General features: G+C 49.9%; 2 protein-coding genes and 1 long non-coding RNA gene across 8 annotated transcripts; all 3 read left to right on the forward strand.

The window, feature by feature from the left end:
* The first annotated feature begins 2,181 nt into the window (after nucleotides 1-2,181).
* LOC146437258 (uncharacterized) lies at nucleotides 2,182-5,510 on the forward strand. The gene is made up of 2 exons (XR_014852161.1): nucleotides 2,182-4,680; nucleotides 4,924-5,510. It is a non-coding gene; the product is annotated as an uncharacterized LOC146437258 (long non-coding RNA).
* Nucleotides 5,511-6,363: 853 nt separating this feature from the next.
* Nucleotides 6,364-208,094, forward strand: ARHGEF9 (Cdc42 guanine nucleotide exchange factor 9). 6 transcript variants are annotated; one of them, XM_085060018.1, is made up of 14 exons: nucleotides 6,366-7,130; nucleotides 29,798-32,523; nucleotides 38,975-39,122; nucleotides 41,553-41,662; nucleotides 143,361-143,540; nucleotides 155,475-155,666; nucleotides 162,129-162,308; nucleotides 164,320-164,552; nucleotides 168,134-168,263; nucleotides 176,144-176,275; nucleotides 188,467-188,710; nucleotides 189,360-189,428; nucleotides 199,510-199,669; nucleotides 207,599-208,094. In XM_085060018.1, the coding sequence occupies exons 2-14, from the start codon at nucleotides 29,866-29,868 to the stop codon at nucleotides 207,699-207,701; spliced, it is 4,539 nt and encodes a 1,512-aa protein (XP_084916144.1). In that variant the 5' UTR covers nucleotides 6,366-7,130; nucleotides 29,798-29,865; the 3' UTR covers nucleotides 207,702-208,094. The 6 variants fall into 6 exon arrangements, with proteins under 6 accessions (XP_084916149.1, XP_084916150.1, XP_084916144.1 ...); XM_085060019.1 differs by having other exon boundaries at nucleotides 6,366-7,121; XM_085060022.1 differs by lacking the exon at nucleotides 207,599-208,094 and adding an exon at nucleotides 202,014-203,321 and having other exon boundaries at nucleotides 6,367-7,130.
* Nucleotides 97,046-97,824, forward strand: LOC146437260 (uncharacterized). Its single transcript, XM_085060025.1, has one exon. It carries the CDS (start codon nucleotides 97,472-97,474, stop codon nucleotides 97,649-97,651), a length of 180 nt encoding a protein of 59 aa, XP_084916151.1. The 5' UTR covers nucleotides 97,046-97,471; the 3' UTR covers nucleotides 97,652-97,824.
* Nucleotides 208,095-208,818: the final 724 nt, after the last annotated feature.

Consider the following 208,818-nt stretch of genomic DNA (forward strand, 5'->3'; position numbering starts at 1 on the left):
TGCCTGAGCCTCCTGTGCCAAGCACAAACCACATTTTTATTCCTTTTGCTGCTGCAAAACGCCCCCAGGCCCAGCTGTTCCTGCACTGCTGGGGGTGCTGCACTGCTCAGGTGCTGGAGCCAGGGTAAAACCCAACATCGAGGGGTGCAGGGGGGGTTGGGAAGGATGTGGGATCAGGGAAGGCTGGGCAAGCAGCAGCTCCAGTACTGAAAGTTCAATCAGGGCTCAAAACACACCCCAGGTATGGGGGTGAGGGGTGGAAGGGGTTATTTACAGCAGTAACTGCACAGATAGAGATAAAAACATAACATAAATGAAAATAATACCTATATTTACATTTATTCATCCACACTGCCACCCTTCCTGTCATTCTAATCCTGCCTTGATGTGCCCTGCATGTCCTTCCTCACTATTTACTGCAAGAAATGACACCACAGCAGGGAATTGTGAAGCTGAAGTGTCCAAGGGTATTTGTGCCACAAGCTGTGTCAGCCAGCCAAGCTGCACACTGGGGGTGCTGGGTGTCCCCCTGGCTGGGTTTGGGGGAGCTGGAGGTGTGAACCCGAGGCAGGAACCCGCGGGCTGTGGTGCTGCTGAAGGAGCTCCATCCATCACCTCCGGGATGGAGCTGGAGCAGCTCAGCCACTCCCTTCCTCTGCAAGGCTTTCCTGGGGATTGCGGGTCTGTCTTCCCATTCCAGGAGGAGCTGCCAGCGCTCCAGGAAACCTTTCCAAAGTCTGCCTGGGAGTGGTCGTGCTGCCGCTGGGGTGTTGAAGTTTGCTCAGGGCAGAGCCAGGGGGGCAGGAACCTCCCCCAAACACGGGGACAGCATTTCCAGAGGCACCCGAGGTGGGTGGGAGACTCTCCATCACTCTGAAGGCTTCCATTTGGAATGAGGGGTTTTCTCCAGAGAGGGTTTTACCTCCACCAGCACTCGGTGGAACTCCATGGCCCAGGGGACTCAGAGCTGGCTGGGTAAAAGAAATTCTTTCTTCCAGGCTTCAGTATTTTTCCAGGCTGCAGGTTGGTTTTACACCTGCTTCTTTCAAGGCAGCTGCAGCATTTTGCAGGGTGCTGGGACCCTCTGCTCTCCCCTTTCCCCTGCTGGATCAGCACAACTGCAGAGCCCACAGAAGAGACAAATCATCCTCGGGAGATGTTTCTGGAGGATCCGGAGATGAAGGGGCTCTTTGCCAACCTCCCATCGTGTTTGCCACCTCTCTGCAGCGGCCGGGCAGGAGCTGTCCCGCCGGGAGGGTGTCCCGGTGGCTCTGCCCGCTCCCGGAGCCGCTGCAGAGCGTGAGTCAGGCAGCAGCAATGTCCCCGGGGTGCTCCCTGCTCTGCCTTGGCAGCCCGTGCCATCTGCAGCGAGCTGGGACTGGCCCGGGCAGAGCTGCCGAGCTGGGGGAATGGTTTGGCAGCCCTGGAGAGGGGGAGCTGGGCTGGGGACAGCCGCGGGGTTCCTGCTGCTGATCCCAGGTCTAACCCAGCCTGGCTCGGGGCAGTGGTCCCACACGTGCCACCCCCTCCCTGGGATGAGCAGTGGCAGAGTGTCACTGGAGAAATGTGTCCCCAAGGGGAGGGACAGCCTGGGAACAGCAAAGGATGCACAACAAGGTGGTTCAGCTGGAGCTGGGGGGAAATGGGTCTTTGGGTCCCATCGTGTCACTCTGGCTGCCCCTCTCTGCTCCCTCTGCCGTGCCCCAGCACAATTTGCTTTGCAAATGCAGGAGACCACAGCTTCCTCCTCCCCAAACAGGAATTAATGAGAGTGCAGCAGGTTTGACGTTAAAAGTGCAGCTCCCAGAATCCTAACTTGGGGAAACAGGGAGAGTTTGGGTGTTTCCCTGCTCTTCCCTCAACGCTGCTTTCCTGGGAGGTATTTGCAAGAGATGGGGTTCAGTGAATGGAGTGGTTTGCTGTGAGCTCACTGAGTGGATCCCACCAGGATCATCCCCTCTAGCACAGAGGGTGTTGGGCAGGCACTGGGATCCTGGAGCCCCAGCCATGGCTCTCATCCACCCCGAGCTATTAATAACCCCCTGTGAGGCTGCCAGGCCGGAGGAAACGGAGGAAATGAAGTTAATACATGGAAATGTTTCCTTGTTTTCCCACTTGCTGCTCGGGGTTGGCCTGTTGCTCCCTGTCATTCTCGTCCAGCCCAGGCTGTGGCTGGGCTCAGGGGCTGGGTGGTGGCTCTGGGAGAATCCAGTTTGGGAAAAAGCGTTGAAGAATGGGAATTCTGGGCATACAAGAGGGAGAAGGACTGTTAAGGCATGTTTCAGCAGCTTAGAAAGATGGAAGGAGGTTGAGAGGGCTGTTCTTTGGGGTGAAAGGGGGGAAAGAAGGCACCTTTCCCTGTAGATTTGGGGTCAGTCCTTTGTGGCATTCCTGCCCTGCTCCAAGTGGATGCTTTCCCGGGGCTGTAGCCCTGACCCCAAGCACACCTCGGGGCTTCACCTCGGCAGAGAGCAGCTTCTCCCGCAAACCCCAAAGCCTGGCGCGGGGCAGAGCACGGGCTGTGTCTCTCCTCGGCGTGGGGAGGATCTGGGGGATGTCTGAATTCGCGTTGTTGTTTGTTCTTTGCTCCTGTGCCAGTTGGTTTCTTGTTAAGACAAGATCCTCCTCGGCGTGTTCCTGGGCGGAGCAGAGCCATGAGGATGGCGCTGGAGTCAAGGACGTGCTCTGGGATGGAAGGAGAGCCCTGCAGTGATGCTTGAGCAGCACCGCGTGTAGAAACCTCCGCCGATGGAGCAGCGCATCGCTCCCGAAAGCACCGGCCAGAGAAACGGAGACACCGCGAAACACCCTGCAAACTCTGCTGAGTTACAGAGAAGCAGCCAGGAGCTGCAGCAGGGAAAATTTCCTGGAAGCAGAGCAGCTCCAGTGATGTGCCTCACGCTCAGCTCTCACCTTTCCTGCAGGTTTCTCACCCTGAATTTGTTTGCTGCTGTGGTTTGTCACCGCTGGGCTCAGGTGGTGTGGGTGATGCTGTGAGAGCTCTGTGTCGGTCCAGGATTGCACTGCCAGGCTCTTTCCCCTCCCTAAAAAATTACCCTTGCGGACAAGGAATAAGCAAGGCCCAGGGCAAGGCCAGGCGTCAGCCCTGAATAAGCCCCGGGGTGGAGCAGGGGGACACAATGAGCTCATTACAGCACGAATCGGGCGGTAACGAGTGCGGTTTGGTGATGAGCAGAGCTTTTCTCTGCCCCATCCTCCAGCCATTCAGACTTTGGGAGGAGGAAAAACCAGTCTCTATCTCCTGCTGAGGGCGGAGCTGCCTTATCTTATCTCTGGGGAAGCAAGCCCTGGGTGGCACTGCGGGGTGAGGACACCCATCCCCTGCCCCGGCTGGGGACACCTCCCCCTGCACCCCAGTCCGGTGGGGCTGGAGCCAAAGGGCTGAGCTTTATTTAAAAAATGAAATCAGTGCTGCTGCTGGGCACTGGGATATGTCTCCAGCCCACTGCCCTTCACTTGGCATCACACAGGTGCTGGCTAAAGGGAATCTGTCCCCATCTGTGCCCCGGAGCTTGTCAGGGCCACCTCACCCGGCCTGTGGGCCACTGAATGAATTAACTGTTGGCTCTGAAAATAGGTGCTGGGCTAAGCCACCCAGTGCCTGTCTCCTGTGTCACACACCAGCATCACCTAAGCCTCAAGTCTAAGTCCTGCCCAGCTACAGGTGTTTGTCCATGCTGGGAGTCAGAGGGAGCACCAGAAAAACAACACGGTGGGGAAATCGCCTGGTTTTAGGAGGCTGCTTGGGTTTGACTCCCAGGCGTGGGGTGGGTGAGTGTTTCTCTCCCCGTCTGTGCCATAGTGAGGGTCGAGGGGAGTTCCTGGGATTCCCTGTCCTGGATCAGGGCATGGCACAAGTGATTATCCTGGCAAACCCACAGCCTGTGCCCAGCTGGGACCTCTCTGACTTGCTGCCCCGCTGAGGTGGGAGGGTGCTGGGCCAGGTGTCCCATCTCAGCTGGGAGTATTTCAGCTAAATGCAATAGAAAATGAAAGGAGACAAGAGACTACCCGGACCTTTCACAGGTAAAAGCTAAGGGATAAATGAGGATTATGGAAGTGCCTAACCCTTCTGGGCAGGGGAATGAGCCTGCAGCACCTGCTCACGGGGTATGAATTGAAAATGAGGGTCTGTGAGTCCATAATCTCGTGTTTTCCTTGATTTCAGTGCCCACATGTGTGGAGAGGTGTGAGACCAACAGGGTGGTGGGTCTGGACAGTGGCAAGGACTCCAGGCTATGCGATGGGGTGACACCATGGCAACCCCTCCCCTGGGCACCGACCAGAAGAGGCTCCTCAAAACCCATTTCTTCTCAACCAGGGTGTTTTGCAACCCCTCCTGACCCCACCCAGCTGTAAATCTGAACCCCTGCAGAAGCCTGGGGTCTCCTCGACAAGGCAGCAGCAGTTCTGTGGGGCTGAGCTCCCCACAGGCATCCCAGCAGGAAGCAGTGGGGACATCTTAATTAGAGAAGCACATTTGGTGACTCCTCCATCACTGCAGAAACGTTGTTTGGGTTTCCAAGAAGCTGCTCGTTCCTTATCGTTTTTGTTTTGTCCTTTTCGCACTTCAGAGATATTTAAGGAGTTGTGTTTAGATGGCCCTGGGCGGTTATGTCCTTCGATGGCACTGGAAGCAAAGCATCTGCTGGGGGAGAGGTGAGGAGGGATGAAGGGATGACTGGGGAGGTCACCCCGTGGCCCTGTCTGGTGGGTTGTGTTTAAAATTGCAGGGTTGATACATCACAAAAACTGGGGATTAGCAGGGAAAGGGGCTGGGGGTTGTGAGCTATTACACTCATCCCCATGGGCGTGTCAGTGTTGCTGCCCCTGGACTTTGTGCTTATTGTGGGTTTTATTTTTCTTTTTTTTCCTTTTATTTTTTTTTCAAAGCATCTGAAGGTTTTCATCAAGCCCAGCTTATGCAGCTGTGTGACCCCCTCAGATTTTCACTTTTCCTGGAAAAGGAAGCTTTTAGCTGCTTCCCACAAGGAGGAAAACAGGAGATGACACAACTTAATGTTCCAAGTGGGAACAGAAAACGCAATTTGGAGCAGAGCCCCCATTTCCCCAGTCCCAGGTGTCTGATTCCCAGGGAAACAGCACTGTGGGTGCTTCCCGTTGGTTTCTGGGAGGAACTGGGATGGAATTTTGGCCTCAGATTAATTCCCCATGAATGGGCCGATGGCACAGAAAGTTAAGGAGTTTCTTGCTGCCTGTGCCTGAATTTCAAGTGTTTTCTCTGCCTTTGATGCATCATGGAAACCATTGGAAAAACAGGTGGAAAACTCTGTGCTTGTGCTGCTCCACGGAGTGATTGATATGATGCTCCCAATTACACTTAATTGTGGTTATCCTATTAATAACAGCCTTGCTCTGTGGCACACACCTGCCTCTCCATGGGAAACACTGCTAATAGAACCTAAAACACCAATTAAACACGATGGAAAAGCAGCAATTAAATCCACTAAGCCTTGTCTAAATAATTATTTCATTTCCCTGTAATATTTTTAATGTTCTAAAGCGTTCCTTTTTTCTTGAAACAAAAGCAATTCTTTTATTTGTGTGAACTCGTATTTCTCCCTATGAGAACACCTCTGGATCGGGATGGAGGAGAGGGGGATGCATGGTCAGGGTAGGAAAGCTCTGCCTCGTTGTTTGAAGCTTTCAGTGTTCAAAAAAGGCGTGGATGTGGCACTTGGGGACATGGGTCAGTGGTGGCCTTGGCAGTGCAGAAGGAACATTTGGACTCGGTGGTCTGAGAGGGCTTTGCCAGCATATATGATTCCATGTTCTATGGGAATGGGCTGGTCCAGCTCAGTGCTGTCTCTCCAGGTGGTTTCAGAGGGTGATCTGAAGCTGGTCAGACCCAAACCAGCTGGGTTTGCCCAGGTGGGTTTGTGGCTCTGTAGAAGCTCTATCCATGCAGGGAAAGAAGGGGTCTTCCTCCCAAAACCAGGGAATAAAAGAAGCTGGAAATTAGACAATAACTTGTAATAGCAACTCCATGGGGGAATAAGAAACTTGGATAAAAGTGAGATAACTTTTAATTGCCGCCTGAGGGCTGCTCAGCAGGGCTGGAGGAGCCGCTGTTGGGTATGCCCGAGGCCAGGTGTCCCCTGCTGCCATGGCTTGGGGGCTGCAAGGGACCTGAGGGGATCTTGTCGCAGCCCCTGCATGGCCGGAGCTGGGCAGGCACCTTTCGGGGGACAGAGCCTGGGGAGCGCCCAGCGCCCCTCCTGCGCCTCAGCCCGCGCGGCTGGGGGAGCGTGGGACGGGACGGGACGGGGCTGCGCTTCCTCCGATTGTTCTTCTCGCCGCAGCGGGGCGGGGGCAGCGGGACACGGCGGGGACACGGCGGGGACAGCGACCCGCGGGTGCTGCGCTGCGGGCATCGCCGCCGAGCCCCGTTGAGCCCCGTTGAGCCCCGCAGTGCCGGCGGGACAGCTCGGGCCGGGGCGGGCGGGGCCGGGCCGAGCCGGGCGGGCGCTCGGCGATCCCTCAGCGATCCCACAGCGATCCCTCGGCTCGCAGCGCGGCCGGCCCGGCACCGCACGGAGCGCCGCCTCTGCCCCGTGCCGCTCGCCGTCGGTGCCGTTCGGAGCGGCGCCGGGCGGGCCCCGACGGGCCGGGGCTGCGGGGGATGCGCGGCGGCGGCGGAGCAGCGCGGCCGGGCCCCGGCGGCCGCCCCCCGAACCCCGCTGCCCGCGGGCCCCCGCTGGCCCCGGGGGCGGCCCGAGCCCGGCTCGGGGGGGGCCGCGCCGCCGCCCCCTGAGAGCTCCGCCGGCCCTGCCGGGGCTCCGGGCCGGGGCCGGCGGGGAGCGCGCCCGGGCACGGGCGGGACGGCGGCGGGAGCGGCTCCGGGGCGGCCGCCGGGCTCGCAGCCCCTCCGCCGGCTGCTTCTGCTGTTTGACTCGTGTTCCTTCGAGCAGCTCGCACCTTCAGGCGCTTTTAACATTTTTATTATTCTTTTTGGTATTTTAAAACTTTTTCGAATTTTTTTATTTTATTTTTTTTTAACATTTCAACTTTCCGACGCCAGCGCTGAGTTTTGCCCTGACCGCCGGGACCGCGTGAGCGAGCGGCGCCGAGGCCATGCGGTGAGCGAGGTAGGAGCGGGGCTGGCTGGGACACCGGGACCCCCGACCCACCCCCGGCCCGCTGTGGCACTGGGGTCACCCCCGGGACCGCGACCTTAATGAGAGCAAAGGGTGCCATCACCTCTCTTTGTGTTCTGATTCCACAAATCTGTGCCACCCCCGCGCGGGTACCTGCCGGGCAAACCCTGCTGTCCCCCAGAACGGACACAAAGCCGCGAAATTCGGATTAGTTTGGCAAAACCCCGCTTGTTTTATAGAACATCACGTGGGAATCTTTTCTCTTTGTTGGGGTTTTTTGGCTGTGTGGGAGCTGCTGAGGAAGCACCAGCTCGGAGCTGAGCGGGGCAGTTCCTGCAGCGGGCCCAGGTCTGGGTTTGTTTTCCCCCGCGTCTGTCAGAATGGAGCGGTTTGAACCTGGTTTACACTCGTGCCAACTCCCGAAGAACTGGGTCATTGCTCGCCCGGATTGAATCAAGGCGATTTGGAGTCCAGGAGAACATTTCTGTGGGCTCTGGTGGGAGTTCCGTGGCTGGGAGCGTTCACTGCTGACTGGTTTTAGTGCTCTTGGGGAAGCTGATGGGTTAGCCTCGGTGAGTGAGAAAGCCTTACTCAGGTGTTTACAGAGCCTGGCTGGAGGGTTCCTGTTCCCACCTCCACCTTCGTGGCTTTGTTTTACATCTGAACACTTACGAGATGAGCGATTTCAAAAGACCGGGATTAATGGCTGATAGCACCTCCCTGCTCCTCCCTCGTGTTTTGTTATAAAATAAGGCACGACTCCTTCCCCGCAGTGACGACAGATCTCGGCAGGGCTGGCACAGCTCCGTGCTCCAGCGGGACCCAAGTCACCTCCAGTCCCCCGGGGCTGGCTGGTAACAGGTTCCTAAACCCTCACTCTGCCGGATCTAAACGTCCTGTAACTGTTTAAATCAAGTATTTATGGAATGCTGCTCACTCCCTCCATGGTATCGGCTCTGATTGGCTTCGAGGAGAGTAAAAGTGCCAAATTTAGGTCTGTTACTGTAAGTGCTGGAGCAGGTGGATGCTTTGCTGGAGCTCCTGCACAGAGGGTTTGGGTGCCTTGCTCCTGAGTTGAGGGTGCCCAGGGCTGGCAGGACGGCTCATTCCGGTGGCATTTGGTCCCTGACTGACCATCAGGGACTGGGAGTGCTGAATTTCTGCTGTGCCACCTCATTTTCCTGGAATTGGTTTGATTCCTGTGATTTCTTGGAATTGGTTTGATTCCTAATTTGCAAGGAGAGTGGATGGGGTGTTTGTGTTGGGGTGGAGAGGGGGACACTGCTACCCAGAATCTGTTTTATCCGGGGCAGTTATGGAATGGAAGCCACACAGAGCAAGCCCTTGTGTCCTCCTGGGTGACACTGAATGCCCACCGTGGCCTCAGGGTGGGCTCTGTCATTCAGGGGTGGCAGTGACCTCGCTGCCTTGCTCTCCTCCTGCACAAGGAGCTGGTCCAGGTGGCACTCCCAGGAGCTCTGGCTTGTGGCATGGCTGGCACAGGTGGGATGGGAGCCCTGTGGTCCAAGGGAAGAAGCTGCTCCTGGGAGGAGGATGAGGCAGGTGCATCATCAAACTGTGTGCAGGCAAGGGGAGGGAAAAGGCCTCCTCTCCTTGGGGGAGGCTCCTGATGAATTCAGCTGGAAGTGCTGCAGAAATGTCTGCTTTGGAAAGATGAGTCTGGACACTGCAGTTCCTGATCCTGTGTACTAAAAGCCACAGGTGCGACTGGTTGATTTCTGGTCCTTTGCTGCATTTTTGGTTCATCCGCACCCTGTTTTAAATGTTATTTTTTCCCATTCTGGTTCCCACTGGAGTCTCCTGCCCACTGTCACCACTCCTTTTCCTGAGTGCTAATTGCTCTTAGCCATCCTGGTCAGTGGTTTTTTATTCTCTCTGCCTTGCAGGCTCCTGTGAAACTTCCAGGTGAAGTTTGAAAATGGGTTTGATTTTCAATTTACCTTACTAAGCCTCAGAAATAGGTTTGGGGATCCCAAGGATCTGAGTCCAGGAGCTGAAAACCCCTCGGTTAATTAGTGCAACCCAACGCTCTGAATTGCCTGTGTTCATCCAGCTGTTTGTGTCTTCTGATCCCAAAGATTTCCCCAATTTTTGCACAGGTATCAGCTGACTTAATAAAATTCCTCTTCCTCAGGGTGCTGCTCCCACCCTGCCCCCCCTCCATGGGCCAGGTTTCTGCTGGCACCATGAGCTGGGGATGTCACCTCGTGTGCTGCCCTGTGGCCTCCTGCCAGCCTTGTTTCAGGGCACAAGCCTCACCAACTTTGATTTTTGTGGGGAATCTTTTATTAAAGGTTTGTTGTGTTTGGCTTTTTTGCATCCAGCACGCAATAGCTGTGGGAAGGAGGTTATTTCTGGGTTGGTGCTGACATTAGGACACTGTATTAATTTTCCGTTAAATGACAGATTTACTGTAGTTTTCTTCATCTGCATAGTCTGACCTGAAAACCCAAGTGAGAATTTGCCAGAAGGGGGCATTTTGCAAACATCACAAAGGATTTTGGTGGCGGGGAGCTGAGCAGGGTGAGCTCAGCTGGAGAATTAGGCATGTCTGGGAACCACGGGCTTTTGGGGAAAATTCTTGTGCAAATAAACACTAACAAATGAATTTTGGGGTCATTTAGTGCTGAGGGCTGAGTGCAAGGAGACCAGTTCCCACTCCCACTGCAGACAGTTCCCTGTCCCACTGCAGCCTGCTGGCTCCAAGTAGTTGTTAAAATAAGAAACTCTGGAGTAGCATTGGATTTTTTTTTTCTGAGGAAACCCTTTAAAAATGCGTTTTCCAGTTATCTCCCAGTAATTGTTGCTTGCTGTAGGTTGAGCTTTGAGAGCTCTGGTGTTCTTGCATGAGGTTTCTCCACTCTTCATTTCTGGAAAGAGGGTCTGGAGCCCACAGCTCGCTGTCCCCTCTGAAGGAATGTGCTGCTGAGCTGCCCATTGCTCATCCTGACCCAGCCCTGCCCAGTAAAGCCAGTCCTTCACTGGGGCACCAAGGAGCTGTTCTGGGGCTCTGGGGGTTATTTCCTCGTGTGGGGTGTGTTGGATTTAGGGTCCCAGGCAGTGTGTGCTTTCCAGCCTCACCATCTCTGTCCTCACCTCTTCTGTCCCCATGCCAAACCCTTAATGCTGGGATTGAGGCTTTCTCTGTCCTTAAACATTTACCTGCTGCAGGTACAGGGCTTATTTTAAGAGGCTGCTGGGGACAGCCCTGCCCTGGTGCTTGGCCACAACCTCAGCTGGTGGGAGCTGCTGCATGGATAGAACCTCATCCCCTCTTCAGCCCTGGGGAGAAAAAGGCAGAGACAAGTTAGGTGAGCTGATGGAAGCAATGGGGTGAAAACCTCTTGTTCCTGCTTTCCTGTTTCCTCTTTGATGTGCCAGCTGCTGGGGTACAGTTTTATGTGCTAAATCCAGCTGTAACAATTTGGCCAGTTGTGTTCATTCCAGGAGGCCTCACGGAGGTCCTGGAGCATCCCAAATTGTTCAGGATTGATGCTAAGCCAGGCTCAGGTGCCACCACCTGTTTCCTGAGCTTTTTCCTTCTGCAGTAAATGCTTAGCTCTCTGCACATCCACACTGATGGGCTTCCCGGGGTGATGGGGAAGGTGTGCAGAAACACAACCAAATCTTGAGAGCACCTTCCTGCCATCCCTCCCTTCTTCCCAGGCTCAGCTTCTCTCCCAGTTTCTTCCCTCTCTCCCCCTCAGTGGTGCAGGGTGATGGAGAGCAGAGGCTGTGGCCAGCTCATCATACCTTGGCTCTGCCCCTCTTTCTTCTCAGGAGCTCCTTGCACTCTTCCCCTGCTCCACTGTGGGATCATCCACTATTCCTGTTTTGCTGTAGGAGTTTGTCCTTGGCTTTTCTCTGCGTTTGGGATAGCAGGCTGTGTTCATCCCTCATTCCAGGTAGAAGCTCCACAGGTCACCACTGAAGCATTTTGGGAGCAGTTGCTGCCTCTGCTTCCTGATGCTGTTGGCTGCTCTGTGCTCGCTGCACCTGTGCCATCTTTCCAGGAGAGATGGACACATTTCCATGAGGCTCCTGCACTGCTCAGGTTTACCCCAGCTGAGCTGAGCTCAGAGCCTCCCAAACCCCAGCCTGCTCCGTGCTGCTTTCCCAAGCACTGCAGGGTGTGAAACATCCGTGAGAGAAAAGCCAGGTCTAGATGTTGCAAAAGGCCGCTGTGATAATGGATTATCCACAGCCATTCCCGGGCAGGATGGCTTCTGTTCCGAGCTGCTGGTGTGGTTTTTTTCCTGCTTCCCAGCCTGGGCTCAGTTGTGGTGCCTTGCCTGTTGCCAGAGGAACACCCCAGCATGGCCAGGAGGCTGGAGGAGCTGCCCTGACGCTGTGTTCTCGTGGCAGAGCTTTCCCATGGTGGTTTCTCCCGGGAGCTGGCGCGCGCCGCCGCACAGGAAATTCTGGTTGCACCATTATTGCGGAGCCTATTGTTTGGGGCAGGGGCAGGATTCGGGCTTGCTCACATCCTCCAATGTCTCGCTGTGCTAAAGGATGTGGTGGAGTAGCCAGGGCTGCCAGAGGAGCAGCAGAGCTCAGAGTTGGTTTTGTGCAGAGTTCACGCTTAGCCCAGATCCCTGTGTTTCTGCCCAAACCCGCCTCTCTGGTTTTTCATGGGAAACCTCGGGGTTAAGGAAAACTTGGAGCGAAGATTAGGCAGGGCATAGTCAGTCCTCCGTTGCAGTTTGCAGTATTTTGCTGCTTAGTGTGCTCCTGGCTGTGGGTGGTGTGCCATGGACACGGTGTGTAGCCAGGTGGTGTGTGGCAGACACATCTGGAGGGGTGTGAAATCAGGGTTTGGGGGATGCAGAACCCACCAGGCGCTGCCTTTGAGCTGCCAGCACCCGTGGCTGAGCAGCACTCGGGCGTGCAGGCAGGCAGAGCACGTGGCAGCTCTGCTGTCACCTGCCACAGTCTCGTGGCGTGACCAAGGCCGCCTGTTCACCTGGCCGTGCCTCAGTTTCTTATCGGAGTGTTGGAGCAAGCTGCTCTGCCTGTGTTTGCTTTCACTTTGCCTTTTCCCGTTAACTAATCTCTGTGGCTTAGATGGTTGGCAGCGATAGCTGCTTTTCCCAGGCCGTGCTTTCGGGGTTGCAAAAGCTGCTCCTCACTCACCCGTGTGAGCCACAGCTCCTCTCAGGCAAGGCTGCCTGGGATGTTTTGGCTGCCGGCAGGAGCGGCAGGATCCGAAAGCTTTGCTGTCCAAACTGTTCTCCCCCTCACTGCAGGGATGGCTGCTCACTCACCCTGGGATTTTCATTCCCTTTTGGCTGCCAGCCCGAAAGAGGGAAAGCGGCAGACCAGGGCAGGTGTAAAGAGCAAAGCTCCATGTGTGACATTCCTCTGCAGCCGCACGCCAGGGCAGAATTCAGCTTGGAATTTTGGTGAGCTTTTGCTGCCCCGGTGAAGCCCTGGGGAGCCTGTGCAGATATCCCACCCAGAGCACAGAGCTGCCCTGCAGCGGCAGGCAGTTTGCTGCTGGAGTTCTGTCCCAGTGCGGTGTGAGCAGCTCTGAGCCCTGTGCAGCCAGGAGCTGCACCGCGGAGATCCTCGCTCGGCAGGCTGCAGGGGGAGGGCTGTGCTGGCTTTGTGGAGCAGGGCGGCTGAGCAGCCTGTGCTGGCATGGGAAGGGAACCGAGCGGCTCCTGTGCCGCCCGTGCCGCCACGTGCCTGGCAGAGGGACGGCGAGCCTGGCAGCAGCCGGGCTGTGTCCCGCACCGGCGGGGGCTGGGGCTCGGCTGCTCCCGCTGCTCCTCTCACGCTGGCACAGGGCACCAGCTGATGCCGTCCCGCTGCCACTGGGCTGCCATTGTCTGCCGGGGGCCTCCCGCACACTCGGGGCTTGTTTGAGAGAGCATTAATGGGTTTAAAGCTGCCCCGTTGCGCTCGTGGCGGTAAGAAGTGCCCATTGTGTGGGAACAAGGGCAGCGATGTGAGCGGCTGCCCCGGCAGGGAACGGTGTCACTGCAGTGGTGGGAGGTCACTTGTCCCGCTGCAGCGGGGTCGCCGTGGAGCCTCTGGACTGGAGCTTTGGCTGGGAATTTGGGCTTCACCAGGCACCACCCAGCCTCCTTCAGCCAGGCTGGTGCAGGGGGTGGCACCAGGGTGGCAGCACATGGCGAGGGAGGAGGAGGATGAGGAAGAGAACATTCCCCAGCTTTTTGAGGAGCACAAGGCATTGGATTTGCACTGAAAGGGCTTTTCCCATCAAGCAGCCCCAGAGTCCATTATCATCTTCCCATCCCTCCCTTGCACTGTAGGGAGTTGGACAACATTCCTGGGTGCAGAGCACGTCCTAAAGTTGGTTTCCACACTGTGTGCTGGAGCTTGGAAAAGGCTCTGACTGAGGGAGCAGGCAGGCAGCACAGCCTGTGTCCCTCTGCAGTCACACTGGGAGCATCCACCTATGGATCATGGGCAAAGCTGGGAGAGGCAGCAGGGCTCAGGGTGGTGGTCTTGGCATTTGCACAGAGTGCTCTGTGCTCCATGGTGTGGGAATGCTGAGCATGGCTGGGGTGGGTGCCTGGGAGCCCACGTGAGCCTGGGGGATGCACTGTGCACCCTGTGCTCTCCATCTCTCTGTGTTTTCCAGGGGGATTTTACACACCACTGGCTGATGAGTTGACTTTATATGGTGTAAAGTCCTGCCAAAACAATTTCTTCCTGTTATTGCTGCTCCAGTTTTAGAGAAGCGATAAGAACCTTTTGCACAGACCTGGTTTCTCCCAGGGGCTCTCCTGCTCTGAGCTGGGAGCTTTGAGCAGCAGTTCCTGGGGCAGCTTTTCCTCAGTCCTTCAGTTAAATTTCAGAGTTAGATTTGGTTAAATGGTGTAAGGAATGGCAGAGTACAGTCTGTGTAGGGTCTCTCCAAAGCCAGATGGATCTGGTTCATTTTGGGGGGATATTCCCCATGAATTATCTCTTCAGGTACCCAAGGAGGTAGTTAATGAAAGGCAAAAGACCTTGAAGACAAGGCTTGTGTTAAAATGTATTGAAATGAAAGCTGAGAAATGTATTGAAATGAGACAATGTGGGGCTTTCTTTGGACCTGGACTGATGTTGAGGGACCATCCCAGATCTCAGCCCTGGTGGCTTCAGCTGGTGCTTCATGTTGTCACACCATTTTGTTTCCATTCCTGCAAAGGCAGATTTTTAAGTCCAGACCTTAAATGATGAATGAGAATGATGGTGGATCTTAAACCCCCTTCTGCTTTTTTAATTCCCTTTGAGTGAACAAACTGAATCTACAGCAGAGCCACCAGAACAATCCTAGAATGGTCTGGGTTGAAAGCGACCTTAAAGAACATCTTGTTCCAAACCCTGGCATGGGCAGGAGCACCTTCCTCTGGAAGGTTTGCTGGGTTCCAGCGTGGGCCTGTGCCAGGCAATGCTGGATCAGCTGTGATTACTTATTGTAAAGCAATAATTCCGGGTTTCCCAGTGGCAAACACAGCGCCAGAGCTGGGAGGGCTCTGGCCACCACCAAACAATCAAAATTGAATAATAGGCTGCGCTCCTGCTCCAAAGAGTGGGCTGATGGGAGGGAGGAAAAACAGGAAAAAAGGCTGTTAGTCACTAGGGTGAGGTGCTGCCCCTCTAGACAGGGTGCCAGGGCTGTCCCAGCACATCATCTGTGGAGAGCGGAGCTGGAGGGCAAGAGAAGCAGGGGCTACAAAAGCCCCATGTAAATGCAAACATCTGAGCCAGGAGGGATGGAGCTGAGTTCCTCAGCTGGGATACCCACAGGGACCTTCTGCCAGGTCTGATGCTGGGAACTGTGCAAATGGGTTGGTGCTTGCCAACAGGGATCCTGCAGAAGGGATCTGCTGCAGCAAGAGCCAAACCTTCGCTTCTGACCCTGCAGTGGTTGATGTTTTCTCACTCTGGGGTGCAGCAGCAGTGCCTGTAATTCTCCGAGGGCAGGAACTCCTCTGTGGCCTCTCTCTGGTCTGTAATTGGTCCCTGTGACTTCTTGCCATAATAATTAAAGCCAAGTGTTTAAATAAACTTTTGTGAAGATAATGAGTTGCATGAGGTGGAAATATTTGTATAAAATGGAAGTAAATAAATGACATTTCAGGGCATAACCCAGCCCATGTTTGACACAGCTAGAAGCAGTTTTCTCGAAGATGCATGTTATTCCATAATTGCCTGTTAATGAAGTTCTTGCCTCTCTCCTCTGAAGCGTTTGCCCTTGTCCAGAATATAGGAGGAAGCAGCAGCTTATATGGAAGTTACATGACCCAGGGTGGCGTGTTTGTACTCCTTAAAGCTCCTCTGTGATCAGTGGGTTTTGCACCTATAAAGGATGAGGACAATGCCATGAAAATGGTCTATGGGAAATACAGGGAGTCTATTCCTGTGATTTTGGGCTTGAATGTTTTGAGTGATAATTACTCTGTAATCTTTGCAGGCACCTTGCTTTGATTCCTGGAAAGTCTCACCTTTATTTACAGCTACAGTGTAAGTGTGTTTAACAAGAAAGGATTGAAAACTTGAAGAATTTTTTTTGGGAAGAGCTTTGCTGCAGGATGCTGCAGGACAGCTCCCTGGATCTGTGCAGTGCTGTAGCCAGGGAACATGGACTGAGTGCTAGATGCTCCTTGAGCTATTCAGAAGATCAGAAGCATTGCCTGTCTTCCCTCAAACACACAAAAGGAGGTGCAGCCTTGGCTGGAAGCAGGAAGGAGCCAGGGATTGAGGTGGTGTTGGAGGAACTCCTCTGTGCTGCACTTCCCTCGTTCTTTCTGTCCCCTGTATGAGGAGAATACAGTGCAAGGATGAACATTGAGATCCCTAATCTGGGTTCAGTTTAGGCACCTAAATACATGTTTGAGTGTGTCAGAGGGAATCCTGATTTTGGTGTTAAAGGCACAGCTCTCCCCCTGGCAGTGGGACAGGGTTGGGAGGGAGCTGGGTTAGGGGTGTATGGGAGCATTTCCTGAGTGGGCAGGAGGGTTTCTAGAGAAGCAGCAGTCTGGGACAGGATCTTCTGCAGAGTCCAGCCAAGTATCCTTCAGAGCATGGTGTTAACCTGCTCTTCTGCTGGTGGTAGAAAGCTGGGGCTCAGCCTCACGTGGCTTAAATTGGGATTTCTAACTATGGATGTGTGGGGAAACCATGTTTGGAGCTGGCTAAGTAAGAGGTCTGGAGGCTGTGGAGCTGCATTGCTGTAGAGATGGGTCAGAACTTTGTGTTCTTAGAATATCCCAAGTTGGAAAGGAATCACAAGGATTGTTTAAGTCCAACTCTTGGCCCTGCACAGGACAACCCCCAAAATCACCATATAACCCAGCTCCCAGGTGAGACGCTTAATAAATTTATCTCTTCCTTTGCCCCTGCTCTGGTTTTACACCCAGCTGCCCTTGAGGGAGCCAGGGGAGGGGCAGCTTGGGAGGGAAGTTCAGCACAGGCTTCTGCCAAGCTTGGAAACAAATGAAACAAGGGTGATGCCTTTGACATGAGCATCATAAAGATTGGTTTTTGATGAGTGCTTTATTCCTGCCTCATTCCTGCCCTCCTGGACCTGTTCTGTCATCCACTGGGGGCTGTGGGGCAGCCCTGACCTGTGTTTCTGTGCCCACAGGCAGAACTGAAGCACCCACCTGCCCCTGTGCCAGGGATGGCTCTTTGCAGCCCTTCCCAGTTGCTGTGTCTTTTAGAGAGGTTATTTCTGGCACACTCTGTCAGGTTTCTTGATTTTCTTGCTGCAGGTAGTTGTGAAATAGCAGCTGTTCTGCAAGTGCCACTGCTGGGCTGGCACTTGTTTGCCTGCTCCTGTGAGGGAGAGGGAGAGTGGATTAAGGACAGACAAGAAAAAGAGGGATTAAATCAATGAAAAATCCCTCTGGTTCTGTAGGAATTGAGTTTTGCTCAGGTTTTCTGCTGGACAAGCCCATATTCTTAAATTTATTTTTTTTAAGCACGTCTGTTGTTTCCTCTGAAGGAAGAAAGGGTCACTTTTTCCGCGCTGCTGACGTGAGTGGTGAATCACAGTGGTTGTGGGAAGGTGCTGTCACTGGGACCAGTAACCTGTCAGAATACTTGCTGCCTTCATTCTGATGTCCTGAAGTGTTTTGCAGCCCGTGTGCCAAGTGGTTGGGTATGACCACAGCTCAGAATGCACTTTGGATGCTTCTCAAGGGGAGTGGACAGGAAGGATTGACTCCTTAAAGATTTTGATTTCCAGGCAGTGCTGTAGCCTATGGATGGGAGTTCATTTTACTACAGGAAGGAAATGTGTCAGCACATAGCAAAGCTCCAGCATATGGTTGTGCCTTGGTGCTCCAGCCAGATGAGAGGTCTAGCTCTGGAGTGCCATGCAGAGAGCTCAGAGGGTTTTGTGGATGCTGGGGAGCTGCTGGGAGCTGGGGCTGCTCCTGCCCTGCCTGTGCAGGCAGGTGGAGCCTGCGTGGGAGTTGTGCAGCTCCTGCAGCAGCTGAGCAGGGTTTGAACCAACCCCAGCACCGAGGAAACACGAGCTGGGCTGCCTAGCCTTGCAGAACTCACATCCTTGTCTTTTCCAAGGATTTGCAGCCTCATGCTTGGCTGCTGTGGAGCTCCAGGGCTGTCCAGAGCTGTGGAAAGCTGCTCAGCCTTGGCTGAACACTGTCACCTATCAAGAATTTGGGTTTGTGTGACATGAGCTGGCAAATCCAGATGCTGTTTTTTTTTGCCTGATAGCAATGTTTGGATATCCATGCCGTGCAATTTCCTGCAAAAAACTGGATATTGCCTGCACGTGTTCCCAAGCTGTTTGTGTTTTAAAGCATGGTGTGAGTGAAGTTGCAGGTGTCCTGGGCTCATCCTTGGAGCTGCACCTCAGAGGGGATGGCAGACCCTCACTTTTGGGGTGACTGGTCCTGTCCTTTCCTGTTTGTGGCTTCTCCTTAGTCTTTTGCCACCCATGGCAATAAATTCACTTGTTGAAAAGGAGACATTGAACAGACTATACAGAATATAGAAAAGGGTGAAAGGTGCCTAATACTCAGAACACAATCCCCAGCTCCTTGTAAAAAAAAAATAAAAATCAGGCTTTGTTCCATAAATAGGGACAAAGGGAATCTTTAACTGCTTGTGCTCTGCTGAGTTCTGAACCCTAAAAGAAGAGGTGAGTGTATCCTTGGGGAGAGCAGGGTGGGAAGGCAGAGGAGCCATGGCTGTATGGCCACCTGTGTGAGCACAGCCCCATCCCCACAGCCGGGGAGAGTGGTGGGGCACAGGCAGGAGATGAAAAGCTCATCAGCAGTGATGCTAATTGGATGTGATGTTGGTTCCCTGCGTGGCCCAGTGGAGTGTGGCCGGCTCGAGCAGCCCCTGGAGCGTGAGCAATGGGAGCTGACAGCCCCTTTTGCAGGGCAAAGCCATGCTGGGGACACTGTGCATGGGCCAGACAGGGAATGTGCTCCCTGTGTCCCTTCAGCTCGGCCTGCTTGGTTTAGTGTCCCTCTGGGCTGCCATTGATCAGCTATGGGTTCAAGTCTTGGGTATGAGATGAGGACCAGCCAGGCCCAGGCTGAGCTGCACAAATGCAGGATAACACCTACAGCAACAGCAGCATTCCCAGTGAAACTGGACTCCAAACATCACCCAACTGCTGTAGCTCCTGCAGAGCATCCCTGTGTGCTAGCCTGGGCTCAGTGTGGGCTGCTGGTTGGCGTGGAGTGGCTCTGGATGCAGAGAAAGGATGATTTTTGGTTCTTGCTGTTGAGGGGGAAGGCAGCAGAAAGGTGTCTGTGTGTCTAGAAGGCACCTTGTGATTTCTGAGGGTTCTAAGCCAACCTTGTGAGGCCAGAGTAGGGTGTAGGCAGGTGTCAGCCCCCTAGGAGTTCTCAGTGTGATCCCTAGAAGTGCCTCTCTGGGTGAAAAGCCCCAGCCTGAGAGCAGACCAGGCACATGGCAGTCACTGGGATTTTCTAGAAACACCAGATGAGTTTTTTCATGTGCCTAAAGGCAATTTAGTGCAATTCAGACCTGCCTTCCTGAGCTGGATATCTCAGAATGCTGCGATGGATGAAGGCACAGCAGCTATCATGGGCCTCTCTGGGACATCAAACCTTCAGACAACCAGAAACTGGATTGATATTACTGAAAAGCAGTGCAGAAGATTCCTCAAGGAGTTGTTTGCTGCTGAGGGCAAAGACATTTGTACACCTGATACCTGGGGCTGTAAAGTGAGACTTGTCACTGATTTCAAAGCAGGGTAGGGAGATAGCCTTTGCCTACCAGGTGAGGCTGTCCTTGATGAGTTGGGTTTTCCAGAATGTGGTGCTTGGGGAGTTAAGAATCAACCAGCTCCTGTCCAGTCCTGTGTTTGTGTGGTTGTGTCAAACTTTTCTGGGATAAAGGGGAAAGGAGAATGGGAAATTCCACCTATGCAGCTGCCTGAGAGGAGCAGGTCACTTGGGATCTGTTTGGAGGTAGAAATAGGGCTGGAAGTGAGACAATGAAGTACATGTAAGATGTCATTTGACATCGCCAGGGCCATGTCAGGGAGTTGCTGAGTAACCTGCTGAACTAATCCGTGGAAATGTTTGAGCAGAACGCGTTGCTGCATGTGCTCTGAGTCCCTGCATGTGAATTTGGGGCTGGTGCTGGCACCCAGCTCTTTGTTTCTAATCCTGATCTGAATGTGCTGAACATACATTAACACAGAATGCCAGATTGGGAGGTCTGTAACTATGGCAATATCCTACAAACGTGACCCTCTGCTCCTCGTCTCAACGTTGGCATCAGCGAGCTGCCTTGTAAGATGGCACTCCTTTTTTCTTGTAGTAATTCCATGTCAAAGAGGAAATATAAATAAACTCCCCAAACAAAAGAAGCAAGGAAAAAATAATTCTTTCAAACATTTGAGCAGGAACAATAGGGTAGGATATGCACTCTCTGGGGAGGGCTAATGGCTGAAACCGATAGGAGCACAGTGCTGCCTTGGTCTGTACCTAGCCCAGAGCTTGGCTCAGCGAGGATTATTTATAGCAAATGTTATGGCAGAAGCATGTGTGACCTGTAGGCTCCCAGCAAGGGGAAGAGCTTTCCTGTGCTGTCTCTGGGATACAATAGACAATTATTTAGACACTATCTTTGTCTCAAGATATAAACAATTAAACGCTGGCTGCTGATTTCTGCTCTGATGTTGAGCCCGTGGGCAGCCATGCTTTCTTGCTCAGGGATTTGTGGAGAAGGCAAGGATTTTAAAGAAATGTCACAGCTGTAAAGTTCCTGAGGCATCTCTACCAAACTAATTGGAAATGCAGAGTAATGTCACAAGCATCACGAAGTTGTTGCTTCCCAGCATCCTCCCAAAGGATGGCAGCCAGGGGTTCAATATTGTTCAGCTGACATTAATGGGGTGTGTATGGGTGTAGACCCCTGAATCTGCCTGTCTATTGTGTTTTAGCTCATCACTGTGGTATTAAAGTACCTACAGCTGCTACTGGATAGTAATTAAATGTTCTTACATATAATTAACTACTTTCAACTGACTACTGAACAGCTTAAATAATCTGCATGTAATGGCAGATATTTCGGTATTAGAATGGCGATGGTGCCAAATAGCTGGGGAGGCTGGGGAAACATCACCTTGTGCTGGCAGATGACTCCTTCTTCAGGCTCCCTCCTTTCCTGAGGGTCCCTGTCCATCCTGGGTGCCAATACCCAGAGGATCCTTTTGGATCTCTTCAGGACTCACCTCAGTTTTATTTTCTGTGAAGCAAAATAATTTAAAATTGCAGAAAGGGGGAAATGTGGAGGAGTGTGCAAGGGGTGATGCTGCTGTGGTGCAGTGGGCAGAGGGTCAGTCTGCATCTGCAGTTCCTGAGTGAGCTCTGTGAATCTGGAGGAGCATTTAGCACAGGTACAGCCCCAGAAGTGTGTGGGCTTTGTGAGAGGCTTGGTCTAAAATTCAGCTTCAGCAGGAACTAATCTGTTATGTGTTCATTGTTTCATTCCAGTTGTGTTCCAGGGCTTTTATACCTCTGTGTGTTTTCCTGGAGCTTCACTTCTCAGCTTTGTACCAGGAGCTGCTGTTTCCCTGTGTGTATAAAGCTGTTCTGGCTTGCTGTAAGGTCTTAGGGCTACATGTGCTGCAGAGCCCAGGACTGGTGCCCTGCTGAGCTGCCTGGCACCTCCCTGCAGTGCCAGCCCATCTCCCAGCGAGCCCCAGTGTGGAGCTGTGGTGTTTGCAGTGAGCTGGTCTCTCCCTGGCAGCCCCAGCACCAGCCCAGTTTGTCTGACAGATGCAGTGGAGCATCTCTCTCTCTCTCTGCCCCCCTCGGCCGCAGGCAAAACGAGTCTCCTGCTCTAATTTCATTCTGTTTAGCCACCGCACAAACTCTAAAGCTCCCTGAAATGGGAAGGAAGTAATGTTTAAATTATACATGAGTGAACTGATTTACTCAGCCTGAAGTTTTGAGTTCCGTCCTTATAAATACAGGGCTGGAGCTATCAGTCTGCACATCCATCCGTCTGCCCGGTGAAGATTGAATTAGCAGGGACACAAACACAGATCCAGGACTGTAAAAGCTTTGGCTTAAACCAGTGCAAACCATGTGGGGCATATGTTGCTGCCACAGGGAATGCAGCGTGTTTGCCTGGGGTTAACTTGTCTGGTAGTCTGCCCTCAGTAATGGAGGAGACCGTTGCTGCAGGGTCCTTTCTGCCACTGGGAAGTGGTCACCATCCCTGGAAATACTCAGAATATGTGTGGATATGGCACTTGAGGACATGGTTTAGTGGGCAGTGTGATGGTCGTGCCGGGTTGATGGTTGGACTCAGTCATGGAGGTCTTATCCAACCTTAATGATTCTGTGATTCTAAAACTCAGTGTTTTGATAAGGTCTGTCGACTCTGGACTGGGAAGGGATTCAGACTGCTCTCCTGTCTGCCTCCTGCTCCTAATGAAGGGGTTTAGCTTCCTGTGGAAGGGATTTTGCAGAGTATGTAAAATGCTGGTTCAATTCTATGGTTGCTTCCTATGGGCACCAGCCCCGTGCTCCTTGGGGAGCCAGAGCCGGAAAATCGTAACCGCGCTCGCTGATGGCCTGGAGATCCCTTTTGCAGATGTTTCACCCAAGTCTCTCCTTCCACCTCTATTGAAAAAAATGAACAATCACGCTGCAGTGCTGCCATGCCTGGCTGAAGCCCAGCAGCAAACTGTCCTCCTTGACACAGAAACAGAGGATGCCGAATTTTTGTAGGGTGGATGCAGTGGTTTGTGGTGTGGGGATCTGTCAGGTGGGCAGGGACTCGATCATCAGGCTGCATCCTCAGGGTGTGCTCTGTGAGCAAACACAGCTCTGCACTCAGTCCTTGGATGCTTCACCCAGAGAGGCTGAAATGTCTGCAGAGACATAAACAGAAAGGGGGAGAAGTCACGATTCTCTCCCTATTTGTTTGACCTAAATACACTGAAGTAACTGTACCCCCATGAAAGAGATAATTTCCTGACGCTGGAGAGCATAACATCTGTTTCCTCCCATTTTTTTTCAGTGGTAGAACATGGTAACGGAAGAACTGGCGGGGTTTTCTTTCCTCTTTTTCTTTTGTATAGCAAGAGGCGCTGCATGCTTGGGCTAAATAGGCTCTCCGAGAGCAGACAGGTTTCTCTCAAGGGTTACATGATCATTTGTTCTCTATTTTCTCTCCTTCCTGCCTCCCCCCGCCCCTCCTGGAGAGGAGCGGATACAGCGAAGCCCAGGCAGGACTTCCTCAGCTCAGCCATGCCTTCTGGCAGGCTGCGCCGCGTGCCCTCTCCCCGTCACCCCCCTTCCCCGAAAAACAATGGCCAAAGGCTCCTTCTTGTTTGTTATTTTGGATCCTGCAGAGGAAGAGCCGAGTGGAAGATCGTGTCCCTGGGGGCCCTCGGTGCATTCCAGCTCCAGCAGCGCCCGGCGAGGCTGTCGGCGCCTGGGCTGTGCCGGCCCTGGGCCTTTCTCTCCAGCCCGGTGATGCTGGGGGGAACCATGGGTTTGGAGCAAAGGTAGCACTGCTGAAAGGTGAGAGAAGGGGGATGGAGAGCTTGGAGGGGTGTCTCAAGTCGCTGCTCTGCAGTGAGTGTGGATCCTGTCCTTGGAACATGCAGCACAGCTCAGGTTGTCACGATGCCAAGAGGAGCTGGGCTTTTGTGCTGACCATTTCTGACATTGTTTGAATCCCCAGTTTCTCCTTTGCAGTTGGGGTGTACTGAGCCTCTACCTCTGGCTCCAAAACCCTCCAGGATGACCTTGGGTCTCTCCAGGTGCTTTGAGCCAGCGGCTCTGTGGTGGGAGAACACGTTTCTGGCATGTGGTCCTGTCTAGGCTGCCCCGAGGGCAACCCCACCGCCAATTTCCTCTTTGTTCCCTTCAAAGGCTTGTTGTTTCTCAGGGCGCCAGTCAAAATAGTTCTTTCAGGTCATTTTATAGAAGGGATTTACAATTTGACTGGAACCTGGGATATGCAGTCTGCAGAATCCCACAGCACCAAGGCATCCTGGAATCACAGAATAGGTTTGGGATGGAAAGAACCTTTGAAATCATCTCATTCCACCCCCTACCATGGGCAGGGACACCTTCCACTATCCCATGCTGCTCCAAGCCCCATCTAATCTGACCTTGGACATTTCCAGGGATGAGGCAGCCACAGCTTCCCTGGGCACCCTGTGCCAGTGCCTCCCCACCCTCATAGCGCTTCAGAGCACTAAATATATATTTTAAAAAGTTACCTTTGCTTGCTGCCCAGAAGCTGCAGTGATCTGAAGTAGACTTCAGGGATTGTGTGGTGCCTGCTTGGCAAACAGCCTGAGCTGTGTGGTGTTAAATGAGCAGTTTCTTTTCATCACGGGGATCTCTTGAGAAAACTCAGCCTGGGTCAGACCTTTCCTAACTGATGCTTCCTTTCTAGCAGGTCTTACTACCCTGCTGCCTTTGGACCTGGTGTGGTGGTTTGATCTGGTTTAACAGCCTGGTTTTGCTCTGGTTGTGGATAACTTGTGTAGGGCAGCTCAGCAGGAGATTGCCCATGGAAAGTGTCACTCCCTGAGGGGTGGCTTGTGACAACTCTGATTGCTTGGGCCTGATTCAGTGTGCTTTAAGTCTGTGAGAACTGTCAACTTCAGTAGGTGTTCCCTGGGCCTGTGCTGTCATTTCTGCTGTCTGTCTGCTCAATTACACTGAAAAGGAGCAAAATTGCTATTACTCCCACCTGTATCATGCAGGAAGAGCCTGTTGCCAAGGGAATGTTGTGCAATCACGAGTGAGATACAGAGTACCTATTTCTCTCTTAGAGATTTGGATAACGCAAAAAATATGGAAAGAATTTGGAGGGGGAATCATGACTGTAGATACAGATGTTTGTGTAGAACACCCGGTGCCACTGGCTGGAGATTTTATGAATCTCTGCTTATTTGTCCCTTTCAGTGACCTGGAAAAGGAAAGTGAATTTTCAGAATGAAGGGTGGCTGCTTGTGTGATGGGAAAAGCAGGGCAAGGTGGGGACCCACATAACCCCTGCACACTGGAGCTGTTGGCAGTGTTTGAGTGGTAGGTGGGGTTTTATAGGACCATCTTTCCCTCCAGGTGAGGTGCTGTGTGTTTTGGAGAGCAAACACAGGAGCCTTTGGTCTCCAAACCTGGCTGAGCCACCCTCCTTGGGCTCAGGGAATCCGAGGGTAGTGGAAAAGAGGTGGAGGTAATTGTGTTACTTTGTGTTTTCTGTGGTTAAAGCCCTGCTTTAAGTGGTGGTAGTCCCAGCTCAGCTGCGGGGTGGTAACTTGCTGTGACTTGATATCTGCTACTGCAGCTCAAGGAGGGGCAAAATAAACAGGTGGTTGACAAGTGGTGTAGTTTTCTGGCTAATAGCTGTTTGTTCAAAACCTCTTTCTCCTGCACCCCAGAAAGGTGGGTGATGGTTCCTCAGATACTCTCAGGGCTGTTCTCCTCCAGACTCAAATTTTCTTTTTTTGTCATGATGAGCCTTAATGCCCCCAAGCCTGTGTGGTTTGGTTGATAAGGCCACCTTTGCCCTGCTTGGCTGACGGAAGGCACAGGTTTCCCCCAGGCAGCTGCCACAGGTGTTTGCACAGCGGCGGATGCTGCATTCGGCAGCTCCAGCACGCAGCGGAGCAGAGCAGATTTTGGCTGCTGCTCAGGGAAGGCTGAGGGAAGCTGGAATTTGCCTCGGTGGTGGGAGGCTGTGCTCTGGGTGAGGCAGTGCCAGTCCTGGGGCAGTGCTGGGACCGTGGGCACTGAGGAGGCTGCACTGGGAGTTGGCTCCTGCCAAGGTCAGCCTGTGGTTTCAGTGTGTGCAGTCCTGCAGGTGTGAATGGGGGAATTCAAACATCAGCAGGGTGGTTTTGGAGGTGAGGGGAGGTTCAGGCGTGGCTGTGGTGGAAGGGAAGGTGGAGAGGAGGCACCAAGCACTGGCCACAGAATGGATCTCCTCTCTGCTTAGAGTGCTCAGGTCTGGCTTTGTGGTGGCAGCTCCAATGTACATCTGGTTTAAAGCTGTCTAAAAAAAAATTAAACCTCCCCATATTTAATTTGAAAGCCACCCATGTGTCCTGTGATTCTGGATTCTGTTGCTTCTCTGGGGAGGGCTGTGCAGGATCTTATTATGAGCTCTCTTTTGCCTGACACATGAGGAACAGCCTGTCTCCTCTATGCTAGCATCCCTCCAAAGACTTCACAGGCAAGCCTCTTCCCTTTGAATCTTCTTTTCCTCATGCAGGATCCACCCAGCCAAAAACAATAAAACATAAAACTGGAAAGAGAAAACAAACAAAAAAAAAGGAGCCATTTGTGATTTCTGTCTTTTGCTGCCAGTTGGCTGCATGACTTGAAACAACTAAAATGCTTTTTATTTTTCCCACTCATTCCAACCCATTCCAATGTGTTAGTCTTTAAGTTGCATCAGGAATGTCTGGGAATAACTTGCATCCCAAAGCGACAGCCTGAGAAATGAGGAGCTGGTCTCCTCCTCAAGCACCAGATGGAGGAACTGTCCTGCTAAACCCTTGGGTTTTGGGAACAAAAGCTTCTGTGGTGTGAATTTGTGCTACAGGGTTTAAATGGAGGCTGGTGGTGTTGAGGCCCCAAAAGTGCTTGGAGAAGGAGGTTTTCTCTTAAAACCTCCATGGTGGCAAGAACAAGCGGCTGAGTTAATAAATGGCTAAAGCAGAGCGGGGCAGCATGGGGAGCATCGTCACTGTGCTCTTGGGCTGGATAACTGTGGGGTGTAAATGGAAGTGCCCAGTGAGGCTGTGTGACTGCGTGGGGTGTGTTTGGCAGTGTGGGGCTGGGCTGGGTAACTGGGGGGTGTATTGGGCAGGGTACATTTAGGATGTGTAATTGTGGGGTGTATTTGGCTATATTCCCTGGGGTGTACTTGGCTGTATTCCATCAGGATGTGTAACTGTGGGGTGTATTTGATGCTGTACATTTAGGCAGTGTGGGGTATATTTGGCAGCACGCATGTAGGCTGTGTCACTGTAGGATGTATTTGGCTGTATTCCATCAGGATATGTAACTGGGGTGTATTTGGCAGGGCACATTCAGGCTGTGTCATTCTGGGGTGTGTTTGGCTGTATTCCATCAGGATGTGTAACTGGGGTGTATTTGACAGGGCACTTTCAGGCTGTGGCACTCTGGGGTGTATTTGGCTGTATTTTTCAGGCTGTGTCTCTCTGGGGTGTATTTGGCTGTATTTTTCAGGCTGTGTCTCTCTGGGGTGTATTTGGCTGTATTTTTCAGGCTGTGTCTCTCCGGGGTTCATTTGGCTGTATTTTATCAGGCTGTGTAATTTTGGGGTGTATTTGGCAGGGCACTTTCAGGCATTCAGGCTGTGTCGCTTTGGGATGTCTTTGGCTGTATTTTATCAGGCTGTGTAATTTTGGGGTATATTTGGCAGGGCGCTTTCAGGCTGTGTCACTGTGGGTGTATTTGGCAGGGGACATTCAGACTGTGTTGCTTTGGGGTGTATTTGGCTGTATTCTATCAGGCTGTGTAATTTTGGGGTGTATTTGGCAGGGCACATTCAGGCTGTGTCACTGTGGGGTGTATTTGGCTGTATTCTATCAGGCTGTGTCTCTCTGGGGTGTATTTGACAGGGCACATTCAGGCTGTGTCACTGTGGGGTGTATTTGGCTGTATTCTATCAGGCTGTGTAATTTAACACACCACCACTGGGGTGTATTTGGCACGGTACTTTCAGGCATTCAGGCTGTGTCGCTTTGGGGTGTCTTTGGCTGTATTTTACCAGGCTGTGTAATTTTGGGGTGTATTTGGCTGTATTCCATGAGGCTGTGTAATTTTGGGGTGTATTTGGCTGTATTCCATCAGACTGTGTAATTTTGGGGTGCATTTGGCAGGGCGCTTTCAGGCTGTGTCGCTCTGGGTTGTATTTGGCTGTATTCCATGAGGCTGTGTAATTTTGGGGTGTATTTGGCTGTATTTTATCAGGCTGTGTAATTTTGGGGTGTATTTGGCAGGGCACTTTCAGGCTTTGTCACGCTGGGGGATGTTGGGTACATCCAGTCCCACCAGTGGCCCCAGCAGAGCCAGAGCAGAGCCAGCAGCAGTGCCGGTGGCACGTCACACGATCAAACAGAGGGCGAAAATGGCAAAGAGGAGTCACGGCGGGGGGAAAAAATGGTGAGCAGCAGCACTGTGAGCACTGGGGCTGGTGAAGGTGGCGAGGAGGAGCTGCTGGAGCAGGGGGATGATCCCTGGCAGGACCTGCGGCCTGTGCAGGCCCCACGGCAGAGCAGGCTCTCCTGAGGGAGTGGGGCCTGGGATGGCCCCACATGACAGGAGGCTCCACACAGGGGCAGGGGGATGTTCCTAGCAGGAACTGTAGCCTGTGGAGGTGATTCCTGGCAAGAATTGTAAGCAGTGGAGGCCCCACACAGCGTCAGGTTCTCCTGACAGTAACCATGGCCTGTGCAGGCCCCACAGGAGCACGGGGCAAGTATGAGAAGGAAGGAAGGACGACTATTATGTCTCGACCATAGCTCTTCCAGTTCCCAATCCCTCTGCACCCGTTGCTGGGAGGTAGATCCCTCAGAAGATGGGAAGTTGAGCCATGGGGAAAAGGGGATGGGTGAGGGTAAGGCATTGTGTTAGTTTTATCTTCGTTTCTCGTCGTCCAAATCAGTTGGCAATAAATCAAATTGACAGCGATTGGAAGGGGATCACTGTATTTTTATGGCAGCCCATCAGCTTTGTTATCTTACTCCCCCCTTGCCTTGGTTGGGCACACAGTGAGTGGACATCTGGCAGCCCACCGCAGCAGCAAACATTCATTTCTGCTACCCTAAGCACTGCTAGTGCCAAAAATGCTTGGCACAACCCCTGTGGCAGGGCTCACAGAAAGCCAGATGACTATTGTCCATAAAAAAGTGGGATGGTAGCTGTTTCTGTTGGCTGTGCTCTGCTTCTGTGGTGCCTCTGCCATCTGTGGGGGTCTCATGGGTTATCCCTTGTTGAAGACAGATGTGGTGACAAGGTAGAAAGGAGCTTATTTGACTGAATGCAAGGGTCATGAGCTGTTCAGGGCAACACCTGCTGCATGAATAACCTTAGTTTTAACAAAAATAGCAAGTTTAAATGCTTTTCGTAGATACAGGGACTGTTCATATTGCTGGTGTGCCTCTGCTGCTGCTCAGGGGAAAGTAGAGAGTTTCTCCATTGTCAAACCCACGACATGGGAGCTCACTGTGTCTTCCTTCTTCCTCCTAAGAGTAGGATTGGAAATGGAGGAAATTTAACTCTTTTTAGTACCTGGCATGTAGTTCTGCTTGTTGTGAAGGTAGACAGCAAAGCCAGGACCAGCAGATCCAGACCCAGGAAGCTGTAATTTCAAGACAGGGCAGAGGTATTCCAGTGGAAGGGAAGCTTTAGGATCTGAGCAGTTCAGCTGTATTCCCCCAGGTGGTTCAGAATGGTTTCCATTGCTGTTCCATGTGGGGTACTTGTACTTTTGATCCTGTCCACTGGAACTCACTTGAGAGGAACACATTTTGTGTAGTGTTGAGTGGTAGCCAAGCAGCTTTCATTGAGCAGATCCAGTTCCAGTGAGGGATTCCCATGCCGGTGCCATCACTACAGCAGGAAAAACCTGGCTTGGATATTCGATGAGTTTTCTGATGTTGTAGTATTTCAGAATTGCGTTGCTTCTAGGAAAAGGCTCATCCTGACTTTTCTTTAAATGCCTGCTTGGAGAGACTGAACTATTGGGAACATGTTGCCGGTTCCTGGCAGGTGGGGATGGTGGAGGTGACAGTGACATGTGCATAGACACTCACTGGGATTTCCTATTTCTCTCTCTGCTATGAACTGTGATGCATTTAGAGTCACAGCCACTCGCAAAACGAAGATGTGATTCATGGGATTCTGAGCATACTTTGTGGTAACTTTATTAGTGCAGGAAGTTTATTTGTGGTCACTAAATGTTCAGTCATTTAAATCAGATTTAAGTAGCTTTAAAATTTATATGGTTTGGAAGCAAAATTTCAGCCTCCCTGGGATCAATGGGGAAACCACCACAGCCACTGGGATAAGATTTGACTTGTGATGCTTTAAGAAATTTGTCTTCTAAAAAAGTTTTCCACTCCTAATTGCATTCCTTTGTTCTTTTTCCTTAAGTCTTGTGAAGAAAGCAATCTGAAGACGATGCATCCGTGACTCCTGATACCAGCCTGTGAGCCAGGGCGATGGAAGTTCTAGAAGGCCGCCAGCGTACTGCTTCCGTGACCATTCCCAATGGATATACCACCAGGATTTTCCGAGCAAACACGGAGGAATGGAGCACTGATGCCCTGGAGGGCTGTAGTGCTGAGCACTGCACCTCCAGCGATGCAGTCCCCAGTGAGCAGGAGGAAACACACAGGTATAAGAAGACAGCCAAGGGCAACCGGATCTGGAATTTCGTCAGACGAAGGAAAGGACTCTCTACAAATAAAGACAGACCCCAGTCCATGATCCTGCTGGGAGTTACCTCTGAGGTCCCAGAATTAAAGAAGCCATCCTTCATAGACAGGGTGCGGTCATCAAAAAAGGGGAGATCCTCCAGGACGCCCAAGGATGTGGATTTGAGAGCATCCAGAGTGCAGGATGTGTGTGACCCTGAGGAGGACCTCCATTGCAGCGGGCAGAGAGCTGTCTACAGGGTTAAGAAGCTGAGTGATGGTCGGAGGCCCTCCCGCCACTCCTACGCGGGGTACATCGAGGATTTGGACTCTTCTTTCGAGGACATAGAGCTGAACATCAGCATTCCTGAACTCGATGCCACTGAAAGTAAATGTCTCAGGGATATCAGTGGCAGATTACACGGTGAGGATAATGATGGTAACTGCAACAGAACAGCAGCCAGGAAGAGCGAGTCTTTGAATTTTGAACACGTTAAGAGTCCTGCAGTTACAGAAGGGGACAATCAAAAGAGGTGTGCTGTGCTCCCACAGGAGAGCAGGAGAGGAAGGAGCTCTGATGTCTGGAGCTATCTGAAAGGAATTTCATTAGCTAGCAAAGATAATTCAAAGCTCCCAGATCAAAAGGCTGAAACCAATTTCCAAAACTTAGAAAATACAACAGATCATTCCGCTTCTTACTTTGACTTTGATACGCGATGTGAGGAGAATCTCAGCCAGCGGAAAAAATCAAACGGTGCCACCAAAGCCACTCACTTTGGGGGTGTTGTGAAGTTCTTAACCAGCGTGGCCGAGGCAGCTCGGCGGCTGCGAGGCTCCTCAAGGGCATTTTCCCCGGATGAGAAGAGGCCTCAGCGGAGTTTCCGAGGCCGAAGGCAGGATGTTGCCTCCCCCAAAGAGGGCTTGGTTATCGAGAATGAGAGTGCAAAGGCCTTCTGCACGGTGGGAGCCTGTCTGCAGTCCCCAGATTCAGGCACGTGGGAGAACCTGAGCTTTGAGAGTTTAGCGGGGAAGGAGCCTGTGCAGCATTGCAAAACTACGGAAGGGATGAGAGACATTGGTTCCTCTGGCCTGAACAGTGGGAATGGCAGGCTTAATGAAACCTCCCTTTCTCCCTTTGAGCCAGAGCCATCCATATCCCACCTGGCAGAGCTTGCAGATGGCTCTTTCACTGAGCTGAATAGCAAAGACCTCTCTGAGGATCTGACTGAACTTCCACAGACGACTCTGACTGAAGCAGTTCAGGACTTGGTAAGTATTCCAGAGAAGACCCAGGTCATGGCCAGGGACCTGCCACCTTCTCCTGATCTTCCTGTGAATAGACTGGATACTGTGGACCTGGGCCATTCTCCAGCTGCCAGGGGGGACTTTTCTGCAGAAACTGAAGTGCAGGCCCACCTTCCACAGGCATCGCCAGCTAAACTTGATACTGGGGATGTGGCTTGTGCTCCAGTGATTGCTAAAGACATGGATCTGTCTCCAGCTGTTGCTCAGGAGCTTTCAAAGACAGAACTGGATAATCAGGACTTGAGAAATCCTGAACTGCCTTTGCAAAACTTGTCTGGAGGTGAGCTGGAGTCTCAAGGCAATGACAGTACCCTGGAGAGGGTCGTGGGCAAGGACCTGCCGCCTTCTCCTGATCTTCCAGTCTATAATCTGGAGACTGCAGATCTGAGCTGTTCTCCAGCTGCTGCTGGTGACTCTCCTGCAGTGACTGAGGCTCAGACCCACCTTCCACAGACATCACCGAGTAAACTTGATAGTGGGGATGTGGTTTGTGCCCCAGTGATTGCTAAAGACATGGATCCATCTCCAGTAGTTGCCCAGGAGCTTTCAAAGACAGAACTGGATAATCAGGGCTTGAGAAATCCTGAGCTGCCTTTGCAAGACTTGTCTGGAGGTGAGCTGGGAATTCAGGACTCGGGCAGTGCTCCAGAGACGTCACAGGTTGTGGGCAGGGATGTGCCACCTTCTCCTGATCTTCCTGGGAATAAGCTGGATACTGTGGACTTGGACCATTCCCCAGCTGCCAGTGGGGACTTTCCTGCAGCACCTGAGGCTCTGATCCACCTTCCACAGGCAGCTCTGACTGAAGAGCTTCAAGACACTGTCTGTACTCTGGAGAAGAGTCAGGTCATGGACAGGGACCTGCCATCTTCTCACGACATTCCTGAAAATATTCTGGATGCTGCGGACATGGGCTGTTCCGCAGTTGCCGATGTTGACTTTTCTGTAGTGACTTTTTTAAAATGTTCCACAGTGAAAAGGCAGGGTTTGGAACAGCCTGGTGACCGCGTGAAAAAGCGGGGAACCACTTCATTTGTGGAACAAGACTCTGAGGAGGCCCTGGACAGAGTGGCAGAGTTTAACTGCAGCACGGAGTGCAGGCCCTTCCAAGTGCATGTCTCGAGGATTGTCTCCTCTGGACGGCTCAAAAACGGGAAGGTATGAGCGACTTTGACGATCAGGTTTGCAATGAGACCACTCTGTTGTACATCTTATGAAGCTGGTTTGCACTTGAAAGCATTTTTCTCCATCCTTCCTTGGGATTTTCAGTTAAGGAGATTGTTCTGTGAATGGTGGCAGTAGACAGAGCTTTTATATCACTCTGAGTCTGAGCTGTTATTTAAACCTCCAGAGCTGCTTCTCCTATGACCCTTTGTGTGTATCAGTGTCTCTTGAAGAGGTTGTAGCAGTTTGTGTATTTCTAAGCACTACCTTTGGTTTTTTTCCTCTCTGCATTTAAGTTCATTTGAAGTAGAAGCTCCTAAGAAGAGGGGCTTTGGCAGGTTGAAAGTTTTTGAGTGTGCCGTGGACAAAGAGAATCCAGCAATTGCACTTTGGCCTCTGTGCTTTCTTACCTAAAATGATTGTAGGAGTGATGGTCATTGATTCTTATTGGATGATACTGGTTACAGCACAGCATCTGGGACAGCTGTCAGAGTCCTGGCATGGAGTGTAGGAACAAAAAATAAAACCAGAGGGCCTGTGTCTTGCAGAGCTCATCAGATCATTTCTCATGAACTCTGTCCCTGCTCCAAACCCGTCAGAAGTTGTGTGGCTTCAATAGTTTGATGCTGAGCCTGTAGCAGAAAGCCTGGCTAAGGCTCTGGATGCATAATGTGATCAAAATACCTTTTTACTGTGACTCCACAGTGAGTGGGGTCTTGTCAGAGCTGCTCTGCATCTGTTTGTGCACAAAATGTTTCCCTTTGGGATGTTAAATACCCACCCCTGAGTGAGAGGTGGGCAATGCTGGTGGCTCTAATCATGGCAGGGCATTCCTGTGTGGTTCAAGCAAGTATTTCAAATCCCTTAAAATCCTCAAAACATTTAAGTGGACATTGCATTTTGGACTAGGTTGTGGTATTACAAATCTTCTGGTCCAGGTTGTTGCTAGGAAACCTCAGAAGTCTTGTGGATAAGGGAGTGATGTGTGTGGGATCAGAAAAGGCTATAGACTCCCCCAATAACTCTCAGCCCAATGCTGAAACACCTGCACAGGTTTCTCTGTGTGGAGCAGTTGTGCCAGGCTCTGCCTCTGTGCCAGTGGTGGGATCAGGACAGGTTTGTGGAGAAACCATGGCAGGACCAGTGTGAAGCCCAGCTTTAGGTCTTTTTGAGTACCTGCTGATTAGCTGAGGCTGGAATGAGGTGCCAGGGAGGGAAATTGAGTCAATTTGTGAAGAAACTTTCTCTTTTCATTTTGGGTTTGGAGAAACTAGAGATATTCCAGAGGTGGTGACGCTGTTCCTTGTTGGAAAAGGGGTCACAGTAGCTTCTGAGCCAAGAGAGGAAGTGTTTGAAAATTGGCAGCAGATTAGAAATGCTAGGGGGAAAAACTCTGAACTTCTGTCTCTCAGCTGAAACAGGCAGTAGTATTGTTAGTTATTCCTGGTTTTGTTTTTCTGCTCCGTTTTGTGTAATACAAAGAATTACAGAAGCTCTCTGTGTAAGTCCAGGCACTGCAGAGGTGGAGTGAGTAGTGGGTGGTCACTTCTTGAAATTTCTGGAAGAAACATTAGGAAGAGCTGGAGAGGGCTATGGTTTGATATCCCTTCACAGGGACCAAGTATTCTGGGCAGGTGCAGAAGAGAGGCGCAAAAGGATGGAGTGGAGCAGAGGGAAACACTGGGAATACAGCTGGAGCAGCCCCATCCCCGCTAGGAGGGCAGGGGCTGCCTGTCTGATCCCGGCGCTCTCAGGGCACAATCCCAGCACTTTCCCAGCTCAGCTGTGTGAACAGGAGATGCCCTCAGTCCCAGCTCAGCTGTTGCAGCTTACAAACATTACCCAGAAACTTAAATATGGTGCTTGAGATAACCGGGCAGGAAACCTCCCCCGAGTTCCCGTGGAGCGTGGCGATAGCACACGACCTCCGGGCTGCCGCGGCTTCCTCTCGCAGGGAAGGCTGCTGCCTCCTGGGCAGGAGCAGCAGCAGGGTGCAGGGGAAAGCAGACAGCCCCACCTGGGCTCTGGACACCTCCTGCATCCCAGGAACTCGTGCTGCGGATTTGGAAACGCACAACGATCCGGTGGTGGCATCAAACGCAGAGCAGTCACAGGGAGGCTAAAGGAGGGATCTTCTGGACAGGAAGAGCCCTGGAGAGTCTGCCAGCAGCTCCAGTAACAAATGACCTGAGATACCCCAGGGATTTGCTCGCCTATCTCCCATCAGGGAGCGGCACTCGGAAACACTTCACCAAAAATAAACATGGAAGAGGAGTAACTCCAGCCTGAGCGTGACAGTAGCAGCAAACTCCAGCCTCCTATTGTTTTAGGGCTCAATCCATCTCTTTGCTGGCACCTGCTCCTCAGGACAGTGGTTGGCCCTGCTGCCTCCACTCCAGGCTGCTCTGAATAGCTAGGATTTGTATTTCAAGGGAAGTGCTCAGCTACTGGCAGGCAGAAGGTGCTGCCAGGACAGGGTGGCTTGGCTTGGCTTGGCTTGGCTTGGCTTGGCTTGGCTTGGCTTGGCTTGGCTTGGCCAGCTGCTGTGAGCAAGTTCCCCAGCAGGTTTACAGTGTGTGAGAAGTGTAGGGCAGAAAGCATTTCCCAAACAACGTAAAAATTGTCCCAGAAAAAGTATAAAAGTGCCTGTTCCCCCAGAGGCTCCTGGGAGGAGATGGTGTGAGAAACAGGCTGGTGTAGCACAAGTGATGCTGGAGTGGGATTTAGGGGATCTGCACGTTGGTTCTGTCAGTAAGGAAATATGTTTAGCTGTATCTGCAATTAATGCCCCTGGTTTTTGCTTTCCTGGTCTTGCCTTTTAAAATTGTGATGTCTTCGGCAGGAGCTGAGTGATACTGTGGACAAGTAGGATTTTAGTAGTGCTGTAAAGGAAATAGCATTGCAGGAGCATTCAACAGGAGCAGCTGCAGAAAGGTAGAAAAGCACTTACTTTCCTGATAGTTGCTTTAAGACCCTATCCCAAATTCTCATGTGTTCTGGGAACTTGTGAAACAGTGAAGATAAAATGTTTTGAAGAATTGGAAGAGCAGTAAAGGTCAAAATAGATTGTCAATGGGAAATGCATTACTGCACTCACACTGCTGCAGCTCTGGAATCAAAGTGCCATCCTTATTCTGAGAGAGATGAGAAATGGAATGAGAGATTTGACGTGGAGGTTTTACTAAGTTTTGGACAGAGTTTCCATTTTCCATGTCTCCACTGAAGTGAGTTATCTTCATCCCACCTCTAAAAACCCCACAGCATCCCAACAGGGAAACTCCTGCCACAAGGAGTCAGGCATAGCCCCAGGAGTTATCTTTGACCACTTCCAGTAGCTTGAGATGATGCTTAGATGGAAGGAAGCTTTGATACCGTGTAGAATAATTTGCAGTTCCATCAGGGTTTCTGACTGGCTGATGTATCTGTGGACAGGGTTTGTGGGTGATTTGCGACCTCCTTTGGAGTGACACGAGGCAAGGTTGCAATATGGGCATCTGAATTCAGTTTGGAGTTTTCAGGACCCAGAAACAAGTTTCAGATTTATTGCTGCCAGAGAGATCCGCCATAGGATGAGATCCCTGCTTGTCCCAGGGCCACAACCAGGGGCATCTGCGGAGCCTCTGGGCTGGTGTCACCTTCATAGTGACAGAGCAGAGGGCTTTCACCACAGTCTTTCTGTGCCCTCTGCTGGCTTGTTTGGGAAAGAAGAGGTTATTTTTGTAGAGCAGAAAGCCTAATCTTTTTCCTTGGGATTTAGAGTTTTATCTCCAAAGGATTTGCAGGCTGCAGCTTGCTTCTGGCCGTTGTGGCTGCACATAGACTCCATTGGGGTTTGTGAGGCTGTTCACTGGGGGAATTAGGATTGCCAGAAGTGTGAAAATGAGATCTCTATGAGCTTGTCATGGTGGGCAAAAGGTGTGTGTCCCATAGGATGAGGTGCCAGGCTGGTGGGATGCTCTGTTTCCCAGGCAGTTTGGTTTCAGGGCTCTGTGAGGGGCTGTGTGCTCAAACTGGTGCATCACTGCAGATGTTTCTACAGAGCAGCTGTTGAGGTTGTTCCTCTGAGTCCTGGGCTCAGGATCCAAAGTGTCTCAGTGCCACAAGGGACACTTGTGCTCCTGCTCCGAGTTGCCCGCACGGATGGGGCAGGATAGGTGCTTTCAGGGCATTGGTAGGTTTTTGGGATTCCTGTGCCATGGCTGTGCTGTGTGGGAAAGCAGGAGCCTCTCCCTGCACGGTGGGTCCGACTGGAAGCGCAGGATTACTGATTTGCCTGAGTGTGCGCATGCCAGGGGATGGGTTTGCAGATTTGCTGCCTGATAGCTGGGGCACAGCTCAGATCCTCCCACAGCTTTGGGGTTTGGCTTTAGTGCAGCTCCAAGTGCCTTTTCACCAGAGGAAGATATACAGCAACTTCCCTTTTCTGTGTTTGCTGAGAAATTGCTGGTGTTGCCCAGAAAGACTGTAGTGACCTTTTGGGCTTGAGATTGTTTTATTATCTCTCTGCTTCACAACACGTTTGGAGCTGCAGAGATGGGATTGCTGAGTGGATTTATCCCTTCCCTCCCACTGCTGAATGACACTGACCAGGAAATGGTATCAGAGAGTTGATCTTCAGAGCTTTCTTCATCTCCTGCTTATTCAACTCCTGGGTTGTGTCTCAGCCTGCTGCTTACAAAAGACTTTATAGTCCATCCAAATTAAGAAACAGTACTTTACTTTCTAAATCTTGCTGTTGCCAAAAGAGTGCTGTATTCCTGTCTGCAGCGAGGTGCAATTTACTTGCAGAATGAAGATTTTGGGTATTTATGGCTTTTAATATGGTTGTGTCTGACAATCATTTTATTTTTAGAGGAGACAAAACCTCTAAAGCCTATCTGCAAGCTATTCAGAATCTTGTCTTCATAATAACGAGGAGGTGCTAGCAAAATCTTGAATTAAAGCCTATATTTAGTGCCTTCTATAGTGGGGTAGGGTTTTTTGGGAAACATATTTTTAACATTGTCAGGGAAAGGCAGGTTGAGTTTGCAAAGCTGATAGGCTTTGCATGTGTATATATAAACAGCCATGAAGCACATGGATAATTCTGATTTCCACATGTTTGCTTTAAACACATGTTGTGTCTTTCCTTCAGCTCTTCCTCAGCCTCAAAAGTTACAACAGACCATCAGGTTAGTGATAAGAAGGGGCACCTCTGGCCATTGCTGGCCTTATCCTAAGGGGACTCTCGATCCAAAACTTCCCTGGATGGAAGTTTTCCTTTGGCTTTGACATCCTCACAGCTATTTTCCAGCCAGGAGAAGTGTACTGGCTCACTGGACATGCTGCTGGTGCTGGGAGATGGAGCCTTAATTCACGCACAGCTTCCCTTTGGGGTAATTACAGCCTGTCTGCTTTGTTCTTCATCTGTAAATGAAAATAACAGCACATCAGTGCAAACGACCTGCTGGAGTCTAGAGGATGGATCCACCAAACCATCCCAGGCACCTAGTTATTAGCAGGCTCCTGGAAGTATGACAGATATGTGTGTGTGATTGAGCCTAGAAACCTCCCAGAGAGGAACACCTCCTGTTTGCTTCCCCTGACCTTTGTCAAATGATTTTTCTTCTGATTTCTTGACTCTAAGATTATACACAAGGCTTCCACGGTGTCACATGTCACAGAGAATGAAAGGAAAAGTAGGAGTTTGAATTGTGATGTTTTTAAAAAGAACATTCCATTCTGCAAAATGTCATGGTACAGTTGTCATTTTCAGGAACTTTTCCTCCTGGAATAGAATAATAAAAGTTGGAGTGAGGAAGACGCCAACGTTTTTCTCCACTTAGCTGTAAATGCCAATTCTTTGCATTAGTGTTACCAAGCATCAAGGGTATCAAAGGGGTGTTTGACCCTTCTGTGGGTGCTTCAATCAATTGCAACTGTTCTACTCAAGTAAATATTTCGTAGGCTGTGGATGCAGAGGACATACCTTGTTAGCTGTTACCATCAGTGAGCTGGCCCCATCCTGCCAAGCAGTCTGGTTGCTCTTTGCTGGCCTTTGGAAGCAGCCAGCCCTTGCTGGTACAGGGTCCTCAGCATCACCTAATTCCTTCCCTGTGTGTGCTCCTGCTGGCACTTGGGAATGGGGAGGCAGCTTCACCCCAAAATGCAGAGCAGCAAGTGGTCTCCATCAGGGTTACTCCCAGAAGTTCCTGGGACACTCAGTGCTGCTGGAAATGTTGGACTCAAACACGGTGAGCAGTGCAAGGTTCAATGGGGGCAGTGGGGCCTCCACACCAGGGCCAGCAGGAGTTGATCTTGCAGCCAGAAATGCAGCAGGTGCAGATTGCAGCGAGCCATGCTGCACCGGCTTGGAAATTCAGTGTATTGTTGCATGTCCTGTGATTGCTTTGCCTGAGATTTGACTCCTGTTGGTAAAACCCTTCTGTGCCCCTTCTCTTGGCAGCCAACATCTCATCCCTCGCAGCCGTCGCCGCAGTCGGCACCCTTCAAGGCGCTGGTGGAGCGGTGCCGCTCCGAGCCCCTGTCGCAGAGCACCCCGATGGGGCTGGACCAGCTGGGAGGGCGCATGCAGCACCTCCTCCGGAGACGTGGTGAGTGCCTCTTCTCTCCCGGCTTGGCTTTTTGGTGTCACCCATCCTGCAGGGGGTGGAAGAGTCAGGAATGGGGCTTGCATCCGTGCTGGTAGCATCCCTGACGCCAGGTGAGGGAGCTCCGATAGCCACACACTGAGGAGTTTGCTGGCTGATAGGATCAGCTTGTGTACAGTGTGTTTATGAAATAAGGCTCTTTTCTCTCTTTAATGTCTCTGAACACACTCCCCATAATTTGGTTACGAGGGAATGAACAGGTAGGCACGGGAGGTGTAAAAGCTGTTCAGCTACTGCTGTGTGAGTTTACATTCAGTGGTTTTCTCTTGGATTTCTGTCCTCTAAGAATCCTCTGTGAGGAGTACTCACTGAGTACTCACCATTTGAAGGTGGTGAGTGGTGTTGGATACTGAGATCACAACTCAAGTCTGATGTTAGTTTGGAAACATAAAAAGTGAGAGTTTTTTTCCTCTTGTGCTTGGGTACTTCTCATGATGGAGGAGGGAATCTCGTGAGCCAAAGACTGGGATGACCTCTCTGCATTTGTCCTGCTCACAGTGACACTGGAGAGAGCACCGTGGAATGCATTTGCTGGCAGGGTCTTGTGCTGGCAGGTAAATTGGCTGCTGGCTGAATAGATGACATCATTTTTTGAACCTCCTAATTAAAAAGATTGATAATGGGAGAAGGGAAATTATTTCCTGAAGGGCCACTGCTGGCACGAAGAATCCTGTGATTTAGCAACGGGCAAGCACGGGAGTGCTGCCAGCTTGTGCTGGCATTGCTCGGGAGCACTCCGGGGATCCGGGCGCTTGATGGATGGTGGCAGCACATCAGGGTTAAGAAGAACCAGGGAGGACAAGGCAAATTGGCTGCCTGTGCTGTTAATTGATGGCTCTGCTGCTGGGGTGCACACGTTCCCAGCACAGGGGAGTCACAGCCAGCCCTCAGTGGAGCATTCCCGTGTTTGCACGCTGTTCCCGAGTGCTGCTCCAGCGCCCGACGCCTCTGGAGCCGCGAGCAGCCTCTGCTATAATCGGCATGGTGCTGCAGCCTGCCTCTCCAAGAGGCTCCAAAGTGAAACGTGTGCTGCTAAAAATAGCAGCAGGCTGCCTGCATCAGCATTGAGGAAATAGGTCTCAGTGCAATCTCTCTCCCAGCAACGCTGGAAGAAAATCAGGATGGCTGCCCAGCCAGCCTGCAGCAGCATCCCAGATCTGCTGCTCTCCGACCTGGGCAGAGCAGAGCCCCCACCTGTTTGGTTTGGGGGTCTCCACTCTCCTGGAACCATTTATCCTGGTTTCAAGCCCCTCAGGACCGACACAGTCTGAAACCTCTGCCTGGGTTAGGTACGTCAGGGGATAAAAATTTAGCGTTGTGCATCTTTTAGGGAGGAATTCCAGAATGTGGCTGTTTTCTTAGATTGTTGCTCCATGACTGGGATGAGGAGCCTCCAGGTGCTGGGACACCCATGGGAGTGTGTGTACCCCCACAAGTGTATGTGCAGGCACACATATGTGCCCTGCCTGGACCACATGTGCCTGTACTGGCAGCTGCTGTGGGGGCATCAGGAGTGCTCAGCTCTGTTTCCTTCCTGCCAGGCCAGGGGATGTGAAGAGCGTGATGGAAGAAGGGATTAAAAATCTAAACTTGCCAAACGTGGGAGGGAAAGCTCTGGTCTCACACAGAATGGCAGCTTCACCCCAAAAAGAGAGGGATAGGATGTGGAGCTGAAAATTTGGGTTGATTGGAAAAGCAGAGCTCATTTGCCTCTTTCTCACAAGCTGCTTTGTGCCTGGGTAGTGCCATCTGCAAGGCCAGGCTGGGCTCTGGTGTGAGTGGTATCTCTCCCTTAAAGCTAGAGCAGAACTGCATCTGTGAGAGCTTGGCCTGAAACGCTGGGGGTGAGAACTAGCCCAGTTTCCTTAAAAACCAGCTTTTATGGACTTCCCATTTTTGTTTTGTGTGGAAATCCGAGGAGCTGTTTCTTTTCCAAGGCCTGGCATCGTATGGAGCAGAGTGAGCGTGCAGCTGGGATTGCACAGAGCAGTTGTGACCCAGGGAGCTGCTGCCCTGTGAGCACTGTGCAGGTTGATGAGGGTCTCGTGCTTCCCACAGCTCCTGGCACAGCATGCTGGCTCCACACCCAGCTGGCCTGACCCCACCTCGGGATGTGGCTCCCGGCTCTGCCTTTTTGTAGTATCCAAGCTGCACTATTTCTCTTGTATCCCAAGAGCACTGAATAAAGCACCTAAATATACTCTCTGCTCTCTTTTTCTAAAGGAGAGGTTGAATGAGTCTCTTGCAAACAATTTTGTTTCTTTCATTTAAAAGAACAGCCTCCGCCCCCAGCCTGAGCTAAAGCACAGCATTTATCTTTTGTCATTCCTTTTTTTTTTTTTTTCCTTGTTCCTGTGGCTTTTCTCCTGGCAGCTGAGAACGAACAGGCTTCAAAGACCCTGAAGGTGCGCGGGAACTGCAGGAACGGTGGCCGTCGATGGAACCTCTTCAAGCCTGGAGCTGAGAAGCTGCAGATCAGTAGGGTAAGGAGCTGTGTGGAACGTGCCTCTGCCTGCTTCAGGGCTGGGATGTGCCTGCTTTGGGCTTTGTGTTGATAACAATGTGCTTGACTAGCAGCTTCCTCAATCCCTGGGTCCTTCAGCCACGGATGGGGATTTTTTTGGTTGTTCTTATTTTGTAGCAAGAAAAGATAAGATGCATTGTCCTTTCCCCCAAATCAGTGTCCCTTCTGTGGGTAGCAGAGGCTTTTTGGGCTTTCATTGGGCCTCCTGTAGCCGAGTGTTCCTTGCAGGTGGAGGGAGCTGTGACGTTTCACAACACCTTCAGATCTGCTCCGTGGTTTTGATGGGTTTATTTTTTCTCCTTCCCATTTTAGCCATGTGTCCTTTGGGTTTGGTACTGCTCCCAGCACCATCTTGGTGACAAATTCATGTCCCTGCTTCTTTCCCGAAGTGTTTTGCAAATATAGGCACAATCGACTTGGTTCTTTTTTTGTGAATGATGCTTCTAGTGGGGGAAGTAAAAGCTGGATGTTCATGTTTCTCTTTGGGAAAAAATCAGAAAATATGGCAAAAAATGTATAATTTGTCTGATAGGTTTCCTTGCTTGGGTCAGGTTTTTTTTTTTGGGGTTTTTTTTTTTTTTTGTGTGTGCCCTGTGTTTGAAGTCTGGAGACCTTGGTTATTTCGTGGTTGTGTTTTGGATTTGTGGTACTCGTGAGTCTGGTTTCACTGGTACCAACATACCTGGATTGTCCAAAACCCAACAGATTTTCCAGCTTGCAATGTGATGCAGGAAGAGTTTTCTAGTGAGTGTGGCAGAAGAGGTTTAGCCCTTGTTGTTCCTCTAGGGCACACAAAGGATGATGTAGGAGCCAGGAATTCTCCTGCTGGAATGGAGAGGGGAACTGACCTTCTGCAGTTGTGTCTCTGTGGCTCTTTCCCGCTCCACTGCTGTCCTTCCTTACCAGACCTTTATTGTATTCCTTTTCCCTTTGATATTTGACAAACTGCCTTCCTGAAATGTGATTTCCAGGGAGGCCCTGGCCTCTGTGTCTGTTTTTCCATCACAGGAGCAGTAAGTTGGCAGTGAGTGAGACTGACTTCTCCATCCTCCTTGTGTTGGGTGTTGTTTTCCAGGGAACACCTGCAGGGATGGACTGTGGGATTTCTGGTCACTTGTGACTTTCTGGAATTCCATCATGCATCACTTCTGTTTTCTTTGCTGATTTTTTTGTGGGCTGAGATACAAAAGTAGAGGAGAGAGAGACAAGAAGTTCAGCCCTTTTTGTTCTCTTCCTTCCCTTTGGGTCCTGCATTGCTTCCCAGACATGAACAGCTTCTTTCAACTCAGGAAGACTGTTCTGGTTTTAGACAAGCTGAACATCTGAAGCGTTGAACAAAGTTCCTGGAAGATAAAATGATCCAGATCCAATAAAGCTGTTTGTCCTTGGGGCCAGGAGAAAGGCAGATGACTGCAGAGAACACAGCAGTGAAATATCCTGTTGTGCGGTTTGCAAGCCTTGCCTTGGAATGTCTCAGGTGTGTTACTCATTAGCTGTTCCCATGTTTAGGATCTGGTACTGACCAGTGCATGGGTGTATCTGGTCTACCTAAATTAATCACTTTATTAATCCTTTAAGAGGAGCCTTTGCAGCTTTCATAGCTGTCCTGGAGGCTCTCTGGGAAGCCAAGGTGCTGTTTAGACACAAAATCGCTCCTGAATTATGTGTGCCCTGAGCATCCTGTTAAAGCCAGGCCTGTTTCAGATTGCAAACAGAGCCTGACATCAGAGACCCTTAGAGAGTCTGTGGAAAACTGAAACCTTAGCAAACCAAAAACCCTGCTGAAGTTTGGGAAAGGCTAGTTGAGAAATTGTGCTTCTCCAGTGCTGCTAGCTGGGAAGGATGTGGAGCTGGAAAGGGAAACGAGCTGCTCATGAGCACAGAGATCTGTGGGTGCTGTTTGGCTCAGACACAGCCTTGCCAAAGACCTGTGCAGCACTGAGCCACAGAACTGGGTTTGGGGAGGCCTGTTCATAAGGCAGCTTGGTGCTGAATTATGGCAAACAGGCAGGTGTGAAACCTGGGCTAGGGTTTCTAAATCAGAAGTGCAGTGCAAGAGCTGCAATAGTAAGATACATAAATGTGGCTCGTGATAGCAGTGCTGGAAAACTCATCTGTCACCTCTGCCCCAAGCTCAGGGAAGATCTACATGGCTGCAAATCACCTCTTGGCCAGAAAGAAGTTTCTGCTCTGGCAAGATTTATAAATTTGGGGTGAGATTTGTGGGCCTGGGTGTCTCTTGTCAGGTGCTTTCATTGACAGCTGACGCCAGTGAGGTGGCAGAGCTAATGCAGAAAGCAGTGATTTATCCTTCCAAAGCAGAGGCCAGCCTTGTGCAGGACCTGTGCTGATCTCCATCTGGAATGTAAATTTGTGAGGTGGAGAGAGAGTAGGAGGAGACTGACAAAGCATTGGGCTTGTCTGCGGGCACCAGTCCCTTGGAGGGATGAGGGTGGCTGTGCAAGAAGAGCCCTGGTGTCACTGCAAGTCCTTCAGAATTGCAGAGCCTTGGCAACCTTCAGAGGCTGCTTATTCTCTGCTCTGCACAATGTACAGATTTTGGCAAAAACATTCCCCTTTCCCCTTCTTTTTAGGGTGGGAGGAGTGGTGGTGGTGGTTTTGTGTTGTGTTTGTTTTTTGTTTGGGTAGTTGTATGTGTGAGTTAGAAATGGCATCCCTTGGCTACCTGCTAGCACAGAAACCTGAGCTGTGAGGCTAATCCTAAACCCAGGGAGGAATGCCTTTGGTCAAACCCAGTTTGTCACTATTGTTTGTCACATCTGGTAACAGTGTCCATCATTTGGCACCTGGCTGCCTCTGAATCCATCTGTCCAGAGAGTGGGGACGTTCTCACTTTGCAGGTGGGAACAAGAAAACAGAAGCACTTGTTACACATAGAGTCACACAATAATTTTCTTTTATTTCTCTCCTAATTTAAGAAGCAGGTGAAAAGTAAATAGGCTCAGACTTTTAAAAGCTTTCAGTATTTTATTTTTTTTTCCAGAGTACACTCTTCACCCTGGAGAAAACTGTGTTGAAACAGTTTATGTGCAGAGCATTTTGGTTTAGCACTTAGGTCACTCAGAGCCTTTGCTTTTATGGGAGCAGTTTGGCACAATCAAAACCAACTTGCACAAGACCTGAAGGTGCTCCAAACTGCACACTTTGCTGCAGCAGAGATCCTAAAGAGTGACCTGAAAGGCTGCCCTTACAAGACCCTCAGCGTCTCTGATTTATCCTCAGGCAGGTCCTGCCAGCTGGGACATGGCTGATCCTTGGTGACAATGGCAAGGGGAGCAATGAGTTACTTTCTGCAGCCCCAGAGCACTGCTGGGACATGTTGGATGGTTTGGATGTCAGAAGCAGAGGGTGACAGTCTCACCCTGACCCAAATCACTGGCCTCTGCTGCCCCTTGTGAGGGAGCTTTCTGCTTCTTGTTTGCTGTCCTGGCAAAATCATCTCAGCTTTTCCCACAGGCAGATGCTGGGGGGATGTGCTCCAGGAGGAGATTCAGCCCTTCCTAAAATGGGAAGGAGCATCCTCCCAGTGTGTGGAGGTTTGTTAGTTCTCTCTTACCTGAGAGATTTAATTTCCAGCCCTTAAAGATGACTGCAGCCTCTCCTGTTCTCTGCTCCTTCCCTCCCTTCCTGCCCTGCATGCTCATGTACAAGGGACTAAAGCCCAAATTTATATGCTGGAGGAAGCCACTGTTAATTAGCTAGACTGGAAACTTTGCATGAGAGCCAGCTTCTTTGACATCCCCTATACTAATAATAGGCAGGCCTGCTGTGCAGAGGTGTTGAATATTCACCAAACCCACCCCCCAGCCTGTCCTTTCTCCTCTGGAAGTCAGGAGCTCTTCCCAGAGGCTGGTGGGGGGTTGCCAGAGCAATGATGGTGGATGTGCCAGTCTGCAGCTCCCCAGAGCTAAATCCCCACTGGCTGTGTTTATGAGGAATAGGAAATTCAGCCAACGTGCAGCCTCCAGGAGAACAGAGTGAAGGGGAAGTTGATTTGGGTTCTCTCTGCGCTCACTGTGCTGCAATGAACAGGGAATGCTGCTTGATATTCAGGGCCAGCTCTCCTGCCTGCTATTTTTATCCTCTCACATAGTGCTGAGTGGGCAGTTTGGGTAGAGGGGGATTTTTTTCCCTTTTCCAAGTGTCCTGCACCATGTTGCTGTGTACTTGGGCAGGAAGGGGGGTGTGCTGGGGCTCCTGGACTGCAGCAGCTTGGGACGTGAGCAGGATGTAATCGCAGGGATTTAGGAGCCCTTGTGTCCCTGGGAACAGGCTGGGAGAAAAGCACAGTCCCGTGGCTTTCCTGGTGCTAATTAGTTTAAATATCAGTGTGCTGCTACAAGAGGTTTATGTGCACGTATGGAGGGCTGCCAGGAAAACAAATCCTCGTTGAATCTCTCTTCCCTCATCTTAAACACTGAGTACTTCTGCTGGCAGGGTATGTCTGAGCCATACATTTTGGGCAGGGCTGCTTTATATCTTGGTAAACCCATTATGTTGCTCTACTTAGCAGTGCTCTGAAATCTTTATGGAGCTTTTTTTTTCAATATTTAACCATTTATAAATGTTTTTAGCAAGTTCTGAAAACCTCCATCTGCACACTATTCCTCCTTTAAGGGGGAGGCAGGGATTCAGGCCGGGCTGTGTGAGAGCCTCAGAGCATTGCAGGGCTGTGATGCAGCCCTGTCTGTCTGTGTGAGGAGTGCCCAGCCAGGGTCTCTGCACCCCTGGGCTTTGCAGCACTGCAGCCTTTTGAGCAGCTGAGCTGTGCTGTGCCTGATCTGATGGGTTTGGGAGCAGGGCAGGGTACCCAGAGCAGTGAATGAGTGTGTGAACTCCAGGTCAGCCCTGAGCCCATTTGCATCCCTCTTGCATGAGCGGGCACTGCTTTGAGCTCACTCCCCAGGGACTGCGATGAGGAGCAGTGCAAAGCACATGTTAGGAAGGCTAGAACTAGAAATGAGTGGTATTTCCAAAGTTACAGCGCTCTGGTTGTTTAGAAAAACATTCACAAGTGCTGTGGTTTTGTACAGAGCAGGGCTGGGGGAGTGTAACCCTTGATTACTTTGATGTTGCTCCAGCAGTGCCATAGCACAGGTGTTTTCCAGCACTTCTGGGGACAAACAGGGCTTCAGTGACTCTGAATCCTACAGGAAGGAGAGGTTTGAAATGACAAATGGTCACCTTTGAGTTGTGGGTTTATGTGCTGGGTGGCACAAGAGAGATTTGAAGTTCCAGACTTCTCAGCTCTTTAGCAGTTATGTGTAAGTCTATATTAAGAAGAATCTCAGCTTCCAGTTCATGATGGTTTTTATAGTGCCATTGAACCTTGGGGTGTCTCTGTGCAGCTGCAGGTGGTAGGTATTGCATCCTACATGGTATTAAATGTGTGTGCAATGGTGACTGTACATAATCACTTCTATAGTTCAAATGGAGCTTTCAGCCCAACTTTAAATAGCACTCTGGAATGGCTCCTTTTTCCCTATTGCTCAGTAGTTCCACCTTGATTGCTCTGCTTCAACTCATTACTCAGCTCTGTCACTGTGTTTCACTCTGGGATATGGTTTATACAAAAGAAGCTTTAATGTAAACTCAATTTGTGTTGCATTGCTAAAACCTTAATGACATTTTGCTTGGCAGCAGTATAGACTCTGTGGTTTGCCCTTCCCCAGTGCACTATGTTCCCAATAAACTAAAGTCCGTGGTAGGTGTAGCATGAAAAATCCCTGAGTAAATATTGGAACAAATGCTTTTGTAGTACTTCCTAAGCTCTGGCTGCGTTTCTGATTCAAGGCCACTGCGGTGTCACCAGTATTTAGCTGAAAAGGAGCTAAATTTGGGAGGGACAGGCAAAAGCATGGGTCAGAGCTCCAAAATGTCTTCCGTGGCTGCTGAGATGGGATTCTGAGATGTACCAGGTTTGAGATGCATCACAGAAGTGCTGCTGAAGCCGCTGGGTGGGTGGATACACCCAGAAACTCATCAAGGGATGAAGGGGATGTGTGGCTCCCTGGACTCTGAGATGAGCTCTGAGTGCTTCACTGCATCATCAGCCTGACATGGCCAAGGAAAATTCCCCTTGGGATCCTGGAGAAGGGAGGGCAGTGTCCTGCTCCTGAGGTGTTGGGAGCTGTGTGATACCACAGTGTGTCCAGAGCACCTGAATTGGTTCTGCTGGTGACCTGGAAGGAACATCTGGGACTGTCCCCTTTGCTGTTCCCCCCATGCTATTCAAATGTGATGATTCTTGTGCAGTTTGGAGGGGTTTCCTAAACCCCCTCCAAACTGTGTTCATAAACCCCAAATTCAGTGCACCTGCCCACACTGCTTTAGTGCTGGCACCTGAAAATTTGTGCTCACAGGGAAAGTGCAGCTGCTCTGGCTGCTTTCTGCTCTGCACTTGGAATTCAAGAAGCTGAAGTAGGATTTGGTAACAAACTGTCCCTACTACCAAAGGTAGGAATAAAGGGTCTAATTTTGTCCCTGGTTTTGTCCTGCACAGTTACAGGTTTTCACACATATTTAGGATGTTGACCCAACACTGTGCTTGTACTTGGAGTATAAAATGACAGGAGGAGAGGCTGCAGAGGGAACTTGGGTATTCTATTGGTGCAGTCACATGGCCTGCAATGAGCTCCTCAATGAATAAGGGAAAGCTTCATCTCTTAATGGACTGCACAGAATACAGAGAATAATTCCTCTAATAAATCTCTTTCAGTCTCTAATATCTAGGGAAATATATTATCGTGTTGTCCAAAAACCTTGAGAGATCAGTCTTATCTGAGCAAGAATAGACATTTCACAGTTGCTCTGCTGTGATAGGATCAGGGATTGCAATCCTGTGCCACTGGAAAAGAGATGGAATAAGAACTGGCTGTAGTGCTGCTGTTCCTGGTGTGAAGTCCCATTTGCCACCACAGGACAAGATGGCACTAGAAGGATGCAGGGAGCATCCTTTGGGGAGTAGGAAAGCTTTTTTGTGATGGGTGCTCCTTAGCTCTGTCCCTTGACACAGTTCCAAATTTTGAGGTGGGTTCAGCCTTGCCTGGAGAAACAAACATGTCCCACTGCAGTCAGGAAGTGATTTGTCTGTCTTCTAAAGGGGATTTGCTATGCTGTGGGGGTACTTGGTGTCTCTGAGGTGCTCAGATGTGGCAGTGGATGTGTCACATCAGTGTCAGCACAGTGCTGGGGAAGGGACTGAGCTGAATAGTGAGCAGCACTCTGCCAGCAGGGCCAGGCCTGCCTTGCTGCAGTCAGGAGAGATCCTCTGGTGAGCAGGAAAACAGACAAAGGTAAACTGAACTGTTGGGAGACTTCTCGGTGGCAGTGATGCACTGGGCTGCCTTGGCCATGCTGTGAGTTCTGGAATAGCAGTGCTGGCAGCAGCTGTCCTGTGGGATTGCCTTTGCTGTGGGAGTGGGAACTCCCAGGTGTTGAGCTGTGTGTGCCACTGCTGCCTCCAGCAGCTCTGCAGGTTCCCACTGGCTGCAGTAGGACAGGCTTGTGCTCAGCACTGGGAGGCTTCTGCCCCACAGCAAGCCCATGGAATGGTTAAGATGCTAAAAACCAGTGCTTTGTGAACAGGTGGGGTATTTGTACCCATCAAATCTGCTGCACAGTGTGCTGCCAGGTGTGTGCCCTGTGATTGGGCCTGGTGCTTGCTCTGTCGTTCCCTGCTGGAACACAGCACAGCACAGTCCTTCCAGTGCAGGGTAAGAAAGGTGTTTCTAGACTCTCCTCCCATCCCTGGCAGCTCAGTGATTTGTTCAGGTAAGAAATTCCCTTCTAGAGATGAGGAGGGAGAGCTTTTGCCCACCACAGCCTCTGTCCCTGCTCTTTACTGTGGCCAGGTTTGCAGAGGATTGAACTGTTCATGGTCTTGTGTGACTTCACATTAATCATGGCCTTGTGACTCCACACATTCATTAATCTGTGACTTCCCTGGAGCCAATGAACATGGGAAGTGGGAAGTGAAATGCCTCCAGCCCTGTCAGTGTGGGAAGCAGGGGTGGCTGAGGGTGATGGATGAGGGGGGAAGACTGAAGGGAGATGTCCCAAGTGGAACTGAGCAATAATCCTGCCCAGATGCGGAGTTCTTGCTCAGGCAGCACCATCCTGGCAGTGAAGGAAGAACCTGCTGCTTTGAAACCCACATGTGCTGAAACAAAAATGGTCAATTCTCCTGGCGCAGTTGGCTGTGCAGATTAGGACAGTGGTCATCCCACCTTTACAATATTTTGAAGTGACAAAGGTCTTGTAGAAGTGGATTTTGTCCCTCTTTTGCCAGTAGTTGGGGCTGGACAAGAAGAACCAGTGGCTGGATCCTTCTGCATGCAGGATTTATTTCCATACATTCTTTATTTGAGCCCTCTCTTTCTTTTCTAAGATTTCTCACATTTTATTTTTAATACTGGACAAATACCAAAAATTCCTCAAGAGAGATCTGTGATTGCAGCTCAGTTCTGACAGTTGAGAATAGTCCAACCGACGTATTTGCCTCATCTGAAATGCTGCTATTTTGAGCAGTGCTTTTGTTTTTAGCCATCAGTGATAAGTTTGCATTTCCTGCGGATGGTATTTTGGGTTGACGTGAGTTGTTAAAGCTCCACTGTGTAAAATGGTTATCTTCCTGTGTGACTTTGGGCTTCTTTTCTGGTTTGATACTCTCACCCAAACCAGAAGCAGAATTAAATCTCCACATCCCAGCTGGTCATCACTAAATAATTTGTTTTACATCTTGCTGAAGCTTTTTATAAGTGACGCTGCAGGAAGGCTTGTTTCCTCTTCTTTTAATTCCTTATTTTGGACTTAAGATAAAGTCACACTGAACTTTGCAGGCACTTCTTTGGGAATCAGACATTTTCCAGCTATTATTTTGCAAACTATTAGAGCGGCAGATCATGAGGTGGGAACCCAGTTATGCAAACAAAGCCACGTCACTCTTGGCCAAAAATAGCTTCAGTACATGTGCAGCAAGGTGGAAACGAAGGCCTTTGGTGTACACAGAGCAAACAGGCAGGGAGGGAGGCAAGAGGGGAAGCTGCAGCTTTTTGTTAAGAGCCTCTCAAGAGATATTTAGAGCAAGTGTGTTTTCCAGAGACAAGCAGAGTGTTGCTGCTTGTAATTTCAGTGGGATAGGAGTTATTCCCTTCCTTACAGATAAAGGGGACTGTGAGGTTTTGAGAGATGGCACTCTGGTCCCAGGGGTGTTAGTAATTTTAACAGCCAGCTCCCACACAGAGCATGAAGAAATAGTGGAGAACAGTTAAAAAATGTTCTCTTTCCTTCCTCTACTCAATCCCTCTCCAGCATGGGGAAAGCCTGGTCATTTCTGTGCTCTCCTGGGATTCTGAGGGAGCTGTGAGGGCTGGGTTCACATCTCAGACAGAGATACTGCTTGGGCTTAAGTCCTCATGTGCTTTCATGTCAGCCTCATCCAGCACTGCAGTGCCCTAAATAATTCCGAGCTGTTTAGCCCCAGTAGCTGTTTGCTGCCTGGGTGTTTACAGCAGGGCTGGGGTCTGGCTTCCTTTAATGTGCTGCAAGTTACTCTCCACCAGGCTTAAAATAATCTTGTTTCTTCCTTCTGTAACATCACTACCCTGAGCTCCCTTTGCAGTGATGTGTTTAATTGCAGTTTGTTATCGAGCTCGTAGGAGATTGTTTTGGGTACAGAGAGGAGATAAAGTAGGAGCTCAGGTATGGGAAAAGCAGCTGTAGGTGTGCAGCTGCAGCTTCCATTGGATTAAAGGCTCCTTTTTATGAAGGCTTGCAATTTCTTATCTGACAATCCTTTTCTGGGATGAGTCGGAAGGGGCCTATAAAGTTGAGCAGAGGCTTGATGCCTTCTGTAATGGGCAGAGTGATTCCCAGGCTCATTGCCTATTCCTCACAGACAGTTTTTGTCTCAATTAGGAGTCGTGTTCAAATTATCTCTGTATTCATCCAGAATTGCAAGTGCCTATCAGAACATCTTAATGTCTTCAAATGAGAGCTTTCTATTCCTGCTTCTCCTCTTTCCAAAGGCATATAGAAAGTTCTTCTCCTGCAAAAATTCCCAAATGTGGATTTCTATTGCTCAGGTCCCCCCTCCAAATTTTGTGACAGGTTTCAGGCATCAAAATGCTTTGCCTGGAGTGTTTTCCACACAGGATTCCCGTGCATGTTACTGCTTAGGTTGTGCCAGTGGAGTGTTGCTGCATTCCAAAATAGCTGAACATCAGCATGCACAGCTACACAGAGAGGGGAGATTAGTGCTGATTTATTGACTTGTCAATTAAAGAGGAGCACGAAGATTCTCACTGCATGGCTGAGATTAAGTGTTGTGGTGGCAGCAGAAGATCAGCTTTCTTAAACCTAACTGCTGGTTTCTATACATTTATGTTTAATTAAAGTATTTCTACATCCTGCACTCCTCAACATTAATTCTGAGATGTATTTTGAACCAGTGCCAGGGGAATACATTGTTATGGCATCCTCTTTCCACATCTATTAGCAGGAAGGGGATAATTGAGGAAATCTCACACAGATTTAATTGGGGACTGAGGGCAGGAGCAGGGAGGGGGAGAAACACAAGCCAGAAGTAGGTCAGAAGTTGGGTAACTCTGGCTTGACACGGAGCAGCTGAGCTGTGCTGCTGGAAGCACTGTGGGGCTGCTGAGGTTTGGGGGTGACCAGGGAGCTGCTGGGGGTGACAGGGGAGCTGCTTCCCATATGGCTTCTATAGTGTGCTGCAGGTCTGGACACCTCTGTCAGTGCTGATCTCAGGGAATTGTGAAGGATGGCTAAGGAATGGGGTTTGAGAACATGTCAGCCTGCTTTGGGGGCAGGATTTTGGAGTTTTAAGCTCTGATCGGGAAGGGAGATGTTTTGCTCCAGTTTGCAGCTGCCTGTGCTGAGCTGGGAAGCAGGGTCCTGGCAGGGATGAGCCCTGGGGAGCAGGGTCCTGGCAGGGCTGAGCCCTGGGAAGCAGGGTCCTGGCAGGGCTGAGCCCTGGGAAGCAGGATCCTGGCAGGGATGAGCCCTGGGAAGCAGGGTCCTGGCAGGGCTGAGCCCTGGGAAGCAGGGTCCTGGCAGGGATGAGCCCTGGGAAGCAGGATCCTGGCAGGGATGAGCCCTGGGAAGCAGGGTCCTGGCAGGGCTGAGCCCTGGGAAGCAGGGTCCTGGCAGGGCTGAGCCCTGGGAAGCAGGGTCCTGGCAGGGATGAGCCCTGGGAAGCAGGGTCCTGGCAGGGATGGGCATCCTGGGCGGGGGGTGGTGGAGGGAATGTGGAATCTTAGCGTGGGAAGTGGCAGCAAAAGCAGCAGAGGGAGAAGCACCACAGTGCTCGTGACTGGCAGAGTCTTTAGCAGCTCATTTTTGGTGTTTGCCAGCCCACCCTGCACGGTGCTGGGTGTGGGCAGGACTGGGTTAGAGCCTCCACTCAGCCACGACACAAACAGCAGGTAATCACAGCAAATGGAGCTATTTTTTAATATAATTTTGCTGACTCACTGGGTGGTACAGGAAAACTCCCAGCTTTTGCTGTAGTTTGGCATTCCCAGCCCTAGCAGGGGCAGCACAGCACACACCCCACACATCCCAGTTTTCCACATTGGGTACAAAGTGTTCAATTCGGTTTGTGCTGGTGGGATCATGGTGCTTGAGGCAGTCGTGTCCTTTGGGAATTTTCTGTGGCTTGAGGGAAGCAGAGCTCTGCTGGGCAGGTGTGCAGGATGAGCTCTGGCCCTGCTGGCTGGGATCACAATGCCCAGGGATGCTCAGGGATAAGGAACAAGAGGAAGCTGCTGCAGGATGGTTTGGGAGCAGAGGATGAGCGCTGAAGTGGTGCAGCCACAAGCAGGAGCAGAACTTGGGAAAGGGCAGCTGAGAGGGAGATTTTATCAATCTGTCAGTGTGTGCAGGGAGGGCTCCAGGGAGCCCAGCAATGGCACCAGAGGGATGGGCAGGAACTGATCCCAGGAAGTTCCACCTGGACAGGAGGAAAAATTCTTCACTGCGTAGATCACCAAGCATTGACTTCCCAGAGAGGGTGTGGAGTCTCCCTCACTGGAGATATTCCAGAACTATCTGAATCCAGCCCTGCTTGAGCAGAGAGGTGGGACAAGTGTCCCACTGTGGTCCCTTCCAGCCTGAGCTACTGTGGGATGCCATGAACTGGGTGCACTTTGCCCATTGTCCCCATAACTGGAGCTGGGCTAATTCCATGCCTGGTGCCTTCTGCAGCCCTGGCCTTGTGCTGCAATTGAGCCCTGTGGTTCTGCTCCAGGCTGGAAGCAAAGCAGCCCATGGAGAGCTGTCCATGCTTTGGGTTTGGTTAGACAAAGCTCATGGCACCATTTGGGATTTGGGCTGCTGTTCTGAGCTTGTGCAACCAGCAAGAAGCAGCATTTGCCCTAAAGAGCCTATAATACAAACAGAGACACTTTCTAACAGACAAAACACAAGAGCAAAAAGCTTTAATTTACAAATCTTGCCGTTGAATATTTTTACTGGCTTCCCTGAAAGCCTCTTCCATCAGCATTGCCAACCTGAAGCATCAACAAATACAGTTCTGGCTTAGAAATTGGCGTAATTAGGAAATGCAAACACACTGAGAGGTGGGGGCTATTTGCCTCTGTATTTTGAGCCTTGAGGGAGGCTCTTCTCAAGCTTTTACATCCAGTCACACAGAGCAGAATTTTTTTCAGCTTGTATTAAGAAAAAAAAAGAAAAAAGATTCTCACAATAGCAGCAGGTCACAGACTGTTTCTCAGGCTGTACCACGGGGCAAACCCCTTGTGCCATTTAGGGCTGCGACTGCCATACCTTCCTGCCGAGGTTTTGGGTTTCTTCCCTCATTCCTGCTTTCTAGGATTCTCCCCCCACTGCACTGAGGGTGCTGCTGGGACGGGTAACCTGGGCATTTTCTCTGGGATGAGTCTTCCTCTCCATCCACGAGTTGTAAAACCCACTGGGGCTGCGGATGCGCCGGTTTGTGCTGGAACAGAATGTACAAAATATCCAGTCCTCAAGGACTTGGCTTTGTGTACTCCAGTGGCTGATGTCAGAGGATGGAAAAGGTCTTGTTTTCTCCGGAAATCTTTATTCTTAATGTGCATTCGAGACAGAGAAGCAAAAAAGTGTGTTCTTCTAAACCTAAGTTAAGAAGCTTGTTCAATTTTTAAACAGTTACATAAAGCCATCAAAGTCTGACAGGAGAGAGATGCAAGTTGATGCAAAAGAAAATGGGAAAAAGAAGCTGAAATGGAGTGTTAAACTAATTCCCCCAGGCTTATACCTAAAACAGCCTTAACTCATCGATGAACCTGCTCCTGTGCTTTCATTTTTTTTCTTCCTTTCTCGTTTTCTCTTTTTTCTAGCCAAAGGTGCTCTTCATGTTGCTGAACGCCGGCTAAGTGTGAATGCTTCTTGAGCCAACACTCTGCTGCTTTTACCCAGATAACCAGCATAAACATTTCTGTACTTCTCTTGGGGAAACAAACTTGTGGACATGAGCAGTGGGAATAGGGCCTGTCTGAAACACAGGCAGGGATCCTGGACTCCTGCAGCCATGCCTCTGTGAGATTCCCTGCTTTTTACTGCTCAGTGAACATTTGGGATACTCAACAGCACCGAGACTCAAGCCTTGGAGGGGAGCAAGTGCTGCTTTGGCCCATGGCTCAAAGCCAGCTGAGCCTTCCCAACAACACCTGCCAGTTCCTGGTGGAGGCTTTTTCCCAATGGAAGAGGGATTTGGAGGGTTTGCATAGTGAGCTTGATGGAAAGATCACACTGAGAGCTGTGAGGAGGAGTTTGGGGTCCATCTGTGGGAGTCCCAGTCTCCCTTCCCAAGGGAAGAAGTAGGGGCAGTGTGCAGGGACAGCATTACAGTCCCACTGTGTGAGTCTCTCAATCCAAGCTACCTGGGAAAAGAGCACAAGAAACAGCAATCACACAAAGTTTTGATGCTGTTCCTGCCCTTACTGGTTTGGATGCAGCTGGAGCCAAATCCCTTTGGCTCTGTGCAGTCCATGGACTTACCCTGGGCATTCCCAGGGGCTCTGGGCACAGCAGCCTCCCCTGGTGCTGTGGGAGGTGCTGGAGGAACTCAGGTCATGCTGGGCTGCTGGCTGTGACAGGATGGGAATAAAATTGGGAGCTCAGAGTCAGGAATTCACCTGCTGGCTTTGAGGGTTCTGAAGCACAGCCATGGACATCAAACCCAGGTCTGACCTCACATCTGCCGTTTGTGTTTTCTTGGCCACTGATTTGACTTGAGGTTCCTCTCTGAGCTCAGAGGATGGAAGAGCTCTTTGCCTGCAGTCTTTGGATGCAATATCCTCATCTTTAAAGTTGACTGAGCTTCAGTTGTGCTGTTGGTTTGGATGGTGTTTGTCACTGCCTTTACCAGAGCAGGAGAGATTGGCACAAGTGGACTCTGAGCAACTCCCCAGCACCCCTTGACCATTTTCCTCCAGGTACTTCCATAGAATCCCAGAATGATTTGGGTTGGAAGAAACCTTGAAGCCCATCCAGTGCCACCCCTGCCATGGCAGGGACACCTTCCACTATCCCAGGTTGCTCCAATCCCTGTCCAGCCTGGCCTTGGACACTTGCAGGGATCCAGGGGCAGCCACAGCTTCTCTGGGCACCCTGTGCCAGGGCCTCACCTCCCTCACAGGGAAGAATTTCTTCACTTTTCATTAAACAATAGATATTCATGAAAGGCCATAGGATCACATCTCTCTGGATAATGCATAGAGGTATTGCAGGTCTTTGAGTAATATTAATCTATTTATATCTACTACCTTGATCCTAGAAATCCATTATATCTGGTCCTGTCTAGACATGATCAAGGACATACTTTCAACTCCCATTACTTTTCAATAGCATTAATATTCAAGCATGTCTTTGTCTTAAAAAATGTGTTCTGAAAGCTGTGGTTATTGAGGAAATTCATGGAGAATAAAAAGAAGTCCTGTGACAGAAAGGATGTCAGCTCACAGAGGTATCCACAGAGGGTGGCTGGCATGCCTGCTCTCACAGAGCTTTTCACCCCAGTGACTCTGAGCTGTCGTTCTGTGAGGCTCAAGAGGCAAATGAAACTCAGAAAAGCCTGATGATTTCCTCCAGGTCATGGAGGAAATGAATTTGGGAAAATGAATTACCTGCTCTCACAACAAAATCCTGCCCTTTCTGGAGGTTATGAGCCTTTTTATTCAGGCGTTGGCATTTCTGAGGTCTCATTCAATCTGGAAAAGCTGGCTTTGGTTAACCCCAGCCATTCACCTCCTTCACACCTGCAGAAAAGGAGATGTTCAGCGGGAAATAGCTCTCATACTTGAGTGTAATTGTGCCACTGAATCTCCAGGAAGTCACAGTTTAGTGGTGCTTGGTGGGAACTGGGAATTCTGGTTTGCCCCTCTTGGGAGAGGGGAGCAGAGGTGGGAGCCAGGAATCTCTGAGTGAATTTTCCTTACATGAAGAAGGTTACATGAAGATGGATACATCTCCTTTCTCATGCACAACAAGGTTTTGTTCTGTGAGAAGGATTGCTAGAGAAGACAGCTGGGAGGAAAAAATGCTCAAAATTCAAGTTTGTGTAAGTCTGCCCTTTAAAAGACGAGCGGTGTTGGAGACTCCCAAGTGCTCTCTGTAAAGTGCAGCATTTCCTTCCTGCGTTTGAGCAGGGCCTGCAGCTCCTCTGAGCTCTCCTCAAGCTGCAGGACATCACTGTTTACTTCAGGGTCCCTGACTCAGTGGCATTATCTGTGGCTCCAGCCCGAAGGTCTGACCATAAAGCAATCTGTTTGCAGCACATTCAGAGCACAAAAGCTTCTGTGGTTTTTTTGTGCTTCGGAAGAGCCACCCCTGTGTCTGCATGGCAGTGTCCCAAAGGCACTGCCTGGGCTGGGAGGACTGTGCTAAAGGTCTCAAGGATAAAAAACAAGCTGTGGGAAGTTTTTTTTCTTCTGCCTTCTCGTCACAGGTTGGGAAAACTTCCCTCCTCTCGTGGCCAGGTCACTGTGTTGTGGCAGAGCTGCCAGCTTGCATTGGTGAGCAATCCCTGCAGCTTAGGGATGAGTAAAGTGCTTTTCCCAGTTCCAGGGGATTCTTTGGCATGACAGTATAGAAATACAAGTAATTGTCATTAGAAAAACTCAAAATATTTCTGCTCACACAGCCGCAGGTAAAGGACTTGGTCACAAGGGAGCCAATTTTGGCATAATTAAATCCACTGGTGTTTGCTGACATAGAAATATTTGATCTACTCAATGTGGGTACAGTCACTGCTCAGTCAGAAATCATGGAATCATTGAGTGGTTTGGGTTGGAAGGGACCTTAAAGCCCCTCCAGTCCCCTCCTGCCATGGCTGGGACATCTTCCACTATCCCAGGGTGCTCCAAGCCCTGTCCAGCCTGCCTGGAGCAGAGATGGGACAACCACAGCTTCTCTGGCATTGATGGATTAGAGAACACAGGGAGATCTCCCTGCTTTGCTCAACTCTCCCACCAGCACTGTGAGTTTCCCAGGGACTGAAGGAGGTTTTTGCAGATGAGCAGCAGAGGAATTTCCATGGAAAGGCCATCAAGAAGTGAAGCACAGTAAACTGGTGCTGTGTCTGCTTGACAGGGGCTGCTGCACCCTTCCTGTGGGCATGGGAAATGCCAGAAACCTCCTTGTGGACATGGATAATGGGGACACTCAGAACTGACCTCGAAATGTGAAGCTGAGACTTGTAAACTGGACTTGGTGTGAGCTCTGGAGAAGGGTGTGAGCTAGCCATTTGTTTGAGTGGGAGTTGCCAGTAGGATGATGCTTGGAGGTGACATTTTCCAGCTCTGCTCCCTTCCTGGGCAGCTCTCAGTGTTCCTCTCGTGGTCTGAGCCCAGTTTTATGCTGGATCTGAACTGGTCCCAGTTACAACTGTGCTGGAGACACAGCAGCATCCCCAGGCTCTGACTCTTACCTGAACACCCTGCTGTGCAGATCCAGCTTGCTACCTTACCCAAACTTCCCAGTCCTACAACTGAACCCCGATTTCTGCCCTGCAGTGGCAACTTCTCAGCTGAGTTACCTTTGTTCTGGATGTGAGAAACCTGGCAGGGCTCCACTTCATTCCTGAGCTTTCAAAGTAACTTGCCTGAAATAGAAACACCTCCCAGGAAGGTCTCCAGTAAAAATGATTCCAAGAGACTCTCATCTTGGATAATCCCCCTAAGGATTTGGTAAGATGTTCTCTTTGGAGGTCATCCCTGCAGGATCAGCCATGGTGCTGTGGGAAAGGGGCTCAGACTCCCAGCTGGCTGCTGCTGGGAGGTTTTCCCTGCTCTGGAGCTCCCTGTTTTTCTGCTCCCACCTGGGAAGCAGGGAAGGAATGCAGCCAGGGAGCAGTGTGCCAGCAATCCCAGAGGGTTTAGGATCCCACGGGGCTGCTGCACATCATCGCTGAGAGCAGTCCAAAGGATTGCTGCTGTGGCTCAGGCTGCCTGTCAGGACTGCTCAGGGATAGAGAAGCCCCTTCCTTCCCTGTGGTGGCCCCAGGCCTTTCCAGGATCTGAATGGGCTCCTAATTGCTTCAGGAGCAGGAGATTGCAGTGTTTGTAACCTGCTGTGCTCAGCAGTGGAATAACTGCTGAATGACAATAAACTGGAGGTTCCAGTGGGAGCCATCTCCCACAATTCACCAAACTTTGAAGGCTTTTAGCTGTGTCTAGTACACAGCTGACAGTGCTGTCGTGTCTTTCTGCTGCCGTTGATATGATTCTGAAAGTCAAGCCAGCTTTGGGGTTCCCATGTTCCTACCAGAGCTGGATTGTTGTTTTATTTGGAGTATTTGTCCTTATATGCCAATATTCCCTGCTCTGTGGAGCACTTCACTCCTCTGGGCTGTGTCTCCCAGCTGCCAGGTCCTGGCTGCTCCTGCTGATGTTCTGCCACACAGACTCTGCTGCTTTAAAACACCACAGGTGTCCCACATGCTGCTCTTGGAATCTCCATTTGTCTCCTTTCTGTTTTCTTGCTGTTAAGAGGAAAAAGGGAAGTGTGGGGGAAGCAGTTTTGTGGCCCCAGGAATTGTTGAAGCATCAGCAATCATAAAGAAGAATGGAATCTAAATGAAATACCTTTCCTTCCTTTCCTACCAGGGCTCAGCTTATCCACTTTGTCACCTGAACTTACAAGTACCCATCAGTTAAGAGGATGGAGATTTGCATAATTAGTGTTTTTGAGGTACCTTCTGAAATGCAGGAGAAGAACTCTTACATGTCTCAGCTCTTATCTAATGAGGTGCTGACAAAGAGGTATCCATGGAGACATCCATTATAAGACACTGTTCTGAAATTGGTTCTTTCCAATGCCTGTTAAAATGCCAAAGGGTTTTCTTGAGCATAATTTATACCATTTCTTTGCTCCACTTGTAAACAAAAACAGTTATGCCTCAATATGATGAGAACCATAATTTTTAAAATGAGCTTTGCAGGCTCTTATTAAGAAGCAGGGATAGGAGTGATTGGGAGGAAGGTGCTGAGGTTTTTAAGGTATCCTACAGGGTGTTGAGCCTGGAGATCTGCTAAGGGGCCAGGCCAGGAAACCTGTAGCCCTCCTGGCTGAGGAGAGGTGCTGAGGATCCCTTACAGCCTCGTGGAGCTGGGGTTGAGCAAATTCCACCCCTCCAAATGGGAGCATCCCCACTGGTTGTGGAGGTGTTTTCTGTGAGGAGGATTCCTAAACAGCCTCAAGGGACTTCATGGTCTTTTTCTGAGGTTTTGGAGTGGTGAGGCTGTGTAGTGGCTGCAGTCACTGGCTCCTGGGATGGGCCAGCCTGTTGGGAACTCTGGAATTGCTCAGGTAGGGAAATAATCCTCCATTTGTGCAGACTTGGCAAACGAAGTGGGGAGACATTAGTGTTGCAGTGCTGGATTTTTTAAAATTTCTTCTCTTTACTCCCCTCTCTGCCATTGCTCCACTCAGAGCACTTTGCATTTCCACAGCCCATTTCCAGTCCTGGAGAAGGTGGCTGGGGAAATCAGGCTTGGGGTTCCCATCCCACAGCTCTGTGTGCTGACCTTCCTCTGCCCATGGGCTGTCAGAGACATCATTCCAGGCTTTCCCAGGGTGGGAAAATCCTGGCAATCTGCACACCATTTGTATAGAAGTCTTACCTGTTGTTACAGCAATATGCTGTTTTAAAAAAAAAAAAAAAAGGTATCTAAATCCACCCTCTCTCCTTGCCTTTCCTGTTTTCTTGGAGGGTGAAAATAGGAATTTACAGAATCCTGCATATCTGACTTGGTTATTTATAGCTTGAAGCTGTTGGGGTTTATTTTTGAGTTCAGCTAATGGGTTATTCTTTGTTGGAGCTGTGAAAAGGATTAGAAAAATCTACCAAATATTAGAAAACAAACCAGAGTGATAATTAAGATGTGTGCACAGCCCTGCTCTGATCTCTGATCTGTTCCTGTATCCACATGAATACCTGGATACCTGGAGCCGTGTGTTCATTAGAGAATAAATCTCAGTCTCTGAAGCAGGAGGATTGTCCCAAAGGGAAATCTGGCCCATGCTCTAGGCAGTGTTAACTGCTGTGTGCAGCTCACTCTGATGGTTATGTAAGGAATCCAGCTGGTGAGCACACTCCTGTCAAGGCTTTCACAGGAATTTGGGGGCTGGAATTGTGCTCCTGGCAGCTTGGGCAGCCCCATCACCTCTGCCCAGCTGCTGTAGATCCACCAAACCCACCACGATGAGGGGCTGAAAGAAGTCTGAAGAGGGTGAGGTTGGTTGCTCAGCATGGAGTTGCAGCATCACAGTATTTGCACAGCAGGAAGATAAAATGGGCTTCCTCAGGTACGTTTGGAGTAGGTGTGTTCTTCACTCAGGGGTTCAGAGCACTCCTAGATAACTGACCTGAAAATGGGGAAATAACTGACTTCATAATTAGGGTGTCATCTCAAAGAGAGGTCACAGCCTAAGACTTTATCCTTCTCTGTCACCCTTCCTTTCTCCTGACTTTGAGGTTTGCTGGGCAGCCCTCAAGCTGGAAATTGGCTGAGCTCCAGGAGTTGGTGCCTCAGGTGAATCATTTAAGGCTGTGGTTTGTGAGCTGTGCTGCCTGGGAGGAATCTCTAAACAACAAACAAGAGAAGGGAGTCTAAATAATGGGCAGCTGAATTCATCTTTGAGTGATCCGTTGCCCTGTGCTTCTCTCCGTGGAAATCTGTTAGTGCTCTACAAGCCAATTTGGCTGGACAGCACGAGGTGAGGCACCTGGAATTGGGCTGCCTGCTCAGGCATGGCTGCTGTGGAGCAGTCCAGCAGCTGGAAAGATCTGGATAAAATTAAACTGAACAGCTGCACGCCTCTGGCAATGGGGAGCTTTGGGGAGCTTTGCACAGGATCAGGGAAGAGACAACTCCAGCACCTTTTCTGCATGAAGTGACTGCAAGGGTTGTTCAGATTGAGTGTATCTGGTGGTGAAATTAGTACCCAAAGACCAAGTTATGTATTTATTTTGGTAATCATATCAAAGGAGTGGGAAGCGGGGCTGGGGGGAAAGGGACTTGGCTGTTGAGGAAAACCAAAAAAGATCTGAGCATCTCGGGGCATTTGGAAGGGATGGGATTCTCTTTTCTGACAGTCTCCTTTCAGCACAGACTGGAGGCATCCGTTCCTGTTATCTGAGCTGATGGAATATTCAAGTTGCCGTGGATAGCGCAGACTTAAGTGGAAAAACAAAACTGCAAAAACAACCACTTTTGCCAGCAGATTTCAGCCTGACATCAGTCTCGGGCTGACACTTTGGATACTGAGCAGGGCTGCACGGGGAGGGAGGAGGATTGGTGGAGCAGGTTTTGTGCTGAGCAGGAATTCTGGAGGCTCAGAGGAACTCTGCAGCATCCCAGATCTTTAAATACAGTCTGACAGAATTCTCAGTGGGGAGCTCCCCCTACGCCAAAGCAGTGCCTGTGTCACCTCTGTTGTGCTCCTTCCCTCTCCATCCCTGCGGATGCTGTGGCTGCGAGGGCTTTGATGTGCAGATACAGTGACGCATGTTTCAGTCCCTAATCACAGCCTGGGTAGTTTTGGAATAGGGTGAATATTCAGGGTGAATATTCAGGGCTCCAGATTGTACTCACTGCGGCAAAGGCAGGAGGAGGGAGGGCGAGGGGGCAGTGGAGTGGGTGGAAGAGTTTGGGTGAGGGAGAGCAGCCAAATGTCACTGGAGACCCCTCTGGGTTGGTCCCTTGTGCTCTTGCAGACCTGCAATTCTCTGGTTGCAGGAATACTCTCCAGAGTTGAGGAAAAGGACATTTCATGGTGGTTTCCCCATTCCTGCAGCGCTGCCAGCCTGAAGCATTCAGGAGTCCTGAGTCAGCCCTCACCACCTACCCCCAAATTATAACACTGAGGGGGAAAATTGCATCTTTGTTTCGAGTAGAAACGAAACCAAAGGAACATGTCAGTTTGGGGTTCTTTCTCTGAAGTGGCCTTTGGGCTGGAGCTGTTGGGTTGAGGCTCATGTGCCTCTGTCCTGTGATTCTTTGGCCCCAGTTTTGGTCCCATCAGGCTCATGCTGACGGGTGGCACTTGAGAGAAAGGAATTAAAAATTAGCACTTGGGGAATACAGGACTTTTAGGAGATCTGTGACTTGAGCCAGGCTTCAAAACCTGTCATACCTTGAGACCCACAGGCAGAGATTTGGGCGCTGGCAGAACTCTGCTGGGAACACCCTGTGCTGATGAAAGACTCCAATAACCAGACTGAGATTTCGATTGTGAGGCAGAGAATTACTAAGGATCTGTGGGTTTGCTTGAGGCCCCTTGATATGTTTTATGGATTAGTCAGACAGAAGTGTCAGGGCTAGATGTACCACACGGTAAGGTGCTGTGTTCATCACATTAGTGATCCCTCTGCCTGCCTTCAGCTCCAATCTGCAGTCATTATTATTTTTTGACCCCGAGGAGTGCAGCAGAAGTGCTGGGTTTAACATTAGGCTGTGGGGCTTCTTGCAGGGGAAAGAGAGCTCCCTGTTTTCTTGCAAATCTGCCTATAATAAAGACAGGAGACATCGGATTTTTTGACCCTTTAGCACTGTTTATTAGCTGAGCTTACTGTTTCCACTGGACTGGCACGGCAGGGACTGAGCAAATCCTTGTTGCCCACATGCCAAAGTGTGGCTTAGCTCCAGGAGCCTCCAGTGGCACAGGAAAAGGGATTTTCCCTCTCTGCTCAGTGCCTTTCTGCACCAACAGCTGATGGCTCATCTGTCTCTCACCAGCTCGGCAGTGCTGAGTGGGGTTTATGTCCCACTTGTGGCTGATGTTAATTTATAACCTCTTTTCTCTCTCTGGCAGCGTGCTTTAGCTTCTGATTTGGAAATTAAGCTAATAGCATTTCAGGTAATTTAAAGACTCTGTATGTGAGTGTATGCCTGGTGGGAATGTGCAGCAGGTAGTTTCCCACATAAAGAAGGTTAAAGGCCTTTGTGAAAGCTGGAAATTTCCTTTGCTTTCAAAACAAGCTTCTCATCCAAAAATAGCAGCGAGCTGATAGCTTGGCTTCTCCTTATTTATTAGCAGCAGATGCTGCTAATAGATGCAGAGAGTTGTTTGGAGGAGTGATGTGCACCAGGGCACTGAGGTACCTTGCTGATTGCTGATCCAAATCAGACACTCATCACAGGATCACATCCACACATCTCTTGTGGGATTCCCAGGCCTGCTCCCATTGCAGGGAAAATGCAGCAGTGACAAGCTGTTATTTGCTCTCAGCTGTCCAAATTAGCAAGGGAAAAATCCACCCAGAGAAGCTGTTTTCTTGTGTAACAGTGATTAGCTCCTAGACCTGTGCAGGCCGATGTTCCCTGGCTGCTTGAGAGGGTGATGCAGGAATTGGGGCAGGAGGTGGATTTTGAGTTTCGAGGCTCATCTGGGAAAATCCGCATCCTTCCACTGCAGAATTGTGCAGTTTGCAGGAATACAAAAATGAGTGAAGCCAGGCTTGTGCTCCTGGAACAAACCTGCCTTTGCAGGTTCACAAATGCCAGGGCTGCCTGTGTAGCCTCTGCTGTTCCTGAGGCTGAGGTCAGGGCAGCATCCCATAGCTGGGCTGCTGTTACTCTCCATAAATGAACACTGAAGCACAGGAAGCTGCTGCTGTGGCTGTTGGGGTTTTTGGGAGGTGATACCCACGTTCTGTTCTGGGCTGTTGCCCTCCTCGGCTGCTTTTGGGAGAAGGAGGGACACAGCACTGAGGTGTCACATTGAGCACCTTCACAAACACAGTCTGTGCTGTGGAGTGAGTTCACTTTGCTCACAGTGTGGTGGACCTGCCTCTCCTGCTTCCCTGTGGGAGCATAGATGTGGGACAGAGCATGGCCATGGATCTGGGATAGAGCTGGCACTGCAGACAAGGGACAGATCCTGCACAGCCCAGAGCACCCCTCCAGGCTGGGATCTGCACAGCAGTCACTGGGGTGCTTCTGAAGGCAAAATCCACTTTCCTCCTCCACACAGCATGGATCTGGGGATTTGTTCCTGGCTCACAGAGCACGGGAAGGTGTTGTTTGATGGGAATCAAAGATGATCAGGGGGGCATTACTCGGAAAATGGTGCCTGAGGTGTGCCAGAACCCACCCAGGCCATGGGTGCTGCAGGGCTGTTTCTGGGAACTGCTGGTACCTTGAACTCAGAGCAAGTTACACCCCTGGAACAGGCACAGGATAGAAGGGGATTACCAAATCTTCCTCGTAGCCCTGTGTTGGAAAACGCAGTTTTCCAGCAAAACTCATGCTAACTGAGCAGGCCTGAGCAAGGCTTCAGCATTCTCAGGCCTCAGTAAAATTCCAACAAGCTACAGTGGCTTGTTTACCTGAGAATGTTCTGTGGGAAGAGTGTCATGAGAAAGATTAGGGAGTCAGAAGTGTTATGAGAAAAGAATAAGGGAGTTAACAGGAGGATCCCTGAATGTGTGAGAACAGACTGCAGGTGTGTGTGTAGCTATGAATAGTAACTTCTGTAACAGTATATAAGTCTCTCGTTTGGTGAAATAAAATGGAGCTTACTTTATATCTCATATTGAGAGTGCCGTGAGTTTCCCTCTCGCCGAGATGTCAGCCCTGTTAGATGTTCTTTGTTAATGATTGTCACTCTTAATGCCATCCAGAACACTCCTTTCCACAACCAGCCATTCCTCACACTCTTTCATGTGATTCCTGGAAATCTTTTTTGTGTCCAGTGGTCTTTCATTTTCCATTTCCTCCAGCTCTCTGATTTTTGAGCTGATAAAACAAAGCACCCTACTAAATTCCTGTAATTATAGTCATCCAAGCAGGCACATTCACGATGGGCTCAATAAGGCCACAATGTGTCAAGCCTTTCATGGAGTCATTAAGGTTGGAAAAGGCCTCCAGGTTCATCAAGTCCAACTTTTGTTTCTGAGAAAGAGGGAAATAAAGTCCTTTAGTACTTCAGTACACTTTATGACTGTTTCTGTGTAATTTGCAAACCATTAAAGCCAGGCCTGGTGATGGCCCAAAAAGGCAGAATGCAGTCAGGAAAATGGAACCAAATTATGCAATTATGCAGTTCCCTACTGCTACCCAACTCCTTGAAAATGAAACATCCAGGAGGAATTTTAACTCGTGGCTTTGGATGCTCTAACCTAGTTGTAGCAGGGCTTGTGCAAGGCAGGACTTAACCCACTTCATTTCCATTTGTTGGGGAGTTGGGTCTGTCTCTCTCCTGGCCAAAGTGAACCAAGAGTGAACACTGAGCCATCAGATGATTTATCATTTGAAAATTAAAGATGGGTGTGCAGAATGGGTAACAGTAATTTGATCCCGGGGATCTCGTGTTCAGGATAGTATGATGGGACCAGAAATTAGGAAAAGGGGATGGCAGGAGCGTGGATGTGTGACAAACACACCCTGGTGCAGCTCACGGTCCCACTGCAGCTGGATGGGCTGCTGGGATTTGGGTCAAACCCACCTTTGTCTCTTTGGGCAGCAGAAAGTCTGCAAATCCACATTCAGTTCCCTGAAACCCCTTGGGATTTTGCAGCAAGGGCTTCCAGGGGAATGCAGAGGGTTTCACCTCATTGCTCCCCAGCTGGGCCTGCAGTGATGTGTGGTCAGTAATGAGGTGAGTTAGGAAGAGCCACTTGAGCTGGCCAAGGTTCTTCCTTCCTTCTCAACAACATCTATTTGGAGAATGCCCAAATGCACCAGCGTGAGCAGTTCTGGCTGATGTCCATCAATCTGTCCCCCTGTGCCAGTGGGTGTCACAGGCTGACCCCAGGGGTTATCCAGGTCCTCCAGCAAGTGACAGCAGAAGGCAGAGGCTGTCAGGGCTAACAGCCAGGCTGGAGGAATAAAACCTGCAGCTGCACAGACAGTCTGTTTTATCACCTTTGTTCTCCTTTTAGCCACCTAACTATTCCTGGAAGAGCTAATATTAGCTCCCCCATCTATTTCTTAGAAGCTGGGAAAACAAGAATCCGATTGAATGTCCTGGTTTCCAGGTGAACTGCTGGCTGGTCGGTACAGTGGGCTCTGAAAACTCTGCCAAGCTCTTGCATCACCAGCTCTCGGTGTGGGGAGCCATTGAAATCTGTGCTTGTGGAAGTGTGGCAGCATGAGAGGGATTAAAATTGTTGAGCACCGTGTTTAATCCTAGCAACAGACTGTTTGGGAAGCATCCCCAGCTGGGATGCAGATAGTCATGGAACCTGCTTGCTTCGTTGTGCTGCACAGAAGAGGGCCTGAGATGTTTTAGTCGAGGCTCGGTGCTAAAGTCACAATTCTGGCAGGATAGTTACCCAGGATTTGACAGCATGTCTTGTCCTGATGCTTCCATCCCATGGTGTTGGGGATGCTAAAGGGCAGCTCAGAGCCAGGGAAGCGAGGGCAGGAATGGACGGCAGAGTTTGGGGTTGATTCCCTGAGTGACATCCACGGCAGCACAGCTCCGATTCCTGCGAAGGGATGATCCTTCTCACTGCCATGAGCTCCCACTGGCACCTGGCAGACAGTGAGCTCCTGCTGCACGTTCACGTCACTGTTAAAAAAAGCCTTTTTGTCAGCCAGACCCAGGTCAAAATGAACTCTGCTGTTCTCCCAGAGCTGTGATGTTGCTGGGTAGAGAGGGGATTGAACAGTGCTTTGCCTCTGCCTCCCTCTGGCTGCTGGGGAGGTGGGAAGGACTCTGTGTGGAAGGGGGGATGTGTTGCCCTGAGGTTAAGGGAAGGAAAGTGAGGGCTGATATGACACTTCCCTTCCCCAGAGCTGCTGGGCTGTCACTGGGGCTGCCCCTGGTCACAGAGGGACTGCTGGGACTGGAGCAGCAGCACTGGAGGAGGCCAGCCTGGCCATGACTGTGGCCCTCAGCTGGCTGGGGGCTCCATCAGGATGTGTCTGTGCTGGCAGCAGGGCTGGAATGCTCCAGGAACCCCACCTGTGTGCAGAGAGCACCAAAGCCATGCCCTGTCCTTGCTGCCTGAAGCTGGGCTGGGTTTCTCCCAGGAACGTTTGAGCTCAGGGGAAGATGCTTCTCCTCACAAATGAATCATGAGTGGCAGCCAGGAGCAGAGGTTTTAATTAAACAGCTCCCGGATAGCTGGCACCTTGAAAAACACCCTGTGTGGCATCCCTTGGTGAGCTGTTGGTATTGAGGCCACCTGAGGCACTGGGATCCATTCTCAAAGACTCTGTTAAACCAGCTAAATAATTAAAACTAATAATAATAATGAAAAACACCCTGACAACTTCAATGTTTAAAAATTCAACATTTTGATGAAATATTAAATGCTAATTATTTCCTTGCACTTGTGCTGGCACCGGTTCTCTTGATGTTGGCAATTTAGCATCACACACCAGTAATTGAAGTGTATTGTCAGCTTTTGTGTTACATTTACCACCCAGACCCCAAACCCAACACTCCTAAAGCCTCTGTTTGATTTTAAGTGGTGAATACTTTGAAGTCTGCTTTAGTGGATTGGTCATACTGCTGTGAATAGCAAACCCAGCTGGCTAAATGCCACATCTGTGGCTGTTTAAAAATGCCCCTGTGCTCGCTCGGAGGAGCTGCCAGCGTAATTTCAATAGTGAACTCAGAGAGATGGGCTCAATCGATACAGCAGAGACTAAATGAAATGCAAAATGAGAGGGCAAAAGGATATTTGGAAAGCATTTTATGGCTTTCATGTTTTATGTGTCATTTTAACTTCTACTCAGTGTGGCTGAATTAATTATTTGATATGAAAAAAAAAAAGGTGTTGAACTTCGCTCAGGGTGGGCAGATGAAAGACGTGACTGGCAGGGGAAAATGCTGCTCATATTCCTGTGTTTACCTGCTTTCCTTTCTGTGCAAGGATGTATCAGTGCCTTGGGGTTTTGGAATGTGGGGGGAGCACAAAGTGTGGATAGAATCCATAGAGAATTACAGAATCATAGAATACGGAATTGGAAAGACTTTAAGGTCACCAAGTCCAACCGTCAACCCAGCAGCACCACGTTCACCACTAAACCATGGCCTCAAGTGCCACATCCACTTGGTTTTTGAAGACTCCACTTTTTGAAACTGGAAAAATGTTTGCATTTGGAACCATTTCTCCTGCTGTTTCATTGTCTCAAAGATATTCAAGCAGCTTTCATGGAAAAAGAAAGCTTTTTTCCCCTCCCACCATATCAGTTTATGAGTCTTATAACTGTTCTGGCATGCAGTTCCAACTGGGATTTCCAAAGCAGGCAGGAGATGCACATGAATGCGCATTTGGGAATAAGAGCAAGAGCCTTGTTGAAGGAGAAGTATTTGTTGCTTTGTTAGGATGTGCCTTGTTAAAGGGATCTCTCATCTCTGCAAGAGCAGCTCCAGAAGACAGATAAGAGTGGGAGAAGCAGAGAGAGCCCAGGGATGATTTGGGATTCCCAAAGCTTGGCTCAGAGACTGGAAGTGGTGTTGTGGGACGTGTTTCCAGCCTGGAAGTTGCACGTTGGAGGTTGGCACTAAATGCTGAGCTTTTGCTGACTGACTTTGGGGTGGGAGCAGAGGGTTTGGGTGAGGAATCACAGTCAGGTCTTCCCATTGTGCATGACATGACAGGAGCAGCAGCTCCCAGTTAGTGTCACTGGGCTGGGCAGGGGGGAATGGGGTGTGTTGGTCGCCACACTGCTAAAGAAAAATGCCTCTAAAAGGATAAAGAAGTGGTGATTTATTCTTGGAAAGCTAAGTAGGCGTGGTGCAGATGGGACAGATGGCTCAGGAAAACTGGGGGCACAGCCTTGTCCATCTCCATGTCCAGGAGCACTGTACATGCTGTTCTCAGGTCCCTGAGGAGGGGGTTTGCTCTTAACGGGGTTCTGCCGTGGTTGGGGTTATTATAGCAGTGTGGGGGTGAGGAATGGACTGGCTGTGCTTCTGGTTTTATGGGGAATGATCTCTCAAAGTCCTGATTAATGAACGGTGCAGTGAGGCTTTTGGCGGTGGTGCTCATCCAGTGCCTGCTTTGGAGTCTGAGGGGTAGTTAAATTAGCATCTCTAGCCAGCTCTAAATTCACTAATAACTTCTAAAAGCAGAGACAATTAGCAGACTCAGTGGGAGAAGAGCTTTCAGGGAGAAGCAATTTAATGTGCTGCCAGCCTGTGTTTCAGTGTACTGTATGAATATACCAGGGGTAAGCTTCACATACCCTGAGTTTTCAGGGTCCAATACTCTTCCTGAACTCAACAAAGCACTAATCTCCTTCAGGGAGCAAATAAAGCAAGTGGTCAAGAAAAAAAAATTGTAATTTTATCAAGGATAAATTGCCCTGTTATTCCTGCAGTGTGCTCAGAGCAGCTCCAGCCACAGAGCTCATCCTGAAGGAGCTTTTGCAAGGTCCTTGGCCTCCCCAGCTGGGTCAGAGCCATCACCCTCTGGGACTGAGAGTGCCAGGGATTTGGGAGTCCTGCTGGATGTGTTCCCCTGGAGAATGTCCCTGCTGGCACCACTGCTCATCCTGGATTGCTGAACCAAGAGCCTCTGGATGAGCAGTGCAGCATTTTGGGGGTTTGCAATAAAACCAGATGGAAAACTCCTGTTGGAGCTAGTGGGACCACAGTGTCCAACAAGACATCTCCCCATTTTCTCCTCTTTATTCATCACTAGCACAGCAGGGACAGACCAGTGCACACCCAGGCTTTTGCTGAATGGTTTCCTTAAGGGCTATTTGGACATTTTCCATTGTGGTTTTTGGTCAGAAAACTAGATTTACCATCAGTTTTTGTCTTCATTCTGCTACCTTCATTCTTTTTTGAGGGTGAAGGCTCAAATAGAAAAATCAGAAAGTTTTAAGGCTCTGACCTGTAATCAACACACTTTGCTTGCAGGTGAAAATTTTCTTCAGAAAGCTTCTTTAAAAAAAACCAAAAAACCAAAATAAATTCTCCACAAGCAAAACCAGCATTAATATCTGTGAGTGTTCTGTGCAAAAGCCACAATTTTGTGATCAGCTCCATGCTGGCTGGGGTACAATGGATGTTGGAGTGCTCTTTACTTTAGGGCTTAATCTACTGTAGGGTTTTCTGTGGGCTGCCAGAGAATGGCAGCCCTCAACAACCAGCTCTGTTTCAGTGAAAGAGAAAGGGGATATTGTAATTCCTGCAAACGAGTGGAAAATGATTGGAGGTCTTACAAGATTGAACATTAAGAATATTACAAAGAAGTGAATGCTTAAAGAGCACTAAAGCCCAGCCTCTTTGCCTGGGCTGGTTTGTGTGGGTGCAGAATCAATAGGAGCAGAGAACTCCTGGGGTGTCCTAGGGCTTGGCTCCATCAGGGATGGGGGAGCAGAGCTGTTAATGATGTTAAAAATAACACTGAAATGGAAGAAAAGTGAAGGGAGGGGGGAGAAAAGAAAAAAGAAAAGACTTCATTTTGGTGGAAGAGCTCATAACGAGCCATTTTCCCTCTCCATGCAGTTTTGTAGCCATCAAGTCCAAAATATTCTGGGAAATTTGTGTAGCACCAAGAAATAAAGGCTGAGCATCAGGTAAGAAATGAGTGTGAGCTGTGAATGGAACAACAAGTGGCAGACCACAAGGGCTGAGCCTAAATATTCTAAATCCAGGCTTGCTATTCTGAATGTGAGGTGTACAGGGCAAGGAGTGCTTATTTATTTATTTATTTATTTATTTGAAGTTAATTGATTTTTGGAAGGGTTTCCCCTTGTATTTCTTTTGAAACCTCAGAAGACAGAGGGGGAAGTCTGGGTTGCTTCTGGGGACTTAGGAGAACAGAGCAGACTCCTGATGCAGTCCCTCAGTGCTGGGTCCCAGCAGAATGGTGTGCAGGTTCCCAGCTGGCATTGTAGGTATCAAAGCAAACCATTTAGCAAAACGTTCTCTAATGAGCAGCAGTTCTGGGAATCTTTGCCAAAATCCAGTTTTTCGATGGTTGCCATTGAAGTTTTACAGGCCCAAGGTGCTTGGGAAATGGTTTGGAGGAAATGTAACCAAATAAAGCTGAGCCTCAGTTGGAGTTGCTGGAGAGAGAACTGTCTGTCTACTGTAGTTGAGCTGGAAAAGTTAATCCACTCTTTCCTCTTGGGATTAATGAAATTTCTCTCCTTGTAGCAAAAAACTCTTGTTTCTATCTGTTGCTCACGAGAAATGTCATCAGAAGAATGTTGTGACAGTATCCTGCCCTTGCTGGTTCTGCTTGGGACAAATGGGTGTCATTTTTAGGGAGAACAGGAGGGAAATCAGAGTTATTCTGTGTATTTCATCCAAGAAAGGATCCAAACATCAAGTGCACACACAGGGCTCTTGTGGCTTATCAATATCTCTGCTAAATTCCCCACTTTCTGTAATAAGTCATGTTCTCTCCAACAGAAGTGATTGGATATGAAGGAACCTGATGGTTTTACCACTGAGGAAAAATCAACAACCAATAACTAGGAATTTATGTCACCTTGTGATGACTTCAATCGATGTGCATTTTATCTCCACATTAAAAGTATATAAAGATTTAGGGTTAAATCCCAGACTGTGGGTTAGTGGAGAGCAGGACCCCCAGGTTCTACCCACTGGAAGAACACATTCCCATGTTCCTGTAGTGCCAACTGGAAACTCCATATGGGTTTTATGTTCCTTCATGATGAAAATTCCCATCTATCAGTGAGGGATTAGAGTCATGTAGAGGCACAGGCTCCTCCCTCCTTCCTCTCCATGAATTCCATGTGATCAGTATGTTCTTAATGCAGGAGACTCAATCAAATTCCCTTTCAGGCAGAGCTGACCCCTGAGCATTCCTATCCATTGGGAGTTTTGGCAGCAAGGATTTCTGCACCCAAAATTGTGCTTTCCCAGGGCCCAAGTGGGATAAGGCAGCACTGAGGTTATTAATAGAACCCAGCAGCCAACATATGGCTGCGTAGTGGAAGCAGAGTAAAGCATAAGCCACACATTTCTTTTTAGGAACATGCATTCACACCTTTCCCTCCACACAGGATATTTTTGGGATGCCTCCACAGTCAGTCTGCTCTCCCCAACAGGCTATATTTATCTTCTCACAACACGGCTTAATTAAGAAAAATGGTGTTTTAGAACCAATTCTGGTACATTTCAAACCCACTCCTTTCCAAAATAACCCCACCCCGGCAAGATGCAGGTGGTAAATGGCAGCAGACTGCTTGGATCAGCAGCCGGCAGAGGAATTTTCTGGCTGCATTTCCAGCCTCGGGCGCAGCTCGGCTGAGCTGTGTTGCGCATTTCATGTCTTTCAAATGCCATTATAGGGCCCATCTGGCAGAGTGGAGGCAGGCAAGGGCCACGCTCCCATCATTTATCTCAGCACCTCCTTGATTCTGGCTTGGCTTTTTCGCAGCTGAGACTTGAAGGAGTCTCAGGGATTGTCTTTAGCCGTGTGAGCTTGTTGTGTTTCCAGAAGCTTTAGTTTTGGGGGAAAATCTGAACACGTCATCTTGCAGCCTTACCTGGCTTATGCAACTAATCTTGATTTCTTGAGGGCCTCTATGTCCATCTGTATTTTGTGCAAAGTCAGGGTAAACCACAAAATCTGTTCTCGTAGGTGGAAGGCAGGGAAATTTTCAATGGCTGCCTCTCTCACTTATTTCTCGTGCCACATTCTTAACATGGTTAAAATTGGCAGTTTACAGGAATTGCAGTCTCAGAGGCGTTAGGACACTCATCCTGCCTGCCAGCATCCCTTTCTAAGAACCTGGGAAGATTAGCAGAGCGTAGATTTTTCCCATGTTGAAGTTTATAAGGATGAAAAGCTCCATGTGGGATATATCTGTGCAACTTCAGTGGCAAAAATTGCTAAGCACATTATATATAAATAGCAAAGTGCCTTCTTTAGGGACTGCCACAGACTGCTCCTGAGATAGCTAAGCAGACAAGTAAATAGTAAAATATGGGTATATTTAGCACTCCAGAAGGCGATGGATGCTGTTCAGACTTCACATCACACAGGCTCTTAAAGTCTTTACCTCTGTATAATCCCTTGTACTCAGCACTGATGTGGTGGCACATTTGGGACCTAATTACAAGCTCCACTGCCAATCCAAGCACCAAATGGTGAAGGACAGTTTTGGAAGGCAAAAATCGGAGGAATCCTGACTCATGGATCATGAGTAGCGGGGAAGGAGAGGCAGGAAAAGGCCGACGCAGTTTAATGGGATTTGGATTAAATGTGGTTTAATGGGATTTGGGCATAATTGTGGGTTTGAATGCCTGCCTGCCTCTCTGGTTCATGCAGGCACTGCTTGGGTGGATCCACCTTAGAAATCACATCTGAGTGCCTGTGGTCAGGCTGGGGACAGATCTCACCAGAGCCCCTGCCAGGCTTGTTACAGCACATCCCCCTGGGGTGGTGGGAGAGGAATGCCTGAAATGATGGCCAGAGAGCCAGACGGGTCCTGGGAAGCTCTGGTAACCTTTCCCAGGCGAGTGCAGAACAGGTTCTCCTTCTGCGTGGTTTTTTTCATTCTGGATGTTTTTTCCTTCTGGAATTTTTTTCCTGATTGTATCAAGCTTGAGATTTTCCCACTTCAAACTCACCCTCTTTTCCTGAGGCTGTTGAAAAGACTCAGGTGTGTTTCTGACTGCCATGGCAGCCTGGAAAAACTGCAAAGAATATTTGCAAGTGTTATCTTTAAATCAAACCCACCACCTTGCTTGGACAGCATCCATCTCCTCTTTATTCCCTTTTCCCTGGCCTTTTGTAAGAACGTTTTTGCTGTTGTTGAGGATATTTATCTGCATTCATACCCACACACAAATTTTGTGGTGATGTAATGATGCCTGTTACTAACAGCGAGCCTTGGTTTCTCAGCTGAAATAAATGAAATGGTAGGGCTGTGTTGCAGTGAGTGGAAGGGAGATGTGTTGAACTGGTTTTGATGTTGTTGTCATCCTTCCAAGGATGCTGTCCTCATAAAAACAGTGCTCATTATTTCAAATGAAGGCCAAGGACCCTGCTGGTTGTCCTCAGACGGGTGAGGCTTATGTGGAAATGATAGCTAGAGGAACAATGTCACCAAATCTGGGAACCTGAAGTGTAGTGCAGAGCTTGGTGTTCCTTTAAAATCCTTCAGAAACAGTTTAGTGAGGAGCTTTTCCTCCTGTGTCATATCAGGTTATTCCCTTGGTTTGTCTCACTGATGCTGTCTCCATGCATCTCTGGGTGACTTTTTCTGTCTCGTGCTTTCCTGTGAGCACAGGGATGTTGTAAGGAATGAGCAGAGCTGGCAGCCTGACTGGTGTGGGGTGACACGGTGACAGTAACACCGAGTGGCTCTGCATGTTCCTGGCAGTGGGGCATTAACAGGGAGCAGTCTGTGACGTGGGAACATTGTAGAGGATTAAATACGCAGGGAAGTGACTGGTGCAGTGACCCACAGGTGTCTGGTGAAAGCAGGGTGAACTTCAGCCACCAGCTCGTTGTGACCTGTTCCTCACAGCGCTGATGAGAGTGACCATGGCAAAGCGTGTGATCCCTTTTCTGGCCTGGGTTCCTGCTGCCTTCCTGGGGCTCTGGGGGACAGACAGCCTGGGACAGCCCCATTTGTCCCCAGAAATTGCAGGGTCATGTTTCATCCCCTTCATTTCCAAGCCTCCAGCCACTAGAGGGAGAGAATGCCACATATTTATGGCTTCGTTTGTGTGGGAATGTGTTTAATGAAGGAATTGCTCTCCTCCAGCAGGCAGTCCCAGAGCTGGCTTTAACCCCTTGATTTATCCGGGGTAGTTTTATAACTGCTGCCGAGATCTGACTGCCGGAGACCTCGGCTGGCGCGCGACCTCAAATCGCAAACGCTCTGCAAGATGTTCGCTGATCCTTGTCCGTGTTTTACACCCTGTACTTTCTGTCGAGCATCCCTGCTGTGAAATGGCTTCACGGGGAAACCTTTGGCTCCTGCTGGATGCGCCTGTCTGCTCGAGTTACCGCACAGCCCAGCGCATCGCTCCGGCGCGAGGAGCGGCACAGCACCACGGGAATGCTGGGCACGGGCGCCGCGGGACACCAAACCCCTTCCCTCTGCTTGCCTCCTGCCAAGCCAGAGACTCCTGGAGCCTGTGGCCTGCTTCCTCTGCAAGAATAAAACAAGCCCAAGAGGGATCTCGTTTCGTTTGGAATTAAAGCGTTGAGTTAGTAATTATTGTAGGCAGATGAGTTTTAACAATTTCAAAGGACACCAGCGAGGAGTTATGGGTTATGGGGAGGGAGCAAGCATGGGAGCTTTAAGAAGACAATGTCAGAAAGTGAATTTTACACACTTTTGGAAGTGAGACAAAATTGGAACTTTCCTTTGCAGATTGAGCCCAGTGGGGAGAACTCGTGGAAGTCTGAGGAGGGGACTGAGGGATTTGGAGGGGTCTGGAAAAGTATCTGGGAATGAAAGCAGCACGTTCAGTGGGTTTGGAGAGCTGCAGCCCTCAGTCTGCAGTGCTGTTTACCAGGGGAATTCACATCCCTCAGCACATGGTGGGTGGGGAAGAGAAAATCTCTTTGCTTTGCTTTTGATTCCAGAGGGTGACTCAAGGCAAGGCTCCATCTGAAGGGAAGCCTCACAATGCTTTAGCCTGAAATAAAGGAGAGCATTTCTCTGGGAAATGTTCCTGACTCTAAAAGTGAATAGTTCCAGTTAATAGAGGGACTCAACAAAGAGGTTTCCTTAGGCTGATGGAGCATGCATCCATGCAGATGATGCCCCAGCTCAAGAAGTTCTCCTATAGGGTTGGGGCTGGTCTCAGCTGCTCCTTTCCCTGCTGTTTCTCTTCCCCAGATGTGCCCTGGCTGGCACAGCTGATGGCAGGCACGGGAAAACAGGGAGGGAAATGTGCAGGAGAGCACTAGAAACCTTGAGGTTGACCTGACCCAGGCACATTGGAAAAACAGGCATGTAGGGACCAAACATGCATCATCCTGGGCAAAACACTCCTCGTTGTTCTGGCTGTCCCTCACTGTAGGGCTGAGGTTGGGCTGCTCCAGGAGCCCTCCCTGCTCTGCTGTGTGCTCCTCCCTGCACCCTGGGTCTCCTCACACATCCTGGTAACTCAGACTAACTGAGGCCATGAAAACAAGGTTGGGAGCTGAGCTGCTTCAGCTCAGCATCCAGGGCCAGGGGTCAGAGCTTGAATTAAATAACAGAGCGAGAGGAGCCATAAGTGAATATGAAAGGCTGCTCCAATGGCTCCGTGCATTCTGATGAACTGTGGCCAAAAACACGACCTGCTTGTTAAGCCCTCACCCACCTGATGGAGATGAGAGGTCTTGGGGGACCAACCTCCTTACCTTGTGCTTTGCTCATGGAGAACCAAGCTGTAAAATGGTTATTCAGGCAGGAATCAGTGGGTTTGAGTGGGAGCCATGCTGTGGCTGGATCAGGCTGTGCCATCTCTGCTGTGCTTTCTATGGGGGGAAACAGTTCTGTTCCAGGGGTTTGTGTCTGTTTGTGGGTGTAGGACCAGCTTGGGATGCCTCCTGTGTACACAGACAGCTCCAGGGAGATCCCCACTGGGTTTGTTTGGGGCAGAGGGCACAGACAGGAGCTCGGTGTGAGCCTGGCTCTGGGTGTTGGGACAGGGCAGGGCTGGGAGAGCCATGAGACAGGGCCTTGCCGAGGGCTCTGGGGGCTCCTGCATGGGAATGTCCCTCCAGGCACCAGGGAGGAGCACAGCCTCAGGGTGCATGGATTTGCCAGTCCCTTCTGACCTCCAAATTCACAACCCAGGGCAGCATTTATTGTTTCCCTGTCAATCTTCTCATGAACAACAGTACTAAGCTCTGGTTTTCTTTAAAAAAAAACCACCTTTTTTGGCTGCAGATCTCTTAGTACACAAATGAAATGAATTTATATATGGGCATTGTGCTGCTTGTAAAGCCCTTTCAGTTTCAAATTTAGTTTTATTCCCTTTTTTAATCTCCATAGGATTTTCCCTAAATAAGAAGAACTAGGGCAGTGCTAGTGACAGATGGACATAAAGAAGACTTGGATGCTGGAGAGACTTTCCTGGGCTTGGGGATCTGAACTGGGGTGCTTTCTTCATCACCCAAAGAGTTTAATTTGGTTGCAGGTTATTAATTTTCACCTCTACAGCAGAGGGCTTGGCAACAGAGAGCGTTCCTTGGCAACAGACTCCTTGGGTTCATTAAAGCAGAGGTGGGAGGCTTGCAAATGGAAAAAGTTGAGAGATATTAGCAAATCAAATGGGCTGAGGCATGAGGAGTCTTGTCAGTCAGGCGGGGGTGACAGGCAGAAGGAATAGTAAACAACGTGCAAACCATGGAGGTATCCTGAAGGAGATGTTCTGCAAGGAGGCAGATCCAGGGTTTGCCTGTTTTCCTGCCTTCCCAAGGGCAGGATGGCCTGGAGAGGGCTGGGAGGAACCTCTTTGAGTCTGGGAGACTGTGGGCAGTGAACTGAAGAGGTTACTTAATAAAGAAATGGCTTTTTACAAACAGGTTTTCAAACTGTGGTTTCCCACTAGGGGTTTCATGACAGTTCCAGTTTGTTTTGGTCCTCTCCAAAACTGAAACTGTCATTTTGTTGGTAAAATCCCACAAAAAGCCCTTGGAGGAGAGTCTGTGGGAATGTGGCCATGGCCCATCATGCCTTCCTTCCCTCCTTTCCCATGGAGCAGGCTGTGGAGCCACACACCTCTGCCTGGAGCCAGACGGGGGCTGTTTGCACTGTGGCTGCTACATAGAAATACTCCAATTAATTAATAATGCCCAATGCACATAATTAAATGAGAAAGAACTTGAGTTTGTACCAGCCTACAGAGTGTGCATACAACTGATCCAGCCTGGAGAAGGGGTTTGGAGCAGAGAGACAGGTTTGGGCTCCCCTGTCTGGCCCTGTCCCTGCCAGTGTCCACTGTGTCACCTTGGGAAGTCAGGGGATGCCCCTGTGCTCCTGGTTTGCAGGTAATGATCTCTGTCCCTTGCCATGGTAAACAGCCAGATCCCAATCACATCCATCAGAGCAAGGCATTTCAGGCACTTGTTCCAGTCCTGTGGTTCTATGATTCTATAATTTATGACTGAAACTATCTTTGTGTCAGAGTTAGTTCAGGAGGACACTCGTATCTGGGCTTCTGAATATGTCATCTCCTATTAAAGAACAAACAAACTCCCTTGTAATGTACCATAAATAATAATAATACTTTGCAAGAGCCCGAAGCACTGTGTTACTGCTGTGCTAATCAGAGAGGCACTGGGCCATTATGAAAGTATTCCATGGGGTTTGGGCTTTTTTTCCTGCAGGAAGGGACGTGTTTCATAGCTGTGTAGCGTGGCTGATTGGTTTATAAAGCCAGGCTGGATAATTCCTAGTAGAGGTTAGACAAATTCCCCTCCTTTCTCATTAATTAACCTGTAGGATTTGGTGCCTGTTCTTTGCAGTTCAGTAGAGACAATGGCTGCAGGAACATATTTGTGCTCTCTGATATGGAATGAAGAACATCTGCCTTCTGCAGCAGTGAAATACCAGCATGTGACAGGGCTCTCCAAAGGGCACTGCCAGGCTCCTGTCTCAGTGAGGAGATTCTGGGCTGGAATTTCCATGGGGAGGTATCAGCTGGGGAATGTTGTAAAGCATTGTAGCTGGGGAGGGAAGGAAGTGTGTGAAAAGCAAAAGAAGGGAAATTCCCTCATGAAAACAGCAGCAGGGTGGGGGGAAAGCATCTTGGAAAAAGTTCCCACATCTAGAGAGTGGTTTAGAGCAAAAGTCTTCCAGTGGGATTAAGGAAGGGAGGACTTGGAGATCTAAAGCAGATTTGAGTTGTGATATGGTAACACAATAGTGGGAAGAAAAGACATGGGAGGCAGGTGAAATCCTGCAGTGCTGCTCTCACAGGCTGCAAGAAAATGAACTCCATGTTTGGGATCCCAGGGTTGTGTTCTGGGTGTCTCAAACGAGGGTTCTGCTCCCAAAAGCTGCCCTCAAATACTGTAAATATGGTGGGAGAGCTGGGTGGGTTCTGGGAGGATTGAATCAGAGATTGCAGTGGGAATGTGCTTAAAGTCCTTTGTGTTTCTTGCCTGACTCCAGATGTATTGGATGAGGTACAAGGATGGAGTTATTTTTACTGTTTCACTCTGATATTGTGATATTGAGTCCTGCCCATACCCCATTGCCTGGCTTTTGAGTCACCCTCCAGCTGCAGGGAATTAGGAGAAAATAAGTTACACATGGAAAAGGGGCATTAGTCTGGTAATTTAGTCAGTCACTGCTACTGCAGAGCAGCGTCCAGGTAAACACTGTCCCTTCCTTCCCTGCCTTCACATCTCTGCTCACCTGTGAGGTTATTGCCCATAATTAACATCACTTGGCAGTCACAGGTGGACTCCAAACTGGACTGTTGAAGCGAAGCAGCTGTCTGAGGGTGAAACACAGCAGCTGACTTTGGTCCATATTCTGTAGAGAGAGAAAGTTTTGGAGGCTGTGACAGGTAAAATGTGAGCAGACCACAGCTCTGCTGAGACTGACTGGGATGTTGTTTTACCCATGAGCAATCCACAAATTCTTCCTGGGCATTTCCTCTGGAGTGATCCCCCAGACAAATGAGCAAAGCCTCATCCCTGCCTCTCCAGTGGGATGTGCTCAGGTGATAAAAATCCCATTTTCTATAAGCTAAATCCCAGGGCAGGAGCCTGCAGTGCAAACTCCATGCCCAGACACCAAACCCTGAAAGCTGCCTCTGTTTCCCTGTGGGCAATGTGGGTTTTCCTACCAGTGCAGTGCCCGTGGCACAATTCCACAGAGCTCTGTGACTCACACACAGCTCGGGGTGTGCTTGGAAATACTCCATATCTGGGGTGTGCTGGGTGGACAACCCACAGTGCCTCTGGGTGTGCTGGGCTGCAGCATCCCCTGGAATGGCTGGCAAAGAAGCCAGGACGTGGTGCCCTTTCCTGGAAGGTGATTTCCTGCAGTGTGGGGAAGTGGAGAATCCCAGAACAGAATCCCAGAACATCCTGAGCTGGAAGGGGCCCACAAGGATCATCACAGTGCAGCTGCTGGCCCTGCACAGGACCCAGAAGCAGCTCACAGGTGGCTTTTCCCTGCTCCCCCTGCTCTGGCAGGGACTCTGGCCTTGGTCCCCTGCCCGCTGGCTGCCTGCAGAACGCTTTGCATTGACAATGAGGCAGCAGAGGTGCATTTTCTTGGCAGGGAAAGTGCAGCTGGGTTCTCTCCGAGGTTCCCTGTGCCAGAGAGAATGGCTGCCCCACCACTCTGGGCAGGGTGGGATTTGTGTGCAGCCTGCTACCCATTCAGGGATTTGGCTGATCTTGGGGCTTTCTTGCCTTTCAGCCCCTTTGCAGGGAGCAAGAATTAACCTGGCAACTCTTGGTTTGCTTCTCAAATCAGCTTAGTGTAAACAAGGGCTAGGAAGTGAAAACAGTGGAATATGAGCCTTATTGACAGGCCTGATCAACAGTTGGCAGGAGGAGAGAAACTGGGATAATTCCTGCTTGTGTGTAACAAAATTCACAAAAATTGTCCTCCTCCTCCAGATCCATGTTCCCAGTTAGAGCAACAGGGTGGGATGTGCCAGACAAAACCCCTCCATTTGAGCTGCCAGGGTGTAACTTTGCCCGAAGTGAGTGGAGTTACTGGGATGATGCAGTGCATGGTTTGAAGCTGATCTTATGTTTCAGAAGGTCACTCTTGTATTCTCTGTGTGTGTGCTAACAACAATGCAGGTCTCATTTAATGTTTCCTGGTAGAAAAAACATTTACCCTTCAATTACAGATAACCTGATCATCGCTCTGTTTTCAGTCCAGGTTTCTGAAGGAAGCAATGTCCATTCAGGATGTCTGTCTGTCTGTCAGTTCTGCTGTCCCAGCTCTCCCCAACCCCTGCAGCTTTTGAATCAGCTTGTGAGGTTGTGTTGGGTCTGTCTGACATCCCAAACAGGTGAAGTACCTGTGAGCTCTGAATTCCAGGGCTGCACAAATCTGTGGCCATCACCTGCTGTGGGACATGGGACTCTCCCCGGAGTCCCATTGACAGCACATTCCAGAATGGCTGTCAGGGGTGGGATTTTCCAACTAGAGCTCTCCTGTGGATGTAAATAACTTACCTGGTGTTTCTGTCACTTGAAACTTCAGCAGAATTCCAGAGTTTGGACAGCTCTAAGCATTTGCCTCCTGACTCTTCCTTTTGTCAGCCATCTCTGGGAATAATGATGGCTGTCAGTGCTGCACAAAAGGTGATGGAATATGGCTTGATGTAACTGGAGCAGGCTGTGTGGGGCCCCAGCAATGCAGAGACGCTGGGCAGCATCCCTTCAGTCGTGCCTGCACTTTTGCTCTGTCCCATTTCAATAAATAAGTGAAGACACCTAAGCTCTGATCCTGCTGAGTGGCACAGGACCAGCAGAAAGTGGCAGTCACGAGGAGCTGCGTGTTGTTCCCTGACTCAAAATCTCCAGCTGCAGGAAAAATGTCGACTCCTCCAGAGGCCAGGAGCGGGAGATCCAAATGCCCTTCTGCACTTGAGGCGTGGAGAAAAAACCCATGCAAACACAACCCTAAATCCTCTGCAACTGCAAATGAGGAGACTGTAGCTGCTGCACAGATCTCACAGGATATGCTGTGTATGGATCCAGTGTCCCCAGGGTCCTGTGTGTACCCAGAGCACGCTGGCAGCCATTTCCCACGTTGTCTCCACAATTCGTACCTGCCCTCTCCTGTCTCTGAAGCCAGCTGCAGACTCAGCTGCCACAGAGGGGATTTTGGGAATATTGGTGGGGCATTTTCCTGTCCTCAGGGGTGTGTCAGTGCTGCTCCGGGCTGCCCCTTCCTGTGGGCACCGAGCCCCGGGATGGCGGCAGAGGCTGCGGCGGCCGCGCCACCTGCGCCGTGAGCGGCCTTGGCCAACTCCTGCCAGCTCCATGGCTTGTCCCTACCATGGGGAGAACCATGTCGACGTGCGTGTCCCAGCTGGAGGATCGGGGACGCTTCAGCCCTGTTTCCAGTTGGCTGTACACATCCCATATGCTGCCGCCGCCTCTTCTAACCAGCGCCAGACACAGCGATCTCCTCTCCCTCGACGTGGTGGGTGGCCGGATCGATGAGGAACGCTTAACGAGTGTATTTGCTTTCTTAACTACGCAGCGGGGCTCTCGTTTCCTCGCTGTGGCCAGAAAGTCGGGGAAAGCCAGGGGAGCGGGCAGGGGATTAACACCCGGCGTGGGGAGCAGGGCGCCGGGCTGGGGGAGGATCACCTCGGGCAGGTGCGGCGCTTGGCTGGGCTGGGAGCTTTGCTTGCAGTGGGAAGGGAACTTCTCCTTCATGTGGAGCGCAGAACGAGAACCTACTGCCCTTCGAACGTCAGCAAATTCCCCAGCCCCTTGCTGAGCGCGGAGCATGTGCTGGCTCTGCAGATCTGGCGTCCTGCAGCGCTGGGGGCGAGGGTGACCGGCCGGCCGCAGGAGGGCACAGGGTGCCGGGGGAGCTGGGCGCCTGCGGAGACCCTCCCCAAGTTCGCATAGGTCCCCCTTCCCTCCCCTCCCTTCCACTCCCCTCCCCTCCTGCAGAGTTTCAAAGCACGGCAGGAAAAAAAAAAAAAAAGGACATCCCCCTCCCCTCAAATCCCTCGGTCCGTGACTGAAATAAATAAGCACAATCCCAGGTAGTGAGGAGGCTGCTAATAACGTGCTCCTGACAGGCACGGGATTGCCGGGCTGAGGGATGGCTGACTGAAAGCTCCAGGCTAGGGTGGGGGTGGGGGGCTTCTTTTTTTTCCTGCCAGCTCTCGCCAGGCAGTAGGGATTTTTTTTTCCTCCCCTCCCTGATAATAAGGACATCATCAGAAGCAAGATGCAGTGGCTAAGGGATGGAACAGGAATGGTGAGTTCAGGTAGCTATGTCTTTCTCTTTTCCTCTTATTGCAGTACTTTGACAAGGAAATGAACCTCCGTCCTATCTCCTGACTCCTCCTTTACTCCCTGTCCTTGAAACCATTGATCACTCTGTAGCCATTTTATAGATTCTGCATTCCCAAACTGCCGAGCAAAAGAAGAAATTTAAAGAAAGGAAGGAGGGTGGGCATGCCTCGGGGCGTGGGAGGGAGCGGCGCTCGGCAGGGCTGGGGAGGGGGTTTCCGTAGGGCGAGCCGGTGGGCTCGGGGGGAGAAAGCAGAGGGTTTTCCCGGTTTTCCCGCATGTGTGGGGCTTGTGGTGGGAGAGCAGCGGCAGGAGAGGAGTGCCGGCCCAGGGCTGGGCGCTGACTGGGGCAGCCGGGACCTGTCAGATGTGCCCCTCCGCCGGATGATGAGTTGCGGTGCGGGGGGAGCTCAGTGTGCCGCCGAGCCCGAGCGTCCCTGGCTGCGCCTGCACCAGGCTGGCAGACACTCCTCCGGCGCGGGGAGCTTCGGCGGAGCTGAGCGCTGACAGCTCTGCTTCAGCGAACCGAACGCTGCCGGTGTGCGGCTGCCCTCGCTGGGCTCGGAGGGCTGCGTGTGCCGGGGGAAGCGGGCAAGCTCCCCCAGCCCAGCAGGGCCCCTCCGTCTCACTGAGAAACTTCCCCGGGAAGCGATGCGGTTGTTACTGAGATCCTCCTCCTCCTCGCCAGCTCTCCCTCCTTGCACGGCTCGCCTTTGCCATGGCATTTCCCCCACGCCGGGCTCTGGGCCGGGCTGGGCTTTGCAGGTGTTTTTGGATTTGCCCTTCCCTGCGCGTTCTCCATCCTGCGGGAGCCTCGGGCACCCCAGCGGGCTGGTCCCGGGGCCGGAGCCGCTCCCGATCAGGCCGAGCTGGCGTCACCTGGCTCAGCCCCCGCGTTCCGGCTCCGGGGGGCACCGGCAGATGCCGCTGGCAGCGGGGAGGCTTTTGGAGCCAGCGCGGGGCTCGCTGCCCGTTGTGTCCGTGCCGCCCCGTGCAGCTCCTCTGCCCTCCTTCCCCTCTCAGATGCTCACACAGCCGGGGCTGGGGGGGCTGTGCTCCCCAAAGGCTCAGGCGGTACTGGAAGTGTGCTGTGGGGTGCAGGCAGCAGCTTGCAGCACCCAGCACGTCTGTTTAGGGTCCTGTTTAGGGCTTGTCTGCCACCCAGCAGCACTTTGGGGGCTTTGCTGCCACCTCCCTGCCTCGGAGCATCCGAGGGGATGGATTCCTTCCTCTGTCGCCCTTGTCCCGCACTTTGCCCCTCTCCGCCCGTGTCTAAGCAACGCCAGTCGCCGTGTGCCGATTCCCATTGTCGGAGAGAGCTGCGCTGCCAGAAAAGTGGTGCTGGGAAGCTGCATGTGGCTCTTGCCTCCTTTTCCCTCTTCTCCCAGGTGGCCGCTGAGCTCTGGTGGGGAGGGGCTGGCTGTGGTGCAGGACAAACTGCTTTTTTAATGGACACGGCACAAGACTTGACACTTTCTTGCCCTCTCATCTTCCCCGGTTCCTGCCTTGCTGCCAGCAGTAAGGGAGACTGCGTTATTTTGTTTTCCTTAGTTCTATCTTTGCTTTCTCTTCAAGAGAAATTACAGTGGGTGCTGTAGCAGTGAATAGCCCGTAATATATTTTCGGGGAAAGTAAAACTCCAGTGGTTGATTTTGTAGCAGGTTCTATCCAGGAATTTCCCATATTGCTCCCTCTAACAAGGAAGGGGATGGTGGCTGTGGTCCAAGGGTTCGGGGGCTCCTGCCCTTGGAGCACAGGGATACTCAGAGTCCCTCAAAGCCGAGGTCCTGCCAATGCTTGGTCCCTCCAAATTCTGCTCCTTTAGCAAGACAAGATGTGTTGGTCCAGTTGTCCTGGCCTAGTGCCAGCGTGGATAGCAATATTCCCTCTAATGCAGATTTCCCCTGCTGTCCCCATTGGCAAGTTACTTTAATTTTTAGTGCTTCAAATGTTGATCATTTGAGTTACTCCACACCAGGAGTAGCTGCAGTTCAGCAACTCAGTGGGAATATTATTATCTCAGTCTGCTGGCTAAAATGTACTATGAACTATCAAACAGCTCTGTTTACGCCAGAGTGAAGGTTGGCTGCTCTGCTCACACAGCCTCCCGTGCCGTGCAAAACCTCAGCCTTTCATCCAGAGCATCACTGGACTCATTTCCATGAGCACTGAGTCTCTATTACGGTTTTTCAGCTGTCTGTTTTACTCCAATATTATTTTCTGTGTGTCTGCTAAAGACCAGCAATATACATTTATTTGGCAGCATCCCTGGACTTTGTTCAGCTCAGGCACATTGGTCACAACCTAGATTTTAGGCTGATTCCTCCCAAGTTCTGCACGGCACTGATTTATTCAAAATGCTGTTTTCTGTTGTTCTCAGCTTGGGTTGAAGACTCAGATCTGCTCCTTTTCAGAGTTACTCATCTTTAAGAAGCATGTCACTAATGCTTTACAAGTGATAGTACCTTTTGTTCTCATGGCAGGTGGCTCTTTATTTCAAAATCAGCCCCTAAACCCAAGCTATTATTCCATAATATTAAGCTGTCGGAGCTTCTTTTTTTCCTCCTTTGCATGTGCTGCTTCCCATTTTTTAAACAATTAATCTTTTGCCAATTATGCTGGCATCCCATGGGGGTGTTTTCCATGCTTCATTGGTACCACGTTGCTAAACTCTCTAGTATCTGTTCCTAACCCAGAAAAAGTCAACTAATTGTCATTGGTAGTGATGGGAATCAATCTGCACATCTGATCAGTGTGTGAGTGCAATGATTATTTGGTTTGGCATTCTTCAGAGGGTATTGAACCAGCATAGTAATCAAATGAGTTGGATTAAATCAGGACAGAATACAGCCTTTTTTGGGATAGTTGTTTTATCTGACAAGGGCAGAGTTTTTTCCCAAGTCTTTGGCTGTAGAAAAATAACACAAGTGTGAATCTTCCATGGTATTTTCTCACATAGGATCTCCTTCTGGGTTTAATGTTGTGCCTGTGACAGTCCAGATGAGTGCAGCCATCACCTTCAATAGATACAGCCCCAGTTTTTTTTTCTTTTACAGGCACAAATAGTCATATTTTTACACTGCCTGTTGTTCTAATACTTAAAATCAAGCTGCTGTTGATATTTTCCATTTCTTTCCTAGACAAAAAGTAAGCTCTTGTAAATCATCACAGCTTAAAATATGGTGAAAAGGAATTCGGAGAATCAAAGGGCCAAATGCTGCAAGGGGTGGAGATGTCCCTGAGTGGGGCAGGTCAGCAGCCTGGGGCTTGCTTGCATTTTTCCTCACTGATTCTTCTCCCCTTGTCAGCCTGCAAATCACAGGATATTGGAAGTACAAAGTACTCTTTGCACTCCGTAATCCTAAAAATCTCAATGTGAAGTCAGGAAAAGAGAAGTGGAAAAAAGCAGTTTTGGTTTGACTTCCATTTTTGAAAGTTTGACTTTCATTTTGGAAAGTTTGCATAAGCAAATGCAGCTGGTGGAGAGAAGCCAGGCTGGGGCGGGATGGAAATAGGATCTTGTGGTATCCAGGCATTAGGGAAAAATGGGACTGAAGAGGCCCAGAGCAGTTTTCCTGCAGAGATCAAAGGGAGCAGGGAGCACTGGCTGCTGCTGGAGCACATCCCAGGGAAGCTCCCGGGAAGCTGAGTGCTTTGGGTGTCCTGCAGAGGATGCTGCTCAGTCTCCATGCCCTGTGGCCTCAGCAGGAAGGGCTTTTTTTTCCACCAGGGGAGAGTGGAAAGTTTGGAAGCTTGCTCCTGTTATCCTGGAGGTTGATGCTTGGCTTGCCTGAGCTTTGCATGCACTGGAGAATTCCATGTGTGCTGCAGTGCCATGGAGCTCCTAAAGCCCCAAATCCATCCCACCAAATGCATTTCTTTGTAGGATTTTTCTTACACAGTTGCTGTTTACTTTTCCATTTCACTCCCAGTTTGGGACTGCTTTAATCTTTACAGCCTCCTATTAGTGCTGCTGTGCCAAATGTCCAGGTTAAGGAAGATTTGATGTTGTGGTAAATAAAAATATTTGGATAAATCCCTGATCCATGCTGATGATTGTGACAGTCCCAGGAGGGGCTGGGAGGAGGCCTGGCTCCATTTCCATGCCTCTGGCCCCACTTCCTACCTGCTGGATAAGGGACACGCCAGGAACTCCTCTGTCTCTTGAGACACATGGTGATGATACATCAGGGAATGTCTGGAAAACCCTGGGAGAGCAGTGCTGGGAGTGTGCCATAGGCATGGGCAACAGGATTTCGTGGAGCTCTGAGCAGGCTGTGCTTGCTGGGAAACCACACACCCCATGTGGTCACCACGTCCATCTGTCCCTCCTGCTCAGGGTTTTCGGTGTTTGAGCACCGCAGGCTTTGCAAAGCACAACGTTTTTTTAACTGCCGAGAACCTGATTTTCTTGTATCTCATCAAGGGTTTTTCTTTTTTTAAACACTTCTTGAAAAATCTCTGAAATGCTTCAAGCTGACATCTTAATGTATTTATGACATTAGCTGCTTCTGCTCTGGAATGGTTGCTCTGAATCTCTTTGAGCCTGGCTGTTATTTTGAACATGACTAATTCCCTGAGTGACTAAGCTCTTAGATAATAGGAAAAATTCATCAAGTTATCTCGGTCTCCAATAGTTTCTATTGTTATGAAAAGACGACTTATGAAAAAAAAAATAAATAAAGATGCTTATTATGTAACGTGGGCAGGGAGAGGAAAGATGAGTGCTGTATTGGACTGGCCAGAGTGTCATATCTGGGAATGGCTGGAGTGCTGTATCCAGGAGCCAGTTTCAGGCTGTGAAATCTCCAGATTGGTCTGGTAGGAGAGCATGGATGACAAGTGAAGAGTTCCTTGTCCAGAGCTCTGGTGACTCCCACTGAACCCAAGGAGTTGCGCTCTTGTACAGCAGTGTGTTCAGAGGGGATCCCAACACCTTTCTCCCCATTGTGCCACATTTCAGAATTCCCTGGCTGTGACCCAGGATAACATGGGGCATGCAGTGAATTGCAGCACACCTTCTGTGCCGTGGCTGTGTGCAGGTAGCACCTGAGGCACTCACCACTCCTGCAGTGCCGTGTTCTGGGAAGCACAACAACCCTCAGCTCCATCCCCTTGGATTTTCATGTTTGATCAACAGCACAGAGCTGCCAACTGTGCTGCTTGGAGCAGCCAGCACACCACCAGGGCCCTTCATGTGCCCGTGTGTGTCACCATGACAGGTGGCATTGTCCCTGTGATCCTGCACAGCCAGTGTCCCCTGTGGCACAGCCGGGGTCCCTTGGCACAGCCAGAGTCCCTGTGGCTGGCTGCTGTCACACATTGTCCCGAGCTGCAGGAGGGCAGTGCTGGCTGTTCCTGGAAGGCAGCAGCCTGTGCTCACTCTCACTGCAAGGAATCCCACTGGGCTGGGATAGAGAACGGAGCCTACTGGCATTCACCTGCCTCAGCTGGAGAAAGGCAAAAAAAAAAAAGATAGAAAAAGGCTGTAAACTTCTTTTTTAATGCTGATATTGCTGATAAAAATGAGTGCTCTATGTTCTATTCATACACCTACTGCTATCCATCTGGAATTCCTACTTCATTAGGTTGGCTTGCACTGTTTTCTTTATTAAAAGAGTGCCAGATTCAATAGGCTGTTCCCTCTCCTTTTTTTGGGAGGCAGAGAGAGGGGGAGAAAGTGATTTATATGAAACACATCCAATTCTCTGGGTTAATTTGTGTGAAGAACATGAGACCCACGGGTCAGCTTCTTAATGAGATGGTTTTTCCTTTTCTCAGTGTCTTGACAAGGAGAAACCCAGGGAAGCCAGAGCCAAGTGTCACAGGAGGGGGATGAGGAGGCTGCAGGGAGCTCTGGGCGGCTGATTTTTGTCCTCATTCCCTTGCAGGACGCAGGGCTGTGGCTCCTGCTCCCATCTGCCACAGCTGTGTCACCAAGGCAGGGACTGTGCTTGCCTCAGCCTGCCTGGTGCCGTGGGTAGTTCCACATTTCCATTGGGGTAAGCTCAGGCTGGCAGAACAGCAGGAAAGAGTTGGAGAACAAGTCCCAAGGAGTGCACAGCATCAGGATTTATAGTCCATGAGCCTTTGTGTTTCCCTGGTGTCCTGGGGCAGGGCCTGGCTCTGGCTTGCCCAGCTGGTGATAACATTTTCAGGGAATCATCCTCCTGCTGGAGAGCTGCTGCTTAACCCACACCTTGTGCAGGGCCAGGCAGGGAAGGCACAAAGCAGAACCCAAACTTCTCTGCTTTTCCCTCTGTGTGGTTTTGGATGTTGCTGTTTGGTGGGTGAATCAGATCCTGCTGTTCACATTCTTCTCATCATCTTGCACTGCTCATTGCTGGACCTCCGTGGGCTTGGTCAGAGGGAAGTACTCTGCTAGGTTTGTGTTTTTACTGCGTAGGAGCTGTGATGGGTTGGATTTCAGAGGACTTTCCTTGTAGTGGCAAAGCTGAAATGCACCCTTTGATTTTCATGCTGAAGAGTTCTCCTGTGCCTGTGCAGCTGAATTTCTCCCCACTGGGGACACTGACCCTGAATTTAGTAGGGTTTAGTTTTATTTTCTAGCATGTAATAATTCTTTTTCACTCACCACTTTGTCCAGGCATGTGCTGATGTGAAGATTCTGCAATTTAATGTCAGAAGTGAGAGCTCCTGTCAGAGTGCCTGGAGGGAGCACTTGTCTTCCCCCAAGGAAGGGACTTGGCTTGGATTTTTCTGCTGTTTGGGCTTTCCTTTTTTTACCTTTCTCCAGGCTCAACAGTGAGCCCAAAAGCTGACAAAAAAACTTAAGGAGTAAAGCTCTCTGTGTTCCTTTAGGCCAGGGGTTGTTTTTTTTTTCAGACAAGGAGAGCTTACATAAGGTTGAAATGAGCATCTGAATTGGATGGGTCCTTTTAAACAGAACTTTTTCAGCCCCTGAAGTCTTTCTCTGTGACCAGGGTAATTGGTGTTACCACATCTGATTTCTGCTGGATTTGAGGGGGGTTTATTTTCTTTTTCAGCATTGGGAATCTGAGGATGCGTCTCGAGTGCAGGCTGGAGCACGGAGCAGATGCAAGGAGAGGAGAAAGCACTTGCAACATGATTGCCAGGGGCAGGAGATTTTAGTCTGTCTTAATGCTTTAAGTTCAAGTAAACTTAAAAATAGAAGATTGGTTGTTCTCACTGCAATCCAGAGGAGCACAATGGGCTCAACCCCCCCAGACAGGCTCTCTGTGCCATTTCAGCATGGTCTGTACAGAGTTCCAGGAGCTGAGACACTGATTCTGTCAGGACATGGCTCTGGTACCTGAGCCTGAGCTGGTGCAGCCCTGCAGGGGTGTGAGGGTGCCTCAGCACAGCAGGACATGGGCAGGGACACACTGAGCCGTGTCAGGATGCAGGTGACACCTGGCCAGGCAGTTCTGGAAGCAGCACGTGGGCAGCTGGTAAGGTTATATTGGTTATTCCTCCCCCCTCACAGCACCACTCAGCTGCTTTAGTTCCTCATCAGAAGGAAGAACAGCATTGCTGAGCTGCTGGCTCTGTTTGGAGGAGGAACCAGGATTCATTGAGGTCTCCAGATGTGCCTGGAAGCAGCTTCGCTCAGTATCTGGCATTGTGGCATCCCTGGAAGTGTCCAAGGCCAGGTTGGATGGCGCCTGGAGCACCCTGGGATAGTGGAAGGTGTCCCTGCCCATGACTGGGTGAGCTTTAAGGCCCTTTCCAACCCAAACCATTCTGGGATTCTGTGATGTTTCTGTGTCACTGCTGCCCTTTGCCCACGGGGTTAAGACTATTCACCTGGAACATCTTTAGTTTTCACCAGGGCTGGTGCACAAGTACATCCCAGCCTCCCTGGCTTACTCACAGTTATTGTCTGGCTGTTAGTTTGAAATGAAAAGGCTATGAAATCAATCTGTGCACTGGGGACACAGCTCTGGTGTGAATCACTTGTGGTTTTCTGAGATGGAATTAGAACTGGGGAAGAAGGCAGAAGAGTTCACCCACCACAGCTTGAGCTGCCTGAGCTCGGTGTGTCTCTCTAAATGCTCTTGCCAAGGGTCAGGCTGTGGAGGTCAGTGGGATGCTTCCCATCTTTTGGTGAAATTCTTGTTTTTCTTCTTCACGGAACACTTGGGTCAATGAGCCAGAGATGCTCAGGTCCTTCCCTGTGGCCTCTGAGCTTTGTGCAGCACTCTTAGCCAGGTGGTCCTGCAGGTAAAGCTGAATTCAGCCTCCAGCAGTGCCCTGTGTGCTCCAAACATTGCAGAAGTGAGCTCAGAAACTTCCCTGCTTCTCTTTCCAGGGCACTTGCTTCATGTGGTCCTTCCCTGCTCTCTCCCACATCCACCTTCTCTCCCTCTTCACTGCTTTGCTGGCTCTCAACTTGTGCAGTTCTTTAGAAAGGGGGAAATTACTGGAAAAAAGTCCCAACTTCATGTGGACTTCCTATTTGAGGGACGGAGTGAACAGGCAACAACTATTAAAGTTGTTTTTAACAGTTAAAGTTACCTGTTAAAGTTATTTTTAACTGTCAAAATCAGCCCCCTGAGTCCAAGCCCTCACAAATATCCCTCCATTTTGCAGTTTGGGTAAGGAATTTTAGGTGTTGGGGATTTTTAAATCTTCCCATGAAGCCATTCCATAAACATGCAAGATTATGGAGATTCTTATGGAAAAATCTGCCCTTTGCAGCAGCTCTGCAGCTCATAGGCTGGTGCCTCCCATCTGGCCCAGGATGGAAAAGAGGGCTCTGTCAGACATTCTGTGAAGAGAAGGGAAAAAGAGGCAACTCCCAGCTTAAGGAAATCCTCCTTTTTGGAAACAGCAAATCATAATCTCACTGGCCTTTAATCTCTGAAACCCTGAGCTTAATTCCTGCCTAGATTTAGAAAAAAAAAATAATTTAATGGTTTTCTTATAATCTCTGATGGAGCCCATGAGTCACCCCCACATGGTGTCCCACGTCACGGCAGCGGCTGTAAGTGCCTGGCACAGGAGACTGGGCATGGAGGAGCAGGTGCCCACACATCCCTGGGCACTGTTGCTGTCTGCTCCTTTTTGGGGGCAGTAATAATTCAAGTGGAAAATTTAAACTTCCCTCCTGGTGCCATGGAGGTCTGGGGTGGGGCTTGTGCTCCAAGAGGGAATGCAAAAGAGCCCAAGCAGTTTGGGACTGGTGATCACCAGCAGTGTTTCCGCCTTAGCTGTGGATTTCATCCATCCAGACCTATTTTATTCCCACTCAGAATCACGAGCCACACTGATTTATTTGAAGTTTTCCCAAATTCACCAAGAGTCTTCTCTCCTCTGGCAAAGGATAGCAGATTTGGGGTCCTCCTGTCACATCCCAGAGCTCATCCACACAGTTTCCTGCAGCGGCATGGCCGGAATTCTCTGGGTCTGCATTGAGTTTAGTGCCTCATTTTCCCAGTTAATGGAACGTGGAGCTGATGTGTTTGAAAACACAGATACCTCTGCCTACCCAAGAGTGGAGGCTGTTAATCTGCACAGGGGTCTAGAGCAGGACAGGGAATTGGAGCTGAAGCCATGCCCAGCCACACACCCCTGGGCTGTCCTGCCAGCTCATGTGGGCACCATGGAGCTGTCCTTGCAAGGGGAATCAGGACCTACAAGCACTCAAATTCCAGCTCCTAGCCGCTGAGTTCTAGCTGAGTTTGTTGAGCTGCGAGGAGTGGGATGTGCTAATTACTGGAGACATCCATTGGAGGGAGTCGTGGTCACAAGGCTGAGCCCGGCGTGTTCCGCACGGAAGGATTTGGCATCATCCGTTTCCTAGGCTTGCCCCCAAAATTACCATATTGTAATTAATGTCAGCGTAGGGCCTGTGTGTTTGTCTGTTAATTGGGAGTCCGGAATTCCCTGTCCCAGCTGTGTGTCTGTCAGATCGATGCAGATAGAAAGCTGCGAGTGGCAGCCCTGGCTCCTTCCTGATCGCTGTCCCTCCGGAGAGGTGCTGAAATTCCACCTCCTTTCTCATCCAGCACAAGCCCTCGCTGACCCCGCATCACCACCTGTGCTCCCCAAAGCTGCTGCAGTGTCAGGGCATGTTCCGTGCAGGGAGGGACGTGGTGTTTTATGTAACTGGTACAAATCTTCTCTTCTCGTTCCTCGTTTCGCTCTGTACGGAAGGTTAAACCAAACTTCCCAGAAAGCATTCCGTGAAGTTAAACTTCACCGTGGTTTTATATAAACCCCTGCTGTGTAGGTGTGCTTTATCAGAAAGGCTTCTAAGAGAAGGTACCATCCATTTTCATAGTAAAATTAACATTTCGTGCACGCAGAAGGCATGGGAAATTATATAAAGCAGCAAGTACTATTGGGAATACTGTGAATATAATTTAAATAGAAGCCTCTCTGCAGTCGGTCTGTTTGTGCTGCTCACTCTGGGTGGCTGTCACACACAGAGCTTTCTCTGGAGCCCCAGCCCTGTCCCTGGGTGAGGTGACACCCGCTGCTCTCCTCCCTGACCTTTGGGCTGCTCTGGCTGTGGGCCGGGGAAGGGGATGCTGCGGCAGGGAGCACAGCACTGGGGTCCCCACAGCCTCCGGTGGCTCCTGGCACCCCACGGGGGGTTTGGGGACCCCCTGGCCGCAGCGGCGGGCAGCTCGGGAGGGGCTGGGCTGGCTGTGTGCCTGTGTTCCTAGCCATGCCCTCCCCTGCGCTCTGAGTGGCTCAGCCCCTGCAGAAAGCCTGCCCAGCCTGCCGCTCCGAGCTGCCAGCCAGACGCTCCTGTTCGGCTCCGGAAGTGGCCAGTGAGCATGTGTGGTGTGTGCACCTTTGTTCTGGAGCCTTCCCGGGCCTCTGCCGCTCCTCCTGCCCTGCTTGTGCTCCCCTGCTGAAGTGCAGAGGCTCGGGGAGGCTGCCTTGAAACCTCTTTGTGCTTCCCGGTCTGGAGAGGAGACAGAGGGATGGGCTGTGCCTGCTGAGGGTCTCCAGGCGCTGGGGGCTGTGGGGACCAGCAGAACATCTCCACTGGGCTTCCCCTAACATCTCCTCTGGGCTCCAGACACAGGCTCCCTCTCTGCTCACTGCAGTTTAGAGGAAAAGATAAACTGGCCATAAAATCCCTCTCAATTTGGGCTGGCTGTATGTTTTGGAGAAATCATTGCTGCTTCTGAGACTGAAAGTGGGATTTCCTGGCTGGTTTTGTGAGTTCAGGTTTATGTGTTGGAAAATTGCCTGTGTTGTTTTGGGAAAGGATGGTAGCAATAATAATAAATATTCCACATCTATTATGTGTTGGAACGAAATGATCTCCATGGTCCCTTCCAACCTGAATCATTCTGTGATTCTGTTTTTGCTGTTCTGATTAGTCTAAAATTACATCAGACAGACTGACTATCCTAAAAATGGATCCTTGATAGGAAATCTGGGGATGAGGCTGATCCATCACCTGGATACAGCCTGGCACGTGTGCTAACAGGGCAGCTTTAAAGCAGCTTCTTGGGACTATACAGTGAAAAAGGGCTTTTCACTGTCCTCCTGAGTAAGAAACTCCCTGCTTGGACAGAGCAGGGGCCTCAGATGCAGGAGGGAGCCTCTGGCTGGCACTTACCACCCAAAATAAACCACCTAATGCACCCAAGCTGTTCTTGTTTCTAACACTGCTCAACACAGCCCACCCACCCTCTGCATCTCCAAACACATCACAACCCACACGTGCTCCAGAGCTGGTCAGAAATGGGGAGGATGGTGCTGCCTGAGTGGTGGTCTGGCACAAACCAGTGGGTCTGAGTGGAGGCCAGCGAGAGAGACCAGTGAGAGACCCAGTCCTGACATGGTCTCTCTTTCCATGGTGTTTGGGGTGGATATAGCAGCTCCTCTTTTTGAGGGAGCCCGCTGGCAGAGGAAGAAATGAAAGCAAGCCTTGCAGTCACCAGCTGGGTTTAGGGTTGGTGTGAGTGGGGAGCTGGGGTAGGAGCATAACCCCCTGCCCCTTCCCCAAATGTGGGTGCCCTGGGAGGACGCTGTGCTGGCAGGACGGGCTGTGCCTTGCTGGTGAAACTGAGGTTAAAACATGGGTCTGGCCAGGTTTAAACATTAAAGTCCTCCCCAGTTCTCACTCTGTGCTGCTGGAGAACAAACAAGGTGCTTGTTTGGTGCCTCGTGTCTGTGCGGGAACATTTCGGAGGCGCAGCTTTCCTGGAAGGTGCCGTGCTCAGCCCCCGGATGCACATTTTAGTGCATTATGCATATGCATTGGCAGCATTTCTATATTTGTCTTTGTCTGGAAAATCATTTGCTTTTTCCAGCTGAGTGTATGTGGTTTGTGTGTATTGTGATGCCTCTCTGAGGTAACTGGTGGTTCTGGGATGTAGGATTGAGGTTTGGGATAGCAGCTGGCACCTGGACCATAAACCCTGAGTGTGTGTGTGACTGGAATGTAGGAAAGAGCATTTCTGGCTGCTGCAGGAGGAATAAAGACACTCCAGCTGTCCTTCCCCCTCTTTTATAGGTCTCTGTCTTTAGGCTGAGAGTTCAGTTTAACTCTTAGCTGGAGACAGACAGTGCAGTGCTGAAGGGAGAGCTTATAGGGATTTGTGATGGGATGACTGTGCAGAGCTAAAACGTGATTCCCCCATCCCAATTCCCAGCTTTCCGGCTCACAGCGAATTCCCACGTTACCGAGCCTTGCCTCTTTGTTATCTCGGCTGCTTTGCTCCTGCTCCGAGCAGGCTCTGGGGTTGGTGGCTCCTGTTTGCCAGGGAAGCTGGGCGCGGGCGGTGCGGCCGGAGGAGCCGCGTGGCGAGGTGGCGAGGAGCGGGATGTGCCGGGAGTCATCCCGGGAGTCATCCCGGGAGTCGCCTCGGGAGTCGCCTGCCCGGCGCAGCGGCGCTGCCGCAGGAGCGCGGGGCAGAGCCACGGCTGCGTGGCGCTCGCTGTCACGGCGGGCGGAAGCCTCGCGTATTTATGGAGCCAGCGCTTCCTCCCGCGTTTGAGTGACAGCCAGGATGCCGTCGCTGCCTGGTCACTGGAGCTGATTAGTATGCGCCAGGGTCCGCCTCGCTCCGAGGGATGCAGCCGCAGCAGCTTGCAGAGCTGTCACACTCACACGGGCTCCGTATCTGCACTGGCTTGACGAATTAAAAAGCGAGCCAGCCAGCGAGAGAGAGACCGGGAGAGAGAGGGGGGACGAGACAGAGAGAGAAGCTTGCAGACAGCGCTCGCTCTTTTCCAAAAGGAAGGATTTTGCATCCCGAGTGCTCACTGGTTGTGATGATGCTTCACTTAGCGGGCTCAGAATGAGCTAGAGACAGCAGATAGGGGAGAAACTAAAGGCAGAGCACAAAGCATTACGAACCAACCCAAAACCAGGAACAGTTTTCTCCTCTATTCTAGCATGGTGGATGTATGGACAGTCTTACAGAGCAGAGGTTGACTTCTCCAAATCTGCCAGCCCCACACCTCGAACACTACAGTGTTCTGCATTGCACCATGACCTTGGATGTTCAAACGGTGGTCGTTTTTGCAGTGATTGTGGTGCTATTGCTTGTGAATGTCATACTCATGTTCTTCCTGGGCACTCGTTAAATGGATTTTTTCTCCTGAGCTGTTGGGGGCTACTACTACCACTAGCAATTCAACAAGAGAGCACGAGCGGGAGAGAGAGAGAGAGAAAGGCGAGAGAGAGAGAGAAAGAGAGAGAGAGATTTCTTACTGAGGGGGGAAACGCGTTGAGCTTCAACATGGCCTCGCTGTGATATGTATGACGTTGGTATATTATCTCTCCCTAAATCTTTTGTCATGTCTTGTCTTTTAAGTATGCCTGTAAGTGTAGCTGCTTTTGCCGGGGTTTGAAATGTGATAAATAATAACAGTGATCCAGTGCTCCGTGGTTCTGTGCTAGCGAGATGGAGCTGTACTTCTTTAGGCAGAAGCAGAGTGAAAATGATGTGTCTGTGGTGAGCACTGGCTGTGTTGTTTTGCTTTCCTTTGGAATAGAGGCTCAAGTTAATAATAAGTCATTTTGTGTGGAATTTCTAGCAAGCAGTTAATGTGCAATGTCTGTGAGAGTAACCATGTAGCTGCCAGGTGAGAGGTGCTGGTGTGTGCAATGGAATCGAGCTATGGACGTTTTTAAGGGGAGGGGGGGTTTATGAGAAATCCTATTAAAGGATTAAATCTTTGCTAAAATAACATTCAGCCACAAAAAAAAAAAAAAGAGAAATTCTACTTACTGTATTTATCTATGTTGCCTTGATGATCTGATTTGATTTCTCAAGATTCAGCTCCAAAGCCTCCAAATTCTATGTCCACACTGATGTAACCCAGCTCCTTTTTTTAGAGACGGGAGAGGGACTGAAACATAACCTGCTGGGTTTTTATTCTGGTTGTACGTGGTTTCTGTCGCTGCAAATTGGGAAGGAAAGATCAAAGGGAAAAAGGGCAATGCAAGCTTTGTTTTTCTTTGCTAAAGCAACAGATTCGGAGGGGTTGGGTTTTGCTTTGATTTTCTAGAAATCTGATTTTGGCTTTCTTTCTTTCATGTGTGTGTGTGTGTGTATATCAAATTTTGGGGAATGTTTCTAAGAAAAATCTTTGCCCACCTCAAGGATAACAAGCTTTTGAGATGGGTTGCTTTGCGTGACTTTATTTACATTGATTTTCTGCAAAATGAAGTGCTAAGTTGTATATTATGGGCTTGCTAGAAAGGTGTCCAGTAGTTAAAGGTGCTTCTAGCCCGAAATTGCAATGTTTACAGCTTGGAAGCAGGGCTGGCTGGGGGCTCCCGAGGCAGCACGAGAAGTTTGGAGAGAATATGAAGGGAATGTCTGGAAGGAGTAATGCCTTTTCTTCTGGAAAATATGTCTCTATTCTGTGCTTCTGTTAGAGGTCTTACGGATTTTTTAAGAAATATATGTTATTTCCTCCTCCAGAAAAATCAGAATTGCTTAAAAAGCCCAAAAAAATCAGTTTGAAAATGCTCTAGTTGTTTTCTGATGGTCACTAGAATTTTATTGCCGTGATAATTTAACTAATTCATGCTGATTCCAGCTGTCTGGTATTTATCTGATGTCCTCTAAAAAAAGAAAAAAATCACAGAACTGATGTCTAAAGACAAAGCTGGAGGTTACAGATGGAGACATGGAGTTATTTCCCAGTGAGGGTCCATCTGATGGGAATTAAATGCCGAGCTGGGCTCGGGAGCCGATGGCTTTTCGATGGTGGCATGATTTGAAACAGAGTTAAATCCAGCAAATTTGGCACTTTCAAAGTGCTTTTAGCCATCAATAAAATACAAGAAAGATTTTCCCTGAGTCCCAGGCTAGGAACAATCATCCCCAAACAAATAAATTAGAAATAACAAATCATTATGGGTCAGTAGCTCATTTTGATGGGGAGAAAAGCCAGGAGCCAGGGATACAAACCCAGAAGATGCTCCGGTGCCTGCTGGCTCTGTTTCCCCCTCTGCACTTGTAGCTATCTGCAAGAGGTACCTGCTTCACTTCGCAGGAGACTGAGTCAATCTTCTCTAAAAAAACCAGAGTAAATAAAATTGATGCTGAAGATGGTTTGGGTTGTTAAACAGCTCAAATTTGCTTTGTTTGCCTGTTAACCATCCTCTGGCATTAGTTTTATAGGTTGCAGAATCTCCTGGAAATGTAATAAATGAGCTGAGATCACCATGGAGAGGGAATCGATCAAACAGCAGCCAAAATCATCCTTTCAGGGCGAACAGCCTTGAGTGACAAAGGGATTTGGAGGAGCAAGGGTGGAAAAATGAGCAAAAACCCAACCTCAAAACTGACCAGCGAGTTAATGTGGGATGTGGCTGTGCCTGAATGTTTATTTTCTCAGGGCTCTGTGGCGTGAAGGTTTACCTTTCAATATGATTTCTACGAGGAATGCTCCGTACCTGCCACGGTTTCCTGGCTGCATTCCTTGGTCAGAGCTTGTCCTCCTGGGGGGATATTTGGGAATCGGGCGTGTTTGGTGGCAAATATTCCAGCCGTGTCCCATGGCTCGTTCCTGCCATTCCCTTCTGGTTCCATCCTGGGTGGGCTGTGCTGGGGTGCATGGGGAGGATGAGGGGCTGTGCACGCTCGGCTGCAGGGAGGGAGCGCTGGGAGCCGAGTTTTTCCCGTCACGGAACGTGCTTGAGAGAATTCGTGTGATTTTATTACAACTTTTTGCCTTTTATCCTCCCGAAGGCTGGTGGAGTTAAAGAAGGAAAGTTAATGCAGAGCAATATGAAAGTTGGCAGCAGCAAACTTTGTTATTGTAGCAGCACCGTTCTTGTTATCTCGGGCTTCCTGTTGGAATTTCGGGGGGAAAGCGAGGAAATGAAAGCCAAAACAGCGAGCGAGGGCTGGGCTTGCCGCTTGTTTAGCTTGCTCTCTGTTTCCCACCCCAGGCCTCAGTGAGCACCTCTTCAGGCCGGCCTTGAGCCCCTGCCCCAGCCCCAGCTTGGTAGTTTGGCATTTCCCAGGCATTCCCGGAGTGCTGGCTGTGCAGGAGCACCGAGCCCGGCAAACACCTCCGTCCCGCCGAGCTCTGCAGCGCCTCAGCCCATGGCCAGCATTAGGAGCTTTTTGGGGTGACGGCGCTCCCAGTCCCCATAGATCACTGTGCCTGTAAGTGACTGTGCCTGCCGCGTTCGGGGGGCCATTTGCACGCTGTGAAATGTCCCTGGGAGTGGAGCTTGCCTTGTCCCGGAGCTCCGTGGGGCCATCCGTGGCTGCTCACGCTCAGCTCCCTGGGGGTACTTCGGCCCCGTGACTCCCCCTGGGTTTCTTCACATTTTTGGGGATGCTCAAACCCAGGGATGAGGCAGAACGATCGTTCCTTTACAGGAATCAAAATGCTGGCCCTCTGGAAAATACGGCCCCAAAGAGAAAAATAGGAATTTGTCTGCAAAAGAGTATTTATGATGCATAAAATCTCTTTCAGTGCTTGCTGCTGTGTGTTTGCTGAGGCTGGGTGAGGGGAGACCTGCCTTGCTGTGTCTGCTTAAGCAGGATTCAATGTTATTTGCCACAGGATTCATGAAAATGCCTCTGCCTGTATCATAGCAACCCTGTTTCCCACAGTCCATAAAAAGTCCGTTCCTCCTGAGCAGCAATCCACCGTCTTAAAGCCTCAGGCACCCTCCTCGGCGTGGGGAGAGGGTGATGCCCCCCTCTCCGATGGCTTCCCAGAAAGCTTAAGTGTCGGGATGATCCCGGCTTGTCCTGCCCGCACGGCGATTTTAATGCTCTTTCTTTAAGGCAGATAAAGTGCTTTCCTTTCGGGTTTCTAAAGGCTTCCTCCCCCACCCTGGCTATTTCCCACCTCTGTTTAAAACCTCCCATGACAAGTTAAAGGGGATGGGACAGCTCAGAGGTCTGTGACGCGGTGGCTCTGCCCTGTCCTGCCATTTGGCTTTTCCCCCGGGATGGCAGCAGCACAGCCCTCGCTTTGGCTTTGTGGTGCCTGAAGATGTGCCCCGATGCGAGCCCTTCTGTGGGAATGCAGAGGTGCTTTCTCAGCCCCTAGATGACTGTTGTTAAGAGCTGCATGTTCACCTGACTCCTGCCCCCATCTGTTTGCATAATGTGGTTATATTTCTTTTTGGATCAGGTATTCAGTACACAGCCCAGCTGCTGTGTATAATGTCTGAAGGAAAATTGCCAAAAATCCATGTAAGTTTTTTTTTTGTTTTGTTTTTGCTTTTTTTTTTCCTTTTGGTTGCTTTAGTTTTAATTTGTGACTAGAACCCCTGTTCTGTGTTGTCATTTCATTTTGTTGTGGTGTTTGTTAGGGTATTCAGTGTTTGTGTGTTCAGTGACTGCTGGTTGTGCTGGGAGCTGGAGCTCCGTGTGCCGTGCCTGCCTGCATGTGTGTCCGTGTGTGCTGCCGTGTCGTGTCCGTGTGCTCTGTGGGGGAATGCTGCATCTCTCCCGGGGAGGGTCCTGCATTTTGCATTTCCAGTGAGGATTTTCTCAGCTGGGTGTGATAATCGTGCTCACTGTGTCTCTCCCAGTGAAACGCTGGGAGAGCTATTTTGGTGAAAGGCAGGGATTTGTCTCAGAGCTGCGGAGTCTCCAATGAGGAGAAGTTGGGAAGCTTGAGGAAAAGTCCCAAATGTTAATAATTGTGTAAGAATTGTCCTGTGTGAAGTAGGTTGGTGCTTGTGCGGGGGTTCCAGGGCTGGCAGAGGGTAGTTCTGCCGGGTCCTGGCTTTGCCGTTGATTTACTTTATGGCCTTGGGCACCTTCCTTTGTTCCTTGGTTCCTTGTGCCTCCTCTTTTCCATCTGGGATAGAGGAATATCACCCAGTACTGAGGTGTAGCCAGGACTCCTGTTTGTCCCCTTCCTGTGGTGTTGTTCTGGCTGGCTGGGGACATTGGCAGTGCAGGTGGGGGACATCTATGTGCCCAGGTTGGCCCAGCTCTGCCTACCTGGGTTTTGCCTGTTAGAACTGTTGTAGACAGCAAGAGCTGTAGTGATTGATGCTTCCCACTAAAAATAGATGCTCCTGGAGGAAGAGCTGCTGGAGGAACCGTGATTTATTGTCTTTATTTTATTAGTTGTGGTTGAATTTCTTTCCGGTGTGGAAATGAGTCTTAATCTGCAAGCGCCCACAGATGGCTGGGTTGGCTCTAACCAGCAAAGGGCCCCGTGGCCTCTGCTCCTTATTCCTGGTTTTCCTGGGAATTACTCTGGCTTTGTACATTACAGGGGCACCTGAGCTGAGGGCAGGAAGCCCCCAGAGCTCTGCTGGTAGGGGCTGTGCTGGGCAGGCTGAAAGCTTCACCCCCTGAATTAAAGAGAGCTTGGGGGGATGAAGGGAGTGCGTGCAAGTGAGTATTGAAAGAATTAGGTCTGGATTTCAGCTGACTCTGGTTCATCCAGAAGGATATAAATTCATAGCAGTGTGCTCCTTTGGGGAGTGACCCCTTGTGCTATCGCAGTCGGGGAAACTGAGGCACGTGGTGGTGGGAGAATGGCGCATTTTGGGATGGGGGTTAGTGGGGCTGGGAGCAGGATGCGGGGCCCGTCGGTGGGGGAGGGTGTTTGGCACCGTGTTTGGGGTCTGGCTCGGTCGTTTTATGCAAACCTTGCCGTGAAGAAGTGTCAGGGGGACAGGCCGGTGCCCATGCAGTGGGCTGAGCTGCTCCCGTGTGCCGGAGGATGCGTTTTGGGGGATTTTGGAGGCGCCGGGAGCAGCCGAGTGTGGCCGTGCCCATGTGAGGGGCCATGTGGTTCAGCGCCTGCCCCTTCCTTTGCATCAGCTGAGACATATATAACACAACGTATGGGCTGCTGGCAGCCGGCGTGGGGCTATTTTCGGCTGCATCTGCGCCTCGGTGGAGCCGGGGCTGCGTGAGCCCGCCCTGCTCGCCGGGCCGGGCTGTCTGCGGGGATGAGCTGTTCCCCAGCCCTGTGCCCTCCTCCAGGACCTGTCCGGGATGGGCAGGGCAGGCACAGACCCCCGCGGGTGCCCCGGGTGCCGCGGAGAGGCAGAGCAGTCTCGATAAGTAGCATCACCCCGGTTAAAGCAGCCCTGCTCTTTGTTTCCCTTTTTCCCCCCCGAATAAAGCCCCAAGTGCGTTTCCAGGCTGGTCATTGTGCTGAGATGACGCGGCTGCCCCAGCCCAGGCACGGCAGCCGTGTGTGCTCCGCTGTCCTGTCCTTCTGGAGCGAAGCTGGCACTGCCCGGCGTGCCCGGGGGACTGAAGCTCGAATGTCCTTCCTGCTGTTCCTGGTTGGAAAGCAGCGTGCCTGGCTGTCCTGTCGCCTCCCAAGGTCTCTGTCCCCAGCCCCGCTGCCATCCTGCCCTGCCTGGAATGATGAGGACAATTGTCTGGCTTTCAGGGATGTCCTGCAGCAGCATCCAGGTTGTGCCCTGTGCCACCGAGAGCCCACAGCCTTGCCAGGCATCCAGGAAAACCCTGGATAGTGCTGGCTGGGATCGTTCCCTCTCAACACTAGGGATGTTTGCCCTGAGGTTTCTAAAGGGTTAAGCTGCTCCTGGTGTCAGTTTTGGGGGTTTTGAGCCCCTACACGGGAGCTCAGAGCTGTGAGTGATGCCGGGAGAGGAATCAGCCCAGCTCCGAGGGCTTGGGAAGCAGGAAGGATGGAATTGTGTGTGGAACTGTTGTCTTGTAATGGCAAATGCAATCTGGCCTCCGCTGCACAAATAGGAGTGGAGAGCAAACCCCTAAGGATCACTCTTTTACCCCAATAAGCAGTGGGTTAATTTGCTGGGCATATCTGTAGGAAAGTTTTGTCAAGTAAAATTGTTCCTTTTGACAAAAGCATCAGGCTCTTGCTGGCATTATCAGAAAACAGGTTTTTTTCAAAGCGTTTCTGTGGACCACATTCCCCTGCTATTTCTGCTGCTCCACTCCCCTGTATTGTGTTCAGTAAATCTGACAAGGTTCTCTCAGTACGTCGTGCACTGAAGTTTCTGTTCTGATACCAAATTTAGGGAAGGCTTGTTATCTACAATTCTTTCTTCCTGGCTTGATAAGGTGCTGATTAATTTAATGCAACTCTCTTTCCTTATCTAGTTGAGCTTCAGTTGGTTTTAGTATAATCTTGAAAAAGCGTGATCAATCTTTAATGTTTGTTTTTAAGGTTTATTCCAAAGCTTTTTAGGCACGCTGGATGTTCGCGCTTTTGTGAAGTTCTAGGAGAATTAAGTTAAAAAGTAACAATTACAGAAGTGGGTTTGAATGCATATGAAACATTTTAAAGTTGCTGTAAAACAAGAAAGAGCAGTTGGCTCTGATGAAGTTTTAGGTGTTAAAATAGAATTGTCTTAACTCTGGTGCTGGATGCATAAGCCAAGGAATATCATCAGTGCCCTTATATCAGGATGAGGATGCATGTGGCTGATGCAGGGATGGAGGAGAGGGTCTGTTCCCTCTCCAGAGGCATGTGTAGGGTGAGGAGGTCCAGAGGCAGTGTCACCCCACACCCCTGGCTCCGTGGGGGGAATTGTCCCCTGCTTTTGCCTGAGCACACAGGAGCAGACAGTGCAGGGAAGCTGGGCTGTCATCGGCGGGGAGCGTCCGCCTTGATTTGGTGATCAGGAGCTGACATCTGGATAGATTTTCAGTCTCCTCTGGTTCAGGGGAGATGGATCTCTCATCCAATGCCCAGCAGCAGATCGATCCCATCTCCTGGATACTGAGGGCTTTGCAGAATTGTCAAAAAGTCTTTCCTAAGGGATTAAAAGTGCACACAGGCACAGAGCAGAGGAGTTAAACCCCTCAAATCTGCAGGCTGGGAACAAATTTGCTTAGGACTAGCAGGCTGCCTCAGAATTAGAAACCCTCAGCCAGGAGAAACCTGGCTTCTTTTGTGCACACCTGGAGACTGGGAAGTGTGTTCCCAGGCATTACCAGGAGCAAGACTGTAGGACCATGGAGTTCAGGGAGCGCTGGCCCTGCTGCTCCCAGCACCCCTCTGCAGGAGTGGGTGCTGCTGAGCCACAGGCTGAGGCCACCCCCGATGTCCCTCTCAGCCCAGTGCCATTTGCAGGTTGCCACAGTGGCCCCAGCTGCCACAAATCCCATTTTCCCAGCTGGGTTTGAAGCTCAGGCTGAGTCTGTGTCTGGTCCCCAGAGCCCAGCTCTGGCTGGAGGTTGTCGGCAGTGCGTGCTCTGCGCTTCTCCCTTTGCCTTCTCCCTCGGTGGCTTCCCAGTTCCCTGGTCCCCTCCTACACCGTGTGACAGAGTTGCTGTGCTTTGCCCCAGAAAGCAGGGCTGCTTTAATCTCTGTTTTTCAAGCAGATGCCAGGCTGTCCCTCGCTCTCCTCCCCACACACGTCAATGCACACATGTGTACACGCGTGTGCAGGCGGCGCCGCACCGCCCTATGGATTGCTTTGGACATGGGCAGGGAAACCTATGCATTAAAACACATGTGCATATGTTTTCCTTCCCAGATATATTTTGGAAAATATGAGTCAGCAGCAGCAGCGGCAGGCAAGAACATATTACATAATCTCTGGGAGAGAAGAAAACCTCGCAGTTTATTAGGAGCGAGGCTTTCCGCAAGCAGCAGCTTTTGCCATCATTTTGGGGCCACGCATTGGCCTGAGCCCCTCAGTCAGGTGGCCTCATTTCCATCGTTCCCTCTTGTTTCCAGTGCAAGAAAGCAGTTCCAGCAGCCTGGGTTCTGTTATATTTTTAAACCCCCCAGTACTGGTAGAATCTCAGGGTTGTGCTGATGGTAACGACTTTTCTCTTGTTCCTTAACATGTTCTCCTGCGAAGAGTCTGTGATTTTCCTTTTTGGTTCCCCCCACTCCCCACCTCCTGCTGTTTTCTCTCAGATCTCAGCACTGAGGGAAATGGCACATGAGTACAGCTGGAAATAGCTGCTGCCCCCTTCGCCTCCCCTCTGCTCACGGCCACCCACCTCCTCCACCTACTCCCAAATGGGAGAGTGAAGTCAACATCCACTTTTAGCCCCGGGCTGCTGCTCCTCGGCTCTCCCCCTCTCCCTCGCCGTGCCTGCCCTGCCCACACAGGATTCAGAAGGGCTTCATCACCATTTTAAGGCTCCCACAGCTGGATGGGTGTTAGTCTGGTCCCGTTGGCACTCGGGGGATCGCGTGCTGGAGCATCAGGGATCAGAGTGGATGCGCAGTTTGCTCCGTGCTGGCTGGGCAGGGAGGGGGGGGCAGCAGGAATTATGGACCCACAGAGGAGCATTAACAAAAATCCGGGGAAGTCAGACAGCAGGAATGGCAGGGGTTTGCATCCTCCATCCCGGGCTGCATCCCCCATCCATGTGCCGTGAGCATCAGCACAGGCAGGGATGGCAGCAGTGGGCACGGAGCCCTGCACGGCAGGTGGGTGCTCAGCTCTCCACGGTGCTGGATCTCTGTCCCTCCATCTCTAGTGCCAGGCTTAATTCCAGGCTGTTCATGGAATCCCTGCATTCCTGCAGGATGCCTGGAAAGCCTAGGAGGGGAATGGGCATTAGCAGTGTGAAAGGAAAGAAAGGAAAGGACTTGTTTGTTTTTAATTTGCCCAATAAAAGCGAAAGGTTTTGAGCCACTTTGATCTCTCAGGGCAGTGCAAAGGCCTCTGCTGTGGCTGAGCCTCTGGGTGCCTTTCAAGCCAAGAGAACGCTCTGTTGTGGTTTTCCAGTATCAAAGCCTTCCCAAGGAGGCAGTAAATTGCCACACTGGCTGAGAGCAGGAGTGCAGCAGCTCCGTGCCCTGTCTGGGACAGTGTCTGAGACACTCGCTGGAGAGCACATTGAGAGAGACACAATAATTGATGGTGACGGAATAACCTGTTTATCCAGAGCGCTCTGTCTTCACCCCCATTAGCCCTCGAGTTTCTGGTGTTTGGAGACAAGAGAATTTAAATCTTCTGTATTTTTAAAACCACAAAGTATCTCTGTTACAACCAGAAATTCTCATGAGCTCAGCAGAGGGGATGTGCTCTTCTGTCCACCATCCATCAGGGCTCTCCATATTTTATTCAAAAGCCTGGTTTGAGCTGTGTCTGCCCAGTGTTTGGAGCAGCTGGGGAATGATGGGGCACTCCAAGGGCTGGGATTTGGAGGAACTTCCCCCCATTCCCTACCTCTTGCAGCCAGGGTGGTGCTGCAGGGGCTGTTTCATCTTCCTACATCTTTGTTTCTCTTTCTGTAAAAAGCACAGAAGGATATTGCCCTTTCCTGTTCGAGGGTTTGGCAACTGAGGATGAAAAGTGCTGTATTGGAGGCAGGTGGGATTGCAGCAGATGGATGAAAAATGCCTCTCACCCTCTGTGGCTTTGTGGGGGCCCCTGGCAGAGCAGAGCTCCCACCCAGGAGCTCCCTGCTTTAATTTAAAGCAACATCTTGAATTCCACCCGAGATCCCAACAGTGATGTCAGCAGGGCTCCACCACAGATTCATTTGGCCTCAGATATTTTGCATATGCAGCGTCAGAGCTCAGCCTTCTGTTTTTCCAGCTAGAGAAGGGCTCTGCACCTCGTTAGAGCCTTCACTAATAACACACTTGCTCTCCGTTATTAATCGATCCAAATGAGGCTTTTTTTGTTTCTCTAAGCCTTTTGTGGTATTTCTGTGCTGTCGAGAAATTAATCTGCATTAAGTAGAAATACCTCAGTAAAACCAGGAGCTTTGGAGTAGCTGTTCAGCCTTTTGTGGCGTGAGCTCTGGGACAGAACCACTCAGGGTTTCCTAATTCCCACCCCAGAGGGAGTGCTGAGAGCCAGGAGAGTTCCTGGTGCACAAAGGAATGGCACAAAATCCACCCCAGGATGGCCTGGATGTGCTGTGTCCTGGAGACCTGCTGTCTCTGGCTGAGTGACACAGGCTCACATTTACTTTCCAAATTTTTTTTTTTTGAGCTTCTATGCTTGGCCATTCTCTCCCCAAAAGGAGGATTGTTCCCTGGGGTACATGGCTGTAGTGTAGTTTTGTCTGTAGTGGTTTTCTGAGCTTGTCAGGGGAGACTTCTACTCCTCCTTTAAACAGGTCTCCCCCAGCTGGAAACATCTCCCCATCACTACCATGGCTGTGGGTTTTGCTGCCCTTTTTGCCTTTCTGTTTTGGCTGCAGACAGTTTTACCTTTGCAGGGTTTTTCCGACTCAGGTTGAAATTCAAGCAATAATAATACTTGACATTCTTCATTCTGGCATCTTAAAAGTCTTTTCTGAAGTTTTAAAGCCTTTAAAGCCTTTGTGCTGTATAAATACTTGAGTACTTCTTCTATTTTTAAATCAAAATGGTGCCTGAAAACCCTCAAAAGTCAAATGAAGATCAAAGGCTTGGGAATACCAGCAGTTTTCTGTATTATTCACAGCAGCTCGAGACTGAGGTTGTGTTGGATAAGTGCAAAGGGACTGCTGTGCTCACAGTGACGAAATCATGGAATTCTGGAATGGTTTGGGTTGGAGAGGGCCTTAAAGCTCATCCCATTCCACCCTGCCATGGGCAGGGGCACCTTCTACTATCCCAGGGTGCTCCAAGCCCTGTCCAGGGGGCATTTCCAGGGCTGCAGGGGCAGCCACAGCTTCTGTGGGCACCCTGTGCCAGGGCCTCCCCTCCCTCCCAGGGAAGGATTTAGGATTTTTTTCCAATATTCCATCTAAAGCTGCTCTTTCTCATTGGTCTCTAGTTAATCTGTCCCAGCTAATCTGTAAAACTCAGCCGTGGTGCTCAGGAGGGCTGGGCTTGGTGTCTGACATTGCCTGGCTGGAAATTCCATGTTTTATCATGCTGCTTTCATGTTCATCCCAGAGCAGGAATGGCTAGCAAAGGGCTGGAGCAGGGCTGTGGCAGCACTGCCCTTGTCAGTGGGAGCTGGCCTGGCTTTACAAGGTTTCCAGCAAAATAAATCTCTTTTCCTGTACTCCAGCCTTCCTCACCATTTTCCTGCCTCCCTGTGGCTTCTGGGCAGGAATCAGGACAATAGATGGAAATTGATGTCCTGGAGACATGTGACAAGGGGATCCTGAGGGCTCAGGGCAGCTCACAAAAGAATTGCCTCTGATAAATGCTCCGAGGTTTCTGTGGGTTTTCTCAGCAGCTGCAGTCAGGGCTCACAGTGGGGATTTGTACCACTGACCAGGGAATTGTTCCAGGGCTGTGTGAGCCACCACCAGCCTCAGCCTTGGAGCTATAAAAGGGAAAAATGGATGCAGAACAATTTGGCCAGAAGAAGGGTGGAAAGAAAAAGCTAGTTAAGATCCAAGGAGTGGCTGTTGAAACGCAAAAGGATCTAGAAAGCAAAGATGCAAAAATAAAATCTGAAGCGGAAATGAGTGATGTTCTCCCAGCATTGTGTAACTCATTTTAATTGCAATCCATCTAGAAATCTATTTGAGGCAAGAAATCAATGCAGAATTGTAGAGCAAAGTGTTGGCCTTCCAGATGTTTGCAGCTTTCTGGATTGTTATTTTCAGCTCCCTCCTGCAGTTTATTTGAGTTCCTCCCTCCTCGCAGTGGCCATGGAAAGGTGTCCCCCTGATGTGTGGCAGGTGGGCACTGAGGGCTGTCCTGGCCTTTCTGTTCTGCATTTCCCTCTTGTTGTGCCTTGAGGCACACTGTGGGCTGGTGGTGTAGTTGGGAATGGGGCACTGGGAGGTGGGAGCCCCGGGGTTTCTGTAGGATCACCCCACTTTGGGGAGCACCAGGCGTGGCTGAGGGGTCAGGGCAGGCTCTTGTCCCCTCCCAGGGAGGTTTCCCTAGGTAGGAATTCAATGTGAGTGGCAGAGCTGGGGCCATGCTGTGCTGTTCACCTCCTTTAAATCCCCGAGATGAGGTCGTGCAGCAGAGTCATTAGATCTGCCTCATCACCTGCAAGTTCCTTTCAGTACAGATTCCCAGCTTGAGAGACCAGTGAAAGTCCATCAATGTTCTTCTGGTAATTCGGCAGAATTAAGTCCTGACTCTAACAGATGTCATCCATGTCATTCCCAGCAGTCTCCTGAAAGGCCAGTGTGACATTTCTCTTGTGTTTGGTGGCATTTGAGGGAGGTTTTGTTTCTGCTCCATGCTCAGCATTCGGGGCTGCTGAGGGTGCCTTGCTTTGAGTCCAGTTTTGGCAAGTGCCATGTGGAGATTGGAGTAGGGATGTGTGTGGGCAGAGCTGAGGGTGCAGGAGGATCCCTGTGCTCCTGGAGGGAGGATCCCTGTGCTGCCATGGCCTTTGGGGTGTCCCTGCTCTGCTCCTGCCTCTTGTCCTGCCTGGAGATGGACTTGAGCAGTGAGGCAAGGAGGCAGCCAGGCTCCTCAGAGATCACACATCAGCTTTGCAGACAGGTGAGGCTTGGAGACAGAAATCCAGGCTGACCTTCCTGACAGCCAGACACTTGCATTCCCAGCAGAACGGCCCAGAACATGAGCAGGGGACTCCAGGTATGGAATATCTCCCCTGACCTCCCTCCTGCCTTCCAAGCGTGTCCCCTCACTGTGGCACTCTCAGACTGTCACTGCAGGGTGTTAAATGTGCTGATGTTTAAAATGCTGGCTTAGAGCAGCAGGGAGAAATGGGAAGAGAGTTTGCAGCAGGTTAGGATGAGTTGGGATGAATCTGGTGGGATTGCAGGCAAAGGAACCATCCGCAGTCTGGGAAGGAGGCAAGGAAAGGGAAGATTCAGGCTTTTCCAAATGGAGGGAGTGCAGCTGGAAGAGGAGGAAGGATACAATGCAGGAGGTAAAGCTAAGAATAGAGGAGTGTGTTATAAAGGGAAATCTGGGGCTGGAGGTCAGTACAAATTAGAACATGCAGAAAATGTACTCCTAGGCCATGGATTTGTATTTCTGGAAAATAACTGAAGTGTCTTCACGTGGGGCAGTTCTCATGGGATTGGAGAAAGTACCAGAACAGGTTCTCAAAGACAGTCTTCCTTTGGCTTGTGAGCAGAACAGGTGATTCAAGTGTGGTTTTTGGAGCCCAGAGCCCCCCAGTTTCTGAGAAGCACAGGTTTTCCTGCAGCCACCTCTGGGCAGCACAGCTTAATGGAGGGGCAGCACCAGCAGGATGTGCCTAAAATAGAGTTTATTCTGATGATAACTGCAGAGAGCAGCAGCCCTCCCCAGGACAGATGGATTGAGGAGTAGAAGGGCTTTGGAAATGGGCCATGGGTAAGGCTGGAGCAGGGGAAGGGAGTGTTTTATTGTTATTACCTGGAGTGGATCCAAGCCTTTAACAGATGGGAGGATTTGCCAGTTTGACTGTGCTGGAAAGCTGGGCAGGGGAGCCAGCCATCCATCCATCCATCCATCCATCCATCCATCCATCCATCCATCCATCCCTCCCTCCCTCCCTCCCTCCCTCCCTGCAGGGTCCTGTGGCCACCAGAGCTCTGGGAACCTGGAAGGGCTGCTGGATTGAAAGGGTAGGGTTTGATTTGGTGGTGATTTGGTGCAGACTGTGGTTAGAGGTGCCAGGAGCTGCAGATAAGTCTTGGGTTTGGCACTGGTCCTAAGGAAGGAGAAACAAGTAAGTGAGATACTGCAAATCAGTGTTTTGATTACTGCTTGTGAGAAGATTGATAGAGGTGGGGTTGGCTGCAGGAGCAGGATTTATCTTGGCAGTTCAGTAGCCTAGCCCAAGCCTTCCTGGTGTGTGAGGTGTAGCCAGAAGGGCTCTGGATTTATGGATGACCTTAGAAAGCACAGCAGTGCTTGGTGAGCTGGGCTGCTGCAGAGACAAGGCCATGGAGCCTTATCTGTGCCCAGCAGCTTCAAGGTCTGATTTTTAAAAAGGCTCCTGTATTCATTACCAACAGCATTGGCTTCTCCTTCTAACGTAAAACAGGCCTTAATTTTTAGATAATTCTGTTCCATCCTGTGCTACTTATTCAGAAACTTTCCCCACCTGATGTTGATGCATAAATACAGAACAGACTTTCCCCCCATTTTCTCTCCCTGCAGTAACTCCAGCCATTTTAAATCTGTGAGGTGGAACTCCAGGGATCTTGCTCATCCTGATGGACCTAAAAGTGGAGTACACTGGGGAGATTCTGGGTGTTTGGACATGAGCCCAAGACCTTTAAAATCATGAACCAGATTCTTGGTTAGCTAAGACTTCAGAGCTTTCCAGCATGTTAGGAAGTCACAAGATTCCTGCAGCTATCAGAGTTTTAATTTTTTTGTCCTACACTGTCATGCCTTGACATAAGATATCAATAATTTAAACCACTCCACTTCCAGGAGGATAACTTTGAAATAAAAGTAAACATGTAACCAATTTTTGGAGACAAATATAAAGGTTTAGTCTCTTTGGAGTCTGTATCAATGAGTATGGCCAGGCATTTGTAAGGTGCTTTCTGCACACACTCACTGCCCATCCACCCCAAGAAAAAGCTGGTTTTTACTACCTGATGTATTTATAAACTAAGAATATCAAACTTCTATAGGTTGTTGCATGTTGCAAACACACATAGTGTGAGCAAGACATTGATTTTCAGCCCCACACACCAGAAATGACCCAGGTGGTGTGGGGTCCTGTGGGATTCTCCAGGTAAAGGCAGCTCCAGAGACCCAAATCAGTGCTCATTCCTGCCCGTGAATTTGGGGCTCTCAGGTGCTTCCTTTGGGCAGGGATGTTGCACGGCCAGACAGAGCTGGCTGCTCCCAGATTCCCACGGAGATGCTCACATCCACTCTGACTCACATCCATGGCATTTTATTGTTGGGTTGAAGACTGTCTAAAAATTCCCTGGCATTTCTCCAGAGAGAGTGCCAGCAGCCCTTAAACTCAACTCATTTCCTTTCCATCAAACCACGGAGCTCATCAATAGCAATCTCAGACTCCAGCAGGGAACTTGGAGGTGGTTGGGATTTGACACCCTCCATAGCTTTGTGGTAAATAGGTCATTTCCAACACAATAGCAGTAATAAACCACAGAGGGGGAATTTGGAGAGGGAGAAATGATGGTGTTTGTGGTCCTTCCCCTTTGGTAGCAGGTATTTTTGCTGGTGCCAGCAGAATGATTTAGGGGATATTTGCTTTTTACTTTATGGAATCAATGAACAGCATCTTATCAGAGGTTTGTGTCTGGGGATTGACAAATGCTCAGGTGCTTTTGCACCTCTGTGGTTACTTTTATGAACTAATGGGAGCTTAAAAGACAAGGTGAAGGCCAGGAGGTCCCTGCAGACTGGAGCTCTTACCAGTTCATTGCAGCCTTTTCCCAGCAAGTTGCTCTCGGAGCCCTTTTTTTCCAGCAGGAATGTCACATATGATAGAGGGACTCAAAGGGGCCAGTTTTACCTTTAAAGTCTAGGTTTAATTTTTTTCTGTTAAAAAAAATGTGTTTCGACAGTTTGTCACATCGGCTCAGCCTGCCACGTCGTGGGCAGTGAAGTGTTAGGAAGGAAAAGCAAAAAGTATTTTGATGAAAGATCAAGTCAACTCACTAATGTTTTCTGAACATCTCCCGTGTTGACCTTGGTCCACACACACCTGCCTGCTCCTGCAGCTCTCCCATCCCTGGGAATGCTACTGGAGGTGCTGAGGGAATTGCCAGGCAGGATTTGGGGAGATTGCAGGAGTAGTTCTTGCTGGAGGTCTGTGCTTGGCAGCAGAGGCATTTGCCAGCTTCTCCCGAAGCCTCCATCATGTGTTTATTTTGGAGCTGAGGAGGAGGGAAGGAAGGAGGGAGGTATCATCATCTTTTTGGTAGCTATGGAGAGTGGGGAGGGCAAAGTCTGTGGAGCACAAGAGCCCCCAGATCTCCACGCTCAGCTTCCAGAAAAGCCCAGCCCAGTCTCTCTTGTTGGGCTTGTTTTTATCACCAGACAAACATTTAATTATTTTACCTTCCTGCTGCTGCTGAATCAACTGAGAGAACTACAAAAGATAATGCACTTCTATTTTTACATCTTATACTAATGAAGCTCGGGCTGGAATTTTCCCCTGCACGATTGGCTGAACCAGGGGAGGAAAAATTCTGAGGGAGAGGAGGAGGAGGGAGCGAGAGACACTCAACATTTAGCAGTGAGCATGGATGTGGTGTGGAGCAAACGTGCAGCACTCCAGTGGAGCAGTGCTTGGGAAGTGAGGAGAGAAGGATTTTGTCCCTGTAAAAGGATCATAGAGGATGGGTTTCTGTGTGATGTGGGATGGATGGATGGATGGAGGCAGTGACACTCAGGACTGTGCTGCTGGCTCTGCTTCCTTGGCAGGGCTGAGCACCAGGGCTGGGCTGCCCCCCCTGCCCCCCAGCGTGGGCTCACTTGCTCCCTGGAAAACATCCCTTGGGACTTGGCAGGAGCCAAGCTCTCCATCAAAAGTTCATTAATATGTTGAGTTGGAGCCACACGGCTGCGTGCAGCCTGCTGGGAACACCGGGAGAGGGACAGGGTGGATCAGGGTACATCAGAGAGAGCAAGAAATGAATAGAGATTGGAACATTAGTGGGGAGGCGGGAGCTTAGGGCTGACCTGTGGTGACACGTTAATGTGAGCCACGGGAGGTGCCACAGCAGCAGTGACCGATGGCCCCTGAGCTGGATGGGTGGCTCTGGAGAGCTCAGCTTGGCCAGGGCTGGTGTTTGCAGGTCAGCATCAAGATGAAAATCCAGTCTAAACTCTCCATATCTGATAAGAATTTCAGTCCCAGGCAGCAGAGATTTGGCCTCGCTGCTGGGAACTGGGAGTCAGCCTGGCAGGATTTGGATTTTGGATTGCAGCTCTGATGGGATCAGCAATCAGATCTCAGGTTGTGTGTGGAGCAGCCCCTGTGAGCCGATTCTTTCCGAGGCAAGAAACTGCTCCTGAACTGCTCAAAGGCTCCTGAAAGATTCAAATTAAAGGATTTGACATTTTCTTTCATAATAAAAGAGAGGGAGTAATCAAGGCACAGAGCCGTGCATGGGTTTATTAATTTGCTGAACCGCAGCGCTGTCAGTCAGTGGGAAATAAGACATTGGTTTTATTTTGGAAGAATGAGAGGGGAAAGTAAAGTAGAAATCCCAAAAAAGCAGCCTTTGCATAGGTTTCCCAGCAGCTGATTTGAGCTGACCCAAAGGACCTGAAGGCCACAGGTCCTGAGCATCACTGCTTGTATTTTGGGAATGGTAATGTGCAATACCTGCACCCCAGAGAAAGGAGCTGCAATATTTCAATACCTGACTGGGTGATGTTGTTGGTCAGACCTCCTTTGAAGGGGACAAAGAGGATGTGAATCCAGTGAGGAAAACCAGGAGGGTGCTTGAAGTGTCGCCCTCGGTTCCCAGAAGGTCCCTGTAGAAATTTATCCTCTTAAGCAGGGCCCAGATGTGGGATGGTGCTTTATAGTGCCCATGAAAAGAGCTATTAATAAAATTAATCTGGGAGGGAAAGGCTGCCCAGAGAGAAAGATGAAATTTTACTGCCCCAACACTTGAGTAGATGAAAAGTGTAAATCCTCTGGTAGTGCCTGGAAAGGCACTGTTTGACCCCAGGGAATGTCACAGCTTCAGTCCAGCTGGACAGGAGCCACCAGCACCATCACTGCCGTAATTCCTGTCCCTGTTGGAGACACACAGCCAGGGATGGAGCTGCCTGGAGCCCAGGGATTGCCTGTGGTGTCCATCAGCAGACTGGTGTGGCACAGCCTTGGGCAGGGCTGCAGGCTGCCAGGGAAGAGCAGCACGGCTGTGAGGGCAGGAGGAGGGAGAAAAAGGCAGGATAAACCATTCAGACCATGCTTGTGGGAAATAGGGACCTACCTGGAAGAGATTTATGGAAATGGACAGCCCAGGGAAATGGGCACCACGATCCTGTGGGGTGCTGAAGTTCATCATCTGGTGCTGTTCAGCCTGAAGGGTCCCATGACAGGTGATTTCAGCTTTGCAGGAAAAGTTTTATCTCAAGAATGCAAGAAAAGATTAGAACATTAAAGCTGAGAACGTTGTTGCCCAAAAAGCTGTGGCTGCCCCATCCCTGGAAGTGTTCTAGGCCAGGATGGAGCAATCTGTTCCAGTGGAAGGTGTTCCTGCCCACGGCCTGAGCAAGATGAGCTTTAAGGTCCATTCCAACCCAAACCATTCCATGCTTCAGTGATTAGGAGAGCTGATAAAACTAAATGCACCAGGTTAATCTGGGAATCAGCTCTAGTGCACAGGGAGAACAAAACCTGGGAGCTGGGCAGGACAGCTGGATCTGTGATAGAAGCTGATGGCTGAGGCTTCCCTGGCTCACAGGAACAGTTTGTGCCTCTGGCCTTTTAAAAATTGAACCTTGAAAATCTGGAAGAAATAGATTTTTTATTTGGTTAGTGCTTTGGACCTATAAAACTGGAAGTCATAATACCCTGTAAAACATTTGAGGCAATTTGGGAATATAGCATTCCTTATTAAACTCCGTGGGTTTTAGAGACTTCTTAGGTTTTCGCAGCGGCGCAGGCTGTGACCTCTATAATGTTCAACAGGATCCTTGAAGAATTGAGCCCAATTTAACAAGAATAGCTGCTGCCTTGGTACTCCAGCTCTTCCATTTCTTTCCTGGCTGGAGTTAAGTTCATAATGGTTTAGCAGAACCTTTTTAGTTGCTAAAAGAGATTATTGTGGTCTGGGCATAGGGGACTACTTTGTGACAGATATTTTAGCAGAGCCATTTGTCCGTGGCTGGAATAACAAAGTGAAATGTCACAACTGCAATCTTTTGAAGGTCAGAAATCATAACTCTTTGCATATTTTCCAGGTTATTTTTGGCCATTAGAACAAAATATACTCTTATTTGAGAATTTCAGGGAATACAAACCCCTGTGGTTAATGAGGAGACCTGGCAGTTGTTTACAGCTAGTGTTTGATGTCTCGGGGGTGGCAGAGTTTGTACCAGACCTGGAGAGAAGACCCAAAATCCAGCAACAGGGATGTTTTTCTGTAGCTGGAATTTTACTCTGTGTCTGAAAATCCAAAGCACCTATTGATTTAATCTGAGATCTGCTGCACATCAGAGTTCTGGGGCACTGGGTTGTTTCCCTTTCTGGGATGCCAGGTTTGGCTTTTATCTTGTTTTCTCTTTATTTCTAAAAGAACTTTGCCCAGTTTGCTGCACCGGGCAGAGGATGTTGGTGCTGTGGTCTCTGCAGGTGGAATGCTCTCTCTCCTGCAGTTTTCCTGGAATTTTGCTGCCAGAACTCTGTGTGTTTACAGGGTGAGCAGCATCCCCTGTATGTTCCTGTCAGGGGCACTTTGGAAGAGCAGGCAGAATAAAAATTGCTACATTTCCTTAATAAACAGCATTCTCTAAGGTGGGATAAGGATGTGGCTGCATTTCTCCTGCAGGAAGCTTTCAGAGGCTGCAGGACACTGTGCCACAGGAGCTTGTGGTCTTTAACCTTTCTCTGATCAGTGAATAATTCTTTGCTGTCCCATACAGATGTGAGGGTTTTTGGGGATCTCATAGCACCTCCCTCTTTTCAGTATTGCCTGTCTAAGTAGAATCTGTGCTGAGAATTCATTGCTCCAATACTTTCTTCCTCCAAATCCTCCATCCCTGAGGTTGGTCCCTTGCAAAGGCACAGAGTGAGCAGCCTTCACCCTCTAGTAGTGATTACTCAGGGCTGGTGTGTGTTTAGAAATTCAGAGAAATTCGGTATGGATATCTAAGAAGGGAGAGTGAATTCACTCAGGTCTGGCATGTGGGTATCTCAAAGCTGCTGCTGGTGTTCCCAGGAATGCCACAGGGCTGCCCACAGAAGGACAGGGGTAGGAGATGTGGCAGAAAATGAAATGGAAATGCAGAAAATGCTCCCTTTAACTCTCTGTTAAGATCCCATCCTCTCCTGACATCCATGATCCTGGATGTTGAGGTTTGGAAGACAGCATCAGCTTGGGCTGAAGCTCGTTAGGGCAGAAATGCTTTCCTGGGAGGAGTGGATGGGCCAGGCTGGGAAGGGATGGATGCTGGTGCTGCTACAAACCCCAGTGACTTCCTCATCCATTGCTGAACTCATCTGCACAGGCTGTGGGAATTATCCATGTGCTCTGGAGTCAGTGTGACAATCCCAGCTTGTCCCAGGCAGTTGTGCTTTGGTTTGGAAGCAGGGATTAACTGATGTTTATTCCAAACTCCTCCAGCTGAGGAAAAGCTGCTGGCCAGGTTGTTTGGGGGAGAGGGAGCCAAGCGTGGTGAGTGGCTCTGAAGGGAGTTGCTCTTCCACAGCGTGGAATATTGCACACTGTGACATCCTGTGGTGATGGAACATGGGAAGGATCCATCTGAGGTTGCAGGGAACCCTGGCCAGGCTGCTGCTCCTCTCTGGTGGAGGATGTGACCTCTCAGCCTGGCCTGGTGCTCCCCACAGCCACCACACCACTGCCAGTTCTGACAGGCTAACCATCCACCTCAACATCTCCTCGTCCTTCCTCCTCCCAGCTGGTTTTGAGCTGGGTTTTCTCTGGATTTGAGCTTGGTTTGCTCTGGGTTCATTCATGTGTTGATCTTGCTGTGATGCTGCTCTGAGCCCCTCGCCAGGCTCATGGCAGGGAGAGGTGATGTCCTTTCTGTGGCAGCAGCACAGCTCTGAGAAGGTGGATCCTGATGGCACAGAGGCTTTGGAGGTCTGTGCACCCTTTCTTTGGGCCCTCAGTACATTCTGTGCCAAACTCCAGCAGTGAATGGATGCTGATGGAGGAATTGCTGTCATGGGACCTTCATCCCACTCGTGGTCCTTCACAGCCAAGGCACACACACACACAAAAAAAAAATCTTCTGTCCGTGTTTGCAAATTAATGCAGACAGGAGTTGAAAAGCTCAGAGCAAATCTCTGTTGCTAATTTTCCAGAGGCACCACTGAAAGAAAGAGAATTTCACGCAGGACACTAAAAAAACCCTCGAAAAAGCAAAAATAAAGGAAAGTCCCTCCAGGTTTCAGTTCCAGAATTACCCCAATGTATCAGCTGCCCACGGTTTTCTCTGCAGAATATCCCTTGGGTCCCTCTGAGTCTGGAATTTTTTCCAGCACCGAGGATGGGGAGTGGAGATGCAGCAAGGGAAGCACCTTTTCATCCAGAGCTCTGCTGCAGGAGGCTGAGCATCCCCGTGGCTCTGGTGCTTCCCACGGGCACCATCCCAGCTGCCAGCTGGTCTGCAAAGGTTGGCATCTGTAAGGTACCGAGTTTAAAAATAACTGAGAGAAATCTCCCTTCTACAAGGCACAAATAAAGAGAGGATGGTTGAGATAACAGTGATTTAAAAACTCCTGGTACTGCCTGGGGCGCTGCAGGGAGGGAATTGCAGGGGCATGACAGCTTCCCCCATGGACACCAGGTGCTTTCCTTGTTGTCCAGCTGGGGGAACCCAGTTTGCAGCTTGATTTTTCTTTAGGTTTTCTTCAGCTTCTGTATTTTTCTTTAGAATTCTTAGGCTCACTCTGTGCTTGGCAGCCCTGCTGCTCTGGGTTTGCAGTGGGGAAAAAAGCAAGTTTAAGGGGAAGGTTGTATTGTGTTGAGCTTAACTTCTGTTAAAAATCCAAGGTGCTGGAGAAAAGGAATTTCTGTCCTGGTTGAAGCAAGGAATTTGGGATGAGGTGCTGTAAAGTGCTCAGAAGCTGAAAATGCAAAGTTGCTAGCAGCTCATGTAGCTGATCTGCAGCACCTTTTAGGAAAAATTGGGGGATTTTTGGGACTCTAGATGAGTAATGCCAAGTGGTGCTTTGCAGCCCTGAGGGAGGCCAGACACAGCCACGGTGCAATTGCCTCATGGCTGGGACACTGTCTGTGAGCCTGTAAGATCTGAGGGATGGATGGATGGGTGGATGGATGGATGGGATGGATAGAGATGGAGGGATGGATGGATGGATGGATGGATGGATGGATGGACGGATGGACGGATGGATGGACAGATGGATTACTCTGTGAGTGTTTTTACCCAGGTGGAGGAAGCATTGTACACACCTTGATGGCCTTGGGAATGAGGAGGTGGTGGAGGCAGCCACTTCGGATCCTGCACAGTGGCATTTCCAGAGCAGCCTCGCACAGCAAACTCCCGGCTCTGTCCGAAGCAAGTTCCTGCACGCTGGCATCATTTGCATGCATCAGGATAAATCTGCCTTGCCCAGGAAAGCTCTGACAGCAAGAGCACTGCAGCTCCCAGTGCAAGGCAATGCTCAAATTAAAGCTGCTGGAGAGAAGACGTAGGAAGAGCAGTGAGCGGAGAGGGGAGATAAGGAGAGAGCCTGAGCTGGCGGCACACGCTGAGCTGCAGCCCCAGCTCAGGGGGCTCACAGCTGTGCCTGCACAGCACAGGGGGCTTGGGGGGAAAATGACTGGCAGAGCATGCAATCTGGCCAAATAAAAGGGATTAACCCCTGGAGGGAAGAATTGGGGGGAGTTTTCATCGCTTATCCAAGAGGTTTGCAGTGGAGGTCGATAGACACACTCGGTAGCTCTGAGGGGCACCAAAGCAGCAGGAATGGTTGAGGCAGAGCTGAGGAGCTGCAGGGAAGGGATTTGGGCATGTGGCTGGCTCTGCTGTGCTGCTTTTGGGTGCTCCCTCCCAGGCATGTCCCTTGTCTCCTTGGGCTGCTTAGTTTTGGGCATTCAGTGTTTTCAGGTTCGCCACCGGAGCAAGAATCACTCCTGCAGTTTGGCAGGCCTGGAGCTTCCCACATTCCCAGAGCTGCAGGAGCTGGGCTAGCCTGGAAACAGAAGCACTCCTCAGCTGTTCAGTGGGTTCCAGGAGGGAAGAGGTTTCTCTTTGGAGGCAGGTCCTGGGATCTGTGCTGAGGACCCAGAACAGCTGTGCCGTGTCAGGTCACTTGATCCCAATGCCTGCTGAGCTGCCAGGGAAGGCCCTCTAGCTCCTGCCATCCTCCTCACATGGTGCTCCTCTGCTTTAACCTTTGCCTGCCTTTCCCCAGCCCTTCCTTTGGGCAGGTCCTGGCCCCAATCACAGCGGTTCCAGCTGGGTGACAGCTCCGTGGATGAAGCCCTGGCTCCAAGGGTGGCAGCAGAGCGTGTCCAGAGCAGGGTTTTATTGGCCTAATCCAGGCTTCTGAGAGGCAGAACCACATGGACCACTGAGCAGTTAGAGAAGTTCTTTGGTACTCTCTGTGTTAAAGACATAGAAAGTCCATAAACCTCACATTGTGTAAGGAATTATGGCCTGAAGCAGCTGGAATCAGGCAGTGGCATAAGACTGTCTGTGTGGGCTGTACCTGCACCTCTGCATGTACAGGGTTGGTAGTGCATGGCTGTGGCCTCTGGGGGGTCTGTGCATGTTTGTTATTTATTCCTGGGTTTTTTTGGCTTGAATACTCACGGATTGCCTGGGAATTATTCAAGAATAGTCATACCTTGTTGCAAATTTGGATGATCTGTCTACTTTCTTCATTCCCCTTAATTCTTCATCTCCCTCATTATTCTTCTCTTTACCAGGAATCCTGCAGGAGTAGGTAACCCAATCCTACCCTGGCACGAGAAGACCCAATCCTGATCTCATTCATTCTCCTAAAAAACAGAAATTCAATCCATCGGATTTAGCATATTGCCATTGATTTCCCAGCTCTGCTTGTGGTTTCTGGATTCCCATCTGCTTGAAACTGGACTGAGAACTGTTAATTCAGGAAACAGCAATTTGGGCTTGATGGGGATGTACTGACCTGAAGCTTTCATTAATACAATTAGTGCCCTTGGTTTGAGGAGGGCTCTCTGCACTCAGACTGGGTGACATGAAAGCTCTGAGTCGCTCTGACCTAAGGTAGAGCAGCAGGCACTGGGGCGTGGGAGATGCTCTGCACTGTGAAAAAGTTGTTTTTCCAGAAGCTGAGTCTCTGTTGTTTCAGGTTTCCCATTCAGTTGGGCTTTGGAGACCAGCCTTGGTTTAGCATTTCTGTTCCTCAGTGTTTATGTCTTTTTTGGGCCCGTGAATTATGTAACAGGGAAGCGAGTCACTGCAGAAACATCAGCCTGTGAAGGAAAGTTTCTGGAGCTTTTAGCACAAGCCACAAATGTTTTTCCCCAGAGTTTGGAGGGTATTTTGAGGAGGGATTTGAGCTTGATGGAGATGCCAGAGAAAGTTTGAAAGTATGGAAAATGTTTTCGTCTTTCCTTAGGTGCAAAAATGACTATTTATTCAAGATGAGAAAAACTGCTGCGGGTGGATTGCTAGAAAATGATGCGAAGGGCTGGAGAAACTTGGCAGTGGGGATCTTTTTCAGCTTTATTTCTTCAATGGTTTGGTGAAATTAATTTTTTTTCAGTATGGATGCTCCTGGAGAAGCTGAGCTTGTCCACATAACTTGCTCTGGTGAACCTGAACATCCCTTTCTAGTACTTAAAGTACAGAGGTGTGTGGGTTGGTTCTCGTTACACAGATGTGCTGAGCTGTGGCAGTGGCTGGTGCTGAGGTGTGAGAGAGGAGGATCTGCTGAGTGGGAAGCAGTCCTGGAGTAGGAGGAGGTGTTTGGAGGTGGGATTGCTGTGGGAAGCCACAGCTCCAGCACACCTTCTGCAGAGACGTGTTCAGGGCTGGTTCCCTGTCCCTTGTGCTTTTGACACGAGCCATGTGCATCCCTGTGCAGAGAAAGAAGGGGGAAAAGGGTTAAAAATGTCCTATCTGGCTCCTCCTTCCCTAGTGAAGCCTTTGTAGGTGCAGTGGGAAGGTGGATGCTCTCAGCAGGGTCAGCTCTGCCTGGGATCTCTGGTATTTCACAGGATGGAAAAGCCAACATTCTTTCTCTTCCAGCAGGTGTAGGAGAGGGGAATCTGCCTTGACCTGCTGCTGAGCACCTGGCCTTGCATTCCTCAGGAGCTGCCTCAGCAAAGTGCAGGCAAATCCCTGCTTTGGTTCAGCTTTTCTTGGCTGGAGGAAGCTGGGATCTTGTTCTGCTTTTGAAATATCTTCCTTATTATGATGCCGAGATTTGGGTCTAATTTTACCCAGGTAGTGAAAACTGCCTATTTAGAGAGGTGGGTTAAGGCTTGACTTTTCTGCAGAGGAGGATGTGGAATGTGCCCAGGGTAAGCAGATAAGCAGGCAGCAGGTCTGAGCTCTCTGGCAGCACAGGGAGCAGGCTGTGGCTCCCAGTGCCTGCTGCAGCTTCCAGTGTGTCCAGGACAAAGCCTGGGCTCTGTCAGGGGGATCAGAGTGTGACATGGCCAGAAAAAAGCAAAGTTTGTTCCAAGGATGGGTTAGAAAGGTTTGTTCCAAGGATGGGTTAGAAAATTTCCAGGAGCCATTAATGCCACTGTAGCAGACAGTGGTGCAGCCTCACTTGGACTGGAGCAGACTGCTGGGCAGCATTGCTCAGGAATGTGTTTGGGCTGGAGCAGGGACAGGGATGGGGCAATGAAGGATGTCTGTGAGGTGAGCTCAGAGAGTTTGGCTGGCCTGGCAGAGTGGTGATGGGGCAGGAGCTGCTCTAGGAATGCTCTGAGCACAGAGCTGCTGAGCAGAGCTGCTTCAGGTGAAACAGTGAGCAGAATAATGAGTGTGGGATGGTCCCAGCAACATCCAGGATCCTAGGAGGAGTTTCTGATCCTAGGCAGGAGTGTGGTGAAAGAGAAACCTCCCCTAGGATGTCACAGGGCTGCAAATGCAGAAGGATGGAGGCTTGGGAATGGAGATCCCTGCAGACAGGCTGTTTGGGACTCCTCCAGAGCAGCCTGGTCACTGCCAGGGCTCACCCTGCTGCTGTCAGCACTTTGTGCCACAGGATCTAAGCTGGCCAAGGTTTATTGATAATTATTGATAATTATTGGCATTGAATGCCTAGGGCTGGACACATGCCTGAACTTTTCTCATACATGCTTAGCTCAACCTCTTCTGCTTTACTTTGATTCCTGCCAGGGTTCTAAACTGTATTTGCTATAACATCAGGAAAATGGGAGCCTGTGCTCCAGCTCATCCTCACAGTAAATGGCCCTGATGTCATAGAATCCCAGAAGGATTTAGGTGGAAAGGGACCTTAAAACCCATCTAGTTCCACCCCTGCCATAGCAGGGACACCTTCCACTGTCCCAGGCTGCTCCAAGCCCTGTCCAGCCTGGCCTTGGACACTTGCAGGGATCCAGGGGCACCCACAGCTTCTCTGGGCACTCTGTGCCAGGGCCTGCCCACCCTCACAGCCAGGAATTCCTTCCCAATATCCCATTTAAATCTACTCTCCTTCAGCTTAAAGCCATTTCCCCTTGTCCATTCACCACAGATCATTGCAATATCCAGGTTTTTAGAACTTTTCCCAACTTACACAGAGTAAAGAGACGTCAAAGCCTCCATCACAGGCCCAATCTGGCTCCAGCCCATCCCAGCCCTGGCGCCTGGCTCTTGCCCACGTTCTTTTCCAACATGGTGAGTTCTGTGGTGTTAACGAGTGTTGCTGGGTTCCCATGGCAACCATTTCGCTAATTAACACACAGTAGCCAGGGAAAAAAAGAAATCTGTCCTTAATGATGAATTAATTTGCCAGGATTGTTCTGGGAGGAAGAGTTGGGAATAGCCACTCCAAGGTGTGGGATGGGAAGGGAGAACACGCTGCTTCAGATGACACAAACCTGTGTTACTCTGACCTTGCAGCTTTCAAACTGAAACCTTGCTCACCATTTGGAAAGGGTTTACGTTTCAGAAGGAATAAAATTATCCTGACAAATGCCTAAGAGCATAACTCAAGTGGATAGGCTTTTTTGTTCCCTTATTTTTTTTCGGTACGCCATTTTAACTCGGTTTTTTTTGGTGTTTAAAAGATTAAATAAAGCACGAGTCAATTTTAGAAGTTAAATGCATGAAAGAATCAGCAAATTCACATTTAAAGACTACATTATTTTATGTCAGGAAAAAATACTCCAATTCCTGATGGCTCCTCCCAAATTCCAGCCCCCTCTGCTGGCTCTTGGTCCAGTTCCCCTGTCAGCTGTAGCTATTAGAGATGGACCAAATGGAAACCACAGATCCAGCCTGGTGCTTTGAAATGCAGAAAAAGTTGCCCCTTCCCAGTGTGGTCCTGATGCCGAAGTGATGGCCTTGGCAGTAAATCAGGAGTGGGAAGAGCAGCAGTCCCTCTGTGCTGGGCGCTGGGATGAGTCACGGAATGGATTCCCATCATCAGCGGTGACAATTAAACTCCTTCAGCACTCAGCGCACAAAGCACTGGGCTAAGTCAGTGTCCTGGTGAAATTCTTCCTTGGATAATTGTCCTCAGACTTCCTGAATGCTCCCCCCCCTGCAGTTTTAATTAGCTGGAGCTGTGGCTCACCAGCTCCTGCGTGGTGCTGGCCACGACCTGACCAGGTTTAGGAGAGCTTTGTGATCCCACCAAGCTGAGACTGCAGCAATTACCTGCATGCAGAAGGAGCCTTAGAGAAATAATGACTGGGCTTTAGGGCTCTTTAATGAGATTTCCAAACTCTCTGCTGCCTTCAGCACTCAGAGGTCCTGGAGGCTCAACTGTTGGCACTTGGAGGGGAAAACTCACTGCAGGTGGGTTTTCCCTGGGGCTGTGGCTCCAGGACAGAGCAGTTGTCAGGCCAGGGCTGTCACAGGAGCACTGGGGGTGTCATCAGCTGGAGCAGCTTTGGTTTTGGCTGGCTGATGATGGATTTGACTGCTCTGGTGCATGTCCCTGGCTGGAGAGCAGGAGGCTGAGTGGGGACAGTGCTGCCATCCTGAGCAGCTCTGAGGAATCCACCTTTCCCCATGTTTGCAGCTGGATAAACAGGAAAAGAGACTGAGAGAGATTATCTTGTGAGATTTCAGTCTCTCCTGATCTCTGGCACTGCAAGGTTGTGCCTTTCCTTGAGACAAATCTGGGCTCCCCTGGGAAATCTGTCCTTAGGTACCTGTGCTGAGTTCTGAGTGCAGAGCTCACAGAAGAGTAGGTGCATTTTCTCTTCCCATGGTTGTCCCTGTCAGGGAATGCTGCATCCAGGAGAATCTTCCTTTCCCCTGGACAGCTGCTGCTCCCTGAATACACCTGTGCCAAAGCCCTATACCAGCACCTAATCTGCATTTTAATTCCTTCAGCTCAAAGTGCAAAAAAATATTCCCAGTTCTTCCTCTAACACTGAGTGATCCCAGAAGGAAAGGCTTGGGGAGCTTTATCCAGTGGTACAACATTGTAAGTTGCCACTAGTGGTAATGCAGCCACCTTTCTTGCAATATTCTGTAGTATTTATATATATTCCTATTTAATTAAGGCTGTTTGGGGCACTGAAGTACTTTGGAACATTCACAAATCTCCTCTGGATTTACTGGCTGCTGACTGGAGTTGTTAAAAGTTGTTTGAGGAGCTGCATTTCCAATGAGTGTAATTAATAACAGAGATGGGATTATTTTTACCTTCATAAGGAGAGAAAGAGGATGTCTCCAAGTGCTTATATACCTTCTGGGACAAGTGAATTCCCAGAAGGGTGGAAAAGGGGAGGCTGAACACCCAAACAGCCACAGGCTGTTGGCACAAAAGTGTGGAAGAATTGGGGGGAATTGCTCAAGTTTTTGGCAGCTCTGGGTTCCTTCCAGCAAGGAGGCTGCTGGGGCAGGTGGGTCCAAAGCTCACCATGGTTTGGAGAGGTTCTGCTCTGGTTCCTGCTGCAGGGAGTGGCTCTCTGCTGCCTCTGCTCCCCCCAGCCTTCCTGGGCTGCCTTGGGAGAATTCCTTAATTTATTTTTTATTTCTCACCTTGTTGATCCTCTGTTTTAAGCCCTGTTTTCCTTTCAGATGGGTAAAATGGAGCCTTTCTCCATTTCAGACTCCCAGCTCTCCCCATTATACATAACTAATACCTCTCTGGAACTATTGAAACTGTGTTAGCAGGCTCTGAAATGGGAGTTTAGCTGAGCTTTTAACGGGTTTAATCTTTTCCTGGGTATTAATCCTTCCAGAACCTCTGATAAAATTTGTTGCTTTTTCTCTGAATGCCTCCCACGCTGTCGATATCCGTCTGGAATGAGTTGCTTGGTGCAGAACAAGCCATGGAGGAGGGAATGTTGCAGCCTCCTGTGGATCTTGCTCTCATTTCAGTGCATTCCCGACTCCTCTCTGATTCCCTGCCACCTCTGCTCCTGTGATTCCTTGCCCTGGGAGCATCTCTCCCGTTGAATATGGGTTTGGAATGAGTTTGCTTCCTGTTGATCAGCTCTGTTTCTCAGTTCTCAGATATATTCCCAAGCTTGCTTTGCCTGTTTGGTACCATCAGAGAATGTCAGGGAATAACATCACCTCTTCCACATTGCGGTGGAGATGGAAAGGTATCAAAGACCACAACAAATGTTGGCTTTGGTTTTTTGCTCTTGCTTTTACTTGCTTTGTGCTGCATCACAGGATCCTAAACCTGTGTGACAGAAGACTCTGACTGTGATCCAGGTTATCAAAGACTGCAGCTGAACTGGAGGGGAAATTATCCTTTTTTCCATCATGTTAGTGTGGAAATGACACCATCTCCTGTGGGGTAACAGCAGACTTGGGACAGCCTCTTCCACCAAGTGTCAGCTCTGGGAAAAACAGGGTTTGAGCCAGGAAACCAACCCAGCACACCTTGTCCCAGCATAAACCCAAGGAAAAATCTCTCCATGCTTTTGAGATGTCCAGGTTCTCTCTGATTCCAGCTACTACAGATAAAATAGGAAGGAGAAGGGTTTTTTTCCATTGTGCCCAACCAGGGAGGAACTTGTCCATTTGCTCATCCCACCCCTTGGCTATGTCACATTTCTTCATGGTGCCAGCTCTTTTCCAGACTTCTTCCCTTTGGATACAATTCCTGGCTGTGCAGTTTTGAAGGAAGGCAGCTCCTTTCTTGAGCAGTGCTGACCATAAAAATGATTGTGAGGATTTGTGAGAATAGGATAATTTATTGTTTCCATGGCAGTGCTGGAGGAGTGAAGAGCACTGAGGAGTGAGGTATGGAATAGCAACAGAAACCTGGGAGACACAGATCACATTCCATCTTCCCTGTTTCTTTGCTTCTGAGTGGCTCATAAAACAAAAGCAAATGAGGCAATTGGAGCTCCCTGTCCATTTTTCTGGGGCTTGTTTAAATGAGGATTTACTTCAACTAAAAGCTCCTTAGAGCCACTTAATTCTTCCAGGTGGAGTAAATATCTAGGCCAGTAGTAAAAATTCCTTACAGATGTCTTCAGGAGGGTACTTAGCAAGCACTTTCCTGAAGAGAACATCTTGGATGCTTTCACAAAGCAGTATCAGTTCTTAATGATGATACATTAAATAGTGGGATTGGACTTGGCATAGCCTTGGGAATATTTGGAAGTTGCTCCAGTGATGGAAAGAGAAATTAAACAGGCTGCAGAGCAGTGAGAGTACATGCTCTGCTTTTCAGCTATTAGTCCAAATAGCTCCAGCTAAAGTTTTATTTCAGAGATCTGGACACACTTCTCTATCAATTAATGTAATTCCCTATGGCACTGAATTGCAAAATCCCTGTGAATTCCCAGAGTGGATCCCTTTGCCATGCTCATCCCGTCCATGGTGAGGTTGGTATGACCAGCCCAGCACATGGAGCATCTGAGGGATGTCCACACTCTCAATTTCTGCTTTTAGCCGAACAAAAAAATCACACTGAGAAGAGCTGGAGATTTCCCATCAGGTCAGAATTTCCCACCTTCATTATGTGGTCTGTCTTCTGGAAATTCCTGTTGTAGAAGTGCTAATCCTTTAAGGCATCCTTTCCGTGTTCTGAGTTGGGAAAACGGATGTCTGAAATGAACAATAATTATATACTGGATATAATTGAATAGAGACTGTGTGCCAGGCAAATAATATATGGCATAGCTGAAGCTGAGCCTGAGTGGCTCCTTGGATGAGAATTCCTTGGACTCAGCCTTGACAGCTCCATTTGGGCACATTTCAATCCACATCCTAGCTGGGCCATCACTGTGTGCTCTCAAATCTCTCTGTACCTGTGTGTGCCAACCTCCTGGACTGTCATTCTTCCTTTGCTCCAGTTTTGCCCTAAAAATGGAAAGCAGTGCTGGAATTGTCCATCAGCCACCAGGGCTGTGTATTCCTTGAAGGAAGAACCCAAGGTATTGGATGAAGGTGGCTTCCAGGTGCTGCCATGGGCTTTGGTGTAACTCCTCACTATGGACAAAGCCTCACACTATGAACAAGGCTGGCTGTGCCCAGCTGGGTGCAGTAGGATTGCAGGGAAATCCCAGCCTCTCCCAGTGCTGTCCTAGCAGGGAGCAGCAAGAACCTCTTGAAATTTGGGCAGTCGTGGGCATGGATCAAATCCACACTGCTCCTGCCCAGGAATTCATCATCTCCATCCAAGAGCTACCTCTGTCCATCCCAGCGCTGCTCCTGGAGACACCTTTGCACCAGGGGGAAAGCTGAGGAGCTTTGGAGATCTGACTGAGAGGGAAATTGGTTGCTTTTCTCCAGAGTAGGAGCCCAGGTGTCCGTGAGGCTCCTGGATCATTTCTGAGCTGAAGCCAGAGCAGGACTTGCATTTAACCTGCTCCTTCCTGGCACTCCATGATGTGGTGGCATCATCAGAGGCTGGACTTGGTGACCTTGGAATTTGAGGGTTATCCTGTTGTCTTCTTCAGCCTAGAAATGAAACTCGAGATAATTTTTGTAGAGGAGGTAATATAAAAGTGGATCTTTATTGGAGCTCCAGGGGCACTTCTGGAAGAATATCCACAAAAGCCCACCCCCGTACAGTTTGATAGATTTTAGGAAATTAGCATAGTTAATAAAAACCACCAATTAGGAACCCAAGTAGTGATGTAGTTTCTTCCAGGTTAAGCCCCTTTTCTGGAGCTCCCTGCCCTTGGTACTAGCTGTGCTTGTTTATGAAATGTGTCTTGAAGACCTTGTTTTCAACCTTGGTTCTCAGGAAGAACCAAGACAGGAGAGGGGCTTTGGGCTCTCCAGGGCTTGGAGCTTTGCAATGTGTTTGGTTTTTTCAGCTGGGGAAAAGGGTAGAGAAAAGCACTGGGAAGGTTACAAATATATGAAAGAAAAAAGGCAGCAATCGCTCCGGCATCAATCAGTGAATGACCAGTTATTGCCAATGGTTATCCCAAACCTGCAGGAGGAGAGAGCCCAGCCCAGGCAGGAGCTCTGCCCAGGGAGCCAGGGAGGATGAGCAGAGCCCTGCTGTTTTCATGGAAACAGCTGGGACTCGCTGCAGGGCTCTGAAGCTCAGGCACATGGGACAGGCCAGGGAAGGGACAGATCCTCCATCCCAGCACAGCCAGGGATTAGCTTCACTCAGGCTCTGCTGCTGCCAGTTCTTCTGGGGTGAATCACATCTCAGGGGGAGCTGATTCCACCCAGAGGCTGGTAGGGATTTTATACACACTCCATTTGTCTTTCCCCTCAGATGGGAGAGTTGACGTTTTTTTAGGTTTGGGGTTTTTTTTAAGCTTAGGTGCTTTAAAACTACCATTTTGCTTCACCTTTGGAGTTGCCATTTGACTTCTCCGAGGCACGTCCTGATTAGTGATTAATTGCAAAGGACATGTTGTGACTCCAGCCTGTGTCCTGGGGTGCTTGTCGCAGCAATGATGCACTGGGTGATTACTCACTCCCCTTAACCTGACAGCTGTATTTCTTCCCTTGACTGCTTAATGACCTTGGCCAGGTACGTGCTTTGTGTTCTGGTGGAGGACGTTGGGGGTGTGCAAATTTTTCTTTTCCCTTGCATGACCTTCATCCTGCCTCGGTAAGAGAAGGGAACTGTTCCATGAACAGATGGAGCGTTATTTCTAGAGGAAGGTGGATAACGCAGGAAATTATTCATTCAAAACCCCTTCAGACAACTCAGATGTTTGCCCTGAGAGAGTGTTGCAAATCCTAGTGCAAATACCTGCTCTCACAGTCTATCCAACTATCTTGAAAATTGCGTGTGAATGTGGAAGTCATCCAGTCCAGGAGCAGAACAGTGCCAGGGGCCTTAATTGATCCATTAAGGAAATTAGGAATAAGCAGGATTTTGAGCAGTAGTTACAGAGGAGATATTTTGTAAGCCGTGTAAAGGCAAGTTAGGCTAAAAAAGGTTGTCAAGTCATAGCAGGTAAAAAATAATAGTGTGCAAACCAGTCCGGGGATGGATAATTCACTGCTAAAAGCAGCAAGGTTTGCTGCAAGTGGTGCTTGGCTCTTGTTATTCCTTAATGAATCGAATCTATTAGCCAGGGAAAACATCATGTTGTCTTGAAAAACAAATCATATTTGGGTGCCTCTTTCCATGCATTTGTACCCATTTTAACATGAGCACACTAATTATGCTGTGGAGATGATTTTGTTATGGCAGAAATGGAGCTGAGTTTGCAGCTGTAACTGTGGAGCTCTGGAGTGCTGGAATAGGTACATGGGGACAGATGCCTTTTAATTCCGTTGCCTTTCTCTTTAATATTTGTATCCCTGGGCTTCACACGCAGCTTCACAAAGTGTTTCTGCTCCTTTAGGGGTGAGGCAAAGGGCCTGACTTGGGGGCTCAGCAGCCTCCAGACCTCCATGGATGCCAGAGGAACAGTTTGAGGAATCATGTCCACGGCCCAGTTTGTCCACAGATGGCAATGGCCTCACAAATTCCCAGGCTTCCTGACATGTTTCCTGATGCACAGGGAGCTGCATGAGTCATATTGCTCCAGCTCTGGTCCTTTTGGATGGAAATTATACTTTTAAATATATGCTGTGATTGCATAGAGTGGCGATGGGCTCGTTTGGAGGAGCTGGAATTCGAGCCATTAAGTTGAGTGGCTGCCATTATGTCCCGTGTTTGCCAACAGATAATACACAGACATACTTCATCTGTGACAGCTTTGCCCTCTAGACTTTGAATTGAATTATCTTGGTACAGAACTGTGCTCTCCAGCACCAGCCAGGTGATCGTTTCCTTGCACCAGGCAGCAAATGTGGCCTCGTGGCGAGGTGAAGTGGGACACAGAGGGACAGCGCTTGCACGTGTCCTGTGCAGCATGACCTGCAGAGAGGGGAAAGGGACAATTATTCAACGGATGAAGTGACACTGGTGTGTCCTGCTGGAGCCCCTGCACATCCCACCCCTCCCTCAGGGCTTTCAGGGCTCCTGCTGGAACTCTGAGCTGGCAGAATGTGGGGTTGGGAGATGGGAGCAGGAACGTGTGGATGCTCGTGGCTGTTCTCACTGTGCCTGGATGGCTGCTGGCTCCCTGAGCAGCCCAGGGGATGGGAGGTAACTCTGGTTCAGAACAGGTGGTGGTGGCTTGGAAAAACACCTGATACTACCTTTCCACCCTGTGGAAGTGTCAATCCCAGCTGTGGCCCAGCTGAGGGAAAGGACTGCAGCAAGTGTCTGCCTTGAGTTACTCCTGTTGAAGGGGACATTTTGGCTGTGGCAGTTGTCCATAACATCTGAGAAGCCATCAGACAGTGACTTTCATTCATTCCTAGGCTGAATTGAGCAAAGCAGCTTAGAGGTGGAAGGCTGCATATCCCCGTGCTGATCTGGCCAATCCCCGTAATAGGCTTACAGGATCCGATGGCAATCTGTGGGACAATCCCGTGCCTTTAATGAGCATTCCTTCATTACCTTCCTGACGAGACAGCCTTTCCAGCCAGGACTGTCCTTTGGGCTTTCAGGAGGAAAAAGCTGTGGGAGTAATTACATGATGTCAGATCCCACCTGGAGTGTCACTGTTGGAGCCCAGGGACAAAGGTGGGGTTGTGACACAGCCCTGCAGTGCCACCCCTCTGCTCTCCATCACCCTGGCTGCTGCTTCCCCAAAAGCAGAAGGCAGGGAATGTTCACTGGGAATGTTCACTGTTCCCAGGGCATAAGGCACGATGTTCTTGGGCCAATCCAGGACCCAGCAAGCTCAGAGGGGTTGGAGAGCCAGAGGATAACACAGGCTTTGGCTCAACAAGCGTATCAAGAGGAGAAGCTGCTTTGCTCTTATCTCTTGACTTTATCTCTCTTAAGTCGTGCCTGTTTGGCCTCTCAGGAGCTGGGGATGGGAGGAGAGAGGTGAGTGCAGGATGGGGTTGTTGTGAGGACCTGGGCTGTGCCTGGCTGGGTTTGTTGTGCTCTCCCTGCCAGCACAGGGGTGGTGGATGGCTGTTCCCTCAGGATGCCCATGGCTGCTTTTTGGTCCAGGTGCTGGAATACTGGAAACCACGAGGAAAACTTGTGGTTTTGCTGGAATGATTCTCTTGAAGATCATGATTTAGGGGCAAGAAGCTTTGTCTGGCTATTTCTTATTCTGGGTGCTCATCCTGGTTTTTCCTTTTGCTGCTGGAGGTGGAATCAATGGGATTTTCACTGGGTGACTCTTGGTTTCCAAGAGAGCAGCTAGACAGCCTCTGCTTCCCCCACCTTGGGAGACAAGGCTGCCACTGCCTCTGCAGTCCCCCAAAGCCAAGGGTGGTTCCTGGGGCCCAGCTGCTGCTTCTCCAGCCATCACTCCCTTTGTGCTTCATTTAATTACATTTTCTGTGAGCTCAGGGTTTGTGAAAGTTTGTGGATGTTGTTCCCCTCATCTGCCAGCAAGCTCCTCCTCAGCTGTGTTAGATGGGAGCTGCAGGGACTTACCCTGAGAAAGCAGGAGATGAGAACAGCAAATGAGGAGCCCAGGTGGTGAATTTAATCAGTGTAATGCATTCATCTGGACTTTAATCCAGCCGGGTCATTGATTTGCACTAATAACAGCCACCACTTTTAGGTTCCAAGTTCTCAGTACTAAAAATATCATTTTTTTAATATTATCATTTTGGCCTCTTACTACAATACCAATATGTGGGAGTTATGCATTATTGAGGATTCCTGGGAATGTGTTTAATCCATTGTGGTCTAACATGACACAATCCAGGCATCTGCTTCATTATGAAAAGGTGTTTTAGTGCACATTGCAGTGACTCTGTCACGAAGGGGCTCTGCTGCTGCTTCCCTGGACATGGCTGTCCAGGAGTGATGTTCCTGGTCTGTATTCATAGCCCTGCATTTGAATTCATTTCCTTCCATGATTTTTAGACCTGGCCAACTGTGTCAGCTTTTATAGGACAAATCCACACAGAGTTTTGTGAGTTTTGGTCCTGTTACTTTATTCATTTCCCTGGGGATTCCTGGTTCCAGGAGGGGGAAGTGGCTGCACTGGGTGTTGCTGGTGTGTGTGCCAGGCTGCAGCCCTGTGTCCCTGTGCCATCCCTCCTGCTGGGGACAGCTGGGTGGCTTAGCTGTGTGTCACCAGCTTTGGGCTGGCTGCTGGCACTTGGGCAGCTTCAGGGACACAGATCCCACAACTGGGATGAGCAGATCCGTGTGCTGTTCCCTTTGGAAGGAGCTCTGTTGTGCTAAATAATTCAATCCACTGGGAGACATTTGTGTGATTTTCTCCTTAATTCCTTTCTGCTTTGGAAAATTCCTTGTCCCGGAGTAACAGGTGACGTACGTTTTAAAATAAATATCCTTTAAAACGTGGGTTACTCTTGCCTTCCTCAGAGCAATGACAATTTTATCTCCTCTCCTTGCAAAAACCATTTGGTTGCTCAGATGAGCTCAACTTTCCCACAGTCTTCTCCATGGCAGGGAAGTTGTTTGCTTTCCAGTTTGAATAAGGACAGGCTTTTGGGGTAAAATGAGTCTAGATTTGGTATTCCTGACTTTTCCAGTCAAGTCCTGGTCATCCATGAAGGGATTTTGACGTTGTGGATTGGCTGCACCACAGGCATAGGGATGCTCAGGATGGTCTTGGTGCTGTTTTTCCACTCAGTGTCCCTTAGCCCAGGGCTCAGCACTCCCCAGCAGCCTCTTGTCCCTCTCTGTAGATTCCCAGAGCCGAATTTATATCTATTTTGTAACATTCTATTTGCTTATCTGCCTTGCTCTGCTCCTTGGGTGACTGAGAGAGAACCAGATCCCTCCTTCCCTGGGTGCTGCCATGGGCTGTGCACGATGCCTCGATGTTCCTGGGCCTGGAACGTGCTGGGCTGGGGCTTTATGGAACTGGGAACACATCTTGGAAATCCTGGCTGCTTCCCCACCCAGCCAGCATCCTGCAGGCTCAGCCAGGGAGACTGGGCTGGGTGGGAATCAAAGCCCAGCTCTGGCCCCCTGCTCAGGAAGGGTTTCAGTACAGCTCCAGGTCTTTGAGACTGGTGTGGCCTCTACTTGGGAATCCCTTCTGAGGCTGGGATTTGTGTGTTTCAGGCTTGGATCTTGGAGAGTGTTTCTTGTTTGCTCCTGAGTGCTGGAATGAGGGATCTGTGCTGACAGCCCCTGTCGGCCCTGAGCCCACAGCACCAGGGGCTGCCCTGGCTCTGCTTGCTGAAGGTGCTGCTTGCCCTGGAGCACTTCAGGCGTGGAGCTCCAGCCCCAGTCTCCTGGTTTATCTGAGTTACAAGATGATGGCTAGTGGTTATTTGTAATTACTCCACATGGAAGATGTGTTGTGAGGCAAGGGGAGCCTTGATGTGCCCCATCCACAGGAGGAATTGGGAAGCAATTAGGGTGACATATGCTCCATCAAAGCTGAGCTCAAACCTGCCTGGGCTGTGCTTCAGTGGGCTAACTCTGCCTTGTTACCACCTGCCATCCTTCTCCTCACTGCTGCCAGGCTTTTCCAGGCACTCTCCATACACGGCCCTGCCTTGTGGCTGCTGTTATTAATAGGAATGACATGGGCAATAATCATAATAAGGTGGAAAATGAGACTAATTCCATCCCCTGGGCTCTGCTGCTGCAGCCTGGCTGAGGCTGGGTGATTTCCTATCTGCCAGGTGAGATCTTCTCAAGAAAGTGTAAATCAATGAAAAATAGAACAGCCCAGTCCTAAGGAACTTTTACATATAACTCTCCACATAGCATATAGATAAATAAAAGATAAAGCTTCCAACCAAGTGTGGCAGCCTTCCCAGAATATGGAATATGGGAGACTCTCACTCCAATCAGCCTCTTTCAGCTGAAATCCAGACATTAGTTAAATTCATCAAAGGGCTTGAAAGCAGAAAGGGAAATTCTTTGCCTTGCGCTTAACCTTTGGGTGATTGCACCTCTTCAGAGAATGAGCAAATCAAGTGGAGCTGCCCTCCCCTGTGTTTGGTGAATGAGCCGTGGGGCCATTCACTGAGATTGGGCATTATTCACTTTGTATAATTCCTGACGAGAGGTTTAAAAATAAACACACCATCCAAGGGACTCTGGGGAGATTATGCAAGAGCAGAAGTGCTGCGGGATGGGCAGGGTGATGTTCTCTTGTGCACTTTGTCTGCTCCATCAGCTGAGTGACCCCATCCTGGCTGGGAAGAGCAGAGGGATGTGGGACTGAAACCTGCTCCCCTCCTCTTTCCTGGGCAGGGAATTCATGGGAGTGGATCCCAGCAGAGCTGGGGGGGAATCTGGGAGGTGACAGCAGATTCCCAGCCCCACCAGCCTGTGCTGTGGTGCTGCCACTGCAGCAGTGTGAGGTTTCCTCTGGGAACACGGGAAGCAGAGTGGTGTTCTCACTTGGCTGGGGGTGTGTGCATCTCTGCTCTGTCCTGTCTTTCCCCTGAGCATGGATTTCTTTGAACACCAGCTCTCTGGGTATCCTTCTTTGAAGATGTTTTGGCTGCCTCCATTGTGGAGGGGTCTGGTGAGCACCGTGTGGGAAATGCTATTGTGATTTTACGGGGCTTTTATGTTGTCTGAATAAAGGGCATCTCTGTACAAGAACAATTTGAACAAATGGCAGCCACTCACCACATTTCTCCATCTCCCCTCACAGCCTGCTCCTATTCCTGCATCCTGCTCCTGTGGAGGAGGACACAGTTTATGTAACGCTGATTTGAAAGGGAACTACCCAGAGCTCTCATCTTTTACTGTTACAGCTCTACTGATGCAGTAATAAATGATCTAATAGAGAAACACTTCCCTGCTTTAAGATTATTCGTATTCCCAGAGGCCATGGTCCTGGAAACTTTGAGGTACTTGAAATTTTCTAAGGAGATGGTGATTGATGGTAGATTTCTTTGGGTTTTTTGGGAATGTGGCTCTTCGTTAAGTGCATTTTGGATTAGTGAGAAGCTCTGTGCTGAAAACTCAGGGTGGAATCTTGTAGGCTAGCAGTGATTATTTATCCCTGGAAGAGGTATGGACAGGTGAGAGTGGTTTGAATGGCCCTTTTATGCCCATTTCAGTCTCCAGGGACCACTAAGCCCCTGATTTCTTATTCAGGTTGGCCCAGAAAAAGCCAGTAAGTGTTGATGAGCTGGGAATATTTAGCAAAATTTTGCAGTAGTGGCTGATTTCACTCCAACTTGTTTAATCCTTGACTGCCTCACTGCAGGCAGGGGCTGAGGTGGAGCAGATGTTCACCTCCAACTGTGCCTCCTGGCTTGGGAAGTGAGCAAAGTCAGGGAAAATGCACCAGAGTGGAGGCAGAGGTTCACCCATTCCCCAAAATACTCTTCCCGTTGGTCCTGTCCTGTGGAGCTGGAGCAAAGTCCCTGTGCAGGGACACGGCTGGTTCAAGGCTCAGAGATTTAAACCCTGCAGTGGCCTGGGAGAAGTTGTCACCCTTGGCTCAGAGGTCACTTTGTGCTTTAGGAAGCCATCCTAGGTGGTGTCTCTGGGCTTTTTCATTGGGATGTGCTGTGGATACAGACTGTGGGATGGGAGGGACATGGTGTGTGGGATCTGCTGCTGCAAGAGGCTCTTTCCTGGAATTCCCCTTCCCTTCCTCTCCTTTGGCTTGTGTGGATTTGCTCCAGACTCACTCTAGTAACAGGGTTAGACAGAGTGACTCCACCAGCTCCTGTAACAGTGACCTGTTCCTGCTACTCCTTTTATTTTTTATTTTCCTGCTTACTTCGATGGGGAGAGTTATTTGATCTTCACAGAAGTGCCACAAAGGCACGACTGGAAAAGAAAAATTGAAAAATCCAGAGTCAAACTCCCACTTTTCAACACCTCACTTACATTCCTTGGAAGCTCCCCCGTGGCATTAATGGCACATTCAAGCCCTTTGGCTTTGGCAAGTGCAAGGGGAGAAGGAGACAGTGGGGATCTTTGGCTAGATGGGCCTTTCTGAGCTTTGCCAGCACTGGTGAGGACAGAGTTTAGCATCCTTGGCATGTGCTGTCAGTGCTGCAGCCACAGGTGGACTTGCACAGTCCCCTGAAACCCTTTTTTACTTCTTGTTGTTGTGATTTGATTTTGGCAGCACCTCTAATGTAATTCAGTATTTCCAGTGGCCACATCCCATCCTGGAAATGACACCAGCTGAGAAGAGAAAGCAAAATCCTCCTAGACCTTCAGTAGGAATGAATTCCTTTCCGCTGGCTTTGCTCGCTGTTGTAAAGCACTCACCTGTAGTACTGGGATGTTGGGAGTGTCTTAAAGGAGCATCTGCAGAGGGAGGGTTTGTGACTGAGTCATTGGAGGTTTGCTGAGTGCTGTGGAGACCTGTGGGGACAATCCCTGGGAAGGCAGAGGCTGTGATCCTGGTGGATAATACACCCTGTTCTTAGTGTGCTCCAGTGGTGTGCCAGCTTTGCATGTAATTAGAGAGAGCATTGTCTTTTTCCTCTTTCTCTTCTCCTCATTAAGTCAATTTGTTTGTGGTGCTGGGATGTGCATGTGGTCCCTCCTCTCTCTGCTCTGGAATTTACCTTTGAATTTACCTTCACCTTTGGTGTCTGTTGGGCCAGTGCCTGGTGTGACCTCACAAACATCCCAGGGGTTCATCTGGGCTTCTGCCACTGCCAAAGTTTTGCCTTCATCCCAGAAAGTGCTCTGCAGTCTCCTGTAAAGCAGGAAACATTATTCTCAGGTCTGTAGTTCCGAAATGCTCCTGGGCATTTCTGCACTGATGGTACGAGGTGAAAGCATTGAGGAATTTTCTCTTTGGGCTCTTTGCTTTGAACAACCAACTGCCAAGAATAATTGATTCTCATAGGAAGTAGGACTTCCACCTGGAAGACAGGCAGTGCTCAGGGGGTGTCAGAGCAAATGTCCTTGTCACCTACTGCATTTCTTCTCACTGTTTCTCTCTTCTTATGGGTAGGACACTTTCCAAATATCTAAGTTCTCATTTTTGTAAATTTACAGGGCTGAGATTTTGTGAATTCTTCTGGTGGGCACAGAGAACATAACTTTATTTCCATCAACCTTCACAGAAAACTGCTGTGTTTGGAAGAGAGTGTTTTAATATTTGACTGTTCTCTTTGTGATTATTATTGTTAAATCCAGTTCTTTGGTTTTAGCAATGGTCAAATTGTAGATGGGATAAACATGAAGATGTGGGAAATATAAACCTGTGCATCAGCCAGTTAAACACAGAGTAATTTCTAGGGCATGATTCACCTGGCTGGAAGGTAGATTGCTGAAATAGCTGGGATGAATCACACTCCAGATGTGTCTCTTTCTCTTCGCTGGCTATCAGGGAGTCCAGATGACTCTTTCAGCTGCAGTGTGGGAGACATCTGACTTTATGGGAGAGAACTTCCTTTCAAGGTCTTTGGCTGAATATCTCTGACCAGAGCACTAAGCCCCAGCTTTGAAGCCAAGAGCCTTGAACCTTCTGGAGTGAAGAGCTCCTGCATTGAATTCTCTCAGAAAATAGTGTTCCATGCTGACCTTTCTGCAGTTTGTCATCTCCTGCTGCTGCAGATGTCAGGTTCTGTCTCCATAACCCTGCCCTGAGAGAGCCAGACGGCTCCACGGATGCAGCAAGATGTCTTGCAACATAAATTAAACTGGATCTTTTCATTTTAGCCTCTGACGTTCTCTGAATGGACTCAGCACGTGGGATGGCTGGAACTCCAGTTCTGCCATCCCTCTGCATCCTTTTGGTACAGGCTGAGCTGGATTTGTGTTCCAAAAGGACAGGATTGCAGGATTCCTGGCATGGGGATCCCTTCCTTGGGCTGACAGTAAGGACCAGAGGCTGGGAAGGACCAGCCCTGCTGGCACTGAGCAGTGAGAGCCAAGCACTTAGAGCTTTCTTCCTTAAGACCAAGAATCACCTTGCAGAGCCACCCCAGCTCCTGACACGCCCTGAAAGCACCTTCCAGACCTCTGTGTTAGGAGCACAGAAAGGCTGAGGTGTCACCCCCATGTCCCTTTGTGTCCCTCTGCAGTCCCCGCCAGCCCTCGCCGCTGGCCAAGCCGTGCTCCTCAGAGCTGGGATTTTGTGCCTCGGGCTTGGCAATGGATTTTTGCAAAGTAGGCTGGGTGGATTTAAAGCCCAGTCCTTGTGAAGTTTGGGCTCAGTGACGTTTCTGTGGCAGTTTGTGCCCAGAACTGGCTGTGTGTGAAGTGACAGCAGAGTCTCTGTCAGCTGAAGCAGAAGCAGCAGGAACACGGCTCCTGCGTAATAGCTCTGTTCCTGGTTCCTCATCAGTGGGAAAGGGACTAAAATACCCAATGGCATTAACAAAAGGAACAAGTGTCAGGCCAACCCGATTCATTTTTTGACAAGAAAACTGATTTTCCAGCCAAAGAGAACGTACTCTACGGCATTTACTGATATAAGCTGAATGCAGGATCTCAGTGAGCCACGGGTGGGAGGTGGCCGTGGGGAAAGGGGGACATGTGAGGTATTACTGGGAGATTTCTGTGACACTGGAATAAATATTTCATGCTGTTTCACAAATCTCTGGTAAGGTCCCTTTGGGAATAGTATTTGCAATTCTGGTCATCTGTGTTCCAGACAAATGCAGGCAGAGGATGGGGTGCCTAAAAGGGTTGGTGAAATGTCTGGGGGGAGGAAAAGCTGGGGGCTGGAAGGGCAGAACTTCCTTACCTGGGAAACCACACCGGGACAGTGCCCATAAATAGAGCAAAGGGAAAGCACTGGTGAAGGAGAAGAACAGATTGCTGTTACCTGGTCTCAAATGTATTGTGGGGCTCCTTCAGCTCTGCAATCCCCGTTTGGGATCTGTGCCGGGGTTCTCTGTGGTTTAAGCTGATCCCTGTTCATGAAAGCATCCAGGAACCTTGATTTGGAGTGGAGCAAGAGGCTGTGAGGAGGCACTGAAATGTGTCTGAGCATCCAGATGTTGTACTAGAAGCAGAAATCAGTCTTTCTAACTGTTACTTCTCCAGATGTAGCTGCCCTGCTCTGCTGAGCGCAGAGCTGGGGTGAGCTGGGGGTCCATCACCTCTGTCTGCACCTGCTGCTGGTTGGGATGGGAGCCTGTGCTGCCCAGCTCTCCCCAGCTCTGTCTCAAAGGCCCAGAGGTGGGATAAGCCCTCAGTGAAGCAGGAGGAGCCCTCTGCCATGAGTTCTGCCATCGACTGAGAGCTCGTTCTGTGCCTTGGTTTTCTGTCTGGGATCACAGGACCTCATGAGGCTCGTGTGGACAAGTCCCCTGCATGACACACAAAGGACACGTTCCTTTTACAGCTGGTTTTGGATGAGAAGGGACAGTTTGTCAAAGTGAAAGTGGGAGGAACATGGCTTTACTTTGCAGCCCACTGCCTGGATCCATCTGGGTTTTGAGGATGAAAGGCACTGCCAGGTTCAGCTTTGCAGGTCTGGCTGCTTTGTGTACAACTGACTCTACAACTGAAGGGCTGGAACTGCAGCTCTGACTGTCCCAAACCCAAGCAGCTCTGTTTGTTAATGGAAGGCCAGTTCAAGGCAGAGGGTAAATCAGGCCCTTTAATCTGTTGACTGGATTTTCTGCACAACTTGAATGTTCTCTGTTTATGCTGAGAACCCTGCAGCTGTGCTAGAAGGTCTCCTTCAAGTTCTCACTGTGCAGACAGTGATTAACAGGAGTTTGGAGAAGCCAGACTTCCATGAGGAGCTCTCTAAGCTTTGCCAATGCCTCAACACTTGCATAACCACTGTGAGGGGTTATTGTTTGTGTGCTTTGTGTTCCTGCCCGAGCTGGGAGGACACTGAGGCTCTCAGAGCCTCACTACAACAAGGTCTGTAATGGTCACAGGGCTGAGTGCTGTCCCTGTGAGCTGAAACTGGGACTTACAGGGAGCCCAAGCCCATGGTCAGGGTGTCTCAGTGGCAGAACTAATCAACAAGGCCCAGGATGGCTCTGACTAGCTAATTAGAAAACGGGGAAAATCTCTATTTGCTGGGGCAGCCTCAGTGCTCAGCGCAGAATTCCTGCAGTGGGTGAAACATAAACACAATTTATTATTCTGTTAAAAACCACACAGCTGTCATCCAGAGGAGCAGGGGGTGTCCTGGGCACGGATGGATGGTTGGTGTTGTGGAAGCACAGGCAGCAATGTTGAGATGAGTCGTCCCTGCCAGTGTGGAGCAGCAGTTTCATGTCTGTCACAAAGGAGACCTGCTCTGTGCTGGTACCATTCTGAGGCTCCATGAGATGTTCCTGAGGTCCTGTCGGACACCAGGCTGGCCTCAGTCCAGCATCCAGGGGCTGGGATGTGCTCCCTACAGACTGTCCCAACAGCCAGGGCCAGCAGGGTTCCTGTGAGCAGAGCTCGGGCTGGGCTGTGCCCCAGGGCAGGCTGAGTTCAGCAGGGTGTCAGTGTGAGGGATGTCAGTACATCACCAGAACTAAAACAGGCAACTCCCACTTGCAAAAAAACCGTTCTAAAAACATGCACTAACTTTGCTTGGATCTGCATGGAAAGCCTCCCGAGCCTCTGACATTTCAACTGAAGTGAAAATTCCTTTGCAGGACACCATTGCTCGTTTCTCCCTGTATTTTGGGAACTGTGCATTATGCCAATGGAATTGTCCCTGCCAGATGTGCATGCGTGGAGGTGGGAGGGGAGGTGCTGCTGTCCCCTGCCAGGGCCTGGAGGACACAACACCTGGAGCTTGCCTGGCATGGTTGGGAGCAGATGAGGGGCTGTGGGCACAGACACACCCATGTGAGGGTGGAATTGTCACGGAGGAGCTGCGTGGCCGAGCTTTGCTGTGTGTGCTGCTGTGCATGTGCGGGGCTGGGGCTGTGGAGCACTCACTGACTGTGCCTTTCTCTCCCCAAGCTGATCAGTGGTGGTTCCATTGTCAGTGCTGAGGCAGTATGGGATCACGTCACCATGGCCAACCGGGAGTTGGCGTTTAAAGCAGGAGACGTCATCAAGGTCCTGGATGCTTCCAACAAGGACTGGTGGTGGGGTCAGATCGACGATGAAGAAGGATGGTTTCCCGCCAGCTTCGTGAGGGTGAGTGACTTCCTTCCTTCTCCTGCTCTAAGGGATCACTGCTGATGCTCAGGGGGTTGAGGAACTGAGCTCTTACTGAGGTTTTACTGTGCTTGTTCTCCCTGATGCTGATTCCCACTTCTTTGCCTGTTTTCTGTTCAAAAATGGGAGGCAAAGGAGGTTTCCAATGGAATGAGAGGGGGGCAGAGGGAGGCTGGAATAAGGATTGGCTCATTGGGATACGGAGGGACCTTTCCTGGGTGTCTGCTGGAGCCTCTCTCCTTAAGATGTGCTACTTCAGCAAACCCCTGGATCCCTGGAAGTGTCCAAGTGTTGGAAAAGGCTTAGAGCACCCTGGGATAGTGGAAACTGTCCCTGCCCATGGCAGGGGGTGGCACTAGATGGGCTCTAAAGTCTCTCCCTACCCAAACCACTCTAGGATGCCATGATTCCATGAAAACCAGTGCAGGATTGAGTGGGCTGGGAGGAGATGATTTGGTGGGGCCTGGAGGTTCACACCAGCTCCAGGGCACCTGGATTTGGAAGAGCTTTCCAAATTTGGAAGAGCTTTGGTGTGCATATGGCACGGGGAGGGGTCAGCCCTCTCCTGTCCCAAAATCAGTGCTGCATTTTGACTCTTCTGCAGTTTGGATGTAAAATTACTTCACTAATTAGTCTGTGACCAGTTCTGGTTATTTTTTTAATGATACAAGGAACTGTTTTGTCTCTGTTTTTTTGCTGGAGCAGGTTTTGCTGTCCCAGTCACCTCCAGTGGTGATCAAATAAAGAGGATTTGAGCACTTAATGGGGTTTTTCTGCCCGGTATGTGTTAAAAGTGCAAAGGAATAAGAAGATCCTCTTTCTGCTATCAGCTCCTGCCACACTGTTTGGGTGGTCTTGAGCCTTCCTTGGGGAGTCAAGACATCAGCTTTGACCTTCTGCTCTTCCCTCTCCTGTCCCTTCTGCCAAGGGTTTGAGGGGCAGGATCAGAGATTTAACTCCTTTGGAAGCTTTGGGGGACTGTGGTTCAAAAAGAATGAAGATTTCTTTTCCGTTGTGAAATTGTGTGAGAGCTGACTTTTTTCAGCCTCCCAGGCAATTTGGTCAATAATCTTCCCCATACCATCCAGGGGAAGATTATTGTCCCTGAAACGCTCGCTGAAGACCATCCTGCATCCCAAGGAGATTCCATGTCTGTCTTGGGTTACCTTCTTTGAACTCTCCCTTTTCTGGCAACAATATCCTGCAGTTCATTTGGGAAAGAGTCATGTGGATTAGGAAAATTGGCTTAAAAGGGATGATCTGGTGTTTCCTGGTGATGTACAATCACCACCACCGAGGAGCCCAGACCTCCGCTTGCTGCTGCCTCCCCAGCACACAATTTTTTCCCCTCTGGTGCAGCTCTTGTGTCTCCCCCAGGTCTGGCCAGTGCCAGGAGTGAGAGATCCATGTCGGGAACTGCAGCCTGGGCAGCCTGAAAAAGTTAATGCTGTTCCTCTGGCCTGGGATAACAAAGAGTGTTTGGTACTTTGTGAGTCTGACCCTGCAGCCAGTGGTGGCAACAAGTCTGGAAAATGGATATGTGTCAGGTGTGATTGAGGTGAAAACCTTGTTGCAGAAACACTCTCACCTGTGTCACTGACACGTCTCCTTTGTGCTGCAGTTGGAAAGGCTGAATGAGAACAATCTCATTTTGTTTGCTTGATTTAAACACTGAAATATTCTGGGCCAGTTGAACCTCTCAGGGCATTGAGCAGTGCTGATTTGTCTGGGCTTCTGGGGAGAAGATTGAACCCCCCTGTTGTGTGATGTCACCGACAAACTGTCCACGGGAGGCTTAACAACAGTCTGGTTTTGCACTGTCCTGTTTTCTAAAGACACCCAAAAGCTAAATGAACAAGTATCTTTAAGGCCCAAACCTGTGGATCATTTGGCTTGGCTGAACTCTCCATCTCTCCCTGTGCTTTTCAAAGGCTGGGAGGATGGGTTTAGAAACTGGGGAGAACAAAGGAGAGGAATCAGTGAATCTCAGACTGTTGTGCACAAATGTCTGGAACAAATCCTGGATCCTCACCCTTGGTGCTGAGGGTCACAACAGCCTTCCCAGACAGGCTTCTTGCCCATTCTTTGCAGCATCCCAATGAGACCAATCCTTCCACCAGCTCTGCAAGAGGCTGGCTTGGCTATTCCATTTGGAAATCACTTGTTGAGGGCAGGCAGGAACCAGACAGCTGCCCTTGCCCCTCCCAAAGGGAAGCAATGCCTGGCTGTGCTGCCATGAAGGAGAATTAATATTTAAAAACAAGAGTTCTGGCCCATTTTGTCTGCAGCTCTTGAAGGGAGGCTGGAGGGGAAGATTTGCCCCCCAGTTCCAAAGCAGCTGAATAAGAAATGAAAGAACTGCGAGAAGAGCAGATGATCACTCCCATCATGAGGAGGCTGCGTTTTTCTCTGTTGTACTTTGAGCCCTGCTTTTTTAAGATGATGCCAGAAAACTGCCTGATTTAGCCTGGGTGGTTCTAGTTTTACTTGCAAAAGAATTGCTTTTCTTTATATCTGTATTTCTCTTATGCAAGCACAGAAGGAAGAGGGAACAATATGTTGCATAGAATATGAATAGAAGTCAAGTGAGGGATGTCAGACAGACCAGACAGGTACAAAGCCAAATGGGATTAATTTCAGGATAGTTTAGACTTCAGGGCTCTTGTAAGTACTAACAGGAGTGCAGCAGAAGATCCCTGCTCTGTTAGGTTCCTCTCAAAGTCCTTTGAATCACTTCGAGGACAAAACTGGGCTGGGAACCCAGTTTGCAATGAGATGTCTGACGCTTCTTGCTCTCCAGCCAGATCATCTGAAAACCTTTGGCAGAGCATTTGGCACTCACAGAATCTCATAGCAGGAAACTTCACATTTGCAAGTGGAGAGGAAAACAGTAACCTGCTGATTCCCTTGGCCTCCTTTACATGACAGCCAGGGGTGGCAAACAAAAATGCTCCTGAATTCCCTGCACATGCTGCAATTGTTGTCTCCCTGCTCACACCTGCAGTAATCCTCTTAGTAGCTTGGGGCTTGCATAGAAGGAAGGGGGAGAGAGGAAAGCCACGGAGCTTTGGGAGCGCAGGAACTTTCAAGGAGAAAGTGGATGATAAAGCAATGTTTTTTGGGGAAGAGGAAGCACAGTATAGGAGAAGTAAAATTTGGAGGCAGCATGGAATGGTGAATGGTTTCTGCAGGGAGCTGCTGCGCTCAGGGAGAAGGTTATGAAAACCCATAAGTCAGAAAGGTGGATAAGAACTTCAGAACTAAATTAAGGCTCAGCAATGAGCTGGGTTTAGACAGATGAAGGTGTCTGTGGTGTATTTTAGTGCCTGTTCTGAGCACACTGGACACCCACAGGGTGCAGCCGTGGCTGTTGCACAGTGTCTTTGAACATCCTGTCAACTTCCAGTGGTCTGACAGGCTGGGAGGAACAGCCGGAAAAAACCAGCAGGAGTTTTAAACAAGATTTCACATTCTTGTGGTGGTAATGCCACTTTTCTCTCCTCTGTGGATGGCAGAGCCTTGGGCTGTCTGTACATCATGGGGTACAAATGAGTTTTTGCATAACCAGCACATTGACATTGGCTCAGTAAAACAGGCTCAGTGTTGGTAGGGAGGGATTTATAACACAGAATAACAGTGCAGGGCTGCCCATGGATCCATTGCTGTGCCTTGAGGTCTCCTTGAGAAAGCACAGTCAGCCTCAAAACCAAGTTTTGATTGCTGAGCCCCCCCATCAGGTCTCCAGAATGGCCCAGGCGAGACACTCCAAACACAGGAAATCAAATGGCTTTGTGTTTGGGCTCTGACATATTTCCACTGAAAGAGAAATAAAAAGAGTAAAGCTTATGGATGCTGTGCAGTGGAATCTTTCCTCAGAGACACGGCAGAGTGCACCTGCCCTGGGCAGAGAGGGGAATTTATTCCTGTGTAACGCTCTCCTTAGCCTCTTTGGATACCAAGAGGCAGACTGAGCTTGCAGAATATATTTCTTCTCACCTTGGCAACACTGACTCTCCCTTCCTTCCACTACTAAGCCAGGGTAAAGAGCAAAAGTGGGGCTGAGGAGCTTTTATTGCAGCTTCTCGCAGTGCCTGGTGACTGAAGAAGGGAAGGGTGATGGTCCTGCCAAGGCCTGAGCAAGGAGGGGTATAAAATCCTGGTGGTTTCCTCTTCCAGGAGGAGGTGCAGGGGTGGAGAAGTGCAGGGGTGGCAGCTCTCTGTGTTCTCTCTCACCACTGGCTCAGTTCCCCCAAGTGTTGTAATTTTAGATTGATTTTCCTGCTGAAAAGCTGCCTTTGACCCACTTTATTTCAGCTGCTAAAGGAGAAGTGCTGGATAAATTGGAGTGAGCTTTTGAGGCGCTGTGGAGAAGGAGACTAAACCCACAGCCTGGTCCCAGTTGTGTCTTTATGGGGTCGGTGGGTTTAGATTTAGCTGTGCCTGCTCTGTGCTGCAGGTGTAATTCCACATCCTGCTGCCCCATCTGCTTCTTTTTGCCTGTACAATCTGATTGCATCTTGTTGTAACAGCTCATCCCTCACCTGCTTTCCCCCTGCTGCAGCCCTAGCATTCCCTCAGAGCCAGTGGCAGTGGCAACAAGGTGAGATTTCCCGAGATAAAAAGGATGGAGCTGAGGTGTCCTCACCTGTTGGATGGGCAGCTCGGGATGTGCTGCAGTGCCTGCTGCAGTCAGAGCCTTCCAAAGGAGATTTGATTCTCCCGTGGCAAATCCAGCTTAAAAATAGCTGTGCTGGAGGTAGGGCTGCACTGCTGGGGACAGGATGAGCTGCAGAGCTTTGGGGTTTTCCAAAGGCCAGGAGCATTTCAGCAGCCCAGAGATCCCTGTGCCACCTGCAGCTGCCAATGTCACCACAGCTCAGACGGGTCACATCCATCAGGTCCCCAAAGGGTCACACACTGGTACCTGGCCCTTCCCTGGACAAGCTGCTTTGCAGGTGCAAAACTGGAGTTTTGAGGCCTTTCTTTGAGTGAGGCAAACCAGGCACAGACCTCCACAGCCCCTTCCCTGTCCCCTGCCACACAGGCTGGGAGCCAAGGCCCTTCTTCCTCAGCCTGGCAGGGGCTCTGCAATGAGCTCTGAGCTTCTGCTCTTCCTACTTGTGTGTCCCAGGTGCCACCACTCAGCAGGGCTTTTGGGATATGGCGGGGCTGAGCCCTAATTCTGTATTTTGATGGATATGGTGTTGCACATCCAGTTTGCTGCAGTGTCTGAGCAGCTTTTGGTACCTGCTGGAGCTGCTAGGAATCTGCGTTTGGGCTGCACGAAGCAGGGAGGGAGCACAGGGCCTGTTCTGGGAGCTGTTCTTGCTCACCTTTCATGGATACAGAGCCTGAAGCTGTCCTGATGGAATCCCCTGTTTTCTCCTTTTCCAAAAATGAGTATTTCTCACTTTGGCTAGAGGGAATTTCTGAGGCTGGGAATGGTGAGTTTAAGAGAGGAGAAGAGCTGGAGTGGGTTTGCTAAAGCTGTGAGGAGTTGGAAGAAGGAAAGAGAATATCAAAAAGCCTGAGGACTGGAAGGACAGTGAGGCAGGAGCTGGATTAATGAGGGAGAAATTCAGGCTGCTGAAGAAAATCATGGTAGGACCACAAGAGGGGAAAGCAACTTGCTTCAGCTGCCTTTCCTTCTCCTGGCAAATGTCCTGTTCCTCCTGGAAGAGGATTGAGGACATGGTCTGTGCTTCCCAGCAAACAGCATCCCACCCACATTCCCACCCCTTCCCTGTGCCTGGGGCTGGCTGGGACAGCTCTGGGGGACACACAGCATCCCAGGGCCTCCCCTGCCAGCTCCTCACTCCTCCCTGGAGCCAGGGAATGGGGAACACTTTGGCAGAGCCCAGGACAGGCTGTGCTTCTCCTCAGGGCTCAGAGGGGCTCAGCCTGGAGCTGCTGCTGCTTTACTTATGCAAAGCTCTGCACCACGGGCACTCCTGGCTTGCAAATAAGCAACTGATCTTCTTAATCCAGTGTGGAGTCCAGCAGAGCAGGAATGTGACAGTGCACAGGAATGTGACAGTGCAGAGTGGGAATGGGACAGGGCAGAGTGGGAATGGGACACTGCTCAGAGTGGGAATGGGACAGTGCAGAGTGGGAATGGGACACTGCAGAGTGGGAATGGGACACTGCAGAGTGAGAATGGGACAGTGCACAGAGCTGGAATGGGACACTGCATAGAGCAGGAATGTGACACTGTACAGAGCTGGAATGGGACACTGCAGAGAGCAGGAATGTGACAGTGCAGAGTGGGAATGGGACACTGCACAGAGGGGGAATGGGACACTGCACAGAGCTGGAATGGGACACTGCACCAAGCTGGAATGGGACACTGCACAGAGCTGGAGTGGGACATTGCACAGAGCTGGAGTGGGACACTGCAGAGCTGGAATGGGACACTGCACCAAGCTGGAATGGGACACTGCACAGAGCTGGAATGGGACACTGCTCAGAGCTGGAATGGGACACTGCTCAGAGTGGGAATGGGACACTGCTCAGAGTGGGAATGGGACACTGCTCAGAGTGGGAATGGGACACTGCACAGAGCTGGAGTGGGACAGTGCACGTGGCTGCAAACAAGGGCACAGCCCTGGCTGGAAGCAGCTCAGGGAGGTAGGGAAAGGGAGCATATCCTGTGGGAATGGAGCTGCTCTGCTGAGCATGGCAGCATGGATGGGTGGGAAAGAGTCTGTGGGGAAGGCTCTGTGCTTCCATGGATTTCTGCAGGTTACTGGAGCCTCTGACACTGGGCAAATGGCACTGTAATCCACTGTGCTGCCCACACTTGTGTAAAATCCAGATTCCCTGGAATGGCAGCAGCTCTTTGGAAGGATGTCTGTATCATTAATCAGCCATGTTACTTAATTGTGAGCGAGAATGCAGAATGGCACATTATCTGCTAGTTTTGTCCTTGTGCATATCCAGTGGAAGGAGGTTAATAATGCAGCTGGCTGGTATAATGTTTGGTTGATTGTGTTTTCTGATCATTATGAGGTGATCAGTGCTCAGTGCCTGTTGAAGGAAAATGTCCCCTCCGTGCAGAGCCTGTGCTGAGCAGGGTAAATCTGCCATAACTGCAGGTCACTGATGTTGGCCCAGTGCCCCTGGGTGATTTCATGCACCATTTGGGTAAAGCTGCAGATTGATAAATGATATTTATAGAAATTTTGTATCATAGAATCCCAGACTGGTTTGGGTTGGAAGGGACCATAAAGCTCATCCAGTGCCACCCCTGCCATGGCAGGGACACCTTCCACTATCCCAGGTTGCTCCAAGCCCCATCCAACCTGGCCTTGGACACTGCCAGGGATCCAGGGGCAGCACAGCTTCTCTGGGCACTCTGTGCCAGGGCCTGCCCACCCTCCCAGGGAACAATTCCTTCCCAATATCCCATCTATCCCTGCCCTCTGGCAGTGGGAAGCCATTCCCTGTGTCCTGTCCCTCCATCCCTTGTCCCCAGTCCCTCCAGCTCTCCTGGAGTCCCTTTAGGCCCTGGAAGGGCTCTGAGCTCTGTAACCACCTTGTCACAGGTCACTAAATGTGTCAGGCCCAATGTGCCCTCAGTGCAGCCCTGTTGGCTCTCACCAGCCACCTCCTTGGCTTCCATGTGTTTGAACATATTTTCCAGGACTGTGCTCTATGATCTTGCTGGGCACAGAGGTGAGCCTGCCTGGCCTGTGCTTCCCTGGGTCTTCTTTTTTCCCTTTCTAAAATGGTATCAGTCATAGAGAACATGAATTAGCACAATACAACCATCAGCTCTCCCTGGCTCCCAGAACTGGTCCTTAGGGAAAAGGGCCTTTTTTATTTGATTATTTTACTTTTATCTGCCTCTGCAAGTTCTTCCATTACGCAAGAGCTGGTCATGACTTCCCAATTAGGGTTGAATTTTGAAATAGGACTGGGAGCCTCATGATAAGCCTGTTCCTCTCCACATGGAGGGGCCTTTCAATGGGAAACATCACATAGGACAAGCATTATGCAATTTGATTTTTTTTTCCTGTAGTTTTCGCTGGTTTCTTTTAATTAATTCTTGATACAGTGTTTGAAATGGCTCTCAGGGCTTGGTGGTTTGGCTGCTGGGCCTTGTTTGTGGCGTGGGGGAAACCCTCTAGTGCTGTTTTACTTTACAGGTATTTTACATTGCAGAGGTGTTTAAAGAGGCCCTGGATTTATTATTGTAGGGTTGTTGGTGATTGCTGAGCAGCTGTTGTTGTTCATCCTTTAATAACAATGCTGTTGGATGCAGGAATTTCAGTCTGGGATCCAAATACTGTGCCAATCCACAGCCCTGAACTGCTGAGGATGACACGACAGGAGCCTGCAGAGGCTTCTTGGAATCCAAGTGAGCAGCAGAGCTAAGAAGCTTCCAGGGAACTCCTATCCCATCCCTGCTCCGTGGAAATTCCCCCAGGAGCTTCCCAGGGATAGCAGCCACCCATCCTGAGCTGGGAATGCTGGGGAGATGGGATGAAACTGGGAGAAAACGGGAGTTTTGACATTTCTTTAATAAAATGAAGAGATATTTGCACTGAGAAGGAGAGGCAGCTGTGTATTCGTGTCCAGTTGGAAAGGTAGGGAGTAGAAGAGCTTTTTCCATGAGTGGGATCTCAGCTGCTCCCCACAAGAAGGAGGTCAGTCGTTTCAGGCATTTTTGGGAGAGTCCATGTGTGTGAAGCACAGGGCTCACCCTATTCCAGGTGACTGGGCTGAAACAGGAACCTTTTTCAGCTTTGTCTAAATCACCTCAGTGTGACATTTAATACATTTCTGGGCAAAGCCAGCGTGGCTGTTCCACCTGCCTGTCCCTGCAGCTCCATCACTGCCAGGGAGGCAGAGAGGTTCCAGCTTGGGGTGGTGGCACTGGGACAGGGGACACAGTTAACCCTTGAAGTGCCACCTTCATCATCCCAGCATGGCCCAGCTCCTCCCCAGCCCAGAGAGCTGAAGGTGCAAACCCAACCCCAGGTCTGGCTCACCAGAGTGCTGCTCATGGATGAGAGCAAGAGTTAGGTGATGCATTTCAGTCCATATTTCAACATCTCCATGAGCTTTTCCATGATTATCCCTGGGTTTGGGAGGGGAAACCTCTTCCAGTTGCCCAAGGTCAGAGTCAGAGCTGCCACTGCACCTCAGCCTTTGTGAGTCATGGTCCAGACTTCAAATGGTGCCCTGGAAGAAGGATCTTGCTGGAATTTCAGAAGATTTCAGAGGTTAAGATGGAAACAGAAGTGTTTGAACAGCACAGTGGGATTCATCCTTCCATCAGCTGAGGCTGGAATGTGGGGTGGGAGCACCCTTGGCTTCCTCTAGAACTGATAAAATTGTTGCATTTGTTTTTAATCTAAGGCAGAAATCACCTAGACTGGAACTGGTGGTTTTTTCCCTTTGGGAACATGAATCCTGGCAGGAATGAGCAAAAATTTCATTAAGGAAGAAAGCAGGACTCCTGAGATTCGCAGATGAGGAAGGAGGGAGTGTTCCTGCCGTGCACAAAAGGCAGCCTGAATTTGAGGAATCATGAAAGTTTGCAAATTTGCTATCTGCCTTGGAGTTTCAAAGCCTTTAGGATTCATCACTCAGGCTACACACACATGCCTTGTTATGATTAGATCTTTCCTGCTTTTTTTTTTTAATGAAAATCAATTTTTTTCTCTTGATCACCTGACTCCAGGAGGTAGAGCTTTAAAAATATGCTCTGTTGCCAAACTGGCAGGAATGTCGTAAAACTTGGTAACAAGCTGTTCTAGTTGGGTTTGGGAAGGCTGCAAAATCCCTTTTCATAGGAAAAAAAAAGCAGGATGGGAAGTTATTTTAAACTTCAGCCACCAGGGTTTAATACCCACATTGGTCCTGCTGGATTTTGCACATCTGTTTGGTTCAGAGTGCCAATGAAGCTGTCACAAAGACATAGCCCTTGGAGGACTCCCTGTGCCATTCTGTCCTTCCCAGGGCCCATTATCCCTTCTGAGGGTGTCCCCAGGTGTTCCCAGCACGGAAGCTGGTAGCACTGATGTCAGCAGTTGGCCCCTGAGGTCACTTACACCAACAGGGCCATTACTCAGCAGCAGCACTTTGGTTTTTTATTTATTTTTTGTTCGTTCTTCAGCATAAACCCCTGCTCATGTTCATGGGGTGTTGCTCTGCCTCAGTGAACCCAAAACCTCTTCCAGAGCAGGGTGGGGTTGCCTAAGCACTTTTCAAACCAGCTTCTGTTTTTCTGAACAAGAGACTTTCTTCTGCCATGTGTTTCAGTGTGCCAGGAGAGGTTTTCCATGCTGGATCCCTCTGTGTTTGGGTGGGATTAGATCACCAGCTCCCTGCTTTCCCTCACAGTGACCCAGAGCTCAGCCAGGCCTCCCAGTGCTGATGGAAGTCCTGCAAAACTCCCAGACCCTGGGCACACTTGGGAACAGGGCAAAAAGTGTGGCTTTTTATTGCCTCGAGGTTTTCTATCTCCCCAGTTTTGCAGCATCATGAACATCCTGCTAAAGAAGAGATAGGTTGGGGGTTTTTTTCTTGGCCTTTACAACTCGCTGTGGGAGGGCAGAACGTGGGAGCTGCAAGAGGTGGTTTAGCAGAACAGCTGTTGGTTGGGAAAGCAGGGAAGGAGCAGGGGCAGGTTTGGAGGTTTTCACTTCACTAATTTACAGGAACACTGCCCTTTACAATCTGTTTAAAGCCCAATTTAAACTGAATAATGGGAAAGCAGGAAAAACTATTAGCGCTGAAAGGAAACCTGAAGATCAGGTTAATGATGCTGCTTGGTTCCCTTGTACTCCGTGTGTGGACAGTTTCACTGCTCACAGGAAAATGTATTTTTACGCTTGAAAGTCCCCAGGATTTGGGCTTCAAATGCTGAGAAGTTGCTTCATTTCCATCACAGCTGAGGTGGTCTGTGAAAGACAGGAGTATTTCTGCCAGCTTTAAGCTTTATTTAATGTTTGTTTACAAACTACCCTGAGCCCAATTTGAGTCAATCAGAGTTATTTTAAGCAGGTTTTGTGGGAAAAGGTAACAGAAGGAGGCCCTTGATCCGTATGGTGTGTGCAGAGCACAGGCTTGTTCAGACACTCAGGAGAGAGTTTGAATTTGCAATTTCAATGTATGCTTTTTATTTGATATTGGAAAGTAACTTCAGAGCGCTGAAAACACAGTGATCCTTTTCCATTGCTTTTTGTGATTTGTCCCAATATTCAGTGCCTAGTGCAGCTGTCCCAAGCTGCCCTCAGCCCCCCAGGTTCTAGAGACTTGCTCAGGGGTGTCCTGTCCGTGCACTTTGGGGATGCCATGGTTTGGGGATTCCAATCCTGGGATGCCGAGATATGGGATTTGCTTGGGTCAGAAAAGCTGTCCATGTGACATGGTGAGGAAAGCTGAGAAATCAAATTCTGCCCAACCCCTGGCCTGGGAGGCCACAGAGCCCCAGCACCCTGAGCTGGTGCTGATGTGCACTTCAGACCTCTGAACCAGACACATCTCAACCTCGAATCAGTCCCCTGGGAAGGGCTTATCCCAGAGGATCTTCCTGTTCAGACAGACCCCAGCTGGAGGTGGCAGGAGCTGGCACAGCAGTGCTGGACACCTGTAGCTGCAGTTTTCCTTAGGCTGCTCTGTTTTGCTCATGCTCATCTCAGTCTGGAGCTCTTGGCAGCATCCAGTCACCCTGTCCCAGGATTAGTTCATATTTGGGATCAAAGCAGCCAACACAGAGAGAGATGAGGAGTGTGTGGGGAACCATTTGGGGCTGCTTGCACCAGTGTGGAAATGGGCAGTGCAGGCTGGGAGCTCTGGTGGGGTAAGGAGGAGTGAATCCAGCATCTCCCAGAGCCCTGCAACCCTGAGCCAGCCTGCTGCTGCTGCTGGGAATAATCCCTGTGCTGTCCCTGTCTCCTGCAGCTATGGGTGAACCAGGAGGATGGGGTGGAGGAGGGAACCAGCGAGGTGCAGAACGGCCACTTGGACCCCAGTGCCGACTGCCTGTGCCTGGGCAGGACCGTGCAGAACCGCGACCAGATGAGAGCCAACGTCATCAATGAGATCATGAGCACCGAGCGCCACTACATCAAACACCTCAAGGACATCTGCGAGGTACCTGGGCTGGGACACACCCAGGGGGGTGGAATGGGCTGGTCTGGGGTTGTCCCCACTGCATCAAACACTTCAGGGACATCTGAGAGGTACCTGGGCTGGGCCACAGCTTGTGGGGGGTGGAAAGGACTGGTCTGGCGTTGTCCCTGGGTGATTTAGGAACATGCTGCAGTGTCTGAGGACTGTGTCTAATGGAGGAGCAGCATCTGTCCATTAAGTATTGACATCAGTATTGATGGTTCTGAGAATTTCCTGCTGGATCTGATGATTCCTTTAGTTTGTATTAACTAAAAGTGCAATTTCCTGACCTTTATTCCATAGCTCTTAGACTAAAACATGATGAGGTTGAGATCCTTCAAGCAGTCCTCTTAATTAAAACCCAATGCCATCTACTTTTGAACTTGTGATTGAGGAAATTAGGTTGTAATTAAACCAATCAGTTACCCATGTCATCTGTGCCTTTCATGTCGGGTTCACAATTTCCCCTGGCTCAGGATGGCCCCCATTTGCCTTTTTTATGGTGAGACTGAGGGCAAAATGTTTCCACTGTAGGAAATGAAGAAGGGAACCAGCAAGCGATGGACTTCAGTGACTCACCCCACAAATCCCCAACTTGGTTCTTGTTCATTAGGTTACAATTAACCTCTCCAACCCCTTAAATTTGGGATTAGTGCCCTGAGCTGAGCCCAAAGTGCAGAGCATGTGGTGCTGGGTGTTTGGGACGAGGAACACATAGCTGTGCCAGATTTTGAGCATTGTGTAGAGAGGTCCTTATCACTGAGAGGCAGAAGTTTGTTAGCACCGAAATCAAAGTCTGGGGATGGCTTTCAGCTCATCCCTCGGAATGTTTAGGATTTTGTGAGGCTGTGCCCAGTCAGTGTGGTGAAGCCCCCTGTGAATTGTGCTTAGAAGAACGTCTTCCTCCCTTCATACTTGCCACTTTTCTCTCGGCGAGGCAGAGCAGCCATCCAAAAAGCATCTATGACACTTCTCAAATATGGAAGAGTCTTGGGATTTCAATTTGGAAACAAATGAGCTTAATTTCAATGTGCTATTTCAGTCAGAGAGCTTTGCATTGGAGAAGGGAAGAACTGCAGGCACTTTTCCACATATTGTTTCTTTTCCTGCATTTGCACTTTTCTGTTGGAAATTAATAAACCTTAACTTGCCTCTCCAGCCATGTCACTGTGCTTCTGCCAATTGGGATTCTCAGGAGGTGCAGACAGGTTCAGCTGCAGTGACATCCATGGGGGAACACTGATTTACTGCCCCTAATGATGTGTCCCAGATAGGAGAGATCCAGAGGGCTCTTTATTTGCTCTGTGTGATGCAGACTGGGATTGAGGGGATAAATCTCACCTCCAGGTAGAACACCAGGAAATGATTCAGCTAAGCAGGGAGGAGGACTGAACTGGGCATTCTCATCTGTGGAATGGTGGGCTGTGCCTTGCTGGAGAGAGGCTCATTATGCTCAGTTTAATCACAGCAATCCCTTTGCCTGGGGAAGGCTCTGAGACAGCTCAGTTAGCCGAGCACTGGAACAGCACAACGTGAGCAGGGCTGGAGAGGGAGAGCCAGGCTGGACTGAGCTGGACTGGGCTCCCCGTGCCCCTGATGGCTTGGACAGGGCTGTGGCTTGTGCCCCAGCATGGGCAGGCAGCAGACAGCCCCTGATGAGCTGCTCTGACAGTGTAAATTCCCCTCTTGCTGTGGCTCTCTGTTTCAGGGTGTCAGGAAGGACGAAGGCAGCGATGTGAGCTATGAGAAGGGATGGCAGAGCAGCTCTGGCTGGGCTGCGCCTGGTTTAGTGCTGAGTTTAGCAGTGTGTGGTTATTCCCTTGCTGCTGAGCTGTAATGAATTACAAATCCTAATACCGGTGAGGCACCTTAGGGTGGGAGGTCCTTACTGGAGGATGGTGATGAAGAGCCCTCCCATTGCTCTCTTCTGGTCAGGATGCATTTCCACTCCCTGCTCCTGTGTCATTTCACACCCTGTTCTTCCTCACAACACCCATGGCACGAGTCTGGCCAAGCCTGGAGCTCAGGAGCTGGCCAGCACCAGGATGAAAATCCCCTGTGCAAGCCAAGACCTGTGGGAAGCAGCTGGATTGGAGAGAGTTCCTCATCCCAGCAAAGCCCCACTGCCCCCATGGCTGCAGTTGGGCCCTTGCTTAGGGCATGGAATGGATGCTGCTGCTGCTGCTGGAACACTTCTGTGAAGATTTGTGCTGGGGCTGGAATGTGGAGCTCTCCTTGGATTAATAATCAGGATTACCAGGATCATTATCCTGAAATTTCCCCAAGGGGAAAAACTTGGATTCTTCAACCTGGAGAAGAGGAGCTTTGCAAGACCTAATTGTGGCCTTCCAGTGCCTGAGGGAGCTGACAAGGAAGATGGAGAGAGAGGATTTGCAAGGACCTTGAGTGGCTTCCCACTGACAGAGGGCAGGGTTAGATGGAATATTGGGAAGGAATTGTTCCCTGTGAGGGTGGGCAGGCCCTGGCCCAGGGTGCCCAGAGAAGCTGTGGCTGCCCCTGGATCCCTGGCAGTGTCCAAGGCCAGGCTGGACAGGGCTTGGAGCAACCTGGGATGGTGGAAGTTGTCCCTGCCCATGGCAGGAGGTGGAATGAGGTACCTTTGAGGTCCCTTCCAATTCAAACCATTCTGGGATTCCAAGACGAATTCTATGAGAAGAAAGAAAGAAGAATTGAGCCTTAAGGAAATACCAATCAATTGAAATTTCAGGCTTAGCAGTTACACCTTACAAATACAATCAATAATGAACTGCTGGAAACCAGGTTTTTAGGATGGCCTTACAGGCAGGCAGAGCTGCTCACTCCTGTCGTGTAAAGCACCACATTCTCCTCACAGGTGACAAATCACAAAAGGTGACAAATGACAAAAGGAGAAACAGCCTCAAGTTGTGTCAGGGGAGGTTTATGTTGGATATTAGGAAAAATTTCTACATGGAAAGGGTTTTAAAGCATTGGAATGGGAAATGTTCAAAAAACATGTGGATGTGGCACTTGAGGACATGGGCTAGTGGTGAAAACGGTGCTGGACTTGATGATCCTAGAGGGCTTTTCCCAGCTGAACAATTCCATGATTCTATATTTGTGTGTCCACTTCCAGGCTTGGAAAGAAACCTCTGGGGTTTGACCCGGGGAGGATGTGGGAAGGTCTGTCCCTGATGTGGCACCAGTGACAGGAGCCTCGTGGGGAGCAGAGGGGCAGGGAGGGGGTTTGATTTGGGATGGAAGATGGAAGAACCAGAGGCAGAAGACACACAAGGAGCAGAGTGCCGGGCCCTGAGAAATGGGCAGGAGTTGGAGCAGCACAGGGATTAGGAAGACATGGCTCAGTTTAAGGAGGTGACAGAGGGAGAGGTGACAGGCCTTGGACGGGAACAGCTGAGAGATCAAAGGAAACCTCCTATGAGGAGCCACTTTGAGCTGGGAGGTTGGGAAGAGCAGCCAACTTCCAGTGCTGCTTTTCACTGTTTTCCAAGTAATTTCACTTCAAATTTATTTTTTAATAATATTGACTGGGTTCCACCTCGTTTTGCCTTGGTGCCAGGCATGGAAAACATCCTCTCACTGCATCTCTTGGTGTCAGGCTGGGCCGATGTGCAGAGCTGACAGACAGGTTTAGCACGTGGCCTGGATGCCTGTAGCCTGACTCATTCCCAGGGCTGGATGGAAAACACTTCTTTGTGCTGCCTCAGAGCAAAGCAGCAGAAAACCTCCCTGGCTGTGGGGCTGAAGAGCCTCAGTTCCTGTGGGTGACCAGTGTCACATCCATGGGTGCCAAACTGGGAGGTGGCTGCAAAGATCTGTGCATCCATGGGGATCTGGGCTGCAGCTCTGTGCAGTCTGTGCCTGTCTTCCACAGCCTGCTTGTTGTCCCTGCGTTTCTGCTCTGGAGCTGGCTGTGTCACCCTGCTGAGGGCCAGCTTTGTGTTCCTGCAGGGCTTTGTGCAGTCACAGTGTGACCATCAGACAGCAGCACCAGCATCCAAGTCCTGCCTGCCTGGGACCAACCCTGGTTTGCCTTTCCAGATCAAACAGGCTCAGCTTTGGTCCTGTGCTCACTGCGGTTGTGTGACTTCAGCAGCACCTCACCTGTGTGCTGGCAGCTCTGCACAGGGAGCTGGGGTTTGTAGCCCACATGGTGCTGGGGATCCCTGGCTCAGGGATGGTTACAGGACAGTGCAAAGAGCCCCAAAGTGGCTCTGAGGGGAAAAAATCTGCAATCTCGTCACAGAACACCTTGGACACCTACAGGGGCTGGTACCTCCTTCTTGTCCCCTTCACCCTGCTCTCAGCCAGGCAAGGATGGAGGGATGGAGGGATGATGGATGGCTGGATGATGGATGGCTGGATGATGGATGGATGGATGGATGGATGATGGATGGATGATAGATGGATGGATGGATGGATGGATGGATGGATGGAAGGAAGGAAGGAAGGAAGGAAGGAAGGAAGGAAGGAAGGAAGGATGGATGATGGATGGATGGATGATAGATGGAAGGAAGGAAGGAAGGAAGGAAGGAAGGAAGGAAGGAAGGAAGGAAGGAAGGAAGGAAGGAAGGAAGGAAGGAAGGAAGGATGGATGATGGATGGATGGATGGGCCACCTCTCCTAGCTGTCTCTAAACCCACTGTGGGGTGAAGAAAACTTACCACTTAACCTCCTGCAAGTCCTTTCCAACTTTGGCCTATACTTCAGGGACTACATGGAAAAGTACTTTAAAGTGAGACAGTTTGGCAGCTATTTTTAGGTCTTCATTGAGCAAAACACTCTCCAACATCTGCTCATCAGTCAGCTATCCCTTCTCTGAGCAAACCTGACGGGATGAGCAGAAGGAAGATGACATTGTTTTATGTAACAGAAGTAAATTTACTGGAAAAACTCTGCAGCAGCCTCCTAGCTGCCTGTGCTGTGTATTATGCAGGAATCTTCAGTCTCCTTTTCCTGGCTTGTGCTGGAAACAACCTTCCAAATGTGTAGAGAGGATAAGGCTTGGGAACTCCACGCATTCCTTTATTCTTCCTGAGCTTGTAGAGGTGCCTGTGCAGAAATGTGCTGCTTCAGCTCCTCCAGCCACGTGATTCCAGAGAAATGATGAAGCAGCACGGGAAGGATGGGAATAGTGAGGACGGGAATCACAGCCAATGGCAAGCCCGGGGCTGGAAGATGGTCCCGTGTTCAGGAGGGGAGGGATGGCACCGAGCAGTGTGAGGGGACACTGCCTTCGGGGCACAGGCAGGGTGTGGCCTCAGGGCAGGGCCACAGTTCCTTGCTTTTTCCTTGGGTTTTCTCCAAGCTGTTCTGAGATCAGCAGGCAAACAGGAAAAGCTGCACAGAGATGCTCTGTGGTGTTTCTCCGAGTTTGGATTTTGGTTTGCACTGTGACCATCCTGCAGCGTGGGAAGCTGCCTGCTCCCATTCCTCGTGGCCTTGGAAAATCAGAGAGGGAAACCCAGGGAAATGAGTCATCAATGAACTCCTGGGGTAAGAGAGACCTAGATTAGGAAGTGTAGAAGGTGTTCCATAACCCAAACTTCTCAGCTGGAAAAGCCAGGAGGTCCAGGGTGACGGCATCATCCGAGCTGAGCTGGATGTGGCAGAGGTTGGATCCAGGCCAGCTCGGCCAAAGTTGCATTTGTCATTCATGTTTGAAGTTCTCCCTTGCAGGAAGCACATGGTGAGGCTGAAGGACAGTTTATTGCAGTGTTCCAATGTTCATTGTGGCCCAGCAGCTGCGTGTCACCAGCTGGCAGCGTGGCTGTGTGACTAAGCATCCTGAGTTCCCAAATTTAGCCATTCCACTGGAGCTGCTGGCATTTTCTTCCCTTCATTTTTTTCCCCTTCCTGTATAATAAAGGCGAGCAAAGTAAGCAAAATCATCTCCTGGTGACCCCCATGTTGTTTCTTTTCAGTCAGGATTCTGCAGAATGGTCCAGGCCAGTTACAAAATCTGAGATTTGGCCTTGCAAAGTTTCTGGTCTAAATCATTCTGGTTGGACTTGATGATCTTGAAGGTCTTTTCCAGCCTTAACAAGTCTCTGATCCAGTGAGCATCAGAGAGAGATCCTTCACAGACAGGTGAAGTGTAGGAAGATGAAGGGATTTGCTCAGAACCTTCCCACCTTCCAGCACATCAACTGCAAACTTGTTGAGGGTACACTTGATCCCCTTGTCCAGATTGTTGATAAAGATACTAAACAGAACTTGGTAGACATATTAAACAGCTTCCTTGTCCTGATTACTGGGCTAAAAGGAGAAATCAGAGCAGGCTCAAACAGCCCCTTGCAGCTTTCTCTGGAAGAACATGGAAGAGTAGTTCTTGTGGGATACCTGGATATGAGGTGTTGGAAGCATCCAGCACTGGACACACCTCCTTGGAGCTGTCCCTGCATTTTGCTGCTCTGTGCAAATCATTCTTTCTCCTCCCTACAGGGTTACTTAAAGCAGTGCCGGAAGAGGAGGGACATGTTCAGTGATGAACAGCTGAAAATCATCTTTGGGAACATCGAAGACATCTACAGATTTCAGATGGGATTTGTCCGGGACTTGGAGAAGCAGTACAACAACGAGGATCCTCATCTCAGTGAGATTGGGCCATGTTTCCTGGAACACGTGAGTTCACTGGACATGTTCCCTTGGGAATTTGGGGATGGGGAGGGAGGAGAAAGAGGCAGGAACCACTCAGGATAACTTTAGTGCATCACACTGCTCTAGTGACATATCAGGGACTGCTGCACTGTGATTCTCCATTTGCCTTGTGAGGTACAGAGGAGGGAGAGCTTGCAGCATGCATTGGATAACCCCCAGTTCATCTGAACCACACTAATCAGAAGGTCCTGGAGGATTTTGCCCAGCCCATCCTGCTGTTCCATAAACCACAGGAGCTGATCAATTGGCCAGTGCTGTCAATATGTCAGGAAGTGTCAGGCAAATGGCAGCCCTGGAGATGGAGGCTTTCTTGAAGGGAAATTGGAGCAGGGTAGCAGAGTTTGCAGCTCCTGTGCTGTGTCAGGGCAACACTTCACTGCTTATGAGGGAAACTCCTGGTAGACATTGCTGAAACTTCAGCAGGACATCCCTAAGGAGTTTCACAGCATCTCTTAGCCATCACTGGGCCTCTCCTTGAGGGTTCCTCTGAGGAGGTGCAGGAGGTGTTAACATGGCTGGTTCTTATCAGAGCCTGCAGTCTGCTCTGCCTCCTTCCAAAGCAGCATCACATTCCACCTCTGTGCCGAGAAGATGTAAGAAATCGTGGTGAGAATCAGTAGCTAAAATGTCATGACTTGAGGCTGTGCTGTCAATTCATTGATAGTGACAATAGCAAGAATTGCTGCTGCGATTTGGAGGAAGATCTGACACTTGCCTGTCACCAGGCAGGGGCTGAAAGCTGGCTGATAAACTCCTGATAAATTATCCCTTGCTTAGCCTTTTGGGAAACGGAGGGGTGAGGGTGTTAAGATCCTGTTTATGGATCTGCAAAGCATCTTGTTCCTAATTTTCTTCAGGAAGGGAGAGCTGTCAGCGCGTGACTGGGTCAGCTGTGGGGATGCGACGGACACTTGGTCTCTGTTCCCAGAAAAGCAGCTTGTTTGGACCCTCAGGGACTGAGAAATAACAATTGCTGGGCAGGCGTTTTTTTGGCTGAATAGAATCTGTCCTTTCTGTGGTTTGGAAGGCATTGGCCACAACCTGATGAAACTGTCTGGTTTGCAGCACCTGACTTTTATCTGGGCTGTCTCAGTGTTAATTTGTGGTGCTGGGCTGTGTCCATCTCCTTCCCAGTGAAATCTTCCTCTGCCCTTTTGTTGCCTTGTCTCTGTGGCCCAGGTGAGTGAATCCTGAGTCAAGGGTGACAGTCTGTGGTCAGTGAAGGTGGAAAAAGGAAATTCCAACAAAATAGACACCAAAAATCTTGTTAGATCAGTGCAAAAGGTGGAGTGGCACGTGTGTATGGGTGGGTTTTTTGTTTGGTTTTTTGTGTTTTCTGGGGCTCTGTTCCTGGGGAAATCCACACAGTGCTTTGTGCCTTGGGTTCCCTGTTGATAAAGGGAATTTCAAACATTCCCAAACATTTGCCAGGTTCTTGCTTCATGCTTCCCAGGAAAGAGCTCTAGAAATAACAAGGTTGTCCTCTTGTCTTACTAGAAGCCAGAGCTCTGCTGGGTTCTGCCTTTACCTTTTCTAAGGAAGCACCCCCTGCACCATTTAAAGCTGAGAACAGCCACAGCTCTGTGCAGGGCTCACACTGACCTCAGCTGTGTGTCACAGAGCAGATCCCTCCTTTGCCACACCTCTTCCAAGCAGGAAAAGTACTGTAGGATCATTCCTCCTGCCTGGGGGATGATTCCTTAGAATCCCAGCGTGGTCTGGGTTGGGTTAAAGATCATCTCATCTCACCCCCTGCCATGGTGAGCTTGAATTGGGTACTCCAAGCTCATCCTGGAGCACTCCAGGGATCCAGGGGCAGCCAAGCTTCTCTGGACATCCTCTTTCATGGCTTCCCCACCTTCCCTGGGAGGAATTCCTCCCCAGTTTCTCACCTGACCCTGCTCTCCCCAGCCCCAGTGTGGTGTTTATCAGCTGCCTCACCCCCTGACCTGTCCCCCCTGTTGTGCCTTCACAGCAAGACGGTTTCTGGATCTATTCAGAGTACTGTAACAACCACCTGGACGCATGCATGGAGCTCTCCAAGCTGATGAAGGACAGCAGGTACCAGCACTTCTTCGAGGCGTGCCGCCTGCTGCAGCAGATGATCGACATCGCCATCGACGGCTTCCTGCTGACGCCCGTGCAGAAGATCTGCAAGTACCCCCTGCAGCTGGCAGAGCTGCTCAAGTACACGGCCCAGGAGCACAGGTAACTCCAGGGGCTGCCAGGGCTCCTTGCCACACTCAGGGCTTGGGATTTTCTGCCCACTCTTGTCCCTGTGACTTGCTGTATAAATGGGAGCAGGACAAAGGGTCAGCAGACAGTTCAAGCTTCTCAAAGCAGCAATTCTCGCTGGAGACACACTCAGCTTTGTTCTAATCAGACATGTGAACTAATTACCCTTGGATGTACTTTCTGATGCTACCAGTAACACGAGAAAAATTACCTAATTAGCATTCAGTGGTCCGAGAGGCTCCTTGCCTGCTCCCAGGGTGGACCTGGGCACACAGCAGGGCCAGGATCTACAACTGGAGCTGATCTGTGGAGAACTCCAGAGCTGCTCAGCTTCTCAACCCAGTCCCATGTCTGATTTTGCCACAGGGTTTAGGTTCAGAGCATCACACACAGCTTGATTGCTTCCCAAAATGTTTGGGATCTCTTTTGCTGCTGCTGAGGACAATCAGCCTGACTCCCTGACAGTGTAAATCAGTAGTGCCTGTGATACCACTTGGGATTTACTGCTGTAAAAATAAGGTGAAAGAAGAAACAGGCCCTGTAAGAGTAGATTAGCTCCTGCCTTGCCAATTTTCTTTCTGTTTCCAAAACTCATTTAAAAGCAAGTGAGAACCAAAAGGACCACACTGCAAGTGTTTGGCTGCTTGTTTTTCCCAAGCCCAGCTCTAGAAGAGCAGAGGTGTGATATGAGCAGAGATGCATTGATTTGCTTTGACCTGACCCACAAATCTGAGTGATTCAGGGTAGCCAAATGCCCAAAATCACCAATTTGGACATGCCTTTGGCACCAGATCCAATTCCTGCTTTTCCAAAGGCCAAATCAAGCTTGGAATGGATTCGTGGGAACCTTAGGATATCAGAAAGCAGCTCTGGGATCCCAAAGGTTGTGGGTTTTTCCCTCAGCTGCCATGTGAGGACCCACAGCTCAGATGTGGCTTCCCAAGGGGAAGCTGTTTAAAATGCCCCTCTCTGGGCTGTTTGGAAGCCACAGCAAAGGGGATGTGGGCAGGGAGATAACACAAGGGTTGGGTTATTTTGGGAGGACATTCCTGTCCCTTTGGGATGTTTCAAACTCACCATGTTGTTAAGGAATCCAGTGGTTGTCTGAGGAGCTGTGGAGCTCTCCTGGGGTTCAGCAGCAGTTGGTTGACTCAGCCTGAGAGCTCTGTGTCACTGCATTGCCATGCCAGCCCTGGACACTCCATTTCTCCTGGTTCTCCATGATCTGGGAAGGGAAGGCAGAGGGAGATTTGCTCACCTGGCACTGGGAGAAGTAATCCCCTGGAGCTGTAACACCACAAGGATCAAACCTGTGCCACATCCCAGCCCTGGAGTGAGGAAAATCATGGAAAACCCCAGGACTACCAGGGAAAGCAGGGATGGGAGCTTCATCTAACAGAGGAACATGATGCTTTCTCTCTTTTTTCCCTTCCTTTTCACTACCACCACCCCTGTAGAGTGGTGGAATTTCCCTGCATCAGGTCAGGACAATGCCAAAACCAGAATCCTGACCACAGTCCCCAGAGATAGCATGTGAAGCTTGGCAAGGAATCTAGACTTGGATTCTGATGGAGCATTGGGAAGTGGTCACTGCAGCCCCAATAGAATTGACAAACCATTTATTTACCTTCTTCTCATGGTTAATGGGATCCTATTATTGCTTCATGGCCAAGCATTCTGCTTTTGTTGTTTTCTCCTTCTAAGTTTTTTGCCAGCTCTGCCACAGACATGGGCTGGGAGCCCAAAAAGTTCAGTTCTGAGCCTTTCCTTCATTGCAGCATGACGTGAATGGGGTTTTCTCATTGGAATTAGGGAATTAGCATTCCCAAGATAAAGCTGGCTGGCACCGACCCACTCCACATGGAGGGAGGATGGGGATGTACTCAGGGCCTGCCTCCCTCCAATTGCTGCCTGTTTGCAGCCTGCTTCATTTGAATTTTTCACAAAGCCACATCTGTTCACCTCTTCAAGATTTACTCCAGCTTAATATGAATTAAATATAGGAAGGTCCTAAGTGCAGCTTGCTGGAGTCCTGAGCATTCCCACAGCAGAAGGGAGCTGGAGTTGGGAATGCAGGAACATGGAAAGTGAGGAGGCTCTGCCAGAGAGTGTCCTCCCTGCTGAGCAGCAGCAGCATTGCTCGGGGATTATCAGTGCCTGTCTAAACCCTGCACCTCTCCCTGCCTCTCCAGATCCTTCCTGGCCATAGGGATTTCCCTATTTCCCTTCAAGAACTCATGGATATTCTGCACTCTGCCCTGATGTCCCCCTGGCACAGCTGCTTCCCTCCTTTACACAGCCAAAGCTCCCTTCACACAGATGCTCCTACAGAGGGAGGCATGAGAAGTTGTCCATTGTGTAGCATGATCAGTTCCATCCTTGGAAGTGTCCAAGGCCAGGCTGGATGGGACTTGAAGCAACCTGGGATAGTGGAAGGTGTCCCTGCCCATGGCAGGGGGTGGAATGAGATGGGCTTTAAGGTCCTTTCCCACCCAAACCTCTCTGTGACTCTGTGATGGATGTATCAGGCAGCCCATCCTCTCTTTTCCTTTATTTTGCTGAAGGACCAGTCCCACTGTCCTAGAATTTGAGGGATTTTTTTTTACTTCAGCTAGAATTTTGACATAAGAATTTCAGAAAAAATGAAAACTCAGCTCAAGGTTTCATCCAAGCAAAGATGCCAAAAAAGCAAAAAATATTTTTTGTATACCACAGTGTGTTTGCTTCTTAGTATTTATCCTGTTGGGATCACATGGAGAAGGGATCTAATTCCCAGCATTCACCCCTCTTTTAGCTGTCACCAGCACAATCCTTAGCAATAATCAATAAAGCCATTCCCCTTGCAGCTGCCCAAGATGGCAGTTTTTCTCATTAGTCAGCAATCAATAGCAGCCCTCAAGTTAATAATACATTATGGTGGTGTTGTGGCAGCTGGCCTTGCCTGTCTTCCCAATGGAAATGCACATTACAGCTCCTTGGAATGGAAAAGCAGGCACAGGGCAGAAATCAATGGCATTGATTTCAGCATCACTTTCTGAAAAGACTGATCATCATCCTCAGTGGCCCTGGCAGAAGCCTGTTCTCACTCTGTGTTACTGCACTCACAGGGCCATCTAGGGCAAAAAAACCCAAAGAGTTGCTTTGATTTGTTCACCTGAAATCTGCAGTGAGAGTGAATTCCATGGGGTAACTGCTCTGGGGCACTCTGGGAGCTGTCTTATGGCTTGGAAGGTTAAAATGAAATGAAATGAAATATTTTCTAAACGTTCATTTTAAAACCAGACAAATCCTGGCCCAAAGACAGAGGCTGTACAAATGCTCAGCCTGTCTTTGGGATGCTCTTTAGCTGTGCCCCTTCAGGCTTTAAAGGGCTCCCAAATGCTGGGTTGGTAGTGGCCACACTGAACTCCCAATCCTAATTTCCATCAAGCTGCTGTGTTGTGATCCAGGTGGAACAATTCCACCCTAGTACTGAGTTCCTTTGGGCTGGGGAGGTTGTGACAGAGCCCTGGGCATGCCCTGCTCCCTTTGATGGCCTGTCCTGTGTGTTGCAGTGACTACAGGTACGTGGCTGCTGCCCTGGCCGTCATGAGGAATGTGACTCTCCAGATCAACGAGCGCAAGCGGCGGCTGGAGAACATCGACAAGATAGCTCAGTGGCAAGCCTCGGTCCTGGACTGGGAGGTACAGTAAAGCTGGGCTGGGAACCTGGGAAGGGCAAATTCCAGGCTGTTCTTGAATTATCTAAGACCCTATAGTTCATTTCCCACAGTTTGGGAGGAAGCCTGGGGTGGAGAAGGCATGATCATGGACTTTGGGGTGGTGCTTAAACATGAATGGTGCCCTGAAGAAAACCTTGGGTCCAGTTCCAATTTCATCCCTAGAAACCTGGAGTAACTTTTGTGATTGCAGTGCTGGTAGGAGGTGAGACTTGGATCAAACTCTGTGTGCATTGTGCCTCTGTGCTGTGCCATTGGGGAGGAAGGAGGGAAAGATGTAGCAAAAAGCCCAGGGAATTGCAACAGGACAAGAAAATGGAGGAAATCTTTCTGGTGGTTGCTTTATGATTGGAAGCCAAACTGTTAAACCGGAGTTAGAGATGCTATTTGCGTTTTATAAATGACTTCCCACTTAAAGATATTTCTGAACCAGCCCTGTGTGTAGTGATGGTGTAATTAAGGAGCTGAGAGGCACAGGGAAGGCAGAGTCAGCAGAAGGATTCCTCACCAGCAGGCCTTCAGTCTCTACATTTGTGCCATGTGTTTGGAAGAAAAGCCATACTAAAATTATGTTCTCCCTTTCTTTTCGTCCCTGATTTTTTAAAATCATTGTATGGAAGTAATCCGTAAATAGGGTTTTGAAGCAGATTGAGGACAAACGTTTTTGTAAATCCTCTCGCTGTTGTCATCAGCCCATGTGTTCAGCAAGGAGATAATCAGAGTGATGGAGCAGCCTTTCTGCTTCCTCACTTGTGAAGTCTGAAATAACTCCACATTCCATCATTGGGATCATACTGTGCAAATGAGTGGATGGCAAAGAGGTGTTAATCCTTTAATTGCTGGATTTCTGGCAAAGATCTGTGGAGGCTGGGAGGAGAGAGAGAGAGAAATACAGGTGCATCACCTGTGTCCTCCTTGGCCGAATTAGTTTCATTTCTGTGCTGGAGGTTGGGTTCAGCCCTGGATGTGGTGATGAAACACCCAATAAAGCACATAAATGCAGCAATCAGAGCTGGCTCTGGGATTATGGCTGGCTGGGGGAGCAGAGAGCACAGCCCAAGTGTTTGATTATTTCACTGCGAAGGAAAATCTCTCACTGCCACCAGACTCATTTGAGAGGGAGGAAGCTGCTCTGCAGGAGGCACAGGACCATCAGCTCCATCCCCAGCCCTCCGTGTGCCATGATGAGCTAATGGGGGTCATTTGTAAGGAGCTCCCAGACCCTCACTGCGAATAAATCTCGATTAAGGACAGATCCATTCCAAGTCAGTGAATATTCATGTGTGTGTGGGAAGCCAAGGTGACCTCCACACAGGATCTCTGGAACAGCAGTTGCTTTTTCTCTTCCATTAGCTCAGTTGATAATTCATTTTTATTTAGCCATATCCTTGATAATTCATTCCTGCTTAGCAGTACCCATTCTTTATCTCCATCCTATCCTCAGGAACTTGCCAAATGATTCTTCCAGGCTTTTTTCAGCTATTCCAGATTTTGAGCACATTATTGCAGCAACATCCTTCAGCTTCTCATAACACAGCAAAGCCTGCTGTTGGTGTGCTCAGAAATCTGATGGGAATACAGCTCCTGGTCAAAGGAAAACACCCTCCTTGCCTGTTTTATTCTGTATTTTGGATCAAGGAGAGTCACAGAGTTTGGATGAGAAAGTAGAGGATGAGAGCTGGACCCAGCAGAGGATTTCACTGCTTGATTCTTTCCTCTAAAGCAACTGTGAATCATCAGATGCAGCCCCCACTGCACAGCTGTCCATGGAACAGCCAGAAGGATGCACAGAAACCCAAAATACCCAGAAGTGAACCACAGTGTAATGCAGGAAGAGAGTGGGAGAAATGAAAAGATTGGATCTTTTGGAAATGCTTGGATCTGCTGAGATGTGTGCAGGTGTTCCTTTGGCACTGCACACCCCAGATCTCACCCAGTGGCTGCAGGAATGTCCCCAGGATGTGGATCATTGGGGTTGGTTCCTCACCCAGCCCCTGAAGGCTCGGATCTTTACCTTCTGTGCAGTTTTGGGGTACAGGAGGGATCTCTTGGTGTGCATCCCCAGCTCTCCAGGCTGTGGGGAAGGGACATTTCTGCTTTGAGGAGAAGACCACGGCTCCCAGTTGGTGTTTGCTGTCACTTCTGTCACTGCTGTGCTGGACAGGCCTGTCCAGTCTGTGGGAAATGCTCCTGACCAGAGAGAGGAACCCCCAGCTGTAATTCCCATCTTTCCTGGCCCTGTTGCTGCTCTAATCTGACCTTTCTGTAGCTGTTCTGTCCATCCCTGTGGCTCCAGCCAGCCCAGAGCACAGGCACAGCACAGCCTTCCTGAGACCCCTGAAAACAGCACTGACTACAGGAAAACAACAACCAGGAGTAAAAAATTACCAGTTTGGTCTTTTTTCACCAGAAATCCAGGCAGGGCATGAGATAGAGCTAATCCCAAATTCCCACTGTGTTGGCACTCGGTGAATGATTTCAGTGGCTGAATGTTTCAGCACGTGGAAATATTTCATCTGGAGGAATGTCTGTTTTTCCTCAGCATCTCGAGACTGATGATGCTGATTCTCTGATCTGAAGTTGCGTTTTCATTTCTAAATTTACCCATGTGTCGTGAGGAGACGGTGGAAAAAGATTTTTTAAAGAAGAAGAAAAAATCCCAACCGAGCAAAAAAGACTTAGTGAGTGAACGAATATTTGAAATGTTCTTGTGTATTAAGTGTGTGTACATGTTTTCTCGGAAGGAGAGTGTGTTACTGGGAATGCTGATCCTAAAAAGAAATAGGAAAAGTAAGGGCATGTCCCAGCTGTTTAAAGCAGAGGGGTTTTACTGAATCCCATGTTTTAGGATTCAGTATCATTTTTAGCCCTCCAGATTTCCTGCATGGCCTCAAAAAGGTGAATTTCAGGATGAGGTTTTGAAAACTCTGAATATCCTTGAGTTAACCAAGGCCAGAGGTTTTTCCCAAGAAATCCTGCAAGCAGGATCAGATAGTTTAAATTGCCAGTGGGACCAGGAAAGGGTGGCCTGGCATGAGGGACAGCCAGGGCATGGAGTCTTAGGGAATTATTGGCAGCTTTGGCCTCTTTAGACAAGTAATGACTGAGCAGAATCTTAAGGGAAGATTCTGATCTTGCTGGCTGCTGGGAATTAGAAATAATCCCAGTCACTGGGAGATGTGTTCCTGTGTAATTTGTGGGAATGTGGGCTTGACCGAAAAGCCTGCCTTGGTCTGCTGCCATGAGTGAGTCACTCCTTTATTTTGTAACCTGAATTCCCAGTGTATAAACAGCCCCAGAGAGGTGCTGCCCACACCAATCCTCCGCTGCCTTTCGTCCTTTGAGCCGCTAATGGCTCCGAATTTGGGGCTTCCACCACCTCCCGCCGAGCCCTTAGAGCTCTCCGTGTCTGAAGTGTTCCCTGATGTTCCATCTGCGTTTCCCCCTGCTCAGCACTGTCCCCTGGCTCGGAGTGAAACACCCTCAGATCAAACCGGTGCCGTTTGAAGGCACAAGGCAAAGCAGCACAGAGGGGCTGGAGCAGCCTTCAAAGGGGACAGCCAGAGCCCATCCTGGGCAGCCTTTGCTGCTGGCTCCCTGCCCTCAGACAGAGCTCCAGCCTCAAAGCTTGGTGGGAATAGCTGCTCAGACACACAGAGCAGGATTAGAAGGAGATTCCCGCAAGCCCATCCTCATTTCCCAGTCCTTGCCAGCCCCAGTTTGGGCAGGGCTGTATTTACACCGTGCAGAGGTGCATCCCTGCCTTCCCCTGTGCTCCTGTGCCATGGCAGGAGTCTGATCCCTGTTTCCTGTCCCCACATGGATCCTGTGAGCCCACAGAGCCCTGTGCCACTGTGCCCAGCCTGCTGGGCTCTGCTCTGGGCACCACTGGGGCTCAGTTTCCATGGGCACAACCCAGCACAGCCTCTCCAAATGCCCTGCACGGATGGTGCAGAGATGGAAAACAGGTCTGTGCCTCAGCACACCTGGAATTGCTCAATTTTATGCCTTTTCACAGAGCTCTTGAACCACATCAAAACAAAATGAAGCAGCAATCACTGCAGCAGCTCAGGCTCTCTCTCCAGCCCTCCAGCAACACTTTCCTCCCTTTCAGCCCAGTTTTTTCTCACAGGAGGGAGGTGATGTGGAGGGAGGAGATCTGTGGAGGTCCCTGATCCAACAGTGGGATGGATGTTTGGCACAGGACAGAGCCTTGCTCATCAGCCTGGATGGGTTTGAACTTGCTATTTAAACAAATTGCTTTGGTTTGTGTAGAGATGTGGATATTCCTACCAAAGATTCCCATGGGGTGCCACTATGGCAGCTTCCAAGAGTATTAAATTTCCATGAAGGGACAAATATATGTATTTGGGAAATACAATGAGCATTGTCCTTTTAAATTTCTTCCCATTCCTGTTATTTACGGGTCCTTTAAATCAAGACTTGCTGCCCTTAATTACATAATCCATAATCACTGACTTCAGCCTAATATTGCATTAGTGAATCCAAGAGTGCCATGAAAGGAAGCTGCCTGCAACCAGCACAGTGAGGACAGCCTGATGAGAAATCCTCCTGGGAAAAAAACCACGGCAGGGACTGAAACAGGGCCTTCTTCTTCCTTTTTTTCCACCCCCCAGCAACAGAAGGTATCAAAACTGAGCCTGTTGAAAAGGACAACATTTCGCTGGCGTTCCTTTTTGTGATCTCAGTGTAGCCTCGGGTGCTAATCAGCCTGTCAGTCTCTAATTGCAGAACAGCGGTGTCAGGCACGAGAGAGCCCTGCTGGCTCCCTGGGAGGTGGGAAAGGGCACAAAATGCCCTCCTGGAGCCCAGCAGGGACAGCAAGGGGCTGTGTCAGGGTGGGCTGGGTGCAGGGGAGCAGCTCCAATGGGCTGTGGGCATTCCCAAGCCCAGGGAAGTGTCTGACAGCTCTCCGTGCTGAGCCCTTCCCTGATATCCTGGTGCTCCCAACAGCATTTAATTCATCACAAAACCCCTTTGGTTCCTCCCAGCTGCCCATTCCAGAGTGTGGTGGGCACTCCAGCAGAGCTGGGGAGCTGGGGATCCACATCTTTCCCAGACAGCAGCAGCAGTGCTGACCCTGTGCTGTCACAGTCAGCAGTAGCCTGGGGACTCTGTGTGTCACTGCAGGGCTCGAGGGAGCTCTGATCCAGCCTGGATCTGGGTGACCTTCTGCTCCCATTACTGCACACCAAGGACTTGGGCTGTGCCTGGCACTGTGTGAAGAAGAGAGGACTCAGCTTTCCTTGGCTGCCCTTTGGGTGCAGCAGGATGTGCACTGAAAGCCCTGCATGCAGCAGGGTGGGCTGAGGGCTTTTGGTGGAGCTTGTGGGACATAACTCAGGGTGGAAAAGGAGTCAGGGCTTCTCTTGGCCATTCTGCTGCTGTGCTCTGCTGAACGTCTGCCAGTTCAGAGTAACTAAAAGTTCAGTCTCTTCCTTTTTCAGCAGGGTTTCTCTTAACTTACAGAAGGATACAGATGATCCAGCCTCTGTAGGAGTCAGGAAAAAATGGAAAAAAAAAGGAAATTTTTTCCTAGTTCTGTACAGGATTGGAGGCGTGGGACTGGGAGAGACATTTGGGGAAGTCTGCCTGGAGTCAGGACACGGATAGAGCTGTGCTGGGGGAGCCATGGTGGCAGTGGAGCTGAAAAGCCAATGTCCCTCTTTGCCCCCCACCCTGCAACTGCCCCCTGAGCCCCTCAGTGGGGAGCAGCAGGAGACAATCTGTGCTGTTCAGAGAGCTGCACAGCTGTGCCAGACAAGAAAAGCCTTTGGAGGTTCAGAGGTTCTGGCCTGAGGCTCCCCTGTGGGAATTGGCACAGCAGCCCAGGCTGGAGGAGCAGGGCAGCACCATGGACAAGCTGCTCTTGGCCAGCCACGTGCCAGTCCCAAACTCCTTGCAGTCTGTATCTCCCAGTTTGCTCACCCCAAATGCGAAATCAGCTATTTCCAGCTTATAGACTGTATATAGAAATTGTTTTCCCCACATAAGAAATGCAATACAAATCCCATCATTTCGGATCTGGATGTTTTTGGGTTATGTTGCTTGCAGGGACTACACAGTTTGGATTCAGCTAATCAAGTAGAAGTGTTTACAGAGCCCTCTGTGTGTCCTCAGGCTTCAGATGCTACCACAGGAGTAAAAGACAAAGCTGCCTTTCTATTTTTAGCAGCCAGCCTCTCCTAAGCTCGCCCCCTCTCCCAAAGCTCCCATCCATAGGCCTGTGGGAATCTTCTTCATATAAGCTCATGTTTAGCCAGGCAAGCTCCCAATTTATGGAGCTGGTGTGATTTCTTCAGAGGCTTCTTGTTCTTGTGTCCACCTGAGCTGTGGCAGCAGCACACTGGTCCTTGGGCTCTGGCCAGGCTGACATGGAGCCCTGCTGAGGCACTGTGTGATCCCAGCCCATCCCATCCCTCTGTGTCCTGGGCAGTGATCCCTCATTACCCCCGGGGTAGCACAGGCACAGGAGTGAGGCAGGGAGGTGGATAAAGCCCTGGCTAAGGCGATTTGGAAGTCTGTGCTGCAGCTTGGTGATGCAGCGACTTAATGAAGCTGCTGCTGTCACAGGACACAGGCGGTCGCTCCCAATCAATGCTGGGAGGTTAATTACACATTTACCTGAGCAGCAGTTGGAAATCCTCACCTAGGAAGCAGGAGTGGGGGGAACTCTTGGCTGCTCTGGCACCTGCAAGTGTGAGCAGCACCAGAAGTGTGTGTCTAGCTAGATGCCCCCCATAGCTGGCTGAACCTTTACAAGCTGTTTGCTGGGATTTTTGGGACGCTCTTGTCCCAGAAATCAGTTCCAGCTTGGCATCAAAGCCAGAACTGCAGTAGTTTCACAGCCAAAAAAGAAAAAAAAAGCTCTTCTCTGCCTTGCTCCTGAGTCCTGCTCCTTACCTTTCAGCCAGAGCCATCCCGCTGCCTTCCGCGGTGCTCCGCCGAGATGCCCACAGGGCAGGTGGTGGTGAATTCACCCATTTTTAATAAATAGATTTTAATTAACTTTTTAAAAAGTCCAGCTCATTCCAATTAGTGGAGGGTGACTGCATTTGTTCTCTCCAAGAGTGGGAGAGAGAGTGCTGTGTTTTCAAGACCATCTGCTCATGAATCCTTAAAAAAAACTCGGAGAGGAAAACAAGCGTTAGCCGGAGGCAGGGAGGGGTGAGGGCACTCTGGCAGCCAGCAGGGAGGCCTGGCCAGCCAGGGGGAGCCGGGGTGGTCCTGACAGGAGTTTGGAGCTGAGGAGCTGTAATGAGCTATGGGAGAAGGGGCTGGCAGTGCCTGGATGAGTGGGAAGAGAGGCAGCAATCCAGAGGGCTGAGTTCTGGCAGCTTCAGAGGTGGGGAGCTGATATCCCAATGTGTCCCAGGCTTTTGGAGCTGGCCTGACATTTCGGGAGGGGAAGTGCTCTGGGATGCTGTTTTAAAGGGAGGGCATGCAGGGAATTTGGTACCCTGAATTCCAAGTGGCTCTGGGGTGGGCAGGAGGAAGGGCCTTCATTCTCTTGGTACCACCAGCACCTGCAGTGAGATTCAAGGGTCTGGGGGTACCTGGAGAGGGCAGTGGGGACAGTGTGTGGAGCAGCTGTTCCCTCATTGCAATGTGAGCCATGGTGACCATCCTGTGAGTGTTTACACTCCACTCAGTCACTCCCTTCCCTTCAGAATCATCCCCTAACCCCAGTTTCTGGCCCAAAATCAGATGAGGTGGCTTTGAGAGCTGCAGAAGGGCCAAAATCTTAATTGGAACTTCTCTCCATCATGCAAAGACAAACTTGTCCAGTGCAGCTGACTGAGCCTCGTTGCCTGTGCCCTCCAGGGAGACGATATCTTGGACCGCAGCTCGGAGCTGATCTACACGGGAGAGATGTCCTGGATTTACCAGCCTTATGGACGGAACCAGCAGCGAGTTTTCTTTCTCTTTGATCACCAGATGGTTCTCTGCAAGAAGGTAAGGACACAGCTAAGGGCGTGCTGTGGACAGGCTTGCCAGTCCAAAGTGGTTTTTAGGGCACGGTGGCTGTTGGCTGCACGTGCAGAGGAGGATGTGGAAGGAAGGGCAATCACATGCCCGGGATGGGGAGCATGCAGTGATACAGGGATTTTTGTGCTCATGGCAAATCCAGCCTCCACTTGTTCTTTTCATGCCTTTTTCTCATGTGCCCCTTGTTTGGCTCGGTGCCTCCCTTCTCGTTTTAGGTTTTGGCTGCAGTGCATGATGTGGGATTAGATAGCCCTGCAATTCCTGTCTGAACTACAAAACCTGGCACCGGGGCTGCCAGCCCAATTGCTGCATGGAGATGGTGATGAGCAGCAGCCAGGATGTGCTGGGTGGCTGGGCTGCTGCTTGGGGAGAGGCTTGTGAAGCCTCATCCTGCTGTCACTGCCGTGTTGGGTGTTCCAGGGCCCCTCCCTGCCACAGAATTGTGGAGAAGGTGGGAAGGCAGTGCAGGGTGCTGGTGCTGGTGTGCTGTAGGGCTAACAGCAGCAGGTGAGCTGTGTCCAGAGCAGCTCTTGAGCCCCTGTGTGCCACTGAGATGATCCCAGCTCGCTGCCATCACCTGAGTGACATGAAGGGACTCATCACTCCTGGGTGTGACAGCTCAGGATTTGCCACACAGAACTGTGCAGGGAGGGTCCCTGGGCCAGCACAGGGCTGTGTTCCTGTCACAGCTCCCTGGCTCAGGACAGGCTGAGTGTGGCACCTCTGAGGAAGCCCTGCCAGCGCGGGAAGGGCGTGGGTGGGAATGTGGGTGGCTCTTGACTCAGCATGGCATCACTGCCCCCTCCGCGGCCTGGGCACTGCAGTGGGTGGCACTTGCTTCTCCTGAGTCATGGTTGACTGAAATTCTGCCTTCTGGAAAGCCTGTGCTTGTTTTTCCCCTCCTCGTGGCTGTGCCTTTCCCTCCTTGCCCGGCTCTGGACAGAAATAACCACGGAGCAGCAATGAGAGCCAGAGAGCTGCAATGAGTCTGGAGGTGCACAGCTGCTTTCCTTTTTAATCCTGACCTCCTCCTCTTCGACTGTGACCCTGAATTTCCAATTCAGAAGGCAGCATCCAGCTGGGCTTGCAGCTAGGTCTGGTCCAGAGAGATTTGAACATCCCCTTAATTCCGGGAAAATCAGGGATTTCCGTGGTCATCAGCATGAGTGGAGAGTGGTCAGCAATTCCCAGCAGGCTGGGAAGGTTCCATCAGTGTGCAAACAGTGTTAGTGTGGCACTGTCCTCTCCCTTCTGCGTGGAAAAGGAATTTTGGGGGTGTGGAGGTGCTGCACGAGGGGTTTTCCTGCATGGGAAACACCCCATGGATTGCAGGGTCTGGACCTGCCTGGCAGGGAGCTTGGAGCCACTGTGTGCCCACGAGTGTGGGGTGACAGGGCAGGGGGTGACACTGACAGGGCACAGGGCTCAGACCCACTGCAGCCTCTCCTTCTCTGTCTCTTTTTCCAGCATCAAACTGCAGCTGCTGCTTCTCAGTGTTGGGGTAGGAGGGGAGATGAGGCCCCAGCTGGACTCTCCCATCCTGACCATGCTTTCCTTTATTAGGAATCATTTTCCAAGTCTGGAATTCAGAGGAGTGTTAGCTTGCATTTTGGGACCACACATCCCATAGATAAAATAAATCAGAATTTGTAGTCTGTGCTGTCCTGACCTTCCTGACAGATCCCACAAGGCAGGATCACCTCTGCTTTATTGGAAAACACCTCTGCCCCATATCCTGGGGCTTTCTGAGTGAAACACCATTTCCCTCAAGGTGTGGGAGGCTAGAGCCAGCCTTGCTTAGCCCTGCTCTAAATTTGTCCCCTGAGGGATATGAAATGTGACCCACACCCCCCTGAGAACAGCTTTGGAACCACTCAGGGTGGCACATCTCAGTGAATCTTCAGAAAATGTGCATTTTCTTCAGGTATAATAAACTAATAGGTATGATACATCCCTCATCATGACACAGTCAATATGAAAATACTTTTGTTTTTAAATTATAATGGTTGATTTTTATCTCTTTATTCTCCAAAAGAGATTTTTAATAGAAATAAGAAACTGATTCCTTATTTAAATATGCCACAGATGCTTCAGTTTGGTGAAGGCATGGTAGTTACCCTGAGAGGCTTTAGAAGGCAAACACTATTTTAGACAGGATCCTTGTGTCCTGCTTTCCAGAGGCTTTGCCATCCTTTTCTCTTGGTGTCTGAAAGTGTTTCAAGGTTACAGTGCCTTTTTTTGTTGGACACCTGGCCGAGCCATTCCTGTGAGGGAGGATTCAGGGTGATTTTCCATGACATTATCACCTGGTTGTTGCCTGCATTTTACACCCATGAGACTGGGAATTCCTGACTGCATTTCCATGACCCCCATTCTGTCGACAGAGCCCTGGGTTGGGAAGATGAGTGATTACCCAGGGCTGCACTCGAATGTGCTTGGCAGATGTTATTTCCACCACTGTGGCTGTATTTAAGTCTTTCTTCCAAGCAGGAAAGGTTTCCAAGGGCTGCAGCAGGTGAAGCTGACACCATGGCAGGCACCTCTGCCTGCTGGCAAACACCTTGCAGAGCAACTTGTGTGGCACAATTTCCACCAAAATAGTTTCCAGGCTTTACAGATAAATCTCTTTGGCTCAGATTTTGCCATCACACAGCACTGGTCACTTCCTGACAGGACCACTGAATTATTTCCTGGTGCCAGGAGGTGAGGGTCAAGTGAAATGGCCTTGTCAACCTTTTCAGGGTTCAATAAACTAAATGTAGATACACCAGTTTGGATGCTACAGTTCCTGATCCAGAGCACTGGGAGAGCTCAGCATTCAGGTTTTCCTAGCAAAGCCAGGTAACTTTCAGCTGTTGGATTAATGTCCCACTCTCCCAGTGAATTTCTGCCCACATTCCCTGAACCACAGGCTGAGACATTGCCGTGTGCATGAGGACAAGGTGGTGCCTTTTCCAAAGAGCTGGTTGGATGCCCTAATGCAGAGCTGCCTTTTGGGAAGGCAGAAGGGAATAGCCTGGGCAGGAAGCAAGCAGTGCCTCAGTGTGCCTTGCCATATGTGTATAATCAGGAGAAAAATGCCTATTCTGGGATGCTGACCATAATTACGAAGAAATGAAGGCAATCCTGCATGATGGTAACACTAAAAGATGTTGCCTTAAAGGCACAGGGTCCACTTTCCTTATCACCCTGAAGTTGAGAGAGTTTGACACAGAGATGCTTTAGATTTGCAAATCATGGTACTTAACATCCAGGCCTGTGACACACAGCGTTAATTATGATCACTTGGGGGATGCTTGAGGTTCTTAGCAGATGAGGATCTTTTTTTTTCTGTTCTGGGTGATAATTTGAATTCCCCCAATGGGCTCCAGGGCACTGGCATGGGGCTGGGAATGACAGTAGGAAGTAGAAAGGGTTAACAGAGTTCCTGCTCTAAATTCCACTCTTCTTTCACCAATAGCCGAGCAGTCCTTGATGGGGCTCTGTGTTTAGTGTTTTCTGACAGCGCAGAAAGATCAGTGACTGCATGAAACACATTTAGTTTTCATTTGTGCTTTTTATGTGTCTCCTGTAATCAAGAGGCAATGCAAGCTCCAGCTTGTGGTTTATTGCTCTTGCTGTCTTCCCTTGAGCTGCCTGAGCAGAGCAGGTTGGATGAGAAGCAAAATGAGACCAGTTTAATAGCAGTATCCAGACAGCCAGCCAGAAATAGCTGTGCTACAGGAGATGGAGTAAATAAAATAATCCTGTCAGACTCCATTGCAGTCCAGGTTTCCAAATGGGAAGATAAAAGAGACATTTCTGAGTCCTTTTAGTGGAAGAAGGTCTAGTTCCCATGTAGCTTCTGTTGGAAACACTGAGATAATCTCTGCACCAAAACAACACCCCTGCTTTTATAACAGCTTAAAGAGGGCCTGTGAGACCAGCCAAAAATCTTGTTTGCAAACACAGAGCAGCCCTGGGACACTTCTTAGTACTTTAAGTGGGTTTTTAACCAACCAGGAGCAGTGCTTGACTTCAGCAGCACCTCCCAGACCCTCTTTTTCTCCCAGTACCACAGATCTCCACAAAATGCCCCATTTTGGGTCAGGCCTGGGCCCAGCCTGCAGCAGGGTGGGGAAATGGGCCAGGCTGGGTTCCAGCAGCTCAGGAGAGACTCAGGGGTGCTGCTGGTGAGATCACTGCTGTGATTCCTGGGGTGTCCTGTGCAGGGCCAGGAGTTGGACTCTGATGATCCTTGTGGGTCCCTTCCAACTCAGGATGTTCCATTATTCTGTGAGGTGGGCCTGGAGACGACCAAAGAGAACACATTGGCTTGGTCACAGAGTGTGAAATGAAGTTTTTGGAGCCAGTTTTTCCACTGACAGACCCCTGTGCTGTTGCCCAGCTGGTGCTGTCTGCAGGCAGGAGGTTTGTGTGAGACCACAGAGCATGGAAGGGAAGTTGGATGCTCCCATCCATCCCTTGGCCAAGGAAGGCAAGCTCAGCAATTAACAGGCTATAGATTAACACCAGTTATGAAACAGCTTTCAGACAGGGGTACTCAAGGGAAAAAAGCATTCCTAATAGTCCCACAGCCTGGAAGGGCTGGGCAGGTGCCAGGGACGTGTCCTAAGCAGGATCCAGAGGGACTGGAGGAGCCAGCAGGAGGAGTGCTGAAATCCAGAAAGGGCTGAATTTAGAGTCCTTCACCATCTCACCATCTGTGGTGTTGTCTGGGCAGGGCTCAGGTTTAGCCTTCTGTGACCATACAGATTTGCAGGATGCTCTACAAAACACTCTGTGCCTCACTTCCCGCTCCTGGAATTGCAGTGGGTGTAAATTTGGCCCACAAGGAGAACCTGCAGAGCTGCAAACCTACCCCTCCTGCTGCCGTGGCCTTTCCCCAGCACAGTCTGAAGCCCCTGGGAGCAGCTGGAGAGGCCAGAAGAGCTGAGTGACGTGGCTGCACGAGGGTTTCCCATCTTTTCCTGTTATTAATCCTTTGGAAAGGCTCCACAGCCAAAGGGATGGGGCTCGGGGTGGAACAAGGCATCAGGATGCCACTGCTGCTCCACTGAATGCACGGAGCGAAAATAGCATTTCCACACAAACGCTCCCAGCTCCAGCCCTCCCCCTCTCGGATCCCACACTGCAGCTCCGTGGAGCTGGCGAGGATGAATCAAACGTCTCTTCCCAAACTCAGGAGACAGACAGTGCTGAATAATTTGGCAGGAATCTGCCGACCTCCCCGGCACAGCTGTCCTTGTGCAGGAGGAGTTACGTAAACTGAGAGCGCGGCATCTCGGCTCCCCTGGGCACACTCCTTGTCCCATGCTGGGAAGTTTGGGGTGGGGAGCTGAGGGGGTTCTGGGGAGGTGGAGTTACATCTCCCTGTCCCTGGTAGGATCCATCCCTCAGCTCATTCTGTGCTGTGCAGACCCTATTTCCCTGCTCCCAAACACTGGCTCAGCCCCAGCTGCTCTGTCTGAGGGCTCAGAGCAAAGCTCACAGGCTCTGGCATCCACTTAGATTTATTTGCTGATACCAAGAATATTTAGGATAAAAACACTCCAAAGGGTTCATTGAGTTTTAGGGTCTCATTTGGACCGAGGAGAGGCGCAGTGTTGCACTGAGCTCCATTTGGGCAATGAGCTGGTGTGTCACTGTCCCACTGAACACTCAGCCCAGAGCAGGGTTAAATTAAATGTACAAATGCTACAGAAAACTGTCCCCTTGGTGTTCATGAAAAGCAGGCCGGGCTGCTTTCGTCAGAGGGTCTCTTTAAGGTAAATTAGACTTTAAAAATGTAGGCTTGGAATCTTTTTTTAATAAGTCAAAGAACGTTGAAAGCCCTCATGACTAAAGATACCCAAAGACATGGCAAAGTGGCAGCATGCCATGCTCTCATTGCTCACGGCAGGCTGGGCAGAGGGAAGAGAGAGAGCAGGCAAGCAGCAAAAGCAGGACAGATTTCAGGAGTACATTGAGAAACTCTGCTCCTCAGCTCTGCTGTCAGTGCCCAGGCCAGCAGGAAATAACAGAGAAGGGTCTGAGACCCACCCTCACCTCAGTGCTAAAGGCAACTCAAACTTCCAAACCTCTGCCTTTCCCAAATCATGAGCTGGTATTTGGTGAAGTTATTGGCAACCCTGGTTTAGTCTTTTCCTAATTTCAGCATCAGCTGTTCCATGTCAGCTGCTCACCAAGGGTAGGACGTGCCATGGGTGGGTCTGTCCAGCCTCATCCTTGGCTGTTGTTCCCTGGAACCTGGAGAGCACATCATCTCTGGGCAGGGTCTGCAGGGATTGCTGCTCATCATCCCTGCACAGACACCTGACAATCCCACCCTGGGCATCCCTGGCAGGGCTGTCCAAACCCTCCTGGAGCTCTGGCAGCCTCAGGCTGTGTCCATTCCCTGGGCAGCCTGGGCAGTGCCAGCACCCTCTGGGGGAAGAACCTTTCCCTGATATCCAACCTGACCCTGCCCTGACACAGCTCCAGGCCATTCCCTTGGTCCTGTCACTCTCACAAGTGAAGAGATCAGAGACCCTCTGGAGGATGTCAAAGACCTCAATGAAGTCTCCCCTCAGTCTCCTCCAGCTGAACAAACCAAGTGTCCTCAGCTGCTCCTCATACAGCTCCTCCAGACCTTTCCCCAGCTTTGTGGCCTCCTTTGCTCACTCTCTAACAGCTTCATGTCTTTTTTATGTTGTGGTGTCCAGAACTGCCCCAGCACTCGAGGTGAGGCCACCCCAGCCCAGAGCAGGACAATCCCTCCCTGGCCCAGCTGTACCTGGTGCCCCCAGGACAGGGCTGTCCCTCCTGTCTTCCAAGGCACAACGACTCAGATCCAGCTTCCCACGGACCAGGATGATGTTCTGTGAAGCTGGTGGGGATGGAGTGATGATCCCTTGGAAGAACCACCCTGTTGCCTGTTCCTCCTCCTCCCTGTGCCCCTCAGGGCTGGAGGGGCTGTGCTGTCCCTGCTGCCCACAGGCCTCCTCTGCCTCCCTGGGCTCTGCCAGCTCCGATCCCAAGCCATGGGCAAAGTTGAGCTGTTAGAGATCCTCTGTCAGAGCCTTCCAATGTGTGTCTCACCGATTGCTCACAGCTCCCCATTGATCTGTACAATTAACAAATGCCATCATCCCGTGGTAGAGATGGGGAAGGAGTGCAGGAGAAATGTCATTTCCCCTGGAGCCACAGGAGCTGTGCTCACAGGGCCTGGCTGCATCCATGCCCTCAGAGCACATAATTCCTCCCAGAGTCATTCTGAACCTCCTTTGCCACTGGAATATGCAGCGTTTGATAAATGGGAGGACCAATAACCTACATATGCAACGAGGAACTTGCAATGGATTATTCTGGGGTTGGCATCTCCTGTCCTGTCAGCTCCTCAGAGGGATCTAATGACTCACGGCTGGAAATGGCTCTTTCTCCATTTGTGTTTCACGGATGATTTGTTTCACGCATGAGAAGTCGAGTGTGACCTACACAGAGTAAACCACAGCTTTTGAAAAAAGGCCCCATCCTAAATCCAAAGCCTGGCTTAAAGGCCTCCCCATTACCCAGCACACCTCCCACTTAGGAGTGAACAGGAGGAATATGGAAGTCTTGGAATGCTGCACACATAGGAATGAAGGTCTGGGATCAGGCCAGGACCTCTCAGGTGCTCATTTCCTCCTCAGGTGCCCTGTGCTGCTTAAACCCTTGAATGGCTTTTAGTTCTGATGCCATTTTGCACTGGTGACTGCAGATTGCCCTCCTTGAGATTATTCTTTTTCCCCTGAAGTGTCCCAGGAGGGTTTGACCCTTCCACTCCCACAGGCAGTGCCAGGCACAAGGAGATGTGGGCTGGACTAGGGGGCAGGAAAGAAGTGATAGATTAAAACTAGAGAGCAGGAGAAGCAGCACTGAAGACAAGGAGGAGTCAAAGAGCTACTGAACAGTGATTTACAGGTGCAATCCTTCCTGCAGGTGTCTGTTTCCACTACACCAGGAGCATAATTCATTGTGGAAGCCTATCCCAGCTTCCAGGTTTTCCACTAAAGCTCAGCCTTGCTTTCCTTGTGGTCACAAAGGAGATTTTTTTCCTTCCAAGCACTGTTACATAAAGTCACTTTCCCCCTTCCAAGAGGGGACAGTGAAGGGGGTGGGAGCAGAGCGGGTGGCCCAGGCAGGTCCCACGGGCAGGACCAGCCCCAGGCATGGCCACAAAGCCCAGCACAGCCCCCGGAGAGCAGAGCTGTGGGGGGCTTATGTAACGTGTCAGAACTTCGTTTTGTGCTCCCATCAAACCACTTTTTTTGGCTTCATCTTTTCCTCGTGAATCCTTAGTACAGATTACGTGAACAGACTGCAGAGCATTATTCAGAGGAGCTTAATTAACCTCAGCGAGGGGAAGAAAAGGAAATCATAGAAGCTGTAGGGTAAAAAAAGATCATATTTAGACAAATAAGTGCAAATGACCCAGATGCATCAATTTCCTTTGGAGGCAGGCTAGGCAGGCTGGGTGCTCTGCAGAGGCTGCAGGTCTGTCCCTGCTGCTCCTGCTGCTGTCCCACTCCAGCCCAGGGCCTCCCCAGGCTCATCCTACCTGCTCCCATCCCTGCTCCAGCTGGCACCTCCTCCCAGAGCTGGGAAGGACCCCAGGAGATCAGCTATTCCCTCTGCAGGATTAAGCATACTCAGATCATCTCTGATGGATGTTTGTCTAACCTTCTTTTGGAAATCCCCCAGGAATGCTGGCCCAAGACTTCCCTATTTTGTCTGTTCAAGGGTTTAACTACTCTTCTAGATAGAAACATTTTTTTTTCCCAAGATTCTAATCCTGTTCTCCCTTGTGGTAAATTAAGCCAAGCCACAATCAAAATGGAGAATAATTGATCACCAGCCTCCTTAGAAGGGGAGCAGCTTTCACATCCTGGAATACCAACAGCACATTCCTTTTTAGTTATGGCCTTTCTAGATTAAACAGCTCCATTTCTTTGGGCTTTCACCACTGATAATGTTTTGAGAGTCTTTTTTTTTGGTTTTTATATTTTCTTGCTCTTGCCTGATTTAACTACAAGAAATGTGTGACATTCAGAACTGGACAGTGTAAAGCAGCTGATTGTCACCCTGGCTGAACCACAGGCAGGATAATAAGCAGTACCAAACTAACAGAGCCAGCATGTGAACAAAGGTAAACTCTAGAGATCAATAATTTCTTCCTAATTCTCTCATTCATCCCTGGGATGACCAGGAGCAGGAGCAGCAGCTGCCATTCCTGTCCCCCACAAAGCCAGAGCTCCTCTCAGCAGCATGGCTGCTTCTGCAGCTGATAAATCTCTGGTCTCTGGGTTTTGTGCACAGATCTGCTTTGTCCTCCTGCCATGCAGCACTTGCACCAGGCTGGTGGAACAACTCATTTTCTTCCTCAGCCATGCAGCTGCTTTCCTTTATCTCCTGTTTGCTTGTTTGGCTGCACTGGGAGATAGACCTGTGCTGGACAGAGTGGTGTGAGGAACAGCAGGTCCATGTGTGAGCACTGCTGCTGCAGCTGGCAGAGAGCAGCATCACTTCATGGCCTCTGTGCTCTCCCATTTCTATCCTCTTGGCCACAAAAGCTCCTTAAAACAAGAGTTTGGCTTTGTTTGCTGTCTCTCATGTAGGCCAGATGAATACCTGCATTTCACTGAACTCAGTTACAGTGTAAGGCATTTGAAGAGGGCCATGCTTCACTAAGGAGCTAAGTAGTGTCTGTTATTCTTTAAAAGCTGTGATAAAATACCCACGGATCGAATAATTACTGTGTTGCCATGTTATGGGTGTTAAAATTTAGTCAGTTGGGAAATAATATCCATTTGTTGAGTGTTGGCAAGAGGAAGGGAGAATGATAACAGGAAATGCTGAGCCCATTAAAAATGACATTATCTAGTTCCAGTTGTTAATCTGCTCTGTGGACTGAACTTTCTGGAACTAGATGTGGACAAAGTCCTCCATGTCCAGGCATGTGCTGTTTATGAGATGTTTGTGTGCTCTGCCACTCCATCAGAAATACAGGGTCTCTAGCAAATTCGGGACAACACTGAGGAGTTCATGGTCATCAAGTGAGGAATGGTCCTTCTTTTCAAGGAAAGCATTGGGAGAAAAGTTGATCCATTTCTTCTAGAGTCATTATTGAATTTCCTTCTCCAAATGACAGTGAAAGTGGCAGGCAGGAGCTTTGTGCTGTTGTCTTTCCCGTGCTCAGCTCAACACCAAACCTCGGTGCTTCCCCCTCTGCAGCTGAACCACGACTTTCCCACTCCTCCATTTCACCAACAATAACCTGTGGGGCATTTGATTTCCAGAGGCACTTGTAGGATTCCATTATCTCCTCGCTGCTCCTTCAGGAACTCCTGGGCAACACCTTTATCTTCCCATCCAATACTCAGCAGCTCAGGAGCCTCATGAGAGACAGTGACAGCTCCTGCTGCATCCCAGGAGGGAAATGTGTGGAGCAGCTCAGTCAGACACACCCAAACCCATGGACTGTCCTCTGGAAGCACAAAGCTGTTAAAGCATTCGCTTGGCATTCGTTATTAAAAAAAGCTCATAATGTTTTCTGAATCAAAATCAGAGAGCTAAGAGGGGGGAAATTTATTTTGTGTGTGTGAGGAAAGAGGAAATGCACAGAGCCTGAGGTTTTCAGAGCCTGGGGTTTTCAGAGCCTGTGATTATTGATTCTTGTAATACTTTCTGAACAAATCTCTCCACAATGATGAAAATTGCCTGGAAAAGTCCATTGGATCCATCCTCCTCTATGCCACTCAGGAGCACAGTCTGTTGGGGTTGGGAGTTCTCAGCAGCAGTGGGAAGGGGAATGGCTGCTGTGCAGCTGATTTAAGGAGCACAGCTTTGTTCCTGTGAGATTTGGTATCAGATTTTTTTGAGAATGTGGCGGAGATAAATGTTCTTTCTAAGAACAAGCCCCAGACTGCCATTAAACACCGTGTGTGGCATTGATCTGATTGATCAGGCTCCATGTGGCTCTTGCAGCCTTTCCACAGCACCGAGGGAAAGAAGCAATTTCCTAAGTTAGGACAAAACTGAGAAGATTTTCTGTTGTCTATTCAGCCCGAAATACATTTTTCTTATGTTTTGGACAGCATCAGTATTTCAAGCCTACACTAGAGGAAGGTATTTGTGCAAAGTATTTGTTAATGGAATTTCCCCCCCTCCCTGCCCAGAGCATTCCAAAGGAAGGAAGGAGTCAGGATTTAAAGCCTATGAGCTTCTGGACAGTCTTGTGATAGTTAATACTGCCTGGCAGATCCATGAGCAAGTTTGCTAAATAAATTATGATGTACAGTTTATTTTCCTAGATTAATTTGTTAAAAATAATACCTACTGCTTATCTTTAAAGAAACCTCACTGCTAAATATTATTCCAATAAATAAATGCTGCACATTTTTCCTCTTAAATGAATCCTTTGACATAGCACTTATCTTTAGGGCACTCTGAAAAATCCAAAGGTATTTAGGTTAAGTTGATTTAATATACCTAAATATTGCTTTTGAGAGTGGTTAGAGGAAGGAAAACTTGATTGTGTGTTGCTGAATTTAGTTTTAAATACGTTGATTCACCTTGTGTGGTCATGACTGGAGAATTAATATTCTGTTTTCTGATGATCATCTGGTCTTATCTGAGACAACAGACACAGAGATGTGGGACCAGGAGGGAATTTACTTTTCCCTTCCCAACGCAGAGAAATGAGCTGTTGCTGAACAACAGGGAATAACCAACTCAGAAAGGAGAGGAGCACGAACAGGTTTGGTTGAAAAGGTTAGAAATATCAAAGAGAGAAAAAGCAAAAAACCAAAGCTGGATCAAGAGGTTAAATCCAGGGTGGAATGAGACAGAGATGGGTTAGGAGTGGTTTGACCTGAGAATCAGGGTGGTTTCTCCCTAGGGAGCTGTGCTTTCTTTCTTTCCCCAGGGAACTTCCTTTTCTTCAGCTCTCCCCAGAACTGAAGGATCTCACCAGGTTTCACCATCCCTTCTCTCTTTTCCTCAGCTCTCCCAGGAACTGAAGGATCTCACCAGGTTTCACCGTCCCTTCTCTCTTTCCCTCAGCTCCCCCAGGAATTCCCTGCTGAGCTCAGGCTCCATGAGATCTCACCATTTAACCCTGTCTCCTTTTCCCTGTGCAGGATCTGATCCGAAGGGATATCCTGTATTACAAAGGGCGCATAGACATGGATAAATATGAAGTGGTGGATATAGAAGATGGGAGAGATGATGACTTCAATGTCAGCATGAAGAATGCCTTCAAACTTCATAACAAGGAGACTGAGGAAATGCACTTATTCTTTGCCAAGAAACTGGAGGAGAAGTTACGATGGCTTAGAGCTTTCAGAGAAGAAAGGAAGATGGTAAAAGAAGATGAAAAGATAGGTGAGGAGTGTGGAAATGAATCTGAAAGGAGGTTGTTGGTAGTGTTTCATTTAGCCCCAATGGGTGGAAGAGCTCACATTTTCTTTGTGGTAGTATCACAGTTCAGCCTTGTTGAAATGTCCTTGGTTGCTTTCCTAGTCACAAATAGGTCTCTTTCCAGCTCAGTTACTGCTCTTTTTGGCCCCCAAGAAACAAATTCTGCCCATAGCTTCAAGCCTGTACGTCTGTGGGTGTGTGGGAGAGGGAAGTCTTTGGCCATCTGCCTTCAGGGTGTCCTGGCTGCATCCTCCTGCTCTGGTTGGTGATGTCCCTGTGCAGGGCTGGGCAGTCTGTCAGTGACAGTCCCTAAACGGGCTGTGACCAGTGTCTGCCCAGGCTCTGGTGCTCAGCTCTAATGCACTGGGCATATTTATGACACTGCATCAATAAAAATGGGTCTAATCATACTTTTCACCCAGCCCCTGCACAATGAGGTTAGAAAGAGGCCCATCCTGCCAAGGAGGAGTTGCTTTTCAGCAGAATAGCTGCCCACACACACCCTAGAGCATTCCATGTTTGCAGACAGTGCAGAGCATCCCCCCCTCCCCAAAAGGAAACGAGGCTTTGTGAGCAACCTTCTGAATTGTGTTTGCCGTGTTCCCTTTTCCAGGCTTTGAAATTTCTGAGAATCAAAAGCGGCAAGCGGCAATGACAGTAAAGAAAGTCAGTAAGCAAAAAGGTAACCGGCAACACGCTCTGTGCCTGGTGATGTGAGGGTGGAGCGGGCTGGGCTGAATCCTGCTGGGTTAGGATCCAGCATCCCCTCAACTTCCCCTCCCTTCTCTTTTTATATCAAATACCGTTTGTGCTTTGTATCCTTTCTTAATGTATCTGTGGGCCAAATTAATCTCTGGTCGAAGGTGGTTGAAAGCCAGTGGAAGTGCACCAGAGATGAATTTGATCTCGTGTCTCCAGTCTGATGTCCAGAAGCTGTCCCTGGGGGCAGAAATCTATCTCAGTTGTTTATCTCAGGCTGAAATGGGAGTGAGTGCGGAGGTGTGTAGAGGTTCTGCTAATTCCCAAAGTCTCCCATTAGCAAAAAAACAAAACAAAACAAAGATTGCTAAAATGCTGGAACTGGGGAGGGAGTACCTCTTTCCTGCTGCTGGAAAGGGGACACTCCTGTTTCCTGGGGCTGCCTGTAACTTTTTAAAGACAGCACAGTAGCATCAACTCTAGGAAATAAAGGATTTTAGTGAAGACATTGTACCTCTGGAATGTCAGATTCATTTCCCCAGCCAGGCAGGCTGCAGCCAGCGGATCAATGCCATGCCTGCTGAGAGGCAGAGTCTCAACTGGCCACAGCCAGCGGTAATTCTCTCTCGCAATAACTCTTGCAGCTACAGGTTTGGAAATCCTCAACACGGAGGGAAGGTCAGACAGGTCATTTCTCAAGTTCTCCAAAGCTTCACAGAGTCATGGATGTATTGATTTGTTACCAAAGTACCATAGCACATGTAGGCCTACAAGTGGGTTTTGGGAGAACTCCTCAAGGCTTGGCTCCAGTCAGGTGCAGGCAGGTTGTTCCCCGCTCTGTGCAGGTGTTTTGGGGGGGTTTGCAGAAGTTGGAGGAGCTCTTTGCTTTCTGCCTCACCTGTGTGTTGTCTACTGGCTTTGCTGGTCCAGTAGTGGTTTGCCAGGCCGACTGTGAACTCCTTGGTTTGCTGTGTCTCTCCATTGTCATCAGTCTTCTCCTCTCTACTAACTTCTTCCGTTGTCTCCTGAGATGTTCTCTACAAACTCTCCTGGCCAGATGTTCTAAGCTCAGAGTGTGCACACCCCAAAACAGGTCCAGGTGCCTCACACTGTCCCTGTGTCCCCTCACAGCCCCTCAGCACCTGCATGTCTGTCCCTCAGCTCAGGAGCATCCACAGGGCTTGTGGCAACTGCAGAATGAGAGAGCCTGACTTGCATGACTGCCATGACAAAAGCAGTTGGAATTATTGCTAGCTGTTCAGTTAATTGCATTATTAATTAATTGAGGTATTAATTAATAATTGCATTGTTCAGCCAGTAAGTGACGCAGTTCAGAGGTGCCTGAGCATGCCTGCCAGTATTCCCACGTAAATCACTGGACTTGCATCCTGACAAATACAATCTGCCTGACAGGACTTATGTCTTACACAGCAATTGCTCTCTGTCTGCTCTCTTTGTCTTTCTCTCTCTTTCTCTCTGAGATGAAAAAGGAGGGGTTGTTATCCTGGGCTTCTCGGGCTGTGAAATTCATTAGCTCCTAAAACAGCAGTCAGCATTTCTTTAGTGAAGAACGAGCTTAGGCCGTGGCACTGGCAGTTCTTTTCATGGGATTAAGTCCTCGAGCCAGGCAGAAGTTCAGTCACACCCCAGCGCCGAGTTGAGCACAGCCTGGTTGGTTTTAGGCCGTGAAATTTGAAAAAAACCAAATAGGGTCATTAAAGCAGTAGCTCTGTTTGCTTTGCCCTACACTGTGGTGATCATAGTCCAGTCTCAGGTTGACCAAATTAAATATTGACACTAAAAACTTAAATTTTGTTACTCTGTGGTTTGTCTTGTGCCCAAGCCCCAAGGAGAGGCATGAGGCTGCCAGAGCAGGGAGCTGCTGGCACTGCTTGGAGAAAGGAGATAGGAGGAAACTCCTGAGAACTGGCTTTTGGTGACTGATTTTTTAAATCTTGCCATATGCATTTTAGAGATATTGACAACTGTTTTTTTTGCCAAGACCTTGGCAGGCTCTTGGGGCTGCAGGTGTGCCTGTGCAGGGGCTGCTGCTGTCTCTGCCCTCCCACAGAGTGCTGGAAAGGGCTTGGAGCTGCTTTTGGAGCATCAGTTATACCTGAAAAGCAGGGAAACCCTTCAGAAGGAGGACCCAGGTCACTGTATTCCACAGAAGCATTTCTTGATTGAAATGCAGGCTTTGCAGGATGGTCTCAGTGGCTGCAGCAGGGCTTGGCAGCTCAGCAGCTCAGCAGCTCGAGGTGTCGCCAGCCCAGCTCGTGTGTCACAGGATGCCTATTACAGACTTGTTCCTAGATTATCTCACTTGTTCCCTCCACCTCTTAAATGGGAAACCATGGTAATTCCCCTGTCACAGAACACTTAAGGAAGAGAGAAAAGCCGTGAAGGAGGTGAAATGGAAAATGCAATCAACTTTGTTAGAGGTGAAGCAGAAAAACATTTTTCAAATAGTATAAACTGCTGCTTATTTCATGCACTGTTGTACCACACCTCCCAGAAGTATTGCTCTGGAGATGGCTGGCATGTGTTTGAAAAGGAGGCATTTAAACCTCTACTGGCTGCAGCAGGAGAGGGGGAGAGCAGCTGAGAGCAGCACAAGAAACCTTAAAACTCTGCTTTTTTAACTGGCAGGACCTTTATCCAGGTGATGAAGTGATAACAGCACTCTGTGTGTTTTGAGAAGTGTTTGATCCCCAGCTGAGGGCCCTGTGTGGGGCAGCAGCCCCTCCTGGCTCTCAGGTCTGCCCAGCCATGTGTGCAGGGCCAGGCTCCCTGCCAGACCCACTTGATGATGTGCAATATCCCGGGATTTGCACTCCTTATTGGATTGGGCAAAATGTAATGATGTTAGACCAGGTGCCTTAAGACAGCATTAAACCAATTGTTGGCCTTCTTTAAGTCCATTAGGCATGCAGTAAATGGGTAGTGTTGGCTCTGCACCTCACTGACAGAACTGGGCTGGTTGCTGCTATTTGCCTTTTGCATTGATTGTTCAAGATTTTGCCTCTTGGTTGCTGCCCTTTAGCTTCCTTCAGTGTCAGGGTGGGGACTGGGAATAGAATTCAGTGGGGTGTTTCCTAGAAATAGTGAAGTAACACGAGAAATTGATTTGTCTGGACTTACAAAAACACCAAAACCCCCTCGGTTTGCAGGCCGCAGCCAGGCAGGAGTGCAGGTTCTGTGCAGAGCCCAGGTCCCACCAGGGACACAGCAGCACCAGGGTGGCACTGGGCTGCTCTGCCAGCACTGTGCTTGTCACTGACCAAAGGAGTGGAAACTGCTCTGCAGTTGCCTTGAAGATGGATCCCTTGTGGATCTCCAGTCCATCCTTAATGTAGACACAGCTCAATCCAGGGTAATTTTTCCATTCCTAAGCATTTGCAAACAGAAGGCTCATGGAGTGCCTCTCTCCATGAGGGAACACTCAGTCCCCTCTGTGCTCCCCAGCTCTGTCCATGTCTGGCCCCTTGCAGGACAGCCTGTGCATGGAAGGGATATTTGCTCATATTCCTAGCAGCTGCCAGCCACTGGTGTCAGGGAATTAGAGGTCCTTCCAGGAAGCAGGCTCCATTCTTAAAGCACTTTCAGAAAAGGAAATCTGTTCGGATTTAAAGAAGTGACCTTAGTGTGAGCTAGGAAGGTTTCCCACCCCAGGAGAGCTCTTGAGCCTCATGCTATATCCATCTCCTCTCCCTGCTATGCGTATTCCCCCTGCTCTGTGCACAGCTTCCCCCCAGGAGATGCCTTCAGCCCTGACAAGTCTCTAGGATGAGGGAAGCAGAGATTCAGCCAGCATCACCTGAGAAAGATGCTGTCACTAAAGCTGCCCAGGAACACTCAGCCATGCAAACCCAGCAGGGGTTAAATCGTCAGCCAGCATGAACTGCCTTGGTCTGTCACAAAACACCCTCTGAATCACTGGGTTTTCCTGTTAATTTATTCCTTTCTGATCACTTGAGCTCAAAGCAAACTATGTCATAAAATCCCTGACCCAGACACGCAACAGCTTCTCTGACTTCTCACACTCCTGCACTGGAGGCTCTCCCAGCAACTCTGCATAGCAGTCCTGGGCAGGACAGGTCTGAGCAGGGGCTGTCACTCCCTCTCGTGCCTCTCCCGGCTGTGTAATCCCATTTTATTGCATCTTCCTTGCTGACAAGATTGACGTGGCCCTGCCGTGTTTCTACATCTATTCACACGTGTAGGCACAGCCTCGGGGGATTGCAAGAGCCTGAGCAAGAACAGCCCAACTGCTTGAAAACAAAGAGGGGCATTTGCATTTTCGGATAATCAGGGTCCCTTCCCTTTTTTCACAGCACACTAGGTGAAGGAATGGAGCTAATCATTTTGTCGGTGGTATTTCCCCCCAGATTCAGGGCAGTCACAGAGTTTACCCCATTTCTTGTAAAATCCAGACCCTACCAGTGCTTCCTGCTGTGGGTCCACAAGCACCATCCCACTGCTGGCATCAGGAATCCAGCTGGAGTCTCAGTCAGATGTACCAGCTAAGGGAAATCAGGAATAAATTCTTGGCCAGGAGGCCTTTGAGGTACCTGTGACTTGGCAATGGGCACATTTGCTGAGCAAATCCCCCAGGGCTGGTTTTTGGTGAGATGCTCATGGCCCTCGTGGGAAGAGCCAAGGTGTTGACATCAATGACATGTTGTGATTCCCACTGCAATGGGTTTGTGAGGCCAGACAGTCCTGCTCGTTGAGTTTGGTGAGGGGTTTTAGGTGGGAATTGCTCCCCAAAAGCAGCAGCAGTCTGGGCTGAACTTCTGTCAGTGAAAGCCATGGAGTGAGCTGTGTGATCAGCCTGCAGGCTGCTGGGCAGAGGGAGCCTGTCTAAACACAGGAGGGCAGAAATTAGTTTTCACCTAGCTCTGATGGATAAAGCCCCAGTATCATTTATTCCATCTTGCCTCGATTAGCTTTTCTTATCACATGTGGAATCATTATCTTAATGTCTGGTCTAATGACAGCAGGCTGCAGCAGCAGACTTGATAAATAGACTCCAGAGGGTCGGGTTAGCTCTGTGTGGAGGTAGATATTGTGGTTGTCTGGGGAACATCAGGACATGAGATGACTGTTTCCTCCTGAATTTCTCAAGCTGCAGTCAGCCCTTTCCCTCCTGAACAGAGAAGGGAGGGTAGTGGTTAGAAAAGGGAGCTAAGGTGTGTTCTCCTGTCTGGTATCATCCCTGGAAATACCTGCCTGGCCCTGGAGTCAACTCCCTGGCTGTGTAAAGAGCCATGGCTGAGGCACCACTGAAACTCCTCTGGAGTTGGGCAAATGTGGCAAAATTAGAGTTGGGTAATTCAGCAGGGAGGTGTAAAGTAAAGAAGTGCAGCCTTGGCAAGCACAGGGTTCCTGTTCACAGCTCCATCCTCACCTTGGGGACAACACATGATCCTTTGCCAACCCTCCAGGTGACCCTGGGGGTCGTGGGGCAGTGCTTTGAGATCCTCTGTTGAAATGTGCTGAAGAGGGCAAAGGGCTGGGCTCACTAAGCCAGTTCTGCTCATTTCTGTAACTTAAACTTGTTGCTGTGGCAGGAGTAATTAACCATTCAACAATTAGTGCTCCAGAGGCGTGTCCCTGGCTTCCCGTGCTGTGTAGGGGTTACGGATTCAGGGGGAAACAGAATTTGGGGGGTTTTGGGGCATTTCCTGAAAGATGCAAGGTGGCAGAGCTGCTGCTGAGCTCAGAGGGAGCTGGAAGGTTCCTCAGGCAGCATTGCTCCCTCTCCTGCCAGCAGCCTGCCCTCGGCCAGGCCAGCACTGCCAGCAGGGGTGGGATGGCATTGTCCCCACCCAGCTCTGCCTAATGAGCAGCGTGGGCAGCAGGGTAGGGGGAAAGCCTGGCAAATAGCTCCTGATCAAAGGATAAGCTCGAACCTCCTAGGTCGAGGATGGAGTAAACAGCTTGTAAGGCAAGTTTCCATGGTTATGTGGAGGAGATGTGCGTGTTCTCCGTGTCTGTGTGGTGTTGGAGCCCGGGGAGGGGCAGTGTCCTGCTGTATGATCCGTCTGCACGTGTCCATGTGGATTGCCTGCGAGTGGACAGCATGCTCCCAAACCTTCACGTGCTGCTGAAATCGTGTTGTAACCTCAAAGACAAGAGACGCTTCGAAAAAAAAAACCAAAACCAAAAAAAACCCCCAACCTAGAAGGGAAAAATGAGACAGTTTAAAATCTTTTTAATTGTTTCCTTCTGAGCTGAGAAATCCGAAAGGCTCCAAGTGACGTTGCCTGGTGCTATAAAAAGACATGATTTCAAGTGACAGCGCAGCATCTCTCACCAGTTTTGTCTAGCCAAATTACGAATCTGGGAATTTTCTTGTTCTCATTGTGAGCAGCTCTCCCAGCCCCGCCCTGTGAGCGATCCCTGTGTGCAGCTGCAGCCGCGCTGCAGAATGAGGCTCAAACCAGCAGAAGGAGCTCCAGCTCTGCCCATGGGGTGGAGTTGGCTGCTGTGCCTGGAAATCGTTACTTAGCCATCGATTCTTCCCTTTGTGCTTTGAATTCCGCTCGCCACGCAGCCCAAAATTGCCTTGGAAAAGAGCTTTGCTCATTTCTTTCTGGTGAATTGCAGCGGAGTTATGGCTTTGCATATTAAAAAAATATCCCTCAAGAGACAATTTTGCACGATGGCCCCGAGTTCTGATGCGGGAACAAACCACTTCAGAGCAGAACAGAAAAAGGCCTGCCTGCCAGACTTTTCCCAGAATTGCTCTTTGTCAGGATTTAAAGATGTGCAGATTAGGTGAATCTTCCCCCACACCAACCCCCAGTTTCTGTGTTCCAGAACATGGGTATGTCCAAAAGGAAAAAAAAGGAAAGGTCATTCTTGGGGCACCTCAAGTGCTGTCTCACAGTTCCACAAGGAAATGCTTTCTGGAACTACCAGAGCACAGTGGTTTTATTTGCATGTCCCACCCACGGTGATGGTGCATGTCCCTGAGATCCACAGGTTTGCTGTTCAGGCCATTGGATAAGTCTGAGAAATATGAAACCTTCAGCTGCTTATGCAGGTAGAACCAGCCAGGAGCTTTTGGCATTCCTGCAGCCCAGATGTTGATGCCAGTAGCCCAGATGTTAATGCCAGTAGCCCAGATGTTGATGCCAGTAGCCCAGATCCTCACACAGGCCCCACATATGACTGTGGGAAGAGCTGCTTTACCGAGGGAAGGGGCAGGGTGTGCATGGATGTGTTTCAATCAAGGACAGACATTTTGCAGGAGTTTGGACCAAAAAGACTGTTTTGGGAAGGAACTGAATGGGGTTTGTTAGTGATCTGGCCAGGGGAGTCTGCCCTTTTTCCTTTTGGAGACGACAGCCTGTGGATTCCATTCTTTGCAGTGTAACTCCATCACTGTCAGTGGATGTCAGCCAGACTGTCCTTTCTCTACTCTTCCAGCTCCCCAAGTGCACAGCATTTTGCTGATCCAGGAGGTTTCATAGCATTTCTGTCTCATCATTGAAATACTTTAGTTCACCCTCCACAAATTAGTTTAGAGGCAGTAAAGAGCTCAGCCCAGCAAGGCCAGGTGCTCTGCAGCCACAGGATGCCAAAGCCATGGGGCCATGGCACTAAAGCAAGGTGGCTTTAAGGTCTCACAAAGCTAAAAACAATTTCTGTGTCCCCCTGCAGTCGCAGCTTTAGATTCACAGCTCTGCTGTGTTGTAGAACATGATTAATTATGGTGGCACAAGGACTATTTGCCTTTGAAGTAATTCCTGATCCTTTGGGTCAGTCTGAGAGCCAAAGTAGGAGATTTATCTCCCAACCTCAGTCTTGTAAGGGACCTGTACCAGATCCTAACCTTCCCTCAGATCCTAAAATCCCTCACCAGTCCCTGCTGGGAGAATTGTCCAAGGGCTGGTGGCATCCAGAAGAAGGCTGTCACCCCTGTGTGGGCTCAGGGCTGGAGTTTGCCCTCCAGAACAGCTTCTGCAGTTGGTCTCACTGCCTGGAGCAGGGCACTCAGAGCAGGGCAGTGCCAGAAGGAGGGATGGGAGAGGTGGGCAGAGAGGAGCTCAGTGCCCTGCCCTAGGGGAACATGGTTGTTCTCAGTCACACAGTGTAGTCAATTCAAGCTGTTCATTGCCATTCTGTGCCAGCGAGGGTGGTGCAGAAGTTGTGTCAGGTTTTCTACAGCTGCCCCTGCCCAGGTGTGACCCCTGCATGGCTCTGGGGCTGGGAGACAGGAGCTGGGCAAGACAGAGTAGAGAACTCGTTGATGAGTAACTATTCCAGCATGCAGGTACAGATTCAGAACATCTCCAGGCTGATCTTTCCAAAGAAGTTTGAAACACTAACTGTGATGAGTTTCTTAAAGGTTAATAAGTGTGAATTGCAGAGTGGTTTTTGCCCACTGTAAGGAATGACCTTGGTTATTCCCTACAGTGCAGAGAGAGCTGCACAAAATACAGTAGAGAAGGAGAAATCAGTTAGACATACTCAAGACATCTCCATTTGCTCCAAACCCTTTGAGGATTTTCACCCTTGATTGTTAAACTTCATAACAAGGAGAAGCGAATCAATTCTCTCCCCTAAAGACACGCCTTAGTTTGTCCCAGACGAGGTCCTGCCTGCCAAAGCAGCAGCTGCCCAGCTGTGTGTGAGCTCTGTGGGTACCCTGTGTGTAAGTGCCCGTCGTGTGCCGCCGTCCCGTGCCCGGCCAGCGCTGGTGTGTCTGTGTGCGGCATTGCTGTGCACGCCTTGCTCTGGTTCTGGGTGCTAATCACCGTATTTTGCCTTCTCCAGCACCTTCCCAGCCGAGGATCTCAAAGTGTTTTACAAACATTAATTAATTTAGCTTCACAACCCTCCTGTGAGGTAGGTGGGGGATGCCATCCCGCTTTCCAGATGAGGACACTGAGCTGCTCGGGGACGGTGGCCTCGCTCCTGCGGTTAAAGCCCGGGGAGGTGATGGCCCCAAGCTGGCCCTGGCGAAGCCCCGCCCGTCCCGCGGCAGAAGGAAGAGCAGTTCTGCATGATCCAGAGATGGCCAGAGCTTACCAGCACCCTGCTCCACAGTCCTGCTCCTCTCTCCTTCCTGCACTCGTGGTTTCCAGCCGGCCCCGCTGCCCTGAGGCTGAAGGAGGGGTTGTTGGGGAAGGACATCCAGACTGTGTCACTGTGCCCTGTAGGCTGTGCTTTGGTGGTGGCACACATCCCTTCTGTTCCACTTCAGCCACCCAGAGCAGCCCTTCCACACCATCCTTCACAGCAGGCTGCTGAAGCCCCCTTTCCATGGGAAAGCTGTAAGGGCAGATCCCCTCTCCCTGTTCCTGCACAGGAGCCGTGGCTCACCTGTGTGGGAATCAGACATCTGCACCCTAAAAGTGTAGCCTTGCCAGTCCATCCATTGCTGCCAGTTTGGATTGAGCGGAAGCTCAGCCTTTTCTGCGTTGTGTGCAGCCGTTTTGGGCTGAAACCAGACTGGTGAATTGAGAACAAACCCTATGGAAAAGTCCTAAAACGTTCCCAAAGAACGAGCTGCCCTTTGGGTAGGCACATCCCTGCAGGGTAGGATTTCTTGCACAGCAGCTCTGCTCCGTTCCATGCGGGAATCGGAGTGGCTAATGCTCGGGGTCTGCTCGGGGCTGGTCAGCGGGGCATGTGGGGCAAGGCTGTTGGCAGGGCAAGCCGGGAGGGAGGGTGAGGAGGAGCTCGGAAGCAGGAGTGTTCAGTCGGAGCGGGGCAGTCGATGGCTCGGTGAGGACAGCGCCTGTCCTGCTCTCCTCAGCCACACAGGACTTTTCCATCAGGGCGGGCAGAGCTCTGCCCACACCAAGTAATGGATCTTGTCCCAGTCTCGCAGCCTTGGCATAGGGAGGCAGCCTCGAAGCTGAGAGGTCAGGCAGGCCGTGTTCCTGTAGCTGTGGCAGCTCTGGCCCGTGCTGGGGTGTGGGACCCTGGTTATGGAGCGATAAGGAGCGATAAGGAGCGATAAGAAGCAGTAGCATGACGAAGAAAGACTATTGACCCAATTGCTCTTTGACTGATCTGTTTCTTTTTCCCCCCAATCATCGATGCAGGTGTGAGCTACTCCAAGTCGGTTCCTCCAGCCTACCCACCACCCCAGGATCCATTAAATCAGGGACAATACATGGTGACAGATGGCATATCCCAGTCCCAGGTCTTCGAGTTCACCGAACCCAGACGCAGCCAGGCACCATTCTGGCAAAACTTCAGCAGGTTAACACCATTCAAAAAATAATACCTAGAGAGATGGAGAATTTTAACTTAAAAGAACTAAAATTTAAAAATAAAAATAAATAAAATTATATTTATAGATGGACCTTTTTTCGGAGAAGCACTGTTGCAACTAAATATATATACATATATATATGTATACACACATTTTAAAAATAATAATATATATACATATATGTATATATATAGAAGGACCAAAAACTTTTTTTGTTGTTTTTGGGAAGTAATCTGCTACTAGATACTAGGAAGCACCAATGATTTCTAACCATGTGACCTATTTTATTTTATTCCATTGGTTGGACATCTCTTTGTATTTTTCTTTTTTTCCCTGTTTTCCTTCATTTCCATCCGAGTCGTCATTGGCATCCCAGAATGCTTTCTCGCTTGTGTGACTCCGTCATGGAAGTTCCTCATGGACTACATTGGTGTATATTTTCTTTGATTTTATTTATGGGGGGGGTGTTGTTTGTTTTTTGGAGTGCTGGGAGGTCTCTGCTCCCTGTCCCTCCCTCTCCGTCCCTCCCTTGGCTGTCCCCAAGTCCCACCCCGGGAAGGGCCCAGCCCTGTCCCTGTCCTGCATCCCCTGGTCTGACTCGTGCCTGTCTGGATGTGCTCCCTGTGCTCCCGCTGTGCTGCGCAGTATTTCTCTGGCTTTAACTGTTCTCTCGTGGGCAGGTGAAACCCAGCAGAAGGGCAAGCAGCTATTTAGGAAGTGAGAGATGGGTTTTCCTCGGTTCATTTTTTGCATTTTTTAAGCACTTGTCTTTTTCTCAATTCAGTGTGATTTGCTCACACTCGGAGCAAGACTGAGAAAAGAGAATCAGGGGCTTTTCTTCTTTTTGCTTTGTTTCCGTGGGCTTATCTTTGATTTCTTTTCTTTTCAAGCTGAGACACGACTCAGAAAAGCCCACTCCTATCTTTGTTTTTCACGCAAAGATAAAAGCTTAAAAACTGACGGCTTCATGCCTCCATGGCAGAGAGGAAAATTGGCTCCGAGGCTCCGACAAACAGCCAGTTTTCTGTCTTCAGGAACTAAGGTCCCATCCTTTGGCCACACTCAGCCTGCACAGCCCCACCCTAAGGAACCCCTAATTGCCATTTGCAGGAGCAGGGACCCCAAAAGTGAGGACCATGGCTGCTCTCAGTGCCTGCTCCAGGTCCCCCCCAGCCACCCGAGCGCTGCCCTGTTAGAGCAAGGATCCCTGCCCTGATCCCTGGGAACGTCCAGCTGAGGTTCAGGATGTGGATGAGGCTGGGAAGTGCAGTTCTGTGCTGTCCCAGCTCCTGCTAGGTCCAGCCTGGCCAGCTCCCCCAAAGGAGCTCTGGAGTGATGGATCAGCCCAACCCTCCAGGTCTCTTTCTCTCTCTTTTTCTCCCTCTGGAGATTCACAGCTCTGTTTTTAAAGACACTTGCTACAATTTCAGCCTTAAGTACATTTGTTTGCGAGTGCAGAAGCTTACGGTTAAGCTTGTAAAACAGACCATTGTCAGGAGCAGGATTTTTATTTTTTTCCTAGGGCAAATGAGACTGTTTAACCAGATTTAGAAGATGAACTTGAAATCTTTGCAAAGCTATTCTGCAAGCTCCTTTGAAAATGTGGGATGAAGTGATTGATCACAGTATTTGTCATTTTCTTTGGAATCTGATACAGCACATAAGCACCCCAGGACAAAGAGTGTGGAGATGCTTTTTTTTTTTTAAATTTTTTTCCTTTTTTTTTGCCCCTAAGAAATCCAAGTGAATGGGAAGAGCAGAGAGTGTGATTTTATTGTTTCCATGGAGCCTGTTTTATTTCAGGGCATATTGCAAGGGTGGCATTATTTTTATGTAAATCCAAAAATAATCTCTCATACTTTTGAATAATCTATCAATAACCAGCAAAACCAGATTAGTGTTTTGGAGAGGAGGAGTGGCCCCTCTGTGACAGGCAGCAGCCAAACACCAGGAATCCCAAATAGGAAGCAACCCAATTTTATATCAGAAATTATTTTTACGCTCTTTTGTATCTTTGCATTTTTATGGTCGGATTTTAATATGGGATACATAGCAAATATTCTTTTGTTTCTTTAACAGAATGGGTATTTAAAGTAGTGCATGAGATGGGTTCTCGTCAGTTAACTGAAATGTTTTAGTCTTTTGGAATGGCTGGAGAGATGCAGAGAGAGAGAGAAAGAGAGAAAGAGAGAGAGATTCCAAAATGTTGTCAACATGATGAAAATTTCACTTACTCCTTTTGCCTTTTTAATTGCTTAGGGGAAAAAAAAAAAAACAACCAAGTAACAAGCACATTAGTTAAGCCTGTTCATTTACTGTTTTGTGCCTCAGAGAGTGAGAATGAGACATCCATAATTTTTATGAGAAGATGCTTCCTAAATATTCAGCACTAGGAAAAAAGAAACACCACCGCCACACCATTATTTGCATCATAAATCAAGATCTGACAAGGCCACTTGTTGGACTCGCAGCTTCTTTGTTAAGTGGGAAGCCCAGCCGGGGCAGCTCGTGCTGGCGCTGGCGCAGCGGCCGCAGGGACGAGGGGCTTGGCTCCCGGGCCTTCAAGAAAGCTCCTCCCCTCCATAAATTGCCAAGGTGCTGCAGGAGATGGAGCATTGGCACAAAGAAGAACCAGCACTGGGTCCCACTGAGCGCCTGCTGTGGCTTTCCCAGTAGGGAGCAGGGCTGGAATGTGTGTGACAGCGCTGGGAGCAGCGCCCGTGCAGATGGGGGTGACTTGACTGAGCATCTGATACAGACTTTCATTCCAATGCCAGACAGGAGGAACCCACTTCCCATTCCATATGCAGAAACGAGAGTTGTAACAAACTTACATGTTTACGGGATTTCTCTGGCTGAATCTATATATATATATATATATAAAGAATAAAAAGAAACCCTCTTCCCTAGGTAAATGACATGCATTACCCCTTAACCTAGACACTAGAACAGAGGATCTAAATTCAAGACTTTCGCCTCCCCACCCTCTCCAAAAAGTCAAACAAGAACCAACCTAGGTGCATCTAACAGTTGTAAATAGAAAATACTACATAGAGAAATATATTTGAAATTTGTTTCAGTTTCTGGATGGGCACCAGCCGTCCATTGCAATGTTATTGATAGTACACTGTGGTGCTTTGGGTTTCTGGTTTTGTTCTCTTTATGCTCTGTCATCTTTTCATTGCAGCTACATTTCAGGGAACATGTATATTTAGTAGCTATTGTAAGTTCTGCATGGCATCACCAAGCTTATTTTTCCTTAAGAAGAAAAGAAGAGTCTGTAGGAGCTTAAAGGCACTATGACGACAGGGACTTGTAGCAGAGAATTTAAAAAAAAAAAAAAGGTTTTTAAAATTCTAGTTTGAAGCCAAATACTGATATTTTAGTGCTTTTGGGGTTTTAACAGTAAGAGCAAAAAAAAAAAAAAAGAAAAAAAAAGAAAAAAAAAGGATTTTGGTAACCCAGCTGATCCGCACTTGCCAGTTTTATTATTTTGTTTATATTGGACTGTTTGACCCTGTCAAACAAGTGTCAAAGTTGTGTGTATAAAACAAAAAAAAAGTGTTTAAAAAAATGTTGTAAAGACACTGAGCCTTATGAAAATATTTATGGAATTAAATAAAAAGAAGTGAAAAGGCATCTGAAGGCATTTTAACTCATTTTCCTCAGAGCGGGGTCACCCTCCTCCCAAGGCTGAGCACGAGGCACTGGGGTGGGGCTGCAGTGGACACTGAGACAGTCGTGTGCCACCAAAAATAGGATTGTCCCGGGAAAATCCCCTTCCCTTTGCTGTGTGCCTTCCCTCCGAACTGAGGGATTGATTGATGATCAAACCCCTGGCAGGAGCTGCTGCGAGTGCAGCTCGGATCAAAGGGTTGAAATCCTCTCTGTCCCTGCGCTTGCACAGCTCCCACCCCGCGGGAGGACAGCCGGGAGCTCCGGACAGACATCCCAAAAGTGCCGTGGGCAGCCCCAGGAGCAGTTTGGAGCCTGTGGAATAGAGCAGGGCTGGGGTTTCCAGGGGGAGCTTAGCCACCCTGGGCTCTGCTGCAGGGTCCTGCCCTGGGACAGTGAGCTATCCCTGCCCAGCCAGGTGCTCTCCCCAGCATCCCAGTGGCACTTCCCAGGTAAGGCAGTTGAGTTGTGCATTCCTAGATAGCCTGAAAATGTGGTTATAACCAGGAGAACGGGCCTGGGAGCGATGCTTATTGTCCCACGGTGCTGTAAATAATCCCAGCCAAACTGCTCCTTTTTCAGGAAGGACTCTCCCGTCCGCCCTGGGGCCCTGCCGGGGTCAGGGGTGACCAGGCTGCTGTCACACAGCCCACACAGATGAGGGAACCAGTCAGACAGGGCAGGAAAATACCCCAAATCCACGGAGCTCTGCTCGGAGGGAAGGAGAGAGGAGAGAGGCAAAGCCGCATGGAGGCTCTGCGGGCCGCAGTTCGAGCAGGGTCAGAGCAGACTCGCCCAGACCTCGAGCATCACAGCTTCCCATCTGCCTCCTGCTTCAGCAGCACCCCCAGCCGAGCTTTTTTCTCTTGCTTGCCTTGCTTGCAGTGCAGAGGACGCTGGGGCTGTGCTGGGGTTCCCCTCTGCAAGCCGTCCTGGTCCTCGCGGGGTGCGCCTGGAGTCCCTCGGCAGGAGGGCACAGCAGGGAGAGCAAACCCCAGATGCAGCTCCACCTCAGTCCTCCCCTTGGAGAGCTCCTCTCCTGCCACACCACTGCCTGTGCAGGCCAGCAGGGGTTTGCCACCAGGGATTCCCCAACATTTCCCACTCTCCTCCCTGCAGAAGGGAGCACAGGGTGATCCAGGAGCGCAGGATCCACACGCATTGCTGGGGTGGGCAATGCACCCAAAATCCATGGCAGAGAGGGGCTGGGGAAGGAACCAGGCACCCAGCATGTGCCCTGGGAGCGCAGCAGCACCACCGAGGCTTCCTCAGCTTTGAAAGAGCTGCTCCCTGCCTGCTCCCAGCCCGGCTTGCTTTCCCGGCGGTGGGAAGAGCCCTCCATGGCTGGGAATGTCGCTGCTGCCTGTAGCTGATGGTCAACTTGTGTCTTCATGTGATTTGTTTGGTTTTAGCTTTTCCAGCCAGCCAGCATTCAGCTGCTCTGGACTTTGCTTGCGTAAAACAAAAACCAAAACCAAAGAAACCTTGTTGAGATCCCGTTGTCCTGCGGGGTGCCGGGATGGTTGGGGTGTATTCCTGGTGTGTCTGTGCCTCTCCTGCCTGGGCCACACCTGGGGGCACAGGAATGTTGGGTGGAGCTGGAAACATCCATGGGCAGGGTGGCTCCTCCTGGAGTGAGTGGAGCTCTCGGGCTGACGTGTTTGTGACATGGCAGGAATGTTTGTGAAGGACTCAGTGTCAAAGCCATCTCTGGTTTGTCTTTGTGTGTATCTGTGGTGTTACAGATGAGCTTTTGCTTTTTAAGGAATGAGCCTTCCGATGTGACTGATGGTGCAGGGACTACACATCCCAATTCACCCCAAACAAGACATTTTCTTGTTACTCTGTAGCTAAGGAGCAGCTCTAGGTTCTGCACTAGGTGCAGCACAGGGCAGCATCCTCCAGAGCATGTACTGCACCATGTAAGGAACAACTGGAATTGCATGTGATGGGGAGATGAAATGGGAATAATGGGCTTCTTGAGAGTGTTTCCAAGCCCTGTCCACTGAGAGTTCCACAGTCAGCTGCTGAGGAAGGACAGTGGCTATTAAACTGCAGACACAATCCCCAAACCTGCAGGTACCAATTGTAAAACTGTCTTTTTTTGTCTGCACTTCCTACCTTTGGCTATGGGAAAGAGATACAAGGTGTTTCTGAAATGCTTTTAATGTTCACATCCTTTTTTCTTCCAGCTCTCTCCAGGCAAAACTCATCCTGGTGAAGATTTGCACCTTCTCCTTTCAGAGCCACAGTAGTTTGTCACCTCTTGGAGGTTTGACAGATCTCTGTGCTCTGCCCTTTCCACAGGCTGGAAATGGCTCCACAGTGTTTCCCTGTTTCAAGAGCCCTCCAAGGCACATCCCCAAATTTCCCTCCAGCCCCTTACTGTCCAAAGCCAGGGGTGGCCTGTGTGTTCTTTGAGGGACACAGAGCACTTTCCTCTGCTTCTGGTGCCAAAAAACAGGAACAAGACAAGGAACCCTGAGGAGGATTTATTTTTCACTCAGGAGAGTGTGTTAAAATTGCAGCCCTTGCAGGAACATTTGTCTCATAAAGAAATCATCAGTGCTGCGAGCAGTGTCTGGTCTGGGGCATCCTGGCAGATGTGTGACACTGCTGGCTGTCACAGCTCCCAGCTGGGGACAGAGCTGGGAATGACACTTTGGGAGGAGATGAGGGCTGGACACAGAGCTGGGGACACACATGGGGCTGGACACAGAGCTGGGGACACACATGGCGCTGGACACAGTTCCTGGACAAACAGAGCTCTGGACACACAAAACTGTAAAAACAGAGTTCTGAACACACACAGAACTGTCTTGTACACACAGCTCCTTGCCTTGTTGCAGTAAGGACAGACCAGAACACACATCTGGGAGCCTGTCTGGCTCTTAGTCCCATTTCACAGCTGGATGGGAACAGAGACATATTTTTGCCAGGATCTGGGTTTTCCACAACAAACCTTGGCACTAAATTCTCTTACGAATAACCTCTGAGAATCAACTCCAAGACACTCAGTGCTGCCTTCCTGGCTGGCCCTGGAAGCCAGTGGAGTTAACTTCAGAAAAGAAGTTTCATTCCCTATTTTTCTTCTGGAGAAGCAATTACAGCATCTATTGGTGTATTTGCTTCTCTTCTGTAAAGCTTTTATTCAGCAGAGGGTGTGGATGTGCATTCAAACCTCTGCAGGGTCAGAGGAAATCAGAAAGCAGCTGGGCTTTGCCCACAGCATGGTTTGCCCTGGGTGGAAATGGTTTAGGACTGAAGAAGTGCCTCATCCTAAAGACAGCAGCATTTAGGGCTAGTTTTACCTAGGCTGGGTTGATACCCTGAGCACTGCAGAAATGTGAGGAGAGCAGCAGGTCTGAATAAATGCCATTTACAGCAGTGAAGTCACAGCTGTTCTGTCACCAAGTCCTTTGTCACCAGCTGCTCCTCCAGCCTGGGGAGACCTTGGCCTCTCCAGATGAATGCTCTGGGCAGAGCTGCACTGCCCAGGCTGCTTTAATATCAATTTGATGCTGGCTGACCTGGACTGTGGAGACCTTTTCCTTCATCAGTCACTCCTGTGCAGGGAGTTTTGAGTTGGAGTTATGTTAGCATGTCTTAAAGTGGAATTGTTTTCCACACATTTGAGACAAAGTTCTTTGTACTCTGTTTGGAAGCTGGAGGAATGCAAATTTTAGTTTCATTCCTCAGCAGCCAAACCGGTGCTTTTTCTGTGCCAGAAAAGAGCAGCCTGACAGCACCAAAGCTCAGGTGACAGGAAAGTGGGAGGTTTTTACAGAGCTTACTGAGCCCTAAATCAGCAAAGGACAAGACAAGCAAATTGCACTGATAGTGCAATTATCAAAAACTCTGCCACTTGCTGCCTTATCTGTCCTAAACCACCTTGTTTGTACGTTGTGATTTTGTTTGATTTGATTTGTGATGTATTTTTTGGTCTGGCTGGAGCCCAGCTCTGTGGTGTTGGTGTCCATGGCAGAGGGCTCTCTCCTTCCCAGGGGACACCCAGGTGCCACCAGAGCCTGGGAATGGCACCAACAGGGAAAAGCAGCAGTGCCATTGCAGGGGTGGGGCTGTGTGAGCCCTCAGGGTGGGTCAGGAACTGGGAGGGATTTTCTCATCCCACCGCGGGGAGCTGACACCACCTGAATTAACCAAGCCTTACCCCACAGGCTGCTTTTTCAGGGGATGTGTGACCAAGGCTCTGCTTTCCTCAAAGTTTCACTCCCCCACAGATCCAGGGCAGCACGAGAGGAGTCCCTGGCCAGCCCTGCTGCTGCGGTGGTTTCACGCAATTCAGAGGAAATCCCGAATCTTTGGACCAGGAAAGGAAAATAGCAGCAAATACAATAAATACCCCTAGCTGTGCTGGGAGCCCAGAGGGGGTCGTGGCCTCTGGATCTGCTCCCGGCAGGAATTGTTCCTGTTCCCTAAGGACTGGGCAGGCTCCCCACAGCCCCACCGTGCTGGATCTGCTCCTGCTGCTCGCTGGGGACAGGTGACTGTCACACTCCAGGTTTGTATCCCTCCCTGGCTGCCATTCCATGCCTGTGGAATTCACAGCCTGCTGGCCAGCCGGGGGAGGAGGAAATGGATGGAGAGAAGCAAGAAATGTTGGATGGCCCAGGCCCTGGCATGTCCTGCTGGCATTCCTGGTGCTGCCAGGGGCTCTGGCCGTGTTTTTCCTGTCTGGATTCACCATTAAACCAGTTTGATTTTGCTGCCTGCTTACAGCTGAGTGGTTTCAGCCTCCAAGGGGAGACATCCCTGGTGGTGTGGGGGTGCTGGGGGGTTTGTGCTGGAGCAGGGGTGACAACACCTCCCTGGCAAAGGGAAATGGGGCTTGGATTCTCCCACCCATTCTTGCACCTTGGATACACCAACCTTGCTGATTTCCAGCAGGTGGGAAATCAGAATATGCAGCCTGAGGTGGCAGGGGCTGAGCTCCTGTTGTCTCCTGTGGGGTGATGAAGAAATCAGAGCCATTCCCCAGAGGCAGCTCCACAAAACCCACTGTCACTCCAGGGATCATTCCAGCTCCCCACACAGACCTGCTGGGGGTTAGGGATGGAAGCAGAGTTAATGGGGATGGTTTACATTGAGGGAATAATCCAGAAAGAATAGCCCTGAGACAGAGGAAACCTGCTCAGCACTGGGTTTTGTCCTCACTCTAAATCTTTTGGCTTTCCATAAAAAGACACATTAGTGATAGCCAGTCCTGGAGAGGGGGAAAGGCCACACTCATCCTGCAGCAAAAACGAACAAACCAAACCAAACCAAACCAAACCAAAAGCTTTTGCTGGAAGACAGAGGCTGATCCAAACCGCTGCAGAAACGCCAGTTTGAATTCCACCCCCCACCCCAGTTAAAATTCCTCTGCCATTCCCAGGAGACATTCCAAGGGGGCAGCAGGAAAAGGGCACTGCCTGCAGTGCCAGGATTATTTATCCCTGCA

Source organism: Lichenostomus cassidix, chromosome 4A (assembly GCF_008360975.1).
Source record: "Lichenostomus cassidix isolate B80296 chromosome 4A, HeHo_3.0, whole genome shotgun sequence".
NCBI classification, from domain to species: Eukaryota; Metazoa; Chordata; class Aves; order Passeriformes; family Meliphagidae; genus Lichenostomus; species Lichenostomus cassidix.

What these genes read in the sequence shown, in the direction of transcription:
- ARHGEF9 (XM_085060018.1), top strand. Translation starts at nt 29,866, where the DNA reads ATGGAAGTTCTAGAAGGCCGCCAGCGTACTGCTTCCGTGACCATTCCC. An exon ending in TTCCCGCCAGCTTCGTGAGG is followed by an intron (nt 143,541 to 155,474) that starts GTGAGTGACTTC and finishes TGTCTCCTGCAG; the next exon opens with CTATGGGTGAACCAGGAGGA. An exon ending in CCTCGGTCCTGGACTGGGAG is followed by an intron (nt 168,264 to 176,143) that starts GTACAGTAAAGC and finishes TGTGCCCTCCAG; the next exon opens with GGAGACGATATCTTGGACCG.
- LOC146437260 (XM_085060025.1), top strand. Translation starts at nt 97,472, where the DNA reads ATGGACAGTCTTACAGAGCAGAGGTTGACTTCTCCAAATCTGCCAGCC.